This window comes from Plasmodium knowlesi (assembly GCF_000006355.2).
Source record: "Plasmodium knowlesi strain H genome assembly, chromosome: 12".
Taxonomy (NCBI): domain Eukaryota; phylum Apicomplexa; class Aconoidasida; order Haemosporida; family Plasmodiidae; genus Plasmodium; species Plasmodium knowlesi.
In genome coordinates this window covers 590,147-875,356 of record NC_011913.2, presented here as the reverse complement: position 1 = coordinate 875,356, position 285,210 = coordinate 590,147, and the positions used below count along the sequence as shown (strand labels likewise).

The following is a 285,210-nucleotide window of genomic DNA, read 5'->3' as shown; positions in this document are numbered from 1 at the left end:
TTAAGAGGAAATTCTTTTGCCCTACTACTCTTTACCTTCCCCTAACAAGAGATTACTTTCTCTCCTTCCTCCTGAAGAAGAGATTATTTTGCCTCCTTACTACTCCTTATCCTTCCCCTCTAAGAAGAGATTATTTTGCCCCCCTCCTATATTCCTTCTACTTCCCTTAGGAAGAAATTATTCTGTCCCCCTCTATATTCCTTACCGTTCTCTATGAAGAGATTATTTTGCCCTTCTCCCTTCCCTTAAGAAAAAAAAAAAATGGTAGAAACATATTTTTTTTCTATATATACAAGAGTATATATATTTATATACAATATATATATATGAATAATAAATGTTGGCGATGGTATAAACCTTTTATATATATTTATATACAATATATATATGAATAATAAATGTTGGTGGTGGTGGTATAAACCTTTTATATATATTTATATACAATATATATATGAATAATAAATGTTGTTGGTGGTATAAACCTCTTATATATTTCCGTATACAATATATATATGAATAATAAATGTTGGTGATGGTGTAAACCTTTTATATATTTCTGTATACAATATATATGAATAATAAATGTTGGTGGTGGTGTAAACCTTCTATATATATTTATATACAATATATATGAATAATAAATGTTGGTGGTGGTGTAAACCTTTTATATATATTTATATACAACATATATATATGAATAATAAATGTTGTTGGTAGTGTAAACCTTTTATATATATTTATATACAATATATATGAATAATAAATGTTGTTGGTGGTATAAACCTTTTATATATATTTATATACAAAATATATATATTAATAATAATGTTGTTGGTGGTGTAAACCTTTTATATATATTTATATACAATATATATGAATAATAAATGTTGTTGGTGGTATAAACCTTTTATATATATTTATATACAATATATAAATAATAAATGTTGGTGATGGTGTAAACCTTCTATATATATTTATATACAATATATAAATAATAATGTTGGTGGTGGTGTAAACCTTTTATATATATTTATATACAATATATATATGAATAATAAATCTTGTTGGTAGTGTAAACCTTTTATATATATTTATATACAATATATATATGAATAATAAATGTTGTTGGTGATGGTGTAAACCTTTTATATATATTTATATACAAAATATATATATTAATAATAATGTTGTTGGTGGTGTAAACCTTCTATATATATTTATATACAATATATATGAATAATAAATGTTGGTGGTGGTGTAAACCTTTTATATATATTTATATACAATATATATATGAATAATAAATGTTGTTGGTGGTGTAAACCTTTTATATATATTTATATACAATATATATATGAATAATAAATGTTGTTGGTGGTGTAAACCTTCTATATATATTTATATACAATATATATGAATAATAAATGTTCGTGGTGGTGGTGTAAACCTTTTATATATATTTATATACAATATATATATAAATAATGTTGTTGGTGGTGTAAACCTTTTATATATATTTATATACAATATATATGAACAATAAATGTTGTTGGTGGTGTAAACCTTTTATATATATTTATATACAATATATGTATATGAATAATAAATGTTTGTGGTGGTGTAAACCTTTTATATATATTTATATACAAAATATATATATGAATAATAAATGTTGTTGGTGGTGTAAACCATCTATATATTTTTGTATACAATATATATATATATATATATATATGAATAATATATAATAATAAATGGTGGTGTGAACCTTTCCCCGGAGGAGAGTGCCAGTGGGTCGGGTTTGGCGTGTTTCTTTTCTATATCTAAGAACTTCCAACTCCCCAAGGATTCGTTTCCGGAGGAATCGAACCGTTGAATGTTCACATCAAGATCCACATGCCTTGCCGCTGAGCAGATATCACTGAAAATATATGTGATATTTTTTTATTATGAATCATACTTATATTTTCTCTATGCCCCAAGAAGGACACGGTTATCCTAAAAAAAAAAAAAAAAAATTTTTAACGAAAAAAAAAAAAAAACTTTAACGAAAAAAAAAAAAAACTTTTAACGAAAAAAAAAAAAAATTTTAACGAAAAAAAAAAAAACTTTTAACGAAAAAAAAAAAAAACTTCTAACGAGAATAACACGGTTATCAAATAGAAAAAAAAAATCAAATCAAATCAAAACAAATCAAAACAAATCAAATCAAAACAAATCAAATTTAAAATGCATTTCCTGGTGCATGGAGAAGATAAATGTCGCATGTAAAAAAAAAAATTTGTATAAAATGTTAAGGGAAATTTCTATGTTCCATGATTTTCCCCCTCATGAAATGACATAAATTCATTTCATAGAAGAAACTCCTGCATTTAACATGCGGAATATATTCCCACAAGTACAAATGCAATAAAAAAAAAATAACAATGATGGAAAATGTACATTGCAGAATATGAAGCCCATTGGGATGGCACACAAGAAATGTACGTTCGTTTTCCCCTAACTTTATCCACACACACACACACACCCTACATTCCCCTGTAGGATACACAAAAAGAATTCATCATAACGACGCGTTAACTTAAATTAATAGCAAAGGTTGTAAAAAGAAAAACAAAGGTTGTTAAAAAGGGGGACCACTAAAAAACAAGGAAAAAAAGAAAAAAAATATATATTTACCCTCTCCGCTCATATACAATTCAATGTTCCCATTGCTCCATTGTTACATTATAAAGGATAGAACTTCCACCACTTGAGCAACTGGATAATGTGTAGGACGATTCCATGAAACAACATCATCGAAATTATATTTTTGCGAGTTCAAAAGAAGTGGCTTCTGTATAAAAATAACTCATTTAATTCAGATCCTTCTACTTCGGAGGAAAAAAAATAAAAAAAAAATTAGAATAAATGAAAGTTCCTATCCAATAACACAGATGTGTTCATCAAGGAGCATGCTTATTTATGGATGTACCTGTAATTCATTTTTCCGATATGCCTCCATTTTATCAAACAACACAGCGTCAGCAGCAAGCACTTTGTCCTATAAATAGAAATGGACAGTGTTACCAATCCATACTTATACGTATGTGCGCTTGAAAACACCAATGTACGCACTCCTCCGCTTTACTAAACTGTAACGCCGTGCAAGGATACTTCGAAATCGAAATATGAGAAGCACCTTCCCTTACTTAGACGTTCTTGTGGGGAAAACACTTTGAGGCATAGGACAACCCCCTTTTGGATAGTCCTCTCGTTATTACATAAATGATGGACATGATATCTGAGCACAGGGGAAAAATACACTTCCGTATAAATTATGATGCGCTTAACTTAGCAGCAACGCGTGCGTACATATTTATGTACACTCGTATATTCTGTGAAATAAAATAAAAGAGAAGCAGGATAACCAATTCATGCGCACTAACGGAGATTCACAGTTCCCCCTGGTGGCATATTCCCATTCATGGCGCAAATAATCTTTAACCTAGACCCGCACATGGAAGGCGTATTTCAATTTCCCACCTCTGCTGCTAATGTAGATGTGTACCCCACAGCAGTCGCCCTCACTCCATATCGAAGCGGAGTTAATGGCTATTTCGGGTAGGCAAATACATGGGTGCACATATATACACATGTGTGAACATCTGAACGCATTATGATGCTACGCAATCGCTTCTCCCACCAACCGTAACGATTTTCCGAATTTCTGTTTCCACCACTGACATCAGAAAATTCCCCAAGCTCATAAAAAATGAAGGAAAAAGAAAATTAACCAGCTTTACCATTCCTCTATATTTATCCCCTTTGTTATACGCAAATGAATTCTCTCCTTTTTTACTTCAATTTTGGGCATTCTGTCCATATAGAATAAAATATTTGTTCATTTCATTTTTTCTTCCTTTCCTAATATAAAAAAGGTTCTTCCCTACTTCATTACTTGGACCAAATGGGTGTGCATAACTTTAACTTTTTATTTTTCCGAATGCTCGGTATACTGTTCTTTCCTTCCTTCCTTCCTTTTCCAGTTAAGTTAGAGCATTTCCAACAGATTGGGGTCCACAAAGTCAAGCAGCATCTCAGTGAGAGAATGATCCTGCAGATGCCCGTGGTCCATTTCCTACACCGTCATTCCCACGGTGCATCATATAATGCACACCTGAACTCTTAGGAGGTCTCGGCAATTCACAGAACTAAACGGTTACATGCGCCCAGTTCAATCGGAAAATAAACAAAAAAAAAAGTACAAAGCATAATAGGATGCTACAAAATTTTCTTGACACTAGAGAATTCTTATGAGGAGAAATAAAGGGCATGTACTGGAAAAAGCGTTCATTGAAATTGCTCCTCTGTAATTATTCCCTTTCAGTTATTCCCCCTTTTAGTGCACACCCCCTTGTTACTAAATTATCAACCGTGTAGGTTCTCTTCAATCCTCAATTGTACACGAGAGCACACCGGGACGCACTCGTGAAATATGAACTAGAGAAAGCCACATTTTCATATGTTCCATTTACACCTCCCTTCTTTCTTTTCCTCCTTTTTCTTAAGCAATCGTTAAGTAAACACCCTGCGCGAACGAAGCGAAAGGACATTCGTTTGCCATGAGAACTACAAGAAATGATTGGCGAAGGGCCTCCCTGTTGTAATAAGTTACAGCGCAAAAAGAATAGTGCTCTTTGGTAAACGCGCCAATATAAGCCAATGGTTGATGCGTACGCCAATTTTGGCCCCTCAAGACCTATGGGGATAAAACCTAAACGAGCACTGGAGAGGTTAACAGTTAAAAGATCGGTTAGGTTCATTTTTTTTCTGTTCAATTTATTCTTTTGTCCTCCTTCACAGAATACATCCATAAAATATATTTCTCACCCTCCTTTTAATAGCGTTCACCTGGAACGAAAAGAATGTGAAGGAAATAGCAAGGGAGAGGTGCCCTTCTATCGATATCAATGAATGGGAACGTAATAATTTGGAAGCAAATGAATTGTTGGAATGAAAATCCCTTTTTCTCCCATGGGATGTGTAAAAGGGTAGATATTCATGAAGTACGTATCATGTCCGCAAGGGAAATAAAATTTTCCGATGATCTAGTAGGCATTCCCCAAAAAATACATTTAAGAGTTTCTCCGTAATCTCGGGGTTACCCTCGAATTTTCACAAATTAATGTACTGTGGATGCTCCCCATTCATAATACTTCATATGGAGACTCTAAAAATACACACTTGAGGCGACCCCCATTAAGGGGCACATTTTACACACACACAAAAAAAAATGACGTATAATACTTAGGCTCATTGACATTTTTTCCTGGATGCGCTTCACTTCCATAGGCTGATAAAGCGTTAGAGCAGAACATCAAACTGTTAATGAAGTAAGCTATGGTTGAGTTCCCTTGTGGACTATCGCCAAGGACAGGACAAAATGTGAAGAATTTATTTTCCCCGAAAAAATGTACTCACAATTATGTGAAAATTTAAATTGGGCTTAAAAAAATTAAGATAGTTCAAAAAAAATATAATATGTTTAAGGGGGGAATGATACAAACACAGCTATATACACGCATATACATATTCATGAAGATATGCAAAGGTATACAAATGGGGATGCTTCCAAAGTGGTCCAAATAAATATGAGCTGATTTAAAATATATGTTCACCCCCCCTTTTTTACTGATTGATAGGCGAAAATAAAAGCTCCATTTGAGGCACAAAAAAAAAAAAAAAAAAGAAACTAGCTCCCTATAGGCAGAAATTGTTTAATTAATGCAAATAATATAATTCTTCTGCTGCTATATGCGATAATAGTAGGACAAGTAAAATTACAGAAAAAAAATGAAAAAAAGTTTAAGAATGTACCACTCCTCATAAATATTCAATTGCAGCATCATTCAGTATATTTCTTAATCTCACGTATGAATTTGATATGTTTTATAAAAACTCATAAACGCTTTATTATTTTTTATTTTATTTTATTTTTTTTCAATAAGGGGTACCTAAATAAAAAGGGGCTTTCCGTATAAAACAGTGTATAATGCCTCTTTAAATAATTATTAATGTATTAATATTTTAAATTAATAAAAAAATCATAAAAGGTGTTGTTGCTTTACAATTGTTACAAAGAAATAAAAACAGATAATATAATTCATTTTTAATATATAAATGGGATTTTTCTTTAAAAAGTTGTAATAGCTTTAAAAAAATACATACTGAACAAGAAAAAATTGATGCTACTAAAAACAAGCCTGCACCTATATAGGTTGCGAATACACACACACGTACGCGTAAAAATGCAGCACAACTTTTTCTATTATTAATAATTAAATGTATATCAAACAAATATATCTATCTCTGGATATGAGATATTTAACTCATGTGGTAAAACATACTTGTCCAAGTATGTTATACTAATAAAATCACACATAAAAAAAATGAGCGAAAAAAAAAAAAAAAAGGGAGAAAGGCATAGGCCACTATGTCTTGGGGATTAATCAAAAGAAACGAACGATAGATAAAAAAAAAAAATGGTAATGGATGATTAAGAAGAAGGATATTAAAAAATGACGTAAAAAAAAAGTTAATTTACACAAATACATACATTACATATGGACAACACACACATAATATTATGATACGTATATGCATATCATCACATGATACTTACAAAGCTAATATGCATGTGTCTAAATGTACTTCCCAAAACCACAGATGGGCCTATCTACTGTATATCAATATACTGAATTATGTCATCGTGGTTTACGCTGCTATTAATATATAACTCCCTGTTATTCTCGCAGTAATTTTTATTTTTTCCATTTTCCTGTTCCTGGAAAAAAATCTCCCCACCGTCACTATCACTGTCATTATTGTTGCCATTATTGTTGCCATTATTGTTGCCATTATTGTTGCCATTATTGTTGCCACTATTATTGCTACTATTCCTGTTGTTACTATTGCTATGATCATTCTGCTCGCAATATTTAAAGAAATGTCCGTTCGTTTTATTAAAATGTGTTTTATCATTTTCTCCGTCAAAATGATTGCTATATATGCTTAATTCTTCGGGTGCAAAAGCCCTGTTTCTTTTTGACTTAAAGTTGTTTATTCCTCCTAAGTGCACGTCCTGCTTGTGCAGGTTCCCCTGCTCCGGCTCGTGGTCCACGTCCCCTAACTTATCTTCTACTGCTCTTTCGCTGAATGACATGATATTTTTGCAAGTGCCACTGTTGCACTCATCATCGTCTTCCATCCTGTCAACAAAGTAGTTCAGGTACTTCAGCTGGTTGCACAGTTCGAGCTCGCTCCGGGCCACTTCTGCCGCTCCCTGCATATGGTTAGTACACCCACCATCCATCTGTGGAACGCGATTTATGCAGTTTATGAAGTTTCCCCTGCTAATATGGTCTCCACCCATGCAATTCACATTCCCTTCATTGCCGTTTTTTCCATTGCCACTGTTCTTCTCATCATTCATCAGCACATTCTGCATATGGTATGTACTGCGCGCCATGTACACGTTGTCCTCGTGGCCAGTTCTTCCTTCCTTCATGTGGTCACTTAGCGCGATTTCCCTTTGATTGTCCATTTCATTCCGGTTATGGAATGAACTTCCATATGGGTTAACCAACTCGTACTGGTTGGCCATGACATATGGAATGACCTCTTCGTACGCGCTCTCCTCTTCGGAATCATCCCTCTGTGTATTGTTGTTTTTCCTAACATACGCGTTCCCCGCTTCGTAACCACCTTCCCCTGTGTAGCCTTCTTGCTGACACAAAAGGGGTAACTTCTCCACCGCCACGGTATCCTCATCGCACAGTACATTTTCCGCATACTTCTTTTTGCTCCTCTTGCGCTTGTTCAGCAACTCATTCTCAATGTAGTCGTTGACATACATGCTGTAGTAGTCTTGATTGTTTATTGTCTTCTCTACTTTCTTCATTCTCAGATTTTTGGTCTTACAGAGAACATACGTGTTATTCACCGAGTCGTACATGTACATGTCGTTAAAATAGGTGTTGCACACATCGAATAAATTATCTTTGAGGGTAACGTTCTTCTTAAGGCACAACCTCTTAATGTGTAATCTGGACTTCACATTATTCAGTGTATTATTCAAGTACTCGTTGTGCTTCAAAGATTGCTCATAGCTAATAGCAAAATGGTACACGTTGTTAATAAAACTGTTGTAATGGTTTTGTATGTTAAAGAAGATGCATTCATTTTTCTTTAATTGTTCATACTGGAGTATATATGTGGGTAGGCAGTCGTTCTTGCATTTTATCAATTCCTTGTGGCTTGCATAATCTGGGAGCTGTATCAGGTAGTATACATTGGGTTTCTTATCCACCAGGGGGTTGAAGTTCCTTCTGCGACTTACTCTCTTTTTGAATACCTGTACTTTCCTGTTTTTGGTGTGTCCATTGTTACTTCCTTTACTGGCAGTGCCATTACTGACTCGACCACCTCTAACATGAGTTGCTCTCGGGTCGGTGTTCTTTCCAGCGTACTTATCCACCTTTGCACTAACTTTCGACTTTTTGTTTTTCCTCTTATTGCCCTTAATCAAACTGTTGTCTGTTGAGTTGCCGCTTAACACGCTGTTTCTCTTTTTCCTTCTCAAAGACATGCCTGTGTTTGTCCTGTTACCATGTTCTCCTTCCTCCAGGGGTTGTTTTTCTTCATTAGTGGAGAAGGTATTTTTCATTTTCTTATTCCACACCACACCTTCTTTGTTAACTTTGGTAATTTTGTCTTCCCTCAAATCTTTTGCACTTCTGCGATCGGCACTATTATTATACATTTGATAATCCTTTTTGTTAGTGCATAATCTATTTCCACCCTTGCTCTTGTTTTTGCAGAAGGTTCTACTCCCGCTGTTGTGATTGTTTCCATTATTACTTCGTAAATTTCTGGCTACCATTGGGATGTTTTTTTCGCCGTCCTGTTGGGTTAAATTACCACCAGATTTGGCATCCTTCCCGTTTCTGGAGCTTCCTGCTCCCCCATTGATAAATACAAAGTCATTCGAGTTGTGGTTTTCCGTCTCCACATCTTGGTAGTCTTGCATCTTTTGCCCCTCCTCGTTATCATCCTCATCAGTATCGTCTTCTTCCTCTTCTTCGACATCATCATCGCTTTCTTCTTCCATGTAATAATCATCATCATCATCATTGAGGTCTGAGTAATCATCAGAAAATCTCGAAGTTCGGCTACTGTTATTGTTATGTTCTTCATAGATCTTGTGCCTTTTGCCTTTGGCACCTTTACCTGTACAGACGTCACCTACATCATCACATTTGCCATTAGAATCTCCAATTATTTTTATACCAAAATTGTAGGTACTTCTTTTTTTAAGCTCATACTGGAATTTTCCCATATTATAAACCTTCAGTTGATACTGTTCGAATTTCTTCACATCGAAGCTTCTGTATATTTTCGAAATGATTAAATTGTATAGGTTCCATTCTGTGAAGGTTATAAATTTGGTGTTTTCGTAGGAATTATTTTTATAATATTTATTAATTCTTTTCTTCTTCATTTGCAGCGATTCCAACAACTTGTTACTCACATTCAGGTCTACGTTTTCCCATAGATTTGTGTAAATGTTGAAGTAGTATATATCATTGGCACTGCTGCTGTTCATTTCTGCCTGCTGCATTTGGGATTGTAAGGGAATCGATTGAATCATCTTCCCTCCGCAGTGCTCCTTCTCGTTCTTCATCATTTTGTAAACATTGTACGTGTCGTCGGAGCCGTATATTTTTCCCCTTCTCTTGCGACATTTTCGGACTGTTTCTTGTATTTCTTTATTTTGCAACTCATCAATACTCTGCGACCACATATTGTTCCGTATGCAGTTAATCTTGTGATATATATATTTAAACATGATGTCATTTTCCTCCATGGATGAGTCAACATTTATTTCAAACTCGATCGGTGCGCTGCTCCCAAGTGTTTGGGTGTTCATTTGGAAGCTACCATCAGCGTAATCGTCACTGCAGTGATGGTCACTACTTATGTCACCACTGCTGCTGTTCTCCACTTCAGACTCTAGTACACACTTTATCAGCTCATGCGCGTTGTCGCTGTCAAGAGAATTCTCACTAACATATCCATCATACGTGTCAACATTTCTTCTGCTTTCCTTAAATTCATCCTTGGTATCATTCTTCACCTGCTCCTCTTTCGGTTTGATTATTTTATTTTTCAAAGTGCCCTTACATTCCCCGTCATCCTTAAAGGTTATATCATTTTTGATGTTCCGTTCATCCCTTGGATCGTTTATTTTTTTCGGAAACAAATTCTTCTCACTCGGAATACCTGCTGTGGTGTAGTATTCTTTCCCCCTTTCACTTTTCTCCACAACTCCATGTGCAAATTTCATCTCGTTTTTGACCACACAATTGTAATCACTTTCGTTTGTGGTGGTAGCGTCAAAGGGGACGCTCCCCCTTGTTCGCTTTTTCTCATCATTGTCTAATTCTTCCTTTTCTCTAAAAGGAGTTGTTGTGCCTAAACCGAGGCTATCATCCTCAACCTTTACTTCACCCATGTAACTATTACCCTTATGATGAAACTTGCTATTAATGATGTTCTGTAAATCTCTCAACTGCTTTATTACCTTTTTGAAGCAGAACATTTCCTCTTTAATTCGAAGGGAGGGATAGTCTGCATCTTCTTCTTTGCTCAGATCATAAGGATCAGCAATGTTCTGAATCACTTCTCTGTTCTCCGCGCCATTCTTAATGTGGGTACCTACATCCCCCTTATGGGTGATCCCAATATATGGCACGGATGGGACAAGGCTATCCTCACTGTGGGAGGCATCAAAAGAACTCCTCTCGTCCAATATTATGGTATTATTCTTCTGATCATTTGAGCAGAGTACCACTGGGCTCCTTCTTCCAGATAGGAGATTATTTTCGCTGTTGCTGCAACAACTACTGATGCTTCCTTTGGACTGTTCTACGTTACGGATGGAATCGTTATACCTAGGTATACAATCCAAGGAGAGAGTAGAACCGTTCTCATTTTTGCACTCGAAGAATATTTTCTTTTTATAAAACATGAGCAATTGGTTGTAGCAGAGGTTCTCATTCAGATTGAGTATTTTCAGCATTTTTTCTCGATCTTTAAAATCCTCTTTAAAAAAATTATCGTACATGTCGTCAAAGAGGCAGAAAAAATTTATATTCAGGGAAATGTACGATGACGAACAATTGTATACGTTGCTTCTTGCGCTCACTTCTGGATTTGTATTTCCACTTGCACTTGTATTTAAGTTTGTATTTGTATTTGTATTCATATCATCGTAGTAAAAATTTTGATCCATGGAATTTTTATCCTTTTCCTCCGTTGCGTCGATGTTGTTACTCTTCGATCTGCCCTCTTCCTCCTGCATCCGTTCATGTTGCGAGGGGTTCTCTTCTCCTTCGTCATCCTCATCCGCTTGATCGTCGCCATCGTCGATTTCGTCCGTCCCGCCATTCGATTCATCATTATCATCATCATTCTCCTCTTCCTCATCGGTTCCGTCCTCCCCCTCCATGCACCTCCTGTACAACATCTTCTGGAACAGCAATTCTTTAAGATCACCCTGCGTTAAATTTTCTATATCTATCGACAGTGAGCCATTCGTCTCTTCCGCCTGCTTAATATCCTTTCCAACTGTACCGTTAAAAATATGACTTCCTTCCTTTTCCCAGAGTGTGTCCCTTAAATCGATATAATATTCCTCGTTCAGTTCTCCGTTTAATTCATTTGGCACGTTAAGATTCTCATAAGTACCATCATTCAGAACGCTAAGACTTTGTGCATAATTTGGTACATTCAAAACGGTGTCATAATAATCTTCATCATTTGAGTTAAAAATGAAGGCATATTTTTCTTTATTCATTATTTGAAATTGGTCGAAACATTCCATTTTTTTCATCATCCTTGGTAGGCTATTACTGGGGCATGCCTCGTCCTCTCCCAACCTTGGCGCGTGGAAATTGTCGTCAAGTTGGTACTCAAATTCGGTGCCACACTCATCCAATTTATTATTTCCCCCGCTACTACTACCACCAGAATAATCAACATTGCCAATGCTGTAATCAAAACTTGGATGTATCATATCCGTAACCTCGTTGTACTGTCCATCCTTGACGCTTTCATTTTTGCAAATGTCTATTTCTTCCACGTGGGAAAAATCATCATCGTCATATATATTTCTTTCATTCAAATTACTTCTCCAGTTGTACATTTCTACCATTCTTAATTGATTAAATCTTGCATGCTCTCCGTTAAGATTGGACAGAAGTTTGCTTTTCTGAGCCTCCTCCTGTTCCTCTTCTCTCTCCTTCTTTATCAAGATATTATCCCCTTGTACGAGCACCGTTTCCTCCTCCTGCACGTCATTTGTCGTATTGTTATTATTGTCGTCGTAGTTGGAGTCATCGTTGTTGCTGTCATCACAATTATCGCTGTGATTCAAGTTGTTATTCCTGTATATGTTGTGACTGCAGAGATTATCAGTGCACATGTTACCACTGTAAATTTCTGCATTGGAAAGGTTATCGCCGTACAGTTCGCCAGGGTAAAGGTCGCCTTCGCACAAGTTCCCACTGTACATATTGTCCATATCATGGTTGACGTCACCGATGTTCGTGGATCCAATATTTTCATCGAAGATATTTTCCCCGTAGACGTTTGCATCTGACAGGTTTGGGTTGTCAATATTCGTTTCGTCCATGTTAGTATCATCCGCGTTGCCCTGATTCATGCTCAGCTCGTCCTCATGCGGCATGTCGCCAATGAACGAATCGCTTACACGTCGATCTGTATTTACATCATTGTCACTGACCCGGCTGAAGCTGTCGTCGTTTGCACTCGCGTCGCTTGCTCTGCGACCAATTGCGCACTCGCCATGAAGATGATTATCATCACAACTGTTATGTTCGTACAAGGAAAGCAAGTCTCTGTGGGAGCTCTTAAACTGAGACATGTGGTACGCACTAATATTCTTCCTCTGTAGTTTCCTAATTAAATTGCCGGGGGCGTTAAAGTCAATATTGTTATTTGGCATACACTTCACATTACCCTGTATGTTTATCGCGTCTGTCATTACGCGTCCATCCTTCAAAAGGCTGCTCTCGCTTTTGCTAGCCTTCCTGTTATTATAAAAATAATTGCTCCCTCCACAATTATTAATATTGATAATATTATTCTGGCAATAGTTACTGTAATAATTATTGGAGTTACTTATGTTATTTTTTATAACTAGATTATTGTATATATTGTTGAAGGTGTCTGCTTTGGTTTGGAAGTTGATATTGCTGTTCATGCTGTTCTGGAAATTACTATATGTTGCGTTAGGAGTTGTATTGTTTTTAGTTGTGTTTCTTCTTTTGGGAGAGCTCGATATATTTTTCCTCCTTCCGTCACAACTGGAGGAAAAGATACTGCTGCACTCGTTATTGCTTCCATTGCTATCATTGCTAGCCTGGCTGCTACAGCTCCTATGAGTGCTGCGTCTGTTATATCTGTTATGGCGATTGTGTCGGTTATGATCACTGTTGCGGTTGTGTTCTTCGCAACTACCGTGGCTACTTCCCCGGTGGCGCTCTCCGTAACTCCCATGATTCCTATGTCTGACGTGGCCCCTATTATCCAGAGGGTGTCTACTGTACCCGTTGCCCCTGCAGCCGCTTCGCCCTCTGGTACCCTTTGGCATAGATATCCCCCGAGCCAAGGAGTTGTCACCTTTCGCATTGGACAACTCCTTTATCATGTTAATCAAAATGGCCCTCAAAATATGCTCATCCGTACATTCCCCTCTGAAATTATCCCCATTACCTCCCTCTTGAAAGGAATGAAAATTTGAGTTCTTCCTGTTGCTAAAATCGTCTATAATTTTCATAATTCTCTGCTGACAATTGTTGGGTATTTCGTTATTTTCATACTTTTTCATCAGTGCACTAAAGTCACTGTCGAAATTTTGGAAGTTTTCCATTTTGTCGGTGTCTTCCGTACAGCTCACACTGTTCAGATCCTTCCCCTCACCTGATCCAGAAGTTGCCTCGTCTCTCTTTCTGTCAAACACATCTTCCCCCCTTATTGCCTTTAACAAATTGCTGGACTGGACATCCTGCTGTGCGCTAGGATTAATTAGGCCGCTCCCTTCGTGATACCGTTGGTGCTGCTCTTCATTTGGTCTCAAGCTTTCGTTTAATAGTTCGTCCACGCTTTCCTCGTCGCCTCTAATTGTGAGGTTGCTCTTTATGTGACATAAGATTTCGTTATACGCACTTTCATTGACATGGCTGCTACTATCGTTGACATGACTGCTACTATCGTTGACATGACTGCTACTATCGTTGACATGACTGCTACTGTCGTTGACATGGCTGCTACTATCGTTGATATAGCCGCTGCTGTCGTTGATATAGCCACTACTGTTCCTGACATGGTTACTATTGTTGGCGTGATCGCTACTACGATTATTGCAGCTCCCGCTATTGTCCTCACCGCTATTGGCCTTATGGCCATCGTTCTCATTTTCGATACTGGACAGGTTGTCATACAAGATCATATCATTCATTCTCTTAAGGGTGCTAAGGCAATTATGAAAGAAGCTATTCACTTGATCCATGACACTTTTTGCATTATTATAATTATCACTAGTATTCAGACTAACGTTGTTAAGTGGGCTTTTCTTCTTGTTGTGGTAGTTGCCGTTGTTGTTGTTGGCATTTTCCTTCGGGTCATCCTTCTCACATTTCTCTTCCTCCACCTTGTGGATGCTACTGTCGCACTTGATACTGTCCTGGCCGCTTAGCAGATTATTGTTCTGATTGTGCTCGAGGCCATTATTACTCGACTTCGCGTGTCCCGCATGATGGGAACAGTTTGCGAGGTTTACTTGTCCTTCCAGCTCAGGTATCTCCACTGTGGCATTACTGTTTTCATTTTGTAATCCCTTCTTTGTGTGTGCCATGCAGTTCTTACAAGACTGCAGGTAATAATCGTACAGTAGGTCCATATTTTCGTTCGACAGATTAGCGGTTTGGTTCATGTTGCTATGAGAATTGTTCGCATGATTAAAATTATCTGGATGACTATTACTACTGTTGTCATTCGTGTCGTTATTCCTATAACATGCGTCGGGGCAATTTTTTGTGCTCATTTTTTCGCATTCTTCGGGGTGAACCCCATCCAGGACACTATTTTTACTACTATCGCTACTGCTCCTCTGGATACTGCTCGCGTTATTCATCACGCTATTGTTGATAATATTTTCGCTGACATCGATAGTGTTGTTTTCATTATCTCCACTCCAACTTGGATGGTCGTTTTTCGCTTCATCGCCCTCCACGTAGCTACTTTTTGACTCATCCTTCGGTAGTGTTTCTTTCTTAATATGGTAATCAATATTATCCGTTTGGTTTGTATCTCCAGCCATTGCAACTGCGGAAGGGGGTGAAATATCCCTCCTCGTAATATCCTGTTCTACCTTTATTTTGTTTCTATTGATGTTTCCGCTGTGTGGTAAGGCACAGTGGACATTTCCAAGGTCATCATAGTTACATTTCATTGCTCCCCTTATCAAATTTATTATATTATCGATGCTATTACAATGTGGGTTCCTATGTTCAGTATCATTCCTTGCAGGGCAATTGTGAAGATGTTGCTCACCGGCAAATTCACATAATTTGTTTAAGCTTATATGATGTGCCATGTTGCTACAAGTAGGTTCACTACCACTCTTTATCTGTACCCTATTATTTTTCCCACTTTGGCGTGCATTAGAAATTTTGGACAAAATATCCCCCTTATTTGATGCTAATTGGCTCATTTCACTGCTAGGTACATTTCTTAAAAAATCTGCTATGGTGTTGTTTAAAATGGCTTTGCTTAAAATGTCGTTGTATTCGTTAGTTCGGCAAGCATCAGTGCCGTAATTTCCATCATGACTGTCATTACTCCTAGTTGTACTATTCGAATTGTCGTTCATACCTTTCTTCACAGTTCTACAATTATTGTTAAACTGCAACATAAATTTTATTACATCCTTTGCGATGCTATCATATGTGGAATTATCTGCTAACCTGTTTTCATCCTTATTAGGTGCGGCGTCCCTTACTTCCTTCATCATATTGTAATGGACACAATCAGCACGGTCATTATTATACTGCCTCCTTGTCCTACTTCGGAAGTTGTACTCCGATAAGTTAATATCTCTGTTTCCGTTAAGGCTCACGGTAGCGTTTCTACTGCTACTATTGCTAGCTTTACCGTTAGTTACATTGTTAGTGATTCTTCTACTGATCCTGTTACTGACATGATGGCTCGCATTCATACAGTTCTCCTGGATTCTGTCCTCCTCGCTCACTGCTACGTTCGGTAATCTGTCATCCCCCTGTTCGAACGATTTATCACGGTGATGATGATAATGGTGAAAATGGAAGCGTTTATCCCTCCTTGTTCTATCACTCCCAAAATTATCGCCCATATACAAATATTCCCTTGATTCATTCTCCTTATATCTTTGGCCAAAACTGTCCTTTTTGTGTACATTTAATGGCAAATGTTTGCTTAACATGTTTTTGTTCCGTTCAACGGTGTTTTCATCTCTTTCTCTACTGCAGATATTTTTCATATATTCCTTCAGAATTAATTTGATTAATTCTATGTTGGCTTCATCCTCCAAATCGGCATTTGCCTCCACCCCGTCCGGAGTTCTGCTTTCCCCATGATGCGCGGCTCTGTCACTACCGATGCTCTTTGCGTTTATACCGTTCTCATTCCTATTGCCGCTACTATGTGCCCATTTTTTGTGCATCTCGGCAGAGTCCTCTACGAACCTCTGAAAACTGCTCGATGATGGGATGCCTGGATGCTCATTCTCCTGGGGATGAGAATGGTACTTCATAGCACTGCAATTCAGCTTGTTAAAAATGTTTAGCAGTGCATTCGTTGATATTTCATTTAACATGTGGACATTTTCATGGAAAACGGAACTGTTGTTATTATATCGCATGTGGTGATACCTTCCTTTTGAGTTCCTATTTTTATCTGTTTTCTCCCTATTCATTTTTTGGTTCATTCCATTTTCCTTCAAAAAGTTAACTAACTCTCTCCTGAAATCATCCACGTTCGCAGATATATTACTTCCTCTGTTGTTTTTTTTTAAAATGTTTGAATTTTCTTCTGCGTCGCTCTGTACATTGGTAGCGGCAATGTCACCGTTTGCCTTCCGCCTCATAACGGGTGCACTGCTTTCGTCCTTGCCACCGTCGCAATCGTTGCTATTGCTAAATCTACTTTTACTGTTGTCGATTTGTTCTTCTGGGGGATTATCATCCCTTTGGCGGTTATCATCCCCTTGGCGGTTATCACCCCTATCGAGGCGAATTATGTCCGCCGGGCGACTTTCCTCACCATGTACAACCGAGCTGGTTTCCTCCAGCTCGCGAATTTCATCCGTTACTTTCTTCAAAGAATAATTATCATTTTCCTTATTCACAGACAAATTATGTGAATTCGCATTTTTATTTTTTTCCTCCGATTTGCTACTTTTTTCTAATCCGAATTGGTTGTGAAATAGTTCCTTAATAATGCCCAAGTTCTTCTCACCTTCCTCATCACAATTTTTTTTAGTCATTTCATCGTCCCGTGCTTTGGACGTATTTTCCATTCTAGGCGATGCGCACAAGGCGTACTCCTTGTTGTAACTATAATTGGGATTTACATCCACGTTTGCCGCAACGCTGGCATGAGCACTACCGCAGATGTTCGAATCGGCGCTCGAATCGGTGCTCGAATGGTCGTTCGAATCGGCCATCCAGTGCGCCTTCCTGTCATCATTTAAGCTAGCAGTTACGCTGGAGCTTATGCTGGAATTCACGCTGGAAAACACATTCGCGCGTGCGCTTATGCACGTGCTGACATTTGAGTTCGCCTTGGAACTACTACTTACCACTCTGCGCAAGTTGTACTTCGACGCACTCTTTTTTCCACATATTTTTTGCCTTACTTGGAGCTCCGCCTTATGACAGCTCCTTCGGCTCACATTTCTGCTGGATACTTCATCCAAGTCAACATAACTTCCAAGCTTGTCACCCTTGTTCCAAATGTCGCCATTTAAGTTTTCGTCGGGAAGGATGTTCCCACCACCGATGCCATTATCAGTACTGCCAAAGTCACCGTTAAGGAAGCCTACTTTCGCGTCACTTATGTTTGCATTACCATGATGAATAAAATTAACATCTCCCTGGGTATGAGCATTCGTAAGTACAAACGCATCACATTTTTTCCTGTTCCTTTTCGTAAAGTCATTTATTTTAATGAGACGACTTAAAAAATTATCATTATCCGAATTATACATGATGCCAATTTCGTTCCTTAATTTTATAATATAATTATCGAAGTAGGTGATGAGGTAAACGTATTTCAGCATAATGTCTTTTATATCAGTACAGACGAAAGTTTTTTCTTCTATTTCGTCTTCCTTCCCATGAACCCATTCGGGTTCACGTACATGACTGGGTTGTTCAATCACATGACCAGGCTGTTCAGTCACATTATCGGGCAGTTCAGTCACATAACCCGGTTGTTGACGCACCTGTCCAAAATCATTTTTCAGATTTATGCCAATGGAGGTATCACTTTTTTCTTTTATTAAATCTTGCCTAACCGTTTTAAGTAATAAAACCCATTCACACCTATATTTATCTTCCTTTTTTTTTATGCGAAATAAAATGTTATCTTCATATTCTTTGTGAAATGGTTTTAAGGTAAGAACAAGGTTTTTAATATGATCTAATTCTTTATCACAGAAAGTATAGTTACCTTCATTGTCATTTATGGGATTTCCTTGCATGCTTCTATTGGCCTCTTTAATTTCAGTAGTGATTATCACCCCATTACTATTAATGAAAGTAATACTTGACAGGTGTGCGGAGTTTAGTTCGTTCATTATTTTTCAGGTGGTGCATTTGACGAATAACTTACGTACAGGTGCTGTATGTGCATCCATATATGCATTCGTGTTTTTGCGTGGTTGCTTTTTAGTGATGAGCTGCATTCGAGAGTTTGCCTTTTGCACTTCGAACGTTTGTACGATCGTTCTTTCACACATCAATGCGTCCATGCGGATGCACCTTTGTACAATTCTGCCTTTGCCAATTGTGCCTCTATACACTCGTACACGAACGTGTTCGTACCTCCCTACATATGCATATGCACTCATGTGTACATATATATGTATGCATATACATACGTACACACCTATGTGCAGAGGTATGCATATATATATGCATTGTACTAGAGATGCAAGAGGGCAAAGGAAAAAAAATAAATATGTATCTTCTACAGGGCAACAAGAAAAAAAAAAAAAAAAAAAAATAGGCTACTAGAAGGGGCACGAATGACTTGTGATATCAATATGCACATCAAAACCTTCCTATTTTCTGAAAGTTTTTTTTTCCCCTCCAAATGTTAAAGAATATGAATTTAATTCAAAATTTTCATGTCCATTATTTTTAAAATAATTGTATTATGAGAATACCTTGCGGGATTATGTACAAGTATACGTACGCACACATGTAAAAAATGAATATACACGTGTGTTCTGTGCTTATCGAAATGTTAACATACTAACAATAGATTCACATGTTCTTTACACCTTTGCAGAGTTACACAGTGAGGTATACGTACGCATACGTTGCGCTCTTGCTCCGTCTCCACAGTTAGGGGAGAGGCTTGACATATCCTCCATTTACATAGGAGCACGTAAACATGAGAAAGGAAGAATGAAAAACAGTTATTGGAAAAAAGGAACTGTTCACTGAGTAATTTTTTTTAACTTGATCAAGCAAAATTCTTTGGCACTATGAATGTAAATGAATACATACATCAAATGGAGTTTAATTTTTCGGGCTCATTCTTGGGGGCATTGACTAATGGATAATCATGTAATAGTTAAAAAATATGCTATTAAAAAGTTAATAACAATGGTGGTAGCGGTGGTAAGGATGGAACGATGTTAACGATGGTATTTTAGCTAATTAAGCTAATTCTACCAAATAGCATAATAGTAGCTTCGCACAGGCAGTGACAATAGCAGTGATTTGAAGAATGTATTTGTTTCAATGTTGCAAGTGCGGCAATTGCATAAATGTAACGTTATATGGAAAACTACTCTCCTTTTTTATCATTTCAGTAACATATTAGCTGTAAAAGCATACTTAATTCTCCTGCTATATTTGGTGTCAAAGGCGCGCTTCACTTGTTTTAAGAAGTGGTTTAAATGTGCACAAAGGAGAAAAAACATATGACGCTTTGTCATATATGAACGCACATGCATTTTGTACACACGTACCACACGTGCCTTTTCGAATGTACACCATAGGTTATGACGCAGTGCAAGAATATTCAAAGGTCAATGGTGTTCTCACACGTTTTTTTTTATGAGTGGACGCGCGAGCGTAAAAGTACCTGCAACTTGCACATGTATATATACCACATATATATATATGCTACATACACATTGCGCATGCTTGACATGGAAACCATTTCGTACCGCTTCACATCAATTTTACATGACCCTCACACCGTTTCGCGTCATTCGATATCACTCCGTCACCTTTGACACTTAGCACCTTTGCATATTTTTCTCTTTGCCTCTTTTTTGTGATATCTATGTTCTCAATAATGCCATTTATTAATTTATACATATGGATATTTACGCTACATGAAGATTTCACTGAATAATTAGCAGGGGCGATGAGTACACGTAGCTGTGCTCTTTTTTTTTTTTTTCTTCTTCTCCTTTTAATTCGTGCTTTATGGTATGGACGCTTTCCCCCATTCGGGACATACATTTTAAAAATAAAAATGAAAAAATATATCACTGACGAGCATGTGCAAATGATATATGGGCAAACTATCAAATATACAACTTTACAAATGAGTGATCGTGTAAGTGCGTATGATCTGCTACCATATGTCGTGATCTGCGCACGCCACATTCCACATATATATAAATATATACGACTATATATTTATATATATATATATATATATATATATATATATATATATACATATATGTACACGGGCACTTATACGAAGTACTACACCACGTATATGTATATATGCACTAGGTACCGCTCAAACAGTGCACGCCAAGGCGGACCAAACGAAAATACATAAAATATATATGTGCATATTATAAGTACAATTACACCAATGTTTGTATATATATTTTCCCATCAAGCAAACGCAAAGTGCGCAAGTTTGCCAATTTGAAACAATCTACATTACAAGAACATCTCATAGATATTATTATCTATATATCTACACATGTATACGGTAAATAATCGCAAGGCATACAATTTAAAAAAGCGAATTATATTTTCTCATCCGTTATTGGAAAAAAAAAATATATATATATACATGAGTAACTATGTGCGGAGGTTCACTTAAACGAAAAATCCTTTTTTTGTTTTCTCTTTAAATCAAAGCATTTTGCGAAAAAAATCAATAAATGAATTAATAAATGAACAAATATGAATATATATATGCACTTATATACAAAAAATATATATATATTTTTTTTTTTTTTCCATCGAAACATGCATTTCCAATGTCTTTTTCATATTTAAATTTTAAAACCGGCTTTCTTTATAACACGTACAGAAAATTTTGTTCCTTTTGCGCTTTTTCCATGGACGATCAATTCTCCATATAAACAGTGTACATTAATGAACCGCTTATTTATTGCCATGCACATTTTACATGTTAAAATGTTTTTCTTTTTTTTGGCCAAGCTAATTTAAGTATTGGGAAATTTTATCGTTTCTAAGAACCCCCAAAGAATGGTAACCAGTGGATCCCGAATTCTTATTTCTACAATTAAAAATATGGTAGTGTAAATTAGGCAAGGCAAAAACGCGCTTTTTATACGCATAATATGTAACAACTGGTAAATGGGAAGCAATTTTTTTTTCCTTCAAATCATCATTTCATGAATACCAGTTTTGCTAAAAATAAAGGGATTAAAAACGTTTTATTTTGCCGCGTGAATATATATAAACCAATTTTAATTCTACCAAAATAGACCACCACCAAAATGTGATATATGTAAAATTAAAAAATATATATACATATACAAAAATAAGCGGCAAAAAGAAAGAGAGCATACCACGCGATATTTCCCATTATAGCACTGTAAAACCATTGCATAAATTTATTCATGCACTACTCGTTTTGTTCTGTTTTGTTTTGTTCCTTCTAAAATTACCAAAAAAAATTAGTTAAAAGAGAAAAAAGAAAATTGCGAACTTCCAACTATTTAATCCCATTTTGCTTTTTATAATATAACAAATGGGAAGTCATTCGAAAAAATCAATGTATCCCCCACAAGAAATTTAGGTCTTTTTTTCATGTACACAATTTGGGAGAAAAAAAACAACAACAATGTACTTAGTCCCGTAAGGAAGTGTAAACCCCTCAAATATATAAACTAATGATTTAAATGAATTAAATGTTTACTATGCATTGGTTGCCTTTTCCTTGTATTACGACATACACCCATTTTCAGAAAAGTCTAAAGATTGTTCCTTTTTTTTTTTTTTCCTTTTTGCCAAATGGAGCATAGTTCTCTCATTTTTTTTTTTTAAACAATTTTTTTCTGTTCCATTTCACTGGATAATTGAATTTATTCAATTTTCACACCAAAAAATGGAAACTTTTGTTCACTAAAGAGGAAATTATTATTGCATTAATTTCATGGAGCTATTGTTTGTATTATTATAATTTCCCGCATTGCATACGCAAATTTCGTCATATATATAAAACATGAATGAAGACCGACATGGAAACTGCCATTTTGAGAAAAAAAAAAAAAATTGTTTTTTAATTAGCCTCTTTTTAGAGTATTTACTACTCATTATAGAGTATTTTCTGTTTTTTAACCCATTTCGCAAAAAATAAAAGAATTAAGGATTGACTAGCTTTATCGACAGTGCACTCGTAAAGAATTTTTACGGATATTTATTTCGGGGTCGAAACAATGATGTGTATTCCTATGCCTTTGCACGGTTGCATATGCTTTCCTTCCTTGTACACATACGCATCTATATAATAAATTATCGATCGAACATGTATTCCTCTTTTCGCGCGCAAATATCACGTGAGCACATGGAATATGAAAAAATGATAATAAAAAAGGGGGCTAAAAATGAAAGGGACTAAAAGAACAATAAATTTATGTACTCCTTTTTTATCACATTACAATGAACTTTTTTTTCTGATATATTCTTGTGTAATTTTTTACGCGATTTTTCCAGTTGATCTGCTTAGCATACTAAATTCAATGTTCATAACCTATCCTTTAAAAATATAAAATTTTCTTCACCACTGTTTCGATCTATTTTCGCCATTTTGAGCCATTTCGAAGGTAATGAATAAAAAAAAATAAATTCTCCGTTTCAATGCACAAACTTTTTTAAGTAGGCATCTGCAGAAATTATAATTTCACACAATTTCGTTATGTAATTATTTCCGAAGCATTATGTTGTCCAATTTTACTCTGAAAATGGAAGCATAAAATTAGGGGATTTTTCTCTTTTTCCTTTTTTTTTGGCATAGCTTACCTTTCTCCAACTGAGCAAGATACTCTTTTGTATGTGTCCCCAAGTTATGCTTGTTCACTAAAAATAAATTTTCAAAATGCCTCAGGGAAATCTGCACATAGCATGTACAAAATGGAGTTAAACAAAATTAAGTAAAATAAAGCAGTGCTTACGAGTCTTCCCTTTTTTTTTTATTGCAAGTGCGTATGTGGAGCGCATTTTCCATCCAGTGAGCGCTCTTTTTTCCCTTTTCCCCCCCACTCACCTCGAATGACTGAGCCTTTAATTCATCATTTGTCGAGAACCAGAAAAAATTTAGCTGCGCATAAAATAGGAGATGGAATATGCTTAGCAAATGCGCAATGCCCCTTCTTCCGCATGCAGTTCTATTCCCCATTAGTGTTGTGCAAAAATACACATACAAGCATGCACATTCATATTTGTGCTTCTACGTAAGTAGCCACTTCACAAAGGGGTATACACACAGAAAAAAAAAGAACGCACTTATTTATAGACGAAAAAAAAAGAAACAACAATATAGTAGAAAGGGGGGCGTGTGCTATTTTATTACTATCTCCTTCGATAAGTCAAAATCCGGGGAATTCTCCAAGAATACATTTCGAATTGTATATTCATAAATCTTTTCGTATATATTCAGATAAGCGGGCATTTCCATATTTTCTGAAAATTATAGATTAACAAAAACGTATTTCTTAAGTGTGCAAATAAACACTTCAAAAATGACTAAAGGAAAATTAGAAAAGGTCAAACAAATCATCCTTGCGCCATTTTTTTTTTTTCTTTTTTTTTTCAACTTACTGTTATACATTATGTAATTTTTTAGTATTCTCAAAAACGGGCCAGTTTTCCACTTTCCCTTAAGTACCAAAAAAATCGTAAAAATTGCAAAAAAAAATAAAAATATATGAAATAAAAGTCACTCCCTTTAAAGAAAGAGATACGCTAAAAAATTTTCTCCTCATCTAACCTTTGTTAATAGTAAGTGTAAAAGGGACAGATTACTTTCTTCGTTCAGCTTGTTCAAGTTCTCGGAAAAAATATTTGAAAAATGCTTCTGGACAAATTTACAACTGCATATTTGTCTAAATGACGCTTCGAAAATGTTGTTGCTGAGGAGAACTTTCTGTTCCTCATCGCTCAATTCGTTGTATCGCTGTGCATTTCCATTTAGTTATATGAAGGGGAAATTGGGGGTGCACAAGTGAGTGATTACACGCAATGCGCAGGTAAGAATTGATGGAATGAGATAACGTATCGGTACTACGCACGTGCAATTCTTTCTATCTCTCTCTCTATGTACAAAATTACCTTCAAATAAAGATCAAGAAAATTATCTTGCGTGCTCAGTATCTTGTGAGAGTACAAGAAAAAAAAGTATAACAATTTCCTGGTAAAAGGGAGGAAGAAAAAAGTGCAAAAAAATTTTTATGTTTTTCTTGTGCGATGCACGTCTCATGCTTAACTTTTTTTTTTTTTTTCCATCATTCACTTTACTTCGCTTTGGTGCGTCTTAAGACTTCGAAGCAAATTTCCATGAGTTGGGCTTCCTCTGCGTTGTAGGGGTTTTCCTTCTGTAAGCGGTCAAGATACAGGTTGGACAGATGCACCAATATATATATATATATATATTGCACAGCAACCCCTTTATATTCCGCATGAGGAATATCCCCTTTTGCACGATTTTTACGTATATTCCATAAGCATTATCGTACTGGTAAAGCCTCGCTCCGTTACCTGATTCTCCTTCATTTTGCATAGCACATTGCAGCTAATGGTGAACAGATAGGTATCATAATTTATGTTGTTCATATCTAGTATGTTTTGCAGTAGACCTGCGGGGAGGTGATAAAATGAAGTGCATATATAAAATTGTAATGTTGGAAAATTGAGTGGGCCTATGTAACCGCACATGGGTGTGGACCAGATGACGTAGTTCTGTGGGCATACCGGCCAGGTGAACTATCTCTGGATAGACATCTAACAGACTAAGCATATTTAGCATTTCCAAGGTGTACAACCTGCTCGGAGCGGAATAAAAAAAGTAGAAATGCAAAATTGTCATGGCTTGCCAGAGCAACAAAGGGCACAACGAACGTACTTTGCCAGGCTGCATGAAACATTATCTTACATAATGTTCTCTCTGCTTGTGTGCAGTCCAGCGAATATGTAGTAGAGGTAAATGTCTTTCATATCCTTTTGCTGTGTTTTTACGGGAAGAGTTAAAGGGGGGCACATAGAAATAAATAAATAAAATAAATAATAATAAATGAAAAACTAGAAAGGAAAATAAGAATACTGTACCCCAAATATTTCGTTATCTAACTGCGGGTTCCTTACATGTATCAGCGACTTGGCTGGGCTGGCCAACAGGGTCAACAGAAAAAGGTAAAAGAAATCCAACGACATGTTATCTTTGATCACCCTCAAAATGTTCATCAATGAATGCCTATCGTTATTTATTAACAAAATTATTAGTTCACAGAAACTTCGGATGTTTTTATTCCTCTTGGTGTCTAGTACGAACAATCCTTTCAATATTATGTTGCAAATTATCTACAGATAAAAATTCATCATAATAAAGGAAAGCGTTTTCTTTTTCTTTTTTTTTTCTTCTTTTTTTTTTTTTTTTTTTTTCTTTTCTTCTTCTTTTTTTTTTTATTATCATTGAGGGGAGGTCCTTCATTTGTTTGGACACAATGGTAGTAATGCATAGTGAAGAATATTCGGAGAATTCCACTGTTGTCTTCCGCGTATCTACACTATCCCCAAAGATATATCTCCCCCTGCGCAGAGATAGATATACAAATGCAACCCCACACACTCACACCACCCACGTGTGCGAGAAACTCCGCCACTTACTTCACTCGTCGTTGTGTCGTTTATTTTGAGATAAGCCAGGAGCTGCTTTAGATAATTCATAATGGAAGTGAAAACTCCGTAGTCGCACTTTGCGCTTGAAAGGACTTTGGAAAAGTAAGATAATTTTAGAAGAGACAATAAAGGTATGGTCCATTAGTACAAGACGTAACATAAATAAAGTAATTTCTCTATATAGGAACGATTTCCTTAAGTAGAGGGTACTGTAAGTGGAGATGTGTTATCCACCGTTTTTGTATGATTTACCCTCTTCCTTCACGTACCAGGATGAAACAATCTCCACAGGTGGAAAAACTGGTACCCCCTCAAGGATAGTATTAAGTGGAAGTTTTCATTAAAGAGTGACAGCTGGTCCAGTATTTTGTCTATCAATTCTGGGAAGAAGAGGAAAGGAGCAAAGCTTTGGCATTTTTATTTTCACTTGGTTTGTTAAGCCCCTTAAAGCATTTTTCAGGCCTACATCAAGAATCAACTAGCCGGAAACGTTACCTTGCTTTTTCAAGGCACACAGGGCGTAGAACCTTTCGTACAAATTATTTATACTTTCCTCATCGTATGACTCAAATGTGGCGATTTTATAACTCCCCTTTTTCATGTTAGCGGTTCGTACAGGCGCATTTTTGTCGTCCTCTTGGTCATTTTTTTCGATTTTATAATCGGATAAGCTTGTCGCTAAAACCTCCATTATGATGTCCTCTATGTTTTCTTCTATAAAGGAGAGCATACATGTAGGGGTAGCAATGTGCACTACATGGTGTTTACTCTGTTTTGCACATATCCGGGTTCGCTCTACCCCCTGCACATGGTTAAGAGCAGTCCTACCTGTATATCCCTTCTTGTCTACCTGTTGAAATTCACCCTCGTTCGTCACTTTCGTAGTTCTAAAAAAGTGCACCGGTAAGGAATTCAGCAACGAATTGGATTTAAAGCAAATTTACGACTATATTAGCAGAGGATTAAAAGTGCGCATACAGGTAATTATACATGCTAATTAAACCTGTGTGTAATTAGCAACATTTGTGTGTACGCCCTGACTATCCTTCCTAGCGAAACGTCTGCGCACCCTCTCCATTACTTCATAAACGCCGCTGATTTCAAGTTGTTCTTGTCTTTGATGAATGAGTCAAGCTAACACAGAGGCATATTAACCGAGGGGGTTATTTTATTTTATTTTTTTTATTTTTTTTTTTTTTGCGTGTTTTACTTTCTAAGGCCTGTTTGCATAAACCATTTTGGCAGACATTTTTACAGCAATTTTTACAGCCATTTCATTGAGGAGATGATCACATTCGGGTGAAAAACTCACCGTCTTGATGTCGGTGTAATCCATATAGCTGCTAATATCATTTATGGTTATGATACTGCTACTTTTTTCGAGCCCCTCGAAGATCGAAGTCTCATTTAGACCCGTTCTTTTCCCCTTATATTTTATTTTGTTGCTGTTTTCTTTTTCTTCCTTTTCTCGCGTTCTCATCATTGCGTTTTGCTGGTAGAAAAGGCATTGGTTTTGATTTAGCAGTTAAGGGGGGCGTCTGCACATGCACTTGCCCATGGAAGTGCACACATACTTATGCACCGTAAGAACAGCAGTAAATAAAACTCATGTCAAATTACATATTCCTCCCTCTTTATTATTTCATAGGTGCTCATCATTTTTTTCTCCTCATCGACAATGTCGTGGACGTTGCTTTCGCTGAGAAATGTAAATGTGCGTCGGGGCGTGGATTAATATATGTACTCACCAATGTAGGTACGCAGGTAGGCACTCCAAAACGCGACGGTGAACCAACATGTACATTTGAACAAATCTCCCTTGACGTGTTAAAACATCTCGGAGGTAAGAATTGGCGTGAACTTAGAGGAAAACTCACCGGACTTTCTGCGTTATAGTAGACCTGGCAAATGACGGAACAGACAACTTGCTACTTTCTTCCTTATTAGAGTAGAGATCGTTTTTTATTTTTTTCCCATTGAAATGTTCGTACAATTGAACAAACAAATTTATTATGGCATCTGCAGGAGAAAAGGTAGATGCGAGAACATCTGGGGGTACAACCTGCGGTCTCGTTAAAATGAATGCACACATAGATTGCATGCGTACACATAGTCACTTCCCCTCATTTTGTGCCTTCTTTCTTTTTTCTTTTTCACAAAAATTATACCCACGCTCCGGTTGAGCCCAAAACTACACCGAGCTTCCTTACCTTTTTCCGAATTAATAACAGCCATTTCATCGAAATATATGCTTAAACTTGTTAATGTTCTTTTTATTATTTGCCAGTTTTTTTTTTTTATTTCTTTTCCAAAGCCATTTTCCAAGCTGTTCATGTTGATGGTCTTTCAAGAGGTAGAAAAGGAAAAGAGGAAATGTAGTGAGGTGCAATCCTTAAAAAGGGGGCATATAGAAATGCAGGAAAAAGGGGGGACGACAAAATTGAAGGGAAATGGGAGCAGACAATATGACAAGTCTGGTCGAAACAAAAAGTAAGGGCAACGTACCTGGGGCAGATATATGTTTATAATTTCCGCGACGATTACGCCATTGCTAGCGTTTTTAATATTTCTAAAGGAATAAGGCAGATTTAAGTACTGCAACCATTTTATAATTTCTCGTGGTACTGCATGAAGGAAAAAAAAAAAAAAAAAAAAAAAGAACAACGAGAGAGCGATATGAACGAACGATAGAACGAATGTGCGAAATAATAAATAAAGTCGTGTATGTTTTCGAACAAAATTAGAATAAGCGTGTGTGCCCTTGGGATGGAGGGGACAAATGCGATGTGGTGCAATAAGGGCTAAGAACACGGTTTATTTTACTTTCCATTTTTAATTCTCCGCGATTTTTCAAAAAAAAAAATTGTGTCTTCTACGCACAAATTTCGGCCGATCTGAGGAAAACACTTTGGAAGGAAAAAAAACGAAGCGCATACATTTGTTTCGGTATTTTGCTACTTTACTATTTTATTATTATTCTTTTTTTTTTTTTTTTTTTTTTTTTTTTTGTTGTTTTTTTTTGTTTGCGATTATGCAACTCGTTATTCGTGTTTGCATAAGCACCGCTCTCCAAGAGACTTGTCGACACAACGCCACGCCCATTTCGCATGCAATGTTGTGAACTAGCGCTCCGCGTAATGGCCCAAGAGGGTATTTATGAGGGAGCACAGCGGAGTAGAAAAAAGGGGTAACAAATAAGTACACATTTTTTCGTACATATGGACATGGGCGGATAAGCGTGTATTTACGATTACGGACGGGCCCTTATATATGCGTGCTTAGAAAAACGTTTGTCTACTTGTCGCCATTTCTCTAACAAAACGGTGCATACATTTAGGGCCCCTGAAATGACGCTTACATGTATCACTCGGTACTTTGCTCATGTGCGCACGTCCTTCATTGCTGCTTATTCATATCGCTAAAAAGGAATAATATAGAAAGCTATAATGACAGAGCAACAGTAGTGACGATTAACAGTTCATACATTTTATCGCCTTTTCTTTTTTTTTTTTTTTTTTTTTTTTTTCGCTCTTTCTCTTTAGACAAGTCTATCCTCACTTATGTTTCCACTGAGGCAGCTCTTTTATAATGGCACATATTTAAAGAAAAAAAAAAAAAAAATTGAGAAATAGAGAAATGGAGAAAATGTTTTTTTTTTTCTCCCCTTTGTCTTTTATCACTTCTGGAAAAACGCAAAAAAAAAAAAAAAAAAAAAAAAAAAAAGGGAGAATTTCTCAAAAGGGCTGCTTATATGAAGAGCGAAAACACACAATCCCCCCCCCGTATATACACCAATGTATATGTGCGGCTTAGATAATTCAATGGAATCACTTTCTATGAGCGTAACAGTAACGCACAATAATAGGAATTAGCACGATAGAGTGTACCATCTCGTTAAGGAAAAAAAAAAAATACTACTAGTTAAATGCATAAACGGAAATCGCCAAAGGAAGTAGACTGAATCCTAGTACTTTCAAGTAAGACAATAAAAAGTGCATATGTGCAGAAAGGTGTAGATGAGTGGGTGGGGCCTCCCCGTTTTCTCCAGTGTGATATGTTGACAATGGGAGAATGTATATGCCCACTGGGGGGAACGAGGATAATGTATACATAGACACATCGGCGCGTATTAGAATATGTGCCTGTTTGTCCACGTGCGTCTACCATTGCAAATGCACAAGAGAATGCACACCGTTGTAAAGTTGGTGCACTAAAAACGGTCGTGCAGTTTGAACCGAGCATGTATAACATCTTCCGGTCATAGCCACGTGTTGTAGCTCCTAGCCCAACCCCCCCCACACACACACACACACCATTGCGAACGTGCATGTACAGATACGTATTATTCTCGTGAATGTGTTTATAATACGCATACACACGCTCACGTTCACCCCCTCCCCCAAAGAATGTGTTTCCTATGCAGTCATGGAAAAAAAGGGGGATTCGAAAACACAGCGATAGGAACGTGGTCCAAGGGAGTCAGCTTGATCTTCTGCTCGTCGATATTTCTGCTTCATTTCGTGAACGAAGATGAGCTGAGCGTATTCAACAAGGCAGCGGCGGATGGCGAAAATAAAATGATATACTACCTAAGCATATATAACCTAATCGGAGCAGCGGCCTTATCTGTTTTCTCTTTATTAGGGCATTTCATTTATAAGCCTCTTTTGCGACCCATATATTTAGTGTCGTTTATAGTGTCCTTATTTTTAATTGCCTCTGGAGTTTACACCACTTCGATAAGCAAAAATACGTCTTTAAAAATTATAGGAATAATGGATGCCTTGAAATTCCACCCAGATTATATGCTTCTAAATAAAATAAATAATTTAGACGAAGCCCGTAATTCTGTTGTTATCCAAGAAGCTGATAGTGTTATATTATCGGCTGCAAGTGAAGACATGAGCGGTTTCCCAGATACATCCACATTTGATGCTTCAAAGGTTATAGAAATTATAAAGGATCGTCAAACTTTTCTGGACACTAAAAATAACTTACTTTTGAGAAAGCTAACTAAGCAAGATTTAATGAAAATATTTAGTAGCTTAAAGGAGTCGGATCCCAGTGTGCACAAAATTCTGGTGGAAAATACATTGCTTGAATTGTATGAAAAAATAAAAAATGTTCGTCTCAATTTTGATCTCTATGATAAATTTTATAAGTTTATGGAAAAGAACTCTGTCCCTTTTATATCTAGCTCGGAAAAGATAAAGAAGTTTACAGAACAATTTCAGAAAATTTTTGATCATTATAATAAATCCCTTTTTAATAATTTAAAATATGACTTAGTGAAACATGAAAATGAAATTATTAAAATATATTCGGACTCGATTGAGAAGATTAAAACTGTGAATGCTAAGAACACTAATGCTAAGCTGGATGATTATATAGACGATTTGCAAAAAAGGAACATTCTCATTTTAGCATCCTCCCTCTTGATGATGTCTTTCATTTATATTCACAAGGGGGCAACGCTCACGTCGACCAGTTCCATGGCGATTACTTTGATGTAAACTAATGAGTTGGCAATTCTATATATGCATACACGTGCATACACGTGCATTCACATGCATTCACATGCATACACATGCATCGAGCTTGTTTCCACTTATGGGCGCGCTCATGAACGAGATGTCACCCCCCCCACTTACAACAGTATTTTTCCCTCCTCCCGCAGGTATGTCCCCTCGATGTCCTATCTCATCACCTTGGCGTGCATCTTCGTCTGCAGCGGCATTTTCTTCTTCTCCATCATAGGATTAGTACTTTACGTCTTCAGCCTCATACTCATCTTCTTCTTAATATTTTCTCAGTGTTTCTGCGAACGCATATTTAAGTTCTTCATGGGGGTTATTTTCATGGGTTTATTTTTTTTTTGTTTTTTAATTGGCTATATTTTAATCGAAGATTTCAACGAAGGGTCCAAAGTTTACAAGGAGTACAAGCAGAATGACTACAACGATTTCTATTGGGTCTTGCTGAACAAAAGGACTTACGAACATTTTAAAAGTTTTGTTTTGTTTTCCAATGGCCAAATGTTTTTAGTGTGCATAGCTTTGTGTGCCTTCCTCACAACTTATTCTCTTTATTGTGTTTTCTACATATTTCGCTCTGTTTGTGCTCGTAAAGAGCAGCTCCCCATTCATTTGTAGAGCGCGCTAAGCTGACTCGGTGTACTTTGTCCATTTCGACACCCTGCTGCGCGACCCACTATTTCGGCTACCTTACCTGTATTTAATACTTTTCTGATTTTCCACATTTTTCTCTTTTTTACTGCCGCACCACACACTCATATATTCTTTCGACCCAGCCTGCTTTCCGCGCCCTCCACACACACACACACCCCTTGGCGATGGTTTCTTTAATTTTTCCATTTTTAAGTTCTTAATGTCTTGCATTTGTTTATGATCACATCACTCATTCTTGTGGTGAAATTTATTTTCCTTTTTTTTTTTTTTTCTGGCCCCCCACTCTTACCATTTTATACGCATTAGTTGTCTTTAGATAAACCTGTGCGAGCCCTTATTTCGCTACACCATAATTATAAAAAAAAAAAAAATTAGTAAAAAATGTGCAGAAAAATTATGAAAAATGACCTGCCTCATTTGGATAGTCGACATGGATTATAACCCGTTTAGCACATCTCTAAAAGCGCACTGGGGCTAAGCGAAGAAAGTTCTCCTTATGTTAAACGTTGTTGCAGTATCTACATTCACATATGTGTAAGAATTTTAAGGGTGCATATAGGCGAAACAAAAGCGGGTTTTTACTGTGCTTATTCATTTAATTTTTGTTCCTTTTTATGGAAAGATCAAAGCAGAGGTGTGGATTACCCCCTGGAGAACTCTCATAGAACGCTCCATTTTTATACACGCCATGAATTATTAGCCACAAAATATATCACTGGTTCGATCTAACTGGGTTGGGAAAGTAGCAGAGGCTTGTTGCAAAAGGGAAGCGCTACCATAGTTGTCAAAAAAAAAAAAAAAAAAGGGGTAAAATTAGGGGTTCCAAATATCTTCCTAGCAGGTGTGCCTTCCAAGTATGCCATGCATGGCAAACTTCCACAAATCGATATTTTCACCACGACTTAAAGAGAGCACATTCGAAAGACTTCTTCCAATAATGTAAAAAAAAAAATCGGGTTCATTTGCAAAGGAACACATTCCTTTTTCTCCATGTATGCATTTCCTTTGATTCGTTTTTACACAAGGTAAAAATGTGAAACTTAAAAAAAAAAAAAAAAAGAAAGAAGAAGAAAAAGAAAAATACATAGTAATGTATAACACGCATAAAAAAAGGGCGCACCGAAGGAGCAACACACACAATGTAAACTCAACGCCCTGTGAACTGCGGCTCCTAAAATTAACAAACAAATATTTCTCTAAACCTTCTTGTCAAAGGTGCCCTAATGAACATTATATGCATTGTAGTGTAAAGGAAATGTTAATCCATTTGAAATGCAAAAATATATATATATATATACATATATATATTTTATGAAATGCACATTTGAAAGATGTGGGAATGGCAACATGGTGCAGCTGCAAATTCAAAGGAAAAAAAATGCCTTTTTTCCCTCATTTTTTTGCAGAGCATTCATTCTGTTAAATATTGGGATATACGTCCTCTACCTAGTGTAAATCGCGCCCCCCCACACATACACTCCTTCATAATGTTATGTGCACGCAAGCGTTCCCTGCGCATGAAAAAATTATGGAGGTCACTATGGATGGTTAAGGATGCGGCGAAAAGTGTGAAGTAATATGTACCATCAAATTGTTCATTCTGTTATAACTTGGTGTATCCCCTTGATTATGTATACAAGTACAGTGAGATGATCTTCCTATATTTGTATCAGTACCTATGGGGGTACATTTCAGATGATAACTAAAAAAAGGCTACCCCGTTTGGATAAGTTTTTCCCATTTTGAAGAAGATATATCTCTCCCTTATAGGTACTTGATTTTTCCAAAGTCAATCCTTCTAGTAGCATAGATGGTCCAGAAAAATCTCTGCCATACGGTCATTAACACCATAGCAATAAAAGCGCCACTCACCAATTTGAGGCCTGTTAATTTTCTCTCATCATGTGTTGGTTCCGCTGCCCATGTTAGAAAATTGACTACATCCTTAGCCATCTGGGAGACATTACAAGGAGTACCATCTTCATATTCAATCATATCATCCTGTAGAGGTGGGGGCATGGATATAGACCCTCCTGCGAAATAAGTGTTATAATACAACCCTGGTCTTAGGTGAATTCCCTCAGGAGGATCTCGATAACAAGTCAATAAAGAAAATATATAATCTGGTCCGTTATGTCTAGCCGTGGTAATGACTGACAAATCTGGTGGAGATGCACCATTATTTGCATATCTAGCAGCTTCTTCATTTGGATAAGGCTTTGGAAAAGAATCAGTTAAGATTCCTGGTCTGGTGAACATTTCTCCCTTATCATCAGGACCATCTTCTATATCATATGATGCAGCAATTTGTTTCATTCTATTTTCTGGATAAACCTCATTAACCAAACTACGAAACTGTAACTGTTCCATCGAATGACACGTTGCACATATTTGCCTGTACACTTCGAAACCTCTTCTTACACTTGGTATGTCATGCGAATGAAACATGGACTTAAACCAAAATGGGTAGTGTGGTGTGTGGGGGGGTTCATAATCCATACACCATGCTACTGGCCTAGATTGCATAGTGTTATGTAACACAGAAAATCCTAAGCAAAACAGTAGGTAATATTTTAAATTTAAATATTTATGTTTTTTTCTTTCTTCATTTTCTTCCTCTGTGTATGGTTGTAAATGATTTTTTAATCTATCTTGGCTTCTCCTATTTGGTAGAAAAAAATCACATCCTTCTTCTAACGTTCCTCTGCATATTTGCCTCTTATAATCCGTGTGTCTGTTCTTGTAGTTTTCATTTGGTTTGAACATGTCCAGTAGGTAGTAATTTAAATTTTTTATTTTGTTATTTTTTATTTTCGCCTTGGATATGCTCTTTTCGAATTGCTGGTTCCACGATTTAATTAGATGGATTCGGAGCTGCGGGTTGGGGGGAAGTGTGGTTCACATTAATTTGTTCGTTCGCGTTTACTCATATGCTTTACAGAGATAAACGCATCACATCAAAGACAGCCCTACAAACCATTCCTTGCAGTTCCCTTGCTATTGGGGAAAGCGTAAAGCGGCATACCCCTGTTTTTCCTGACGCCAATTTACTATAGATATGCTGGGGATATACTTCCTCTGCACAACTACGATGGCGTGCCTCTACATCTGTGCACACAATTTTTATCAAAGTGCTACAAAACTTTGCGTTCTCTCACTCATTTTTTTTTTTTTTTTTTTCTCCTTACGTGGTACGGAAGCTTGAGCCATATTTTGTCCTTATATCCTGGGAACAAATTGTTTAGCGCTCCACCACCTGCCATGGCTTTACAATGGAACCCTTGATTTTCTTTTTAAAATAAATTCTGTGTGAATAGAGTTGCACGTGTGGCCACCTTAGCGGTGACTAAAGCTGTCATTTAAAGGCTGCACGGAGGGAGAGGAGGGGGTATTCCAAATGGCGCGCGTTGTATGTGTGTATGGAGGGTACTTTCTTATGTGCGCATCTATTCATTGTATTAAGCTCTATGCCATGCACACTCCTATGCGTACATCCTCGTTATACCTTCCCAGGAGGAACATTCGCGGAAGGAAAATTCCCCTTTCCCTGTAACAACTTATATTACGTATCTTAAAACCAAAAGCGATTTTCGGAAAAATTGCCTTTCAAACTGCTTGTCATTTCAAACGGAAAAAAAAAAAGAAAAAAAGAAGGCTTATGCTGAAATGGAGCATATCACATAATTAAGTATGCTCTGAAAATGTAAACAGGAACATGGTATTGTCATTTCAGCATAGGATAAATTATCGGCACTCCCCGTGTATCTTCGACAATTTCGTTTTTATTTGCGCCTGTTCCATTCGTAAAAGGGCAAAAAGTGAAGTAAATAATATCGCAAAAAAGATGGCAAAAAAAAAAAAAAAAAAAATTGTGAAAATTTTGGCAAAAAATTTTGTGAAAAAAATGGCCAAAAAATCACGAAAAAGAGTGTGAACTTGTACCAAATCAACTCGGGGCCAATTAAAATACCCGCACTGAGGTGTAATTACTTTAACTAAGGATATTCCCATAAAATGAAAAAAGGCACATGAAGGAACACGAAAAATGACGTACTTGCGTGCTTTATATTATATCATGACCTTACAGTTATTACAATGCGAGTATTCCCATCTTTTGTTTTATTTACACCATTATCCTTACGTACATAGCACGTGTATGCATCTTTTTAACCATATCTGAATCTTCCGTCAGTACACTGCACAAAGGGGGAAAAAAACCTTTTCGCGTACAAAATTTAAAAGAGGCATACTCCTTACGTAGTAACGTATTCGAATTTATGATTTTTCCAAGAATCCTTATTCCATGTTGTCCTTTTTTTTTTTTTTTTTTTCCCCTTACTTTTCATAGAAGAAAATTTTCATTACACAGGTTACATGTGGGTGTGTTCCATACCTGTGCGTAGTTCTAACAAACATAACTAAATTCACGTTCGACAGCTCAAATGATGAAATATAGCCAATTCCCAAATTTTATATTGCATAAAGGGGAAAGAGGGGATCAAGTAAAGGAAAAAAAAAAAAAAAAAAAAAAAAAAAAAGCATGGCTGTTCGTTTATCTCCCGCTTAATAATCATTTTGTATTATCATTATGTTGGTAATTACGACTACACATTGAATCCTAACTTTTTCAAAAACCCTCGCACAAATATGTTTTTTCCTTTCCCCTATAACATGCACGCTTGTGTACAAAATTGATTAACAAAAACAAAAGTTATAATAATGAAACACACCCATGTAATTTTTTCCGTGCGCAGTTTAAAATTTCCAAATGGGTATAACACATATATGTGCACTTACATATATAACGTGGTTCGAAGACTTTGCATAAGCGTGTCAACGATGTGATAACTGGCATTAATATAAACGGAACACTTGCTCATATAGCGTTCTTCTGAATCGCCTCAGGTGTATACTCCTGGTCGGTTATTATTTAATCAAAATGGGAAATCATCCCGCAACTTTTGCTGTATTCGTTTTTGTTTATTTTTTTGCACTACATATGCAAAGTGTGGAAGGTATATACCATTTCCGCTATCTCCATTTTGGTACGTATGCCACGTGAACTCATTGTTAGAATAGCTGGATGTAGAGACGGGAATTAAAAAAAAAATAAATAAATAAAATGCGTTCAATACATCTTTATCGTTGTATCCTACTATGTTACATTTTTTGCTTAACGTACAATAGAGGTTACTAGCCACCTAGTTCTTCCTTTTATTCGCTCTTCACGCCGTAAAGATTATATACTAAGGAAAAGACCTCCTTGGATAGGTCTCCCTTAATGTGAGGATTACATTTCTCCTCACATGTGACACATAAATGCATATGCACACAAGAAAGGCTTTTTCAAAGTAATAGTATGACCTTTTGAAATTTTTTTTTTTTATCATTTATGTTCTTATACTAAATGAATGCCTTGCACACACATGAGTTGTGCTGGGATATTTTCACGCGACCGTGTGTTACACATTTGAAGTGGTTAAACAATTTGCTTTAGCTTCCACGGAGGAATGCTGACACCTGCTGCTCCTGCAGCGTGTGTAAGAAGAAGACTTCATTTGGGGGGGTATGCGAAGGGAGTAAAAAGAATGAACAAGTCCGCACTTCTTTTTTCGATCAAAAAAAATTATTCCACATGAGATTGGTCCCTTTGCAAAAAAATGTGCCGCCCATTGATAGGATAAATTTTTCATGCTATACCAATACGCTCAAACAGTTTTCCCCCCTTAATTGCAGAAAATAAAACGCAAATTTAACAAATGAGGAAAAAAAAAAAAAAAAAATGAAGCAAAAAAAGGGAACACCATTAAAACGTACCTTAAAACCATTTTATTCTTTTTATGCTTTTTTATAAAGAAAAAAATCGCAACAATGGACCACACAAAGAGGGAAAGAAAAAAAAAAAAAAAATGATCAAAGGAGGACAATACAACATGGGTTAAGGGTGTACGTACATATTTACGTATATACCCATTTGGGTATCTTATCTTGCGAAGGGTTCAAACATTTGTGCCTACATTTATACTTCACCAGAATCCGAATATGTTTTTGTAATCGTGAAGTACTACTGTTATTACGTGAAGTGGCATCCTTTCTTTTTTTTGTTTCTTTTCCCTTTCTACATTTTTCCCCAAAAAAGGCACATACAAAAAAAAAAAGCAATTACTATTCATCAGTACAGTTATCTTATTTTGCTATATACCTTTTGTGCTTCCTTTTTTTTTTTTCCCCCCTCTAAAATGGTAACTTCCTGGTATAATCTATATGTTACATTGCTCTTATAACGCTTATACACAACACGGAATGAGCAACATGGGGCGACAAGAAGGATCTCGGAAAGTGTGCGCAAAAGCATACAACCTTGTATCTCATCAAAACGAATGTAAAAATAAAAGGCACACTTTTGTGACCACAAAAAATAAAAAAAGAAAACTGAACAAATAAGGAAAAGTGCAAACAAAGGCATGAAAGTAGAACGTAGTAATTTTATATATAAACATAGCGCAGGAAAAAGATAACCACCTGAGGTCCCTAATTATTTTTTGGCCCCGCGCTGGTTTATAAGCAATTGTTATTTTTATTTTTTTTTTAACATATCTTAATGTTCCTTTTGATTTAACAAAACATCAGTCACCATTATTACTCCTATGTGGTCCACATCGTAAGCGCTTTTTAAATCATGTCTTAAAAAGAAGAATGGCAAGCTGATAAAGGAGTTCCATTCCTGTGAGAGGAAAAAGGTGTATTAATAAAATCGTGCAAACCGTGTGAAGGCAGCTAATTGCACCACATGTGCTAGTGCGCATATATACATATATATAAAATGGTATAAATAAATGCATAAATAAATATATATAAATATATATATACTTATGTATTATTGCATTACAAGATATACGCAGAGAGCAGGCTGCGCATGTAGAGTCCGCAAAATTTTTACTTGCCCATATTGAAACAGCGCATTACGCGTAGGGAATGAGAGCCGAAGATTGCAGTGCGCAGTTGCCGCTCGCCATTTCGCCATCTCAAATTGCGCTCTCTGCGCGTAGGAATAATCCAAAGGGATTTTCCACGCGCACCAAAGAAAAGCGGCTGCTCGCTTTACCAATTTTTGAAGAAATTACGTGCGCTCGTGCAAAACACTTTCTGCAGCAATTTATTGCCAGTTAGTCACGTATGCACATGAGCGTTTTTCCTACATTATGCGCCTGTATAATATTCCGCTTATTTTTAGCATATGTATATTTGACGTTGCATGCCCTACGTTGAAGTAGGGAAGGGAATACACCTTGAAGCAATTGCGAATTTACTCGTATGTATATATATATATATATATATATATGAGATATGTGCACTGTACGCAAGCGCCGACATATGCGCGTGTGGAGTACTATTAAATAACGGAATAAAACTTCTCGTTGCTAGGCACATACTAATTTTTTCTCTCTATATGTGTATCGCTTTGGTACGCGTAAATACGCGCACCCTCGTGGTTTTAAGTGGTGTCATTATAACGTGGGAGGGGTTATATTCCTTCTTTTTCTCCTTTTTTTTTTCACGTTTTTATCATATATTTTTTTGCACCTCCCCATGCATATGTCGAAATATATATATAAAATGGCCCCATGAGGAGAAAAGCCAGTTTTTAATTTTTAAAAAAACATTTTCGTTGGCGTTATTTTTTTGGCATTTCTTAAAAAATTATTTTCTACCCCCAAAAAAATTAATTTAAAAAAAAATACATTTTATAAAATTAATTATAAAAAACAATAAACAAAATAAATGAAACATTTTTTTTTTTCTCTTATAACACATTTCTGCTTAATATTTCCCCTTGAACTTTTTTCACGCATTCCTTTCGTAAAACGACATTTTCCCAAAACTTTTTACTTTCTATAACGTATCCTTAAAAAGCTTTCTTTTTATATAAGTATATTTCTTACTTAAAACCACTTAACATCCCCCCAAAGCAAAATGGCCGCAACAAAGCTTGGAATTAATGGATTCGGACGTATCGGACGTTTAGTGTTCAGATCGGCTTATGAAAGGAATGACGTCGTAAGTTTTTTCACATTACGAGATGGAGAAAAATGAGAAATGAAAGAATGTGAAAATTACATCTTCTACATTATGACCTTGCCGAAATGTTATGATATTTGCGCAGGCTGTGCTCAGCCTTTGGGGGAAGCAGAGCAATGCTACGCGTGCAAGTACACCACCTTCAATGTATTTATACTTTGTTTCTGCCATATTCTCCTCCTCTTTACACCATTTTGTACCCCCCCCCTCATATGTTTTTACATTGTGTGAAAGGTGCGATGCCCGGAGTAAAGTCCCCCTAGGGCTCACCACTGTTTACATACTTGACCCCCCTTATGATCGGTTTTTTCCCCCCCCCTTTTTCGCAACCCTATAGGAGGTAGTCGCGGTGAATGACCCATTTATGGACATCAAGCACTTGTGTTACTTGCTCAAGTATGACTCTGTCCACGGTGTATTCCCAGCAGAGGTAACCCCAGGCGATGGCTTCTTCACCATTGGTAACAAGAAAATCTTTGTGCACCACGAAAAGGACCCAGCAAATATCCCATGGGGAAAATACGGAATTGATGTTGTGTGCGAATCTACTGGTGTGTTCTTGACCAAGGAATTATCCAGTGCACATCTTAAGGGAGGAGCAAAGAAGGTTATCATGTCTGCCCCACCAAAGGATGACACCCCTATTTATGTTATGGGTATTAACCATGATAAGTATGATCCAAAACAAACCATCGTTTCAAATGCATCATGTACCACGAATTGTTTAGCTCCAATTGCAAAAGTACTTAATGACAAATTCGGAATTGTTGAGGGATTGATGACCACTGTCCATGCTTCCACAGCCAACCAGTTGGTAGTTGATGGACCATCCAAGGGTGGAAAGGACTGGAGAGCTGGTAGATGTGCATTGACCAACATTATTCCCGCATCCACGGGTGCAGCTAAGGCAGTTGGTAAGGTCTTACCCGAATTGAATGGAAAGCTCACAGGTGTTGCTTTCAGAGTCCCCATTGGTACCGTATCAGTTGTTGATTTAGTGTGCAGATTGGAAAAGCCAGCGAAATATGAGGAAATTGCCGCCCACATGAAGAAAGCAGCAGAAGGACCACTCAAGGGAATATTGGGCTACACTGAAGATGAAGTTGTGTCCCAAGATTTCGTGCACGATAAGAGGTCCTCCATTTTTGACATGAAAGCTGGTCTGGCATTGAATGACAACTTTTTCAAAATTGTCTCATGGTACGATAATGAATGGGGATACTCAAACCGTGTACTTGACTTGGCTATCCACATAACAAAACATTAAATTGTTTGAGCTGCGGGCACAATTACTGGATCTTTACACATTTTGAAAATATTCCCACTTCATCAGAATTAATTGTAACATATAGTACACATATAATATATATAAATGTATACACATGTAGATATGCACATATATATGCACCAGGGGGATAACAAATTTTGCCCATCATAAAAAGTGAGATCAACACATGAGAAAAAAAAAAAAAAAAAAAAAAAAAAAAAATGTATCACTATAATTAACAATGTCGTATATATGCTGTAAAATTTATTCCGTGATTTATGCTCTGATTACGACAGTTAAGGTTATATTTTATGTCAAAATCGCTTTTGCTATATATTTATGCAAAAGGTTGATGGTATAACTTATAACTACTGAGTCCATGCATATATTTTTACACATATATATTTATACATGTATATTAATCCTCTTTCTTGTGCGAACAACTGAGTTTTCTTGTTAATATAACACAGCTTTTTCCTTTCCTTGGAGACCTTAAGACCGATGTATATTATGCAAAGTAAAAACTTGTGAACGCTATAATAGTGATTAAAGTAAATCCCTCTATTGTGGAAATGTTCCTAGCACACTAGGGCTGCGTTGTGGATTTTTTCTTTTTTTTTTGCCGATGCAACCGGTAAAAATAGCACATTTGCCATGCTACAATGCAAATGTATAGCAAGGAAAATTAAAAAGAGTAGGGGGAAAAAAAAAAAGTCTTTCTCCGCGGCACAGGGCAGGATATACCTCTCTGCCATGTAAGCGTATACATGAAGGAAGACCCTCCACCCTGCGAAGAAAAAAGGCCCATATTTAGGTGACAAACGTAAGCAGTGGTAACAAAAAAAAAAAAAAAAAAAAAAAAAAAAAAAAAAAAAAAAAAAATCCGAAAGAGAGAAACAAAACACAAATGCTTATGGACGAATGCCCTGATCCCTATTTGTCACGAAATAAACAGTATACGCTGCACCAAATTGAGGAAAGAGAATTTAAAAAACTGGGGATGCACACTACACGTTGCGAGAAACTTTATTTTGTTCGACCCATTCACGTACGTACGCAAATAATGTATTAATAAAATGTAAATGTTTTTGTAGACATCTTCATTTTGATCATCCACAGCATGTTTGTAATTGTTGTTTTTCTCAAGAAATAGATCTATGTTGTCAAAAATTATAACGGCTGGTTGGTTTTTGAATGCCATGGTGAAAATTTTTCTTATGTACCGGCTATTCTCCCCGATTGTTTTATTTACCAGCAGATGGTTTTCGAATGGAATTATGCACACATTTTGGAATTGATGAAATATTTTTCTCTTTTCCCGAAGATTCATCCTTCGCATGAGGGACCCATACGACACATGTCTGTAGCTTCTCCCCCCCCAAGCTGTACTTTTTTTTCCACACATGTTCTGCTTATTCGTGTTGATACTTCTCCCTTTGATCACCTCACCTACATCCCCTTCGCCTGAACTGTGAAGTGAATGGGCCATCACTTTTTGGCTAAAGGAGATGTCCTTATAATTTGAGCCAAGGACGTGAACCAAAAATTGCAGTAAGGTGCTTTTCCCCACTCCATTGCCCCCATATATCAAACATATGTTCGGTATATTTATTTTGCTAAAATAAAATCTTAATAAAGTTCTTGGTTTCGAATTGTACACACAGAAGTTATCACGCTGGTACTTATTTTTCAGTATGAACCTTTTCCTAATAGGTGCCAAATGATCCTCATTTGTGCCCTTTCGAATTTTTCTACTACTCATTACTGTTGGATCTAGCCATTGATTAGCATAATTGACTGGGTCTGGCTCCACATGCAGGCAGCTGTTTCTCCTGTTGCTGCAATTTGGGTTATCATTGAAAGCGTCGTATTTTTTACCCCTGTCCATGAGGGTTTTGTTCCGTGCTGTGGCATCTTCTCTACCGGGCCCCCCGGGTGTGTCGTCACCCCCAACGCTACCCTTCGAACATATAAAAGGGGCACTCAACTTTGTGTGTCTTTTGAGAAGAGTGCAAATATATTCTTTTATAAAGAAAGGCGAGTACAACCGTTCTTTAATACGTTGCCAAATGTATGTGTCATTGTGTGTGAACAAAAAAATGGTGAATTTTTTTTTTTTTTTACTCGTTAAAAAATATTTGTACTTTTGAAGATACTTAAAATACTTCAAATTTGTGAGGCAGTTTATCCATTTAAAATTTACACTTGAGGATTTGCAACTTTGTCTTTCTTCTTGATCATTTACCTTTGTCAGTTCGAGTTTTATTCTCTGTCTCCTTTTTCTGGACCTTCTTATAACACCCCTTTGAAATTTATAATAATATGCAAAAAAGCATTTAAAGAGATTTACATTTTTTTCGCGAGCGCCGTCAAAATAATCCACCTTTTTAGACAAAACAGAGTACACATGATCGATCGAAAATTTTTTTTTCTTTGAGATCCGTTTATGGATATCTTTGTTCATGTGAATATAGTATGGGATGGGCGTACTGACAAAATGGGATATAATTATATTGCAATCAAAGAGGTCATTATATAAATCGAAACCCCCTCTCGTTTTATGTAAACCGATTAATTTAACACAGAGCTTTTTCTTTCCTAAATTTTTTAGCAACTTATTTTTTAAGTAATAAATGGAGTTATATATATGCATATGGACATCTCGTGCGTTTCTTTTTTTCTCCCCACCATCTGTTTGGAAGAAATTTCCTGATTTATCTGGTTCGCGATTTCCATCATCATCGTCATTGTCACCATCTCCATCACCGTGGCGAATCCCCTTATTGCCTTCTCTTATGGACACTACCCAGTCATCAAAGTAGGCGAGAAACAGGACCGATTTGGGCACTTTTTCTCTCTTGACATATTTTACAAATTCTGTAAATACGTCTTTAACGAACTTTGGAATGTTTTCGTGATTATAAATACTGACAAGATCAAGGACATACAAGGGAATGTTCAAATATTTTTTTATATATTGTAAAATGTTGTTACACGTCTCGTATGAATTCCTTTCACAACACTGCACGCAAGCAGAAGTATTTTCATCATTGGTGAGTAACTCTTTCAGTTTATCAACATTACGGGCGTTATCATAATTTCGCTTTCTTTTTATTTTTTCCATCATTCGGTATGTTCTATTGAATAAGCAAGGTATATTATATTGATATCCCCTTTTTCTGCATGCTGGTGTCAAAGCGACAGAGACTCGGTGGCTTGTTCTTGCCTAAGTGGATGGCTCTTCGCTTGATAGAAGTTTACACTGTAACAAGTTTCCACCCTTTCTGTGTAGCCACATGAGAGATATGTTGATCATAAAAACGATTCGTAAAAGCTGAAAAACGGCTGAAGAACTGCTACAAGCCCAAGCACTTTCCCAATCATAGTGATGCCAACTTGGCAGCTCTAACTTCCCGCATGGGCAAGAGCCCCAACATTTTGTTGCTTGGGCGTACGTTCCAGATTAATGGCGAACAAGTTCAACCGAACGTGTAGCGTGAGCCCATAAATGAGAGGAAAAAAAAGAAAAAAAAAAAAAAAAAAAAAGGGAGAAAGAAGTAAACGGGACATCCATCGAGAATGACATAATGCGGGATCCTCTTCTATTTACCCCCCTATTGTTGCCGAAAACTTTTGCACAGAATTCTCCATTTGTTAAGGACATATTCCGGTAAGCATGAGATCTAAATGTAGCCGCTTAATTAGCAGCGTTTTCCCCAGAATTAGGCAAAGGTGTCAAAAAGCGTAGACGCAATTCGCTACCCGTGGGTGGTGTGCTTTCATGTTTTGGCGGCCTATTTTCCACCCCACCCTCAATCGTCTCCCTTGTCAGTTCAATATGCTCACAATTTTCTTAAGAAAAATGGATGCGGTTTTTTATTTTAACAAAATGTTTTTTAAATTCTAAAAACAAAAATTAAATAATAAAAAAAAAAAAAATTAAAAACTAATTAGGTGAAAATAAGATAACTTTCACACCATGAGGGGGGGTATAATTAATAAACCATATATATAACTATTTAAATATGGGTAGTAGCTTCACTAGGAAGATATAAATATACTTAAAAAAAAAAAAAAAAAAAAAAATGGTATATAATTATATATCATTTAACATTTGCACACATTTGCCATTTATAATACTTGTAAGGTAGCCAGATAAAAAAAATACATCATAAATGATTTGTCATTTACAATGGCATTTAAAAAAAAAATAAAATAAAAAAAAAAAAAAAATAATGTCATAATGTCAGAAGTACCCAAAACAATACAATACAAACAAGACGTACAAACAACCCAGGAAAGAAACAATCTTCGAGTAAACAAACGAAATATAACAAATTAATTTGCTACATCCAACACAAAATTATCCAAATATAAAATAAATAAATAAGAAAGACGGTGTATAAATTAAATACTAATTCATAAGCAAACAAAAAAGATTAATTCGTATATAATGTGCATACATTTAAATGTTTTCTGAGTTCCCCTTTAGGAGAGTTTCCATTTTGTTGTCTTGTTCTACCATTTGTTATGTACTGTTACATATTAGAGGGTGTGCATATCCCGATGGGGGGGGTACTTAACATATATTTATGCCATTTTTTTTTTTTTTTTTTTTCTTTTTAAATTTTAATTAAACAAAATAACATATTTTTTATTTTGCATATATACATTTAAAAAAATAAAACAATAGAGTGGCGTGGTGCCGTTAGAGATGTGGCCAAAAGGTGAGTATATAGCGCGGCAAGTGGGGGAAAACGGTCTCCTCCTCTATCCATCCCATGGTTGATCGTTTTGTCATCAAGTTTTTTCCACATCTTTGTACCCATTCCACTGGTTCTCTATTCTTCGATTTATGTTATCAAACAATTCAATGTCATTCTGTTTTCTCAATATGGAATCCTTGGCAGAAAAAATGGAGGTGTTCTTAAACGCGTTAATAATATTCAACATATGATTTTGAAAATTTGAGATATCGATAATTTCCTTATCGCTGTAATTTTCCTTCAACTTCTCAAAAACATATTTATATTTTTCGTTATCTCTTATGAATAACCGTAACACATAATTAACAATGGAGTAGTTATAGATGTTCATATTAAATACAGGTACCATGCAATAAATAATTCGCAGCATTAAATTACTGGAACTTTGGAATAAGTGAAAATCATCACCTTCAAATAAATTCTGGTATCTCTCCAAAAAGCTCATAATTTGGTACATTTCATTTACAGGGGTCAGTATTTTTTCAAAGCAAAATCCAGAGTGGGCCAAGGAAACAAAAACGTCTATTTCGATTTGTCTGATATTAAATTCGTTTATCTTATCCTTTAAATCTAACATTTCTAAAATTTCTTTGAAACAGGTACTTTCATTTATCTGTTGCATTCGGGAAGCTACTGTTAAGCAACAGATTCCCATTATTTTTAATATATCCTTTTCGAGGTTTTTTTTTAACAATTTAAACATAATTACATTTAAGAAGCGAGTGTTGCAGAGCAACACCTTTAAGGCGTCGCACGCTACATATGCCAGTTCCTCATAGTCATCTGAAAATAATTTTTCCGCTATGACAAAAAGCCAAGTTTTGATATTTACATAATCATTGTACCCACAGTTAACCGTTTCAAGTCCGCTGTAAAATATGTCTTTTAAATTGCAGTCTTCTAAAAAGTTTTCGTGCAATTTTATTTTTCTGGTGTTTGTTATTATTTCTCGCATGCTAATCACTTTTTCCATTTTGCCCCACCGATGTGACCCCCTTATCGCACAATCCGTTAATGTAACTCGTGAGGGAACTGGATTAATAGGGGGATTCAAGCAAACTGCACTTATGTGTGCGATGAGTCTTCCACTACCTCCTATGACTGCCTTTCCGCTTTATTTTTTGCAATGTGAGATATGCGCAAATATAACTCGGCCCTTCTCTACGCTGGTGTATACATTCACAAGGTGTCACCAAGCAATAACTACGCAGTGCAACTCCCGTTTGGGCGTACAACTACATAAGTTGGTTTTCACGCGCAGTTGCTCTATGAGGAATCAAAAGTCATGCTTTTTTTTTTTTACCTCATAAAAGAAGGGGGGTACAGAAGGGCGTAAAGAAGAGGAGAATATGGCAGAAACAAAGTATAAATACATATAAAAAAACAAATATGGTTTTAAGGATGACAAGGCTTTTTCATTTTTGCTTTGCTTCGCTTAGCTTCTCTTCGATGGTTGCCCCAATTGAGGGGATATTTTTCCCACGAAGTATGAATTATTAAATCACAAGAAAACAAGTGCCAGTATTTGTAATGACAATAAAAATTATTAAACAAAAAAAAAAAAAAAAAAAGAAAGAAAAAGGGAGAATCTTGCTACAAGGTATGTATACTTATAAAATAAATAAATGCTTCCATAAAAGCGTATATTTCTGTTACATACGCGATTATTTATGGGGTATACAACTCAGGAAAAATATTTATTTTCATAATATATACAGTGGTATATACAAATGCGCAAATTCTGATTTGTTTGTCCCTTGCTATGCATAAAATTCGCCACGTATTTCAGTACATGCCTCACGCGCGTATAGGCATAAAGAATAATACAGCACAATATTTATGAGGTTCCCCATAAGTAACTATACTATGTTTATATAAATTATTTGCATATACCGGTCAGGTACATAAATATACATATTTATATATGTATATATATATATATATATATACTCACGTACAAAACCTTGTAGGTGCCTATACGTGTACTTGCTATATTTTTATACCTCCTTTACGCATGTTACATATCATGATGACGTTATCCCCGCGCATATGTCGATGGGCGGTAGAAGGTATTTATGGACGTTTTCCAAAAAGAACGAAACATCACGACTTCTTGTGAAGGAAACAAACAAGACATAAATTAACGACGAAATATTTTTTCCAAATTTGACATTATACAAATTTACAATGGCGTATATTAAGAAGTAAGCATACATAATTACATGCATATTATGTATATGCAGTACAATACACTGGATAATGGTGTTGCTTATATATACTTATATCATCTTTACAAACCGCAAAAGGGGAAAAGAAGAACCTCTTTTTTGTAAAAAAATAAAATACGTAATTTCTCAAATTCGCAAATTCACAAAATTTGTGAAAAAAAAAAAAAAAAAATCATAATTTTGCATACTAATTATACATGCCTGCTTTTTCCTCCATTTGTATAATTTTAAAAGGGACAAATGAAGCGCGCATTCTATTTTTTGTTCATAATATTATTTGCGCAATGTCAGATAATGCGACTGGGCTAGGAAGAAGTAAACATATTTGTGTTAATTCTTTAAAATTACTTACCGATTTTTATGTATGTTTTGCAACATGTTATGTTTCCATATGAACAAAATCCACCTGACAAAAGAAGAAAAAGTTTATCCTTTTTTTTTTTTGTGTTCCCAGGTGGTAGCACAAAAAGTAGTAGTGTTCATTTTTTTGAGACCCCCTTTTTGCCTTAGTTTTATTGCCTTTATTTGTCGCATTTTTTTTTGCCCCTCATTTGTTACATTTTTTCTGGCCCCTTCCCCCCCTTGCTAGTTCATCGTTAAGTTCAAAATGTTCCTGCATTCACAAAACAAATCATCAAAGTCGGATCCGAGCTTTTTGCAAACCTGAATGGAAAAGGAGTTTAATTGTGTTGCCACGTGAATGCGCGGATGTAATGTCACCTCGCTTGAGCACGTAGTTAAGATTTTTACAATGTTTGAGCATGCATACATTTAACTTGTGCGCATTTCGCGTATATGCATTTTCGTGCGTATGTGTTTTCACAGATACGTGCTTGCATGCATGTGTGCGGCAACTTCTGTCTCACCTTCATTTTCAAATCGATATTGCTTGTGTGCCTCAACAGGTGCTTGAACGAACGCACGTGATGGGTATAGTCCCATGCTATTTTTCTTTCCGCGTCTTGCGTGGGTTGTATATTTATCGCGGATAAAATATATCGAGAAAAATCAAATGCCAGCACGTCGTTCTTGGCAGTGAAATACTTATACTTTTCGGTTGGAAATTTTTTATGGAATTTTAAATGAATACTGTTAATTTGAAACAACTTAGCCACATATTTTATAGTGTTGTTGTCGATGCAACTGTAGGAACAGTAGTCCCTTAAATATTTTTTATTGTCGTGAAGGATAACCTGAATGTATAAAATTTTGGGGATAAAGGCGTACACCAGATCGTCGTAATTTTTTTCGTACGCCTATGAAGGGGAAGGGGAAAGTTCCGGTGTGCATATGAGCGCGCGTGCGTGCAGAAACATATAATTACTTTTGCAAAAATATGGCTCCTTGTACAACTCGTCCATGCCTAACTGTACGTGCACGTTCGCAGTCGTGGTGGGAAATCCCATATGAATGCACTTATTTATAGCGCATGCGTTGCTCTGGGGGGGAAAAAAAAAACCCTTTTCTCCGCGAGACTATGCTGTTTCTTTTTTTTTTCGTTATTTGTGAATATTCATACCTTCAACAAAATCAGCGTCTCGTAAAACACAGGGTGTTGCTCCACCAAAGAAATAAAATCTTCAAGACCTAAATTGAGGAAGTTTATTTTGTAGTTGCCAATCGGAATGTTCTCCTGCACGACGTGGTCAAACATCTTTTCAAAATTCTTTTCGTATAATTTTTTATGCCCCAAATTATTGAAAACAATGCATTTGTCGAAATAAGTTAAGAAATTGCTGCCTTTCTGTTGTTGTAAATGTAGCTTATTGTGCAGATAAACATATTTGAGCTGCAAAATTAAAAGGTAAATGTCGTTCAAGTTGGTATGGTACTCATATAAATTGTCCATTTCTAGTAATATGAGAGCGCAATGGTGTAGCAGGTTTATGCAAACGATTATTGTACGAACATGCAGTAGGTCAAACACTTCCTTATCTCCCTTCAAACTTTGCACACATTTGTTCGCTTCCCGACTTAGCAGTTCGTACAACTCATGCTTCAGTCCCACTTCCTTATAAACCTTTGCTAACATTTCCATGTCGCATTTAGAGAACTTTTTGCAGTACTGCACCACGTAGAAGGACAATATGTAGACAAACAAGTGGTCATCATAAAATATAAAGGGAGAAGCAGAGGGGATCATCTTTCTCTTTTCAAATGTTTTGACGTAATTCTCTTCGTAAAAATTGATCAAATCTGAGAATTTTAATCCTTTAAAGTTGTACGAAATGTTTACTTGATTTTGTTCTGCTCTTTTTTTCTCCCGTTTTTCTTTCCTGTACAAATCGTGCATGGCATTCAGTAGGTGCAACAAATTTTCCTTTTTCATTTTTCCAGTGCGTTGCAGAACGTTATTACTGGCGCGATCATTCACGCGATTATTGGCACTGCTACTGACGTTCCTCACATTCGACTGATCATTATTGCTTCTTCTAATGACAGTTTTATATGAATCCGCATTATTATCCGAGTTGTTCTCTACCCTTTGGGTGGCACTACCTGGCGCACTTGCCCCAGACTGCCGATCTGCACGGTAATACTCCTTTATCACGCCACGTGGGGGACCGAATTTACACAATGTCTGGTTGTACAATAAACAGCTGCTATTGAGCGAAACGCTAAGATCGCAATTGAAATTGTATACATTCAGTGACAAAAATATATTTCTGCTATATTTTAAAAAATCAAAAATGGATATATTTTCGAAGAGTAGTTTAAAAAGGAAGTGTAATTTGTCATACTCGTTTATATTTACCAAAAGTCGAAAAATAAGGTACCATTTTTTTCTTCTTACATAATATTGCCTTCTCATTTTTATCAAATTTATAATGTAAGTGATGTGCCGCTGTGATGTGAATTTGCAAGCAAGTTTGTATAAGAAGATAATAACCTCTACTTCTACTTCTGCCGGTAAAACTATGCAATGCTTTCGGTAGAAGCAAATGAGGTTAGAACATAATTTTTTTGCAAAATTTGGTTCTCCTTTTTTGATACCCTCCATAAGTTTGCGAATATCCCCTTGGCGATAGTAGAATCCGCGTTTTCTCGTACTCCATGGCCCTTCCCTTTTTCGCCTATTCCTTATCATCATGCGCAACAGGTAGAAGTAGACATCCAATAGACTCCTAAAGTAGCACCTCCCACATAACCACTTACACGAATTGGACAATATCAAATTTGTGTAGTCACTGAAGAACTTGTGGGAGCATTCATGGTAAAGGAAAATTCTATCTGCGCGTTGTCTCTTCTCTGTGGCATTCTTCGCGACATCATTCTGCGAATGCGAATACCTCCTCTTCTCATTTTTCCTCCCCCGAGTGCACCTCTGAAGAGGTATAGCTATATTACCACTCTCAGTGGCGCTACCTTTATCTAGACATTCGCGAAAACTGTATTTTTGGAAACTACTTAAAAGGAGTAAAATAAAGTTATGATAAATCAGTAAATTTGTAGCAAGGATATTCATATTGCGTCTAAACAAGTAAGTGAATTTCAATACGATGGATGCATCGAACTCCTTCGTTCCATTTAGGCTAACTGAATTCTTTAGAAGGTAAAAGAATAATGTTAATAGGGGGAAGTCCTCATTTGGTTGATGCAACATCGGTCTTGATATAAGCCCATTTATTCCACAGATTCGCCTTTTAACTGTAAGTAATAATTCCGATTTTAGTATAAATGCATAGATATCACAACTGCATTTTTTTTTCGCACTTTCAAGCAGGTACTCCAACCAGTTGGAAGTTCTTTTTCTCTTCTTGAGGGATAACAATTTTGTTAAATGCCCCCCCGATTCGCAGCCCTTACACAAACAATAATATATAACGAGGGCATAAATCGAGTTATAATAAATGTACTTATATATATCATCAATGAGCAGATGAGACTTGCCATTTTTCATGTTTAGCTTTGTTTCCAGATTTTTCTTCACATCAATATCGTTCTTATTAAAAAGGGAATAATTTCTTACTTTTCTAAATGGATCATAAATGGATGGCCACTTCTCATCGTTTCGATCGTTTAGACATACGTCAAAAATGGATGGCGGTTCTATCCAAGTAGATACCTCCCCTCTGTGTACATTTGTTTTTCCCTTCTCCCGTTTGGCATCGCAATTTAGATCACTTCTACGTGCATTCGCGCCCTTTTTTCTGTTTTGTCGAAATGACTCTTTCCAGGGCGCGTCTTCTTTTAGCATAATATTTTCCGCCTTCTTTATATCCTTATATATGCCCAAAATGGAAAACTTGTCTACTATCCGCTGCGCCGTGATCACATCAAAATTGTTAATTAAATTATTTATACATATAAAAATGCTTACCAAATTTGTTATGTTGTCATTATATTTTGCGAGTCCTTTATGACTCTTTTCTCTGAAAAGAAAATTTTCATCATATGAGCCATTTTGTTTTTGTTTCTTCTTTCTGATCTCCTTTCCGATCTCCTTTCCTTGATTATGGATTAGATCACCACATTCTGAGTATATAGTTTCCTTTTCCTTGCCGTATGTCGAGGGATCATGAGGATTAGCGAAATCTTCTGTAGGCTTCCTCGTGCGCATGGTGCTATGCCCATATAAGTTCTTTACCCAAGGGTACTGTAATAGAAAACCTTTTTCTGTACCCCCCACGTAATTAACATTTTCACGACTTGATACTTTCTCCTCTCTGCAAAATTGACTTATCCGTTTTAACTGCCGCTCTGTTGTAACTCCACATAGGGGAATTTCCAATTTAGTGATGTTGTGTACATGCACCACATTATTTTTATTTCTGAGCGTTCTGATTTTGTTTAAAATGCATTTTATCTGAGGTATACTAAGTTGGTTAAACTGTATAGAAATTTTATCCCTTGTTGATAGGTTCAACAGATACAATACTTTCAATTTCAGGTCGTTTGTTGTCTTCTTATTTACACACAAGTGCTTAACAATTTGTACGTTTCTTTCAAAATTGCGGAAGAACTTCTGCTCGTAGTCGTAAAGCTGGTCGCGGAACTGAAAATGTTCATGGTCTGCTTCAAAGTTGGGAAAGGTGCCCTCATGACATTTTATATATTTTTTTCTATTCTCATTGTATTCTTTAAATAAAAAGAAATTTTCGCATTCTTCATTATTAAGGGGGAGGAAGTTCAGTATGGATAGCGCAGGGCATTTCTTCTTCGACATCTTTTTTATAGATTCCTTTGTCCTTCCACCTTTAGAGTTTCTCCTAAGAAGCTTTTTACTTGATAGTATCTTTTCCTCCACGTAGAGTAAGATGTTTTTTTTTTTTTTAGTAAGCCTTTCGCATACCTGAGTGGATTCTTTTCTTAACATATTTATGAGCAATATGCAGACCAGCAAAATTGTCGTCTGATCGTAGACACTTAACTTGGATTGAAATGTGTATGAGTAGTTCAAAAGAAAGGTGAGGAAAATTACCTTCGAGTATCCCCATGATAGGGACACATTATACAGCGCAATTATGTAGTCTTCCATGTATGGTTTCTGATTTATAATAAATAAAAAGTTTCTAAAACATGTGTAATGGGTCAGAAAAAATCTGCTCAATGTGATGTGCCCCTTGTTGTACGGGAAGGCATATTTGGAGGAGGTCCTTTCTATAGACGCATGAATATCACTAAGCATTTTTTGGGCCCTCTCAAATTTGTTTGTATCTGCTAATTCTACGCATGCATCGAAAATAGTTAAATGGATATCCTCCCTCAGGTCCAAGTCAAGGTCCAGTTTCACGTCCACCAGAGCGTTATGCGCATAAAAGGCAAAATCATATTTGCAGTCTTGCCTTGTTCGTACGAGCATCTCCAGAATAATATGTCTGCACAGAGGGAAGGAGTCCAACATCACATGGTAATGTAGTAACATACATTAGAATAAGTGCTCTTATCACGTGAGTAAATAAGTACCATATCAGGTGGGAGGATAAACACAGCGAAGGTGATATCAAATTTCACTCAAAAAAAAAAAAAAAAAAAAAAAAAAAAAAAAAAAATGCAGGAACACTCTGGGCATGCGACGGCCCTCTGCTCACTCGAGTTGTATACCTTATACTGGGTCGCTCCATCAAGAGATAATTTACAAGATCCTTGAAAAAGAAATAGTATAGATTGTTTCCATTTGTGCACCTTCTCCTAACGTACTTGTTGTAATGCTTCTTCAGATAATGCAATGCTCGGTCAAAGTGACATTCACGAACAGATCGAACAAAATTACAGAAGCAAACTATGGGTTTGTCAAAATGAAAGATGTAGAGAAATCTGTCCAGTAAATTGTATATACCATTCGTAAGGAGAAAAAAAATTAGCACATATGTTGTTTCTTTTTTTTTCATCACATCGAAAAAGACATCCATCCTCTTTACTTGGTATTCCCCTAAATTATGCACACAGTTGTAATATTTTAACTTTTCCATATTTAAGAGTTGCATATTTTTGAGGTATAATAGATATCCACTAATTTGTAGGTAAAACCACACGTTCTTTAACATGACCTTTATGTTGCTATATTCTGCTTTTTTTCTTTTAAAAAAAAATATAAAATTCCGCAGATGATCATATGAGTAAAATTTCCTTCCAAAGATTTTCTCATGCGTGTTCAGGTGGGTAAGCTTAAGATGCTTCTGGGTGGAACTTACTGCTACTGCTCTTTTGCACCTATCCAAGAATAGATAAGGAAAATTACTTCTAAAAATAAACTGGACGTATGCCGTGAGGTATATGTAAAATTTCGTGTAATACATATTATGCCTGATAACAATTTCTACAGCATTCTGCACACGCCTGTAGTCATAATTGTTGTAAATCAAATGGTAGAGTAATTCCAGAACTCTTTTCCCCCCATGGATTGTGCCACTTTCTCCATTGTAAAAATGCATATTCCCCGTGAAGACTCTCTGTATCTTTTGCAGCAGTGCGTTGGTAGATTTGTGTGCACTATTATCATTATGGAGTGTTTGATCTTTGGAGTTATCCCTACTTACAAGGCTTTGTGATTCTCCAGTTTGGTGTTCAAAGTTGTGCGCCCTGTCCTTCGCTTGATACTTCATTATTTTGTTCATATTTTTTTCAACATGATTTAAGAACGTGAGTATGTGCCTTTTGGTGTGCTTATTCTTTGTGTATAAATTCACAATGTCTTGGCATGTCTTAATGTCAATATTTTTATCAATACATTCGTAGAAGAATATAAAAATGTCATTTTTTTTGCTCAAAATGTGTAGCAACGTTAGGGGCTGGTGCACATTGTTCAATTTGCAGTAGAGCGAAATAATGTTTAAGAAATCGTTAAAGTATTTTTTTTTCTTTTTTTTCTTCTTCTTCTCTTTGATCCTATACTGTATGGACTTCTCTAGCAGAATTAGGATAAACATATTTTTCGACTCCGGTTTCGTTGTGTAATAATCTGCTCCTACCCCTGCACTGTTGCGTTGCGTTCCTAGTTGAATCTCCTTCATATTGTATTCATTTATGTTTTCTCTCTGGACCATCTCATCTTCATCGGGAATGGCTATGTTCTCATTCCTTTTGTTGATGCTTCTTGGACTAGGTTTATTCCCTTCACGGGATAGTAACTTATCTGTGTTCGTTCTATGCAAAACGGACAAGTCGCATTTACCATTCCCACCACACTTGTTCGTACGCGTTTCTATATATGTGTACTTATCTCCAATTGGCATTTCCATAGCTGTTACCCCTTTTTCGTCTTTCTTACGTGGAAGACTCAACGTTTCACTGGTGCTGATGCTATTTTGCGTGATCCATTTATTTGCCCTTTTCGGGTGAGCAACGTCCACATCTGTTTGTGATCCCTCCTTGAAGAGATCTAAAAAAAGTTTAATGACAATCAATTCAATGAAGCTTTTTTCAAATAAATCATAATAATTGATATCCGTGAGGTTAAAACTTTCGTAGAATATGTTTTTCCTCTGTTTGAAAAAATCATCAAGGTTGTATTTATCCATTTTGAGGAAATCCACACAGTTCTTTACCCACTTATCGAAGAAGGTCCTCCTCTTATAATTCTTTTTAAAGTAATAATATATACTCTTCATGGAAAGGATGTACATTTTAACCTTTTCAATGTTGACATTACACAGATGTAGGAAGCATAGCAATGAACACAGAACATCATTATTGTTAAAGTAAAATATACTAAGCTGCAAACATAAATCCCTAATAACATCCTTTAGACCTTTTGCTAAATTTAGGGGTAAGTGAACCTTGCTATTTAAAAGATAATCGTTGCACGATTTCGTGTCGAAGTTATTTATATATAGATATTTTGATAAGTCTCCTTCACTTCTATGTTTGTAGTGGACATGGTTAATGATCAGTATGTGGTATGCTACCAAGGGCTGGCACGAAATCAGGAAATGCTTGACATGAAAATATTTTAAAAAATAAAAGCGGTTTTTGCTGACAGGGTTGCAGTAATTCTGGCCAAGTTTACAGGGATCTTCAGACATACCATCATAGTAACATTTACCCTGTCCATAACAGAGGGTTGATTTCCTCATTGTGCTTTTTAATTTCCCCCCTTTTAGCTCATCACCCTTAATTTTTGTCACATAATTCATGTAATGGTCTGTCTTTTGGCCTCTCCTCACGTCCGAAAAAAATGTCCTATAGTTGTATATTCTCCTCAACCTTTTATTTTCAGAAAGGGGGTTACTACAAAATAGGCGATACGCCTCATGTCGCTGCTTCTTTTTTGAAAGTGCTTTTCCATCAAGGCCATCTTTTATTTCTCCTCCCTTCGAAGCAGCTTCATCCATACTTTCCAATGAAGGGTTATCTTTGTCGCTTATAAAAATATTTTTAAAAATGGAAAAGGGGCAAAAGTGGGTTTTAAAGAACGTTTCGTCCACGGTCTGTTGTAGCAATTTATTTAATGACAGGTCCTTGTTATAGGTGAAAAAATCATAGCAGTGTTCGAACTGCATCACAGAATCATGGATTTTTCTCTTAGAACATGTGCGTTTTTTCATCTTCGAGATTATCTCTACCAAGTTGGACTTCTTATCCGTGCGGTTGCAGTGAGAAGTGCACAGCTTGTTGACTATTGGTATGTTTTCGAAGCATAGGCTGTGAGAGCCGTTCCTTATTTTGTTGCACAATTCCCTCTTCTTATGTGTATTTTCCTGCGCCCCCAATTTGAGGTAGTTCTCCGAATATTTCTCTAAATTCCGAATGGCCAACTTGAACAAGTCCTTATTTTGATTCTTTTCCTCTTCCAACTTGGCTTTAAATTTGGCCTTCAAAAGAGTTTTCCTTCCAAAGTACGCTTCATACACAGAAGGCATAAACTTCTTTGTTAATTTTTTAAAAAAATATATATTTACATAAGTTGGACTATTTTCTTTATTTCTCTTCAAGTCAAAGATGTCCACATTGCTAAACATGAAGATGCAAATAAATAACTTAAAATTGAGAAAGCACAACACGTGAAGGGATATGAAGGGAATTTGATCCTTGTCTCTCCTCAAAATGCATTTCAGAATGAAGTTGATTCCTTCCGCATCCTCCTGATGTGATTGCCCTAGTCCTTCCCCTGACATGTGTTCACTTGCTACTTGGTTCACGTTGTAAGGAGCATTTCTTCGAGAGCATATTGGCGAATCTATTCCCTCTTGCGTATGGAGTAGTGCCTTACCGCGGCGAACCTCGTCTGTTGACACCTTTCGTGAGATAGACCCCTCATTAGAGGACCTAAATTTGATGCACTGAACTTGTTTTTTCCCAGTGTTTTTTTTTACATTAACCATTTTGGCGGGTTTGCCTTTTGCGGTAAACTCCTCCCAGTCTTGCAAAAGTATGTCCGCCAAATTGTACAAAGACAGAGCTAACAAATTGTTGCGCAGTTGGGAATATATGTAGCAAGGTAAATAGCGCAGGTGTGAATCCAAGGATCTCCTAAAGAAGCAAAAACGATGCTCTCTTTTGTAAAGCTCCTTTACTAAATAGTTGCAATTCTTTGAAGATCGAAATAGATTGCTATTCATCAATATGAAGAAGTATATTCCTGTGTAGCTTTGATTTCCCAACAGGTAGGTTAAAATGTACTTGTGGAGTTTGTTCACCCGGTTGCACGTTAGGTACTTTTGTCTGTACTGTAAGAGGTTGCTATCCTTTCTGACAGATATATCGGTCTTAAATTTGCTTCTATCATTTTCGTATGGTGGATAATTCAAACATAGGAAATTCCTGCTCAGTTTTACCATCAGGGAGTAGCAGATGTGTGTATCTTTAGCGCACCTTTCGGAGCCACTAAGACGGAAAAGGTGGTGCTTTACTGATTCCTCCACCTTAGGAAAATTATTTAATATGCTCCTTTTTTCGAATTCCCCATTTGGTGCCACATCGGGGATGCTTTCACTACCAGAGGAATGATGCAAAATTTTTACGTTATATAATGCGTCAAATTTTAAAAGGAAAATCCCATGTGCCTCCAATACTGACTCGACAAAATTGTAAATGTAAGGTGTGCACTCATTTCGGAGCCTATTTTGAATGTAACTTATTATTTTTAAAAAACTTTTTTCATATTCATCCAGCTGTTGTCCACTCCTCTTTTGAGGCCCTTCCACAACTTTGGACTGTACTCCCAGATGATGTTTTCTATATTCACCTTGTTTGCTACCTACCCGATGGATGCTCTTCCCAATTTTAAGCCTTTCGTAAAAATTGAACTCAGGCGACTTGTGAATCGTTTTGAAAAAATTATCGGTAAAATGTTTTAACGTTTGTAGAAGGATGAACAGCGCAGACAAGTCACTGTTATCCGCGTAGTACTCCAGAATGTGCAAAAAAAAACGAGAGTTATACGACTTTATGTTCATAAGTTTGATTAATTCGTAGAATAAATTTTTTGCCTTTATTTTATTTTTTTCTCCACGTTTATTTTTTAAAAGTACTCTTTTGTAAATTGGGTTGTCTTCCCGAAGGTGTTGCTTCTCTCGAACGTGCCCCTCCTTCTCCGCTTCCACTTTGACATTTGCATTTTTTAGAACAACAGGATGATTGGAGAGTTTTCCCCCTTGTAGTGGTGAAAGGGGGGAAAAAATTCTCCCCCTTTTAGAGCTCTTCAAATGATGAACGTTTCCCCCTGTTTCGTTTCTCACCATGGTAAAGTCCCCCTCCAGGGAGTACGTCCCACCTTGTGAAAACCATTTTTGAGTCCTCTTCTTGGCAAAATATTTCATAAGGAAGTATAGAAAATTCATGCCCCTATTTTGTAGAATAATTCTAATCATGATGTTTCTGTTTACAGTTTTTAACATGTCTATGGAGCAACACAGGTAGGAACCACTGTTACGGAAATCGCACGGGGTTAATCGGTAATAACGCTTTCCAATAGGGTGTTTCCCTTTGTGGTTTTTTTCAAATTGTGCTAATGTCCCGAATGATTGTTCACCCTCTTCTTCACATCTCACACATGCGTGAGGGATTTTCTCCCCCGATTTGTTTCTTAGAGTGAACATGTCTTCGGGGGTTCCCTTGTCCCTCTCTTCAATTATAAACGTGTCATTTATGTATGCACTTTTCATATTTCTCTCATTAGCAGCAATTCTATCTTTGTGGGCAATTTCAGAGATGGTTTCTATAGTTTGATTATTGTGCACTACAAAATCATCAACCGAATCAACATTGCTATAATTATAATCAGCCTGAATAATTTGCTTGCCTTCTTTTTTACCTTTCTCTTCTCCTCTTTTTATCTGTGTATCGACACAAGTGAAGCAGTAGCATTCGTTGTCGTAGTTTTCAAAATTAATATAGTATCCTTTCCCTTTTTTTTCGCAACTTCTGTATGGGTCTTTTTTCTTCAACAGCATATTACTCCTTTCGCTAATAATATTTCTGCTAAAATTTTTGTAACTGATAATTGTCAAGTCGTCTACTTCCTCCCCTTTCAATTTCATCCAATTTTTTGCCATTTTAAATGTCACAATGTTGTTATTCCCTTTCCTGCTTGTGTAATAGCAACTGGAGATTTTGTTCGAATGTTTCTGTTCCAAATTGGGATTCCTCTTTGGTTGGCCTTTAGAAGCATTCACCATTGTAGAACCAAATGGTATTTCTTCATTTGATGTAATTCTTGTGCCTTTCTCAATCTGCATACCAGAGTGAACACTCCACCCTGGGGTGATATCATTCCCATCTGCTCCCCCCCAATTGGACATAATATTAATCATTTGTTTCTTCCCTTCGAGGGGTATTCTTTCCAAATTTTCGAAGAACAAATCTGTCGCATGACGTGGTTCACACATTTTGATGTACTCATTTGTCTGCATATTTAATTTCCTTTTTCTTCTCCAAATATGTAATCCCCTTTTATTGCACCTACGTATAACCACTTGGTTCTTACGTGTGTGACGCAGTTTCCCGTCCATTGTAACATTGTACGATATTTTGATAAAGTAACCCCTTTTCATCCGCACTAGGGAACATATCCTCGTGTCCCTTCGTTTGGTATTTATCCAATTTAGTGGAAAATGGTTTAAAATGATTCTTGGACCTTGGAAGTGCGTCTTTCTACTTTCCCTTTTGTTTTCTCTTTTTCTGTCCTTTATTTTTTCCCTTTTTTTGCTCGAGCTCTGCACGTAGTACGTATTGAAAAAATTCTGAATAACGAACGGTACATACAAATGCGAGGCGTTATCAAAATGATTGACAAAAAGGGCGTTCCACAGGTTAGAGTTAGACGGATCGAACATGTTAAGGAGAGTAAGAACCTTCAAGGGGTTTTTCTCTTTGTATATTATCTCATGAATATAGTTGTAACCACTATGGTGCAGTTTCCTCTTCAATGCATCTAAAAAGGGTGCACTGTGATAAAGATTAAAAACATTTCTGTTTAACATATAATCTGTGTATGCATTGTTATGCTGAGCTACGTAGGAACTATTTTTGTAGAAGAGTTCCAGAATAGCCACAAATTTGATGGCCCTTCTATCCGCTACATTAAATGTGCACCCATTCCTACGCAAAAATAGGAGTAACTTATTTCTTATATATTTCTTCAAAGTATTTAGGGCAATTTTTTTTAAAAATTTCAAAACATCTACACATAGTACTTTTAATATGCGTACACACACGTTCAGATAGGTGTCTATATTGTTGCATAGTAGCCTATATATGATAGCTCCATAATAATTTATCACCATTTTGTGCGGGTTCAAATGGATGTAGGAAAATGGAATATTCGCATTACTCACCAGGTGATTCATTACGTTACCCTTGAAATAAGAATTACACTCCACTTTATCTTCCATCACTAATTTGTATACCTCCATGATTACACTTACTAGGTTCTTCTTTAAAATTCTTTTTATATCGTTGTGAAAATGCAAAAATGTGTTTATATCTTTCACTTGAATTTCATTTTCTAATTTTGTGAACCTATCATTCAGGGTGTCGTACATTTGGTATATCTGCAATATGCTGTTCTTCAATGTGTGCTTCCTTTCTTCCAATTGCATTTTATGAGGGGAAATCATCGGAAGTTCTGCAAAGACACGATTTGATGTGGAGTTCATTTTACCCCTTTGCACTTCATCCTTGTTGTGGTTTCCCTTAACTGAGCATTTATCTGTGCAGCAAATTTCTCCATTTGGCTCGTAACCCCTGTTTGCTATCCCATTGGTAGAGTGCCACAAGGTAGTAGCAGTTCCCTCGGAAGGAGCAATCCCGCTATTGCGAATAATCACCCTTTCATTTTGGTTGCCAATTAGTGAAGAGTTATCCCCCTGAGCCTTGGACATATAATCAATAAACGCGCTACAGTTGTGCCTTTCCCCCCTGTTAATTGTAATTCCAGAGTCGCTTATAATGGCGCTTAGGAGTTTGTTGAAAAGTGCGTCATGCACTCCCTTCCGCTCCTTAGTCTGTTCGTTTGTCTTTACCTTTATCTTTATCTTCACCTTCGTTGACAGATTCGTTGACAGATTCGTTGACAGATTCGTTGACTGCTTCGTTGACTGCTTCGTTGACAGATTCGTTGTCTTCTCCGTTGTATGCTTAGTATTCATATCTGTGATAGGCTTCTTCTTCTCCCCCTGGAGAACGTCCTTCGAAATGACCTGATTTTCCTCGCGGTTCGCACCACCCCGAGCAAAGCAATAGGTGAAGTTTCTCACGAAATCGTCCCGACTGCTTTTCAAAAAATTGTGCAGCAGGTTATAGTTAAAATATAGAAGCAGAAAATTCAAAAAGAATTCATACTTCTTCATGTATATGTAATAAATAACTGTACTCAAATCGTTGCTCTTGAGTATGTCATAAATGATACTATCGAAGGGCTGCTCGGCACAAAGTAGCTTATTCGAAGTAGCGACTTCTCTGTATAGGACATCTTTCATATAAAAGTATGGAAGCGTCTTCTTCTTCCTCTTTGTAGTGACGATAAAGCAGTAGCACAGGTAAAAAACGAGATTCCTAATGCTTTCAGTATTGTCCATTTTATTATTTGATGTGATGTACGCCCCATGAACAGATTTGCTAATCCCAACATTGCATTCCCTTATAATTAGTTTAGAACCATCAGAATTAGAAGGAACACTCATTTTTACGCTTCTTTCTTCTGCACAAATTGTGTTTGGTTTACCCACCATTTCGTAAGTTCCTCCATTAGAAGTGCGGAACGACTCATCAGGGGGTAGCGACTCTTCATCATTCCACTTGGTACTTTTTTTATCACTTTTACTTTTCAGCGGAGGAGTCGTCTCATCCTCTGACACCTTATCCTCGTAAACATTTGGTTTAACTCTACTGCTAGAATTGTCCAGAGTGCCATCTCCCTGAAGGAGCTTACCTATCTTATCGGAGGCAGATTTTTTTACGTACAATATTTGCGTTATCGAATCATACATACTGTACACATTAAGGTAGATGGAACTGAGAAAATTGGGTTCGTGCAATTTCCCATTGGAAATTTGAAAAGATTTCATATCGGCCCAGACATTTCCCCGACTTACATTTCTTCTGCAGGTTTGTTCTACTTTCTTTTCATAATTGCTTAGAAGTACATTCATCAAGAGTTTACCAAAGTATATATATTTATTAAGTTCAAGAAATATTGCATTGTTCTTTTTTCTGGTATTGTTCCCCTTGGATCCTTTTTTGTTTACAAAATGATCTATAAATGAGATGATAAAATGTAAAGTCAGCGAGCACATTTCAATGCTGTACTTTTTATTCAAAAATAAATTGTAGTTATCTCGTAAGCACAGCTTTTCAAAGTAGTATATAAGAAATATTTTTATATATTTGCTGTTGTCATTGTTGTTGGCGATGTTTGTGATGTTGTTACTAATGCTGCTACCATCTGTGATAGGTTTGGTTCTATTCCCGAAAGGCGTTATATCGGAGCTGAGTTGTCTGCACCTGGATGGTTTATTTCCCTCTTGTGCGGGACTCTTCGTCAGTTCCGTCGAGTTATTACAACGCGGGATGTCCTTAGGTGGATCCACTACCAGTTCTGCTTTCCCCTGCATCTCTTTCTTCGCCGTGGGGTGAGTGAAATTGCCTTCTTCGAAGGCTCCACCTTTTGGAGAATTACTCTGAGGAATGAGGGAGCTTCCATTTTGCTTGTTCAATATTTCGGAGCAGTCCTTCAAATTCTCCTTTTGCGCCTGTGTACCTTTCGAAAGTGTAATATTCATTTTGATAGTTTTTTTTTCCTTATTATCATTATTATTATTATGCAAGGCAGAGATATCCCGACTTTGTATACCCTTACCATTTCCCCCAAACCCGTTTTGCACCTTCGATTTTTCAAATTCATTACTCTCTTGAAAGCAGAGGTACTTCTTTCCAATCACGTCAACTATGTCGGAGATTTTTCTCAGAGACACTGCCATGTATATCTCTATGCACTCCCTCTTGTGTTTTACGACGTTCATAAAACTGCCCATCTTCCGTTTGTATTTCTTCTTCCATACATGATTTATGAAGGAAAAATAATCAAAGAAGTAAAAATAAATTATTTCCATGTTGAAGTTACTCCAAATGTAGTGAAATAACATTCTGCATAGAAGTACCGTTTCTTTGAAGGAAAGTATTCTCAATGTTTTTCTAATTAGAAACATGTCTTTATTTAAGAACCCGTTATATAACATGACGAAGTAGTGGTAATGCCTTTTGATATTATTTATTTTTAGAATTCCCTCTGTCTGTTCCTTCTCATTGTAGGCACTGATACTGAATAGAGCATGCATGTAATTTTTGAATAGCACCTTGCATAGCATATCATCAACGTGGATCAGAGCATGCCATTTGTTGTTCAGGTAAAAATAGTTGTAATTCTTCAGTATACAGAGGAACTCAATTTTGCTACCCTCCCTTTTGAGAACAGTTAGGTATCGCACAATTTTTCCACCCTCTTCCACTGGATGATGTACATGTTCAACAAAAAAGTACTTCCCACATAGATGTAATTTTACGCAGCTCACTTTTCTACCATATAAGGAATTGTTTCTCTTCTCCTTCTGCAAATTATTTCCACGTTTATTATTACACTTTAGGAACTGCTTAATGAGGAATAAATTTTTTACATCAATGAAGTTATCATACACATGCATGTGTTGTATATATTGGGGGAGTATCTGATTAAATCTTTTTATGGATTGCTCTAAATTGGGATTCCCTGATTTGTGCGCAGTGGAGGCGTTACTGGAGATGTACAACTGTAAGTCCGAATAATTTCCGCTTTTTTGGCCGCACTTGTGCTTGTCTTCACGGTATGTATACCTATCGATGGGGTTTCCATTCTTAAGAATATCCATATTAGCATTCACCTCGTATATCTCTCCCACTCTGTTGACGACCTCACGACCTCTCCGACTAGAAACGTTTCTATACATATCCTCATTCTCGTGAATACTATGCTTCTTCTCAAGGTGGTAATCCATTTTTACGCCATAAGATCCTATTGACTCTTCGCTATTATATTCCAAACGCTCATATCCCCAGAAGTTTGAAACACTGCTCCCTACATCTTCATGGGAGCATAGATCATATTCATCAAAAGGATTTACAAAATTCATGTAATATGGTGGTTTCCTCTCCCATTCGTAGAAATATAACATTCTGGTGTAACCTTCCCGATGGCTGCTCTTCCCGTTCTCCTCAGATGGTTCTACTTGGTTGACAGATTGATAGAACTTCCATTTTTGTCCACACCGATTCTTCATTTCGCCAATTATGTAAGCATATTTGGAGTTCTCCAAATTTTTATAATTCCATATGGTAATAACATTGTTATCCTTTTCTCTCCTGCAGGTTTCATTTATGTAAATCCACTTCTCTCTCAATTTGAAGGAGTCTGGAAAATAGGATTCAAAGTTGAACTTCACCGTTCTTTTACCTCGCCCCAAATGGATGCATTCCTTTTGTTCTGACTGGAACTTCTTTTCGTCATCCCTATTTTGGCAAACTTCTACATACCTGAATGGTTCCACCCTTGCGTGTAACGAATAAATTTGAATGTTCTTTATTTTTTTCTTCTTCGTGTAAATGCCTTCATTTTTCCTAGTCCCCAAATGAAGACGATAGTATCTGCACGAGGGAACGTGGTGGAGATTGTCTACAAAAGTTGATGCGGTAGCATTAGCATGTGCGCTACGTGTTAACTGCACAGTCCGTTATTACACTAATCTGTTACGTTTTCCTTTCCTTTATTTTCCTTTTTTTTCTTTTTCGCCAAAGGGGCACAGTTACATTTCTAAATCAAGGGACCAAATCTGGTTGCGCAAGTCGATCAACAACACGTGCGACAGATCATGACTAACTTCGAAGTCGGTAAAAAGGGTTCTCACTGAGCGCAAAAAAAAAAAAGGAAAAATAAAATTTATAATATAACTCAAGAAGTATGTACACCTCTCTCATTCGTTCACACACATTTGAACAACTCCGTTGCTTAAAAAAATAAAAAAAAAAAACTCTGGATAAAATATTACAGTGCTTATTTATATTTATTGCCAAGTGGGCTGATTCCCCCCCATTAAAGATGAGCAAGAATTGCTGAGCCGTCAGAGTTAAAATGAATAGCTGGTCATTTCTACGTATGTGTAAAAAGAAAGAGAAATGAAACCGAAAAATGGAACATGTTTTTTTCCTACAAAATTGTCTAACTACTCTTTTCCCTCTCCCTACCTATAGACACATTTCTGAAAGTAAATATAATGACTCACATTCTTCAGAATGTTTTGCAAGCTTGATATTTTTGTCACTTTTAAGCTGAAAAATGGGGGGGAAATTGAAAAGAGCTGAAAGGGGAACATATATACGCACCACAAAGATAAGTTAAGCGGATGATCACATGGAGTACATCACAACGGGGAATACACTTTCACGCGTATGCATATGAACATTCATTTATCTCGATATATATATCCAGTCGGTAGACAATCCTCGCAGCCATTTCACCTTAGTCCTTTCGCTATCAGCTTAATGCAGACGATGTCGTTCAGCACGATGAAGAAGGAGCTACAAGGGGAATAATAAAAAGAAGGGAGGTACACAGATTATAACTTCATACATTGCATGTATCTGATTCTTTCTGTTCAACCCTAACACGGTAAAGTGTGTGAGAAATTATTCTGCGCACCATCATCTTGTCATACCTTTCCTCCTTTGGAATTATTTTCACAAATTTTTCATTGAACGAATCCAGAAACGAGAGCTTTTTCTGTTCAGTGGGCAGGTGGTATTACAAATGTGACATGGTTGTACGGGGACAACACTGTAACGAACGGGAGGTAAAAAGAGATGACTACACGCATTACAGAAGGAGCGCTCCCCTTGTATTTTAGTCAACTCTAAAATGCACATGCTTCATTCTTACATTTAAAGAAATAACAAAGCGAAAGAGCCTATCGTAGGAAATATAGAAATTGTACAGCTTATTCCTTTCACTTGTCCTTGCATGCGTATGCGCTCCTTTGTAAATATTGAGCTGAAGAGAATTACCTTGAATTCTGAAAAGGGGGAAGTAAACAGATGATGGGCATCTATATCGTTAAAACAGAGAGAAGGTGCACCTAAGCGGATCGCGCCCTTCACCCATTGGAAATATGAATGCACATTTCTTTAGTAGCGAAAAGGAAATCGTTTGGTTCTCTCATTTTACATAATTTCTCGATTTTCAAGGTGAGCATTTATTTTATGGACATATGTGAAATTGTAGAAATTCAGAACTGCAGATTGTTGCGATATCTAAGAAGGGTGGGTTCAGAAGGGAAATGGTGAATAGAAGAAATGCCTCAATCTGTTATGAATCATTTTATTATTATCATTATTATTATATATTTTTTTAATTTTCCTCCAATTTAACCAGAACGGGAATTTGGTGTTGCACACTTTTCCCTTTTGTAAAAGTGTCCTTGTCGCAATATATCCAGAAGCAGTTTAGCGTATCACTGTTTAAGAAAAAATTTGCACTATTACGACTGTTGAAAAAATTGAAGCTCAAATTAAGACCTTTATCTTCAGAGGTACTTTCCCTTTTGAAGAAAAGCAGAGCTACTATGTCGTTACATTCGTTGGGCAGAATACTGTGTATCTCATTTGGGTTCCACCGCCTTCTGGATCTTAATAACTTTAAACAAACGAGGTTATCCATGGTTAAAATGATGAGCGTTGGTCATTCCCTCCAGGGTTGGCTACTAATCTAAATAGATCGAAGCGTCTTTGCACAACTACATGCTGTGCATGCTTCTTTTACCCTTTTCGCAACATCAGCGCATGTATCATTTTATTTTCCCTTTTCATAGTCAAATTCACATGTACATATTTTTCAACCATGCAGTGTTCTTATTTTTCCCCTTTGGATAACTCACTTTCCTTTTTCTTAATCCTTTGCGTACAGTGGCATATAGGGGGATACCAAACATTTGCACACACACACACACGCCTATGTTAGGGCAGGGAAATCGGTTTCCTCGCCACTATGTGCGGGGACAACGGACAGAAAGTTTGTACGTGACTGTTCTGTGAAACAAAGAGGAAAAATGCTTCAGATTTTCCACATACATACATATATATATGTATTTGCACATGGTGACTTGGCATATATTTTATCAAAAAATAAGGGAACGGCACATAATTTTACGGCAAATTTTTAGGGTGATTACTTTCTGTGTAATGCTCGCATGTGTGTACATGCGAGTTAGGTAAATGGGTCAAAATGAAATCTTTTTATTTTGCCTTTTTTAAATTATATTCGCGAATGAAAATTGCCAGGCAATTAATCCATTAGGAGGGTGAAAGGTGCATACAACCTCGTGCCCCTGTACCTTTCAGCACTGTGGCATTCTTATTTTGGGACATTTTATTAAACCATGCAAGTGCGATATATTCCTCAAGAAGGGCAACGGTGAGGAGCCCTAAGTTGACTGCTGGAGAATATCATGTGCACGTATATTTATATGCACACCATTTCAGGAAATAGTTTTTTTCCCCTCTATTTTTTTTTTTTTTTCTTTCTTTTTTTTTTTACGCTGTTCTATTTTGCTATGGTCTATTTTTTTTTTTTTTTTTTGCATTCTTCTCCTTAATGGAGGATTCTGTTTTCCGGCAAAGCAAATCCAAAGATTTAGTTCGCCAATTTTATCAATCCCCTTTTGCAGCACTTGAAATTTAAAAAAAAAAAAAAGTATGTCTGTCATTTTAAAGAAATAAAATACCCTGCCTTATTTCGATTTCAGTAAGATCACTTAAATCGAGGACACGCTCTTAAATTATGCCACTTCTTGAGAGAAAAATAAATGGCTTAGGCAACAAAACATTTACATACAATTATTAGTGGGAAAAAATATCCTGTAGGTGTGAACATTTTCAAAATTGTGCGCTGAATTAGTAGTGTTACCCATTTTAGCTTCGTATTCCCACGGAAAGGTAGTGCGGCATAAAGGTATTCTTCCATAACACTAGTAACTTAAATGACATCACTGTTACACACAAAGAATGATACTAAGCGTGTTACTCATTATTGTCATTAGATGACTACATAAATGAACGACACACATTCCATTTTTCCTCCACTTCGAATTTTAAATATACTTAAGAGATTAAAGTCCAATTTTAACATATGCTTTGGAAAAAAATATCCATTTTTGCTTGCTATAACGCGGTGTATATTTATACACATATTTTCTTCTAAAAATATTTCGAGAGACGGGAATGAAAGAGAAAAGTCACGTTATATCTTTAAACCAGGGGTCGAGGACTATAAAAGAGAGCACACGGAATTCTCTTTACGACGATGTTTTTTCCAATAAAATATGGTGAACATAAGAGGGTATTCCTCCAAAAAAAAATGGATACACGCATTAATATCTACCTGTAAGCGCAAACGAGCGTGTGCACATATGCATACATGGGAGGCGATTACATTTGCATGAAATCATCACGGTGGCCTTTTCCTCAACCCCTCCTTTACTGTGGCGAAAAATATTCCATTAAGAGGTTGACGTAAACCATAAAGCATGAAAAAGTGAAAAAAACGAATTGCGCGTGTATTTCCCCTTTCATAAATTGAGGATTTTACAATAGAAAAAAAAAAAAAAAAAAAAAAAAAAAAAAAAAAAAACTTTGCTGGAAAAGAACAGCTAAGCATAAATGGATAAAAATAAAGCCTTTTCCCATTTTCAAAAGACAAATATAATTTAAAAAGGGAGAAAAAATAATCTCACTAATTATCACAATTTTTTTTTCGAACGATTCTCTGCTTTTCCAGAAATTAATTTAAACGAAACATTCCATTTGGGCACTGAAGTGAATTATCATAAATGAATGTTATGTGAAAAAAAACCCGGAAGGTGATTCCCAAAGTAGCAAGCCCAGCGCAGTGTTTTAAAATGGCTGAAGTTCAAATACAGAAGATAGAAGAACTCACACCATGGGTAAGAACAAAAAAAAAAAAAAAAAAAAAAAATTGAGTTTCGAAAAAATGCCCACCTATAAATGGAATGACAGCGCCAAGTGTCATTTTCATATGCTCCTTGGGTTATCCTCAGGATGCAGTGACAAAATGTACGTCAAATAGTGGTCAATGACCGTAGCAGCTGTGGAACAGACGCGAATGTAGTCATGCGTGTGTTGTTTTTTCGTAATGCCCTTTGCGTAAAACGATGAAAATGAGTTCATTTTTACGTTAAAACGAAGGAACAGAAAAAGCCAATGGGTAGACGATCTCCCCCGTGTATCATATTACGTTTAGTATATTATATGCACCCGTTGGATGAAAGTGTTGTGCTCATCAAACATTCGTCTAAGTGTGCACACTTGCATGGGAGAGCGCACACCAGATTATGGTGAAACGATCCTCCTCTTTATCTTCCCCCCTTTGCACTTACCCCCCCCGTGTAGGTGGAAAAGTACAGGCCAAACGTGCTGAACGACATAATTTCGCACGAACAAGTCATATCTACAATCCAAAAGTTCGTGCAAAAGGGAGAATTGCCCCACTTGTTGTTGCATGGGCCCCCAGGGACAGGAAAGACATCCACCATTTTAGCTGTGTGCAAGGAATTATATGGTGAGTCACGAAGTTCCTTTGTATTAGAATTAAACGCATCAGATGATAGAGGTATAAGTGTAGTAAGGGATCAAATAAAAACATTTGCAGAATCAAAAAATCATTACAATACATGCGAAAAGACTGCACTAAAATTAATCATCTTAGATGAAGCAGACCATATGACTTATCCAGCACAAAATGCCATGAGAAGGATCATGGAAAACTATGCTAAAAATGTCCGATTTTGTTTATTATGTAATTATGTAAATAAGATAACACCGGCAATTCAATCCAGATGTACCTCATTCCGATTTTCTCCCCTGAAGAAGGAATATATGGTTAATAAAGCTTTAGATATTGCGAAATCAGAAAATGTGGAGCTCACGAAAGATGGACTGGACAGTCTGATACATGTTGGGCGAGGAGACATGAGAAGAATTTTAAATTGTTTACAAGTCGTTTCTTTGAGTCATAAAAATATGACCATTGATCAGAACGTTATTTTGTCAACGTTAGACATTCCTTTACCGGGAGAGGTTAAGGAAATATTAAACCATTTCACTAAAAGTACCATGAAAGAATCGTACGAATTTGTTACAAAATTACAGAGCACTAAGGGATACTCCATAAAGGATATTATGGTGAATCTATATGAATCCATTTTAACATATGATTTTCCGGACTCTGCTATGTGTTTGTTGCTTAAAAACTTTGGAGAAATAGAGGAAAGGTGTTCCTCTGGGGCTAACGAACAAATCACCCTATCCGCCCTAATCAGCGCATTCATAGAATTCAGAACTGAGCTCTTTAAAATGAAGTACGACATGAATAATATATAAAAAAGGGGATGACTTCCGAAATTGGGTGCCAAGAAGAGCACAAAGTGGAATGACAAACTGGTCTTTTAATATTGTAAGAAAGGGATGTCCATAACATACTTATTTTTTTTTTTCCCCCCTTCTTATATTTTCCTCCAACTAATAACGCCATATGAACAGTGCTACAATCATATGCACTAAAGAACAAATAAAAAGTCAAAACGGCTGCACAGCATTTTCCAACTTTGTATTTTCCCTAACAAGCATTTGTTATTTTTCTCGAAAATGAGGAAGTAATCACGTGGGCCACTTGGTATGAAGAAAGAATTGAGCGCGCCTGCGCATGCACGCCTGTGTAGAGATGTGCGTATATACACCTTCTTGTGGGGAAGCCATTTTAATCCCCCCCCCCCAGCGTAGCAGGATATTATTGCTTTATGATGACCCATTTATGTCTCGTTTAATTTGTTAAAGTCAGGCAGATGGCCTTCTTTAAATGTCTTTCCAGTGTTACACCGAGTATGATGATGCGTCCACGTGTTCCAGCGTGCATACACATGTCGACATTTTTAACCAACTCTATGACACTTTATTTCGCCCTCTTTTTATACCCACGTGGAAACTTTTCCCTCTTCTTTATGCTGCTCCTTTTTCTAATTTTTTAAGACACAAAAAGAAGGTGATATTGCTTCTCCGCAAGAAGCTACTTTGTCTTTATCGCAAAACGTAATTCCCTCGTGTGCGGTTAGTCCAATAAATGCGCTCATTTTTATGTAGTGCCTCTTTCGACTCCCCCAACGGTCTCGTTATGTTAAAGGTATACCTCCTCTTCATCACTACGCCATGTTGCAGTTGTACTTGTGCCATGTTGTACTCATAGAAGAGATACTTCTATTTAAAGAAAAATCCCTCGCGCAGAGGATCTTTTTATTATTTTCCCCTGACATGTGAAGGAAGCTTCTTTCCATTTCTCAAAATTGCGAATTCATCGTCGTATATTTTTTATTATTTTATTTATTTTATTTTTTTTTTTTCTGCGCAATGTTATATTTTTGAAGCATTTCATAGTTCCCAGTTATGCCTGTGTGTCCCTCAACATAACTCACCATTTTATCATTTAAGTAGTACCACTGTCTATGCGAATAGGCTAGAACGATTGCGACGTTTGTGGAGCTACAAGGATACATGTGGAACGCACACGGCATGCATGCTACACGAATTTGACAAAATTTAGAGGCACAAAATGATATTCAACCATTTGTGTGTGTGTGTTGGGATAGGCTCACATCATCGGGAGAAAAACATATGTACGCTCATTTTTACACACCTACGCCAGTTACGAAGTAGCACTGTTGCCTTTAAAAATGGTATGTAGCCCATTTGAATTGTTTTCCCCCAGACGGAAATATTCGTGGGTATTATATGCTTTAAGAAAAATGGATAATTTCAATTTATTGGGGAACCTGAACAAACGCTAAAGTTCGAACAAAATGCTCGGAGAGGTGATAAAAGTTTAAGAAAAAAAAAAAAAAAAAAAAAAAAAATGCTGTGCACAAAAAGAAAAAAAAAATAAAAATAATATGCATATGTATATAATATAAACATCGCGAGCTAGCACCTTCCAAGCGCACATACCCTTAAACATATGCACGTACGAAATCGAGAGTCAAGCCCTGACCGAAATGAAGAACCTTTATGGATGAAAGTACAGCAGAGCTGCCCCCTGCGAAGGAATGAAAAAGGAACACACGATTGCATGCCTTTGGGGGAAAGGAATTCTTAACCTTCTGGAACATTGTTTGCCGTCCGCCTTGGCCAAATAGCGATTTGTTCTCAACTGTCACTGCGTTTAAAATTTCGCTATTTGGCGTAGACGTGGATAGGTACCAACACACACGCACGTGTTATCCCGCGATAAATCCAACACCGCAGTGACCACAAGGACGTACCATTGCTACATGCTTGCGTGTCGACCAACGCCACGCACACAAAAAATATATAACGGAAAGAATGAAGGAGATAAAACAAGCAGACGTGAAACTCTTCCTGGAGACCTACTACACTGATAACAGCTTGAGTGATGACCTGAAGGATGTCTTTGATTATGTGGAGAGAAATAAACACAAAGGAAATTTTCACAAATTATTTGAAGATTATTTGGAGGAATACAACAAAAAATTGTTCCAAGATGAGAACTTCTTAAAAGAAAACGTAATATACGACTATGAATACGTAAAGCAGTACAACAATGAGTTGTCGGAAAAAGCAGGAATAAATTGCAACAATAAATATCACTGCTACGTGAAGTCAGTTAACAGCATCGATGATAATTATAAATTTTTAGGACTAGATACAAGTGTTATATCTGAATGTATAAACAAAAAATTATCATTATTTTTGGAGCTCTTCTTGATGTACTCCAAAAAACTCAACTTAAATATTGAAGTGAGTCCCATACTAAATATGAATGAAGAGGAGTGCTATATTTTCGGGCGCATTTTTACAGACAACGAAATTAACATAAGTGAATCGAACATAATTTTGGAGGGTAGCTTAAATTTGAATAATGGAGACAAGGCACAACTTCTAAATTTAAATCATATAAAAAATATATGTTGTTTTTTGGGGCAGATTTTAGCCATCAAGGGAAAGAAAGAAATAAACCAGTACAGTATCAAATATTATGTGAGCAATATTTACGCTGGATTACCTACTCATTTAAATATAAAATTGGAGAACACTGCATTTTTGTTAAAACATTTTAATGGTAAGGAAATTGAAGAAGATAACAAATGTGCAGAAGAAAGAATCGAGCCGAGTAAAGTCCTACAATTGTACAATGATGATAATATACACATAATGGCTTGCAATGGGTACGTATACGCAGACAATGAATACAGTGATAATTTGGATAATCTTTTAAAAATAGTAAACGAAAAATTACCACATGTTGTTTTAATTTTCGGGCCATTCCTATACATTCGTAATTTCAGTGAGACAATTCAAAAAATAGGAGATATCAACGTGATTTATGAAAATATTTTTAAAAAAATTATCAATTTAGCAAAAAGTGAACCACTGGAAAAAACACATTTTTTTATTATCCCATCCATTTATGATTCGATCAATGTGTACCCTCTACCACAGCCTCCCTTTATATACGAAAATAGTTATGCCAATTTAGCGAACGTCCACTTTTTATCAAACCCATCTTATATTTATATAAACGAATTAAAAATTGCCTTAACATCATGCGATGTCATTTATAATTTGAGCAAAAATTTAATGTGCAGACCAAGTGAAATGAAGGTCTTCTACTTACTGGAGCAGATATTGAGACAACTTTCTTTCTTCCCATCCTACCCCTCTGAATTTAACATTGAAATTACCAAGTTTAAAAATTTACTGTTCCATCCTAATAGGCTGCCAGATATGTTCCTCTTCCCTTCCTACACAAAAGAAAAGTCTTACGTTAAGGAGATACATAAGAAACTGTTTATCTGTCCATACTCTATCGATCTCGGTAACGCGCAGCCCTGTAATTTTTTTTCGAATATTTATATCCATCCACCGTCCGAATCCCAGGAGTTGTCAAAAAGGGTCATCCTCGAGAATGTCTTCATTCACAACAATAAGGTGTCGCAAAACGAGTGACACAGAGGGATAAACAAATTATTAACGTTGGCCATCAGTAGCCGCGTCTTTGCCAAATGGATCACACCTCCCCGTATTGTGGGGAAAAAAGGGGGTAAGCCAATCAAGGCAGTGTTCCTTTATATATATATATATATATATATATATATTTTTTTTTTTTTTTTTTTTTTTTTTTACTTCCCCACGCGTTTTTTGTCTTATAACAAGAGCGTTTACAACCATGCGCAGAAATATGTACACGACACATAGTACAGAATTACATCCTGTATAATAGAAACACGTGGAGTTTCACATTTTGTTATCCGAAACCCGTTCGGCTCCTTTTTCCCGAATTTACGTTACACCATTGTTATGCTTTTTAAAATTCCCCCCCGAATGGCGCTTTAACTTTACAGTGTTTTCTTTTTTTTTTAACAGTCCCTTGGCATAACACGCGAGTAAAGGTACGTAAATACAAAAATGCATATTATGTTCTTTATAGTAGTATGTTGCTTTTTTTTTTTTTTTTTCTGCCCCTCAATTTTTTTCAATTCCGTTTTTCGTTCTCTATCATTTTAAATGCGAACACGATATATTTGAACGAAACGTGTCGGTTCGTATATCCCAATTTAAGGATAACTTCAAATTGGAGCAAAGCTGCAAGGAGTAAAACTTAAACAATTAACTAAAAAGTGGTGCAAATAAGGAGGGCATAAAGAAAGGCATTTTTTTTTTTTTCTTGTGAGTTTCCATTTTTTCGCCAGTTGAAAGTACCCCCCTCCTGCCCTGGACATTCGCCACTTCGTCCATTCTTTCCATCTTCTCCAATTTTTAATCCTCAAAAGTAGAAGGTGATGCAAGGGAAAAAATGTGGAAAGAATGAAGTGAAGAAGAATACAAAGTATATTAAATAAGAAATGATGTATATAAAAGGAGCCAAACTGAATTAATCATATCCAATTTTTCTTTTTTTTTTCTTTTTTGTGAAAAAATCCACTAATGTTTTCCTTTATCTTTGCAAAACGATAGATTTTAATTGACTATAACAAACGTTATCGATAGAGAGGCGTCCAGAAAAAAAAAAAAAAAATGCAGTAATGTGGAGTGACATTCATTAAACGCAGATTCAGCACAGCAGTTGCGCAGTAAGAAGCCACTTGCATATTTATTCCCACCCGATGAACGTAAATCGATAAGCGAATTTCCATTCCATATGCATTACGCACAGGAGGGGGATGAGTTAATAAGTACATGGCCCGTAATATATGCAGAAGGGCCCATACACATGTAACCTCCTCATCTGACTGCTACGTGCAAAGCGATAAAATTGTGTAGCTACCTGTGCAAATAAAATTTCCTACAACAAAAAAAATAGGAGCAAAGTTCAGATATATTTCTACACACAAATACCGACCCCTGTATCACTCTATTCAATTCCCATTCACGAAGCAACAAATAATGAATAATAGACACAACCAAGATGAATACAGCTTGAGGAGAAGTATCAACAACACACTCCGTAACAAATCGAATTTACTTAAAAATGGGGGGAGCAGTAGTCAAAAGAGTACCTTAAAGAAATTTGCCCCAAATATTGACAATTTAAAAAATGAAAATAAAATAAAAACGGAACAAGTCGACAAATTAGATGATAGCTTAAATGACAAAAGTATTCAAGAGTTAATAAAAAAAACCATCAACTTCGATTTACAAAATGAACAAAAAAAAAATGATAATAATTTTAGTGGCAACAAAATTAATAAAGCTTTTCCTCCCCATGGAGCAAAAAAAAACTTAAGCAGTAACAATTTAAATTTACTAAATTTGGAATACTTACAGGCAAAGAAGGATGGTGATGATAATGGTGTTATGGAATCTCTTCAAAAGAAAAAAACGTCCATAGATATTTACGAATTAAACAACATAAGTAAAAATATCTTCTACAATAAGAAGACTACCTCCTCCGATGCTCACTTTTTGCCACTGACCTTGCCATTCTTTACAAATAATGAGAAGCAAAAGAAAATTCGAAAATTGTTCCTCAATAAGGAACCATTCTTTTTCTCCATGCAGCTTCCGAACATGCTACCTGCTCTTCTTCGAAACGAGGAACAGAATGAAAATAAAGACGACATAACAAACAAACGAGATCGGCAACCGGCGGGTTGTAAGACGGAAGAAAAGGAACAAATGGAAAAAAAAAAAGAAAAAAAATTAATCCAGAAAACGAACAACAGCGCATACGAACTTAGCAATGTAAGCACACTACCCAATGGTAAATTTGCAAAGCTAATTATTTACAAGAATAAAAAAATTAAAATGAAAATTAACGATATTCTGTTCGATGTGGATGAAGGATCGGAGTGCACTTTTTCGCAAGAAATCGCTTGCTACATAAAGGAAAACTCCGAATTTATTTTTCTCGGAAATTGCGACAATAAACTTGTTGCAACTCCGAATATTGAAAGGATTATAAATAAAAAGTGACACTGTTTTTATTTTATTTTATTTTTTTTTTTTTTGAGTATATAGGGTTTTCGCCTATTTTGCGCTGCATTTTTCGTAAGTCTTTTTCTTCGTAAATAGGGTTACACCATTTGCGTTACTTCGGATGAAAGGTCCCTTCTTAGCAGTGCCTTTCATGAATATTTATTTTCAAGAAGGGGATCCCCCTTATTTTATTTTATTTTTTTTTTTTTTTGTCATAACTCATCTTACGATGGAAAAGTAATATACATCAAATGGCTAAAAATGTCTTCATCGTAATTCCCCCCCCCCCGCCGTACGCATGTGTAGGTATACGTGAGCAGATATGCACACATGTTCGCTTTCCTTTTTTTGGCGTGTTTATTTAGCTACCCCTTATGCTAATCCCCTCTGCGGGAATATGAGGCTACTCTACACCGCACACACGCAAAAAAAAAAAAAAAAAAAAACACATAAGAGAACATATTTAATATCCCGCGTATTATTCCAGTCGTATAAGCCAATGCATTACGCTCTCACGCTTGCTATTTTTGCAATTTTTAGCATTTCCGCTTTATACATATCTGTCGTCCGTCCCAATGCTGCAAGGAGATATAAACGCGCAGTACACATACTTTCGGACAGGTACCTATGTGTTTTCCGCATTTTCTCGCGGCGCACACTTTAATTAGGAAAAAAAAAAAAAAAAAAAAAAGTGAGCCATTCAAGACAATTTTTAGGAGTTTTTTTTACTAAACATTTCTATCCTAAATGTTGAAAAAATATATCCCTCAATTATTTTAAACAAATGCGCAAAATGAAAATTCCTGCAATGTGATCTTCTTCTCGCTGATGATACACCGTTTTATTATGTTTATTCAATTTGTCATTTTTTGAGTGGACATGGTACAATCAAAGTAATAGTTTTTTTTTTTTTCGTTTTGCGTCCTACAAATAGTAAACCCGTTTATACAAGAATGTACATAAATGGTAAAGCATATAATCATTCCCACTAAATGTGCAGATATATAAAGAAAAAAATAATGGGTGCTCTATTATAATTGCCAATGTGCTGAAAGTATACTGATAGTTACGTAATTTAAAAAAGGAGGAAAAATTCAACAGCGAGTGTTTTCAAAGAAATAAAAAATATATATATTCATAAGAAGAACAAAATTTCACAAATTATATACCAACGTTCGTAACACTCATTTTCATTTACTAATTCGTCCTCAGACTCATATGAGCATATTTCACTTAAGAGGGCATTTTGTCAACGGGGCGATCATTGCGATAAATCTTGGAAATGTTTTAACACCCCTTAGATTAAATCTTCGCCGTTCCATAGTATTTTTGTCATTCAAAAATTCTTTTATTTCTACCAAATTTTTTTTTTGAGCGTTTTTTTATTCATATTTATTAATCCCTCCTTTTTTTTTTTTTTTTTTTTTTGCATATGCCCATTCTGATGATTTTTTTTTTATTTTTAGCCTATTCACTTTTGAATGGTACTTGAGAGACCATGTTTTAATTTATTTTATTTTATTTTTTTTTTTTTTGTAACATTGTTCCGTATGCAGATCACACACATGTAGCAGGCTCCTGCGCTTATGGCCCCACATGTGCACACGTGCAATCGTTCAGACATGTATGTACAACTGTACACACGTTTGCGTACGCCTATTTATACACATACACATGCGCAATAGCGTGAGGGGAGCATGCCACTTCTACATACGCATAATCAAAGGCGAAATCTGATGACAGTTTAAAATGAATAATGACGGAGTAACTAATGAAGGAGGCGTTGACGAAAGAATTAATAATGTGAAACATTTGTTTTGTAAAAACCAAGAAGAAATTAAAAAAGTAAATGAAATTATTGAGGAGGCGGATAAAGTATTGTACAATTTTGCCGTGAACGATGAGGGATACAGCAAATATAATTCCCTGGACGAGGAGTCCCACGTGTATTTTAAAAAAGTTAAAAATGTAGACGTAGGAAAACTGACCCTTGTCTTCCACGACGCCACCAAGGTATAGAGAAAGCAAATTTGCAAAAGTTCTACATGCACCGAACAAATCGTAAATAAAATTTTTGAGTGTCACGAGAAGTGCCGCCAACTCGCGCCACCACAAAGTGCTCTACGCAGATTTGAATAACAAAGGCATAACTGAAACTTCTACCCATGCAGCTCGAAAAGTTAATAGAAATAATATGGGACGAAAATGGAACCAAAAAGTTTGACTCGCATTTTATAGAAGGTTAGGGGAAAACGAATTTGCATACAGAAATGGGCATTCGCCCTGTGCAATTATTCATTTTTTTTTTTTTTTTTTTTTTTTTTTTGTTCATTTGTGCAAATTTGAACTTCATCCTCCCTAACTTTAAAACCCTTATCAAACTAGGTAAAATTTTGCGTGTGTATAATGAAGACCTAATCCTACTGCAACAGAGCTATAAGGGCACACTGGGAAACGAAGGAAGATACTTTTACATTCTTGCGCACAAAAAAAAAGTAAGGAAAGGAGTTTTTTCTTAGTGCAATTTTTCCAACCCGTGTCTGTGTGCAGGAGCAGCAGTGCCTGAATACGGAGAAAAAAGTATGCACCGGAAATTTTGCGCTAAAAGAGTATATCCAAATGTGTATCATGCATTGCGTCAATCCCTACCCCCGCAGATAAATAAGGACACCTACCTAATTGCGTGCGCCTCGATAAACGTTAACGATCATAAGAAAAATCAAAGCACGTTTACAAACCCTTTCATCAGTAGTGCAAACTCCTTTTCACTGGACATTGAATGTGACGAAAAAATTATAAACTCCTCGTTACGAAAAATGTTTATTAATGTGTCTGGATATTATATAAGGAGGGAAGGTGCATGCCTGAATTTTACTTATATTTCTTCGGTAAGTTGTATAAAAAGTAATACATCATAGCCCTTTTTGGAAACAAATGGCGCATATTCGTTTTACACATGAACGCATGTGCATATCGTAGTGTATGCCCGCGTTGACAAAAATGGAATGTTATTATAACCGTTCCGTTGATTTGTCTTGCCCTTCTTCATTTACCCCGCGTATGACCACAACCCTTTTTTCCCTAGATCGAACTTGATACGTCCCCTTTGATTCCGCAATTTATCATAAGAAAAATTAAGGCAAGTAAAATGTCCCAACTGAAAATATTAAAAAATCACCTCTGAGAATTGACCTTGTAAAAATAAATCACAAATGTGTAGTATATGTTACAGTTGTATGATTGCTATATTAACATGATCATTTCCCCTTCGTTTTTTTTTTTTTTTTTTTTTTTTTTTGCTCATTCATTTTTAATTCCCCTTTGTAATTGCAACATGATAAATTTTTTATTTTTTAACATTTTGTAAGCAACCGACTTTTGCATTTATCGAATTGAGACGTTCACCTTTGTTTATGGGCATAAGTGTACGTTTCACTTCGAGGAAGCTCCAATGTGTGATATTCACATTCATGTGTGCATATAATATTAACGAAAAAAAAAATTTCGTCATTCAAGGAATGGTACAAATTCGATTCATAGAACTGTAAAACAGTATGTTTCAAAAAGGTAAAATTAACAAACTTAAAAAAAATTGCAACGAACGCTTTGGAAAAGCGCTAAACAGGGGGAGAAAAAAAAGGGAACGCGGGACATGCACGAAATATGTGTGCAAATCATGGATGCCCCACTTTTTTTGAATTCTTCATTTTCACCTCATACAGAGGCTGCTTTCACTTGTAGACACAACTTTCCTCCCATTGCAAGCGTTGTGATACAAGGCCCAACATACCTTGCATGTCGTTTTTGTTGACACGCGTAAGTACTTGGCCGGGGATATCATCCATATTTGTGATAAAAAAATGTGCCTTCAAAAAAAGTCTTCTGATACTTTACATTTCGCATTAGTGAACATTGTCGGGAAAAATATAGTCACTCAAAAAATCGGCATCACTGTTTGGTAAAGACATGTTGTTAACCGGATTTATGCTGTAGATCTTTTTTTTGCATTTGTCAAATTTTAGACTAAAATAATTCTAAAGAGGAGGGAAAAAGAACAAACAGGAAAAGTGTTACTGGTCAAATGGAAAAAATGGGGACATGCAAGGGCATATAGCCATGGAAAAATCGCCTTCAAGTATGCGCATATATCAGGAGGAAAAGGAGCTCTATCTGCGTTTTTCAATACTCCTCAGAAAGCGCCCACATGTGTACTCATTCATTTAGCATTACGTCAAAAAGTAAATTCTTAAAGTACAAGCTTGGTACTATTAACAGGGCAAGCCACGTATAGTGCGTCAACGTCTTCCTGTTTTTTTTTACAATCATTTTGGCGTGAAGGAGGGCTATTAAAGTCGTATATGCTATCCTTCGGTAGCTACGCGGTGTCCAGGGTTCCTCTAATTTTGCGCGTTCTTTCTATTGATCGTTCGAAATATCGAAGGGTGATGGTGATGGTGATGGTGATGGTGATGATGGTGATGATGGTGGTGATGGTAGTTGTTGGAAGTAGATCTCTTGAAGTTGGAAAGGTGTCCACTGCTGCACATACACCTGTGAGAGTGTAATTAATGCATGCGCGCATACAGTGAGGATAATTGCACACAAAATTGAACACGCCTCTTCAAATAATCAGCTACATAACGTTTTGAACAGATTGAAAGGAAAATGGCCAGAGAAGGGAAGCAGAGAATGTAATGGTTAGTTACGTACATGTATGTAATGGCGTGTTAGCAAAAAAAAAAAATAAAATATATTATGCATACCTTAAATAGTTCAACACTTATTATGGCAAAAAAATGTCACTTTTGAAATTACAAATTTACAATTTCGTACGTTTCTGTAGTTATATGTAGGAAAGTGCACAGCCTCTTTTTTTTTTTTTTTTTTTTTTCTCTCCCCAGTTACCTGCTACTTGGACTGTAAGTTGGATTGAAGTGTGAACCGAAAAGGCTAAAATGAATGGCGATAATTAGCAAAATGTGAAGATAACGTTGTGCAATGAGAAAAAAAAAGAAAAAAAAGGAAAAAGATAAAACGTGTAACGTAAGAATCAATGAAACGCGGGACTCATGTATAAAGAAGCAAGAGGCAAGCGAATGTAAAGGGATGCTTCGGTTAAATAATATAAAACATAGCATGTGCTATGAGATCCCTTTTCGTCTGTGCATCCAGGGAATGCGTAAAATTTAAGCAAACCTGTGAGCGAATGCCGACGGGTACAAATTGGCGCAAGCGTGCGCGCGTATGTTGCAATATCCCTTTTTGCAAGTTAAATTGACAAATTTTCTACCGTTGCGTGCTGAATTGTTCCATTTAAGTGGTATTTTTTTTTTCCGTTGGGGCTTTTTCGTTGACTGTTTTTCGGTTAACCGTCGCTCTTGCCGCTGCTGTTGTGTGGTCGGCTCACTACCAACCTGTCTGGGTCCATTGATCGTTGATAGCCCCTGTGGGGCTCCCAACCCTGATTTCCCCCACGCACAAATGGAAGTAAAATAACAAAAATATGAATTACCCAGAGGACACTTCGCACATGACCAAATGGATCTTCAAAAGCAAAAAAGAGGTAGACGAAATATGCCTAAAAAAGTACAATGACTTTAAGGAGAAATTTAAAGATCACAATGTCAGTATCCCGAAATATGCGGAAATTGAAAAAACGAAGCTGTACTTCTGTTACCAATTGACGCACTTTTGCGAAATAAAAAGACTCAAGCCGCAAATAGTGGAATGCGCAATTGTTTTGTACAACAGATTTTACTTAAAAGAAATTATATTGGAATATGACCCACGTATTTTAATTTTCACGTGCATAATCTTAGCAATAAAATTGGAAGGATATGGACGATTATACAGAATGAATGATTTTTTTAACGACATTGACATAAATTTGGACAAAGTACTTGAACATGAAAATGTCGTTTGTTCATCGCTAGATTTTGAAATTAATTTTTTGTATACAAAAGAATGTATCTTTTACTTAAAAAGTAAATTCCTAAATTATATAAATAAATATATAAACAAGGATAACGGAATACAGAATTCGTTTGAAAATATTTGCAATGAAATTTACGTCAATACAGTACAGGACTGCATAAAAATTATCGAAAATTTTTCCATTACCTTTACTTATACACCTGCACAAATAGCATTGTACTGTTTTGTGAATAATATAAAAATTAATTTCAACATTGTTAATGCTGATAAGTTTATTCTGGAATTTATTACCAACAATAATCAAATTCTTTTTCAAAAATTGAAAAACAAAATTGATGAACTCCATGTAAGGTATAAGGACCACCTCGATTTGAGGAACACCTTTGACGATGAAAACACAACTAGACAGATCGGCGAAACATTAGACATGTGTATTGATATTTACGAAATTTTAAAAAAAAAAAAAAGTAGCAAAAAATCGAAAAAAAAAAAGTTAAACACCGAAGATTGCGCGTCAAGTGAGCCCTCCAAAAGGGTTGACATAAAGTAGAATGCGTCAAAAGGGGAAAAACAGAAAGGACGTACACATAGCCAAGTGGTTATCTACCAAACAAACATTTGGAGAGGATCCTTCCCCTTCCTCGAATGGTAATCTTACATTACAACGCTATAATTCGGCTGATGATCCTCTTTTTTTACGAGTAATGAGGAAATTCCTGTCGATTCCCGTGCATGGATTTCTTCTTAATTACAGAGGATATTCTATTCCATTTGTGCTCAAATATGTGTATCCATATGCAACGTTGCGGCAGAACAGCGCGACGATTTAACTCTTTTGCAGGGGGGGAGGGGACCCTGCAAAGGCTCAGAGTTTCACACATTTCTGGTGACATAATCCCATTTGTAGAATGAAAAGGCTTCATGTTTTCCTTTTTTTTTTTTTTTTTTTTTTAAATACTGCATATTTGCAAAGTCCGGTCAGTTCCTTTTGTTCATTTTTAATTTCATTCCTGTGAACATTTCCGCTCCCTTCATTTTACCATGTTTCACGTGCACCGTAGCCACATTTCGTTGCTACATTTTTTTTTTGTTCAATTTTTAATAAAAAGACAAAAAAATGGGAAAAAAACTCGCGGAAAAAGTGGGAGAAAAATGAGAAAAAAAAAAAAAAAAAGTGCAGTGAAGAGGGCACATAAAAGTAACGCTGCAACCAGGGAAGTAGTTCCATTTAACTGCTTTCTGCCGTTCCACCATTTCTGTCTGTTCCCCATATGTCGGAGTCCTGCCGTTGCTGCTGAGCACGACGGCTCCTACGCATTAATATACGAAAATGGTGCAACCAAAAAATTTGATCTGTACTTCATTTTAACGTTTAAAAATCTTAAAATAAACGTATTGCTGTGGAAAAATTCGTTTAGGTCTTTTATACTCTTGCTGTTCGAGTAAAATGTAATGCAGTAAAATCTACCAAAATGAAATGTTCCTACCTTGGGCTTCTTAATACAGAAGGCGAATTTCCTCCAGCCCAAATCGTTGATACTGATTATATTGCCATTGTATTTGTTTACTATAAAGTGGAAGTTTTTCATTAAATTCTTCACGTCGTCCTTTTTTATGTGTTTATTTAGGGCAATGTAAGATTCGTACAGAACCATTTTTTTTTTATTCCTTCTTGCGTCATCGTAGTATATGTTTATTTGTGGCCCCTACCGTGTACTTTTCTTGGGGACTGAAGGGAGGTAATTAATTATACACACAGGTTTGGAAACGTAGGAAGGTAAATATACACATACGTATATACGCATGTGCGCGCGAGTGGCCGCTATGTACATTATAGCTGCACATCACTGTGATTACCTTCTACATGGGGTCATGCCACATGTTTTATTTCACTTTATCCACACGTTGTGCGTGCGTAAAATTAAAGAGCTATTGCTTATGCGTAAACATAAATATAACGTACGCCCTTGAAAGGCGAAGTTAAATTTTCCACATTCGGGCGAATGGAGCGAAGTAAGTGTGGATGTATAAGGAAATTTAAAAAATATCAAATTGTTTATCCAATAAGAGGAAACAGTGTAACAAAATTAAAACAGAAGAAATATGAAATGCGCATCGGAAATGCATACGTCACGAAAATAGAAGATTAATTACATCGAAGTTGGAGCATAAAAAAATAAGCATTATAGAACAAAGTCGTAACCGACTTACAGAAAAAAAAAAAAAAAAAAAAAAAAGGAACAGCTATACATAAATACCTATCAAAATTTTAAAAATAAAAACTAAAAAATGAAAAATAAAAAATGAAAAATAAAATTACGGAATTTTTTCACGTACACATTTTTCCTATCTTATGTAGGATAGGGGGGAAAAAAGTAAACAGAAAGAGTAAATAATACCTCTCAAATGGTGAAAAAAAGAAATGTGCAATTTAACCAAGCAGGTAAAATCCAATTAGTTCATTTTGAATTGACTGATTTTTGTAATCTCCACAATTAGTAGAAACATTTTTTTTTTTTTTTTTTTTTTTTTTTTGCTACTTTAAAACAAAAAGAGGCAAATTGGGAGATAAAAAAAACAAAATAAAAACATGTATAGTGTTACGTCCTTGGATTTATCTTTACTTTGTATCCGAGGAGGACTGCAAAAAAAAAAAAAAAAAAAAAGAGGAGAGAAAAACATTTGCATAAATATGGGGTCATTTATTTTACTTTGTTTACCCTTACACAAAACATTTTTTTACATTAGAAGTAAAATACGCATTCGAAGTGTGCGCACAATCGTAAAGTAATATACAGACACTGCGCTGAGCACACATAGGTATCCTTACGTGGAAGGGTTGCAAAGTCACTTCTTCGATGTTGATCAGCTGCTTTATGAAATATTCTGCACTGACATATTTCGTCTTCTTATTTTCGCACACAAAATCAATCAAATTGCGGATTTTTCCATGTGGCCATTGCAAATTCAGCTATAAAGGAAAGTAAAAAAAGGAGTAGAAAAGTTTGTTATATTACAATTGAGTGGACAAGGGGAGTAATGCGGATAGGTGTATCAAATTAAAAGGGTTATTTATCAAACATGGTATAACTCGCCTTCTTCCTTACCTCTGTTAAGATTCTTTTTAAGCTGTTCGCATCAATGGACGATAGAGAATTCCATGGAATTCCATACACTTCCTCGAACAGGGACTGTGCGTTGAAATGGAACAGGTAGCGAATGTTTAATTGGGGGAAAGTACATTTTCGTGGACAAACGTTTAGACTAATTGCGCAAATGTAATGATGATGAACATAATTTATCCCGATGTGCAATTATTTTTTCTTTTCCAATTTGTCTTCATATTCGTTCTGTTTACCTGAACAGCGTTAATATCCAACAGTTCAACCAAAATTTGCTTGACTATAATAATGAGGACAAAAAACTCTTCCTGGTTTAGGCCATTTTTCTTGTTCCTGTCGAACACTTCCAGGAATTCCTACAAGGGGGAGGCATGAAAAAAAAAAAAAATAAAAAATAAAATAATGGCCAATTCTCACAAATCTAAAGGAACGGGGTAAAATAACCAACTATATAGCTGTTGACGCTATAATTCATCCAACAAACCATGCTATGCTGTGTTGTACTATATTTTAGTGAGCACAGCAAGAGCAATCATTTTTATTTCATCCTGGTATCACATTGGAAATTCCCAACTTTAAAAGTTATATTGTTTCGCTTCCAATTGGTAGCGTTACCTTGATGTCGCTCTCGGAAGTCAGGTTAATTCCTTGCGATTTTAAAAATTTAAGAATTTTCGCCGAGTCTATAACTCCCCTGTTTTCTTCATCCAAGCCGACCCATATGCTAAACATTTTCTCTTGTATATTTGACGGAACTGTGTTTGATTTAATGAGGAGCTGCCTCCAGAAAACTTCGCCGCCCTCTTTCAGGGCATGTAAGGTGGACTATAAATGGGGACAGGGAGAAAAATACAGCGCATAAACGTTTGCAAGCGCGGGCAAGGAAATATAGCAAGGTTAAACGAAAGCAGCAATTTCCATAAAAAAAAAAAAAAAAAAAAAAAAGAACAAATCTACAAATGCCTGTAGCATATCAATAAGAACAGAGCACATAAATGAGGGGTACCTTTATTTTTATGGCGTCAATGAATTCCGATATTCTCTTTATGTTGTCTGATCTTTCGAATTCCCATACCTGCGGAGAAGGTGGGCCCAAAAAAAATTTGTCATGTGGTTGTTCGCGTGCATATTGTGTCCACGACGGGTCTACGGAACACACACCGCCTGCTAACTCGCTTACCTTCTCCAACAGCTTCGTATCAATTAAATACCCCGTTTTGCTAATCATAATATTATAATAAATGATATACTTGAGAATAATCAAGAAGAGGAAGATGCACACGCATATGGCCAAGCTTCCATAACTGTATAGTTGGAACCACGTTATGTTATCAACTCGTAACAGAAATATCCAACAAGAGAGGATAATTAGAAAGCAGAAACATAGGGTCTAACGGGTGGTAGTAAAAAAAGTGGAAATGCACACGGGATGGGTAATACAGCACTACAGGAAGGTACTAGCTTGTGCGTAAGTAACAACGCAATATTTCCACACTCGTACATAATATCTTCATTCCCCTTAATTATAATTTTCTCAACCTATGAATGTGAATCTCTCCTATGCGAGATGGCACTTGCCCCCTCTCCGTGTCCTTACTTGAAAGATAAAGTTAATTAGGCGAGGTCCGTTTCCCCAAAAATAAAATAGCTGCTCATGCTTGTTGGGGAATGTAGTTTTGTACAGAAAGTAGTTTATAGCTGAGGGGTATACAGACTGAAAATTCGAAAAAAAAAAAAAAAAAAAAAAAAAAGAGGCTCATAATGGAAAAATATATTACTATAAGATGTGAATCATTAAATATATGTACGTCTATATGTTTCTCAGTGAGTATAGTATGGTGCACGTTCTCCATTCTTACCTGTTGCTTCAACAGTTTGTAGTATGGCGTAATATCCTTTTTGCTCTGCTCACATGTTTCGATGTGGTATCTGTTTAGTAGGTATTTCCCAATATCCCTCGGCAGTAACTTTCTGTCTATTTTGTACAACTACAAAATGGGAAATTAGCATTGTTTGCAAGTGGTGTGTGTAGGGGTCTCGAAGGGGGACGACTCGCATCAGTCGTGATGCTCCATATATACATATATATAAGTACATATTAATTTCCGCGCAAGAGGCGTCATCATCACTTTTTCTATTACGTAGAATAACATCAGGAGCAAACCCATGATGCAAATGAGGGAGAGGAAATTCAGAAAAATAACCTCCGCCTTCAGTCGTATGTTAAAAAAGGGCCTACGTTAGAGGGGGACAAATAGGTTATATGAAAAACAAAAAGGGAACAAAAAGAGTTGGAAGTAAAATGATAAGAAAGAAAACGCAAAGAACAGCATATCTCCAGCTAATACACCCCTTGGACTCTTTGAATGGTGACCCATTCTGTCATTTCAACCATTCCGTACCTTAGAGAAATGCACGCGAACACCAGAAATAGGATGACGGCGTTAGGTATTTTTATTAATTTGACATTGTACTTCAATAGGCAAGCTCTCATGTATTCATAGTAGTAATATCCGTTCGGGTCCAATCCTGGAATGCTTATCGCGTCGACATTTTCGGAGAAATCGTATCTGCAGGGGGGAAATGGACAAAATGGACCAAATGGACAAAATGGACCAAATGGACAAAATGGACCAAATGGACAAAATGGACCAAATGGACAAAATGGACCAAATGGACAAAATGGACCAAATGCACCGAATGGATCGAATGTTAAATAGAGGTTGTATAATGAAAGGAGGCATTAGGGGGGGTTAGGCACATCTTGTCAAAACCTTACCGATGCGCTAAATACTTGGAGTTTCTTGAATATCTTAAAAAAAAGAATAAATTCCTGAAGCACCCCTTCCGGGCTTCTTTCAATTCCTTGGCTATGTTTGAAATGTCGCAGTTGTCCGCTTCGGAAAACCATTTTAATATTCTCCTCGTCACAAAATGTATGTTAATTATAAATAGGGAATAGCTGTGAATGGGAAGAAGTAAAAAAAAAAAAAAAAAAAAAAAAAAGGAAGAATATTTTACCATAAACTGAAGAAGTAATAATGCTTCGAAAAGGGAATAACCATCTGACCACTCTTACACAATTACGTATATCCCCCAAGTTAAACTGACGCAACGACGCAGTAACTGAATAAAGGGTCGGCTTGACAACCTTGGGACAAGAATCCCATGTGCGGCTGCACCTTTACTCTATTTGATCATAATATTACCATATGAGAAAATTCATCGAGATGAAAAGTATCTTCTCAAATATGGTCTCCAGGAGTGGTTCCACATTGTGCAAAACTTCGTCAACATTTCTTTGTTGGGGTAGAATCTAAAAAGAATGGATGTAAAAAAAAAAGAAGCATTACAAGTCGAGCAGACACTTCGGTTATACGTTTTTACACTTCATAAGAAGCATGATGGGTACATACAACGATATGTGTACATATATGCCACATGTGAGTACTTTCTATTTGCACCAATTTTGTTGCGCTTACATCGTTGAAAATTATTTCGTCGAGGGCCTCCGCCACGTTCGATTGCAGAATCCCCCATATGGTAAGGTTAATTATGGTAATTAGAGAAATTTGTCTAAAAGCGGTATTTAGTAGATCCTTCCTAAATTGGTCCTTAGAATTTCGCACCCTCTTTTCTATGTAATACACTATATTCTGTATGAGTAGGCTAAAAAATAAAGTAAACAATATGATAAAGAGAAAGGCACAATTTTTTTTATTCTCATAATTCCATAACATCTTCTTGGCTTCTTCATCAACACTGCAGAATTCTGGACCAAAGGATTCATAGTTACAATTTTTTACAATCAATTTTTCATGTTCGAATTTTTCATGGATGTTTGATTTGATGCCTAGTAAATTTTTCATATATTTTACCAAGTCGTTTACTTCAAAAAATTCTTTAATTTTGCTTCTTCTCAAATGTGTGTTGAATTTTTCTGCTTCATCATTTTTAGGGAACATATAAAAAGGTTCCTCTGTATAATTATTTTTTTTTTCTTCATTATTTTTAGACATTGGATATTCCTGTTGGAAATTTCCTTCCACGTTGTTCGTTCCGTAGTTTGTTTCTCCACTGAGCTGTGTAACTTGTTCGTTTTCATTCTGTATCTTAAGCTCATCTGCATACTTGTTTTGGTCGCCAGGAGGTACATCCGAAGACCTGCTTTGCGATTCACTTGAGCCGAAGTAATTCTTCAACGATTGCGTCTTTTTTAAAAATTCCACACTTTGTAGGATGTTCCTCAGTTGCGCATTATCAGAATGTTTAACGTTTTCCTCCTTCTTTTCCTTTTCAACATTTCTCGTGTTATCTACATGATCGTGTTTATTTATGAACTTTTCTGTTGGACCGTTTACTTTCGTATCAAGGGGGTGAATTTCTTCTTGCATTTCTCCGGTTCTTCTTCCCGTTTCATTCTTCATTTGTTCCTCACCATACGTTTGTTGATTCATATCTACAGGGTTGTCTTCTTTTCTTTGGAGAACCTCATGCTGATTCATTTCACCTCCATCGTTCATGTCACTTTTACCCTTCGTATTATGTTCATTTTCCACAGGAGGTGCTCCATTCTGTTGAGTGTCTTTTTGGGAATTCCTAATAGCTGCAGCAAAATTACCCGATTTTGCAGCCTTGTATAATTTTCTCAACTTCTTTTCTTCTCTCCGTTTTTGCTTTATCGTTTGGTCCAAATTCGACTGAAAATATAGTAACTTTTTCAGCTTCCCTATATCAAAAAATTCATTGTTGTCTTCCCCCAGTAATCGCCCCCTAGATTCGCGATCCTGCGTATCCCTTTGCTTTACACTTTCATTTTTGTTGTAATAGGTATGGTCAAAGTTTTCTTCTTTTAAAATGAATGGAGCATACGTGGCTAAAATCTGCATGAAAAAAAGGGGGGGGGAGAAAAATCCAACAAATGAAATAAACATGTAGCATGTAGAAAGTAACGTTGTGCGAAAAAAACATTTCCGCGAACGGGAGTAGCACACGGGGACATCTCTCCTTATATGCTCAATTGAGTTAGCACAAAAAACGGTATGTTGTGTGACTGACTACGCGCATATGTCATTCATGTTTCTCATGCACAGAGGAGAAATTTCCATTGGAAAAAAGACTGGCAGTTCGTAGGCGTATGCAGAGTCATGCATTCGGAAACGCCCAAAGATGATTGAGCGTTGTTCAAAGGAGATACGATAAAAATTTTTTTTTTTTCTCTCCCGTCGCTTTCTTTTTTTTTTTTTTTTTTTTTTTTTTTGTTTCTAACGAACACATAACAAAATTAAGGGGTGGAGCTTTAACATGTTCTGGGTCCTGTGGCAAAAGGGGAAAAAAAGGAAAGTGGTGAGAAAATACGCACTTTTTTTTTTTTTTTTTAATATACACAAATGATCATCTATTTTATGCATTAAATTTGTGCTGTAGATGTTTCACTTTGAAGTTCATGCTCTTCTATTGTTTGAGCATTCTGCTCTATCTCACTGCATTGTCGTTCTATTTTTCATATGGTCTATTTCTCCGATCTAACCTTAGAAGTGAGTTTGTCTTGTAATTGTAAATTGGGTTACCATTTATTGTCTACCTTGAAATTTTGTAACAATTTTCATGTTTTTTTTTTTTTTTTTTTTTTTTTTTTTTTTTTTTTTTCTACAATCTTGCTAAAAAGTTGAATTGCAAATTAAGAACAATTCAGTAAAATGATGCTACGAATTAATAACGTGGTTGCATCAGTGGAAGGATCAATTCTGTCTTTTAAAATCCACGTGGCCACAGTAGTGAAACATCCTCTCGTTATTTACATTTCCGACATGACGCAAATGGCATTCGTCTATTTTGCTGCAGTTATGAATAATTTGCATTTATAGTATGACACACTTTTTCCCAATTTGGCACAAATTTTTTTTTTTTTTATCTATTATGCATGTTTCTATTTTTTCCAACTGTCTTTGTTTTGTACATATTCGAATTTTTTTATCCCTAGGGGGAAGGTGTGAAAAATGTGTAAAAAAAAAAAAAAAAAAAAAGAAAAAAAAGGTAAAATTGGATTACCTTTTGGAAATTACCTGCTATATATATGCGTACACATAGATAACATATCATTATTTATCGCATCACAAACTTTTTTTTTTTCTATTCGAAGGGGAATTTCTAAATCTTAATTATTCCCATTGGGTAGCAATAGCAGTCTGTAAAACTATTTGGGAGGCAGTGCAATCGCAGACAAAAGCGCAATTTTTTTTTTTTCAGCAGCAATAAAATTTAGCCATTCGCATCGTATTACACTATTAATTTATAATTTCATTTAGCATTGCAACACAATGTTGCAAAATAGGAAAAACAAAAAATCGCAACAAATAAAAATATGATACCCATTTGTACGTAAAAAATATGCCCTGTTATTTTTAACAGATCGCACACTTCCAGACAAAAGGAGATGTAGGCAAGCAGGTGCACAATGACAAGTTGTATAGCCAATGGAAAAAAAAAAAAAAAAAAAAAAAAAAAAAAAATCAGAGAAATGTAAGGTAAATAATAAATAACACATAATTCCTTTTTTATACAAAAAAATAAGCATGTAGCAGTTTTCCTAATAGCAACCATTAATGCGCCACTGCGCGATCTTAACAATTTTACAAAAATGAGCAGGGTGGCATTTTTTTGTCTTATCATATTTGTTCAGACTTTCGATGCAGCATGTTCTTTCTTATATTGTTATACACTCGTCTGTTCCGGTTGATAAAATTTTCTCCATTTTTTTAAGGGCCCAATTAAGTTTTTCCTGGGCCGCCACGCGACATAGTAATTACAGTATGGTAACGTGCTGATTTGCTTTCCGCGCGTTTTTCTTCAAATGTAGGACCAGATAAATGGCTAACCCAGCGGACACCTCTTTCCGTGCATTCACCTTTACAAAAAGTCCGTCACGAAAAAATGCATATTCCATATTTTTCCCTTTTTTCACATTTTCAGGATTTTTTTTTTTTTTTTTAATTTTTCCTTGATCATTTCGTCACACCAACATCCTTTACCTCCAGCTTCTCAACATAACATTGGAAGGAATCGAAAATTGGGAAGTACGACGGGGGTCAACTTATTGTGTTCTCCAATTCTCCGTAATACTTAATTTGCTTTTTTCAATTTTTGTTATTTATAGGTGTGCAGATTTCTTTGAATTTTTAGCTTGTCCATGCCGTGTATAGTTAGGCACGGCAAGGAATTTCACTATACACAAAAAAAGAAATTAACTAATTAAAGTTGATAGGAGGGAACTAGCGGACAGGTGGGGGAAAGGTATGCTGTATATGTACATATGTGTTAACATCATTTTGATGCAAATGTGAGACTACCATGCCTGTCACTCCCCCACGGGCATGTGGGAGGGGGTCGCCCCTTCCACTGATCAATGTATAAAGAAACAAAAAAACAAAAAAAAAAAAACAAAAAGAAATGGGGCAAAAAAAAAAAAGACAAATTATAGCAGGAAAATAAAATCGAGAAGACGAATCGATTAACATAAAAATTAAGGTGAGACGCATATTACCACATATTTATCATACAATGCGTCTTTTTCTTTTCTGGTGGAGAATACCTACAACCTAGCGATTCGCGCGAACAGTTAGAAAAATGCCATGCATAGGTAAGGTGCACACATGGCACGATGGGGTTGAACATAGTGTACGCACTAATCTGACATATGTGCGCGTTCCCATCACCCCTAAATATTATCAAACAAGCCATTTTTTGTATTTTCCTCTATTTCTGTTAACTTGTTCGTAAAAAGTTCAACCATCATAGATATTTGTTCGTTGACATGGTCATACGTCTTTTGGTGATGATAAAATCGTAGCAATTTAAACGCTTCTGCGTTATTATAATATTTTTTTGTTAGGGGGTCAAAATATTTGCCCTCTAAATTGGTGATGGCACATAAATTATTTTTATTTCTCACTCCTTCCAAATATTCCTTACAGTTGCTATAATTGCTATACATATTCAGCTCATTCGAATCGGTGACAATATATATTTGTTTCTCCTCCATGTGTGTTTTAACTCTTAGTCTCTTTTTCTTCACCGTTGTAACACTGTCATTTACCGTTTTGCTATTATCCTTTGTGTGCGTTCCAAAATTTATTTCATCATTTTCGTTTAAATATTCTATGTGTAAATCTTCGCACTGATCCAGATTATCCAGGTCTTCCAAATTGTGCAACTGGATCGGCTGCATTGGTTCGAATTTTCCCAATTTTGTTTTGCTATCCGCATCATTATGATCTTCGCTTTCTTTTGACACCCGATCCTCTTCACTTTTTTTTCTTTTTATGCTTTCATCGCTCACATCATTGGGTACATCTTCTTCATTCGGTGCGCTGTTTTCCTCCTTATCAATTGGGCCTCTTACGGTGGACGCTGAATCCGCTTGGTCCAAATGAACATTACTTTCTACAACATCATTGTCGCAGTTTACATAATTTTGCGTCATGTTTGTGTTACTATCGGGGGGGGCTAGGAGACCTCCAATAGAACTACCATTGATCATTTGTGCTGGATTTTGCACATAATATGAATCGAGCTCATATTTCAAATTTTCGCTCGATGGAAATGTTTTATCCTTCGAATAGGAATAACTAATAAAAACATTTTTTGGTCTATGATAAATAATTCTCTTATTTTCAATATATTTTTTTTTCTCTTCTTCCCAGGCCTGTAACTGTAAAAGGGATTGCAAATTGTACTGCTCAGTTATTTTTGCTTCCTCTAATCGTTCTTCCCTTGTCATTTCTCTTTGCGTACTTTTTTTATTTTTTTTATTTTCGTACATTTTTTTAAAACGATTTTCCCTTTTAATTCTTCTCAATTCGGAGAGCTTCTGTATTTGCTCCGTCTTTTGTCTTGTTGTATCTCTAGTAGATCTATTCAACACCATGGAGGGAGTATCAACTTTTTTCCGTTTCTTTACGGTCCCTTGTATTTCTAGCGCTTCTTCCGCTTCTGCCTCGCCCTCTCCCTTTTTTTTCTTTCCCGATTTGTGTTCCACACCGTGGAGAGCAGTTCCATGTTTCCCACCACGCGCTTTGCTCCCGTAATGCTTCGCCTTCATCATTAGCTTCTGCCTTAATGCATTATTATGAGTTTGTTTTTTTAATTTTTCTAAATACGAAAACATTTTTTTCTTCTTTCGTTTTACCTCTTCATCATCTAGTTCCTTTTCATTTCTCTCCACTTCTTCTTCGTCATCATCTTCCACCTCATCCTCATCATCATCAAAATCGGAATCAGTTATATCTATGTATTCTTCTTCCCCTTCCGAATTTACATACTCCTCGTCTACTTCTTCTTCCTCCCAAATGCTATCATTCCAGAATTTTTCATCTTTTTCTAAGTCTTCCCCAATTAGTTTTTTCAGGTTTTTTCCTCTATTCCTTCGCTTAGGCATTTCAAGTGCTATGCCGAAATTTTTCAGTTCGTAATCTTCGTCCTCCTCCTCATCATCATCTTCGTCTTCCCCTTCCTCTTCTTCACCGTCTTCCTCCTGTTCGTCTTCTTCTTCTTCTTCTTCTTCCTCTTCCGCATCTACCACGTCTTCTTCACCTTCTGCTTCCGCCAACTCTTCCTCCTCCACACTGTCGATGAAACTTTCGTCCGATCCGCTTCCTGCATCTTCTCCTTTTTTTTTTCTCTTACTTCCATCAGATTTTTTTGTCCTCATTTGTCAGTGTGTATATTTAATTTATCACTGTAATTTTTTTTTCTTCTTTTTTTTCTCTTTCTTTTCTCTTTTTTTTCTCCCTCTGAGGGGCTAGAAACATTCCTTAATTCATAAAGTATTTTGTTTCCTATTACCATGCCTCTAAACAAATTTGTGTAATTTAAAAGAAATGGCCCTTTTCTTTTTTGCTAAAATTTTGTATGCCATTTCTTTTACCCCTTAATTGATTCATTCCTGGGTACCGTACCTCTTATTATGCGTATGTTTCTCCTTCACCTTAATCATATAATAGTTTAACCTACTGTTCATTTTTATATTCCCTACTATATGGCACAAGTACATATGGGAACAAATGTCATTTCGCTTTAAGCTATGGAAGAATTGTGCAAGTGTGGATTAGTTTATAATTATTCTCATTGTATAGCTTTTTTTTTTTCTCTCTCTCTTGAAGAAATATATATTTTTTCTTTTCCCTATTGCTCAGAAAGAACAATAAAATAGCTTTATATTGGGATTTTTTCCTCGGTTTCTTTTTTTTTTTTATATATATATATATATATACTGTCAATTATGTTTTATTATTTCGGGTACCCTTTTGAAATATCCTGTTGCGGGCCTGGTGTGTGTTTGTCGTTTTTTGTGCGCTCGTTGGTCAGCTTATTTTTCAAAAAAATAGCTTCATTTTCTCTCTTCCCTTTGTTTATTTTTTTCTTATGTTTTCTGCACTTCCCTTTTGAATGTACGCCTGCTGTGTTTTCCCTCCTTCCATTATCCTGTCATACTACACGAAGGTCAGCCAATAAAAACAGTGAACTGAAAACAAGCGTAGCACGCAAAAGAGAAATGGGAACAACGTTGCAAAGAGAAGTATTATACCAGGGGGGCAACAAAGCGTAAAAAGGAAAAACAATTTTCCAATTATGCAAAAGTCGCAAGTTAATAAAATTAGGAGAATATACCTGTGAGTGTGGGAAAAGAAAAAAGTATGGTTCAGCGAAGAATGAAAAAAAAAAAAAAAAAAAAAAAAAAAAAACGAGGACATTTGTTTTATCCGTATGGGTTTTCATACCCCTTTCGGGTGAGATCCTACATTAACATATAACTGTTCGTCCTACACATAGGAAAGGAAGAAAAAAAATACATATGTACATTATTATCACATCAGAGGTATACTACGTATGCCTATTTACCTGCACCCCTCCCCGCACATGTGTACATTATGAGAATTGCAAATGTGCAAAGATGTGGAAGGACCTACGTAGAATTAGTAATAGCCCGTCTATGTAGAGGCAAAGGAGCCACAGAGGAATACAACCTTAGCACTTCGCTTCGTAAAAATGGGAAGAGAAACTACTGTATTGCGCGTCACCAACAAAGCGCATCGAGAGGAAAGGAAAAAGAAGAAGGAACGTCATGTGCAGAGCACGAAAGAGATATAAAGGACACCGCGTTACAAAGTGTAAATATAAGCTTATCTGAAAAGACAAAACAACAAACAAAACTCTATAGCCGCAATGATGTGTGCGAACAAGTGACTGAAAAACGAATCAGGGAAAGCTTAAAAAAATACAACTTATTTAATGTTTACCTTGAGAAAATAAAAAAAGCATCCCTAGAAAATAGAAAAAAAAAACAAAAAATCACCAACATAAATAGCGTGAAACATTACGATCAATATGTTCACATGTTTGATATAGATTCGTTGCTAATTTATGCGAACAACAAATTCAAGATATATAAAAAGAAAAGAGAATTTTCTGGAAAGAAGGATTTTTTTGCACACTTTGTAAAAATATTTATACAGCTGAACGTTATTTTAAATAATTTTTTTTCACATCATGGTGAAATAAACTGTGGCGAATATTTTAAAAAGGCATTTAAGACATACTTGCAAAATATTCCATCTGCCAAATGTTTAACAATAAATAAAAATAAGTATGATCAAACTTTTCTTTTTAAAATTTTGCAATTAGTTAAGATTTTTAATCAAATTAAATTTTTTAAGACATTAAAAGGGGAAGGTATTTTACATTTGGAACACATTTTCCCCTTCACCCCTGAGAAGGGAAAAGGGAGCATTCGCAAAGAGGAGTCGAATTATTTTCCAAATGTAGACCATCATAAATTGTTCTACGAATATATGACCAGCAATTACTATGAAGATAATAATGATAAAGAAAAATTCGATTCCCCAAATGATAACAACTTTGTGAAAAACTTAAACTTATTTGGCGACAAATTAGAGGAAATAACGGATGTAGACGATGCAGAGAGTTTTTTTTTTCATAAGAAGAGGCACATCAGAAAAGTATCAGAACATTCAGAGGGGGACGAAAATATGAACTCTCCCACACACTGCATAAATGAAGACTTGCGTAATTTCCCTACATCAAATATTAGTTCCTTCAATTATCCCCATGTGTGTGTAAATGCGCCGCATAATGAGATAATAGGGACAAACAAATTAACCTTACCCAGTGATGAAGAAGTGCATGATGAACTGAAGAACTATAAGAATTTCGATTACGCGATCTTTTCTAAGGCATTTATCCATTTATTAAAAATTTTAATAAAACACCTACACGACGATGGGGTGGTCAGATTATTTATTCTCTGCTCCAACATGTTCGATACCGAATGGGATGATAAGGAAGTGTTATCATTCTACACAGAAATGTACAAACGGATTTATATGATGAAAAATATTTCAAACAAAAACATAGCGTACATTTTAAGCGCATGCAATAACTATTCCTTAAAAAAGGAAAATACGCTTCTCTTAAAAAAGCTAAACAGAGAAATTCTCTCGAATAGCAAATGTGGAAACGCTGGCACAAAAAGTTACTTAAATATATATAACGTCACACCCTCCCATTTGGAGAATATTATTTATACATTTGCAAAGCATAGGATTAGAGAAAAAAATATGTTCACACTATTGAGCGAAATTGTAAAGGAAAAGTTCCATGGGTTCTCTTGTATAACTACAATAAATATTTTAAACAGTTACGCCATCCTCAATTACGAATCATTAGTTTTTGATTTTCTCTATGCAAAAATAAGGAGCTTTGATTTTTTAACCTTCATGATGTGTAAGGCCAAAAATGTGATAAAGTTGATGAATACATTACTGCTTATTGAGAGTCGTAACTATCGTTCCCTTGATGGGGCCGAGAAAGTGGCCTCCGCCATAGGGAAGGACGACAATACCAAGCGCACTGCTTCATTAACCGATGAGGGAGTTTACATAGCGCTCATGTCCGCTATGCTGTACGAACTGAAAACGTTTAAAGGGCGAGGCACACACAGTAACAACATAAATGAGGGAAGGGGCGGAGGTGATCGGGATAATCAAAGAGACCGAAGCAGTAATGGTGGCCAGCGTACGTGCGCCCGAGCAGGAGAGGAAGCCATTGTCAACATTTACAAAAAATTGCTGAGGCTGAAAATAATTGGTGTGCAAAAAAAATCCGACATGGCATTTCTCAAAAGTATACTCAAGAAGACATACGGCAATCTTGACGTGGATCTATTGGACGATTTTTTTGTCTTTTCATTCATTAACTTGAATTTGAGAAAAATTAATTTTCATAAGTTAGTTTTTACATTACTTACGTATAATAATTTAATTGAGGGGGAGAAACTCTTAAACAATTATACATATACAAAAACAAAGTTTATCTAATAAATGGCAGGGCTGTTTTTTCGCATCACCCGTTTATGTTACATATATGTAAATACATATGCATGCTTACCTGTGCTTACAGCAGGGCGCATTCGAAGTGAACATACAGAACGCGAATGTTCGTAATGACAAACAGTTAACTTGAAAAAAAAAATATATATATATACACATAGGTGTACATATATATATATATATTATTTTAACTGTACTTCAAATTACTACCCCTTGGGTGAGTAAAGGAGAAGCGCGAAAAAGGTGAAGATGGTGCAAGTGTCCCGTGGGCTACCCATCCATGTCGAAGTACTTATTTAAGTATTTCGTGTAATCTTCTTCCTCGTCACTTGAATAAAATTTATAGTCACTAAAATTCTCCTCACCATTGTTCCCATTGACGTTGTTATCTTTCGTTGTGGAAGATTTGTCACTCTTCAAAGGTGTACCCTTTTCTCCATCTGCATTGCTACCCTCTACATTCTCTTCTGCCAATTTTGTATAATCAGCACTAATAGAGGTGTCTCTGCAAATATCTTTATTGTCGTGTGCCTGGACATTTTCAATACCACTAGGCCCTGAACCATTTGTATGAGGAACCTTCTGTTTATACTGCTCTACTAATTTTAAAAAAATGTCTACTTTACTAAGTTTATAATCTAATTTAATGATATCAATAATTCCATTGATGAACCAAGGGTAGTTTTCTTTTTTGGACAAACCCTCTATATCCTTCTGCTGAAAGTTATCAAAATTATGGTACTTATTAATTAATAGCTCCATTAAATAATATTTATTATTATAGAGAAACCTAATTTTGTCATCTTTGCTAAGGATATTATCCACCTCTATATTGTACTGATCAGCGTTATTAATTGAGCTATCTATTTTAACGTGCTTGAATTTGCACATTGGGTTGCAACAAGAATTATAGATGACATTATTTCGACAGAAGAAGAGTTTATAATCATGGGAAAAAATACAATTTTCTTTTTCACATGTTCCTTTCACTAGAAATTTACACAGTTTTGAAATTTTATATATGGGTGTCACGTCATGTGAGTAGGTACAATTTTCATTGTGGATACATTTTCCCTTCCTAAAAAAAAATTTACATATTTCCTTCTTCTGTTGAATTTTAAAATCATTAAACAGGTCTGTTTTATTTTTTGCCTTTTTGGTATTCACTCCGTTGTTTTGCTTCTTCTCCTGCGTTGGTGAATTTTTTCTCTTTTTCTTTTTCTTCTTTTTATCATCACTCTTCTTCACGGAGGGTGCATTTTTGATTACTACGTCTCCTAGGGGAAAGGGAACAAGAAATGGGGCAGAGGTTAACACGCGAAATGGTAGCACAAAAGGGGGGGAGGGTTAATTAATCTAATATAAACTCTCATCCAATTTATAACATAGCAACATGTCATTATCGTTTTAGGCGTCATTCACCCCAGCGGACCAATAAAATGATAATATTTTCTTCCCATGGCAAAAATATAAACTGTCAACTCAGTGCTCATACGGACGCGGGTGAACGAGGAAAGGAAATGGACATAAAAGTAACGCAGAATATACTTGTCCGGTAACCCCCCTCTCTATGTAACAGCTACTGAAGCACTGACGGCATGGCAGAATGTTAAATCTTGTAAAACCAGCTTACCTGTTATGTTGGCTATTTTTTCCATAACATCCTGGTCCTCTATTCTTTCCATTTTAATCTATCTTTTGCTCTTTTTTGGAAAGTATGGAGAAATAATAGCAAAGGATGACATTCCTCTATTTATCGCAAATCATGGGTTTGAATTTTTTTCTTTAAAAATGTAAATAATTTTGTTTTGAAAAAAATACTCTGCATTTAATTATTCCGGCGGCTATTCATCGTTTGTTAATTCCTCTGGGGCATAGGGAAACACCGGGAAAAATTGCTACCTATTTTTGTAAATTATTATTATTTATTTATTTTTTTTTTAATTTGGCAAAAAAATAGCCATTTCCGCTTCCTGCCTTTTTTGCCATATGCGCACTGTAACATATATGCGAATGCGTGAACTTTTTCCGAGGAATTTTTAGTGGCAAAAATCGAAAGTTGCGGCTGACTGCGTTGGGCAACACCATTCCCTGTAGGCAAAATTAATCTTGCCATGTAACTTTGGATAATCGCCATGTTGTGCCATTTTTTTTAGATATTTCTTTTCAATGATGAAGCAAAGCAATCGCCGCATCGCCACAATCGGCGCGCTGATGAACTTCTCCAGGGGAAAAAAAAAAAAATCTTTGCAGTATACTTTGATTTTGCCACGTTGGGAAATACGCCACCTATAAATTGTTTTGCCGTACCCATACATGAGGAAATTAACTTGCGCTTTCGCAAAAAATGTAATGGAAATTTTCGTGCGTTTCAATTTCCCATTCTCCACGTGAAATTAATCAACCAAAGGGTCTTTGCACAGCACAAAGGAAAAATGAAAACTACCAAAACGTATTTTCCTTTTAGTTCATTTTTGGGATAATATTCTTGTACAAAATGGATGATGTAAATAATATCATATTGCTATTTTTTTCGCGGAAGAGAGAGTCATGTGGGATACTGCAAGACGTTTCGCAAAATCAATTTTTAAAAAATGGCATGTCTCATTTTGAATGCCCCGCATTGTGGGGGATACTGTGGGATGAGAAGGGGCCCCTTTAAGTTGAACCCTTGGGAATTTCACCGCGTTACCATTTCATCGCATCACATCCATGTGAGCGATTAAGACAAATCAACATGTAAAAAAATAGAAAAATTGCAGCCGAATGGAGGCTAATAGGAAACTATTGGGGTATACGTAACTCAAAGGAGAATATCTCTCCCATTCCTTTCAGTCAGCCTTGTCTGTGTCACGCAATGATATTACACAATCCGCTACGCATTTTTTTTTAAAATCCATTTATCAACTTTTTCCTTAATATTGTAAAAAAAAAAAAAAAAAAAAACGACGGTCAAAATATTAGTAACTTCTTTACCATATTTCCCTTTCAAAAGCTACAGTGCAGAGAAAGAGGGCTATTTAGTAGGGCCCCAAAAAAATGAAAAAAAAAAACGATAGTGTTAGGAAGCCTGTTGTGGGGAAGGAAAGGAGTAATTTGAAAAACGCAGGTAATGAAAATGAAAAGACGAAAAAAAAAAAAAAAAAAAAAAAAATTCCAAAGGATAAAATTGAAAATGAAGATAAAGTAGAAATAACCGAAAAGAAGGAATTGGTGGACAACGTAAAGATAAACACCTATAACGAAAATGATGATAAGTTGGTTCGTAAAATCATCTCCTACATGGAGCAAGAAAAGGAAGAAATGGTCAACAATTTGTTAAACAAATACTATGACGCAGATAAAAAAACGCCCTTGTTTTATATTGATATGAATATACACCAGTGCATATATGGGGTGTTCTTCCCCTTGTCTATAAAAGATAAATCATTGTCCAATAAAACAACAAACATGTATTATGAGAACAGCTGCATGTACTTTTACAATGTAACGAATAACAAATGCTTGAATACAATTTTCCATTTTTTGAAAGAATTTTTCAAAGAGCATGCGTTACATGATTTTGAGAACTGTTGTGAAATGATGCAGTCGACTTATTTATTTTTTTTCATTTTGCTAACCGACTATTTTATGGTAATTCCAAAGGTTCGCCATTACTGCGTTGAAAATTTTAAAATTTTATTCAAGCTAAAAACATACCTTTTTGAAAAGTACATCAAGCACACAAATAAAATCATACTGAACAAATTTATTTTGCTAAACAAGGCAGAAAATGGAAACAAGAAAAATGCCTTTTTCTTTTCTGAAACGAAGATAATAAATGGAATAAAAAATGAAAACAAAATAGAGTTTTCCAACATGACGATGAGCATAATTTCTCCTAATCATGTAGACAAACGATACTTCCTCACGTTGGTAGTAAAAAATAAATCATACGAATATATGGATGATTTTATATTTCTCGATTTATTTAAAATTCACATTTTATCCAATCCGTCTGTATCTGCATCTTTTGGAATGGACAAAATGGCGTCTTCTACTAACCATGCCTGTGGCGATTATAGCAACTCGTCTCCCTATGTCCCGCTTTCTGATGTAGCTAATACCTTTCCCATGGAGGAACAACAAAATGCCTTTTCATACATATACGAAATTGAACTTCCCACCTATATTTACACTGATGAGGAGTTGGAAATATTCTACATAGATACTAATAAAAAGGTGAGCTGTGCAAATTTTTTCCCTGTGGATAATTTGCATCATTTGGGTGAAGGATCACACCTGCATGGTACGCATGCTGAAATGCCAAACGGAGAAGGGGCAGAGGTAGAAAAAAGACAAAATGAAACGGAGGAGGAAAGAACTGACAATTTGGATTTCCAACATATGCACAATAAGGAGAATATCACCACAGAGGATTCTACTCCCAAATGCACCGAAGAGGTAAATTGTGCAAAAGAGAACATTCGTATAAATATACAAAATGAGAAACATGTTAAGGCCTGCGATATGAGTAAGGAGAAAAGAGAAAATACCTTACAGGAATGCTCAAAAACAAAAAAGCCATATGATGAAATAAATATAGTTAAAGTACAAAGTGAGAAAATTGCACTAAATAATAAAACATATGTAAGAATTTATAGCAACCGAATTAGCAACTATTATATCAATCTGAATAGCATAAGTAATTTCCCATATATCCAGTGGGAAATCAAATATTGTGAAAATAAAGTTGTTGCAATGATAAGGAACCGAAATGGTAAGAGCTTTATTTTCCACATTGATGAATATGGTATGGAACTACAAGACAACGGAATAGACGTTCTCAAGGACTTATACAACTGCACACTAGACGTATACACCTTACTATTTTTATTGAAGAAAAAGGGAATTAACCTCTTAGTTACAAATGTAGAAGTAGAGAAGATGCTTGAAAAGGAGAGGTATCATATGGCGGAAGACCAAACAGAGGAACTTTTAATAAACGATATTTTATTGTGCTTTCGATTTATGGCCTTTTATTCCGGGGATGTAAGCCTGGCTAACGGGACAAAATCGAAAATGATGGTTAGCGTGAAGGGACCACTGACCGATTCGCTAAATGTGGAGTATGAGGAAAATTTTTGCAGGTAAGAATACATAACCTTCTCGGGGAGGAGAGAAAGGATGGCCATACTGGGATGAAAAAAAGGGTCCCCATTATACGTATTAAAATGATAAGGATGTAAAATCCACCACATTAAACGTTCACAAATGATGATATGGCATGTCAAAATTTAGGGTCCATCAAAGTGTAGTTAATTCATCCCGCTTAGTTCTTTCCCAACACGAAGGCTGTGCTTCAGAGGGCCGTGTGATATTCCCCCCATTCATCATGTCCATTACTAATTTATTCATCTTCATCTTCATTTTTTTTTTTTTTCCTCTTTGCCCTTTTTGTTCCTCCCTCCTAGAATTGCCAAAATCGAAACGGAAGAAAGCGAAAAAAAGTTCATCAAAAATTTGACGAGACATAAATCCATCCTGTATTGCCTATTTGAGCTGTGCGAATTTATCAATTTAAATAATAAGAAAGAAAAGACAAAGTTGGGGGATACGACAAAACAAGAGAATAATGACGATGAAAAAAATGATGTAGTGAATTTTCAAAATTTTTTAACTAACATTTTTTCACGTAACAGCATTGAAAAAATGAATGAAGTGGTAATAAAGGATGAGGATAACTTAAAAAAAAATTCCTTACAGGTAGACGATGCCGAAACATTATCCGCAAATGATTACAAAAACTTGTTTGAATTAAGCCCAATGGTGCATAATTTGCATACCTTTTTGAGGCTTACCAGGGCTGTATCATTTACGGGCGTTTAACCAAGTGTGCATAAAAGGGAGCCTCTCACATGTATATGTTGTAAATTCCTACGTTTCGCATGCTCCCCCACACGGGGAACCCAGTTAAAGGGAAATCTCAGCAGCCTTAAGGGCGTCCTTCTGTAGGGAAGAAGAAGTTGTAGAAAAATGCAACCGTTACAACGTATTTTACCAAGCGTATGAAGAGCGATTATAATTTATGCACCCAAGTACACATAACCATATGTATGATGCATGTATAAATGTTTCATGTGTATGTGCACTTTAATGGGCTTTACATAAGTGTAGGGCGTCTCTGTGTTAAGCATTTTCACTCTCCTCTTGTGTTTCTTCGTTTTTTCGTGTTGTTTCTTCGCGTCGTCATTTATAAAATAAATGTCGCAAGCATAGCACTTATGTTGTCCTAAAAAAAAAGGTTGTCAACAATTTTGAGTCATTTTAATGTTATACAAATTGGGAAAAAAAAAAAAAAAAAAAAAAAATCAAATAATAAAATCAAATAAAAATAATTTGGGAATTCGCCTTCCTTTTTTTCATTTCATTACCGCCTCCCTTTTTATCTTCATCGTACGGAAGGGCCGGTTGGTTGAGATAATCCTTATATACTGTAGGGAACGTGAAATGAAATTCACCATAAAAAGTATTTGCGCAAGGGGGATGGGGAGGGCAATATCAATGAGTGTGCGCTTATGCCGATATGGTATATATAATCATGCTGATAAAAAGGCAAGTACGCCGTGCATATGAAGCACACCACGTTGATCTCTGTGAAGAGCCATTTTTACATGGACATTGTTGGCGAAACGAAACTATTGACATACACGTCGCTTTCTTTTTCCATACCTTCATCGTAATCTCTTTTCCTTTTTCTGGTCTTCAGAATTTTACTTTTTATCGTATTGCGCGGGTGTTTTTTTTTTCTCGTCGACAGAGGCACTGAAAAGGGAAAAAAAAAAAAAGAGAACTGCATTAAAGAAACTGTCTACGTACACTGCTTCACATCATTATGCACATTCATGTGGATAGAGTATGCATTTAAAAAAGGTTTTCTTTTTTCTTCACATATGCTTAATTCTCACTTTTTTTTTTTTTTTTTTTTTTTTTTTTTTTTTTTTCCTATTATCCGTGTTTTTCCCGTTACTCCAATTAAAAAGGTATGTTGATAAAGTTACAAATGTAATAGGATATTTTCAGAAGTGTGACAGATTTTGTGGATGCATAAACGGATGTAAAAATTCCAAAACGGCATGGGAATATCAGCTTTGCCAACTGTTATTCGCTTAATTTTCTATAATTTGTTCCTTCTCAATAAAGTCGATTTGTTTGCCCGAAAAATGGGAATGAAATCGAATTGTAGATTTTTCCTTCTTTTTTTTTTTTTGTAAAAAAGTTCTTCATTTGAAATGTTCACTTGGGCAAAATTTCGGACTTAAGAATTATGGGAAAACGAATTAATCTTCTGACTTCTTTTCATTCTTGCGACTATAGTATGATGTACTTTTTTTTCATTCCGTTTGATTATATTATATTTGGTAAGGACAGGCAACATAAAAAAAAATGTAATCATTTTTTTTATACCTTTTCACAGGTTTTCACTTAACCACGAGGTAGTGCCCTTCACCTTCACGTTCTATTTATTTTTATTTTTTTTTTTTTTCTGTCAAATGGATGAAAACATTTATTAATTTACAAATTGGAACGGGTTTTGTTTTCATTGATAGCACTTCCCCCATCATTTGTTTTCTTCCTCACCTCATGTTGTAATGCTGCATATATATTCCTGCGTTGCGCATTATCCGCAATTCAGTGCATACGTTTTTTTTTTTTTTTTATTTTACCGGTATGAAACGAAAAATTTTTCCTTTGGAAATATTTCGGTGAGCTTTACACCGCTACGCGAAAATAATAAAAAAGCAGAACGGAAAAAACATTAAAGTGATAAAAAAAATATAACAGTTCAATCATTTTTTTTTTTTACGCCTTGTTTGTTGACACATGAAGGATGATTTTTCCTATTTTTTTCCATTTTTCTCCATTTTTTCCAGTTCTCTTCGCCTTTGCGTAGACACAAAAAAATGGAACTTGTAAAACCGTAGATGATATAAAAATTAATGTTACATATATTCGTATGTTGATAAAGAGCCATGCGGTGAACTATGCCGAATGTTTTCAACATTTTATGACATTCTGTGCTTAATTTTTTCTACTTAAATTTTTTTTTTTTTTTTTTTTTTTTGTGTACTCCCTGTGATGTAAAAATGCATAATGAAAGGATGAAGGAATGAGGGCGTATATCCACAGCTGCACGTACGGATGCATGTTTTATTTGCCTAAGTGCAGTGGGTGTGGGGCTACTTATTCAATGCATATTTATATGCTTACGTAAATTTACGTTTAAATCCGTAGGCATAATATGCGTTTCTTTCGAAGCATGCTGCTACCACCACAGTTTGTAGGAAACTGTTGTGCAATTCCTTTATTTCCTTTTTTTTTTTTTTTTTTTTTTTTTTTTTTGTAAATGCAAATTTGCATAGGCTTTCCTGAATCGTCCTGCTGATTTTGCTTGGTGCGAACAAATGCAAATGCAAGTTGCAGTTTTTTTCCCCATGAGAGAACATCCCCTCCGTACAACATGAAAGTGTATAATCGAACAAAAAGAAATACACTGGTATGGGGGGGCTATATCTCTGTGTGATATTTAATCTCTCTTTTTTTTTTGTTTTTTTTCCCCCCCACACATTTGCCTTTCCATGGGTGAATTCAATAAAGACAGTACCAAACGCAGAACGGTAACAAAGTCGAAAGGAAGAAAATTGTATAAAAGTAACATCCCCATGCAGTGTACAAAATGGAAATTAAGAAGAGGATAAAAAGTAGAACATCCACTGAGGAGAAAGAATTAATTAGAAGGACACACCTGAATAAGAACCACAAAGATGAAAATCTGAAAAGCCTTATACATTGCAACGATTCGGAGGATAGAAAACACACAGATAGCAATTCCAACATTCTAAGTAATACGTATGATAACATCTATGACGAGCTCTCATCAAACTATGAAGATAGTGCTTGCAAGTCGAATGACGACCTGACCGAATTTTACCTTTACAAAGAAATTAACAACCATAAGTATAACAACAATTTGTACGACTTCTACTTGAATAAGTTTAATAGCAACATCGAAGAAAAGGAAAGGCTGAATGAGTCCAACGTGAGCCTCATTAATAAGATCTCTCGCATGAAAAAGAAACGCAACTATGGAGACAAAAATGTTGAACAAAAGACAGGAAGGGTGAGAGACACAAATGTGAATGAAAAGACGACGGGAGGGAAAGACCCAGGGGGAGAAGAATCCCCGCAGGAGGCATCATCCACCTATCGCAACGCCATGAATCATCATACAGACCCGTATGATAAGGAGAATGAGGAAAAATTAGACGAGATGAGAAAGAAATATAAGCATATCATGCTTTATTCGTTCGAAGAACCACTGAATGGTGACTCGACAAAGGAGCATTCCACAAAACAAATAGACCAGATGAAGAAAAAAAAAAGTAAAGAACAAGGTGAAGACAAAAATGGAGGAAAAAATGAGGAGAAGGAAAATTTGTACAACATATACTTCAATACACTGATAAACAAATGTGATTACACCATTTCATGTTACATGTACAAGAAAACGAATGCCACACATATTTATAGAAAAAAAATCCTAGTTTTAAAGAAGCATTTCTTAATTTTAAATAAATATAAACAGAATATTAATAACATCTACAAGGTTATGCACCGAGACGTATATGACATATCTCATTCTAAATATGGAGATATTTACAAAAGTTCAAACAACATTTACAATTTTAGTGTGTATGCGAAACGTTTGAGCAATACGGATGGTACTTCCACCTCAGATAATAGTAATTTCTTTTCCTTAAAAAAAAAGAAGAAGAAAAAAAAAAATAATTACAAGATATCAAATGATGGATATCATTTCAATAACGAGCATATTCGTTTGGCTAATCACAATGTGAATGTTATTATCGAGTTGATCAATTTAATGAAAATTATTTCTATTTATGGTTCCATAAAAAAGTATATGAAAATACTTTTCTTCAAGTACACGAAAAATGTCTTTTTGAAGAATTACGAGTTGTATTATTCTTCTCCAAAATATTTCAACGTGCTGAAAAAATTTTACAAGTCCATTCATGCCAGTGCTTATAATTACATATATGTAAATATTTTAAAAATTAGGAACTTAGAACAAATTAAGTATAATTACATATATGCTATAATTGACGTGGATAATTTTTTGTACCACTACAAGTATGAGTACAATAGGGATATGTTCATACCACTTTTCACGGATAGACAGAATAAAGTAATATTTTACTTTTACACAGACCTGGATTTGTATCTAGGACATTTTATTCTACACAATTATGAAATTGAGAAACACATCGATTTTGATTTGCACAAAAAAGCTGAACTGAGTAGTATACAAATCCAAACCGACTTTTTTTTAACGAAAAATACCAAGTACAAGAATACATCCATGTACAGTTCCACGTCGTCCAACAGGACAGAAAAGTTATTCGGCTCCTTTTGCAATAAAACGAATGACCAAGTGACAAATGGGCTTTCTCTCCTGAATCAGAAAAATATATTTTTTGATAAGAATTATTTTTTTGTCAGAAAGTTACATAATGATCAGAAAAAAAGTGCACAGAAAAATAGTAAATATGAATCCGACTTGAATGATGATAATTTATATGTCCATATATTTATATATAAAAGTAAGAACCGATTTGAGTATTTGCTACCATCTCAAAACACCACCAATGTACTTTGCAATGATGAGGATCTCTCCATGACATATAACAACGTTAACAATAATTATCAGTTGTTTAATTTATTTATAAATAACATAAAACGGACCATGCAGATAAAAAACAGATTCAGCTATATCTTCGATAAAGTAAACGGTATATTCGAATTTAGAAGCTTCATCATTTCGATCATTTCAATTTTTTATCTTTTCTTTTGTTCCTACTGTAAGAATTACATACACATTGTTCTCCTTCTAACCGTGGCATTTCTGATATACATAAATAACGAGAAGAATTACGATTTTTGCAGAAACATATTGTACGATTTTCCCATTCTGTACCTCTTTTTTCCTCATAAAATTTTGTGCAAAATATCGGAGAAGTCTAGTTTGTACCACCTGCACACCTTTCTGCATATTTTCATTTTGCACAGATTTCCCTCCTTCTTTCAATACCTGTATAAACATTACAAATCCAGATGCATCTACTTCTTTTCCTACACCCCTGCTTATCTGGGAAAATACTGCAATCAGCACTTCTTAGATGGAGAGAGTAGTGAGGAAAGTAGGAGTAAGTCCTCCATGGGTAGGCCCTCCAAGGCGAAAGGAAGTAGAAGGAAGGGTTTGAGGAGCAAGGATAGGGAGACGAAGGCAAATTCCATTTTAAGCCCAATCTATGGAAGCAATCAAGAGGAGGGGAAAATTGTAACATGTAAGGTAGACAATAATACCGTCTTGGTTCGTACCAATGTAGTGAATAACGCTATTCCTGGGAACGAAAAGAGAAAAAATATCCCCGAATCAAGCGGTAACATCATTCGAGACAGAGGAAATGCCAATTGGGTGGAAGAAAGCAACTTCAATTTTGAGGATAGCATGACGGATGGTAAAAGTGATCATGGTCAGAATAACCAGGGCTCGGGAGACCTACTCTTTTCAGGAGAAGAGGAGAAGAATGAAAAGGAGGGGGAAGACGAAGAAGGCAGTGAGGTGCACAACTTTCCCCCCCAACAGGGCGATGATGCGGAGGACAAAATTCTGAACAAAATGGGAGGATACTTTAAAAGTAAAAGTGCAGGCAATGGGGGCACGAGCGATAAGGCCGTTATAGATTGGAACGGTGATGAGGATGAGAATGATCCATTCAAAGTAGACAGTTGTATTAGGAATGAACGAGTTAGTAGGAATACCAATGGAGGAGCCAACGGTGTAGATTACAATGGAACTTACGATGAGACCAACGTGGAAAATGACATGCATACCAAATTGATAAAGAACAACAAACCCTCCCATATGATTAACAACAATAAGGAGTGGCTAATGGACTACTTCGTCACGGGGGGGTATCAAAAATTTAATGACTCAGACAAGATGACGAATTTGAAGGTGAGCAGTAAAAAGGATAAATTGAATTCTTGTACGTTAAAAAATAGCTTCTCGGATATGAAGCTTCTACTGGAGGTACAAAGAAAAAAAGGAGAAAAACAAAATTTCAGCGACATTGAGGGAAAGGAAAAAAAATGTGTACATGAGGGGACTTCGATTCTACGTAGTTCCTTGTCACTCACAGAAGGTAAAAACTATTTTGAGCAAAATAGTTCGTTTTTTTCGAAATATAATTATACCTTTGATGAAGACGTGGAAAAATATTCTGATGATCCAGGCATCAACGAAATTATGCTACTCGATTTGGAAATTAAAATTTTAAATCACATGAAAAATAATTATTACGATTCTGCCAGGGTGGTACCACCTATTGAGAAAGTTCACGGGGACGAAAAGAATGGAGACCATTTGGAAGATCGAAAGACCTGTGGCAGTAGAGAGTTCTGCTTTGAAATAAATAACGCGAAATATTCGATGGATTTAAGTTTATACGAAAATGCCAAGTACGTCCACTTCTTCAAATCCGACAACAGTGTAGAGAATCGTTGTGCAACCAACCACCACCACGCGAACTTCCTATCCAACGAGCCCTGTATCGATAAAAGCTTGAAAATTAAAGATAGAAAAAATACACAAGGAGAATGCACTGCAAACAGTTACAGTGAAACACACAGTAGTAAGAACAGAAAAAAGAACATGTACAGCATTATTGAATATTTCCCAGGATATTTTTACAACAAAATAGAAATTATATACATCAATGTGATATTAATTTTTATTTACTTTTATTGCCTTTTGATAATCACCGTGCATGGAGGGCTGAACAACGATTTTCCTTTATATTTTTATTTCCTAAATAAAAAAAAAAAAAGAGGAAAAAGAGTGGCAAAACAGAGGGAAAAAAAGAGTGACTGCTCAGAGCACAATGAAGAATTGATCAACCTGGAAGCGAAAAAGAAAAGTGAAGAAAAGACCTACACGTCCAATTTAATCTTCAAGTCCAAACGTATATTTAGGAATTGGAAGCAGAAAAGAAAACTGAATAAAAAGAACATAAAGCTTGACGTAGGTAAAAATCTCTCCTCAGATGCGCCGGACGACCTTAAAAATGGGAGTCTGTTTGAAAAAAATGTCGATACGCTATTCTGCGATAGAAAAGAATGGGGAGAAAGGGAAAAAAAGGAAGAGTTGGCGGAAGCAGAAGGTGAAGAAGACGTGGTAGACGCGGAGGGGGGAGAAAAAGAAGCGAAAGCGACAACGAGTAAGTATACACCTAGCATAAAGGAGGAGTTGCCATCCGAATCAGATCAGAAGAACGCAGCACTGTTGACGAATGGAAGAAAATCCAGCGAACTTCAATTAAAGGACAATATTCAAAGAGATTATGCCAAGGCGCTAACTGTAAAACCTCTACAGAAGAAGAAAGATGGAATCGTTACGTTGCCCACTTTAAATTGCGCATTTGAGGTACCCAAAGTAGAGTTATGTAATATCGAACAGGGGGAAATAAACATGAAAGGGGACATCGCAGCGGAAGCGCTTCATAATAGCAGTGACAATTTTGCATTCAAATTTGGATATGACTTGGAAGGAGATCTTGTAAATCACTTTCCCGTGGAATTTCAGCATAACAAAGATGCTCATTTGGTAGCCCAAAATGTCTATGAGTGGGAGGATTGCATGAGTGCACACAACGGAGGCGATCATCGCGGTGATGATATCAGTCGAGGGGAACCTCAGATATATGACGAGAATGACACGTGGCAGTGGAGCCCGCCATTTTACGATGATGGTCGGAAGAGTTGCTTAAGCCCTCATCACAGCGATGATAACTTCACGGGCCGCTTAATAACGCACCAAAATTATCCCAATCAAGAAGAACATTTTATGCCCTTCGATGAGATTCCTTTGAAGGGATTAAATAACAACCCTATTGACGACACCTTCAGTATGAAGGAGGAGAAACAACATCTCATTCGCAACAAAATTAAAAGGGATAAATATAATTCCATGAACGAATTAAAAGAACCCTGTAAAAATATATTAGGGGCGAATAACTTGTTCTCACAGGCAAATGATCCTGTGTGTAAAGACCAATGCTATGTAAGCCATGAAAAAGGAGAGGATTTACATGGAAGTGATGAGAACCAAAAAAAAACCGTTAAAAATTTTTTGGGGAAATTAAAAAATATAAAGGAAGAGAAACTTAGCAAAATTAAAAATATGTACAAATCTGAAAAATGCAGCAATCCTTTTAGGAGAGGGTTTCATATGATAAAAAGCAAAATTAACAGCGAAAGTGTGGATGAAACTTTTAGCTACAGTAAAGACAACCTTTGGGGGGAGGAAATCAAAAAGAAAAAGGAAGAAAAATATGCAGAATATAGTGAAAATGAATTTGACACATATAAAAATGAAAAGTTATTCGATTTGAAGAATTTGTTTCAACCTTCTTGTGGAGAAAACAGGGAAAAGTATGCCCAAAAGGAGCGGCTACAGAATAATTCTGAGGTAGGCGTAATAAGCAGTGGGAGCAATTACGCAGTTAACCCGTCCTACTTAATAAGTAACAACGGAAGTAATTACAACGGAGGATACAGAAATACATTAGTAAAAAACAATCTTATGGACAAAAGTTTTATCTCCAACACGTCTACGTACCAAGAGGGAAAGTTCGATGAGGAAAAAAAGGAATACTCGATGGACCTAAAATTTATGCGCAATTTTATTAATTACAAAAAGAACGACTTAGAATTTGCCACCGTTGACATGATTGAGGAGGAAAAAAAAGCACGAGGAAGACATATCCTGCATAACCTATCCTTCAATTCTAAGAGGAAAGGATTGAAGAAGAAAATCATTTCGTACGTAAAGAGGAAAACGAATAAGAAGGAAGAAAATAAAGGTTACGAATTGACACCCATGGTGTGGGTTGAAGAAAAGTTACTAAGTGATGAAATGCACCTCGACGGTCAAAACAATTTAATTAATTCGATCAACTACGAGGAAGATACTTCTTCCAATAGGGGAATCGGGGTAGACCATGTAGAGAATGAAAGGGATAATAACTTATCCGTCAAAAAGGACCAAGATGAGCGTGTGAATTTTAAAGAAAACAAGGAAAAAATTATCCTCCCCTTGAACGTGGGCAAGAGGTCAAAGAAGGGCGCCAACTCGAATGTTTCATTCACTGTGCCGAAAAGAATAATTAAAAGAAATCGAGACTATCTTAAATTTTACAGGAGCGGATATTTTAGCGAATACGACGTACATAGAATTATAAGAAGGAGAAACAAAAAGAAATTTGCATACTTAAACAATATGTATAATCGTTCAGGGTTGCACATTGAAAAGAAGTGTGAAAAGGTGGATAATCAATTTAATAGCAGAAAATCAAACGAGATTTTCTCCGAAAAAAGTGACAACCAAATGGGGGATAATATGCTTAGCGGATGTACACATATAGCTGGAAAAGGTGAGACAACAGACCATTTGTTAAATATGGAACAGATGGACGGAGAAGAGAAGCAAACACATAAGAACATTTTTAGTAAAAAAAAAAAAATTCTTTTTCACATGAAGAAATTTCTCAAATTTAAAAATAAGAATAAAAAGAATTTCTTTAAAGATAAGGTAAAGAACTTAGTTAATATGCAAATCGCAAATTCCTATAACGAATATGATGACAGGGCAATCTGTAACGATGAAAGTGGCCTTGTTGCTCTCCGAGATTCTGGGGGAAAGCATGCACCTAAGGCTAGAAAAAAAATGTTCTTCATAAATATGATTGAAAAAAGTAATCAAAATATGGAGCTCAATTCTGCAGACGAAAATGGCCATGGCTGCACGTCATCCGATAATAATAAAACTGGGATTGTGAAAAAATTGCAGGACAGTGAAACTAGTGAAAATTATTTTAAATCTATTCGAAGTAAAATCAACAAGCTAGGTAGTTCAAATAGGGTATACGAAGGGGTAGGTAATGTGCAGAAACCTCTTGAGCAAGGACATGTGCTCACACAAGTTAAAAAGAAGGAGAAAACAGATACGACCGGAATCAGTAATCCAGAGAATAAATATGTGATGAACAAATCCTCAGCGTCGAAGCAGGGTAGGAAGAGTAAAGCGGTATGTGCTAATAAAGGCAGTTACGTTGGCAGTAATGGCTCTTATAGGGACGCGTATGAAGTGACCAAATATTCAAATCAAAGCTATTTAAAAAATAAAAAAGAGCGAGAAAAACACGCTATAACTATTGCTATTAGTAATTATAATAAATTTCTTTTAAGCAAAAAGAATTATTACAGTGGTCTGGAAAAAACGAACTTTTATGTGAAGCTTTATTGCAACTTTGCACTCCTCCTAATTAACTACTTTTTAATTTTCACCATCACGTATATATATGCGAACAGTGTGTACAACCTCTTTTTGTGCGCCAAGCATGTGCACTTGAAAGCAAAAAAAAAGGAAAGAAAAAAGCAGTCGGACTTTAACAGCATGGTCCGCATAATATATCATAAAAACGTTTTTGCAACAAATGATAATTGGATACATATAAGCAAACATAAAAATATGTACATGAAGAAAAATATATTCGCACAGATATTTGTCCAAAATAAAAGACAAAATGCAAAGAACAGTGTGAAATATGACAACCAAGAGGAGGAGGTCGAGGAGAAAGAGGAAGATGAAGCTTCATCAGATAGCCAACAAATGAAAAAAACAGACATACGAAATTATTATTTTAATCCAAGTAAATATTATGAAGAAATTAAAAACAAAAAAAATGTTCTCACTATGTACAAAAGCGCAAAGACCAATATTAAAATGTTAATGTCCAAGCATATGATTCTTAATCTCTATTTGGAGAAGTTTCTAAATCTTTTCAATCATAAAAATTTTAACCTCACAAAGGTTCGTTCTTTTGTGTATGCCTACATTTTAATACACCCTTTTAAACTTTTCTTAAGTACTTGTTCTCCTTCGCAAAAATAAACATCTCCCCATTTTATATTTCCCATTAACAGATTGTTATATCACTCCTAGGATACTTCTCCATTTTATTGCTTCCGATCAAGTTCCACCATTTGGTCATGGTAAAATTGTTGCACATGTACTACAAGGTACGTTCAAATGCTTTCACCCGGAATTTGAAGGATTACTCTTCATTCTTTTGGAGAGGCGAACATACCTTTTTCTCATTTTACCGTTGAACATTCTTTTTCATTTTATCGTTGAACATTCTTTTTCATTTTACCGTTTGTGTTTTTTTGCAAAATTGCAGGGGTACACGAGGAGATATTACAAAAACGTTGTTCGTAACAGCATCTTGGAGAACATCAAAAATGTGAAGATAAGTTTGAAGCTGTATAAGCCCATCTGTTCCTTAAACGTAATTATAGAAGAAGCTAGCTGTTTACAGACGAGCATAATTGCGATCATATATATATATTTGTGTGTACCTCAATACCATGGAGTGAATGTATATTTAACATCACTGTTGAGGAGCAAACATTTTTCCATCCCTTTTCCCTTGTACCAATTGCAGGAGGAAGAGTGTTGTGCGCTGATTGAAGAAATTAACAAAACATTCAACCAGAATTTGAATATATCGCAATTTAAGGTGAGTTTTTTTTTTTTTTTTTTTTTTTTTTCTTAATTCGTAATTTTGTCAATTTGCTTGAACGCGAAGGTGGCTCATCAGTGTTGCATGAATGTGCGTGTGCACGGCGCATGCTTATATATTCACACATGTGTATGCACACGAATAAGTAGAATTTTTCTACTGTGAGCCCCATGATTATAACAGCTTTTACACCTACCGTGGAAATGCCCCTCTTTTTCAGGATATCAATGATGAATACGACTTGGCTAACGTCATTATGATAAATTTAAGTGAATTTTCCCAGATGAAGAGAATAATAAGGCAAGAATGGAACCTCAACCTTCTGAACAATTCGCCCAATGATAATGCGAACGTGGTCAGTGCGAGAAACAACACGTCCTACTGATACACGAAATAGGCCAACTCTTTAAGATCCTAAAAATGAGGGATCCTTTTGAAGGAATAAAAAACACCCTTCTTAATTTGACAACTCATTGCCCCATACGTACTCGCTCGAAAGCTGAATTGTACGGGGGTTCATTCGAAAATTTTCTTTTTTTTTTTTTTTTTTTTTTTTTTTTTTTTTATTTTTGCTTACCTTCATTCCCTTTTGAAGCACACTTTTGAACTAACCTATTTGATTCGCCAACATATGCCCTCATATGTATATATTAGTACATATGTATATTTGCGTGGTTCTCTTTTTGTCCCTGAAGGGGGAACCACCCCCTTTTTAGTGTGAGGGGTTCCTTTTTTTTTTTTTATAACACATTTTTTGTACCTTCATTTTAAAAAAAAAACAGTTCCCTAATTTTTTGTAAAATTAATTTTTCATTTTGAAGTACTTTTCATCTTCTCTTTAAAAAGGAGAAATCAAAAGCGCGAGCACACAAACCCTTTCTTGGCATCACACAAGAGTTTTCTACACAGAGAGACCTTTTATAATGTTGTTGAACTTGTTAAAGATACGAGAAAAAAAGGACTCAACTCAGTTGAAAAAATAAAAGGAAAAAAAAAAAAAAAAAAAGAAAAAAAGGTTTACCATTCCTGCTTAATGTTAACTGTTCTTTTTTTTTTTTTTTTTTTTTTTGCGAAACGGTGGTTGAGGCGGGAGAAATGAACTCCTTGTGACCGCTAAGCACGAATGGATCAATCGTGGAATTGCAATCTTGCACTGGCGAATTGCGAAATGCCTGGCAAAACAGTTGCTCAATAAAAATTCACTGAAAAGTTAAGAGCAAAATGGAAAGAGCACAGTGTGTATACAAGTATATGGTGTATATATTCACATAGCATGCACAAGAAAATTTGTTCAAATGGAGAAAAAAAAAAAATTCATAAGGGAAGGTGCTTGCCGTTTCAACGCATGAAAATTATATATTGCTGTGAGGCCTTGCTCCTTTATTTTAGCAATTTACGCTTATTCGCTATTTGCTTATTTTATTCAAGTTCTCTTCTTCTTCTTCTTTTTTTTTTTTTCTTTTTAATAGATCCGCGCTTATTTTATTCTCATTTTTTCAGTGTACATAAACCATGAATAAATTCAATCACGTTTTAAAATTTTCACATATATAACGCATAACCCATAGCGCTGTTGTATATGAGCATTATATGTAGAGAGAAAAAAAAAAAAAAAAAAATTGTGCAAACTGGAGACAATACGCACGAGAACAATTAATACAAAAAATAAAATAATTCATTGAAGAGGAAAAACGAGAGTTTTAATTTTCAACCGTTTTGGGGATATTGCACAATTCTAATGTTTTACGTGAATTATTTATTTATCCGTATATATTAAATTTGCGCATTTATATATATGTACCAATTTTATGTCGCATTTGGAAACTGCGATTAAGTATTTTTGTTTTTGCTCTTTTGCGAAGGTGCTGTGCCCTGGGGTTCCAAGCCGTTTCGCTACATACCATGTATTGGGCCTTATAAATGTGAAATTCGTACATATATATGTACGCGTGATTTACGTGGTTATTCGATCCAATCCTTCACTCACAGCCTTGCAAAAAGGGATGCAACCCTGTGTTCCGTCGTTTATGCCTCTTTTGCCTTAACATTTTACGAATTCATATTTTCCGTTTTTCTTTTTTAAAGTTATCTTGAGTTCGACAAAGTTGCAACAGAGCGCATTTATACGTCCTGCTTGTAACATCGAATTTGAGACATGTGTGTCACATCGAGGCTCTGCATGTGTATCTACATTGATGTTTAGTGCACAGAGGAAGAACACAAATTCCATCGACTCTGCGCTCTGCACGTTTGCATAAGTGCACACATTATAAACGCGTGGGGACTTACGTAAAATTGCATATGTACACGTATTCCCACGAAGATCGAAACGACTCAGTTTCAAAACTGCCGCATGAACATTCCACCACGTTAATTTTTTAGTTATCGCCTAATTGGGGCAGGCGTTTATGTTCAAGTTTTTCGCCCCGTGCACGTGTGCATTTTTGCATTGCCCTTTTTTGTTTCTTTTTTTTTTTTTTTTCTATTAAATGGAATTGTAATGAATATAACAAAATACCTCCTGATCACCCTCCCTCTTATCCTTTTAAAGTACCCCTTGCTAAAGGAACTCAGCAACCATGGCAACCTTTTCGTAAGAAATAATATAAGGGGGGCATTGTTAAGAAGAATTATTAAGGAGGAATCTGGGACCAAGGGCGAAGGTGAAAAAGAAGAAGATAGAGAATATGAAGAATATTTAGAAAATAAAGGATCAAACGAATTTGATAAAGTGAAATACAAATATATGGACTATGTAAATTTCACTATTTATAAGAGCTCCAAAAAGTACAAGCATTTGCTAAACGAGTCTTTAGTGTTTCTCGGTTCTCAGTATAGCACGGATGAAAAATTAACCTTTCACGTAAAATTAATTGATATTTTGTCATTACTGTTTGTTCACTACAAAGATAATTTAAGCACCTTTGACCATGTCCTAAGTAGCTTCCAAGACAGAAACAAGTTAATGAATTCTATTGAAAATGAATTTTTTAGAGAATTTATCGACGAAAGGGACAACTATATTTTCGAGGTGAAAAACATGTACTACAAGGTTGACGCCCAGGATGAAGAAAAGGAAAGAATTTTAAGAAAAAAAAAAACAATATATGAAATATTTTTACGAAATTGGAAAAATGACGGATACCGTTTTTACAGTATGAATAATAAAAAAAAGGATTACATACCTAAAAAAATAGATCATAAGAAAAAGAAAAAAAATGAGACACAGTATACTTTGCAGTGCCGCAGTTTGGTTTCCAGTCCGCAAGACAGTGATAAGGGAAAGGGGCGAAATGCGACATCCTCTGATAACGGATTGTCCATCCCTAGTGGGGTGCCCAAAATAAGAGTGAAGCAAAACCAGGACAGTGCTGACAAAATGTTGTCACACGTGGAGGAAGACGTGGACGAGGAAACCCTGGAGGAGATAGAACAGGGAGAAATGGGGAACAAGAATAGAATGGAAGAAAGAACATGTGTAGGACAGAAGGAAGAACAGGAGGAAGAACAGGAGGAGAACGCCGAAGATAAGTCAGACGAACTGTATGACCAGGACGTGTACGAGGATGATGCGAATCAGCAGGCCCTCCTAGAAAGTTATAACAAGCAAATTTGCCACGCTTCAGAGTACAATCAAGGAAAATCAGCCTCAATGAACACATACAGAAATGGAATACCAGGGGTTACTTACAAAATGAGGAAGGATTTTTTCCTAAATGGAAGTTCATTAAATGTTATAACCCTAATTAATGCGATAACGTCCAATAGGGATAACGCTACGGTGACAGAATTACACGAAGCTTTGAAAAAATTAGGAATCAAGACATTTGATCATTTGGTTAGATACACGAACATTATAGGAATATTTTTTTCATACGATATTTTTGATGAATTATATTTACAAATAAAATTAGTGAAGGAATATTTTGGACTTATACAGAAGAAGAAAAACGACTTCGACATAGTGGAAAAGGTAAAAAAAATAAAGCTGAAAAAACGGAAGGCATATGGAGAGTACAAAATGAGCGACGATGAAATGTTCGTACCGCCAAATTGTTTGAGTGCATATTGTATGTTAAAATCTGTATGGATGAGAAATAGAAATGTGACAATGAAGATAGAAAGGACCAGTAGCAATAGCATGAATTTTATGATGCTGGGAGATATTGGACAAGGCTTTGAAGAAGAAAAGGATTTCGATGAACAGAATATGCTAAACCTAATTGGATTTAATGAGTTAAAAAGTACCGTACAGGCCATGAAAGATTGGCATTTTGCGAACAATGCTGATTTTGTAATAAATTTAGGAGACAATGTGCCGAACGATGGAACCATAAATTATATGGAGAATTTCCAGTGGCACAATTTAATGAAGGAACTATTCGTGTTCAAGAAAAGGAGTGAACAAGAAATTAGCAGCATGTTTGGGGATAACAAGCTCACCAAACAAAGCATAAAAGATTTTTATAATGAAAAAGTGAAAGAAATGCAGGACAATTATAATAGCGGACAAATAGGAAAGGAAGAAAAGACGGATGAAAAGAAGGATGAAAAGAAGGATGAAAAGAAAGAAGAAATGAAAAAAAAAACAAAGAAGAAGAAAAGGAGTGGTACAAATGAGCAAAATAAAGAAAATGTAGTGGAATCCCCCTCCAACGAGGAAGACTTAAGCGTTTATGACAATGATCGTAAGAAGTTGTACCAATTTGATGATGAAGAAGAGTCGGATGAAGATTTTGAAGCTATTCCCTTTTATTCCATTTTGGGAGAAAAAGATTACTTCTTCTTTCCAAGTGAACAAATTCAGGAACACTACTCCTATAGAATCCCTGGTTATTTTATGCCAAACAACTACTACTGTGTTAATTATGATTTCACCTATAACAATGTAGGGTATAAAGGTATAATTAATCAGGAGAAGTTTAGGGCATCTTTTATTTTTATCGATACGTGGTCACTAATGGTGGGATTTCCTATCATAAGAAATTACCGCTCCTTTCGTGAACAATTTAATTGGCTCAGTAAAACGTTATACGAAAGTGCACAAAGTAGTGACTGGATATTCGTCATAGGACATCATCCTCTAATTTCAAGTGGAAGAAGAGCAGATAACTACTCCTATGAGGAACATTCCTTCCATGATATTTTGAGAGATTTCCTCTTCAATTATAATGTAGATGGTTATTTTAGTGCACATGACCATTTAATGGAGTACATTAAGTTCGGAAATATAGACCTGTTCATTAATGGCTCCTCCTCCAGGGTTATGTTTGATAATTCCACTATGGGAAGAGGCTATTTTGGCAAAGTGATTGGGAAGTTATATCCAGTCACTTGCTATATTCTGAAAACCATCCATCGGGGGCTAAAGCCAAAAGGATGTAGCGTTAATAGGTATTCCAAATGGTCAAACAAGGCAGATATAGGTTTCAGCACACATAAATTAAGCAAGGATGAATTTATTACAGAATTTATCAATGGTAGAACGGGGAAACCACTGAGCCATAAGATTGTCTTGAAAAACAAAAAAAGTGAAAGAAAAAAATTCTACAATTTGGATGGATACGTAGATGATAAGATCCATGAATTAGAAAAAAAGATAGAAGAATTTAAACAAAAAAATCCAGAATTGATAAAATATAAAATTGAAGAATTTAACGAAAATATCAGAAAACTTAATAAGATCATGAAGACTTTAAAAACAAAAGAGGAAGTTGAAAATTTTAAGGAATTACTCTTCCTGAATAACCTCATTTTTGACGTGTCCGAACACCTTTCCGGCATGACTGTCGAAAAATTAAGAAGTATGCACGCACTTGCGGTAAAGTACTCCATTTTCTTTAACAAAAAAATTGTCAACCATATTGTCGTAGCATTGGAAAAAGCGGTGCAGTCTGAAAATGACGAATCCGACAATGAATATGAAGAAATTGATGAAGAAGTAGCTGAAATGAGGCTTAAGGAAAAGCAGAAGAAACAAAATGACGAGAAGAAATCATTGGAGATTATAGAAACCTTGGGTTATAATCCTGAACAATTTTTAGAAAAGTACGACAGCATGACGAAAGAAGAGAAAAATCTCCTGAAGGAGAAAGTTGGAAAGGATGTTACGCTAGAAGATTACGTTAATAGAATTAGGCTGTACGTGGAAAAGAAGAATCTCAGTGAAAGCGATTTGGAGGCCATGCAGGAAAAGCTAGACGAGGGGGAAGGAAGTGACGAAGAGAGCACCAAGGAAAGTGAAGAGGAGAGTAGCCAGATGAGCAGCGAAGACATCGGCGAAGTTGCGCTTGTGAAAGATGTGCACAAAACGCACCAGAAATTCGTATTTATGGAAAAGGCCCTATCCGAACAGGAATACATTTTGATGATGCTCAGTGCTTTGAAAATCCATGACAAAAATAAATATGCCTTGAATATGAGTACCAAAAGGGAAAACTTGAAAACTATTGCTTCTTCCAATTTTCTATACAAAATAGAGAACCACAAAACTTTCTTCCAGTTATGTATCGAGTTAGCTCCTGACATTAAGAGGATTATCAGCAACCTTGGGGGAGTAGGTGTGAGGCTGCCTTTTTTTAAGTTAATGACAAAACTCTACGATGAAATAATGAATCTAAGGGAAGGACTTGACCGAGTTGCAAAGTGATTCTCCTGGCAATTCGGGCAACAGTTTCCATAGGCACCATTGTTATCGCGTGACAAGGTCCACATCGCAAAAATATATATTTTTTTATGTTTTAACATTTATAGTTTAATTTTTGTATTAAAATTATTTTTTATAGTATTTTTTTTTAAAAAAATACACACCTCCGTTTGTCAAAAATATCATCTCTATTTGACATGTGAAAAATAAGCAAATACAATTTTTAAAATTTTTTTTTTTGAGAAATGGTTTATTCTTGTGCTAAATTCAAATATGTGATGTAAGCCCTCCCCCGCACCATAGGTGGAAGCCGTTTGATGTTCTTAATGTGCTTCATAATTATTTCCGCAGTTGCAGTCGGGTTTTCCCTTATCTGCACATAAATTTATTGTGAAGACACATCACCATATTTCGAATTGTGCACCCTCCTTTTCTCACCTTTTTTTATTTTTTTTTTTTACCGTCTTGTAATCCCTATCCATTTCCCGCTTTTTTTTTTTGTGAGGTAAAGTTTTTGATATATGGGTGTCTATATCAAAATGTTTTACCTTTTTTTTTTTTTTTTTTGAAATCTCTTAAGAATCTTTCAAACTAAATTTACCAGTAATTTTAATTTCTGCTTAAAAATGTCACCCCTGAAAGTAAGCCCCTTTTACGCACATACGGCACAAATGTAATAAATTTAACAAGTGTAATAAATTTAACAAGTGTAGCAAATTTTACAAGTGTAACAAATTTTACAAATGTAATAAATATGACAAATGAGTTACCGTTGAACAGCTCGTTTTACCCCTTTATGGCTTGTTACCCCAATTTGGCGCTGTGTTTAAGGTATGTTTTTCTGCAGCTACCAAGGGTAAACTGTATGTTCGCATCGTGAAATGGGTCTCCTTACGTGTGTTAGGACGCATGCCTATCCGCGGACACATGCACTTGCCTATAGGTCAATATCCGTCCTGCGGCACTTCCATGCATCCTCTTAAACATTCAAAGTGAAAACACATCGGTGGGTAACTTTTTTCAGGATTAATTATTTTCAGACAAATTACAAGCGGGGAAAAACATAAAAAAAGGGGGGTTGATTGGTGGAAAGGAAAAATAAAAAAAAATATGCCGATTTAATTTTTACTCATATGATATGCATTACGTAACATATGTGCGCGTGGTAAAGCGGCGTGCGTACATTAACATATAAATAAAAATATACATCGAAAAATAACAACAACAACAAAAAAAAAAAAATAAATAAAAATAAATAATATAATTATAAAGATAATAATTATAATTGTAATAATATATGATATAGTATGAAGTAACGTAGAGTAAAGTGGATCACAGACACATCAGAATAAAAGAGGGCACAAGCACAAGGGATCATATATTTTCATGCATGAAACAGACTTCAACGTGGGGGGTTACACAAGGCGCTTAGGATGATGAGGTTTTAAATTACTACTTAAAAAAAAAAAAAAAAATTAATGAACAAAATTTGGAACAAAAATTTTCGTGGATGCAATCACCTGTTCATGCGTGTGGATGCGCATAGCACAGGCAGTGCGTTGACGGCCACGCCGATGGGTGCGCAGCTGTGCATTCCGCTGCCGCATTGTCCCATTGTCACCCCCCCCACATATATACATTCGCGTTCCTCGAACTTATCCCCGTTTGCCCTTACCCTCGCCTGCATCTTAAGGATGCTAAATTTGCGGCTCAAATATGGGGATAATACTATCGATGCAGTCTTTCCTATTCATCAGAATCATGTCTGAGATCCAAACAATGTTTCTAATTTCTTGTTCTTTTAACTTTACCCAGGCATAGAAAATCCCAAAATGGCAATGTTGATCAAATGCCGTTTCACATAATTTCACCAGTTTCACATAGAGTAAATCTTCCAAAGACTTTACTTTATGGTCAACAATTTTACTATCCTGCATGTTTTCATTTTTCATATAAAACTGTTTGCATTCTTCGTACAAGTTGTAGTAAGTCGGATAGTTTTCTAAGGCGGCCTGAACGGTTTCATTATTCCAGCATTTTCTAATTCTATCTGTTCCCTCTGGGTATAGGTAGCCAAAACATGGGAACATATCATTTCTATCTTTTTGCAGCTCCAAACTTAAACTAGAATTAATTGTATTCAATGTAACTGATAGCACTCGAAAGTCTGCAACGCTTTTTAGTATATGACCCATAACTTCCTCTGTCTTTCCACCTAACTCTCTTATGAAATCGTAAAAATCTTCCAGCCATGCCTTCTTCAATGTGTTCCTTAAAATTTCAATATCCATTTCGTTGAGAATAGTTGTTACGTTGTTCTTTTCATTTGATGCGTTCGCAGAGATGTACTTGTCGAAATAAGTTCCTATCGGTGTTTCTATAAGAAGCACCTTCAAAACATCATCATGAGAGTTTTGTACATCCATGGTGGTGATAGCTTTCATTTGTGGAAAATATCCTAAAGGGTCTACTCTTGATAGCAATTCCTCTGCTGGCTTCTTATTCAACGTGCCATGTATCAAAATTATTACATTGTCAATCATTTTCTCCTTTGCAATATAGTCTAGGAATGTTCTCAGAGGTTCTTCTGCCTGTGCTCTTATATAATTGAATTCGTGAGCCATTTTTTCCTTACATTTTTGCGCAATGGTTGTGACTGCAATGGGTGATGGCTCATCCATCATGAACGATCCATAATCCGTGTCTTCTAAAACGGATTTCAAATCTTCGAGCGTGTCCACTTCTGTCAGCTTTTTATATTCCTCTGGGGTTAAAAAACTGCTGCGGAATCCTCTCAACAAGGCTTCCAAGTAGCCATTTTTAGAGTTATAAAGGCACAATTCCATCCTGAAAGGTGGTTAAAAGGGGGAAACATGTATGTGGTATGTATATACACTATGGGCGTGTGCGCGTTAACAAATATCTTAATCGCTGATGGTGTCTTTTTCTTTTATGCAGTACTTTGCTCGTCCTTGAACAGGCCTGTTCTGTAGTGTTCGTTGACATGAAAAGATTTCCCCCCTTAGGAAAAATTCAACCTTTGTAATGCTACGCGTAAAGTGCTGCGTTCCAAACGTTGGGAATGTTGCTTTCTGCCGGTACAACTGTTAAAAATATAGGGAAAAGGGCGTTTAACACATAGAGCTAGCCGATACTTACTAGCTTTTTTTACAGTTCTTAAATTAAAAGCTTTTATTTATTTATTTATTTTTGTGTGTAAAAAAAAAAAAAATAAAATAAAATGTAGTAAATTTCTTCCCGCTGCCCAGTTTTTAAAATTTGAAAAATCTGAAAAATGAAATATTTTTATAAACTTTCACTTCAAGATGATGAAAATTAAAATCACATATTTCTGAATGTTCTGTTGGACTGGCAAAGTTCAAATACGTACGAAAAATTAAATCTATGGATATTTAAAATTTTTACGCATTATATATGTATATAATAATAATGGCACATATTTTTGCTTAGTAACGTTTTTTTTCCTTTTTACATCATCTTTTTTTTTTTTACGCTAGTGATGAGATGAGTAAAGTTATCCCCCTTATGTAAAATGTCATGTAAAAACATTAAAGGAGTATTATGCTGATGGATACATATAATAATGTTATGAACGAAATGTACGCAAACAACTTTATCACATTTTGTTTGCATGTCAGTTCTCAGCACTGCTTTTATTCACATGGAATAAAGAACAAACCAAATTTTCGAAAATGTTTTGTATACGCATTTATATTACATACTCGTAGAAAATTGTTAACTTGAAAATGCATTTTTTTCTTTTTTTCTTTTTTTTTTTATGCTGGGCATTTTAAAGGAGGCAATTTTTGACTCGTAGACTTTTTTGCCCGTTTTTTTTTTTTTTTTTTTTTTTTTTAATACATATAAGGCATTACGCGGATATATACACGCACATGTATATAGGTACATTTGACATATGCCTTGACTAATTGTTCGTAATTACACGTTGGGATAAAAAGCAAAACCACCACTACATGGCATTTCCGTTACGCAAATTTTCATATTCCCAGTTTTGCCAATTTTTTCCTTTAAAAGGCCGCTTCGTGCCTGACCCTTGTGTGTTTTCATTTTGGAAAAATAATTTTAGCAATTTATTTCACCATATTTTTTCTGCTATGCGAAGGAAAAAAAAAAAAAATATGGAGAGTTCTTTCTGAGGGGCGAATGCTGTGTGTGCATTTTGCGATTCTCCTTGTCGTTTTTTACAGTTAACGACTTCTTCCTCTTTGCGGCAGTGTTTGTACAACTCGGCATTTGCTTGCTGTGCCGCTGGCGAAGAGCCTCCTTTTAAAGGTGTTATACAAAAATCGGCGAGAAAAAAGGCAAAGGGGGATAAACGCTGCAGACGTAGCGGACGATGCGAGTTATGCAAATACAGTAATTGCTCCCTCAGCTTACAATGTGTGAGGACGCCTTAACAATGGAAAGCCATTTTAATGAGTAGACAAATGTGAAAGGTACCCATGGACGTAACTGTTCAAAAGCGTCACCGTCGGATAGGAGCGGGGAGAGTGCCGAAAAGTGAAACTGTTATTTTTTAGACATTTCTTTTTACACTTTTTTTGTTATATTTTTTTTAAATTCTCTGCGCGCACTTATTTTACTTTGGTCCATTAAAAAAAAAAAACAAATAAAAATTCAAACTGTGTGTTGTGGTTTAAACTAATGAATGCTCATCTGTATTCCATAAGTGTGGCAAAGGTATCAATAGGTTAAATTCTTCCTTAGGAAGGGGGACATATAAAATTTTGCACCATCAAATAGCCATGCACTTTTTGGTGCTTCCTTTTTTTTTAACAATAAAAATAAAACCCGCTCTTCTCTCCCGCGACATTTTCCTTAACTGGTCCGTAGACACTGTCAAACGTCATTACAAAATGATCACAAAAAAAGGAATAGCACTTGAGACAAAAAAGTTAATGAAATTTTCTATGCGAAATTCTCCCGCTAGCTAAGCGGGCACCCATTTCTACGTTTCTACGTTTTCGTATTTTTATGCCTTGATGGTTTGATGTTTTCCCCTTTTTAAGTATAAAACTCGAACTATATTCCACCTTTTACCGCTTCACGGGAAATGAGACATTTTCCCTGTGCTAGGGTTAAGTATGCACGACGATAAGGAGAAAAAGTTTTGCCAAAATATATTACTGAAACATTTTAGATTAAGTGCCAAGTTGGGACCTGCCTTTTTTTCTTTCTTTATCAAATATATATCAACAAGTGCGCATAGAAAAAATGAATGGTATAATAGTTAAAAAAAAGAAAAAAGAAAAAAATAAGAAACAGTGTCTCACAGATTTGTTACTTCACCCCTTCACAACCCTGCGTTTATGTTAAAGTGAAAATTTTCAAATTGAATGCCCTCTCCGTGCCATAAACATTTTGTAGACGACCTTGAATATATCAAGAGAAAAAATATAGCCGAAATATTTGAGGTAGCAAAATAGTGAGAAAAATAAAAACAAAAAGAGTAGCAGAGCGTTCTCTACACATCTTTGCTAATTAAAACCTTCCACATTTTAAAAGGAACTCTTAGGTTACGTTTATTTTGAAAAGCCTCAAAACGTGGTGGAGTCATTAATTGGGGAGCTAAAAAAATTAGAGAGGAAAGTAAACAAAATAGCCACGGATATGCAGAATAGGGGGAAATACCCAGAAGACGCACAGTGCAGAAATTCGGAGCGCTGTTTCGCCCATCTCAGAAAATCACAATATAGGGGGTGTTACTCTTCGACATACATATGTACATGTGTATACGCGCACATATGCATATTTCCGTGTGCTTATTTATGTTTCTCCCTTAATCCCTCTTCAGAATAACGTGGAAAAAGTGTTTGATGCGGAAGACATAAAGGCAGTGTACAACTTTTTAAATTTACAAAATGAGAAATGTATATCTAGGGAAAAGTGCATTCTCGGTTATACACAATTTTTTTTTTTTTTCTCATTCGTCGTCCTTGCACACTGCTCTATTTTTTATTTCGTAGTTACAATGCATCACACTTCCTTTTCACCGCTTAAGGCCTGAGTCAATTCGTGCTGAACAATAAACAGAGGGAATTCATGGAAAATGCAAAAATCGCCAGCGACGTTGATCTAGAAGTTTTCTCCTCCTACGCGTTAGAAGAGAAAACGTGAATTACAAAACATAGTTGAATGCATATTGCCACATTTGCATGTATGAAATTGTGCCTTTCATCGAATTGCAGTTATACATACTATGTGCAAACGTTGGATTCCATAACATGGTTGCGCCTTTTTCCCCCTTTAGTGAAAAAATCATTAATTTGTAAACAGGCAAAATTACCAAAGAGGGATCGCTTTAAAGAAGTGGTAAAATACATTTAACCTGCTCGAAAGACATGTTTCTAATTTGATAAAGGTTAGCACGATTGCTGGATCTCCTCGGAAGGCGCAGCTTTTTACTTATGCAATTTATTTGAACGTGTATGTTTCTAATTTTATCATTATGTAAAAATATTTCTGACTTTATGCTATACCTCTTGCCAACTCTGTAACATGGGAAAAGAACAATATTGCGACACTAAAATCGGTACATGGTCCTTTTTAAAAATATCGGTTGGGTGCGGACAAGCAAACGTGTCCACAGGGAGAAAAATTAAGTCCACTTCGCGAAGGTGACATTTTTGCCCTCATTAGGCTTGACAACATATGGGAAAAAAAAATGGCACCACTTGCAAAAGGTTTAGTCTTAATGACTGGTTCTGTGTACACTTTCCTTTTTTTTTTTTTATCACTTTCCTTTTTTTTTTTATCACTTCCCTCATTTTCGATACTCCTTTGCCTTCTTTGCGCCGTGCCTTTTCCCTTTCATAATTAACATGCACTTATACTAAACTACACCTGTTCAGTTAAAGCGTTTTTAAAACAACCACTAAATCGTGGGCAGGAAAATATACAGGATGCTTATCCAGACGGGGGAGAAATTTATATTAATAATGTAGCATAGAGAGGAGGAGGGGATGATACATGTCATCGTGATTGATGGAACAAACAGAGAAATTAAATAAAATCAGACGTAATGGGCATCGCATGCACAGTCTACGTATAAGGCGTGTTTCTACCTGCACACGAAAAGGCACAAATTTAACAATAAAAACGGGGTAGTCAAAAGAGGACATAATATATGAAGAGTGCTATGGGAGCAAAAAAAAAAAAAAAAAAAAAAAAAAAAAAAAAAGAAAAAAAGCTAGATGACATAGTATGTAATTACGATATGAGCTAATTATTCAAAAATAGCAACAAATCCAATGTGCGTAGAAAAGAAATGGAACAGAAAAAAAAATATATATATATAGGAAAAATGGAATTGTCTCCTTATCGATTGGTAGATGACACCTAACCCACAAATAGGGAAATCTTCACCAATTGAGCCTTTACGAAATCCTGCTATCCTTCAAGTTAAATTCCTTCTGTTTCAGTTCTCTATTTTTTCTTATCTGATCATGCTTCCCTTGCATAGCTAGTTTGATTTCATCGCTAGTCAAAGTTTCATATTCTACGAGGGCAGAAGCAACCCTGTGTAGTTCATCAATGTGTTGATTCAGTACCTTTTTGGCTCTGTTATAAGAATCTAATAATATTTTTTGAATAGATTTATCAATTTTTATTTTCATTTCTTCGCTAATGTTTTTTTTATCCTGCAAGAACATGGATATATTTTCTTCATTAATTCCTACTCCATAATTCATAACAAGAGATTGTGCTATGTGAGTAGCCCTCTGCAAATCACTAGAACACCCAGTGGTCACATTATTCTTGCCAAAAATAATTTCTTCAGAAACTAGCCCTCCCATGAGGATATCTATTTCGCTTTGTACGTCCTTAATTTTTTGGCTATACTTATCACTGATAGGGATTTTCCATGTAACTCCCAGGGACATACCCCTAGGCATAATGGTTGCCTTATGGACAGGGTCAGAACCTTTTGTGTAAAAATTAACTAAAGTATGACCACCTTCGTGATAAGCTGTAATATTTTTCTCTTCTTCATTTAGGGGAGATTTCCTTTGTAATCCCACAACGACTCTATCAAATGCCTGTTCAATTGAATTCATATCCACCGCTTTCTTTCCTTCCACAGAGCATTTAATAGCAGCTATATTTAATATATTATTCAAATCTGCTCCTGTCATTCCAACAGTTCTTCTCGATAAGACATGCAAATCAACATCCTTCGACAGCACAATTTTGTTGCTATACATTTTTAAAATTTCATACCTACCTTTTATATCTGGCAATGGCACTACAATGGTTTTGTCCAATCTTCCTGGTCTTACCAACGCTTTGTCTAAGCTTTGTGGGAAGTTTGTTGCACATATTACTACTATTCCTTCGTTCTGTTCAAACCCGTCCAATTCTACCAGTAATTGGTTTAGTGTCATCCTCACAGCACTGTTATCTCGATTACTTCTCTTAGACCCAACTGCATCAATTTCATCAATAAAAACGATACATGGAGCATGTTTTTTGGCAGCCTGGAAAAGCTCTCTTATCCTCCTGGCACCAACTCCTACGAACATTTCCTCAAATTCGGATCCTGATGCTTGAATGAATGGGACATTGGCTTCCCCCGCTATGGCTCTAGCAATTAACGTTTTTCCTGTGCCCGGTTCGCCGGATAGGAGTATCCCCTTGGGCAACTTGGCACCTATTTTTGTAAATTTATCTGAGTTTTTCAAATAATCAATTATTTCTTCAAGTTCTTGTTTCACTTCATCACACCCTTTTACATCTGCAAAGGTGACCTTTACATTTTCCACTGGAATTATTTTCTTATTTGATACTCCTATACCTTTCTGGACATTCTGGGATACTCCCTCCAGGTATACACTTGCCGCCGCCACGAGAATTAAAAACCCGATAGTTGACTTGAGTAATCCCCACATGCCTCTTTTGCTTCCATCTACTACAGACACTTTTAAAGGATTCTTGGGGTCTATTTGTAAAGTATGAATTTCACTGTGCCCCCCTTTTTTTTTATCTACATATTCTATTCTCTGAGCTGACTGACCCATATTAACGTAGGCAGAATCCGCGTTCAAATTACCCGTATCATACACACTGGACCGGTCGTTATGGATATCATTTGAATGGCTCGACTCCTCCATATATCTTCTATATAACATGGGGTCGCTATCATACTTTAGATTATCCAAGTTGGTGTATTTCAACTTATTTGTATACACTAGCGCTTTTATGTACTCCTTAGTTATGCTTTCATTTTTGATGTTATTATTGCTCTCGTAATGTTTTATAACTTCATTTGGATTGTGTACATTTGCTTCCTTATAAAACTGTAATATAAGGAAATTATCATTTGGCTTGTATCGGATTTCCCTCTTTAGTCTATCCAGCCTCTCGTTTTTCACGAGCGTAAAGAACCTTTTGTTGTTCAGGAGGCATTGCACCTTTGCCAGATTTCCCACATAGAACATGTGGCTCCTCTTTTGGTGCACCACCACGATGTTCCGTAGCAACAGCATTTTGCGCACGTCTTCTTCACGCCTAGATGTTGGCTATCCAAACGTTTATGTGAGCGCTATCACCAACGTTTGCCTCTTCTTTTTTTTTTTTTTTTTTTAGCTTTTCATTAAATTTAACTAATTCGTGGTTCACAATTTATACAAATGTTATTTCGGCAGGGATGGCGCACGGGCACACTTTTTTATACTGCGCTATGCTGTATACACCGTCGCTGCGGTGTTTCCCTTTTTGTTTCACTTCCGCTCTAGGTATACATATGTTCTTGGTCTTGCGACAAATTAGCGCCTTCCCACTGCTAGCTGTTCTCTACGTGTCCCCTATGGTTAATTTGCCATTTACAATTCTGTTAAAGGGAATTCAATTTTATCTTTTTTTTTTATTCAAAAAAATGTATAACCACTTTTCGGTTAATCATAAGCTACTGCGATAATGTAAATATGTACACGAAATGGTATTATACAGTTTTATGTAAGTAATTCTATGCAAAGATGAGGAAAAAAAAAAAAAAAAAAAAAAATTAAAATCATTTGCATACAATTGGTGAATCGCGCTTGAGATACACATATGAATGACCTTTTTGCAAAAATATTTGTAACTCCTGAGACCATACGAGTTTGCAACAAAAGGAGTATATATATACATATAATTTATGCAAACTTGAAGAGGAAAAAAAAAAGGAAAGGTGCCTCCAAATATATCGTATATAGCTCCTTAAGCAAATACGTGTTTGTAAAAATATGTAGGTGATTTTTTTTCTTATGTAAGCACATGCATACGCACGACATACATATAAGGAGGCATATGCACATATTCAAAAGTACCAATGGCGCGGTATTTATTTTTTGGGCACCTACAATATAAACTTCATCTGATGCGTAAAAAATTGAAGCCAATTTTGTAAAAAAAAAAGGAGCAGGAACTGCGACGAATTTTACCCCTTGATTTTTATTAGACTCGTTATTGTTAATAAGAAGTTATTTATCCCCCAATGGCATGTTCACAGTTGCACAAGAATGAAAATTTTTTTTATTTTTTATTTTTTTTACATTTCGAATAGGATTATATGTGCCAAGCGCGCTCAATGAATATGCGTAGCGTATTTTGTATATGAAAAAATAGCACAAGATGATATATATCCCCTTTCACATTTTTTTAAACATTCGAGGCATAGCAATATGCCTTAGCCATTTTTTTTTTTTTTTTTTTTTTAAAACCCTAATTGTTAAGCTTTGTACATAGGGGCGTACAAATGATTAACCCAGTTACTTAACAATTGCTTCATACGTTTGTTAAGCTTTGTGTTGATAGTGTAGCAAAACACATTCGTTTTTGACAAGCGCGATTTGTATATTTTACCGAGGAGGATACAGCATTCTGGCGAACGAGAAAAATTTTGCTTGACCCGAATGGACATGTGTAAAGGTTCTGCATATATGTAATATATATGCCAACGAAATATTGTTCAAACATGTGCCTATATGTTCATATATCTCTCACTAAACAGTGGCTTCCTCTTTTATTCCCATCACCCTTCACGCTTCATTCCGCTGTTCCTTGCGCAAGAGGAGAGATGTGCACACAATAGGCAAAACAGAGCTATATATGCATATATTTAGGTGTGTATATACTCTTGAAACGTTTTTGTACGCTGAATGGATGTAGAGGAGCCCAACTACATTATGATCATTCTCTCTAACACGGATACACATCGGAAAATTGTGGTACCTCCTTCCATCCTTTAGTCCTATTACGTATGATAAATAGAAAAAAAAAAAAAAAAAAAGTGAAAAGTGTATCCCCACGTTAGACATTTTTGCCGTGTTATGTCGGAGGGCACTATGATAAGTACACCCTACTTGCATTTTAATGATGATACCTTACGGACATTGGAATGTGTAGACTTTATTTTATAAATGTGTGCCTAAAGTATGTGACGATTTTCTCATTGGAGATACATATGCTTTTACGTTCCTAACACATGCACACCCTTGGGGCACCACCCTTTTCAGTACAGTCACTTTAAATTTAATTCAACAGATAGAAGGATGGAAAATTCGGACAGGTCAAAAAAGTTCAATGCTTACTATAAGCATAAAATGGGTTAGGAAAAAAATAAAAATAAAAATAAAAATAATACACGAGTAATAAGAGGTTATGCGATATTTTCTGTGTAACTGTTTTGTCTGGCTTATTTGGTAGCCTGCACCTTTTCGCGTTCATGTGTACTATTTGAAGGACGAACGTGGATTTCTAAGATCGCCCCTCACCCCGATTGTCAGTATCCTTTTAACTTTTTTCCGCATGCGTAAAGAATAAAAAGGGGATATATTATAAAGGTTAAGAGGAACTAACATGGATGACACACATTTTTGAATTTTCTTAATTTTACTTTTTTTCTTTCCATTTGGTAAACGTGTTCCTAAAGAAATAAAGCTATATATTTTCACTCTTTAATAATTTGCTTGGTCATACACGTTTGTAACATTCACTTGGAGGCATGAACGGTATGGAAATGATTACGCGGGGTGGACACACTTGGGTACTTTTTCAATTTTTTGCGTCCACTTTTCATTTTTCACCGTACGCTGCTAAACATTTTGCACTTCACAACAAAAATCGCAACACACAAATATAACTCTCCGAATTTTTTTTCCTTCAAAATTGTGCAAACGAGTTATCAACTTTTCTTGCGGAAAAGGAAAAAAAAAAAAAAATTTCAATTTTCACATTGTAAACTTCAAATTTTTAACTCCAAATTGCAAATTTACCACTTCCAAGTTTCTGCTTAATCCGCGATGTAACTGGGATGATGGTCGATCGCGGGGGCCCGAAATGTCGAAACAGCTAGGCCTCCAAAGGAAGCAATGAGTGCGCGCACGAACGTGTACACATGAAGTGCATACGTTTTCCGTGCAAATAATTACCTTTACGCATGATGTACTCTTGTGTATTTATTTCAACTCCACGTGACGTTTTTAAAAAATAGCAAAATGCCAAGTGAATAACAGCACTGGGTGTTATCCGTACCAGCGGTATTTATTCATTTCCTCTTCGATTTGGAGCATTCCCATTTTGAACTATACAGTATTACATATATACATATATTTATATTAGTACATTCCCGTTGTATACTCGCTGCGTGCGTGAGGCAGTGTACAATATACTTTTTTTTTTTTTTTTTTTTTTTTTTTTTTTTTTTTCACAAAATATTATATGGGGAAAAGGGCTGCTTCGCGCATGGTCAGATATGTGACTGATTTTTAAGATGCCAAGCGGGGGGTCAGCTGGAAAACCAAGTTTCATACATATTAATAATAATACAAATGTGCTGTGTTAATATATGAGGTCCTTTTTTTTTTTTTTTTTTTTTTTGGTGACCGCCAGGGGACATATGAATTTTCAACCCATTAATGTTACCACTTTGGATCCAGATAAGTGCGCATGTGTGTAGTCAAACAGCGACTCATGCATTGACTGAAGCGAACACATTTAAGTGTTAGCCAAGTGTTTAAGTTATATGTTGCATGTGGTAAAGAAACTCTCAGGAAGGAAACAGTTCTTAGCTGAAGAGAGATAAGTACACAATAGCCGCACAAGTGCGCAAGAGTGCATGTCTGTATGTATAGCTACACAAAACAAGTGTAGTGTAATTACAAACGTTTAAAAAGAAAAAAAAAAAAAAAAAAATAGGAGGAAATTAAATCAGACGGACCAAGTGACAGAATGCTGCATAAGACCGAGAAAAACATGATGTTACAATTTTTAAGAAATGGAAGAAATGATACCTTTAACATTTTTTCAAATGTTTACGAAAAAGGTAGAAACAAAATATTCTTAAGGACGTACGTAACAGCTACCCATCATATAGAGAGCTGTATTATTAAGCGCAATGGGCTATTTTTACCCATCATAAATAGCAGCCAGAAGGACAACCATGTTTTCAAAACAAATCTAAGAAAACATTTTGCAACAACGAACGGAAATGCTAATGGCTTATCGGAGCAATATTCCAAAAACGATGTGTCCATTCTCCAGAACTCCAATGTTATCATACTCTTCAATAAAAATGAAAAAGAAACAATAGGGCAGAAGATATATAGGTATTTAGACATAACAGGATTTTTGACAAGATATAATAATAGAAAGGAGTGGATCCTTGATTTAGAACCATATTCAAGATTAACCACAGTCATGCTAACTGAATACGAAAGGAAATTAATGATTTTTTTAAAATTCCATGTTTATTTCCTATTCGTAACTTGCCTATACTTATGGTACCATGCACAGGTTCATTTTACAATGAAGCCTCCATGCCCCAAACCTTATGCATATGGACATTTGGACGGAAGAAAAAGAGACTTTACTTGGCATGGTAAGTTATTTTTTATTTATCCTAAGATGAGATGTAAGGAATGTCGTTGGCTGGATGTCCAATGTAAGAAAGAATGCTTTGAAAAATTGAAACAGGAGGGACACAAGTTTTTTATAAACAATGGAGATCCCCTTTCTGTCCCCAAGACTGTTTTATATCCATCTCATTTTCACTAAATTGTTGAATTGACGTTTGTCCATGCTTTTCGTGGAACTCCCACATGCTAACACGAAGGTATACCACCTTCGCACCTACCACATTTTATGTAAATAGGTACGTGCACGTGTGTACGTTATTTAAAAACACGTGTGCTTCTCAACCAGTGTACATACGCTGTTTTATTGAAAATACGTTTATTTTGGTGGCCTCTGCATTGTGTGATCCCACGCTGTGTGCCATAACCTACAATCATACTTTTATCTTTAATTAGATCAATTCGCTGCAAAATTATTTGACGCAAAGAATGGGTCCCTCATTCACTAGTGCGCGAACTTCTTGTGGTAATGCGCTTGTTTCGATATTTCTTAAAAAAAAGAGGCACACCTGTATAGTAAAATATATTAGACTTCTTAAAGGTGGAAAATGCGTAAAAATTTGTACCCCCCATTTGTGAGGAAGTTAAATGGAGAAACTAATAATATGCAAAACTGCTTACCCCCCCGTAAGTGCCTTTTTTTTTTTTTTTTTTTTTTTTCCCAAGGTACACAGTTCGTGCGCATTTTTTCCGTTTACCAAATGGGACGCAGAGCTTTTTTGAAAATATTTTTTCGGTTCTCCTTTGCGGACCTCTCATCCGATTCGCTCTTTCGAATGGTTCTTTAGAATGGCCATTTTGAATGGCCATTTTGAATGACCATTTTGAATGACCATTTTGAAAAGGTCTGCTCAATTGTATCGCACTCACCGGGAGAAATAATTTTCGCGAATGGCCAACTTCACCCGATGACCCTTTTTAGAACGTATAGAAGTACACGGGTGGGAGGGGAATTTTTTGCCGGTTGAGGGTATCATGCACGCGAGCATGGGTAAGCACATACATGTATATGCTTACACATGCATATGCACGGAAATATGCTACCCCTCGGGTGTATTAGCGGTATGGAGGAAAGACCACTCCATTTTAACAACGCAAAGTGGTAGGCCAATCCTTTCCTCATTTTCCAATGCGGCGAAAAAACCAATTGGTAATTTCGCATCGCCGATCGAATGAGCCATAAAATAAATGGACGACATACAGATATGTGAAGACCCCGATTGGTTGGCAAACCCAAATGGGCTAAATAACCAACGGGGAATGTTGAAAAATTTTGAGGGCATGTTTAACAAGTACAGCGTTCTATATGATGAGGAAGATGAGGAGCTGGAAGAATTAGATCGCTTCGAGAATAGGTTCAAGGAGGCAAATGTGTTCTTCACACATTTCGAGAATATTCAAAAGGACTTAAAAAAAGTGAAGGAATTAGACAAAAATGCAGAAGAAAAAATTTTGGAAAGTAGAAAAATGACAAGCGAAATTATGGAAGAAATGAAAAAACTGAAGAAGGAAAAATATACCATCAGGAAGAAAGAAAAAATGTATGACAAAATTCTAAGGAAATACAGTTTAAGTCCTCTAAGCTATAACAATTTAACGGATATAAATGTTTCGCTAAATATTGCATTTTTTGAACACTTAAAACAGTTTGAGTACACCAAGGAAAATATAATAAAGTTGTTAAACGAGAATTCAACTGATAAAATAAACAAATTCTACTCCAAACATTACAGTAAGATATTGAATAAGGCGTGCAAGAAAATGTGTCTTTATGTGATCAGGGAGAATAACAATAGTTATAGGAAGATAAAGAAAGTTACAGATTTATTGCTCTGCCCAATTTCCGAAGAAAAAGAAAAGAGAAAAATTATTATAAGAAATTATGTCCAGAATTTTTCTCCCTTGACAAAATTGTGCTATAAAATTATTATCGAAAATATGGAATACTTCAACATATGCTTCACCAATTTTTTGCATTTTAGAATAAAATTGTTCAAGAGGAATTACAACGATTTGTTTATGAGTCATGGTAGTAACATAGTCAGGAGGAACAACTCAGAAGGTGAATTTCCCCCCATAGATGATTCGATAGAAATATTTAAAAACTTCTTTTCAACAATATACTACTTAATAACGTTGGAGGATCACTTCTTCAAAATTCTTCTTCTGTTCAATTATTATTATACCAACGTAGAAATCCCATATATAACTGCTCAGCTGGAAAATATGCACAACAATTTATACACGATAATTGACTCCTTGTATTTTTCCTACAGTCATTTTTTAGAAACAAATTTGAGTAGCTACCCGAAGAGTTACGATACATGTTATGAGTTGTTTCACATTGTAGACATGTTCATTTTTAAATTGAAAAAATTTCAAAACAACTGCGAAATAACACAAGACGCCAAAGATATAATTAGAGAAAATTCCATCGAAATGATACGCCTTAATAATCCAGAGTTGAATGATCGTCAAATTAATGGTACCAATTTATATAGTGCAGTCACTCTCCACGAAAATACATTCTTAGAAAATTACAAATTTAATTCTGGAAAGGGAATTCACAGTAGGAACTCCATTAACTCCATTTTGTGGAACTTTTCCAGAAACATCGCAGATGATACCCAGAGTAAACTCCCCAGTGGAGAGCGCCCCGATCAGATGAACGAAGAACAGTTGTTTGGCGGTGAATCAGTGAACAATATAAATACGGAATATTATCAAAAGAGTGCAGATAGAGAAGAAATAAAAAATGTGGGGATTGAAACAAATGTGGTTGAAGAACAAGGATCTCTAGACGAAGCACAAGGTGGAAACGTAAAACGGCACAGCTCCGATGAAATCGCCATTCCTCAACTGGATAACGACACAAGAAGCAACGTGGAAGATGCCCAAACAGGAAGGGGTAGAAGCGAGTTAGGGGAAAAGAACAGCGGAGTAGAAAAATACAACTGTAAACTTCTAAACTATACACAAAAAATACAGAAAAAAATAGAAAACGAATTCATAGCTCTGTGGCAAAAAGACGTTGTCACCTTCTACCTTAGTAAGATCACCAAAGTAGACGAACCCAATTATTTTGATAACACATTGTCAGTTATAAAAAAAATATTCAATGCATTAAATCATGTATATTCCATATACAGAAGAAACATTGCCTTATTTGGTTCCGAAAGCAACGAGCAAAATTTCCAAAACGTCCTCGACATTACAATCAACCCCTTAATAAATAACTCATTGAAAAATAAAAATCAGAATGTAGAAAGAGATTACATATTTATTATAAATATATTTATCTTTATGCAGGAAAATGTAAAAATGTTTGAGGGCTCCTCTAAGTACTACGATCTGCTTGGTATAATTATCCATGAAAAAATGGAAAAAGTCTTGGAGCTTGAAAATAATAATTTATTGGCTTACTTAAAGTTAGACAAAATTAGGAAAGAGGAAGAAAGTAACATAAAGGAGGTAGAATTGATTCTGGAAAATTTTTATAAATTTGCTTTTTCGGAGAACTTTAATGATTTCCCTGTGGTAAACAAAATTCAATCAAGTCATGTCAAAAAGGAAATGCACATGGCCTTATTTAATAACATACATAAGGAATATGTACACTTGTACGAAATGTATTCCAAAAAAGTGAATATGCTTTTTCCGCCCGATCAAATAAAGGATGTCCTTTTGAAAAAATTGTCAGTTATATGATGCACGTCGTGTATAAACAATGCAGTGGCGCGCATATCTTAGTGGACATACTAAAAGAATTGATTTCGTTTAACTATATTAATACATTTTACTATGTTGCGCTTTGCGCTTATAAGGGAAAATTTGCACAAAAAAAAAAAAAAAAAAAAAAAAAAAAAGGAAGCGGAAGCGGAAGACGAGTCAGACGTGAACAAATGGGTAACACATCAGTGGTCGCTACTTCTCACGCTGCACAGCTCTAGGCAAATAATCAGAATGAGCTACATCCACTTTGTGGCGACCTTCCTTTTTTGATTCGTTAAATATGCTACCCCTACGCCTCACTCGATGAATCCCCATTTGATGAGGATTCCTCTGTTTTTTCCTTTTTTCGGCTAAGTAGGAAGCCCAAATTTTTAAAGACATTTGTAATTTGAGATGGCTTACTACCAGGGGCATTACACTCCGTACCCGTTTTGGAAAAGCCTGATGGTTGTTCGCCCTGGTCTTTATTTGGAAAATTATCCGACAGGGAAAACGAATCATCTTCCTCGACTTTATAAGATTTCGAAATGCACGAAATTCTTGACTTTATATGTCCATTTTTAACTGACCAGGCATAAACATTGATCTTTTTTCTTTTCCTAATTTTCGGCTTCTCATCTGTATTATATATCTGTTCATTCGTCTCATCATTAACTTTGTAATAAATGGTGGCGTGTGGAGTAGAACAGCTTATATGAAGAACGAGCATGTTGTCCTTACCCTCCTGTATGGTGATAATTGGAGGAAAGCAAACGGTACTATATTTTTGTAGCTGAAATAGTTTGGACAAATGTATTTCTTCTACATTTACAAAATTTAAAAAATGATAATTGGGGTAATATTCTTGATGCATTATTCTGTCGTTTATATTGTCGCACTCTGGTGGGGCACATGTCGTGTCTGCAATTTTTTGCGAGTAATTTAATAAATCCTGGACATTAACCGATTTGGATTTTTCCTCTACTTTAATTCCCTCCAACCTTTTCTGTGCCAATAACCAACTCGTTTCCATCATTTCTTTTATGTTCAGTAGGAAGTAAAATTTTTCCTTATTGTTTATCTTATCGAAGAATTCTTTGTTCAGCTGAAACTTCTTTGGGTTCTCTTCGTCCTCGGTTTGTTGGTATTCATGTGAGGGGGTTTTTTCCACCTGTTCAGCGGATAGATCATCCTTCCCGTGGACGCCCTCATCGTGGGTATTCTTTTCGTGTGTGTCCTTCCCCTCCGTGTCCTTCCCGTTCTTGTCCTTTTCTTGATTGCCCTCCCTCAGCAGACGCTCAAAATATTCATCATATTTTGGACCCTCTTCAGGCTTGACAATGTCCTTCCATTTGCTTAAATCGTGCTTTTCAATTTTCTCCTTTATGGTCAGAACAACTTGGTGGAATTTCCCTTCATTCGAATATCCACATTCCATTTATTCCGCCCTAGGTGATCATATAATAGGGTGTTAAATATGACAATTGAGATTGTGTAGATGGGCGTTTCCTAATTAATACATGTTTGGATCCTGCTGGTCTTGCATCCCTTCATCTCATTTTGTTATGAAAAAAGTGGGCAGTTAAAAAATGCCCCTTTAGCGCTTTCACTTTTCTTTATACCTTTGCTCCTTTAGCAAATTATACGCATGTTAACATTTCTCCAGGTGTTTGCACTTGGATCTATTTTTGCATGAAATTTTCCATTATTAAATACACAAAAATATAGGGCACACTTCCCCTTACCCAGGTTTTAACAATAGCGCGATTTATACATTTGCCGTTTTTTTTTTTTTTTTTTTTTTTTTTTTTTTTTTTTTTTGCCTAGCCTAGTAGGTTATTTCATTCTCTCTTGACCCGTTCAGAGCGCCACGGCAAAATGCAGATAAATATATGTAATACTTTCATGTATACGTTGCTTTTTTCAAACGCTCACACAATTTGTCCTTCATGTATCTTGCGCAGAATGTCCCCCAAGAGAGTCACTACGAACATAGTCACGTCCTACTTTTCCTATTCCGTAACTGTAAATTATTTTTATTTAATTTTTTTTTCTTTTTTTTTCCCTCTTTTTTGCTTGTTATGAGAATAGGGCGACCACTTCATTTGCCTTTTTTTTCAGTCGAATTCAATATAATTCTAGGCAACTCCCCTCCGTTGAATAGTTCACCTCTTTAACCTTGCAACAAAGCCACTTAACAAATGGATGCGAGGTTGTTGTAATGAAAGGGGTGCGGGCGCAGCACATCGTTCAGAAGGACGCCCACCAGGAAAAGTATTCATAACCATAATCCTTCTTCGTACACTTATGTTGTTTATTTACTCATTTTGTGGGTCATCATAGTTTTCTCTGTTTCGTATAAAACAGGGGGTAGTATTTTTCTCTTCAGTTTTTTTTTTTTTTTTTTGACAACAGGGTAGGACAAGCAATTTTTCCATCTTAAATTCACTCGCCTAAGTAACCGGGAGTTCTGTTTTACTTGTCCCGACCAAGTACCCTTTTTTTTGTTTTACTTATTCTTTTCATTATTCTTTTTTTTTGGCATAATTGGAAATTCTTGCATCAGATATATATATGGGCAAAGTTCCTAAACGATCGTAGTCACGGATGGTTGGATTTTCCGCAGGGTGTCCAACCGATCAGGAGTTCTTCCCCGTGTGAAGCAGCCTTTGAAGGAGGTACTCTTATGGGGCGATCTGTGAACCCATTCTTTGAACCCACATTTGAATCGACATTTGAACCCATATTTTAACCTATATTTTAACCCATATTTGAACCCATATTTTAACCCAAATTTGAACCCAAATTTGAACCCACATTTGAACCCACATTTGAACCTATTTTTGAACTCATATTGCCTTAGCGCTTAAGCGAGGCTCACTGCCGGACGCGCGAATAACATAGCCAAGTCCAGCTCAAAATAGGGCTCCACCGAAAGAGGTTTCCACAAAAGAAAACAGACAAGATACAGAAAAATGGAAGTGTACATACAAATGGTAGGGTGTCACAAGTTGGCAGTACCGCCAACCCTGAGGCTATTTGTGAACGGGGAATTCACACTGTTTAACTGTGGAGAAAACGTACAAAGATTTTTGAACGAGCATAAGTTACATGTCGTTAAAACTAGGAATATATTTTTTACGAAAATAAATCCAGAAACGATTGGGGGGTTAGTCGGTCTCCTCCTAACCATAGACAACATAGCAAATAGTGACATATCCATTTATGGACCCAAGCCGATAGAACAGATAGTTAACAATTTCAAATCCTCCTTTGCGAAACTGAAAAATATAAAATTGCAAGTACACGAATTTTGTGAAAGTCTTCCTATAGTTTTAAAGGGAAACGTTGTTATAACCCCAATAGTACTACAAGAAAAAGGAGAAAATGACATGCCCAATCAGTGCATAAAGGAGGTACATAATATTGAAGGTAACATAGCTCCCGAATCGAATGACTCGCATCGTGAGGGAATGAACCCCTCACGTGAAGGGGGCACAGTAAAGCATGGCTCGTCTGGTGAAAGTCGTTTGGATAATTTTAAGAGGAGGAGGATGGAAGGAGGGTGCATCCCGAATGGAGACAATCACCAGAGTGGCCACAAAAATGGCGAAGCAGACAAGGAAAATACCCCAAGTGGAGAATATCCCCTAAAGGACACTCCAAATGGAGAATATCCCCCTAGAATCCTCCCCGATGAAGGAATCCCTAAGGGAAATCACCTAGATGAGGAGCTTGTTCACCAAGAAAGATGCCTCATCACTACACAAGACGAACGGTATGACAAAGGTACCAAAGCAGAGAAGGCACAAATTAAGAAAAAGTTCAGCACCATTTGCTATGCAATTGAGTGTCCTCAAACAATTGGAAAATTCCACGTCGAGAAGGCAAAGAGATTAAATATTCCACCAGGAAAATACTATGGAATACTAAAATCTGGAAGATCCATTACGTTAAATGATAAAGTAATAAAGCCTGAAGACGTGTGCGATAAAAACATAGACGGAAGGAAGGCACTAGTCATTGATGTAGAGGATGCTGTTGATGTAAAATATTTGTTGGAGGAATTTGCTAGTGAGGGAAATTCTTATTTAAAAAATTTGCAGTACATTTTTCATTTATCTGGAGAAGAAATTACGAATATGGACAATTATAAAAATTTTTTTTTAAGTTTGAAAAATGTGAAAAATATTAAGTGTAATCAATCAAATACTTCTTTGAAAGTATGTCCATTTGTATCCACAGCATCATTGAACAACTTCCTTTCTAAATTATTGCCTACCATTTTTTTGAAGTACAAAGCGGACACCCCCCTGTACGAACTTTGGCACGCATCAGCGGATGATGCTGATGAGGATGGGAGGGAAAGGGGAAAATTGGCTTCACCTGCAAAGGAGGATGGACCCACATGTCAAATAGGGAATTCTTCCCAAAAGGCGAGTGCTTCATATGGTCCTACCGCGGGAGATCCAAAAGAGGTAAAGGAGGAAGTGAATGGGCGGGTGACGGAAGAAGTGAATGGGCGGGTGACGGAAGAAGTGAATGGGCGGATGACGGAAGAAGTGAATGATGAGGTAAATAACGAGGTAAATGCCGAGGTGAATGATGAGGTAAATAACGAGGTAAATGCCGAGGTGAATGATGAGGTAAATAACGAGGTAAATGCCGAGGTGAATGACGAGGTAAATGACGAGGTGAATGACGCAAAAGACCAAGTGGAGAAAGACGCAGCGAAACAAACAGAATGCGAACAAGGCGATTCCTATCTTGTGTACAACCCGCTGTGCAAATTTATTCTGCACCCGTTTCACAAAGTTAGCATAAGCACGGACGAAATGCTGCGCGAATTATATCCAACTATTTTTAATTCTGCAAAAATATCCAACGTATTAAGGAATAATGAAGAATTACTAAATCGATTTGAACATTTTAATAATAAAGCAACGCAGAGTTACTTAAAATATCCTTCCTTTTATTTTCTCGGTACCGGTTGTTCAATGCCCTCAACATTTCGAAACGTTTCTGGTATTATTTTAAACGTTGAAGAAAATTTCAGAATTGTTTTAGACTTTGGAGAGGGCTCTCTCTACCAGTTGTACTGGATGAGCCAGTCGTGGCTTCACTTTTCCAACACCATTAAGTCGATTAAGTAATCCATCTACAAGTTGTAGTGTGTTTATATTTTGTATTTCTCCACAAAAAGTGCTCTGTGTGAATTGTTTAAGAATACATTGTTTGTATTAATTTGGATGAAGTGCATTTTTTTTTTTTTTTTTTTTTTTTTCGTAAAATATTGTTATACCTCCATAGACCGCACAGAAAAGACACATAAATGTACACCTCCTTTTACCCTCATTTCTCCCCTCCAAACTTCAGAGTAGTATTCATTTCGCACGCACACGCAGATCACCACATGGGACTTTACTACCTACTTCATATGCGCAGACTCCTCTTTCCACACCTCGATGACCCCCTCATATTGATCCCGTCAACACTAAAAAGTTGGATGAATTTATTTAATGAACTTTTTTTTGACAAACCAGTGAACGTGTTGTACAATGAAGAAAATTTGGAAGTAAAGGAAAAAGTGGGAGATGACGACAGCTTTGTATTTCTCCGCCCTTTTAAGGTAAGGATATTTTATAAATCTTTTCTATTCCTAATACAGAATTGGATGCGCGTAAACTGGGGCAAGCATTCTACTGGCACCTCCGAAAGGAAGGAGCATAATTTGCTCTGCATAATCTCTCTGCAAAATTCCCCCTCACAGGTTAAGCATGTTAAAGAATCCTATGGCATAAAAATTGAAGGTAAAAATATCGGTTCCGTGGTTTATTCAGCGGACACAAGACCATGCGATAATGTTAAAACTTTCTCCAAAAATTGTGACATTTTGATACACGAAGGTAAGAAAAAAAAAAAAAAAAATTGAAAATGTCAAACCTGTGTAAGGAGGCACACCTATAAGTGGTCTCTACCACATAGCTGGGCAAAAAAAAAAAAAAAAAAAAAAAAAGACCATTCCATTTATGTAAATACCATTGTTTGTTAAAATTCTCAGCCACCTTTGATGACGAATTGCTGGACGAGGCCATTTATAAAAACCACTCTACAACACATGAGGCTATGCAAATAAGTAAGAAAAAAAAAACACACACACACACACACAACCACAACCACAACCACTGTTTTAATGTCGTTTTGGTATGATGTTCCCAATTCATCATCATCATGATCATTTTTTTTTTTTTTTAAATCCTCCACAAATAACTGCAAACATTTACCCCCTGCAGGTCTAGAGGTCGAGTGTAAAACGCTAATACTAACTCATTTCAGCCAAAGGTATCCAAAGGTAATGCTTTTACATAAAAATGAAAAATAAATCGCGCACGGAGCAGATGTGCCCCGATAATGCGCATATACAGACAACTCCCCCCCTAGAGTAATTCTATCAAAATTAAAGGGGTAAAATGCAACGTGTTGCAAAAATTGGAACATACAACAGGGGGGGGGGGGGGGGCGGTTACACTTCTGGTAGATGTAGCCCAAATCAGCAACGTGATGAAAATATATACACAATTTTCCTTTCCTATCATATGGGCATCACGCAGTTATAATTAAAGGTGGTCCCAAAATAAGTTATTTCATTAAAACATAATATGATAACAGTTATAACGTGATGAAATTTATAATAACAAAAAAAAAAATTAAAAAAAAAAAGAAAGTACATACATACGTATATATGGACTTTCCCCACATGGAGGTGTTGCATGGGGAGGCACTAATTCTCAGAAGCTAAACAAACTGGCATAACGAGAAGGGCGCCACTTAAACGAAAACCGCTCCTTCGCCAGATATAGCTTTCAAATTTATTGCATAAAATTATACATGTAGATAATTTACACTGGGCACCATATATCGTAAAACACACATAAATGCAAACACAAAAAAAAGAAGCAGAGCTTTCTTAATTTTAAGAATAGCTTAGCAGGGGGGGGATAAATTTAGTGTATGTAAACCTCTCATTAATTAATTACTAACAAAAAATGTTAGTGGAGCGGAAAACTGTGCAATTTCTTTAAAGCTGATGAAGGCAAAAAAAAAGAGGAGTTATATTAGGCTATTTTTTTCACTAAGGAAAAGAAATTAGCTGAAAAAGTGAATACGTAAAATACGTATGTACATAAACAATTATATATATGTGTGCACACTCATGTGCATCCGTTTGTCCCCCTTGTAGGCACCGAAATTAAACAAGTCCTCTTCCTCCGAAATTAACGAAATTATGAATAAAACAATTTACAGCTTCGACTACATGTGCATTCCTTTAAATTTAATAAACGAATTACCTCATTATTTCAGCATTCTATTAAATTTATTGGAAAAAATATTCTAATTACAGAGGGAAGAAGAAAAAGGAAAAAAAAAAAAAACACGCATATGGGGAAATTCCCCCGTATATACGTTAATGTGCTTATAGACATGTCATTTGACAAATTATGGAGCGCAAAGATGTACGAAAAATAAGCTTAGTAATATCTAAAACATCCAGTTTAGTTTTACTCAATAGAAACTAATTGGTAATGAGAAAAACATAAAAAAAAAGTTGGCAAATGAAAAGAAAACGTAAAATGAAATTCAAAAGAGACAAAAAAAAAAAAAAAATGAGTAACACAAGGAAGGGAGCGTATTTTCTGTCCACTTAGGTGGTTTTTCCCTCCAAGTTAAAATGTGTAACATTCGCACAATGTGGGTGTGTATGTATAAATATGCACATACGGCTTGGCCTGTACTTCTTATAATGTTGGTAAAGAAAGGGGCGAAGATGCGTAACTGCTTTATTTTATTTTTTTTTTTTTATTATATATTTTTTTTTGTTGTTTACACTTTTTCGAATTAGAAATGGTGTAAAGTCTCTTTCGTAATGTTAAACTACTTTTTAAAATGAATGTCGTTCTCATGCAATTTGTTCATGTCGCAAAATTTATTAAATGCTCCGCTGTTGGCTGAAAACTGATTATGGACGGTTTTGAAATTTCCCCATTTCGTCAAATAAAATGGTTTGCTAAACTTTACCGACTTATATTCTTCCTTCACCAACCACTTACTAATATTCCATCTTGGGGACATGTGATATCTCTTTAATCTACATTAATAAATTATAACATTAACGAAAAAGAAATATATAATTTTTTTTCTCTACATGAAGAGCACATTCACTTGTTCGCACATAACTATGCAGGCAATTTAGAATTGGGGGATAAAACAATTTTTGTACAAAAGATGGTTTGAGGGGAGTGGAAAGAAGGTGAAAATACACAGATAGATTCAAACAGATTGACAACGAAGTCAAGCAATCACATATTAAAACATATGAAAAGGTGTAAGCATGGCCGAATATATATTTGGTTATGTTCTATGCGTTAAACGTATAGTGTAGTAGCAAGAGTTTAATATATTAAATTTGTTATTTACTTATAGGTCCATGAAGAGTTCCATCTTGAAAAGTATACTTTGCTTAAATTACACATTTTAACAAATCCGTAGTAATGTTTAGTACTTATGTGGTGGATAACTATAGGACTTCTCACTGGTAATTTATTTTATTTTACGCATAAAAATCGTTTCGGCACTCGCACTCTTCTCTTCTTCTCCTCATAAGACAATACTCCACATAGAATCGTATGGGCGTAGAAATATATGGGACGCAGTAAGGCTTCCTATTCCTGTAGTACAATACTGTCCAAGTCCTTATTTTTGTGTATTCTCCTTGAATTAAAAAATATCATTAATACTTACAAATCTGATTTTCTTTCCTTAAATTGGAGAAAAATATACAACGGGTGTGGGGGTGGGAGCGACGTCACCTTTATAAGGCTACCATTTTTGATATCTTATATTAAAATAAAAGGGTAGAGACAAAAAGTAAGTATAATAATTTGTATATTTAATCAAATCCGGGATCTGATTTCTTGTTTTCTTCTGTTACAAATACGTATAATATAATAAATACGTTAAAATGAAATGGGAAGATATAGAGATATATTTATGAAAATATATCAAAGCAACATCTTTCTTAAAGCGCTCATTTTCTTCCTTCTTGGTTATACTATGAATACAGTCTTTTATATTTCTGACATAATGTCAGCTATATTCATATTTAAAATAGTTATATAAAAATTGTTTCATTTTCTTGTTTATATATTTTAATTAAAACATTTTTTGCTTTTTTTTTCCTTTTTATTCTAAATAAGATGTATTTATTTTAGAATATAATGAGAATAAACAGGTAAGGGGTTACTTTTGGGTTATAGATTTGTATTTTGCGAACGCAAAAAAATAAAAAAATGAAAAAAAAAATGAATATTCATTTACGTGCCTCTTTTTTTAATTTTAAGTGATTCTTTAGTTTGTTGCTTTACAAAATTCGTGACAATTCAAGTGGGTAAATTTTTTGAGTTTTTATTTTTACCAATATATGTAAATATATATATATATATATATATATATATAACATAGGCAATATGTGCTATTTTTTAACTATGCAAAAGCAAGCAAAAAGAATGATTGTCAAATGCCTGGAATGAATGTTTTTTCCTGACGTTAAAAATAACATTCCGCATCAGCTCACAACTCAAACTTATTATTATTCTATTTTAAGCATTTTACTCGTTTACGCATTTAACATATTACTACGCGCCATGCCATTTTACATTATTCCAATTACGCATTATTACACTTTATGCGTTTTTCTTAAAACGGAACTCTGAAGTGAAAAAAAAGTTTAATAAATAAAAAACAGCATGAAACGGTTTTCCTAGCAAAATATAAATTAATGACAGTTCAAAAATTATTTCATTTTATTACTTTGAGTTCATTCATGTAAAAAAAAAAAAATCCTCCGCAATGCTAGCTTCTGTTAAATTTTTTTTTTTTTTTTTTTTTTGACGCATAGCAAAATTAAAGTTTAATGGGCATTTGGGGTCAATAATTATTTTGCAAGGTTTTCGCTTAAAGCGCGGAACATTCATATTATACACATGTATAATATACATATATATATATATTATGTACATAACATGTATAAGTATAACTGTGCGAAATTAATTTTTTCTCGCTTCGCCGTGCTATCAAACATCCCAAGAGTTCACTCAAAACAAATGATATACCGCTGCTGAGCACTTTACGTTTGAAAGACTTTTCACGAGCTACTGCATCTTATGCACATGTACATCTCGAGTCATATGTGCACGAGGCAGTATTACTTTTTCAGGCGGTGAGAAAAAATCTAACAATTTTTAGAGAAACATGCCTTTTTGCCATGCATAATAAAGTTCACGTTAACGTTTTGAAAAAGACATTATTTGTGTAATTTCCGTTTTACACTATTTTAGTAATGTACCCTAACAATTTTCTTGCTAGTGCTAAAATGGCGCAACACACAATAAACATGTCTATTTTGACAAACCAATTTGATAACGCCTTAGGCAAATATGAAACGGCGTTAATCCGCAACCGCTCTGTGGAACACCCCCTGAGAGTTAACATGCGCTTGTAACTAGCCTAACTTTTCATGCTTTAAAATTTGCCTTTCTAATGCCACTATCATGTGTTTAATTTAGCCCTCAATGGGAGTATGTATAAATATGTGGGAACCGTTTTTCTTCCATTTTTGTTTGTTCACAATTTAACTGCAACGGAGGCGAAAAACAGAACACACATTTCGTTTCAACTGGAAAGGCTTTTAAGAACCGAAAACGGTGCAGAAAAATTATTAAAAATAGGCGTGTCTTGCCTGTTCCTTTTTTTTTTTTTTTTTCCGAGCACAAATCGTTGTGATAGAAATTAAACATTTTATGAACCAAATAGCTATTTTTACAAAAAAAAAAAAAAAAAAAAAAAAAAAACAGCCAAAAGTCAGGTAAAAATCGGGCAAAATAATTGCCAAAGGAACAGTTAAGAAAATCAGCTGCGATAAGAAGCGCGATATTATTCATCGCATTTTTCCCATGTCAGTGAGATTTATACTTGTACATCTGGTTGCACCCATTATGTGTACAATCTTGCCAATTGTGTAATGGCCAAATGTGACATTTTTGAAAATTGATTCACCGACGTGAACATCATTATGTGTTTATGTGAGCAACACAAAATTTAATGTTGTCTACATTTTGTCTTAAATTTGATCAATTTTAAAATGGACACATTGTTCGGAAAATTTCGCCTCAGTGATGGCAAAATTGAAACATGAAAAGAAAGGTCGCTTGAAATCCCCCCATACTTTGTATCAGTTTTGTGTGGATAAATGTGTGCAATTCTCCGTTCTTACCATCGCGAAATTTTATGTACAATTTATAGCTTTCTTATGATTCATTAAACTGTGAGGGTAACATGTGCCAGTTTTATATAGTTCACGATAGTTGCTTCACTTTTGGGGGCCCCAATGCAAAAGGGGAAAGGTAGTTAAATGGCGAACAAATTGTAAATAAACATGGCAGTATTCTCTCTGCGTGAAATCACATCTCATGTTTCTTTCAAATCGTAATATAGCACAAGACGCACTTAAGGAACGAACTAAACAAACTAATTAATAACAGAGGAATTATAAATGTGCGAACCGCTTAAGCAATATACTTATGTCCATTTGAGCGTTAGAAAGGAATAATATGAAAGAGTTTAAATTTGAAGCATGATGTTAAAAGGGCCATAAACCTTTTTGCAGTAGACAAATGCAAGCATGCTATATACTGCTTAAGAACTTAAAATAGCCATGTTTACCTTTTATGGGAAATTAAGTGAATTGAATTATTTTCTCTGTATAACGGGCAAACTTTAGCTTTTGAATTATGATCAATTATCTATATTTGCGCGCTTCCGCTATTTCGCACTTTGCCTTTGACATTTTTGAGTGTCTCTCTCCGCGGTTTGAATTCTATAACATGCATAATTGTGCGCGGATGCGGAACGCAGGGGCGCGCCATATCCCGCCCGTACACTTTGAGTACACGCACAATTATGCACTTATATATGCTTGCGCAAGACTACGAAGTAACATTAAAAATGTAGTTAGCACAAATGGTGCTGCAGTATGTGATCGATCCTTTCTCTGCTCTTTTCACGCGAGCAAGCATCTTGTGAAAAGTTTAAAATGTAACATATGTGTGTTATGGCATGGAGAATGGGTCCTAATAATTTCATTGGATCTCCGCTTTAGATAAGTGGGAATGCGTTATAGCGGAGATATAATTGTGTAATAGTATAGGTGCACAATTATTCAATTATGTAGTTATCATCCCGTCTTGGGGTAAGGTATTATGCATGGGAGTTATTCTTCCTAAATCTTACGATTTGTTTTCGCATACAGAAAGAGCTGATAGGTATAATAACCCTTTCGCTTTAAAATGAATTATGTCTATATTGAAATACATGTTTACCAATTTTTCATTACCTTATAAAATGATTACTATAAGAGAAAAACTACAATTTTTTCTGTTGTAAAACTTTACGCTAAAGTTAATTATTTTCTCTTCCATTGCACAGAATTGCTTGTCTTCGTTTTTACGCTCTAATAATTTTCTCTGACCATTTCCTATGATTCTACAAATAACTGCAACACAGCGTAGTAAAAAGAATGGAGCCATTTTTTATATTCAGCCAAAAGCGGGGCAACGGGACCAAAGCATCATAGAGGAAGAATAACCCAATTTAATAGAAAGCACACAAGTGTGTATGCATATATGTACCAAGTAGGAATAACCTCTCATGAAGATTGTCGCTGTACGGTATATCTCACGGGTTCGAGTATATACAAGTACTTGAATGTATGTGTTCGATCAAGGGCATTGTTAAAGTGAGTAAGAAGAGCACTTTTACTTTGGCAACTTGGACAGATGTGACACCCAGGTTATCACAGTGCCCATTACACAAGCGCACCCATATGTATACTTGCATATATATATACATGGGTAAGCATGTGAGGGGCTTCAAAATGAACCCCTGTCCAAAACAGCCATACCATTTTTACCCTCAAGATGTACACTCCTCAAAAAAAAAAAAAAATAAATAAAATAATAAGAAAACATGAAAAGTGGGTTGATGTCTATAAACGATGTGCTCTTCCTAATGGTAAACATTTTCAAGTACTTCCTGATTGCTCTGAACGGACTGTACCTGTATAAGCTACCAAGCAACGCAAAGGAGAACATTGACTTTGTGAGCGCCAAAATATGTATCCTAACAGGCGTTACGATAAAAATTATTGTCATAGCTATATACTGCACCTACTTTATGGACACTTATATGTTCAGAAAATGCAGGAGAAATCATTTTTTAAAATTATGTAACTTTAGCAGTGTAAGTAGGAGGGGAAACATATCGGTGTTAGAATCTGACGACTTTGAGTATAAAAAGTTAATTAAGAAATTTTTCTTTAAGAAAGTATATTATTCATTAAGGAAAAAACATAAGAATATGGAATTGTATATGCTAAAAATTTATAACAGTACATTTAATTACTACTTCTGTAACATGAGGGATGTGCTTTACGCATTCATATGGTATATCAGTTTATACTACTGGAGGAGAGATACATATGACAAGATGTGGAATTTTGACAACATACCGACATACATTCATAACATTTTGATTGTCCTGTTGTCCTCGTCATACATCGATTTAGTGATGGTCATCCTGAGTTACAGCAAGTCTAAATATTATGTGATGAAGTCGAAATTTCTAATAGACGCGTTTTTCAGCGCACCAAGTGTATTCTTCTTTTCCAAATATCTTTTTGTTCTTGACAATAAGATAGACATATACTTCATAATGGGATTTTTACGAAATATTAAGATATTTCTAAATGTGTCCTACGTGAGAGTGGAGCAAAACTCCATCTTAACAAATACAGAAATTAGAATCGTTCGAATTGTGTTGGGAGTTCTTTTGCTGTGTAACGCCTTCGCCTCAACCGTTTACACAATTCAGGCGATTCATCCTTACAATTTGGAAAACGGAAATTTTTCCTATTTTCTGAATACCTACTTGGATTATTTTTACTTCTCCATAATTTCCATATCTACTGTTGGATATGGAGACATATTTCCCATTAACAAATTAAGCAAAGTAGTTTGTATCATTTTTATATTCTGGACCTTCATATGGGTTCCAATACAATTCAACGATTTGATTATTTCCATTTTCTCTAAAAAGAAAACGTATGGTAAGCTTAGCATGAACAGTCAGAAGTTTATTCTGCTCATTGGAGAAGTGGAACCGCAAAAATTAAATGTTTTCCTTTTCGAGTCTATTGCATATGGAAATAAGATAAAATTTCATATCCTTACTACTTACCCTATAAGTTGTTACAAAGAACAAATAAAGATAGCAGATCACTTCTGCATATCTCTATATATTAAAAGCTACGATTTGAATGAAAAACAAAATACAAATTTGCTCTACAGCATCAACGCCCAGAATGCGTATTACTTATTTTTATTTTCTGATAAATTCAATAATGGGCATTACAACATTGACACAAAATCATTTACAAGATTATTAATTTTGAAGAAATTTCTACATGGAAAAAAAAACGCTGTCATCGAATTACGAAATAAAAGTGTTTCTAATGTTGTCAAGTCTATTGGATGCGAAAATTTTATCATTGACAATTTGAAGCATTCCTTAATTGTTAAGAATGTCAAGTACCCTGGAATTATTACCCTAATTTTAAACTTGTTTACAGCATACAAATATGAGCCAGAGTGCGAAGAGCTTGACGATGTTCGTGATTCCTCCTGTTTCAAATATATAAGTCAATATATCAGGGGATCCAGAACAAAAATTTTCTCCTTCTTCGTTCACAAAAATATGGTTGGACTAAAATTCGATAAATTATTTTACAAATTGTATGAGTCCCTTGGCATTATTCTAATCGGCGTCGAAACGGACAACGGGATGCTATCCCACATTAGGCGCAATTATACTGCACATAAAGTGGCAAACTTCCTTAAAGGGAAAAAGGCAAGGAGCGGAAGATTTAAAGTTGTCTTCCTTAACCTGTTAAGAAGGTATTCTCATTCATGTAACCCTGTCTATATACAACCACCGTTACGTGAACAGAGGGGTATTCTAAATAGCAGTCGAAGTGGTCACACCACGGGTAGAAGAATAAAGAGAAGCTCAATGGAACGATCTAATTTGTTAAAAATGAATCTGGATTATCAAGCCAATAGGGGAAAAGGTAATTCTAGTAACCTCATCGGTGAATGTGGAACCTACCACATCAGGGAGAACAAAGTGAAGGACAACGTGCTCCATAGGAGAAGAAAAAACAAATATGAGAGTATCTCCAGCGAAGGAAATATTTGCATAAACATTAGTAGAAGCAACATTAGAAGTAACAAACTACGGGAGAGATACACCACCAAGGAAGAGCCACACATGGAAGAGTTAAAAAAGTGGGACTACAACATAATTCACGCCAAGACGAATAATAAATGGGGATACGACACTAACATAAGTAAAAACACGAAACAATTAAAATGCTACCTCAATCTGTTGGGGGCAAATTATTCCATGAGGGAAAATGACAAATGTGTAGTTATTGCCAATTCTAAGAAGGTTATTAAATACCTGTCCATGGCAAAAAGCCTCTTTTGGTTATTCGAAATTAAGAGTAAAAAGGAGAAAAACATTTCTTACGATTTGAAGTCAGTCATAAAAACTAAGAAATCTTTTAATAAATATTTGACGCCCAATTTAAGGAGGAATATGCCAACCATGTCACCTGGGCATAATGGAAACCTGGTCTACAAGGATGCAAATTTGATAGCCATAAACTACCACGACTTGTTTAGTAGCTACAAAATTTCGACAGCTTTTTCGAAAAGGAATTATCCATTGGGGGAAAGGAGGAACACGCTTAGATGTACGGGTGGGCACGATTCGCGAGATTCGCACGATTTGGTATGTTGGGGAGATATACAGGAGAAATGTGTTAAAAATGGGGATTCTCAAAAAGGGAATTATCAAGATGTGACGAATTGTGATAGATCCACTCACGCTCCCCCCTATCATAATAACAACTCGGTCCTTAACGGATGTAATTTTATCACTTGCATTCCAGACAGATGTAATATTGACACTCGGATGGACAGACACAACGAGGGGAATATCCTCGTGGGATCTTCACGTTATTTGGAGAGAACCCCCGGGAAATTCCACGTAGGTAATCCCACAAGCAATCTTGTTTTGCCTTACCCAGAAGTTCATACTTTTGAAAATGCGATAGACAAGGCTGTATCGAAGAACAGCTATGTAGACCCCCAAAGGGTACCTCCATATCATACGGAGGTTCGGAAGAAGTATGGGTATTATTTTATCCACAAAAAAAAATTGAAAAAAAAAAATTATTTAATTAATTACGTGAATTTTTTAAAAAGAGAAGAAACAGGAAAGGATAAAGTTACACAAAATGGCCTTAATAATGCCCACAAGGATGGGATCAAAGACGCCCTCAGTGATAACTTCAATGCTACCTTCAAAAGCGCAATAGCATATTCGTACGAAGAAGCCTGTGAAAAGTATTTCCCCCGAGGGAGGAGGAACAAATTATTGCTAATAATAAACTTCACATCAAATACGATGGAGTTAATCAAAATGTTGAATCATAAGTGTACGTATAACGTAGTTATACTTACGGACGAGGTGCCAGTTATCAATATGTACGACTTGTGTAAGTACAACGTTGTGTTCATAAAATGCAAGTCTCTGGACGACTACAATATATTAAAGGCTGGTCTTATGCAGGCCTATTACATCATAATTCTACCCACAGACATAAACAATGCAGACGAAATAAACGAGACAGACATGAATAATATAATATTAACAAGGAAAATGATCCACTTAATGCGGAAAAGAAAAAAATCCTTTTACATAAATAACATAATGACAGAGTTGATTAACCCCTCTAATATTATCTTTTTGGAGGAAAATAAAATGATAAAATTAAAGGACAACAAATCTTCGTACAGTGATTTTTTCCCTTATGTAAATTGTTGCCGTTTTTATTCAAGCAATTTAATCTGCGAAACCATGTTGTACAATTTTATGGCGCATCATAAAAGCTTCACCAAATTTTCCGTTTGTAATGACACATTGGAAAGTCTCATAAAACACATGAGCGTAATTTATGTATGCGACTTGAAAAAGTACTTTGATTTTTCTTTTAAAAGGATAAGAACCTTCCGTGATCTGTTTTATTTCTTATCCAAGAAGAATATCACTGCTATTGGTTTGTATAGGCGCGGTGACAGAAACATCCCCTTCTACGTTTACACAAAGCCGAGCGAAAATTGCGAGCTCAAGCTGGACGACATGGTATACGTTTTGTAGGCACTACTGCCCTGTCTATTTCTGCGTTTGTCGGTGCTTCTATGGTTTTAGCTTAATGTTTTTTTTATGTTACAGGTTTTACATTGCCATGTTTTATTTTACTCCATTATATTACTCGGTTTTATTTTATTTCACTTCATTTTTCTTCCCTTGCGCTGGAGAGTTTTTCACCCTTTGTGCGCTAAACGCTCTCTCAATCCATTTGTCCTTTAAACAGTTTGTGCAAAAATTTTTACCACCTTTTGTCGTTGCCCCTTTTTAAAAAATGCACACCCTTTTGTCAAACTTTTTTTCATTCCTCACTTTCCTCCGCTTATGAATTAGCTAACCCCCCAATGGGCTGTACAAGCAATTTAAAAGTTGTCTTTTCTCCAACGAACAGGGACTATACCCTTTCCCCCTTTTTTAACTCTCTACATCAGCTACGTGACAAAAAGAAAATATAGCCATTTTTTCCTGAATATGTACAATTGCATTTGGAAAAATATGGAAACCTCCCTTTAGGGGAAGTTTACTTATTCAAACGACATACCATCATTTTATTATTTTATTTTTTTCCTTATAAAGACTTAAAAAATTTTCAAATGATGTAAAGAAGCTGTTTTTCCTCACAACAATATTTGAAACAAAAGTGGAATTAACAATGTTTAAAAATATATATATATATTCGGAAAACGAAACTTTCCTTTTTAATAACGCAGACTGCTCAAATGCATGGAAACTGCTTAGTCTATTCCTGGACAGTCTGCCCCCTTATCAGAGAACACATACTGACCCTTTCGAATCGCACATGGTATTTTCACAGAGCATTTTCCTGTAAAATTCCAAGTTATTTTGTGAAATGATATCCCGGATGAATGCCAAGTACTGATAAAAATCGTCAATCACTTCCTTGAAATCCTCATCTTCGTATTTTTCTCCTTTGTTCTCCACCCCAGTGGTGTTGAAGTTAAAGTTATTCACTGTTATACTGTAGTCTTCTGCTAAATTTTGCTTCGTTATAATTAGAAAAAAAAAAAAAAAAAAAAAAAATCCCATTTAACCCCTCAAAGTGAGAGAAATTATCTCACACGCGTAGTCCTTGTTAAGGAAGATGCATCATGTACATATTTCTCCATACAAATATTTAGCATTCTTTCCTACCGCGCATCTAATCCTGTACTTATTGAAGCTGTGATGTATGATGTGCAAAATGTTGTAGTATTTCTTTTGTTCATTTTTGCATATCCTCAATCTTAGGGAGATATAAATATCATATAAATTCTTTTCATCAGGGGTGAAATAAATTATCTTCTCCTGTCCTTCGTTCTCTAGCATAGGAGCCTGAGGCAATCACGACGATAAATTTTTATTTCTTAAAAAAGGTGTAGCATCACTGGGTACATTTATTCTTGTACACATGTGTGAATTCTTAGAACAATATTTATATGCTCCGGGGCTGACCTTCTTGGGATATTTTTTGGAGTAGCTTAGAAACCCTAGAACTTGACTTCTCTGCAAAATGTGGAACCCATATTTTTGGTATGGTTTTGCGCAATTAATTTTTTTTGCATTCCTCTGTTTTTATTTGTCCCCATTTTTGCCACCTGCTTGGGACGACGGGGTGCCTGTGGGACACCTGAATTTACAAATGCACAGTGCATTACCTCAAGAAACGGGATGGTGAAATTTACCGCGCTCTCTATTTGAAAGGAAAACAAGATAACACGGGAATATTTCAACTTTGCGCATGCTAAGGCATCCTTCAAAAATACATGGCGCTTTCTTTTGATTAGTCTATTCTTGATATTCGGGTAGCTAATGGTGTAGACATTGAATTGCAGATCCTCGGCGACTAGAATGTTTTGAGGGAGTATATTGGGGGGGGGGGGGGGGGGGAGTATAGCCCAGAGTGTAAAAAACGCAACGTCTTGGGGGGGTGCGCAACGGAATAGTGCTTTGCACCCATTTTGTACAAATGACTCCTTAGTAAGTCCTACTTTTGGCTACTCTCGAACTCATCCAGTCGTCCGTGCTCATCGGCCCAAAAAACACAACGTTGTATTTGCTGTCTTTAACCAGTTCTAAAGTAGAATAAGTAGTGCGAATTTTTTTTTTTTTTTTTTCTTTTAAATTATTATATTTCCTTTTTCTTTCTAGTTTGTTACTTTTTTTAATTGATATTCCTTCATATTTACACTGCAGCGCGCTTCGGTTGTTCACTTTGCAAAAGATGAAGAAAAAATAGCGAAATGGGGGAGGGGAGATAAAATTCCATGGGTGCAACTTAAAACATTGTGGGGGATAGGAGTGTATACACACAACTGTATGGGAATGTTGTAATTTTTTTTTTTACTGTTAATAACTGCCATTATTAGAACAATCATGAAGCCAAAGAAGGCACATTGGATGGAGCTGATAATTCGTAGCTGAGGAATAGCAAATGAGTAAATGTGACGAGGGGAGGAATGGAAGGGAAATTAGCACAACGATTGACACATGCGCTCAAATCTTTTCACATTATCCCCTACCGATACAATATTTTTATTATTTCTCTCTTTACAGAAGGATCCAAAAATTGAAGCTAAAGGGGGAATAAAAAAAAAAAAAAATGCAAACACATCTGAGTGATTCTAAAAGACAGTAAATAAATACTTTACAAAATGTTAAAAAAAAAATGTGTGAACGGATTTATGATCACCTATGACCCATCCTAAATATGGGAAAAGGGAGAATCCAGAGTAGTAAAAAATTCTGACACTAACGTGGAAAAAGGAAAGAGGAAGAATATAATTGGGGTTAACAAATCTAGGAATATAAATATTCAGGTATGTGCACACGTATCTGTATATCCACCCCTGCTAATGCTACACAAACACAACTTTTTTTTTTTTTTTTTTTGACTTCCATTACATTTTCTCATCTCTACTAATTGTGGGACAAAAGGGATTTTTAAATAACCAAGAAAAACTGAGATGATCAAAAATTTCCAGTAAATTTTGTACCTCCTTATCGTATTTATTGCACAATTCATCGATGCCTTTAAATTTCATTTCCTCATTTTTTTGACTTTCCGATCTGTCCATACTTGGAGAGGATTCGTAATTTAATTGTTCCAGTGTAATTGAACTTCTTATATTTTCTTCCTTATCTGTAATTTCATCATGCATCGAATTTTCTCTTCTTTTCATTTCATCACAGTTTCTAACGCTACTTTTATCTTCTCTAACATGAGCACTGTCCTTGGGGGAGGAGGCATAAGTGATGGTTTCTAATGTTCCTGATTCTTTTATCTTCGTATAGTTGACTTCTTCTCTCCCCTTTTCGCTTATTTCCTCTACACATTTCATAGCCGAATCTTTCTTCGTGAGCACACATTGTCCTTCCATTAACTCTTCCTCCTTGCCCACCTCGACCTGTTCATTTTCCGCCACCTTTGATTTTCTTTTTCGAATCATGTTTTCCCTTTTACCTGTCTTACAATGTGTATGTGTATGCAATTATACCATTAAGTACGCACCGGGAAAATGCCCTTTCTGTGAAATGACCGCTAGAGCACCCTCCGAAAAGGAAAACAATATAGGAGTCTATTTTTCGGGGATGTGTCGAAAATGCAGCGACGTTTTTTTCTGATTAAAATTTGCAACATTGAGAATTTCTATTTTTAAAATTGTGTAGCATCTATGTCTAGTAGTTATAAATAACTTTTAACAAAAAAAAACGAATTAAAAATGGAGGGAGGGGCGAAATAATTTCTTGTGAAAGTACGAGCAGTGGACCACATAGAGGGGTGTAATATACTCGCTCGGTATAACACATGTTAGGAGAAAAAAAAAAAAAAAAAAAAAAAAAAACCTACATAATGAGTGTGAATCACACCGATTTAGCTAGGCCTGAAAAGGGAACCCCAAAGAGCGGAAAAGGAACATTAACTCTCATTTTGTGCAATAAGGGGATATGCGTATGCACATGTATAAAAAAACATATGAGCACATAAGTATGTTCACAAATTCGCTCGGTAAGGAACCCATGTTTGCACATTTTATAGGTTCTCTTAAATATTACCAATTTTCATTTTGTCCTTTTCAAATATTGCATAATACTTTTGCAAAAATATTTGTCCAAGAATCTACAAAAGGGAAAAAAAAAAAAAAAAAAAAAAAAAAAAAAAAAGAAGACGCATTTATTCACATCGATGCATTCTCTCTGCTATTTACACACACATCTGTAGTAAACTTCTTCACGTATACATCTTTATGTGTTTTGTCTACTATTCTTACATATAAATATCTATTAGCCGAAGAAATGTTAATTGGCATGAACGCGAAGTTGCAAGGGGTCTTCAAAGCAGGGTCGACTCTGAACGAGTTAACTATGTAATCCTCCGGGGTTAATTCGTACTCCTTTTGTTCGCCTATAAAGGGGGGGGGGGGGGGGGGTAAAAAAAACACAAGTATATATAACTGCATCTATGATACTCCATTTTACAAGGCCCTTACTTCTTTTTTTTTCCTCCTCTCCTAAATGTATATTTACCATTTTCGTCACTTAGAAGGAAAGAAAATCTTTTTAGTAGTGCCCTGTTGTGGCAGGTTCTTCTAGGGTTTAACAATCTAGTTAATAAAATTAAGTCTGTAAGGTGTACATTAAAATTTTTATGTAATGTTCTTCTGTATGATGATAATTTTGAAAAAGTAGAACAAGGCAAATGGGATTATCATTTTACCTTCCTTGGGGCCAGCGATGCTTGACGTTCCTGTATCAATGACTGCTTCGCAGTAGCCACCTAACATTAGAAAGAAAGGAAATTGTAAACAAAGAATTGTCTGGATGAAGTAAATAAAACGTTAAAATGTCGCACATCCCTTTGCACTCTTATTCATCGCCATATTGTGCACACCTATATTTTTGGAACACACGTCTAGGAATACTCCATTGATTTTCAGTCCTATCTGTATTTACAACACAAGATTGAAGACAAGTCTTTATCCTTTTTTTTTTTTACTTTAATTTTTTATGCTTATGAAGAGTTTTATCAGATTACCATTTTGACTGTCCAGTATTTTCTGGACGAAACGTCAAACCAATTGATATTCTCATTGGGTTGGATAAATCTGAACGGTGGTGAGCACAGAGCGTGACAACAGTGTGCATTAAAATGTGCTTTCGCATATTCACCTAAATGTGCACCTACATGTTATTCTATGTGCGCACCTCTATATGTGCACTTAAACGTGTGAGCACTCCAATTTCTTTCCTTCTTTCCTTCCTCACTTTTGATCGTATCCCCCGAAGGTTATCGCACCATCGTCGTCCACATTCTTGGGGTAATAAATCGAGAAGACGTTTTTTTTTGACCGACCTTTTGGTATGTTCTCATAAATCAATGTTTTTCTCTTTTTATCATCTGAAATGCCTAGGCCGAATAGGCCATCGAATTCTGGATTAAAAAAAAAAAAAAAAAAAAAGGGACAGCCATTTAGAGAATCTTATACGCACATGTTGCACGAGTTAGAAATTAATCATAAATACAAAGCTATAATTTTTTTTTTTTTTTTTTTTTTTTTTTTTTCCTATTACTCATATCTGAAAAAGGATCATCGGATATATAACTGGCTACTCCAAACTCCTGGTTTTTTACCCTAAAAAGTTAACCGAACATGGGGACATAATACAGCATAGAGCCCATTTTTTATTTTACTGAACTTCTCTCCTTTGAAGAGTGTGTACATCATTTAAGTCTCTTACGTAATATCTCCTAAGTGAACATCATCAGAAACGTAAGCGATTTGTATTTTGCCTGTTCCGAAGAAAACTTCCACAGGGTTCTTTTTCTCGACTGATTTGTAATTTTTAGAAACTCTGTGATCGTATTTTCTTTTGCTCCGACAGCCCTTCGTTTGGCAGTTTTTCGACGGGATCCACAAGTTTGTACTGCCTTGACACATAAAGAAGAGATAAAAAAAAAAATATAGGCATATATATATGTTTGTGCGTGTTTGTGTTCCTTTGCAGGTTGTTGTATAGACACACCTTATGCGTTCTATCCATATATACGAATGTACATATGTGAAAATGTGTTGGTTTTCTTTTAGTGCTCCTCCCTTTTTCTTCCTAACCAGTATCAAATAGAACCTTGAACACCTGGGGGGGACTTCCAATGTATATTTCTCCAATGAATCTTTGGTAGATCAAAAAGCGGGAAGAAATGAAAAAGAAAAAAAAATAATAATAATAATAAAAATGAATAAAGCATTAATCATAGTCATATAACTTCAAACTTGGAACTCTCTAATTTTTAAATAACACATTTCGCAAAGGAGCACATCGCACATATTTCGTGTGCACCGATCTGATGTTGTAATACAGAGTGACATTTTGCGTGTTTACTGTCTGTTGATGTAATCGCCCTTGAGAATGATGGTGGAAATTCCTTCACAATTGGCAGCAGGAGAAAGTGTTTTTTTTTTTTTTTTTTTTTTTTTTTTTTCATGTAATATTTTTCTTTCTCATGATGATTTGAACTGTGCACACATGTGTGTAAAACTTACCTGGCCTGTTATACCTGGATATTCTTAAATTCTCTTTTGCAGATTTCACCCAAGGGTGAATATTAAAAATGATAAAGACAAAAATGGACAATAGGAAGTTCATTTTGTATAGTGAGAGTTACTTTAAAGTGCGGTTACAATGTCAAATTGAGAGTGCGTTTTTTTTTTTTTTTTTTTTTTTTTTTACTTTTTTTACATTACAGAACAGTACATTATCTCTCTTGAGAAACAGAAAAAAAAGTTTTATCTACCGAATGCATAAATTATTCCCTTCTTGTAAACTTCTCCTTATTTTTTAGTTTTTAACTAATCGTGGAATATGGACTGTGGCGCGCAAATGCAACATTTTTTGTGTATATACATGGACACATGGGTGAATAATAGTGCCCTCCTTTGCAACGACCAAATTGTGTACAAGGACTTCCAACGAAATTACGAGTCCAGACATTGTCTTGTTCGTTTCTGAGCTACTACAAAGAGGGGGTAGCAGAACACTGGGGATTTCATATCCCTTCTTAATCGTAACAAAATGGTAAATACTTTAATTAATTTAAGAATATACCAAAACGATTTTGCAACGGGAAAAATGCGAACGTACACGTGCCAGCTTTTACGACGTTTGGCTCCTTTGCAAATTATTTGCAATGTTTTTCTTTTATCATTTCGTATTTCCACTCTTTTTTTTTTTTTTTTTTTTTTCCCCTGCGTCGCGATGGATGGATGAATTAAAACGTCTACAAATGATATTCCGCCTTCACCGATTTTACGTATTTATAAACTTGAATGTATTTAGCGCCTTAAAAGCGTGACACCAATTTGGTCTACTCTTTTTTTTTTTTTTTGTTCGTTCATTATTGTGGGCGTATATGCAAACGCGCCATCATCCTTTTTCTCCACAAAACGAACGGTGTGCTTTACCTTCACAAAAATGGAATGTCGATATATGTATGGACATATAACTACGCACAACATTCCAAACGACCGTCACGATTGTTTAAAATTTTTTTTTTAGAGCTTTATCTGTGCGGACAGTATTTCTAATTCCCACCTTTTTATCATTTGTCTACCTGAACTTTCACCATTTTACAAGGCGTACCTACGTGAAATTGAGTCAAAGGGGTCAGTTCGCCTCATCTATTTCTTAAGGAGTCTTTTCTCATTTTAGTGAATTTATGCTTATGCAAAAGAAGAGCAAGTTATCTTTTATCTGCATTGCATTGCGGCAAATTTTACAATATTATTTTTTGCCCCGCTTTTACTTCTCCATTTTTACTCTTTTTTTTTTTTTTTTTTTTTTTTTTTCCTGTTCATGTGTAAAAATAAAAAAAACGCCACGCGTGTTTTTCCCGTGGAGCACGTATCGCGGTACTGGACAAATTTTTTTATAATACCTTCCTAAAGAAATAACAATAACATGGGGAGAGTTTTCCAGTTATTTCTACTTGGATGACAAAATTGCAGACATTTGTTTTTCTTCGAACTCTGTTTAAGTAGATTCCACGTTCAATCCTATTTTGTGTCTTTCACAAGGTACATGAGGGCTAGTTCGCATGAGGTTAGTTCGCCAAATTTTTTTGCTCCCTTCTGCGCGCGCTACTGGAGGGCAAAATTGACGCCTGCTAGTATTGTGTCCCGCGATGTGAATCCCCGTTGATTTCCCCCCATTCTTACCACGCATCCTTCTACAACTTTGTCTGTTTAAGGATTCTAATGGAGAGGCGTTTGTTCAAAAGCGCGTTTACACACATGTGTAAGCCCATATAGAAAAACACTTAAATGAATCCCCCCCTAAATACACACACATTTATGCATGGTTAGCTTCTAAAATGAGCCATACGTGACTATGCAGTGTTACCAGTCTTCACTTCAAAAAAAATAAATAAATAAAAATAAAAGAAACTGATTACAACTTGTTCATGTTGATTTAAAAAAAAGAAAATTACAAAATGGAGGAAGAAATTAGTGAAGAGTTTATAACCCTATGGATGGAGAACAAAATAAGTTTTTCAAAATATAGCTTTAAGAGCTTATGGAATAAAAGTTACAACAAGGTGGTAAAGAAATGGTTGGATAACGCGAGTAACAAAATACTGTTTATATACCTGATGGAGTGTGATGAGGAGACCAAGTTAAAATTCTCTTTTGACTTTTCTAACGAAATTATAGAAGAAACAATTCATGAATACATTTTGTTCCTAAAAATTCACAGCCAAAAAATAACACAAGACAATATAGATACCGTGGTATTATATAATAAGGTGAACTGCAAAATAAAAGAAAACATTTTAACTTTAATGGACAGAGTATTTATACCTATGCTGGACATGAAAAATAGCTCTCCGATAAACATACAAAACGATTTTAACATCACAACCATCGAATTTATGACTTACATAACACAGTTATTTTCCAAGAACCAATTAATTTACTATCCCAAATTATCAGTCGAGGAAATTCATTTGTTCTGCGCTGACAAGAATTATATTCACTTGCTAGAAAATTTAGTGAACCACTGGATTAGTGATATCCAAAAGTTGTTTAGCAATGTAAGACTGTAGGGAGCGAAAGAGAGGGAAAAAAAATTCCGTCGGGATGATATTTTTTTTTATTATTTAACTTTCTAATATACCATGGGCTCTACTCTTAAGCTGAATTATAGTAACCATGGGTAGTGTGTAATTTCAATTCACCATCGATAGAAAGTAACTTCCGTTCACCATCCTTGTGAACATTTGGATAATTAGTTAAGCATGACACACGCATAAACAGATTAGTCCAACCTTAGCAACGTTAGGCATTTTTCTTAATTCAAGAAAAAGGTGCACCTTACATTAGCACTACCTCTGCTATAGTCGCTCTGCATGAGCTTACGTGTTTCTCCTAATCCTACACCCTCTGCGCAGATATACGACAAAGAAATAAGTTACCTGACGCTGAGTGAGTATATTTCCGATGTAGAGAAAAAACATGGTATTTTAAAGGATCTCCTTGAAGAACTCAACATAGATACCATAAACTATATTTTAACCATTTTGGAGAAGAATAATTGTGCTAACATAAAAACGTACAATAGTTTGATGACACAGATAAGGGAGAAGTGCGAAAAGCTGGAAGAGAAACTGAAGGCTCTGAAAATTCTGGAAGAACCCTTTACCAATTTAAATGATGATGTCTCTATCGACCATGTGTACAACATTTTGCCAATCATTGTAAATAGACTGAAACTCATTTTTACCTTTTCGAAATATTACAAAGATTCGGATCAGATAAACAGCTTGATAACGCTTCTTTTAAATGAGTTCATTAAGAAGCTGAATAATTATATCGACCTTTCTAAGATGTACACTAGGGAGGTTAGACAATTGTCCGGGACGCTAGACGAGTGCATCAACTTTGTATTCTACTGGGACTACCTGATGGATGTGTCGTTTAACCGATCGAACGAAGGAAACTCTCCCTTCGATTCTATCATACGCCAAATGAATCTATCCAATGTAAGTGCCCATTTTAGTATATACCTACCTGTATTCCGATTTTTCCTATTTTTAGTATGTGCGTGGCTATGCAGTTCATTTGAGGGGTATTTTCCCACCTTGTGATCAGTACAATTACGCTAAATGAAGTTTTTACGTTATTATTCCTATTTTTTTTTTTTTTTAAACCCTGGCAGATAACATACTTCAAGCAGAAATGCGCGGACTTGAAAGAAATCTGCTTCGCGTGCGAGCAATTCCTGTTTTGCGTGAAGGAGGAGGATATAAAAGCACTGAGCTACGAGCACTATCACATAATCAAGAAAGGGTTCAACGACATTGAATCCACCTTCTACAATGAGCTAAATCGCATTAGGAACTTAGAGTACAACATCTTGAGCATAAGAAATAACGAATGGAGTACCGATTTTAAAAAGACAAAGGAAATAATCAAAGTGTTAGAAAGTATATTCATCAACGTAATTAAAATATCGTTTGAAAATTCCATCAACTTCGAAACAACCATTTTTCTATTTGACAAATACTACACCCTAGCGATAACGGAAAATATAAAGTCCTTCATGAATAAGAAGGTGGTAGATTTATGGACAGATTTTGTAAAATATGTAGACACGTACTCTAGGTATTTTGCTAATTTTCTGGAAAACCCATTCAACTACTTCTCCTACAACATCAGATATGAATACCACTCCTCCTGTATCATGGTAGCTAAAAATATCAGTATAAAGTTGCATCGCACTTTTGACAAACTCAATAGCCTCTTCTATCTCCCAAAGGTAAAGGAACAAGAGGTTGCGTACGAAAAGTACTACGATTTACAGAATTCAATAAATACATACATAAAACAGATTAATAACATTTGGATAAATGAGTTAAAAACAATTGCTTCAAAGAAAAACAACTCGCTTGTCAACACACTGTTGGATAACTCCATTCTGATAAAGGTGAAGGAGAAGTATCTGGAAAGTACGTACAACATGGACATAAAGAAAGTACTCTCCGAAGTAAACTTTTGGCTAAAGATTAAAGACGAAAAGATATTTCTCCCTAATGTTATTATGGAAATATCTTTTCATGAGGAGAGGCTGAAAATGTGCAAGGAATATGTAAATCGACTTGTCCGAAATTATAATAACATTTGTATGATGCTGAATAGCGACCAGTACAAAATATTCGAATACGTGCTCAGGAATATGTATTGCAATATTGAGAACACCATCTTTAAGTACAACTGGAATAAAGACAATATAAAGTTGAGTGTTCTTTTCAATTTCCTGAATGAGTGCATCCACATAAAATCCATCATTGCCACTTTCAAAAGGAACGATGAAAAAATAAAAGATATACTTAACGAGATAGAAAAAATATCCATCATATCTATTGATGATAAAAGAACCTACACACTGGAAGAATTTCAGGAGGAGCAGAACATCAACCTCGAAGGTATAAGAAGCATTTTACGAGATAAGCACACTAGCATTGTTAAAATATTAAAGGAAATTCTACTTTATATTGAAAAATATTCAAACAAAAGCTTAAATGCCTTTAAAACATATATTGCCAATATTGAGAGGAACTATCTCGAAAAGTATTTCATTTCGGTTAAAGTCTCTCTATACAATTACTATAAATTACTCACTGATAAAATTAGCAACGACGCAGTGGAGAATTACCCCTTATTTAAAATCTACGTAAAACTCAATAGTAGGAAAGAGCTCGTTTATGATTTTTCCCATCAGTCAGCCAAAAATCTCACAGACGAAATTTACAAAAAAGCGTCGGACATATTTTTTAGTTTTCCAAAATTTAGTCTAGTCATTTTCAAAAATAGACAAAAACAGGTAAAGAAGAAATTGGCCTTTGCGTTCAGCACTACAAATGCAAATGATAAGGATATACAAAACGATGCAAAAGAAAATGAGCTCAAAAAAAACGATAATAATAACCAATGTAGCAAACTACTAAGTCAAATTAACAACATCTACGTGAATTTTATGGAGAAGCTGAAGGAAAAAATAAAATGGCTCAAGCACTACAATTTGAAACTCTTGAGTTTGAATGAAGAAGACTTGTTGAATAACCTACACTCGGCTGAGGATACCATGACGTACGTCTACAACCAGATAAATGTGTTCAGGAACTTGGAGGAAAATATAAAACAGGATATCGACAAGGTGAGAAAGAAAAGGAAATCAAATAAATGAAGGGGGGGGGGATGTTCCGCCGAGGAAGGGGTCAACAAAATGAATCTGAAGGAGGCTGAGGAACATAATGGATATATACCCCTCCATGTGATGGACTGCGCAGAACCACCTCCCCACAAAATTGTGCAATTCGAATGCGATGGACACGTATTCCAATGGTGTTACGTTAGGAGTCGTTTTACCCCACCCTCAGGGGAACCTTTTTCTATTCCCTCCTGTGACACCCCCATCTTTTTGTTTTTCCCCCTTCAGGAAATCATCCTGTTCATCGAAATAAATCTGAGCACGCTAAAGAAGGAATTGCTGGCGGACTTCAAAAAATATAAAGATCTATTCCTGGATTACATAAGCGCAAAATGCAAAAAGAAGTTAGAAGAGCTATATGCCTTCTTTAAGGATAACAGCAACAATCTACTGAAAACTGCAGTGGATATAAACGACCTGAAAGAACAGAACGCCTTATTAGATCACTGCAGTAGAAACTATGGAATACATAAAAAGGAGTTAGAAAATTTAGAAGAAGATTACCTAAAGCTGATAGAATTAAAAGGTGAATTAAACGAAGATGAGATAATGAAGTTGAAGACCTCCTCCATCCTGTCAAGCAAATTTGAAGCGTTACTGAAAGAGAGCAGAACCATGTATCTGGACACTAAGGAAAAAATGAAAAATGAAATTAAGAATGCATACAACGAATTTAACAAGCTATGGCAGAAGAAGAAGTTAGTTTTTTATAAAGAAATGCCAATAAATATTGACAACAACCCGGATGACATTCTACACATGATCAGTTTTTATGAGGACGAATTGAAGAACATCAAGCAGATGCAGAATGGACTTAAGAACAAAATAAGCCTATTCAACATAGACGATGTGTGCGATGAGCAAATAAATGATATGGAAATAGACTTGAATCATTTGAAGAGCATATGGAGGATGATCAAATTTTGGCAAACGGTTTTCGACTTTGTCAAGAATGTTAGTATATTTTTCCTGCACGATATAGTGAACGACTTGCTTGCATTGGTGAGGGAATATAAAAAGGAACACCTGAGCGATACTCTAGGATTTGTACAGGAAGAGGAAGCATCCGAAAGTGATTTGGACATTTCTCGAGATGGACAGGTGGATAAGGAACCAGACGAACTGGAGATCAGCTACTCAGGAGGTTTCCAGCACAATGGACAAAAGAAGGATGAGGCAAATGCAAAGAAGGAAGAATATGGAAGGGATGATCAGATAGTTTCACAGGAAGCCAAAAATTTAAACATAAAGTTCTTCCTGAATCAGCTGAAAACAAACTTTCTTGACATTTTTGAGCAGTTCTTAATAAATATGAAAAGGAGGAACACGTGGGAGATATACAAAGAGCTAAAAAACAACGTTGGCAAGCTAAAATTTTCACTAATCCTTGTTGAAATACTAACAAACGAGTGCATGAAGTATAGGCATTTTAAAGAGATAGAAATGAAGACAAATGTTCAGTGGAATCTCAGCAACATAACCCTACATGATATCATAGAACAGAAGTTATATAAAGAAATAAAGTTTATCACAATCCTGTACAACAACGCAGAAAAGGAATTGTTCATAGAAAATAACTTAAAAAAAATTATTAACAAATATGAAAATATGAAATTGTCCATACAGAATTGTAAATCTTCTCTGTTAATTGAAGATGCAGAAAAGATTTTCAATAACATCAATGAAGATCTCTTCCTTCTTAATAATATAAAAATCTACAACTTTGATATAAATTTTTTAAAAAAAACGGAAAAGTGGGAAGGAATATTAGGCAACTTATATGACAACCTAGAAATTGTATTTTCCATTCAGAAAAAAAATGAATACTTAAAATCTATTTTGTCTTCTTCCGACGAAATGAGGCCACACCTGAATAAGGTTTACGAGCATTACAACTTGTGCAACCAGAGATTTGTCAAAATGGTTAGGACCTTCCAAAATGGGTATGTACTAGACAAGATTAACAACTGTAACAATGTGCGCACATTTTTGCAAATACAGAAGCAGCTAAACTTTATAGAGAAATCTTTGGAGAGTTATTTGGAAAAGAAGAAAAGTTCCTTTCCCAGATTTTACTTCTTATCTAATAAGGAAATTTTAGAAATACTCGGTATATACAAAAATCCAATGTTGTTGAAAAAAAAAATACAGAAAATATTTTCCTCCATTTATTCTATCGAATTTGTGTCCTCAGAAAAAAAAATGCATTTTCAAAAAAATAACTCAAAGTGTAGTGTTGCTGTACATGATTACAATAAAAACAGTGTCAGTTTTAATTACAAAAAAGGCAATCATAAAAGTAATTCCAATTTTAATAAGGATAAATGCCAAAGGGATGAATTTCCAAATATGTATGAACAGGTCATGTCAAATGTAGACAACACAGATAATAACTGTTCGTCCTATTTTGATATTTATATCTTTTCTCAATACAAAGAAAAGATAAAACTGCACAAAAAGATGAAACTGAATTATGAATCTTCAACAATTATACTAAACAAGTTGGAGGAAAATATTTTCGAAACCTTGAAACTAGATTTGGTAAATGTACAACTAGAACTGAAAGAGAAAAATTTAAAGAACTGGGTTCTGAACAATCCTCAGCAGCTTGTCTTGATAAGCAAGTGCATAAATTTTACGAACGATTATGAACACTTTCAAATTCAGATTAACAAAGGGTCACATATTTTCGTAAACCAAATGAAGAAGGAAAATCATAAGGAACTATTGTTCCTCACAGACTTGATAAAAACAATCAAGGATAAAAAAAATTACATCAAAATCAGCGCGTTGATAATTCTGGAAAGTTATTACAAAGATGTCGCAGAAAAATTGATCAAAAATAAAATAGAATGTAATGATAACTTTCTATGGATGTGTCAGCTGAAATATATTTTGTGTGAGGATGAATATGATGAGAGTTTCCCTTTTCAGAAAAGCTTCTTATCCAAAGATGTAGCGGAAAAGGGAGAGTGCGTATCTGCAGAAGATGCAGCGAAAAGTGCCTACAAAAAGGGTAACAGTAGACACGACATAGGGGAAGATTTGGCTAACGTTAAAGGTGGAACCCATGTCAGTGATGGTGCAGTTTCAACAATCAGTACAAGTGAGAGGAAGAAGAATAAAGGGCACCTCCAACTGAGCAAACCTGTCAGTAGGAAAAATGGATCCATTGCGGTGGGCAAATATACAAAACGGGAAAAGTTAAATGAATGTAAAGAGATCGGAAGAATTGGAAACCGCACAAGTGTAAATGTGATTGGTAATGCAGAGGAAGGCGCTAAAGACGTTGGGGATGTATTGCTCCTAGAAAAGGAGGAGGAGCAGGATAAGGGGGAAAATGAGGCAGACGAGGAAAAAGACGAATACGAAGATGAAGTAAAAGAGGAAATAAAATCGGGCGAAAAAGGGGAATCCGTGGAGGAGGGAAAGGAGAAGGAAGAGTACAAAGCAGAGGAGGAAGACGAAGCAGATGAGGCGGACGACGCGGAAAACGATAACAATAATGATGACGAGGAGGCAGATCAAATAGATGGGATAGACGAAGCCGAAGCGGAAATGGAGCAGAAGGAACCTCCAGCAGAAGTAGCAAAAACATTCCAAAAAGGAATTCTTTCCAAGAAAAATAAACCCGCAAAAGGTCACCCGGGAGATCCCCCCGACCATGTAGCTGGGAAGGATATACTCAAGACAGATAATTTAAACGCAAGTGATCTAGCCAACAAAAATAACAAACAATTCAAGTATCTTAGAACGATAAATCTGATGATAAATAAATCTATGACCTTATATTTACACTATTTTAATAACAAGAGAAAGTATGCCTATGAGTACCAAGGAAATACAAATAGGTTAGTCATCACCCCTTTAACCGAAAAGTGCTTCTATTCCTGCTTGTTTTCCTTAGACAATTTTTTTGTGAATGCTATCAAAGGAGAAACGGGTGTTGGAAAGAGTGAGACCATAAAAGATTTTAGCAGAATGTTTGGCACGAATATCATTTCGATAAATTGCAACAATAATAACACGTCCAAATATATAGGAAATATTTTATCAGGAATTCTGCAGTCAGGGTTCTGGTGCTGTTTTGACGAATTTAACAGAATAGATGAAAGTGTAATCGTTATCGTGGTTGAACAATTTAGATGCATCAAGCACATCATGCAAAAGTTCCATTTTGACAGTACCTGCGAGGAAGATCAACAGGAATATATGAATTACGAGGACATATCTTCTTACCATCAAATGGCAAAATGGAGACCAACTATTAGTTCAGATAAATTCGGTAATCACTTATTGAATACGCATTGTAGTGAAGCAAAGGAAGTTTCGTCCAATCATGAGGAGAAAAGGAACGTTTCTCAATTTGGCGTAAGGGTAAATTCCAAGGAGGCGAATTCTATAGCCCCACTGAACAAACCAGGTGGTGATAAATCAAGTGAGTGTTGCAAGTCGAGAGATTTTTCCGACACACACAAAGGGGGAAACACGAATGGATGTGGTATTAGCTGTGGAAAGGCCCAAAGAAGCATTCCCCCGGATAGCCACTCAACAGCAACACGGAACGAAGAGGCCTTCTTCGAAGGGCAAAATATTAAGGTAAAAAAAAACTGCTCCATATATCTTACGCTGTGCAAAAACAATGACAACTGCTTGTACTCTCTAGAAAATTACAATAGCGTGATTCAGGAATTCTCCTTTAAGCCCCCCAATTTTCATCTGATTTGCCAATTTTCTCTAATCTCCATTGGATTTAAAAACGCAAAAAAGTTGTCAAAAAAAATCAACATCTGCTACAGTCTACTATACGAGTTCCTGTCTAAACAGGAACAATACATAATTGACTTGAGGGAAATAAAGAAGTTTTTAAATTTAGTTTCCGAAGATTTTATCTCGAATAATAAGATAAAAAGTGAAGAAGAAATTATATATGATGCCATGGTGGAGGTAAACCAATCCAAATTGTTGAAGGATGATCTGGACATCTTTTACAATTTCCTTAAGGAATTATTCCCACTAGTAAAAAAGAGAGCAGAAAAAAACAAAAGTAATGACATCTCTGTGAAAATTATAACAGACATTATGAGCAATATGGGTTATACCATAAATGACTACTACATAAATAGCATTTTAAAATTGCATAAAATTAAAAAAACGAATAAAGGAATTGTCTTAGTGGGAAAATCTTGTACAGGAAAAACGAGCATAATTAATATTTTCAAACATTACTGCGAGATTGCTAGAAATGCGAACGTTGTAAGAGGAGGTAATCTGAATTGGATAGAAGATGATAACAAAGATGGGAAATTCCTACACCCTGGAGGGAAGGTCAAGGAAGTTGCCCCCTACAACAGTGGGGGTTATGGCACCACCAACCATGGTGAGATAAATCACGCCATCGACGATTTTGCCTATATTAATCAAATAAATAATGTCCCATCTAATGCCTCATTGAACAGTAAGGGAACATACGAAAGCTACAATTTGCTCTACCCGGTGAACCTCTTCTCTAATAAGTACAAAAATCAAGGGAACGCAAACATGATGGGAAAAAATAATAGCAACAACAGTGCCAGCCAGAGCACCAACCAAAGCATCGGCCACAATAGCCTCAGCGGAAGTGTTAAACGATTAAGCAAAATCAGCAGTGCATATTCTATGCAGAGTAAAAATTCCACAGGAGCACTACTGGATTTTGCAGGCAAATATAAGAAGAATGTCCACACGAATGAGTATTGCATAGATATAACTGTCTTTAACCCTATGTCGACAGATGTGAAGAAGTTGTATGGGTACTACAACTCCGAAAAGGAGGTGTACGAAGATGGTATTTTGTCCCTAATAATGAAAAGGCTATTCGAGAATAATAACAATTTGAACGAGAAGTGGTTGATCCTGGATGGACCATTGGACATCTTAACGACTGAGCCGTTGCACTCTCTATTGGATGAAAACAAAGTGCTAACATTAATAAACGGAAATAGAATAAAATTTGCAGATAATGTGTTTATATTCTTTGAAATTGAAAATTTAAAAAATTGTGCCCCCTCCTTTATTAGTAGATCGAAAATTGTCTACATGAATGAAGAAGAATTTAACTACGAGTGGCTTATCGAGAGTTATTTACAGAGCAATTTCTCCAATGTAGAGGAAAAAAATCTCGTACAGGGTTTTTTCAACAAATATATAAAAAAAATTATGAACGCTAAGCGGAATAAGTATAACCTAATTATCGACGTGAGCGACGCGAATGTTATCATATCCATCTGTCAGCTCTACGACATGCTCTGTAATTTGTATGATAAGAATTTCCCAAAAAATCTTAACCCTTCCTTATGCCTAGAAAAATTATTTCTACAATCAATTATTTACACCTTCTCCAATATTCTGTGCCCTCAAAGTAAAAGATCTCTAGATATACTGATCAAGAGCATAGATAAAAACTTCCCACATATGCACACCATTTTTGATTACATAATTAGTAAGAACAACTTTAACTGGGTTCTATGGGATGAGCTGATCACCACGAATCATAACTTCTTACCGAACGTGAAGGAGAAGTTTTTCTCCTACGATAATTACAACTTTTGTAAAAATGATAGTTCCATGAAATATATGAGCATGAATCAACTGAGTGAAACAATCAATCCTGAGACTGATTTTAACAAATTCTTCATGAGCAGCAATTTGCACGTTAGCAAGAATTTTAACAAGTACACTATAAACTATAACAACCTCTTCAGTGATGACCATAATAAAAATACTCTAAACGGTTATCAGCCTTATCACACCAATTTTCTACATACAAAGACAAACAACATGAATGATGCCAGTATGCTAGAGAATTATCACATGTTTAGCGACTACTCTAAGGACAACATATATTCGAATAATAATTACCTGGATTCAGACCTCTTCAACACCTACAGCAAAAATAATATGTCTAACAATTATTTCTCAGATAATAGCTTCTCAAATAACAACTTTTCTGATAATTTATTATCCTATAGAAATAATAAAAGAGAAAAAAATAACTTCCAGAACGAACAACATGAGGAAAACTACAGTGTGCTCAATGATAATTTTATCGAAAGCTATAATAAGTCTTCTCTGAAAAATATTTACAACCAGAAAGATAATCTTACACAGAATGGGACAGAGAAAACCAAGGAGAAATATTTCCACCAAAAGTTCAATGATAATATATTTATAGAAAATGTAGAATCATTAAGGAAAAAAAATATCATCAACATTTTAATGTACAACAAAAAAAATGTTCTCCTAATTGGAAATAAATTTAGCGGAAAAACCTTCTTCATGAAATATAATATTTTACCCTATATGAAGGAAGACATATCTAGTTATTACACCTTCATTTCGAAGCTATGCAATTCAAGCAAGCTGGAAAAAAAAATTGAAATGAATGTCGAAAAGAAGTGTAGAAATATATATAAACCGCTCGGGAATAAGAAGTGCCTGTACTTCATTCTCGATGACTTGAACAATCTGCAAAAGTATGATTCCTCTGGGTTGGACTACTTCTCCGATGGTAACGTGAACCATCACAGCAGCGGAAGAAATGCCCTCTTCGACTTCAACATCAACAGGAAGTGTATTTCCAAGAATAACAACCTTAATGGAGACAATGCGCAGATACCAAACGAAAGCGAGAAAAACGGAAGTTGTATGAATAACACAAGCGTCTTTGAGTTTCTGAACCAATTCATTGATTACAACATGTACTATAATAAGGACAACGGGTCTGTTAAAAATGTGGAGAATTTATTTTTCTTTCTGATATATGGAAATAACAGAAAATGTGCTTCCACCTTTAACAGGAAATTGATCAACCGACTACACGTGGTGCATCTGAACGAGATGGACGAAGCGTGTATGAAAAATACTTTCCACGTTTTCTTAAGACATAAATTTTCTAATTTCCATGAAGTCATAAAGAATTTGGCCGAACCTCTCTCCTCGTCCACTATAAAACTCTTTTTCGATGCTGCCAAATATTTCAAAGCAAACTTGAATTGCTATCATTACTTTTTCCACTTGAAGCATATATTTAAAATAATGAAAGGCTTGTACCTTTCGGAAGCTCCCATATATGAAGAGAAAGAAAGTGTACTAAGACTGTGGGTTAATGAATGCTTTCGCTCTCTTGGGGATCAACTAATTTTAAAAAATGAAAGGAGAAAATTTAAAAGCATTTTAAAAAATATACTACATAAGAAATTCTACGTGGTTTATAATTACCTCTTCCCAAAGAAGAAGACCTCTTATTTCTGCTCCTACAATTTTCATGATACGAAAAATGAAAACCCATACTTCTTCTACCAGCCTGTGTCCAATGAAAATGTCCTCATCGAATTTTTCAGGGGAGTTGTATCTTCTTACAACACTTTTATTCTGTGCTCTTATGATAGGAAGAAAAATGAGTACTTCAAAAGTAACGAAGCAGACGTGGTTGACGCCGGGAAGAAGGGCACTCCTTCTCGCAGCGCGCAGAGGCCACCCCCCTCCAGAGAAAACAGCCTTTATGAAATGTTCCAACATGCGGACGACTACGCTGTGGGAAGTAACTATGAAAATGCGGAGATAAATGGCTTCATAGATGGAGAGACAAATGGCTTTCTCGGTGGACAAGGAAATGACTTGGTGAAAGGTGAACCAAGTGAGCACCCTATGAACGCCTCGCTGGAGAAATCGCAGAAGATGTCCCAAGAAATAGCCGCACTTGTCAGCAAGAACGACAACGATTTCAATAATATTTGCACCCCCATCAATTTTATACTCTTTAAAGAGGCCATGATAAATATATGTAAATTTTCTCGAATCCTTCTCTTCGAAAATGAGCACTTCATATCTATTGGAGACAGCGGGCCTGGAAAATTCACGTGTTGCCTAATTGCCTGTTTTATATATCAAATAAAAGTTCATGTGATTAAAAATTTTCACTATGGAAATGGAAATGTTGGGAATTGGGGCGATGAAGGTGGAGATGGCTTGCTCGATGGGGTACACGATGTTCGTGGACAGAATATGAAGGGAGCTCCCCTAGCTGTAACTATGAACAATGAGAAGGGGAAAGGAAGTCACGTAAGCGAGGTGAATGGAGAAAAAGGAATTCATGAAGCATCGGAAGGGGGAGAAACACAGATAGTTGTTCAAGCACTTGAAGGGGGAACTACAGGGGGAGAGAACTCGCACGGGGAGTATATTCCAGAGGAAGGACAAAACAAAAAGGAAAATCAGACAAACCATGTCGTAAACACAATGGAGAGGAATACAATTGTTGTGGAAAAAGACGAAGCGAACAAATTTCACTCCAACCTGATAAGCGGAAAGAAAGGTGTGTCCATAATAGAAAAAATAAAATGTAATTATTTCATAAAAAAATTTAAAGAAGCCATTTTCAATTGCTATAAAAAGGAAAAAAGGTGCGTTCTATACTACCTAGACGATAACATGAGTGATGACATTTTGGAATTCCTGCACGAGATTTATAGTAACGTCAATATAATTAACATATTTAACAGTGAAGAAATAGCGTACTTGAAAAACATCTTCCTCCAAAATGATATCGGCTTCAAGAACTTCGACACGCTAAGCGAAATGATGGAAGAATTGATTAAGACAAATTATCACTACGTTTTATTTACCACACTGAAGAGTAAAATGTTCAGAAAAATATCCAACGAATATAATGTTATCCTTAAGCAGTCTACAGTTAACTACTTCTGCTCATGGAAAAATGTTTCGTACAATATAATTGCACAAGAGATGCTCAAAAAGTATAACCTAAATGTGGACGTGTTTAGCAAGCTACACAACATGGCATTGAAGATGTTCGAATGTGTCTTACACCATTTGGAGGAAAAACTAGACAGAGAAAAAAAAGAAAAAATTTTCTTCCTCAACGAGTTTAGCAACCACACAAACTTTAGCAACTATGAGCAGTGTAAAAACGCAAGTGATAAAAATTTTGGTATGCCAAAACTCGATGAACAGAATAGGAGATACGAAAAGAACTCCACACTAACCAAGTCGAAAAATGCTCTACTGGAAGAAAACAAACAATCCATGGAGATTAAAAACAGCCTGAAAATGAATACCAAGGAAAGCTGCCATATGAACTCCAACCAGACCAAGATCATCATGCAGAGTAAGAAGACAATTACCGAGGGAGCGGAAGAAAACGATGTAGATGGGGAAAATAGAAATGAAGAAGAAACAGAGAATAATATAAAATATATTAGAAACTCCAAAATTGTAGAAGACAAACTGAACATCCAAAAGTATATAAATTTTAAACACTTCTTCAACTTTTTACAATTTTTCGAAAAGTTATATAAAAGAAAATTTGAAGAAACGAATAAGCAGGAGAAGAAAATTAACATAGCGCTGAGTAAATTGGCTGAGGCGAGGAACGAAATTCAAGAAATGCATATTCAGCTAAGTCTACAAAAGGAAAACATATCAAAAAAACAAACCGAATGCACACAACTGCTGAAAGAAATAGAAGAAAAGAAAGAAGAATCTAATGAGAAGAAGAAGAAAATACAAGAAGATAGCATTCGAATATCGAGTGTCGAAATAGAGACGCAAAAATTAGCCGAAGATGCGAGGAAAGATTTACAAAATGCAATTCCAGAACTTGAAGTTGCCACTCAGTCACTTGAACAGTTAGACAAAAAAAGCATATCAGAAGTAAAGGCGTATACGAAACCACCTGATGTAGTCATGCAAACTTTATCAATCGTTATGATAATTTTGAATAAAACTCCAAGTTGGGAGCAGGCGAAAATTGAACTAGGAGATGCTAATTTTTTAAACAAATTAAAATCTTTCGATAAAGATTCCATATCTGATAAGACGCTTAAAAAAATTGAAAAGTTTACCAAAAATCCGATATACTCTCCTAAAGCGGTTAAGAAGGTTTCCTCTGCTACTGGTGCATTGTGCATGTGGGTTCACGCCTTAAAAATGTATGCACAAGTGTACAGGGAAGTAGCACCCAAGAGGTTGCGCCTCAAGTTGGCTGAAGAGTTGCTTAGCAAAAATAGGAAGGAGCTGGAATTAACCATGGAGCAGCTAAACCAAATTGAAAAAAATTTACAACACCTACAGGAACAACATAACGAAAGCACGAAAACGAGTGATGAACTTAGCAGATCATATGAAGAATCTTGTCAAAGGATTGAAAATGTAGAAAAATTTTTCCTCAATTTAATGGATGAAAAAAACAGATGGGAAAAATACGTTAAAGATAATGAACGAGTTAGGAAGAGTATATATGGAGAGTCAATCTTGTCTTCTTTTTTTCTGGTTTACACTGGTTTGCTGAATTATGAAGATCGGAAATTTTTAATTTATGATGCGTGCCTGAATTTGTTGATTCGAAATCACATTTTTGTCAACACCAATTTTAATGTCGTCGATTATTTTATTGATCCCATCCAGTCTCTAGAATTTAGAAACAATTTTTTATCTAACGATATATACATGAAGGAAAACTCCATATTAATTAACAACAACTTTCTCGCCACTCTGATAGTGGATCCTCATTACCAGGCTGCCAACTGGATTAGGAGGAGTTACCTCAATAATGGAAAATCTATTGTCTTTTCTGATTTTCATTCTTCAGACATATTTTTTAAAATCATTCATTGTATGAATACTGGAACTTCGCTACTGATTAACTATATCAATGAGGACTTGGAGGAAATTCTCCTTTTAACAATAAAGAAATATAACAAGTTCATTTTCGATAGAGAGAACAGTTCGATTTCGGATGATCATCAGTGCCAATCTGCAAATGACGCTTTGATAAGGGAGTACGCTAAGAGGAAGAAGCAACTACAGGATGATTTCGGGGCAAATCACAAAGGTGGTGCGAACAATGGTGGAGGAGGCGCAGTTAGTGCCTTTGGACAAGTTGGCCCAGTTAACGGAGCTAGCGTAGCGAACGGTCCAAGCGGAATGGGAAGGATGACCTACGAGGAGAAACTGTACCGAATGAAGTTGCAGCTTTTGGATGGAATAAACATCAACAGAAACTTCAAGCTGTTTCTCGTGTCTAACAAAAACTGCTTCAGTCTGGAATCAACCTTTTATACACTCACGACGGTTATCGTATTTAGTCTGAACAAAGAATCCCTGGACAACATTCTGCTAAATGTAATAATTATGAATGAGGAGAAGAATTTAGAAGAGGAAAATAAAGAGTGTCTTATGCGTCTAATTCGTGTAAAAAAGGAAATCATCAAATTAGAAAACAACATACTAGAACATATAACAAAAAGTGAAAAAAAAATTACAGAAGATGACGAACTGATTAATATTCTCCTACAGTCCAAATCAGAAATTGACGAAAAAAATGGACAACTAGAAGAAGTATATGATACCATTAACAGAATGAATATGAATAAAAATATGTTTAAACCGCTAGCCAAAAAAGTAGCTATTTTATTTACCATACTTAATGACTTGAAGTATGTTAATAATTATTATCAGTTTTCTCTGGAGCATTTTATTTCCTTCTTTACCTACTTCATGAAAATTTTCAAAAAAAATAATAAAATATCCTCTAGCTCTACTACGGAAAGGCAAGAAATTCTGTTCAGCAATTACTTCTTTGAATTTTTGAAATATACTAAAGTATCCCTTGCTAATAAGCACCACCTTTTTTTTGTGTTTTACTCCTTGTGCAAAATTATGATTTTAGAAAATAAAATTTCTCAGGAGGATTATGAATTCTTCACCTTTGGAAGTGAGGCAACTAATGAACAGGTGCACACACGATATATGAAGAGACTCCTCCAGGAGAATAGCCACAGGGGGAAGGGGGATGACCATGCGGGTACACACAATGGTAAGAAAGGGGCTAAGCGCAAGGGCAAAAACGCATCCAAGCGTGTGGTGAGCAAGTCTGCCACAGGAGAAGACATTTCCAATTCGAACAATTATGCGGAGGGAGAAGACGACGAACCTGACGATGAAGATGATGAAAACGAGGAGGATGACAACGACGAGAATGACGTGGACGAAATTGACGTGGAAGAGATTGACATGGATGAGGAAGGACAAGACAATGATGAAGAAGAAGCTGATGATGACGGAGACGATTCTAACCGCGAAGGGGAAAACCTAGACGGTAGTGAGTGCAGCGAAACGGGAGAACACGCTAAGAAAAGTGCGCGAAAGGCGGACGAAAGTGGACCCAAAAAAGACGAAAACGAACCGGAAGGGAAAACCAACCTGGAGGAAAACAAAAGGAATAACAACGATGGAGGAAAAGACAAATTAAAGGAAAACTCCAAAACGATAAATAACAAAAGGAAAAAGCAAAACAAAAAGAAAAAGTATAATTCAAATAATCAAATGCCAAAAGATTATCAAGAAGAGGATCATTTTAATGAGTACTCAGAATATGATGATAGAAACAGTAATTGCGCAGAATCAATTGATGTTAAATATACAGATATGATTAATCCAGGAAATGATTGGATAAGTGATGAAAAGTGGAGATACTTACTACACATTGAGAGGTTGAAAAACTTCGAAGGATTTATCAACTCATTTGTTAAGTCCATCAGAGAATGGAGAAGATGGTTCAATTTTTTGGAAGTAGAAAACTATGTACTTCCAGACGAATGGGAATTTAATTTGAATTCTTTTCAAAAATTAATTATCATCAAAATTTTAAGACCAGACAGATTAAATAAAGCAATAGAAAATTTAGTGTACGCTAATATCTCCTACAACGATATTCAGGTGGATCATATGAACTTTGAATTTATTTTGAGAGCATCCAATAATATGGACCCTTTGACTATTATTTACAAAAATAATTTTGACCCCTTCCAATATGTGTATAATTACGCTCTTGAGAATAACCAAAAGTTGAAAAATTTAACTCTAACAGATCAGAACATTCACTTTGTATACCACTACTTGAGGGATGCCATGGAGAAGGGACATATTCTCTTCATTTCTAACCTGCACAACTCGGTTCAGAATTTACATAAGCTAGCCAAAATTATCGAAAATGTACTAAGCATCAGTTCTACATCGGGTCTAACACTCAGCACGAGCTCCGATGAAATTGGCTCTGATGCAAACACCGTTGGACTTACCAACACAGCGAGTGAACAGCGAGAGGAAATCTCTAAATTGGAAGAAACAGAAAAGGATTCCACAGAAGGGGGAAATCACCTGGAAAATGTGCAAGTAGACGACGGACATATGAACCGTTTGTCCAGTTCTGAAAAAGCTGATTCCTTGCCGTACAATGCGTTGATAGACGAGGAGTATGGAAGTAGCCCCGGTGGAAACACCCTCGGGAATGATATCCAACTGTTGGAAGGAGGTAACCATGGAAAGATACCAGTGCATCCAAATTTCCGCCTCTTCTTATCCTGTCTGCCGAGTGAGAAATTCCCGACGGAATTATTGCAGAAAAGCATCATCGTCATTTTGGAAGAGCCACCCAATGTAAAGAAGAGCATATCCATTTTGTTCAAAGAGCAATGGGAATTGGAAGAAAATAAAAACATTCAGTTAAACAAATATAAGAAGTTGTTACTGAGCTTGTTCTGGTTTCATTCTATTCTTAACAATAGGAAAAAGTTTTACAACTTGGGATGGAACAGCGAAAATTATTTTTTCAACAACAAGGATATCATGTTGAGTAAGTACATTTCGCAAATATTCTTCAACAAAAATGTTAAAGAAATATACTGGCCTTACTTCCACTACTACATTTGTGATATTATATATGGTTCTAAAATTAATGATTCCTTTGATAAAGAGCTCCTAAATATATATGCAAATGAATTTTTCAACAACAATATATTTAAGGGGAAGTATATATTTTCCAACTGCTCAAATTATTACCTACCTAACGATGTTATGAGTGAAAAAGTATTGAATAATTACTTGAAAGAAATTCCACATAATGATAGCGTAGAAATATTTGGACAGAAGACATGTGCAGAAATTCCTTTCAATACAATTGCTTCTGAAGGAATTATTTCTCTTTTCTTTCACGTAAATTCTCTGCACCGCAATCAATACCATTTCCATAATGCGAGGTCGAATCATGTTAATGAGAAGGAGGTCTATTCCTTTACGAAGATGCTTCTACAGGGCATGCCTCACGAGATCTATGTGGACGATTTGATGAAAAAGCAGTGCATGCAGGAGCAGTACGTTTACACCAACCTCATGTGCCAGGAGATTTACAAGCACAACTTGGTTCTGCGCAAGGTGCGAAGGTCCATAGGGAAGGTGCAGTGTGGTACGTCATGTGGAGAGCATCTAATCAGGTGCACCTAGCCCGGCGCACTCACAACCTGTTGCATTTTACCAGGTACATCACGCACTTCTAACCCATGTCCATATCCCCTCCCCCCCCTGCAGCGCTCAAAGGTGAAACCGTGATAAACAAACAAATTTACAAAACCATCAGATATCTTAGTGACGGATTAGTGCCAAACTCCTGGAAGGCATTTTACATATCGAAAAAAAATCTACTTCCCTTTTTTGAAGATTTAAACGAAAGAGTGAACCAGCTAAACGAGTGGAGCATCAACGGGGCATTGACAGTTCATTGGCTTGGAGGATTCTGTAACCCCAGAAGTATCTTAAAATATATTTTATATGAATACTCAAAAAAGAATGACATCAGCCATGATTTAATCACGTTTGAATTTACTTCGATAAACAAATCGGATGAAATTAAAATCAAGAGCAGAAGCATTGAGGAGGGAATTTACATAAAGAAGTTAATTTTGCAGGGCGCTAAATGGGATTTCATCAGCCAGACGCTAATGGAGACCGACAATAACAATTTGTACTTTATCATTCCGACTGTGTATCTCAAGGTTGTATTAAAAAAGAAAAGCAAAGAGGACAACGACATTTATTATTGCCCCTTGTACATGTGTCAAGAGAAGAACGTCGTGGACGTTAGGGAGAACTACCTGATGAAGGTGAGTTTTTGCGCAACTGGTCCTTTCGATTCGATCGAAAGTTGGTTCGATTGCACTACACCCAAGTGGAACCGTTTGCGCCGACTCAGCTACGTGCAACAGGGACCCTGTAAAGTTGTGTCCATAGGCGCATCAAAAGTGCAAGACGCGCATACGGAACGTCTGTTGCGTTTGCGCAGGACAGCAACAAATATATCTTTCCTTACAATTTTTCCATTCTTCCCATTTTTCCCATTTTTTGCCGCATGCTGTTTTCACAGGTTGGACTACGCACAGGATCGAAAAACCCATCCGAGTGGGGCAAGCTGGGCGTGCGTTTGTTTTTAACGAACGAATGTTAAGCAAGCGATTAAGAAGACCATATGTACAGATTTGCACTTGAACAAAAGATGTGCCCGCGCAAAATTGCCAGTTGCAATTCGGGGGTACCTCACTTGGCCGCCTTGCACAGTTTGATCGCTCAGCAATTTAGCAACCCCCTTGAATTCATCCTATCCCGATTCAATAATACAACAGGTTGTACGCTTGCGAGAACAAGTTGGCGTGCACATCTAATATAATATACAGGTGGATTTTTTAAAGAAAAAGTACAAATAAATAAATAAATTTTTCTGTACCTTAGAGTTGTATTTACAACTGTGGAAAAAAAGGGAAAAAAAGAATTTTTCCAAAACCTCTATTTGTTCTTAAGAACCCGTAAAAAAAAAATTGCTTTTCCGTTTTGATCATAAAGAAAGTTTTAATGATTTTTTTCGCGCATATTACTTTGAAGCGAATCCTGTTTTGCGCATTTCATTTCATTTTTTTTTTTTTTTTTGCAATTTTGTGCGCATATCGTAAATAATACTCAGAGATATGTATAGAAATATGTTATTCGTATAACGTTAGGGCACAACGCTCTCTTCTGTTTTGCCTTTTTGGCGCTGTTCCCATGGAGTGACTAAGGGGATCCCATTCGCAGGCTAATTCTTTGGCTTCACTTAACGTACATTAAAAATGTGAAAAGGTTGATTAATTTAAAAAAATATTATTTGTCCTATTAAAAAAAAAAAAAAAAAGGGTAGAATAAAAGGCAAAGGAATGGAACATCCATATGAATTTTTTTTCTTTATCCACATTTAAGTAATCGTATTTCTGTGTATCTTTTTCTTAATAACGTGCATAAATATGTAGGAAAACTCCCTATATAGGAATTGCGTAAAGGGTGGTAACCCGTCGACCAGGCTACTACATAATACATATGTTACATGAGCCTCCTTTCCGAAAGAGGTGCGCGGATGCATAATAATCCAATCGAGCATCGCATTATATACTCTCACTGCAAAATTCCTATTTGGATATTATTTATGTATACACGTTTTCGCGCCATACCTTCCGAACTTTCGCGCAAAAAAAAAAAAAATAAATAAATAATAAATAATAAATAATAAATAATTTAATTTTTCTTTAAAAAAAAAAAAAAAACGTTCCCTTTTTTTAAAGGAAGGAATTAACACGCCAACGAACAATGACACGAAAATAAAAAAAATCCATAGGGATAGATAGCATTTGATGAAGTATGCATATTTTATTTCGCAACAAAAATTTGAGGAAAATTAAAACGTCGAAAAAAAGCTGACAAAAAGTTACTATTTAACAAGATTCTTCCTTGCTGAAAAGTTTCAAACTTCCCAAAACTTTAAAAAATTAAAAGAACGCTTTCCAAAGTGGCATTTACGACAGAATCCCATTTTAACTGCACAAATAAGTTTGAACAAATACAAAACAAAACCCGCGTACAAGATGTCAGCTCCCGTAAGCCATAAGAACAAAAAAAAAAAAAAAAAAGAAAAAAATACGTACATACACGAAATGCTCATATGACGAGTGAACAAAATAGTCGTATTTTTACCCTACATGAAATAAACATGAGAGTTTTTGTGAGTTGGCAGGAAATTTGCATGGCGAGATGCTTTACGTAAAACATTGGGGGCGAGGAGAAATACAACCCCCCCCTTGTATGAGTTCCTTGCCTTTTTTTTTTTTTTTTTTTTTATCCCTGTCATGGAGGGACCTATATCCACACCTACATATATGCGTATTCTCCATTGTGGAGAAGAGTAACCATTTGGGAGCAATAGATGCAACGCGCATATAGGCAGCTTTAAGTGTGCTTGTCATAATGGAAAACTATGGTGGAGGCGAAATAAAAACATTTTTCCTTTCATATGAGTGATGAATAGGAGAGAGATGCATATGTGAAGAGAGACGTATATGTTGAAATGTACTTTTGAGGGTGCATCTCACAGAGTTGCAGTTAGTCTAACGTTTGATGAGTTGCTAAATGCTATGTATTCTTCTTTCCTCCCCCTTCCACAGATATCGAAAAAGAGAAAATTTATCAACGATGGTGTTTTCCAAGCTGAGTTGAATGAATTCTTGGCCAGAATTTTAGCCGAGGATGGATACTCAGGTGTAGAAGTGAGAGTCACACCGATAAGGTATGCAGAGTGGAGTGGCATCTAGAGGCCCTACATAAGGCCCCCTATGTGCACATTGATACTTGTTACTGTATGCCCTTTTCGATTTGCCTTTTAAATGTTGCTGTATCTTTATATCCTTTTTTTTTTTTTTTTTTTTTTTTTTTTTTTTTTCCTCGATTCTATCTTAGAACCGAAGTTATAATTAGGGCTACACGCACGAGGGAAGTACTAGGTGATAAGGGAAGGCGAATCAGAGAACTCACATCCTTGGTCCAGAAAAGATTCTTCAACAAGTCGACAAACAGTGTTGAATTGTTTGCAGAGAGAGTAGAGCACAGAGGATTGTGTGCAATGGCACAAGCAGAGTCACTCAGGTATAAGTTACTAAAAGGATTGGCAGTCAGGCGTGCATGTTATGGTGTCCTTAGACACATTATGGAGTCTGGGGCCAAGGGATGTGAAGTTATTGTGTCTGGTAAATTAAGAGCCCAGAGAGCTAAGAGTATGAAATTCCGTGATGGCTACTTAATATCAACAGGAGAGCCATCCAAAAGATTTGTGAACACGGCTACTAGATCAGCACAGCTAAAACAAGGAGTCCTTGGTATTAAGGTTAAGATTATGTTACCCACTGCTGTTGACTCTAAGACTGGATTGCCATCCATTTTGCCTGATAACATTTCTGTTCTGGAGCCCAAAACGGAAACCATAGAAGCATTATGAAGATGAAGGGGTTATTTGTGGAGTGGAAAATCCACCTGTACGTACACATCACACGTGCGTACAGTTACATGTATTATATATATGTACTTACGTGTGTGCGTAATTGCATTGGCAAAGTGGCTACTAAGAACTAAGCAAGTTTATAGAAATATAATGCGTACGTGCAATTTTTTTTTTTTTTTTTTTAAACTTAAAAAAAAAAAATAAATAACTTCCAGGAAACGCTTAAATAGTATTATTTTTAATGGTACTTGCAAATGGTCAGTTGTGGAAGTTCCGCATCCGTAGTACACCTAAATTGTAGCACATATTTTTTTTGGGGGGGATAAAATAACACCAGGTGGAAAAAATAACATCAGGTGGGGAAAAGAAAAAATCAGTACTTGTATAAATAGAGGGAACAAATGGAACATGGAATGTGAACGAGTGGAAAAGAATCCTCAAATAATTTACGTCTCACATACAAATGCTGACAATAGAGATTACGCGGAAAGGCACTCATTGACTCTTTAAAAATGTAGAAAGGTCTTTATCATCGCCAACTGGATTTTCAATTTATTCAATTCCCTATATGGGTACTTCACGTGAGGGATATACTTTTGAAGAGAAAAAATAAAACATCGAAAATGGCTCCAAATTTTTTTGGAAAAAAATAATATGCTACTTACAAAATCAGTGTTGAAACACGTTAAGTGTTGAGGTGAACATGTTCAGTCTGTCTGTGCACATGAACCAAGCAAAGAGGGAGGGTAACTTTGTGTAAAGTTCTTCTGGTTTCTTTAAGACACATCTTGCACCTTCCAAATGTTGCATTACGTGTTACAATTAAACACTTTTTCGTTTTATTCAAAAAATATTATAGCGGAATAGCGCCAGTGGTATGCAGGCGTTGACACAATTACCAAAAAAGGGAAGAGAAAAGACAAGCAAACCGATCGAAGACCATTCTCCGTGTAGGTATAAACATACAAACAACATGCACTCATAATGTAGAATGTGCTCTACACTTTATACCAGTAAAATAAGTGCGAAAATGAAAATATTCCTTTTAAGAAAATTGGCTCAATTTAACAGTCGTGACAAATCCGTCCATTGGAATAATCGTCGGGAACCTGAGAAGAAGAGTGTTGCTCGGGACATTCATTCTTCAGGTAGTGGAGTATTGGCAAAAAATTTTCGGTGTAGATATGCACACATATATATAGAATTCGCTATGCATTTTATGTTTTCAAAATGTACCCCTGGCAGAACCTGCGGAAATGAAATTAGATATTCGGGAAGTGTGTATAAATGTGCATTCTTGCTCCCTTTACGATATATATATGTATGTATTTTATTTATTTATTATTTTTTTTTTTTGCGATTTACCAAGTTTTTCCGTTCCCGTGATTGCTGAGGGATCTGATGGATCCAGCAAAGCCTGATGAAGTTTGAAAGAAGAGGTGGCGTTGAATCGTTCCCCTTCCCGTTTGTTGCAAATTTTTGTGTGGTGACACTACAAATGATAGTAATGGCCACTCCTTCAACCACCACGATGAAGGCCCTTTGGAGAGTTACTTCTTGTGAAGTAGTCGCAATCCAAGTGGGAGCAGATGTCCACAGATTTGGGGGTGCTCAAATTGTAGGGGGCGCTTTTCAAAACCTTGTCGCAGATAGACATATAATTTAAGAAGGTTGCATATCCCGGTGTGTAAAAATTGGCAGGATTCATATACGTTACGTTGTTTATCTTTTCTACTAAATTCTGGTGAGGGTGAAAGAACGTTTCATTTTTGTGTACCCCATGGGGGATTTGTTGAATTTGATCTACCATATTTTTGTAGGCTAAAATTTGCGAATAAATTTCCTCTCCTTTGATACTCTGTTCAGTGAGTTCTCATTCTTTTTGCCATTTCGCTCGATGCATATTACGTCCAAATTGTCCGCATTGCAGATAAGAGCCCTTTTGTCCTCATCATTCCATATGACATATTTACAGTTGTTCAAGGTGCACGCCTCTAACGCCTTCGAAATGGACGTAAAGTTTGTTACATCACTAGTGTTATGAGCGCAACCTGAGAGGGAAAGTGGTCCATTCCGATGTAGCAGTGGAGCATACTCTATTTTGTCACACTGATCAGGTTGATTGTTTTTCTTCCTTAAAAATTTACATTACCCAGAGACTGGTCCCGCACTCTGCAACGGGTATATGCAAATAAGTATATATGTATGTGTATATTTGTGTACGTGTGTTGGGAGGAGTGTGCACATAGTATGGGCCAAGCCTCATTGGGGCGAACTTTTTCCATTCAGAAAAAGAAGTATTACACAAGGTATTTGTGTGTAACTCCTTGGTGGAAGGCATTTCCATCGTAGAGATTTTTATAAGAACTGAAATGAGGAGGAGAAAATCATTAGTGCCATTTCGTTACAGTTAATATGGGTAAAAAACTGACTAGAAATATTTCCCACACATTGTCGTGTGCCTTTTCCTACAAAGGGTGAAGCGAAATTTTATTCTCAGACCTCATGCAGATGTATTCTATGGCCAATTCTGAAGAAAAGTCTAGGTGGGGATTCTTAGTGTTCCTTTTGAATTTGCGCACATCGATCTTAAAATAAGGAGAAATGTTCGTTTTTGTGAATCTTGCAAAAAGGGGTTTGTAACTGAGGGGAATTCAATATCATGCTCTCAGTTTCTATATCTTATTTTCTACTTCTTTAGAAAATTTATTTATTCATTTGGTTCTTTTTTCACACCTGACATTGTTCCTTCTTGGAGCATATTTCCTTTGCCATATTTGTGTAGTCGTTTTCTGATGAAACGGTGAAGGGAAGGAGGGTGGCGTAATCAGTGAGGGAGGAATAGGGTGAGAACATTTAAGAAGACAAATACATGAATTGCTCGTGCATAGTGCGAATTAAGTAACTCTCCCATTTTTAAAGTGTTTTATAAGTGCTTTATGAACCCATGTCCAAAATGTACAACGAAAAATATAGAGACAAAAGGAGGATTCGCACTTTGAAGTTTTTTTTTCCAGATTTTCTCTTGTGTAGATGTCATGACACCCACAAAAGGGAAGTTATTCAAAAGAGAAAAGTTTCATCGAGTTAACCTTCCACGTTCAGGTCTATTATGGACGCCTTTCTGATTGCCACGGTGTAGCCCTTATTGCAGGACACTCCTATAATGTCTCTCTTTAGAAGGGCGGTTTTAAGGGTTAACGATGGATTGAAAATAATGCTTTGTTCGAACAAGGGAACCGCGATAAGCGAGAAATGGGAAAGTAAAACAGAGGCAGATATAAAAATAATTAGATATGGTTAAAAATTGCTACAATATCTGAATTCCTTCCATCCTTACATCTTTCAACACGTTGGAATACCTTGACGGCAAATAATGCTGATATCCCTCATTATTTATGTATCTGCAAAGAAAAAAAAAAAAAAAAAAAAAAAGGAAAAAAACGTGGGTCGATAAAACCGGACGTGAAATACCTAACCGTTTAGAAATCACAATTACACCACATTCTCATAGTGCCTATGCACGTATGTATTGAAACCCATAGTAAAAAATAGGGCTGTCTGTCTCCTTGGTTGGTAAAATTTCCTCTGGGGTGGCAAAATTAAGCAGGGCGAACAATGAACCGAGCACGCGGAAAAGGGGCGACATTTTGTCAGACAGAGTAAAAGGAAAAAAAAAAAAAAATAAAATAAATGACAAAGGACAAAAAAGGGGAAGTAAAAGGAGAATAATAAAGGAAAACCAAAAAAGACAACAAAATCAACTCGTAAGGATAGAGATTACCATATTTTTGCATTTCCTTCATTTTAGATTTATTCCTACCACATAGCTCTTTTCCTCGTATGTGCTATGGAGCGATAATTTAGTGTACTTACATGGCACGCAGGGATGTGTCTTTCCCACGTGAAAAAAAAAAAAAAACAAACAACAAACAATACGACACTTCCGCGAAAGCGTAATGTGTGCCTAAGTCCAATGTGACATATTCTGGAAGAAAAACCTTTTTCTAAAAATTGACTTACAATTTATGCGTGAACAATTGTTTATACGACGCGGTAGCAAAAGGAACAACATGTGCGCAATATGCTTGTGTGACATTTCTTTTTTTTTTTTTTTTCGTTGCAATGTATGATTGTTTGTAAGTGTTGCTATTCTTTTGTACCTTTATGCATATGTATGTGCTCACCCCTTTTCTGGTGGGTCTTCTTTCCCTCGGTTAATTCCCTAAGGGCCACTAAAGCGTGAAATAGGAGCGATTCCAAATGACAAGGAAGTGACCACACATACATAAGCGTTAAAACCAGTCCATCTTTCCTTCTAAGAATAACTTCGTTCCCAAATGGACGCAGGGGTCAAACATGAGGAGCAACAACAAAGCAACGAAAATGAAACCCATCGGAAAGAAACCGAAGCAGTGTAAAAGGGCAACTTCTGGGTCACCACACATTTGTGTAATAACCACTTCGCGGTGTCAGTACGTATACATAGAAATGGTTCAATCATGGAACGGTTCGGAAAAATAAACAAACAGAGGAAAGGTTGAAGAATGGTCCAAATATGCATCCACTAAGTTTGAAAATTATTGATATCAATTTTATATCCGTTAAACCATTTACATTTATTATATGCCTCAGTCTTGGCACACTTTTGCGAGTGTGCATTATTTTTTCCTTTAAGTGGATTTAATTTTACCAAAATTTGGTAGGGAAAATGAAACAAAAGAAAGATTCTCATGGGTTGATTTTTTCTTCCATTGTGAATTATGCATATTTCATTTTTAATGAATAAAAAATATGAATAAGTTGTTTGTGTATCTTTTTTTTTTTTTTTTTTTTTTTTTTTTAAGGGGGGAATTAAAAAAAAAAAAAAAAAAAAAAAAAAAAAAAAAAAAAAAAAAAAAAAAAATGAACAAAACGAATGAACAAGCGAATGAACGATCAAACGAACGAACAAAAATACGCAGCCATGCAAACACACTGCGCATGTTCCACTTATTTAACCTTTTCGCAGAGCATATTTTTATGTGTTAAATGTCTATTCATTTGTATGAATAAATATTTGGAATTCATTGCGACAATGTAGCTAATCGAAAATATCGTTACGCTTACACGTACATATATATATATATATATTATTCCTAGTGCTACTGACATTTGCCGCCTTTTTTTTTTTTTTTTTTTTTTTTTTTTTGTTAACTGTTCTGTTTCGAGCTCTTCTTGCCTCCCCCCCCATACACACACACACATATTTGTACCTCACATATGCCTCTTCCTGTTTGCCATTTCGTCCCTTTTGAGGATTACCAAAGCTTATCATTTGCATGTGCAAGTGTAACAGGGGAGGGGGAGGTCCACGCCGAACAGTCCTACGCTTATCGTCGCCTGTGCGGCGGTTGAGGTATTCGCGCTCATGTGTCGACATGTATGCGTCATCGTGTGAACCTCGCCGTGTAGGTCTCCCCGCGCAAACGACGCACTTACCTGTTTGCTCTCCTTGTTCGCTCCCCTCCGCTCTTTCACCGCCTCATAACGGAGGAGACCAGCTGCAAGTGGAAACAGGGCGGAGGAAACTCAAACGAAAATAATTTTAAAAGTTATTCAATTTTTACGTTCGCCCATCGGGGTCCAGGTAAATATAAAGGGCAACACTTTTTTTTTCCATTTGTCCTCCTCCTCTTTTCCACTTTCCCTCTTGACAACTATTTTGCGATCCCATACATGCAAGCACATGCAGTTGTGGGGTGTACACATGGTACCGTTTTTCCGCTGAATGTTTGGCCCCCTTTTTTTTCCCCTACCCCTTCAAGCATAGCTACTCCCCGCTTGTACGACAAATGAATAATGGGTCGTTTAAGGAAACAAACATTTGCAGAAAGGAAAAACAAAAGGGAGAAATTCCAGCTCCTCGTTTTGGACACACAGCTACCTACCTTGGAAACAGCAAAGTGGCAATATTCGGCGGGGCCATAGGTGACGCAGGGAAGTACAACATAACAGATGATATATATATATATGATTTATCGCAAAACAAATGGAAAAAAATAGTAACGGAAAATACCCCATCTGCAAGGGCGGCGCATGCAGCTGCGTGTGTTGATGAACAACAGTTAGTTATATATGGAGGTGCAACGGGTGGGGGATCGCTATCCCAGGACGATTTGTACATACTAGATTTACGAAAGGAACAACGATATTCATGGATGACAGTGCCTACAAAAGGAGTAACCCCAGGCAGAAGATATGGACATGTAATGGTATTTAATAAGCCCAACCTAATAGTAATTGGTGGAAATAACGGTCAGCATACGTTGAATGATGTTTGGTTTATGCATGTAGAACTTCCTCCATTCGAATGGGTTCAAGTAATTATTTCCAATAATTGCAAGGCACCCCCTCCAAGAGTGTACCACTCAGCTGACATGTGCAAAGAAGGACCTGCAACAGGGATGATTGTCATATTTGGTGGAAGGAGTGCAGAGAATAAATCCTTAGATGATACATGGGGGTTGAGACAACACAGAGATGGAAGATGGGACTGGGTAGAAGCTCCCATAAAAAAGGGAGTACCTCCCGAAGCGCGTTATCAGCATACTGCCGTTTTTATAGGCTCCAAAATGTTTATTTTAGGGGGTCGAAATGATAACGGGTGTGCCATCCCTTTGTCGACAGCGCTCTACAATACGGAGACAATTGAGTGGGTAACGTTGCCAGCCATTTCGAAATTTAGACACACCTCGTGGATGCACAAGCATACGATTTACACCTTTGGTGGGTTCACTCACCAGACGCAACAGTTTCCAACGAATGAGTTGGAATGCCTGGACTGTTGTATCCTGGTGAATGCGACCACTGGTTTGGATTCGGAAAAGAGGAAGACACTAAAGCAGTCTTCCCTTAAACAGAAGCAGCTCTCCAATGAAAATGTCAAGCATCTGGGAGGCGAAGTGCGAAGTGGTAGCAGTTCCTTCAAGTTAAACAGCCAAGATGTTATCAACCCGCAGCAATCAAGTGCACTCGCAAGTAGTCAATACGCAGGGACCAAACAAATTTACGAAATGAAGAATAGCGCCATGGCAGGGAATGCAGTGGCAAATGTACATAATGCGCAGGATGTACACAACGCGCAGAATGTACAACAGAGGAACATGCTGGACTCACCAAGCTCGTCTCTGTTTCGTCTGTCCAGTAGACCCATGTCGAATAAAATAAGGCTAGCAGCGCATGCACACGCAGTGCAAGAAACGGGGAGTGATTTCGCCTTGTTGGTTAGAAAAATATCCATTGATAAGTTAGAAGAAGAAGGAAGAAAAATAAATAACGGTGTCTTATGTACACCAGTGAACTACATAAGTGAATTTAAAAATACTGTATATGATAAAATCATTACTACATTGTTAAATCCAAATATAACACAATTCGAAATTCAGTACCATCATAATGCGGAAACGATTTTTACAATTCCTTGGGGAAATATTTCTATCCTATGTTCCATTGTAATGGATATTTTTAAGCAAGAAGATATGGTACTAAAATTAAGAGCGCCCTTAAAAATATACGGAGATATACATGGACAATATTATGATCTCATGAGATTATTTCAATTGTATAAATGTCCTGTGGAAGAAGATTTAGGAGAAAAGTTAAATGCCATTGGTGATATCGATTCAAATGATTATTTATTTCTTGGTGATTATGTCGATAGAGGTTCCAACAGCTTAGAAGTTATTTGTTTACTTTTCGCGTTAAAATGTAAGTATCCCAAGCAGATTCATTTAATAAGGGGGAATCATGAAGATATGGCCATTAATAGTTTGTATGGATTTCAGGAAGAGTGTAAGAGGAGATTAAAGGAAGATATAAATGATAAGTCTTCCTGCTGGGTTCAGATAAATCAAGTTTTTGAGTGGCTACCTATAGGTGCTATTGTGGAGGATAAAATATTATGTGTTCATGGAGGGATAGGAAAAAGTATTAATACCATTTCAGACATATCTCAGTTGAGGAGACCATTAGTTGTTTCTCAAGTTCCACAGAATTTGAATGAACAGAAAGTTACAGATTTGCTTTGGTCTGATCCTACGGATAATGATTCCATTTTGGGAACAATCCCGAATGATATAAGAGACCCTGATGGTACTGGTCATATTGTTAAGTATGGACCTGACCGGGTTCACAAATTTTTGGAGGAAAACGATCTTCAATTGATTATACGTGCCCATGAATGTGTCATGGATGGCTTTGAGAGATTCGCAGGGGGGAAACTGATAACCCTTTTTTCGGCTACCAATTATTGTAATTCGCACAAGAACGCTGGGGCTCTACTCTTCATCCGTAGAGATCTCACCGTCATTCCGAAACTGATATACCCGGCCAAAGACGAAGTTCGCTTCTTCAACACGTGGTAAGTGGGGCGGAGAGGCGGCTAATGTGCGGAGGTATCTGCCTTATGTAGATGTTCCTCTGCTGTGTGGATGCGCTTCTGCATCAAAGTATCACTCTGAGTATGTGCGACAACGTACGCAGAGTAATATACATGCTCATGTCCATCATCCCCCTTTTTCCTTTTTGAAGGGACACCAAAATGACCGAGCTCAGACCCCCGACACCACCAAGAAATCAGCCCAAGATGAGGGAATTGAACTTTGGAGCCCCATAGCATTTTTTTTTTTTTTTTTTTTCCATGTACCATTTGACCGTCCATACATATGTGTAATTAAAATTTTGTATGCACCTATGGGATACACTTTTTACCAATGTTGGTTTTTTCTTTTTCTTTTTTGTTTCATTTTGCACTCTCATGCTCATGTTCGTTTTCGGCTTCCCCTTTGTGAACCTCCTTTCCCCCCCTGCCGTTACCCGTTCCGTCATTTCGCCACTCACGTGTCTCAAGGCGAAAGGGCGCGCATTACCAAATGGGTGATAGAAACCTTCAAAAAGAACCTCATTTGTATAACACTCATTTTATTTGTGATTTATAACGCCCTACTCATTCGTACGTAGGGAAATAAAAAGTTCACTTCCAGAAGGAGTTTTTCTTTCTTTAAATACGTTAGAAATGTCATTCGAAAGGGGGCACACACACCTGAATGACATTTTACCTAGGTAAAAGGGGAGGAGTGTGTTTGAAAAAAGGAAACATGAATCGTCAAGGTTCATCATCTTTGTTGTTCATTTCATTATTTGTAGAATTATTTACGCAGTTATTTATTTTTCGTTTTTTTTTTTTTATCCGCGTAACATTATTAAATAAATTGTACTCTTTTTTGGTATCATTTCGTACAAAGCAACAACAACAATAAAAAAAAAAAAAAAAAAGAAATTAGCTGTTATTGTGGTGCTTTAATGTGCCTACATAACATTTTTCATTGTCGTTTCATTGAAAAGCACAATCTGTTGTAACCTCCGGCAATATTCTTTTTTATACCTGCTCCTTTCTGGGTTGTCACTGTCATCCATGAGGACAGAAATGGTGTCTTAATCAGTCGTTCATGGTATGGTCTACACACACGTTCCTGACCCAACGTTACATTTATCGCGCCATTTTTGATCAGAGGAAGATAAATTTTAAAAAATATCATTTTGAGAGGTTTGCAAAATTGCTCCATTCGGCTTCATAATTTTGTTTCCATCTTATTGCTGTTTTTTTCTTTTTTTGCGGTTTCTTCCCGAATGCGAACCCCATTCAAAAAGGCATAAAAAAAAAAAAAAAAAAAAAAAAAAAAATCACATTAACAAATATCATAATACGCGGGAGGGGGGTAAGCGTGGTAAAGACGGATAGCAAATGTATCAAACGAGTCGAATGAAAGCGGCATGGGCGAAAAATGGCACAATGTAAGACTGAACAATGTATAACTGAACAATGTATGACTGCACAATGTATGACTGCACAATGTATGACTGCACAATGTATGACTGCACAATGTATAGACACTGTATGTGTGTACTATGTGCAACACAAAATTGTATACTCTCATCAGGCGGATAACGGATGAAGTGCGCTTCTTCACCTTGTGCCACTTTTTAACTACATGTCAATAGCGTGATGCTGTGAAGGTGTAGAAATATTCGAACGAGACCGATGGATTGTGTGGCATATTTCTTGTTCCCCTCACTTTTCCCGAGGGTTGACCTGTCTGATCGAATTTGCAAAGCGAATGGAGGCACCCTAGAGGTTATTCCTCACTGATGGAAAAGCAAACGCAATAATGCACAGAAGAAAAAAAAAAAAAAAAAAAAAAAAAAATTAATTTTTTATAGAGTGTTTTCCTTTTACCGCTTGAACCATTAAGTGTACTCAGCACCTACACTGCAGGACGACTTCTTCCTTCCCTGGTAGTTATTCGACTTTTGGATAACCTTCCTATTGTGGCACCATCGAGCGACAGTCGTTCTGTGCACTCCGTATATTGCCGCTATTTGTGGCACCGACAAATTTTTCTCATGTAACAATTCGCTCAATTTTTCTGCTGTTGGTGGTCCATTGTTTCCTTGCCTTTTTTTCTTGTGGCTATTTAAACCGAATGACTGATTTTTGTTTGTATTGATATTGGAATTTTTCTTCTCCTTTTGCATTTTGTCCTTCTTTTTTAAATTGCTTGATGAGGGAAAAGACCCAGCGCTTCGGTCGTCATCCTCCTGATGTGAACCGTCCTCATGTAGACCCTCCTGTTGAGGAACCCACTTTTCTTCATCCCCATCACAGTACTCATTGAGCATGCCATTATAATTCGTAAAATTCATATTATTCCTCACATGTCTATCAGATGTGCTATTTTCCAAACCGACCCAATTGACTCCATTTAGAAAATAATTCCCGATGTTATAATTGTATAGGTATCCTGCATATGGAGTTGGCGAGTTGGTGAAATATTCATTTGTCATTTGGACGTTCTCATTTTTGTTCATATTATAATTATATACATTTATATGATTCATCATTTGTGCACTTTGATAATTTTCCATATTATTACTTGTTCCATTATGGTGAGGGGGCGGTATTATTCCATTCAAGTTGAATTGTTTATACACGCTTGTCATGCTCGTGTCTGGATCGCTCAGCTGGTAATGTTCACGGGTGTGTGTGGGGGGGTATGCATCTGCCTGTCTCATCAGGTTGACCATCTCTTCAGTGTTTTTATATTTCGTTTCATTCCCTTTGTTGTTTAGCGAGAAGTTTATTGTGTTCATCTGGTTCGATTTGTTTATGCCAACGCCGTTCCTCTGGTCATCCCCAATATGTGCACCATCCATCGGGGTTCTCATTTCGTTTACATTAAAAAAGGAACGCGTGTCGTTAAAATTTATTGATTTTTCATCCGCATTTTTTACAAATGGAGCACTACCACCATGATATGAGTTGTCCCGATTTTCACCTACAGAATGAGTGTCCATGTCCAAGTTGGCAATGCTTTCACAGGAGTTGTTATTTGGGGATTGATTCTTCACCCCCCTTGAAGCGTTAGTTATATTCTCCAGGTTTGTGCTACATTCATACTCGTCTTTGTTGGATGACATTTTGAGAGAATGTGCAACTTTCTCATTCGTTGTGTTATCTTCGTGGGGGGAATTCCTTTTTGTTAGAAGGGAGGTGACATTATTACTTTGTTGGTGGGTGGAACCTATATGAGCATCCACATCTGCGTTGTTAGGGGAGGTACCACCATCGTGGTTATCGCCGTGCACACTTCTTACGCTGGTGTCCCCGTTAATCGTACCCCCTGCATAGGTATCCACATGTAAATTTGTACCTTCCGTCCAGAGCCAATTATCCCCCTGTTGGTTCTTCTCATGTGTATTTTCCTCCCCTGGCGATGATTCCCTCGCGTCTGGGTCACTATTTTGTGAAGAATTATTATTCAACTTCAAGGGAAACTGTTCTTCCTCCTCCACTTTGGCATAAATATATTCGTTTTTATAGTCACTACTATTTCTTAAATTCCCGTTAGGATGGTCCTGACCAGTTGCAGTTATGTTACTTCCCTTTTCGCCCCCATTTGGGTTATTTCGATGGCACTGTGGATGCTCTTCACCTAGATCTGTGTTTACCACATGTTTTCTCCCTTCACCCAACAGTTCGTTCAATCCTTTGGGGGGGTAACTCTTCTCATTATGCTCCTTCTGATCATCTCTTCCTTTGCATTCCTCATTGGTCGTGCTACTCTTCTGTGTGCAATTTAAATCTTGGCTTGCATCGTTAAGGTAGCCGTTTTTATCTCCCTCCAACTGATTAACTGCATCCGTTGTATACACATTATTTTCATTCTCCACCATTTGTTCACTACTGCACTTGTGTTGGGAATTCGCAGAATAAGTGACATCCTCAGTAACACATTCAAAATGGTTACCTACGCTTCTGTTTGGTAAATCTACACATGATTGATCCACTTGTTTGCTTCTATTTGTGTGGACCGCCCCTCTTGATACATTACTAGTGGCGTTCTGTTCTCGTTGTTGAGTATAACTGAGGTTGCCATGCACGGGGTAGTAGCTCCCACAGTTGTTACTACCACCTTGTCCATTTTGTATGAAATGATTAGTAGCATCATCCGAAAAATAATTATTCGTCAATGCAAAGTGGGGGTATCCATTTTGGTTAATTAGGATGCTCCTTTCCTTTTCCATTTGTTCATATAAAAATGGGTTCGCATTCCCAAATTGGTTGTACATGCTCTGGTAAGAATAATCAAACTGGTTCACGTAATTGGTCGACTGAGTTAGGTGGTTACTGAATGGTCGCTGTCTTACGGGGGTAGGAGAGAAGAAGGAGCTACTACCACTGGCATCATTCCTGTTCCCACAATAACCTATACTTTTTAAATTCACTTTTGAGCAATTCTGTACACTGGAATTTACTCCACTAATGTAGTTTTGAGCACCAGATACATATTGAGGGGTTATCGAAGCGTTTGTCAAATTTCTACATTTTCTAAATTCCTCATTGTACTTGTTCACCAGGGTGTTGTTACTATCTACACAGTTTATTCCATTTTGTAGTTTGTTCAAATCACTCAAATGCTCGAGGGTATTATTCATCAGCACGTTATGATTACTGCTAACGATATCATTCCCATTGGTTGCACCGAATGGCCCTTTACTGTATCCCCTATCGGTGCCTTCTCCGTACCTCTGGCGAAAGAAGAGGTTTTGCACAAATGCCATGTTACTATCATAAGTAGTTTGTCCATAGTACGAATTTGGCATATCAGAATAATTCAAATGGGAGAAGTGCACCCCATTTGCGTTCTTTAGGTAGCCCATTTGGCTCTTGTACACAGTGGATGGAGATGCCTTGGAAGGACCGACTCCATTCTGCCCATTGTCATTAGCATGGAACAGTGATCGTTTTGACAGACGAGTAAATTTTGTGGAATTGTTCAAATTATGCAACAATTTGTTTTTATTATGAACCACGACAATTTGTTCTCCGTTGTTGTACGCATCGTATAGGTATTGTAAGTCGGGTGACAACTGAAATTTGCTATCATCCGTTTTTTTCTTCCTCACAAGGAGATGGAGATCATGTCGTTCATCTGATCGTTCATCTGATCGTTCATCTGATCGTTCACATGGTCGTTCACATGGTCGTTCACATGGTCGGTCATCGGGCTGTTCACCTGATCTTTGTTCCGCCTTGTTCTCTGCCATGCGATTCACTTGGTCATCTGCGCTTAAACCTGAGGTGAGCCTTTTTCCCTTCCCTTCACGGGGTCCATATGGCAGATCACCTCCCCGGCTCACCTCTTCCCATTTATTGAGTGCCTCATTCTCCGCTTCGTCCAATTTGCTCGTTACGTGTGGAATGCACATGGCCCCATCAGCTAATCCCTCCAATGCACCCTTCCCATTGTGGAGTTCCGAATTTTTCACCTCAAACTCGATTGAATAACTACTCATTTTCTTCCCCTTATTAGACAGTGTGGAGATGTATGATCTCTTTCCATTATTTCCGACATCACGCGGTGCACTATTATATGCCCCGTCTTGCAAAAAAAATTTTGTAAGCATGTCCATATCTTTTGATAGATTCTCTCGATTAGAATTACGGGGAATTTTATTTTTCTGATCACCATCCTTGTTAGAACTCCCATTATTTTTTACAAATTCGTTGGAAATTTTGATTAAATTGGAAAAACTGATGTATCTGTTTTTGGATCCACTATTATCCTTTTCGTTGGGCACATTTTTTGTGTGTACTTCATTGGAGTTGTTGCAGAAGGTACTGCCATTTTGGGGGGTTACTTCCGCTTGGAGGTATTCTCTGGGATCTTCTTTCACATCGGAATCCCCGTTCCACGATATATTCGACCGAGTAAAATTTGGAGAATGTCCCATAAGCGTGCAAACCATGAGATAGGCATACAACCTGTTTATTCTGTTTTTATAAAAAGAAATATTATTGATAATGTGCCGGTCCTGATTCTTTATGTGAATTTTCTCCCTATATTTTGCATTAGTCAAATGAAGAACATTGAACAATTTGCTTCTGACCACAGCGTTCAGATGCTTCCGAATGAAATTCTTGTCCTGTGGAGGGTAGGACCAAGTAGCATGTTCCATTTTTTTCGGATCACATAATTGATAAAACTTCTTTTCACGATCATCGAACGAATGGGACATCGTTTTAATTGTCGTGGTAAAGTTATTATTAAAAATATTCCCTTTTTTTACAAAGGGAGCAGATAGAATTTGTTCGCACAAAATATCCTTGTTCCATTTTTCACCCATTCCGTGGTAACTCTCTTGCACCCGTCCTTTTGAACTCCTCTCCTTAAAAATGGGGAAAAGAAATCCTTCCTCTTTTATAGATTCCTTTAGGAATGGTCTTTCAAGCGAGGACTTAGGGTCTAGTCTCCTTCCCACCTCGCCATCATCATCCTCCTGCTGTTGCTGTGCTACCGGTGAACCAAATTCGTTCAACCCAATTTGGAGAAAATTATTTTCGACACATTTTTCCTTTAACTTAAATATTTGATTAACAAATTTTTGGCATAAAAATAATTGATAATAAATATTTTTTTTCTTCTTCTTTTTCTTCTTGTAATATTCTTTTAGCACCTTCAGAAATTGGGACTTCACTGTATCTGTGCATATTTCAGACACTTTTAAAAATGGGAATTTATCGACATATTTTATTTTTTCATTTAGTGAAGAATTCACAAAATCATTTTTAAAATCTCGTATTTGTTTGCTAATTTTTTTATTGCAGTGGAAATGATCCATAAAATGAGTGACAATATTTAAAAAGTTCATTTCCTTTTTATCGTATGCATTCTTGTCGTAGTAGTGTAGGTAGGGTAGATAGGATGACATGAGGAAGAAATCGTTTAGGAACGAGTTTATATAAGTTTGCAGATACTTTTCGGCACTATCACGGAATTTAATTAGGAGATTTAGTTTTTCCATTTCTCCTTGTTCCCCATTGGACGTGTCCATATTGAAGCTTAGAATTTTTCGCAAGTCGAATTTCTCTTCCTGAGGGGTGAATGCAGATGCATCTGGCTCGTTTTTTCGACATTCCAATGGGTTACTTTCCAGTTGGCCGTGTTCTCCTTGGTAGTCTTCACATTGGGTCTCTTCTCCTTGGAAAATTTCACCCTGGTAATTTCCCTCGTGGCCATTTTGAACTCCTCCATCCTGCTGCATATCGCCTGACACACTTACCTCATTACTCACTTGTTCTTCCGAAACATTGCCACGTGACGAGTGCCTATCTCCTCCCGCTTCGGAAGGAACGACATTGAATTTTTCCTCCATTGGAGAGTTTCCTATTTTGCCCTTGTCCCCCTCTGCATGATAATCACAACTCGTTGTTCCTATTTCCCCCTCCTCTAGTTCGTCCACATGAGCAATGCCTTCCCAGACGTTTTTATCCTCGTGGGGTTCTACTTCGTTTCGTTTCTCCATAAGCAATTCATTTAGGTTACCCTTGTTTATTCCTTCCTCATCTCCGCCTGTTTCCTCTTCATCGCCGCGTATTACGTTTCCTTCTGGATATCCCCCTTCTGTCCTATCATCACTACGACCATCCTGAGAAATATCCTGAACATATGACTCCGTTCTACACCCCTGAATTTCATCACTTGTGTTGTCAATATTGTTTATCGGCGTTCTTGTTTTATATTCCAGTACACCCGAACGGTTCCAATCATCAGATGTACAGGACAAGCTATGTTTAATGTCGGGGTGTACAATTATGTGCTTAACCTTAGGGGAGTGTTTTTCTTCGATCGCGATGTTAACTTTATCGACCTTGCGTACATAGGCCAAGGGAAGATTCTCACTTGGTGAATCTTCGCATTTTTCACTCGCAGCTTGCGAAAACACATCCTCTGCGTCACCACCCGCTTTATAATCTCTCTCACTGACCACGTCGTTGGGCCCCTCATCGGTTGGCAAAGAACCGTTCAGGCTCTCGATGCTAATCCGGCTAGGACATGTATCGATTCTACAGTTATAGTTGGACCCAGAAGAATTAATAAAATTTTCTCCAATTCTTCGAAATTGATCTTCTGTTTTTTTTTCATCGTTGGGAGTTGAGTTCACCCCATTATGCTCTCCTTCCATCAGCTTTTCACACATATAATTCGTGTCGTTAAAATTGTTTAGGCTGATGGAATTCCTCTCTTCATCTGTGTCACCATGGTGGCTATTATGGTGTATATGCAGAAGGGCCTTCACATGCTCATCATTATTATCACTTACCGTATGAACATGTTCATATTTTTTTATTAACTTTTTTATTTTCCTTTTGAAAGATTTATTACCAGAATGAATAACTGTCTTAATGTTTGACTTCTCTTTAATGGCGCTCTTCAAAAGGGTCCCTTTTGGTGTTTTCGCTTCGTTATTTTGTGTAGAGCCCCTTTTGGACACCACTTTGGATATCACTTTCTTCCCATGTAGCTTTTTCTTAATTTTTGCTTTCTTGTTATCCATTTTGGACATGCCCTGTGAGCTGTCCCTGGGGGTGTGAATATCCATTTGGTCACTTGGCATGGGCTTTAGGGGGATCCTTAAATTGGCATTATTAGGCCTTGACGAAGTGATACAAAAGAAGAAAAAAAAAACTGTTACATCGTCGGATATGCTTATCGGATGGGTTCAATAACACAGCCTATGTGCAAGAGGAGGCAAAGAAATTTAGGCACTTACATCAGAGTGCATTAAAATTCTACATACAGTTTTCTGGGATAATCATGTGTATACTAGGCACATTTTGAAGTATCGCACGCATTTCGCACTCACGCTGGAGAGTTCAGAATGCATAGACTGACCGGGGTAACCACACATAGATGAACTAAATTTGTCAAAAAAAAAAAAAAAAACGGTGCAACGAACAGTACAACAAAGAAAACAATGAAAAAGACCTGCGCAAATGCATAGCAGAACAGTGCGGAAAGAATGTATAGAGAGAGAAAAAAAAAAAATACACTCTAATAAAATACAAATAGGCATTATCTACATCCCCATTAACTCTAATCATGCAAAAAAACTGAGTTCATCAAGGAGGAGCAGGCAGGGAAAGCATAAAAAAAAAAAAAATTTAGCTCAAAAACAGCGGTGAGAAAATTCTCACATGGTAATGGTTCTAACAACCCACTCTACAGTAGCTACTTCACATTTCAAACGTTTGCATGTAAATGCACGTGTACATAAGAAAATATAAAAGGAAATACTGGGAACTATTCCAACGAGAAGTAAATTTGTGAATATTTCCACAGGTTAGACACAAGACCAAATTGCTGTTAAATCATCATGGGATATAGGAGGAAGGGAAAGGGGGGGGGGACTTGGATAGAGAGTTGGTAGAAGAATTGGTTAACAAATAATTTCCTAATTAAATAAAATCAGTAAATCAATAAAGTAGTTACACATTAACGTGCAGGTGCGCACAGACAGTTATGTGTCCTGGGGAAATACGTACCCCTTGCGCGCTTTCACCATCTACCATGTGCAAAGGAAGCTATCGTACATGATCCAAAGTGCATTCGAAAATGCAGTGACTGGGTTAGCGTGGACGTGCCTTTCCATTCAGCTTAGATCGTCCTACTACAAACTAGTTCACCCTAGTTAAGTATGGTTTCGCCACACCTAGATCCAATTTTATTTTGCTCTCTATATTTTTTTCCCTCTTGCTACCACAACCCTTGACAAGGCACATGTGGAATGGTATAAACAGGCGCACAAAACGATGTCAGAATCATTAGATAAATATTTGCACGAAGCAAAGGGCAACAGTGGAACAATGATGGATGGAAACACTGAAAAACGCGCGGAAATTTTTCAATGCAACGCCGCAATTAGGCTTGAAGTAAAATGTGTGGCGATGTCGTGAAAAAAAAAAAAAATTTGCATTTATATAAGCATTTTCCACACATGAAGCGGTGCTTTCTTTCTGGAAAACTCCCTTTTGCTACACCTCAAATTTATTCTTAAATATTATGAACGCATTTTCTGGTATGTGTGAAAAAGTGTTAATGGCACTTAAGCATACGTTACAGGGATGCTTTCCTGCCTTTTGTCCGATGCCATACGAGCATGCCTTATACACACCTTGCGCGGATAATACGATGTCGCGTACACATGCATGTATATAAGGGTGTACATGAAGCTATGTACACATAACACTGCGCATGTATAATAGAAGGGTAAATGTGCACGCGCGCGAGGATGTTATGCATTTTTTAACGTAATTATGTTGAAGAAGACTCCACCCATGCAATACGTTTTTTTTTTTTTTTTTTTTAAAAACTACATAAATGCGTATGCGCATACTCACCAATTAAAATTCTCACGTATGAAGGGGAAAATAAAATTCACATAACATAAAAATGTTAAGCGTTTACAGAGAGCTGTGTTAATTTATTTTACATAATGTCTAACGAAGTGGATTACTGTAGCTTTTTTTTTTTTTTTTTTTTTTTTCGATAAAAATAGCAATGAAGTATATCCTTAATCTTTTCCTCTTCTTCTTCTTTTTTTTTTTTTTTTTTTTTTTTTCTTTTTTGGGTGTTTATTCCCTTGTCAGGGATTGGCAATACTATAATACATTCATCAGCGCATACACACGCGTGTACATACGTAGGCTCATTCGCCAAGGCTCATTTGGATCTTCATAGCACATATCATAACTTAACACAGCGAGGATAGAAAGAGGATCCAACAATTCACCTTCATTTTGTGAAAGACACAATTTTACGTCTTTCCCTTGTGAAAATAAAATGATTATCAAAAAAAAGGCAAGTAAAAAAAAAAAAAGAAAAAAAAAAAAAAAAATGGACAAATAAGTCAACAAATCGGGAGGGAAAAAAAATGAACAAATAAATCGATAACGGTGGACAGTGTATAAGTCAACATAACGAGCTGTGTGTTCCATTCACACCAAGTGGACAAAGGGGGCTCAATTGAGGTATCCTATTTAGTTACACCTGCGTATACGTACATACCTATATATATGCGCACATTATAATGATGAGTTTTCTGTAAACCTAAGATTTTCATCACGCATGAAGGGGGGGGGCGGCGGAGGAGAAGGAATGAAAGCGTCGAATAAGAACATTACAAGCGGGCGCACTTGTTTACACGATAAAGCTGTGTGCTAATCCTTTTCGACGCAACCTTGAATGAGTTGCGTTGCGTAATTACTGTCGTATTATTTTTAGCCAAAACATATGATAATACATACTTGCTTAATTGGTAATCTGGATTTGTGACATGTAGCTATATTTGGTTTTCCTTTTCTACAAAAATTACACCGAAATGGGAAAAAGAATGGCAAAGTATACTTTTGTTTTTTTGCAGAATATTAATCTGCCTTTTAAAAAGTGAAGCACTTTGAAATGGTAAATATTTTCCCACCCATGTGTGTGCTCACGTACTTGTGTGTTTTTTTTTTTCTTTTTTTTTCCACTCTTTTTCGTGACCCTGCATGTAATTATTTTCTGCGGCAACCGCGTAATGAAGCGAAAATACTGAGCACCGAGGATGCCTAGCTTAGGCGGTTGTGATAAAGTTACTATGTGGTGTTTACACTTACACCAAAGGAGGAGTGTGCCGCCAGAGGGATGATTTTATATAAATAATCACTGAACAGAACAAATCAAAAAAAATAAAATAAAATAAAAAAGAAAAATACTGCATTTTATGTAATCCAATTGTAATTTTCTTTTTCCAACTTATGTTTAGTGTGCCCAGGGAAAGAGAGTTGGAGAGAAAAAAATAGTTTGGTTCTGCGACGTTTACAAAGCACACCAAAAAAAGTGATGGTAATGATTTGTTTGAATAAATCATTTTCAATGGAGATATTCTAATCTGTTCCTTTGTACGTTACTCTGGCTTAGTAAATATGTGTGTTGGCTGCATTACCTGGTTATTCTCCGAAGGGGCGCATTCTTGTGCACAGCCATTTTTTTTTTTTTTCCTACGCATTGGAAATATCCATGAATTTGTAAAAAAGGAAAAAAAAAAAAAAAAATTGGTACACTTTCACGACACAAGGCAAGATGCATAAAAAAAATACGTACACGTAAAATGTGAGCGGCACATACAAACGCACATATAAGTATATACATAATATATATATATATTCATACATGTGGGGGCATCCTTCGCGCATCGAAAAATAAATGAAATTAACTCGCCTTGCATACGCGCGATAATCATGTTATGCCCATTTCCGTAAACAAGGAAATATGTACTTTCCCCCTCTTTAAAAAAAAAAAAAAATTGCATTTTTCACAAACAGCACAAAAGAAAGTATGTGCTAAAATAATTTAAAATAGCCAAGGTTAGCTTAAAAAAAAAAAAAAAAAAAAGGAAAGGAAAGAGGTGTTCACTAGTATGTGAATAGTGAAAAAAAGTTTAAAAGGATAATAAAACCGGGAAAGGTTAAGTTTTCAACGGTTAAGGAACACCAAAGTGGCACTGAACAGGGACGAACACCCCGAATTGCATATACCAATCGGTCAAAACAGAAAAAAAAAAAAAAAAAAAAAAAAACTCGTTATTTGTATCTACGGATCGAGCGTTTTTTTGCATTTTCTCTTCTGCCTAGTCGTACGATAAATGCTCAACACACTGAACTATTTTTTCCCCTAGGGAGGAATAAAATAAAATAAAGGTAGGCTGTAAGGAAGCGTATATAATAATGACGCTCTAACGCAAAGGCGAAAGGTTAACACAATTGCCTTAACAAAAAAAATATCAAGTTTGCGGGAAGGAATAAAAACGAACCTGCAAACAAGACACATTGAGAGGCGTGTGAAGAAGAAAATTCGAAGTTACAGAAAACGGGGGGGGTGTTCGGCGAGGAATTCACACCACGATAGTAGCAGGACCGGAAAAAGGTGTGTGTATGCGTATATGTGTATATGTGTATATGTGTATATGTACGTGTTGTGCAAGAGGACCCACGGAGAAGTGGCAGTATCTGCAGTACACGTAGCTCCCGCAACAGAGGAGATATCCACACATATACACAGAAAGGCCACCTTTTCGTGTACGCCCTTTCCTATCTCCCCATCAACCTAAGCACCACATACGCATATTACATTGACTATCATTACCATCCCTCAAAGAAAAACAAAATGGACATTCAGAAGAACCTGCACGAAAGCGACATCGTGACGTCTGCCTCGGGGGTCATAGCCCTGCTGAACGAAGAAGAAGCGAGTTTGAAAATTTTCGGATTGGAAAAACTGAATGCCATTGTAGATGTATATTGGCCAGAGTTAGCAGATTATATTTTTAAAATAGAAGAACTATGTGAGGACCAGAATTTCGTTGGAAGAGAGCTAGCGAATTTGGTGGCCAGTAAAGTATATTTCCATTTAGAAAAATATCCTGAAGCGTTGAAGTATGCACTGTGTGCAGGTAAGTTGTTTAACATAAACGAGAAATCTCAGTATGTAGAAACCATGCTAGCCAAATGTATAGAGAAATATGTGGAAATTCGTGAGATGAACTATGAGGGTCAACCCATAAGCAGCAATCACAACGATAGTGTCATCCATGAAAACAGTGTTCATGAGGGATCTGGGAGCAACCAGGAGATTAGGAATCAGATGAACCAGAACAATTATGTCGATGGAGACGCCTACACGAACCACATTGGTTCAGACAACACATACAACAGAAGCAACTTCAATCTTTACAATAATCAAGAAACTGGTAACGGAAAAATGGAAACAGATACAGACATTTTTAAGGATGATTTAAGTAGCGAAATTCACCAAAAGATGGAATTGTTCGTTGATGAAATGTTAGAAATTTGCATGCAGAATAATAGCGTGAAGGAAGCCTTAGGAGTGGCCTTAGACGCTAGAAGATTAGACAAAGTAGAATATATAATTCTAAACTGTCCTAATAAAATAGAATTGTTACAACACTCCATTGCAAATGAAAGACATATTAATACGACTAAAAAATTCAGAAGTGATTTCTTCAAACTGTTAGTTAAAATATATCTTTCAATGGACCCAGAAGAATTAAAAAGTGAATATATAAATCTCTGTGAATGTTTGTTCTACATAAATGATTATAAAAAAGTTGCAGAAATTTTACTAAGTTTGATTAACGACTACCACTTGATGGCATATCAAATTTCTTTCGAACTTGTAGATTTGGAAAATAGGAATTTTCTAAAAAATGTTTTAAAACAAATTAAAGAAATTTTGATACAGAATAAATCCTTTTACTATGGAGAGCAGAGCTACTCAGGGGAATCGAAGAAGCGATCCAACCTTCATTTGGGTGGAGACGGTGCTGCAGATGAGGTTGTCAAGGGTGAGGAGGTTCCCAGTAATGTTCCGCAGAAGGAGGAGTCTGTCCCGGGGGAGGTGCAGGACGAGTCGGAAAAGAAAAATGCAGATGAGGGTAGCGGCCAGGACGGCGGTGCCAACGATGAGGACGACAGTGCTCCAAACGCGATCAACGCGACGAATACGGCCAACACAACCAACACAGCCAACGCGACGAACGCCACACCCTCCCCCCCCAATGCCAGCAACCTGGTAAATAGCGAGGAGGACAAGCACAGGTTGTCGGATGATATCCTCATGTACATAAGCGAAAACCACAAGCTCTACGATAAAGTGAAAAAGCTCGTGTACATATTGACGGGGAAAGTTACCACAAATTTATACATGGAATTTCTGCACCGAAATAACCACTCCGATCTGATTCTGCTAGATAGTTATAAAAATGTAGTGGATACTAGGAGCAGCATCACTCACCATGGGATCGTAATAGCGCACGGGTTAATGCAGACAGGAACAACGTGTGATGTCTTTTTGCGATCCAACATTGAGTGGTTATCCAAGGCAATAAATTGGGCTAAGTTTTCCTCCACAGCATCGCTTGGTGTGGTGTACAAAGGGCATGTAAATGAATCTTTTATGGTTCTGTCATCACATCTACCATGCAACGACGTGTCGAGACAAATTACAAACAACATGAATGTAGGCATATCACCTAGTGGAGTGTACTCAGAGGGAGGATCCCTATATGCACTTGGATTGATACATGCGAATTATAATACAAATGATAAAAAGGTAAAGAACTTTTTACTAGGTCAGTTAAAATTAAATGTAAACGATGAGGTGTTACAACATGGTTGTTGTCTAGGGTTAGGATTAGTGTGTATGGGAGAAAATGATGATGAACAAGTGTATGATGAGCTAAAGGGAGTGATGTACTCAGACTCAGCAGTAGCAGGAGAAAGTGCTGCATATGCAATTGGCCTATTAAAACTTGGAAGTGGTGATGAGAAATGCGTAGACGAATTGTTAGCATATGCACATGACACTCAACATGAAAAAATAACACGAGCCTGTAGTATCAGTCTGGGATTTGTCATGTTCCAAAAAGAAAAAGGGGCAGATGCATTGATTGAAGAATTAATTAACGATAAGGATGCTATCATACGATACGGAGGAATGTTTACCATTGCTATGGCGTACTGTGGTTTATCAAGCTATAATAAACATATAATAAAAAGGCTACTTCATTTTTCCGTATCAGATGTAAGTGATGATGTTAGAAGAGCAGCTGTTATAGCATTAGGTTTTGTATTATGCAACAGTCCTTCACAAGTGCCAATGTTTTTAAATCTCCTAATTGAAAGCTACAATCCACATGTACGTTACGGGGCGGCATTAGCATTAGGAATAGCATGTGCTGCATCCGGAAATGAAGAAGCCATTAACATGTTGATGCCTTTGCTAACGGATACAACTGACTTCGTTAGACAGAGTGCATTCATATCGTTAGGACTAATTTTCCAACAATCTAATGAACACGTAAATCCAAATTTTAAAAAATATAAAGATGAAATTATGCGCATTTTATCAGATAAACATGAAGATATTATTGCGAAATTTGGTGCTACAGTAGGTGCTGGATTGTTAGATATATGTGGAAGGAATGCCATTTCCACTTTCTTCACAAGAAGAGCAAATATTATTAGACCACAAGCAGCAGTTGGTTTCTGTTTATTTAGTCAACTGTGGTATTGGTTTCCACTAATCCATATGATCAGCTTAACTTTCCTTCCGACTTGTTTAATTGGACTAACAGAAGATTTAAGAGTTCCAAAAAATTTCTCTGTCCTTTCCACATGCAAGAATCAGTCGTTCGACTACCCCTCCTTCTTAAGCAAAGAAAAAACGCAAGAGAAGAAGGAAACTGTGACTGCTGTTCTCTCCACCACTGCAAAAAGAAAAACATTAAAATTGAGAAAACAGAAAAACGAGAACAAATTGGCCAAGGAGAAAACATCCCAGGATGACAATAGCTCAGTTTTATCTGATGGGAAATCTATGAAGAACTTGGAGGTTCTGAGTACCGCTGCCACTGTGGGTCAGTCAAGTCACGTATCTCATGCAGAGAGCGTCGAGGGAAGTGCCAATGACGAGACCACGAATGAACAGGCCAACGAGACTAGCAACTTTTCCAACTTGCAGAAAATGAAGAAGGCCGACACTAAGGGAAAGGTCTCGACCATTCAATCCATCAACAACACGGTTAGTGAACGGGTCTTGTACAGCATATCTCTATGTAATATAACAACCATGTGTCTTTCACCATTTAAGTGCACCTATTACCGCTGTACAGAATCCCTCAGTGGGATAACGCCCAATGTATATCACCTCAAAACATGCGCTGATCATCCCCTTTCTTCAATTTTTACACTCCGCAGGTGGACATGAAAAATCCTTGCAGAGTAATTAAAATGCAGGAAAAATTTATCGAATACCAGGCCAACAGCAGATTTAAGCCCATCCTTCCATCGCGAAAATCGGGCTTCATCATGCTTGTGGATACGACGTAAGGAGAAATATTCCGCGTGTACCAGAGAAAAGGAAAAATTTTACCATTTCATATTGTTCTAATTATTTTTCATTGATTAATTTTTTCTTCTTCTGTTCGCCTATTACACCACTTTTTGAATTTCTACCCCCTTTTTTTTTTTTTCTTAGACCCTCGGAGCCGTCTGACTTCATCGAAATAAATCTCGATAACAGCGTGAAGGAGGCCCCCCCTTTTGAGCCTTTCGCATGGAAAGATGAAAATTGATTTACACCCTGGCGAAGCCCATTTCGACATTGGGGAGATAGATTGGATGCACATCTTCACGGTGTAATTTAAATACAGCTTAGTTTGGTGCGGAGTTTATGCATCCAAATTTTGTTAAAAAATAATTAGGCATATTTTATGATCACCATATTTAAGCGATTTTATTATGTGCCCTTCCATTTAACAGGGCGCCTTCCCCCAAAATATATATGCTTTGCGAAGAGTGGAATAAGGACACATGAAGTTTATTTAAATGCACTAGAAAATTATGTATTTATACAGACTTTATCAACATTTTATAAGTATCTATATTTATTACATTTCGTTGTCCCCCCTCCCTGTGTAAGAGCTGCCATCGTTTTTTTTTTTTTTTTTTTTTTTTTTTTTTTTTTTTTTCCATTTAATTAGAAGAGGCACATATCAAAGACATCACAATTTTTGATGAATCAAAATGAATCCCCTTTATCAGCCATGTTGCATAATCCCACAAGAAGTATTTTCACGGGATTACATAGCTCGAATGTGCTGTGAACCATATGCATACGTGTGTGTGTGTATGGGCATGTGCTTACATACATATGTATATAACATAGTACATATTTTTTTACCTGTTTGTGCAAAGCAGCGTGGGGAGGGATTGATGGACGAGTGCACACCATCACCACTTGTATTTTGTCGAATGGTATATTTCACAAAAACGTTTTAGTACAACCTGCTGTGCCCCCTCCATCAAGCTCCATTTAAGAAATAACCTTCCTTCATTACCATTTTGCGGAGCTAATAAATCTGCCCGAGTTTCTTGCGCACATTAACACACTCCCCTTTAAATTTAAAAAAAGGTGACTGTAAAAAAGTTGAAAACACTTTTTTCCTATGTTTACCTAAGTGAATTCAAAAGGTAAAAAATTTGATATAAGAATGTCCAAACCACCTTTCTCAACTGAGCAAACTCATTTTCTCAAATTTTAAGAGCGAAGAGAATGCCACTCTTTATTTTCGTAAAATGATTAATTTTACAAATTTTAAAGAAAAAAAAAAAAGATTAATGTTTTAATTATAGCGAAAGCAAATAAAATAATTCGCTTCCATGTTTGCATGCACCAATTTAACAGGTGCGTTTAAAAAAATGGAGGTAACCACGAGTGGACACATAGGCATGTATATATACATATACATATATGTACATATATATGTACATATGTGTGTGTACATATATACAATTCCTTTCCACTGCCATTCATTTCCCCCCCATGGATCCCTCTGCCTCGCCTGCTCCAACGGAAGATCTCGATGTCTTTACAACCTCCATTTCTCTCCGTGCTTCGTCGCCATTTAATACTCATTAAATTAAAAATGGAAATAACGATACTTTACGTTACACACCTCAGTGGTGCTCCATATATTAGCATGAAAAATAAACCACATAATCTCTCCATAAGGTAAAAAAAAAAACTATCTTAATCTCCATGCTTCATACACGTTTTTCCGTTCAACTAAAAAGGCACAAAACAGCTTAGCAAAAATTGTATCTGCGCTAACATAAAAATTGAGAACAAAAAAGCGTGACCAGATGGATTGGGGGATGGAGAATAAATGGTACGCCAAAAAAAAAAAAAAAAAAAAAAAAAAGAAAAGAAAAGAAAAAGAAAGGTGAGGGGAGGGGAGGGGGGACAAGAGCGACTAAACAAATTAACTGACTGGAAGAAGAAAAAAAAAAGTTAAACAGGTGGACCAAAAAAAAAAAAAAAAAAAAAAAAAAAATTCGCGATTGTGTAATGCATATTGATAACTGGAACCTCCGCCTCCACTTCACGTATCCTCATTCTCAAAGGTGCCCTGATTATTTCTATTCGGATGTGTCTTCGTATCGGAACTGAGCCACTCGAAATTGATGAAGCTATTCAGCTTGTTACATATATTGTTGTGGTCGACGAAATTCAGGTTCAAGCCATTATTTTTTCCGTTCTGCGCCGACTGTGTGTTCATAGCATGTGAAGGTGCCGCCGCCGCTGTTACTCCCCCTGTTGGTCCTACTACTGATACCTCTGTCGATGGTGCCACTGTCGCTGTGGCTGGTAATAAGTTCTTCCGGTTATCCTTTGGTCCCCTTTTCTTATGCGCGCTTGTTCCATTAGCAGTAGGACTAATGGAATTTGAACCTCCAATATTGCTAGCACCACTAACGTTGTTGTTCGTGCCACCATTACTGTTATTATTGGTAAGAACCTTTTGTGCAAAGTTATTTGTCTGCTTGGTCATTTGTAGTGCATTATGCAAATCTGGAGCAGATGTACCGATACCTGACTGGGCTTGAAAATGCAGCTGTTTTTGAATATCTTGTAAATTAGGTGTGCCAGAAAAGGCAGACGAAGAGTGGGAACCTTGTTTGGGGTTCATTTCGATGTTACCTGCCAGATGTGTTGCATTTTGTGCAAGAGAATTAATCTGGTTATTATTTGTTGATATGCAAAGGACGACACTGTTGGGGGTTCCCATGTTTATGGAATTAGTATTCGAAGAACCGGTACCTCCAAGGTGGCTACTACTATCAATGGATTTCTCATTATTACTATCCAAGTTGTTCATTCGGTTGTTGCTCGAATTGGGGTTATTATTCCCATTCCATGGTGGCATAAAACTGTAATTGTCGTCGTTTGTTCCGTTCGAATTGGATGCTGGGTAATACATGCAAAAGTGCTTCTTCTGATTCCTCAGATGTGGTGCACACTCGCAAGGCAAATTACTATTCACGTCGAAGTTAGCACTTCCATTATTTCCACTGCTACTCCCACCAACATTTCCGCCTGCATTATCGCCGCCATTACCATCACCGTTAACATGGTGCGCAGACGAAGTGGCACCTGCATCCACCATCTCGCTCTTCCTGTTAGACATGCTGACCATACTATTGATTGTTTTCTTCCGATTACCCAAGTCCATCTTCTTAGCCATATTAGGTTCAGGGGAGGCACTGCTAGTATCACATAAATCACAAGGGTTGTTATTTAAATTGTTGCATAGATTATTTTGTGAATGTTTCAGTTGGTTAATCCACGTGGCGTTATCCGTGGTAGAGAAAATTAATTCATTCACATCGTCACTTCGGCCATCTGTTCCATCTGCAGCAGCTACACCCCCACTCTTTCCATCATCCTTCATGTCGTTGTTTAACCGATGCACCATATCAATCAAATGAGGAGAAATATTTCCTCCATATGGATCAAAATTGTAATCATAATAGTTCGGCAAATTTCCAATGTTATTTAGATTCACCATGTTGTTCATCGTTATGTTTGGCATGCTCACCCCATTATTTGAGTCGTTGCCATTTTCAAATACATCACCTGGACCATGATTAGACAAATATAAATGGGGTCCCTGAGAGGAATTGCTGTTCATCGAATTCGCCGCGCTGTTACTGTTGGGTAAGTTAGTACCCCCGATAGGATTCACGCCATTATTATTATTATTGATCCCATTGGTAGTGTTCGAAGATGTCTTCATACCACTCTGTCCAGTGCCATTGTTCTTCCCACTAGTATGCAGGTATTGATGCTTATCGATGTTAGCCATACTCATGTTCATATTATAGTTTTGTCTAAACAGTGTATTCATTAAAGTTTGCATATCTTTATTATGTAATCCTAAATTTTCTTCCATTTTTAAAAGATCACTGGCGGCATTGTTACTGCTCATATTTCTATCGACGAAGTTTACATTTCCTCCCGCAGAAGGATTTCCTCCATTGCCGTTTCCTGCACCACCTGCCACTCCTCCTTGTATAAGATTCGAATGAAACATCAACTCGTTCAGGTAGAGCATATTATTACCACTACCATTACCGACACCGTTATTTCCACCGCTGCTACAACCGTTATTGTTACTACTTGTACAACCAGTACCATTTACATTTGCATTACTTTTGACACTTCCCAACATGTGCATGTTCCCTCCAAACATGGTATGGGCGGGAGCTCCTCCATTATGGATATAAATTCCACCTGCATCTTGCATCCTCTGGGCCATGCCTCCTAGATTTGATGTATTACCTAACGAGTTGTATGTGTTGTTCATACTACTTCTTTCACTTGGAGGCATTCCCGGCAGGTTGAAATTTCTATTCATGTTCTGCATATAGAATCCTCTATTCAAGGGCATTAAGTGTATAGGGATTGGAGTACCATTAGGAGCTCTGTTATTTAAGGTGCTTGCCATGTCGTTACTCATCATCCCTCGAATCATCTCTTCATTTAATTGCTTCGCTTTACTTCTACCTGTTTTATTTTTTGTTGATTTTTTTCTACCATTATTTTCTAGCGATTTCATAAATTCTACTGCTGATAGACGCGCCTTCTCCTTGTCCATGTTAAAGTGTTTGGGGTGAAAAGTTCTACTTCTTCTGGATGCTCCATCATAGAAAAAAGCTAACCACGCACACATCCTCTTGTTCCAACTAACCCCTGGGTAGCCGGACGAAGACGTCGAAACCTTTTCTTCTTTTTTTATTACTTTGTTTGCAGAAGTGGTTCCTTTGGGTCTTCCTACTTTCTTCTTAATTACTTGGCCCGTTACAGGCTGGGTGGAGCCTTTTGTTGTGTTATTGCTAACATTGCTCATAGCACTAATCCCCAGATTCCCAACACTGTGGTTACTATTCGACATGGTATCCACCACGGTATTCACCACAGTGTTCACCAAATTGTTGGCTAAAATATTGGGATCATTACTTGGTGAGCTCTTCATCGGTCCCATCTTTGTCCCGTTATTGTTGCTACCACTCTTGTTCCTATTTCCTCTTCCAACAACATTACTCATGTTGTTCAAGGTGTTCGTCCTTCCACTACTCATTGCGTTCATGATATTGTGATTCATGGGGCCTACAACGAGGCTGTCCATCGGGTTTCCAATTGAACCGTTCATATTGCCAATAAACCCGCTTACCATAGTGCTACCCATGGAACCTAACATAGTGGGGGGTGTCACCGAATTCAAATTGTTATTCACCTTGTTACTGCTATCGTTCGTCGCTACTTTCCCGTCCATAGGCATAACTGCCGGATTAAATGTCTGATCTGCATTCACAACTTCATCCATTTTTTTTTTTTTTTTTTTTTTTCCTTCAACGTTGTATATAGTAAAATAAGAGTTAAGAATTATATAACCATTACAATGAGGTCGTTTTTTTTTTTTTTTTTTTTTTTTTCTTTTTTTTCGTCACTCTTCAGATAAAGTCAATTGTTAACAAAAAAGATGGTGTGTGCTCCTTAATTGCGCACGCAAAAAAAAAAAAAAAGAACAACGATAAGGATGACCACAACGACAAAAACTGTTGTTCTGTTTGTACAAAGTCGTGCTAAAGAATAAAAATCACACAAGCGCACGAAACAGCGCTAATGAGTGTTGACCTTAGGAGAGGGGCGTGACAAATGTGTAGGTTCACACGTTTGATGTTATGACGCCAGTACGTTGTGTTGTACCTTTTGCAAGATGTTACGCGTGGTTAGAGGAAGTTGCAGTGCAAACCCATCTAACTATCACACAACACTTTGGTATGCTACCACATATGCAAAATGTACGCACGGCCATATGTGTACTGCCATACTTACTAACACCGCGGTGATCTGGGAACCTACATACGCAATTGCACAGGTGTGTCGTTGAGTAAATCAAAAAAGGTAATAAAATACATACACAGTGGGATATAATAGGACCAATGCTCGCAAATATGCACGGTGTATAAAAATGCAGCTTTACCCAAATTGACACGAAAAATCAATAAACAAGGTGACACATGCACATAAATAATGGACATAAAAAAGGGTGTTTTTAATATTGCATCCTAGCATGCACAGGAGCTGAAGGCATATATGCAGTACTTACAAATATATGCGTGTGCGCATAAATACATACATAAATACGCATACATGTATGCACATGCGTTGACTTTCAAACACTTCTTTCTACGCATGCGCAACAAATGCCAACATGATATAGTATGGTTTACTCAACAGAGGGGGGGAGAGGTAACCTGCCAGGTGTTGCTCAAAAAGGGCCCGCTTCTGTTGCACATATTCCTGCGCATCTGTATGTACCTATACTATTTGTGTGTGCATTAGCACATGTCCTTATAAATAGGTTGCGTCAAATGTACATGTGTAAAAATAGGAGTACACCTCTGTGGGCGTTTAATTTAATTAAATAGGCATAAAAGGGGTCGTAAATAAAATAAGGAAAAATGAAAAGTACACATTTATTTCGATAAACGGTTATTAAAAGGGGATGAATACACGTACTTTGGTGTTACATACTTGCATGGGCAGAAGTTAAAAAAAAAAAAAAAAAAAAAAAAAAAAAAAAAGCAACACAGGGAGAGAGAGCCTATCGATATTACATATATATTGCACGCGCATAAATAAATGTTCGCGTCTCTCGCTTTGTTAACAATACAGAAGAACAACCCTTACTCATGTGTTATAGAAATTTTCTTGCAAAGAAAAAAAAAATAAAATCAAATAAAACGACATATAATAAAAAAAAAAAAAAAAAGGAAAGTTATTGCTTAAAAAGTGAATAGGCAAAATGAATAGGCAAAATGAAAAGGCAAAATGAATAGGCAAAATGAATAGGCAAAATGAAAAGGCAAAATGAAAAGGCAAAATGAAAAGGCAAAATGAAAAGGCAAAATGAAAAGGCAAAATGAATAGGCAAAATGAATAGGCAAAATAAGTAGGCAAAAATTAATAGGCAAAAAATAATAGGCTAAAATAAAAAGGGCTAAAGTATACTATAATAAATAGAATAAAATTAAACCTAATTAAATTAAAAAAAATAGACTCTCTTCAATTCCTATACTATATTTCGCGTGTAGGTAATTGTAATAGCACAAATTACGCATAAGTGAAGACGCCTCAAAGTTGTAAACGGTGTAGACATACATATGCGTCGAATGCGGAGATGCAAATTTGGAGCTGACCTCGAACTACAGTTACATAAACACACTCACATTTAGGGCTATATACATTTCCGGGAAAAATAACATAAAGGACAATTCTGTTGCGTGAATTTTTAAAAAGGGCTTACAAACGATTGTTTTGACAGGAGGAATATATAAAAACAGGAAAAAAAAAAAAAAATTTGTCTAATAAGGATGCATAAATGGACAAATATAGGTACCATGTGTGCAGACTATTACGCGCAGTGCTCATACATTCGCATATATCAGCACATCCAAAAAAATTAAGCCTCCTCACATACCAGTGTAGTTGAAATTTACTCTGTTGCAAATAACATAAATTTGCTTTTTCCTTTCATTCATATATGCTCTCTTTTCTTTTTAATATGCTCATTGGTCGCAACAAATATATATATAAATATATATACATAACATATGTACACAAAAAAATTAACACGCCATGGTGATTTTCCTCATTTCCTGAAATGGTTCGTAAAAATTTACATTCAAAAGGAGAAAAAAAATGGTATATGCCTTGTGGCGAAAGAGTAAAATGTACGTTCACACGTTGAAATATTTTTTTAAAAGATGAAAAAATAGGAGAAAAAAGGGGAAAACATAAGAACATGTAAAGATATGAAAAAAAAAAAATAATAATAAAAAATAATAATAATAAATAATAAATAAATATGCGAAAATATATGCAGATAAATATATGTAAATATAGTTAAGAATATGCAAAAAAAATGAAAACAACCTCAACCCTTACACTCGGGCACAGCACTTAGGTACCCACATACAAATATACAGAATTTCGTTGCACATACATCTATGTTTCAGGTACACTATATTACGCACTTCTTCACCTTATAGGTGCAGTTGCACTGGTCCCTTCTTTGCCCCTTGTACTCTCAAAAAAAGGGGAGGTAGAAAAAGCACAAGCGCGGTGTGCTATTCTACCAATCTGCCTCCCAAAAAAATTACACGTGGTGAATGGGAGTTTTATTGTTTCCCCGTTGGGGGATATATGCTGCATATAAATATGAGTACGTAATGTGGGTGCGTGGTTACACATGTGTATTCTCATATATGCATACACACACACAGGTGTACTTTATGTGTGTATTGTACATGAAAATGCACAACACCTGCGGGGTATATAAGAAGTTATTGAACCCGTAGAAGTGCGCACGCGCTGTACGCGTCGCTTAAATGGACGTGCGCATGGACTATTTGCCATGTACGTAAGCACGGGTGTGTGCACATATGTAACGTATGTATATATATATGTAAACTCATGGATGAAGGTAAAAAAAAAAAGTCGTGCACTTAAATATATATGTGTACTAGTACCGCGTGCGTGCATTTACGTAATATACATACGTACAAATATGCACATATGTTACAATACGTACAATACGTACAATATGTACAATATGTACAATATGTACAATATGTACAATGCGTGCAATACGGACGATATGCATACGTGCTTTGCGTACGCGTGTTTCACTCGAGAGCGGATTGATACGCGCGCGGATAGATACATGTGCATGTAAGTATATACATGTACTTGTATGTGAATTATTTGAACAAAAAAAAATAAATAAATGCGCAATTCATATACACGAGAAGTTCGTATGTTCTTGGTGTGACATCAGAAGTGATGAGTGTATACACATATATATGTCATGCGCAAGGGCACACAAATGAATATGTGTGAGAGGATGTATAAAAAAGTGTACAGGAGAACGTGCGAGCATGTACAAATGTGTACAAGCGCGTTCGAACAAGTACATGTATATATAAATGCTATATATACATGTACGTGTATAATAACTTACATCCACATGCATATATATATATATATACATACATGTAAATACGTACGCATATATACATGACTATGAGGGCGTATGTGCGTACATAAATAAATAAATATATATATATATATATATATATATATATACATACATATATATATAACTTTTTTACTCAACATGTAAAAGTAACACTTAAATGACACTTTGATGCATTTAATTTGTTTGTTGTTATTTGAAATTAAAAAAAACCATGCATTCCAAAACAGCATGTAATTAATTTACGCAACAAAAATATTATATTTTGCAGATTCATTTAATTAAAAAATGCATTATCAATATTTACTTCATCCCAATTATTTATATATATATATATAATGGGGAGTATATATATGTACGCAAAAAAAAAAAAAATGAATAAATATATTATATATATATATGTACATATAAATACACAATATATTCATATACGTGTACTTGTACACGTTTTTATATAATTCAATTATTTTTCTCTCTACAAGTAAAATTTTCGTCGAATTCAGTTGCTCGCCATTTTATATATAGAGGAAAGTTGAGCGTGTACGTAAAAATATATAAAAAAGCGTAGGCCAAACACATATATAAATATATAAGTGGATGAGTATATAAATTCATATATGTACTCTTCACAGCACTATAAACATAATTTTTGCTCAACCCTATACGCTCCGTGTGCCGCGCACCAAAATTCTCAGGTATAAATTTGTACAGTTTATATATGTACTTATTTATGTACACCTATTTTTTCTGCGCGATTTTACTTGCGTTTGTATATATGTTCTTACTGAGGGTTGACATTTCTCCCACGTATACTGCCACTCGTTTATATGTATATTATACATACGTGTATTTATTATGTGCCTTCTGCTAGAGGTACCTTTTGCGAGGCACCTTGCTTGTACGCCTTTTTTTTTTTTTTTTTTTCGTAGAACCTGCACTTATTAGGCTTTTCGCATAAGCGCCCTTCTGCAAGTACGGCTTGGCTAATTTTTCTCAAGCTGCATGCAGAGCCTTTATTATTTAAAAAGGTAATGCCACACGCGGCCCTTACAAAAGTGTATAATCATATGTACGTATATATGCTCGCAACTTATATATATTATATATACATTTTTTCTACAGAATGTACCTTACAATGAGTAATTTTTTCCGCAAATGCATAATCACGGGAAAAAATGAAAAAAAAATAAAAAAAAATTCGTTTAAAGCAGCTGAGAGACAACTGCGCGGAGTTGGTCCAAATAGTTATGCCGCCTGTGCGTTCCAAGATTCCAGCTCGAGCTGTGCACGGGCACGTATGCATATAGGTACGTATAAACATATGATCAAGTCACGTATACATATATTCATGCGCAAAATGCACATGGGGTCGTACGTGCCTTACCATGGTTGGTTTACACTATTGAGCATATATACTTACGAATGTATCAAAGAGAGAACAAATAGGTCCCTCTTCCCCATAAAGCTTATTGCGATGCAAAAATCTTTAAAAATATGCTAAAAAAAAAAAAATTCACAAAATTTGCATTAAATTATACATAAAAATAGCTAAAAAATAAAGGTAATACATAGACATAGAAAGTAAAACAAATTGACAGAAAAAAAAAAAAAATAATAATCGCATCGAAAAGGAAACACTGACGTAAATGTGTTACATTGTGACGCTCGATTTTTACAAATGTGCATATAGCCCGTTGGGAAAAGTATTTTCGCCCTTCCTAACCCTATAACGGATGCATACGTAAAACGCGTAGGTCTTAAAAAGAGAGAAAACGAACAAAAAAAAAAAAAAAAAAATTACACAACACGGAAGGTTAAGTACACATCTGTACAAACAACACGAATTAAAAGGCACTCCTTGGTGCATCACTTTCGTGTTGTTTGTACATTTTTGCCACTCCTTCAGCTTTTTTTTTTTTTTTTTTTTTTTTTTTGATAAAAAATATAGTCCCCGAATATGCATAAATTATATGTACATAGTACAAGCTTACCCAATGGCGTGCTCTTTTTTAGCGAACGGATGGAACTTATTGTTCCCTTTTTTAATCGAGAAATGCAAATACTTACGTATACGGGAGGGAAATTATGACATTTGACAAATGGCACAACTGAATGAGGCTATGCGAAAATGTATTTGTGCATACTACGTAGGTAAGTATTTTTTCTTATGTTCTATGTGAATCCTACTTACTACGCGCATTTCACCTAAAGGCAACTAGCTTTCTCAGTGGTCATTATTTTCCTTGGGCGCCTCTTACATTTTAGCATATTTTAGTTTGTTCTATTTACTCACGTGCATATACACATGCGCGTGCATTCTTTAAGCATTGACAATTCGTACATATATGCACAGGCGGTAATCAAACTTTTTTTTTTTTTTTTTGCGCAAATAAAAAAAGTGCATGAACTTGTGCATTACATAAACATCAAATATATTTTTTGTTAATCCCCCTAATTGAGGCACATGACAAAAACTGTTTGCCAAAAAGGTAGACATACAAAAACGTGCACAGCAGTTGTATACACCGGCAATGACGCATACTTTGGGGCGCCAAAAAATATGCACACTTATTGGTAACAAAAAAAAAAAAAAAAAAATTAAGGCGCACAAGTAACAGGTGACAATTGAAACCCATGAAACGTGATGAAATAGGATTCACAACAAGGGGATTATTAAGGACGACGGGAAAAGGTGCAACCTTCGCACATGTACAAAAACGTGACCATGTCCCCATGAAAAAGGAAAGGAAATGCTCACTCATGCGTCTGCACTTAAGCAATGAGCATTTGCATTTGCATCTGCTTTGGGACAGCACTGTTTGGATAAGGCAAAATGGAACGGAAGTTCCCCAACATGAAATCTCTGTGAGTACAAAAAAAAAAAAAAAAAAAAAAAAAAAAAAAAATTCGCGGAGTAAACTTTTCACCTGACCAGCAAGGTAATAATATACAAAAAAAAAAAAAAAAAAAAAAAAAAAAAAGTTCATTTAGCTGTTACAAATGTCAAATTTCGCCAAATGGAATTAGTTACATATAACTAGTCAGGTTGGCAACAAAAAATTGAAGCATTAAGTGGGTGAAATGGGAAGGAAAATAAGGCATCATTTTGTTAATTTTGCGTGTAGAATAAACACACTCCAGGGTTCTTAATTACGACGCACTCATCATCAATGAGAAAAGAATATATGCTATGTTTATCGTGGAGTTTTCACGCCACCAAAAAAAAAAAAAGGCGGGAAAAAAAACATCCAGATAAACAATCAAAGTGGCGGCACACTCTCACGTAAAAATGCAAAGTTTTCAATTTTAATATTTAAATATACAAGAAGATTCCCGAGTAAAAGGAATCAAGAAAAAAAAAAAAAAAAAAAAAGGATAACGCAAATGTGTATATATATATATATATTTTTTCTTTTTTCTTCTGCTGCAAGGGGCCTTTTTTTTTAAATTCCTTGTAAAGATAGTTCCACTTTTAATTTAAAAAAAAGTATAACATTCTGCAGAAAAGTAGCTGCAATTTGAAAAAAAAAAAAAAAAAAAAGGAAAATCCCCCCCTTATACATCATGCGGCATGGTACGTTGCTGTACACATTTGACTAAATCAAGTCACTACAACGAATTGGTAGTAGCTATAATTGGAGTTCCGTACTAGTACAAATACACATCACCCAGTAGAATTATTTTCATTCTTTTTACTTCTATTCCCATTTAATAAATTTAAAAATTGGCTTCTTTTTTTCTGAGGAAAGGCTACACCTTCATTTCCATCCCTATTATTTCTTTTCCTTTCCTCTTTTTTTTTTTTTTTTTTTTGCAATTGGCTAGCCAATCCATTTAGCACATTTCGAAACAATGCAAAATCATCACTCTGCAGAGTGCCGGAAAGTATTTCCCTTGGTCCACTGTGTTTTTACAACAAATGGGTAATGTAACATTAGCCCATTTGTACCACTCATTTGATATGCCATTTTGTTAAATGTGTACAGAAGAAAAAATATATATATACACAATATAGGTTTATGTACGTGGGCGAACTTCACCAATGGGACAAAGGAAAAAAATGATTGAGTCCACCTTGGTTAGGGAGCCGTTTATGTGACACTTCGGATGTGTGTATGTACACCAAGTATATTCTATTGTGTATAATGCATTGGGGAAAAATGTCTCTATTTGTGCCTTTGGGTTGCCTCTCCATTACGGAAAGGGGCATGCATAGAACGGCAAGTCCAGTTGCGAGGAAGGTCACACTGAAAATATTTCTATCAAAACTGCATAAACTGAAAGGTATAACTACTGGGGTCACACATTTTAATTCATTTTTCCAACTGGCGCATTGCCTTCTCCACACGGATGCGAGGAATAATACGCTTAATGCAAATGTTCCAAATAAAGACGGGGATAGTGAAAACGAATATTTGATAATAATCGAAAAAGAGTTAAAAAAAAAAAAAGAAAAAAAAAAAAAAAAAAAAAGGAAAGAAAAGAAAAGAAAATAACAAACTGTTAAATGAACGAATAAAAAATGATGAAATCAATTGTGCCCTTGCTTCTTCTATTGGCGCTGGCGCTTATCCAAACGGTTAAACTCCAAATAATGAACGATATCCCTTTGATCAATTACCAAATGGTCCCTTCGCAAAGGTAACGCTTAACCATAAAGGAAAATAAACCCTATTTCTCAAAATGAAAAAAGAAGCTACGCACATTGTGCTCTCAAAAGGTACTTGGACAGCTTGAGTCACTAGTGCCCTTTCTTCTGTATCAGGTGGAAGGTGTCGGCAAAAGAGTTGGTGAAGTTGAAGGAAAAATTGAAGACTTTCGTGGCGGCAGGTTAATTAGAGAGAAAGAGAAAAAAAGACCACTAAAGGAATATCTTCGAAGCGAAGGTGTCGCAAAGGGGAACACCATCATACACGTGACTCATTCTTTTCACTTTGAAGAAATTCAGAAAGAAGGATCAACTATGCTTCGAAAATATTACAAGGAATTTTACACGTCAGGTAGTTTTCCCTCGACCCTTTGGAGCATTTTTTTTTTTTTTTAACCAAAAGGATGTTGCATAAATAATGAATTTTTTATTTTCTCTTTCTATTTCAGCAGATGAACAATCGGTAAAAAACAAATGGACGCATTTCAATTTTGCAATATAATCATGGAACTGTCCTATGTTTTTTGCTCTTTGCGAGTTTAAATTTTTTCCATTGGGGGAAGGCCACACCTAAATAGGGCACTACATGTATTGATACGTTGTTGTGTGTAGTTACTATTCTTCTTATGGAGACTCATTTATCTTTCCCTTTTGAACATAGGATGAGGCCGAGTCTTCTGGGGAGTCTTCCTCGGAAAAGGAAACTGAGAGTGAGTCTCTCCCTGAAAAGGCAGAAATGGGTAGAAGAAGGAGTTCGCCAGTGGGCATATAAAATTGAGTGTTACATTTTATTCGACATATTGCGTAAGATGGTATATGCCTTTTCACTGCAGACGACCAGGACGAATCGAGTAACGCCTTCAACGTAAATGGCCCTATTCAATTAATATAAATTTTGTGAAAAGGAACGGAAGAAAAAAAGGTCGTTTTGTTTTGTCACTGTGTTCTGCTGTCCGCGTAAATTTATACATGTGGCGCTTTTTTTTTTTTTTTTGTACCATTTGTATTATCTTATTATTTTATTATTATTATTATTATTTATTATTATTTATTTTTTTTTTTTTTCACATTTTGACACGTTGAAGTCCTAACAGTGTGACATGCAAACGTTTAAACATGCTGACGTTTGTTGGCACCCGCTTATGCCGTTGTCCTTAACTATTTGCTAAAATGTAAAAATTTGCGCAACGGGTCTTTTTCTCCATGTAACGTGCACAACGTAATTCCTCGCGCACATATTCTTGTGTGTACATAAATACATCATCTGTCTGAAAAATATAAAATTGTATAAAAAATATGTACACTGTAAAAATAGTGTGCCAGTAGCAAACCAGGTATGTTTATACACATGGGTACCCTTCACCAAAGGTTTAAAAAACCCAAAATAAAGGCCCATCACACACATGTTATGATCCAAATGTAGATAAGAACTACAACTTGGATATACCCCTTTCAGTAGTCCTGCTTTTGCAATTTCTGTATATCCTTTTCAAGCTGATTTAGCTGTTTTTCATAGTTTTCCTTTTTTTTTAATTTGCGAATAGAGTTGATGTCCACGACATGGGATATTTTGAGATACTCCTTATTAATTTCGTTGTATTTATTTTTCAGTTGTGTTAGCAGGATTTCCTTCTTGGCTTCTAAATCTGCGGCCACTTTTTCTTCATCAATAATGTCTTGCTTTTTCAAATTTTCTTTTTCCTTTATTTCATTCTTGATGTCAATCAGGTATGGACTCACTTTACCATAATCTTCCTTAGTCAAAGGATTTTCACTCAACAGCATTTTCCCTTGTTTCTTTTTTACCACCATCGGTTTGGAATGAATAACCTCCACAGCATTATCATATATGTAATCAATGTCAGCCTTTATGTTCATCAGTGGCACATCATTTCTGTCTGGCAATGGATCCTTAAATTTTTTTTTTTTTTTTTTTACTGTTAATAATGTTGGGTTGACTTTTTTTATTTCATTTAATGAAGGAATCATTTGATTTTTTTCTCCTTTTTTTAGGAGTTTTTTTTCGTAGCTTATTTGTAATTCTTTCACTTTTTTCTGTTTCTCTATTTTTTTGATGGACTCTCCAGACACATTAGATATGTTGTATCGCTTCCCCCTCAAATTAAAGGTTGAATAACTTGGCATAACGTTGGGGTCATGTATTGATTTGTACAGAATTTTCTTTAATTTTTTTTCATCACTTTTTTTTATTATTTCATATGCGTTGTCATCTTCCAGATTCATGCTTTCGAATAGCTTTTCGTAGTTGTCCATTTTCGTTCCTTTTTTTGGGTTTTTTTTTTTTTTTTCGGGGGGTTTTTTTTGGGGGGGAGGGGACAGAGGAAAAAGAAAGGATAAGGTGGCAATGTTTACACGATGAACAAGGATCAGCAATCAATTTGTGCCTTTTTGGCCTGTTCTGTAAGTGCGTAGGAAGACATGCTTTTTTTTTTTTTTTTTTCTTTTTTCGTTTGCTCCCCCCTTTCTACGTGTTTTTCTATGCAAGTGTATTATGCTTATGATCTACTTTCCGTTATCATGTTTTGGAGCTCACTCGTCGGCCTGTCAATTTTGTAGGAACTGTACACACCGGACTCTTCGTCTTAGTGTGTAATCTCTTGCACAAAAAGATGGGTGGCAAATTCGGAGAAAATCCGCGAGGCAGCAAGATGGGACAAGCCGAACGGAGGAAGGAACTCATTCGAGCTTTGTAATTTACATTCACTTAATTTTTGCACCAATATTATGGAAAAGTATTTTTTTTATTGGGGAGAATTTTTTTTTTTTTTTTTTTTTTTTTTTCTTCAATATATTTATGTGTACACGTGTACGCCCTTAAGTGTACAAGGAGAGTGTCTAAAAATGCGGAAAAAAAAACGTCACCCCTGCAGAGATGGGGAAATTATTTTCTCTCCCTTTAACTAGAATTTTTTGGGAGAAAAAAAAAAAAAAAGGTTTATTGTGAACGTCTACGCAAAATGATCCATCTTATGAGCAAGGAAAAATTATTATAAATATGCTTGTGTATGGTTTATGCGTACTAGCGCGCGATTGTGTAAACATCATTGCACGCGCACATCCTTATATTTTGGTACCTCGGCGCGTGTGGGGAACTAACATAGTAATGTCTGCCCATTTTGGCGCAGCCCTATTGAAGTGAATATATGCGCAAAGTTATTTTGTTCTTCCCCTCTTTTGCGCTAAAAGTGGGAATGTTCGAATTGGCTTTATCTTACTTCCCCTCCGCTTTGCGAAAAGGTGCGAGAAAATAAATTAGCAAAAAATGAACAGGGGTATGCATATTATTAATCGAACCTCTTCTCACCCCCCCCAAACTAAGGATGAAGACATGTATAAAATTGACAACTCCACTGTCCTGTTCTTGCACGAGCATTATTGATTAACCGAATGGGAAAAGTGCCCGCACGAGTTTATTTTTCCAGTTCCGCAGTTCCTAAATTGACCTCACTATCGAACGATTCCTACAACATTCGTGTTTCCGGCAGCTTGTACTACTTTGTGTACACCGTCGTTCTAGGAATTTACCCATTCCTTGGATGTTAATTTCTGACTACGTACAGAACATGTTCTTATTCCACCACGTACAATTTTGCCTGCAGGAATGGTTTCAACTATGGAAACCGCGCATAGCCATGCTTTTTACCAATATGAGGCAAAAAAAAAAAAAGAGAAAATGAAAAAAAAAAAAAAAATTCCTTCGTCCGTCTATATTAAAAATAAACTGCCCGATTATCTATTTTTATTAAAAAAAAAAAGTCGTTTTTTTAAAAATTGCCGAAAAAAAAAAATTATCTAGCGCCCTGCCAATTCATAATATTTTCCTCTGTTCTGAGAAAAAAAAAAAAAAAAAAAAAAAAAAAATTATGACTTGGTCAGGCAGAAAGTTCAAATTGTTACCAAAAAAGCTAGCCGTATTTAGTAGATGGTTAAATTAAAACAGTAAATCCAATTTGAAGAAAACTTGTACTAAGTATGTAACGCCCGTATGCTTTTACATATTATGCGCATGAGTATTTGTTACATTTGGGCGCACTGGAAAGGGCAACTGTGAACTACGGAAAGTAGGAATTTTTATAGCTCCCACCACAAAATAAAGAATTTAAAACGGGAGAGCATCCTTTTTAAAAGGGCTCTATATATTGTACCGTTCATCCTGTTCACTCATTTTGTGCTGAAGGGAGGGCCACAAAACGAATTTAGTTTTTCTTTCTCTTTTCTCTGAACATTTGACGAATCAGTTTGAACAGAATGAGGCCGCTTAATGATAACGAGACGATGCTGGTGTTTAAGAAGCTGTCGAAATAGTAATACGCGAAAGTGCCCAACATATGCCTTCGTGCGAGCGGGCCTGTTTATCTACGTTCCTTGTGTATATGACAAATTCTCCACAGAGACCCGCCCCCCTCTGAAGCGCTCACCAGGAAATAGCAAAGCAAAGGTGGCATACATACAAACATATAATCATTCTTGTTCTTATTGCCATTTTTGCAGCGTTGGAAATAACCTGTTGAGCATGCTGTCCTACAACAATGAGGAGTACGTATTGAGGTTACACAGGTCAAGCGTCTACTTCGTTCGGTAGGTTTGAATTAAACCAGAGAGTTAAAAATATGTGTACAGGAAATGTTGATATACTCACTTAACTGTGCATTACCTTCTCAATCAGGTTATGAGACGCGTTGTAGCCATACCGCAGCGACGACCAACAGCCCATTCATTCCCCCCTTTTTTTTTTTTAACTTAAATCCCTTTTTAGAGCTGAACTGGCCAAACAAGCGGAGGCAATAATAAATAAAAATTCATTGGTAAGATATAAGTGAAGAACCGCACAGCTCGATGAATTATATGAAGATAACTGCGTTTGCGAAGTTGTTGTATTGCGTATGCCCCTCAGGAATGTATGATTCCAATAATCCTTGGTGTTCTTTTTTAACATATCCTTTTTTTTTTTTTTTTCTTTTTCTCCTTCCAGATATCCCTCGGAATATGTCTCGGGAAATTCACCAAAGCGAATAACTTTTTCATAAAAATTACGTCCCTGTCATTTTTAAATGAATTTTGTATTCACAAAATTTGGTTGAAGGAATCTGGAGAGAAGAACTTTTTATTTGGCAATAACGTATTGAAGGTGGGTTACTCGCGGGGTCCTCCCCCCATTTGCATAATTTTTTTTTACGCTCATGTAGAAAATATACTTCCATGTGGATGTGTATATGCACCCAAAGGAGTGACATTCCAAGGGGTTTTTAAATCAGAGGCAAACACACAACGTACACACAATTCTCTCGTTTCCTTCCCCACAGAGTCATCTGCTAAAAGTTAGTGACAATATAAAAAAGGGAGACGGAATTATCGTACTCTCGATGAACGACAGCCCCATAGGATTTGGCATATCCATAAGGAACACCCAGGACATCAAAATTTTAAATGTTACAGATATTGTTCTAATTCACCAGGTATATTTACTTCACCCGCTTTGAGCGCCTTCCGTAGCAGTGGGTGGAATAAGTTACGAAATATTGCATAGACATACGAGAAATTTTCTGTGTGCACCTGCGTGGGTAGCACACTCATTAGCGCACTTAATTTTTCGTGACGCTGCTCCTACACATAATAACCTTTTCCCTTATATGCTCTTTCTTCCTTCCAGGGTGACGTGGGTGAGTACTTAAGAAGCGAAGCCACCATATAAAGAGGAGTGCATAGAGGAGACCAATTCATTTGCCCCATTCCGTGCTTGCAACTTGGGCACATTGGGAGTAGTACACGGGAAGGGGTAATACGTAAAAGAAAAGCGCCCATGATGGTATGTCCACCATGTGCCGGATATGCAATATTTGTTTATTTTCCCTTTTTTTTGTTTTTGTCAGCTTGATAAGTTTGTTTTTTTTTTTTTCGCCCATTTGTAACCCCCTTCCGTTTATGTGTGCAACTTCTCCACCCCCCTTTTTTTTTTTTTTTTTTTTTCCTTTTTTCGCGTCATTTGATTTTTTCATGCACCTTTTGAAGAATAAAACATTTTTGGAATTTCCATTTTGAGTATGCTCCAATAAAACCGGTAGCTTATACGCAGTTTTTTAATTTTGCAAAGATTAATAATGAATAAGCTCCTTCGCATGTAAAGTTTCTCACTTGCGCTGATACAACAACAGTTGTACCGGAAGCGGGAGGGGAAATTCATCCCTGCGTTGGCTGGGTCAACGGTTGCATTTTTTTTTTTTTTTCAGGCGCGGTATTCATGCGAATGGTGGGAGGATGGGTTGGAAAAATGGAATATTAAAAGCTTTGCCAAATAGAGAAGCGCATATAGCTAAAATGTACTCATAGGAAGAAAAAAAATATATTATTTTAATGTTATGTCATCCATACGCGCATGGACCTGCAACATTTTTTTTCCCCGCGGTGCTGTAGAAATTACAGCGTGGTAAGGCACGCATACAGTTGCTGTGCCTTTTTTTTTAAAAAAAAATGGAAATAAAAAGAGAGAGAAAAAAAAAAAGAAAAAATATGTTTTCCAGAGAATGAAAATGCAAAATTGGTGAATATCCCTTTGAACGCTTTTTCCTTCATTCGACACTGCGCACAAAGCGCTCAATGACGTGTAAATGAGGAAAAGAAGCAATTAAAAATATAGGAACAAATCAGCATTTTTTTTTTTTTTTTTTTTTTTTTTTTTTTTTTGTCATTGCGCGAGAAGCATGTAAATGGAACAACCTCTGCATGCGCAATTTTGCTACATGGGAGTTAGTCGGCTTGGAAGTGACCCCACCACCATCGCCCAAGTGGTAAAACAACAACAAAGTTGAAGGCAACCCCCCCCCAAAAGGGAAATCTTGGAAGGGTTCATTTTCCCGATAAATATATCACTCATACATTGCTTCGAAGACGCAACTCCGTGCCTAGTCCATACGAACATTCCATTCTTCATATTTGGGGAAGGATCATCAGAATGGCGAAGAAGGCTAAGGCCGCGGAGATTCAAAAAAAAAAAAAACGCAAGGAGATCGAGCAGTATGAGGCAAGGACATTCAACAGAGAAATCAGCAACAAAATTAGGAGGAAAAGTTTCAGCCTACCAAGAGTTAAAAGAAATGGAATAATTACGTATGATGATGAAGACGATGACAATTACCATGGGGTGGGAGGAGGAGGGGGAAGTGATAATCCAAGCGAAGAACAGAATAGAAAGAAAAATAGAAAATTCCAAAGGGGACAACTGAAGCTGAAGAAAATGCTAGAAAAAATAAAGAACAAGAAAAAAAAAATTAGAAATCCACAGGATGAAGAAATTATCAAAATTGAAAACAAAATGAAACATTGCCATGATATCAGAAATGAAGTAGCCGCCATTTCGAATAGTATCATTGGGAATCAGGACATGCATATTGAGAAGTTTGATTGTCTCTTCTTCATCTGTAGGGAAAGCTTAACCAGAGGGCGGGAATTGCAGAAGAGGGTTACTACCGAAAATGGCACCGTTGCACGCGCGGACTGCAAAGCAAATACCGACGAAGTGGACAGAAAAATCAGGTACTACCAAATGGTAAACGCATTGACCTGTATATCCATCTGTACGGTGCTCAAGTGCGTAACCCCTTCATACAAAATTATCGGTGGTGAAAATATCCCAGGGGAAAAGAAAGGTAACACAGAACATACATCTTCAATAGGCGAGACAGATCATCGCGTAAACACCAATGGAAAAGGTGGAGGTTCCATGAAGAGCCTGTCCAAGCTGATGATAAATGTAAACAACATAGAGCAAAAGATAGTGCACTACTTTAAACAATTCTGTACCATGTTAAAAGAAAATATTCGCCACAATGTAACTCTGTTTGTGAATCTACTATGCGAAATAGTTACAGTCAATTTGCACCTCTCCAGAAGTGAAGCACTTTTTGATTACCTCACCTTGTATGCAAATATACATACCTACTCGAAGAAGAAATATAATACCGTGGTGGCGAGAAGAGGAGCACTCACCAAAAAAGGGAAGACAAATGTACACCTTCTGTGCATGAAGTGCCTCAACACTATTAAAGAAATTATCGAGAATGACTCCAACTTATCGTTTACCATAACGTTAGTGGATTATTTTACTAACTCTCTTTTTAACAGGGAGGAAAATGTAAGTCCGAATTTATTAAAAATTTTCTCTCATATTAGCATCGCTGAGAAGAAGATCAACGCAAAGTTATTTTCTGGTGAAGACCTAACTGATGGTGCATTTGGAAAACGGAAGGATGATACACTGAGGACGAAGACGAACGTTTGTGGAGAGTTAAAAATTATTGAAAAGAATACGGAGAAGATACTAGATCAGCTATTTTTAGTTTACCTGTGTGTGTTAAGGGGTTATAAGAAGCACTCCGTGGCGTTGGTGAAGAACGCTTTACAGGGTATAGCTCATTATGCGCTTTACGTGAATAAGCTCCTGATGGATGATGTGTTTGCAGAGGTGAAGGCGCTGGCCATGGGGGGGGAAGGAAGCCTTGGTCATGATGGTGGTGTTGGAGGCGTTGGAAATGTTGATAGCGTTGATCGCGTTGATCGCGCTGTTCCTCCCACCCTGAGACTCACCTCCGCGCGCATTTTCCTAGAAATGATAAACAAGGTGACGGATGACAGTTTCTATATTGACTGCTCCTGGGTGGCGAATACCCTCCTGTCCCTCCTGGACGTATCCTTGCCTTACTTCCACCTCGGCTCGGTGCACTTCCTCTTCGAGCATCAGAATTTTGTGTATAACAGTTTCGCCGATTTTGGAAAGTGCAGTCAGAGTGATTCCTTCTCAGAGGGAAAACAAAACGATAGAGACATGGAGAACGCAGAAGGGAGTAACCCTGTAGGAGGTACCGAAACAGGGGGAGTACAGATATCGTCCAAACACACAAGTGAGAAATACAACTTTTGCGCAGAGCTGCTGTACTGCATTGAGTTGCTCCTAAAAACAAAAAGCTTCACCAGTAACTACAACACCTTTAAGTCTAACAACAATCAGCTCCTAGCCCGCATCGTATTCCAGTTGTACAACATTGCTATGCACGCAGACTACATAATTTCTTTCTGTATTCTGCGTATTGTCCAGAATATTTTGGAAAAGTACCCCCTGGTCAGATCTATTGTAGATGAGGAAGGAATTGTGATATCCTCTATGAATGATAATTTATCCATTTCTTTTTCGAATATTCTGTTTCATTCTTCTTTTGTTGAAGATTTATCTTCCTTAGCCTTGGACATCTCTTCGTATGACTCTGACGAAAGTAGGAAGAACGCCCTTTTGAGTAGCTACAAAATTCACCACATGCAGAGGAAGGATCCAAATAGAGTAATCCATTTTAATCTCTCCTTGAGTGAACCCAGAATTGTGGATGCGGACACATTTATGAAGTACACTCCAGATAAATGGGGTAGTGAATCTACCCAGGGTACCTTTAAGAAGTTGCCTCCTTCCACCCACGATGTCACTAATACGGGTTTTAAGAAGGCATCCTTTGGAAAAACTCTCCTTGAGAAGGTGCCCCTCAAATTCATCGGCACAAGTGCAAATTTGTCTGTTAACCGCATCCCCTCACATATGCTCACCGCAATGGACTTTGTAGAAATTGTTTTTTCTCCCTACGAGGATTTGATCACATATTTTGAAAAGGACCGCGGAAAGGGAGAAGGCGATTCCCTCGATGTAGGTATTTCCCCGAACAACAGTCACGTCGAGGAAAGCACCACAGGGGAAATCATCAAAAAGAATGATAAGGTAAATCGAAGGAAAATTTGGAAAGGGAAGAAGAAGCAACAAATGGGGAAGACAGGCAAAAAGGCAGATTGACTGTCACCCCGTCATTATTTGTTTTCATGCCATTTGTACAAAATGTGCGCACCGTAAAAAAGAAACGTATGATTAGTGCGTAAACATTCGTCCCTTTTTTTTTTTTTTTTTTTTTTTTTTTATCACAAACTAACACACTTGGTGCGAAGAGCCTTGGCTGCTATGCACCAGTCGGCGAGTAACCTATCCAGCTGGATAACACTTGCCAGACCACTGGCCATGGTATTACAAGCCATAGCACCAATTTTTAAAAATTCGATTTGCACAGATTCGGAGCCAAGATCATATCTCCTTAACACATTGGAAGATGTAAGAGCAACGTCAAAAGGGGTGTGTCCTTCTTTTATCATATCATACGCAATGTCATGTGCCTTTTTCCATTCACTGTTAATGCAAAATTTTAGTAAATTTTCAATTCTTTCAGGAGAAGGAATATCACAAATATGTAGTACATTTTCTTTATTTATAACTTCTAACCCCGCATAAGTGGACTGCAGACAATTCACTGCTTTTCTTAAATCTCCGTCTGCTATAAAAGTAAGCGTTTCCAATCCATCGTCTGTGTACTTGATATTTTCCATTTGGCATATTTTTACAATTCGTTTCAAAACTTGATCATCGGATAATTTAAAATATCGTATAATAGCACATCTACTTTGAAGTGCATCAATAATTTTTTCAGACTGATTACAAGCTAAAGCAAATCTAGTGGTGTCGGAGTACAACTCCATAATTCTTCTTAAGGATTGTTGTGCGGCTGTGGTCATGGAATCCACTTCATCTAGAATGATAATTTTGTGTTTTCCAGGAGGAAGACTTATAATTTCCTTTGCGAAACTTTTTATTCTATCTCTGATTACGTTAATTCCTCTGTCGTCGGAGGCGTTCAATTCCAGAACAGCTTTCTTCGCTTGGGGACCTAACATTTCACTCGCCAAGCAAAGAATGCTTGTGGTCTTCCCAGTCCCGGGGGCACCCTACCAAAGATGGACACCATACAAGGAAAGAAAAGGAAAAAAAAAAATGAAAAAAAATGAAAGGGAAAGGGAATGAAAGGAAATAAAAGAAAAGAGAATAAAAAGAAAAGGAAAGAAAAGAAAAAAGAAGAGAAAAAAAAGGAAAGAAAAAGAAAAGAAAGAAGAAAAGAAAGAAGAAAAGGAATAAAAAAATCAGCATGGACGAACCCACCTTCGTGGAACAGTATTGTGCAGAAGGGGTGAAGTGGGGGAAGTACTTACCGCTAGGAGCAGGTTGGGCATATTTCCCGACACGATAATACTCTTGAGAGTATTTATGACGAAGGGATTTCCGACTACATCGTCTAGATTCTCAGGACGGTACTTCTCTATCCATATGTCGATGTTACGCTTAAGCAGTCTGTTCTTAAAGGAGTCTTCCTCCATGGGGAACCCGCAGTCAGTGTTCTCTGTGTGTGCAAGGGATTCTCAATGTGCGCGTTGCACAACTATACATATATGTCTACATATATACATACATATATATACATATATGTTTTCTATATGTACATATATACACGTTTGTACGTATCTATAGGTATATATTCACATATGTATATATGGATACATATATGTATGCAGATGTGAACGCGATACGAGCGCGCGTGTGGAAGAAGGGAAGACTCTGCGAAATGTCGCTTTTAAAGCATGGCCTTGGAAGGTCCCCTATTTTGGTCGCAAAAGTCCAAACAAAAAAATATGGGAAAAAAAAAAAAAAAAAAGAAAGAAGAAAAAAAAAAAAGCCACACTTTGCAAATATTCAAAGCATTTATGGAACAACCGATAATTCATTCATAATCATGTCACATTCTACTTCTCTGTTACGGAGCGTGCCGTAATACAGTTGGCACCTCAGAAAAAAAAAACAAAAAAAAAAAAAGAGAGGAAAAAAAAAAAAAGGGGAAAAAGGGAAAGGGCCAAGTACATACACAGTCCCTTCATGAGCGCAAACAAATTATGTTTATATGTTCGTAAAGTATACCATGTGAATACTACCTACCCGCACGCGAGAGCGCGAACGCTTCTCTTTTTTTTTTTTTTTTCTTTTTTTTTCCAGAAAAATAGGAACCTTCCCCTAAAACAGCTAAATAACAATGCACATTTCTGTTTTTATAAACTGAAAACTGGGAACATATACGCGGAATTTTAAAACACACCCTTTTTTCTTCAATTGTATTTTCTCTTCCCTTCCTTCTCTTCGTTCTTTCCTTCATACTTCCCTTCTTTCTTTTTTTTTCCCATTTTCCTTATATTCATTCTTTCCCTTCCATTCCTTTATCCTTTTTTTTCCTTCCTTCCTTTTTTTCCTTCCTTCTTTCTTTTTTTTTTTTTTTTCTACTATCCTTCAATTTTGTGCTGGCGGTAGGTTCGTTCTGCCGGTAGGTTCGGTTGTCTAGTATTCGGTTGGTGTGTAGTATCCGGTTTGCCTTCCTGTCTGCGAGGAGTTTATCCTTACCTCCCCTAAAGTAGCAGAAGCTAACCCCGGAACCTTACTCCTAAACCCTTAAAACCTTATTCTAACATCCCAAAAAAACCTTATTCCTATAACCTTAAAACATTAATCCTAAAACCTGGAACCTTATTCCAATACCCCTACAACCCTACTCCTAAACCCGGAATCATAAACCTAAAACACCCCAAAGCTTATTCCGATACCCATTAAAACATTATTAATGTATCCCTCAAACCTTAATCCTATAACCTCAACCCTCAACACCTAATGCTGAATCCTAAAATCTACACCCGAACCCTGACACCTATAACTTAAAACATAAACATAAACCTCGATAAAATAAACATTAACACTAGACTGGACTTATTTATTCTGGAACACATAACCCTAAACCCTGGACCATAAATCCTGAACCCTAAAGCCTAAAACCATGGACGATAAATCGTTAACCCTAAAATTTAGAAACCTAAACCATGAACCATGAACACTGAAAACTGAACCTTGAACACTAAACCATAAACCCTAAACCATAAACCCTAAACCCTGAACCCTAAACCATAAACCCTAAATCCTAAACCCTAAACCCTAAACCCTAAACCCTAAACCCAAAACCTAAAATCCTAAACCCTGAAACCCTAAACCATAAAATCCCTAAACCCTTAACCATAAAACGCCTAAACCCTAAAGCCTAAACCCAAGAATACTAAACCCCGAACCCTAAACCCTAAACCCCGAACCCTAAACGCTAAACCATAAACACTGAACCCTAAACCCTGAACCCTAAACCCATGAACCCTGAACCCTAAACCCTAAACCGTTAACCCAAAACTCTAAACGCATAAACCATAAGCACTAAATTCTGAACCCATAAAACCTAAAACCTGAACCCTGAACCCTGAACACTAAACCCTAAACTCTGAAAACCTGAACCCTAAACTCTGAAAACCTGAACCCTAAACCCGGAACCCTAAACCCTAAACCCTAAACCCTGAACCCTGAACCCTAAACCCTGAACCCTAAACCCTGAACCCTAAACCCTGAACCCTAAACCCTGAAACCCAAAACCCGGAACCCTAAACCCGGAACCCTAAACCCCGAACCCTAAACGCTAAACCATAAACACTGAACCCTAAACCCTGAACCCTAAACCCATGAACCCTGAACCCTAAACCCTAAACCGTTAACCCAAAACTCTAAACGCATGAACCATAAGCACTAAATTCTGAACCCATAAAACCTAAAACCTAAACCCTAAACCCTGAACCCTAACACTAAACTCTGAACAGTAAACCGTGAACCGTAAACCGTGAACCATATACCCTAAACCTTAAACCCTAAACCCTAAACCCTAAACCCTAAACCCTAAACCCTAAACCCTAAACCCTAAACCCTAAACCCTAAACCCTAAACCCTAAACCCTAAACCCTAAACCCTAAACCCTAAACCCTAAACCCTAAACCCTAAACCCTAAACCCTGAACCCTGAACCCTAAACCTTAAACCCTAAACGCTAAACACTAAACCCTAAACCCTAAACCCTGAAACACTAAACCCTAAAACCTAAAACCTGAACCCTAAACCCTAAAGCCTGAAACCCTTAACCTTAAACCCTAAACCCTAAACCCTAAACCCTAAACCCTAAACCCTAAACCCTAAACCCTAAACCCTAAACCCTGAACCCTGAACCCTAAACCTTAAACCCTAAACGCTAAACACTAAACCCTAAACCCTAAACCCTGAAACACTAAACCCTAAAACCTAAAACCTGAACCCTAAACCCTAAAGCCTGAAACCCTTAACCATAAATCCTAAACCTGAACCCTAAACCCTGAATCCTGAACCCTGAACCCTAAATCCTAAACCCTAAATCATAAACCCTAAACCATAAACCCTAAACCATAAACCCTAAACCATAAACCCTAAACCATAAACCCTAAACCATAAACCCTAAACCCTAAACCCTATACCACAAACCCTAAATTTGAAACCTTAAACCATAAACACTAAACCCTGAACTCTAAACCCTAAGCCCTAAACCCTAAAACCTGAGCACTGAACCCTAAACCCTGAACCCTAAACCCTGAACCCTAAACCCTAAACCCTGAAACGTAAACCTAACCCCTAAACCCTAAACCCTGAACCCTAACACTAAACTCTGAACAGTAAACCGTGAACCATATACCCTAAACCTTAAACCCTAAACCCTAAACCCTAAACCCTAAACCCTAAACCCTAAACCCTAAACCCTAAACCCTAAACCCTAAACCCTAAACCCTAAACCCTAAACCCTAAACCCTAAACCTTAATCCCCGGTGCACTATGCAAAAGCCGATTGCAATAAAATCTTCTTTTGCTGTAGGAATATTTTTCTTAAAGTGGAATAGCGTAATTTTTACAATTTCCACTTTAAGGAATGAAAAATTGTATTGTAAGAAAATGTGATGAAAATGAAAGGGAAAGGATGGAATAATATAGTAAATCCAGTTAGGTTTTACACAGTGAAAGAGTAATCAATTATAAGATTAATGGTGTTAGGGAAGAAGTGGATAGTAAATAGTAATAGTACTCCATGTGGATGTATACAACAAAGTGGGTGCACTAGATTCGGGGAATTTCAGTAGTATCTCTAATGTGTGATATATGTTTTTTCTTTTTTAAGATCGTATAATGGGATTTTGAAATTTTTACCTTAGGGGAAGGGAGGGAGTGGTTGTAAGAGAAAATTTTATTATTTGGATGTAATGAGTCATGTTTTAGAATCAGGAATTATCCTTTCCAAGAAGGGATAAATTCTATTTTTGAGGAGGGAGAATTATATTTGGTGTGGATTAAGGCATATTTAAAGTGGGAAGGAATTACTTTTTTTTAAAATAGGGGGGGAAAATTATTATTAAAGTTAAGGAAGGCTTCAAGGGAGAAATAAAGGAGAAAAGAAAAAGAAAAGGAATAAAAAGGAAAGAAAAGGAATAAGAAGAAAAGAAAAGGAATAAAAAGAAGAGGAAAGGAAAAGGAAAGGGAAGTGAAGGAATAGAGTTGAAGATGACGCCAGGACCATCAGGACCTACGGTAAGGGAGATTTTGTTTCGTCTATAGTAATAAGTATCGATGTATACTGTGAATACAAGTATTTTATATGCCAAATTAAATAATTAGATGCTTGAAGCACATACAATGGAGTATATATATCACATATTTTCTATTCCCGGTTTATTATATTTATAGAAGCAACAGTGCTTAGCGAGGTTACCTTCCGAACAAGTATACAATAGATTAAGCGGAAAATTAAATTGTACTGTGAGGATATCCGGGAAAGGAAATTACACTAACATCCTGGAAGGGGGATTACAGGAAGCGCTCCGTGAGCGCGAGAAGAATGTAGATACATCTAGTAAGATTCTTGGTGCTTGGTGTTTTGTGCATAAGGGTCTGACGAAGAACGTTCCGTCCCATGAGGATCGTTGTGGTTTCTTTTATTATTGGTTAGGTGACCAATTGAAGACAGAATCGGATAAGGATGGACAGTTTGAAAGTCTAATGCAATCAGTTTATAACACATTTGGGAAGTTCAGGTTTAATGATCAATGCACTAATCCATATCCCAAGACTAACGTGGACATTTTCACAAAAGGAAAGGAATTATTCGATTATTACTATAACTATACTTCCCTACAGAAGCGGGGGCCGAATAATAGAAAATGTCCCTGTAAGGGGGAATATGACAAACACCAGAAGGCAGTTCTAGAAACATATAGAGGTGTGAGCACTAATTGCCCCGGGGGGTGGATTACCACCTCCTACTGTACAGAATTTATGGCAGGGAAAACCAGTCAATGGAATCCAAGGCCGCTACTGGATCAATCGAAGTGCACTGCCGAGGGATCAGCGGAAAGTTTAGGTCCTGAATCAAGACCTGGACCAGATGGTAGACCAGATAAGACAAATGGCGAATGAGGGGAGATAATAAATATGTGTGTAATTATATATATATATGTTATTACAATACAGAAAGGAGAAAGAATGCCGTCCAACACACACATATACCCAAAGGAAGAACCATTTGCACCTCTTGTTATGGGCGCATCTACCACCAAACTTTTGGGCTCTGATATCCTAGGAATATAATTGTACTGATCCTCCCCTCTCTTTTTTTTTCCTTGTTTTTTTCTTAGGTCCAAAGGTGGATATAGAGGGCCCGGATGTGGATGGAGAAGTGCCCGAAATGAGTATAAATCTGGAAGGTGATCAAAATGATGGATCATCCCCTTCCAGTACTGTTGTCATACCTTCTGCTTTAGCTGCAGTAGGTCTTCCTACCCTTGCATTTTTTTTATATAAAGTAATGGCATTATAAGAAATATACACATATATATGTATATGTATATATGTATATGTATATGTATATATGTATATGTATATGTATATATATATGTATACACATATGTGTATACATGTATATATATATTTTTTTTTTTTTTTCAGTATACTGATGTATTTGATGGAATAAAAAAATCTCTCTTTGGTGGACTCAATAATACAGGAAGAAGGAATAGAAGACGGGGAAGATCTACCGTTGGACGTCAACACTTTGACGACACTTTCACACAGAATGATTCTTCTACACTAGGAGATGACGGTTCCACCACCTTAGGTGGTCGTGGTGGTGGATCATCCACCTTAGGTGGTAGCTCCACCAATGTTTCTACCATCTATGATGATGAACCACCTCGTCGATCAATCGGAAGAGGGGGAAGGGAAAGGGCCGGAACAAATAATAGAAGACCAGGAAATATACGTTATTATGCCACGTAATATTCCTTTCTTTTTTCCTTTTTCTTTTCCTTTACTCTTTCCTTTTTATTCCTTTTCTTTTATTCCTTTTCTTTTCTTTCTTTTCTTTCTTTTCTTTCTTTTCTTTTTCTTTTCTTTTTCTTTTCTTTTTCTTTTCTTTTTCTTTTCCTTTTCCTTTCCTTTTTCTTTTTCTTTCCTGTTTTTTTCTTCTTTCTTTCTTTTTTCTTTTCTTTTCCTTCTCTTTTATTCCTTTTCTTTTTCCTTTTCTTTTCTTTCTTTTCTTTTCCTTCTTTTTTTTTCCTTCTTTTTTTTTCCTTCTTTTTTTTTCCTTCTTTTTTTTTCCTTCTTTTTTTTTCCTTCTTTTTTTTTCCTTCTTTTTTTTTCCTTCTTTTTTTTTCCTTCTTTTTTTTTCCTTCTTTTTTTTTTCCACTGTTGTTAAACACCGGGCGCTTCTCAAAAAAAAAAAAAAAAAAAAGAGGAAAAAGAAGAAAAAATGTGCCATTAATTTGTGCAAAAGAAAAAAAGAAATGTGTTCTAGTATAAAATTTGTCACACGGAGAAAATTTTATATTAAGGCGCATTTTTAGTTTAAAGTGTATGCATGCTTTTATAAGGTTGTAACGTTGATGTCGACTTAGAGGGAGGTGAAAATTATTCGAGCACGCGCACAGTGAAGAGGTTTTTCCCCCTGGGGAGAAATGCCCTATGTTTACCTCTTAAAGTGACTACGCAAGACTTCAACTTACAAGTAGGCGGGAAAACCCGCGATAATATACCTGTACAAATGCACATACGTTTAAGCATATGTGCACATGTCTGTGATCACACATATGTGTGTACTTATCCCCTCGCAATTAAGTTGTCGTCTCTCAGATCAAGGTTCTTCTAATGGGCAGTTGTGCAGATAAAATATTCCACCCCTCCTCATGCAGTCCACGAAGAGGAAGAGAAAGTGCGGAACGGGGATGTGGATCCATGAGGGGGACACCTCACAAATAATAAAGTTTAATCTTTTAGTAAATTAGGATACGATGCCCAACACCTGGGCTTGTGTGAACTGTACTCTGCGTTTTACATGCCCCTGGCAGAAGATGTTATTGTGAAACTACTCCGCAGTGGGCCTCCTTTTGACTAACATTCTTTTGTGCTTGTTCGAGGTTACTCAGTTTATTTGTTTTATTATCTTTCTTTCTTTTTTTAAAATTTGTTAAGTACAATTTTTTCCTTTGCTTCCATATTTGCAAGGTGAAAAATTACACTTTTTTTTTTTTTTTTTTTTTTTTTTCGCGCGCGCCATTTTGAATAGGTTTCACCTGCATTGTTCAGGCAAAAATAAAAGTTTCTTTTTTTTTTTTTTTTTTTTTTTTTTGTTGTCATTTTCTCCCTCCCGTGTAAGATTAGCTTGAAGGAATTCTCCCTTTCAAGGCGGGCACTGTATATTCGATTGGTTGAGTTTGCCCATGTATACATATTGGCTCACTCGTTTATTTTTGTTTGTATGCTGCTCGTTCCCTGTCCTTATATGAGTCCTTCGAGTCATCAAGGGTACAGCTTGCAAGGTGAAGGGGTGAGGGGCATGTTAGCCCATTTACAGCGTGTTGTGCAATGTTCAGCAAACCGCTAACAGAAAACGTTAATAGAAACCCCACCGAACGATGAATCGAGCGAAAGAGGAGGGGAAGCGACCAGGCGTGGCAAAGTTAGATTTTCCGGATAGCGAATCAGACGACCGCATTAGCATAGACGAGGAAAATGTTTGGGATTCGGATATAAGCATTGCAGATGATGACCTTATATTAGGCGATAATGAAAAAGGAGAAGCGGAAGCAAAACAACCCGATGGAAGCAGTTCAGGTTAGGAAGGACCCAATAAACATTCGCCCCTAAGGCTGTTCATATTTATTTGCGCATGTGCAAGACTATGGCACTACTATGATACACCTGTGCCAATGGAAGTGTTTCATTTTTTTTTTTTCATTCCTTGTACACCATGCAGCGGATACGCTTAAGGAAGGCATATTCAGGGTGGAACGCAGTGAAGACATAACGGATGGACACATCGTGGGTGACCCCCCTGAAGGGAGGAAACAAGGGGTGGTATTAAATTGTATCGAAGAGAAACATAACAAGGAACAGAATCAGAAGAAGGAGACCCATAATACGGGTGAGCAAGTGAACGACAAAGGACCCCCCCCAAATGTGAACCTGCATGATGATGAACAATTTATTGGCAATTCAGGGGAATGCACAATTGAGGAGGAAAAAAATTCTCCCCTTTCTCATGGATCAAAAGTTATTCAGGAGGAATATCCTCCAAATCAAACCAACCAAAAATGTGCGAATTATTCCGTACAAACGGATATGATAAAAATGGATTTATTTTCTGATAAAAAGGGTGAAAATAGCCTGAACAGTGCAGGTGAAAAAAATATAGGAGAAAATATCCAAAGGGGAAGGAGCAAAGAGGATTTGTTGCCTGATCAAACTACCTCCCTGAATGCTCCGATGGAGCAGAGTGGGATATCCCCTCAATTGTGTGAAGAACAACCCGATGTTATCACACAAGACGAAGGACAAATGCACACAGAAGTGGACACCACGACGCAGCTACAGGAGCAGTGTGAGAATTTAAAAAAAAAATTAGAGGAATATGAGAAGAGGAACGAAGAACAAACAAATATGCAAAATGAACTGTTGGAAAAACTGAAGATGTACGAAAACAATTGCAACGAAATGAAGAAGGAGAAAATAGAAGGAGAAAAAAATTATGAACAAATTAAAAAGTATTGTAATCAAATTAGGAACAAATGCGATGAGTATGAAAAGAAGTTGCAGGAAGTGCAGCGCGAAATGGAAGAAAATAAAAATGTGATTAAGCAGAAGGAAGAAGAAATGAAAGAAAATATATCCAAGACAGAAGAGGAGCTCATTAGGAAAGAGCAGACCATACAGGAAATGCAAAATACAATTGAAAAATATAAAATGGAGATAAACGAATGGGAAAATAACCTCATGCAGAATGATGAACAAAAACGGAATGACCAATTGATGTATAAAAAAGCTATAGACAATTTGGAGAATAAAATTACCAACCTGCAAAAGGAACTAATTAACCAAGAGGAGGAAAATTCTCAACTGAAAAATAAATACAAAGAACTTAATGATGAATACACATACTTAAAAATGAAGGAAGAAAAAAATGAAGAAAATATTTGCAACTTAAAGTCGAACTTGCAAATAAATGAGAAGGAAAGTTTTGTGAAATATGAAATGATCCAAGAACAGAATAATAAAATTGATCAGCTACTCATGGAAAATAAAAAAAACTTAAAAGATATAGAACTGCTGAGGAGTGAAAAGAGTAAAGTCGAAAATGAAAATGAACTTTTGAAGAAGGATCTGGTGTACGTACAGGAAAAATTAAAAAGTATCGAAAAATACAGCTACGACATTTACGAAATGAAAAATTATGTGGAGACAATTATCGAGAAGAACAGAAACTTAATGGAACAGTTGGAGTCGGAGAAAAATCAGAAAGAAGAACTGAAAGAGAAAATAAAAGTTTTCCTTACCGAAATAAATAATTCTGCAATATGTCTCAAATCGTACAAAATGAAATGTTCCTTCTTTGTTGACGTTCTGAGGAAGTATGAAGCGAAGATGTGTTTTCTTCAGAAGAAGCTGAAGGGTTACGAGTCTTCGGAGAGTTTCCATGCCAGGTGGATGACGCATCCCGCGTTGGGCGTAACCCTGGGGGAGGTGGGAATTGACTGTGTAGGTAATTTGTGTAACAACGGTCCAGAAAACCTGGGTGACCATCATAAAAATTGCATCAAACAAACCATCCTCCTCAGGGAGGAACTCCAAATGGAGATAAGCAAAGCAGAAGAAGTAACAGAAAAAATGCTGAAACTACAAAACATAGTGAAAGACAAAAATTTACTCATTAATGAAAAAAACTACAAACTGAACAAATATAAGCTCCTAAATCAAAATTTGAAAAATGCCATCGTGGGGTACCAATGTAGCATGCAAGTAATGAAGGAAAACATACATAACTTAGAAAAACAAATCGCAATGAAGGAAGTGAAAAGTATAATGGTACCACCAAAGGTGACGGTGCACGTGTCAAAATTGGCTTCCTTTGAAAATAATTTAAAAAATGAGATCAAGGGCTTTATTGGAAATTCCTCCACCTTCTTAGAAAGCACCTTTAAGTATATAAATGAAAACCCCATTAAAAAGAACCTCCAAAATAAAGCCTTCTTTTCCTCCACAACGGAGAAGAAAAGTGACGAAGGAGAAAACAGAGGGGGTAGCACCGTTAAGGAGGCCCCTACAAGTAGTGTGTCCAGTGCGGAAGGGGCAATACCAAATGTGGATAATACCAGCATCGGAACCGCCAGCCCAGGGGATGGTACCCTCACCGATGTCACTGGGTTTGCTAAAAATTTTATTTACACGAATATGAATCGAATCCCCAATTTCATCTCAGACCAGAACGGTAAAAATAGTTCCGCCCAGGTGGACGTGGCGGCGAGAAGCGAGTCGGCCCATCCGGGTGTAGACACCGTCGTTTGGAAGAATGAAGGGGGAACTATAGAGGAAATGCATCCGGAGGGAAACGAGGTAGAAGACAACCCCATAGATGATAAGCACGTAGATCCGAACCAGGTGAATTACACCAAGCCGGATATAAACCGAGATGGAAAAAACAAATACATCGATCTGTTCATGGGGAAAAAGAATCTGAACAAAGTCAACAGCACAAGTGATATTTTTAACGTGCAACACGTTTCGCAGTTTTATATGAACACAGAAAATAAAATTAAGGACTTATTCGACATGAATAAAAAGAAGGAATCCCTGAAAATAAAAGAAAAGGAGGAATCTCAGAAAAGTTTCCATTCCAGTGAAAATGCCTTTTTCCCCATGCACATCTTCGGTGGTAGCAAAATGAAACAAGGATTTCCAACTCGTCCAGCGGATGAAAAAAATGACGATGAATTAGGTTCAGCCCCGATATCTGAGGAGAACTCAAATAAGTACGATCTTGCTGGGTGTAAAAAGAAGTCCCTAAATAGTTTGTATTATGATAACAAGCCAGAAGCGGAGGGGAATACAAAAGAGGAGAAAAAGGAAATGGACAGACGCCAGGAAAAGTTACTTCCCAGTTCGTCTGACGAAGACGCACAAATAAACGACGATGTTTGGAATGAGAAAATCGATTTGGATAACTTCGAAGTGGAAGAGTTGTAAAGAAAAAAAAAAAGTGCATTGTAGAAAGATCTCCACCAGGTATGCTGAGGAACATTGCCTGTAATATAGCAAAGAAATATGTTTATATTTCGCATACTTTGCATTTTGACTGTATTCCATAGGATTCCCTCCGCCTATGTATGATGTATGTGTTGTTTGAATTTTTGGAAAGAGGAGAAAAAAAGCGTCTCACTTGTTGCCTCACCAACAGAGATTGCTCCCGTTCATTTGGACGGGGGGGATCATTTTTTTGTAAGAGTTTTAAAAAGTTTATTAACTTTGTTTTCACTTCATTTCGCCTTTTTCTTTTTTTTTTTGTTCATTTTGATGAAAACAAAGGTAGTATCCAATTTTGTAATATTTCCTTTTTTTCCCACTCATGTTGTGCGTAAAAGGGATGCAAATAGGACAAAGTAAAATAAAGCAAACGAAAGCTGAAGCTCCCTTTTCTCGTCTGCAAAAATGGCATTGTTGTATTCCCCAAAAAATGTTGAGCTAAAAAAGGAAAAAAAAAAAAAAAAAAAAAAAAAAAAAATTCACACTTTTGTGTATTGGACAAATTGTACAAAATTCTGAACGGGTCAGGTAATTTTTTAAGTCTTCCAAATGGGGGAAGAAATAAAAGCTGCATTTTTCGTAATGCCTTTTTTTAAATAAAAAATGGACTACACAGAGTTGAATGGTCTATTCATATATAGACGCAGCGTATGCTTTCAGATTTTTGTCTTTTTTTTTTTTTCTTTTTTTTTGCATTATCCGTATTGTTGTAGAGGGGGTGGGAAGAAGGGAAAAGAAAAAAAAGTTGCTACAGAATTTGGTGTGCTGCATATATACACGTATGTATTACCTCCCCCGTTAGTGATAAAAAAAAAAAAAAAAAAAAAAAGGAAAATGAGGGAACAGACCCTGTGAAGTGTTACGTACAATGTCTTCTCGTGCAATTCTCATCCTTCCTTTTATTTATATATATTTCTTGTATTTTTGACGGAGAATAAGAGTCCATTTTTTTCAAAAGGGAGCTTGAGCGAGAGGCAAGGCGGTTTCTCCGTTGGACCGACACCGTAAGCTGTTTTCCGCTACGCCGATGGACTCCCCGTGGATCTACGCCATCGGAATATGCTTAAGCACCATTGTCTCCGTTGTAGAGGCAGTTGGAACTACTCTGGTGAGGAAGAGTCACATCATTTATTCAAAATATGAGAAGCTCCTCGAGACAACCGAATGCGATAGCGATAGCGCTAGCGAGGGGGGCGAAACAGAAGGGAAAAAGGGAGAAAAAAAAAGGAAAAGGAAATATTCCTTTTTAAACATTTCGATAAGGAGTCTACAAATCAGTAGACGCATTTGCTACAGAAAGGGGAAGATAAAAAAATGTCATGACGGGGCACACCAAACGATTAAGAGGGCCCCTTCGAGTGGTACCAACGAGGGAGAACGAAAGCATGAAGAGGCTGGGGAAGAGGAAGAAGAGGACCGCTTAAGCAGCAGCCTCATGGAAAAATCGTTAAGCGTAAATTTGTTACACCCAGATGGTTGTAATTTGGGCCAAGGCTATTTGTCCCCATTTAATAATTCCTCAGAAGGTGAAAAAGTAGATCTTCGAAAATCTGTATGCATAAAACGAACGAATAACGGAATGGAAATGTACAAACGGGAAGAAGACGCGAAGGAGAGCTATCGAATGGACTGGAATAGTAATTGTGATGGCTTATCTGCCGAATGGCAGAAGGAACCATTGGACATGCACCCAATTAGTTCTCACCTCGGAGAGGGAAAGCATCCATCTAGATGGAGCAACTTTTCAGCGAGGGGCATAAATAAAAAACTGAAAAGAAAAAAGTGCTTGTGGTTATCGAAAAGGCCAACTTGTCGAATGTTAGGGAATCCCAAACAAAGTATTTATTACACTCCCCTGCGCAATGAGGAAAAAAGGAGAGAATGGAAAAGGCTCCTCACTCTAAATGGTTACTGTAGGAAGAACAAAACTGGGATGCATGGGAAAAAACATTTAATATGTGATGATTGCCCACCAAGGGGATTCCTGCCCCATTGGGGGAAGACCCTGCCCGTGGAAGATGTAGCTGCGGGGCCTCATAACAACAACATGATAATGATGAGCACTTCTCAAAAAAAATTGTCTAAAATTTTTAAAAGTGAAAGCCCCAATGGGGAGTTGCTTGGTGAGGATAAAATGTACTACTGCTCATTTCGGTCGGATGGGTTCGTAGACAGGGTGAGTGGCGACACGACTAATTCCAAACCCGAAGGGGGAGTGAATGCCGAAGCCTCGCTCAGCAAAAATGGGCGTGAATATAGCCGTGGAAGCGGATTGGGGGCGTTGGAGGAAAAGGAAAAATACAGTGACGAGGAAGAAATTACGAGGTGCTCTACTCTTAAAATGGATCAAGAGAATAAAAGTATCTGCCTGAAGTCCACACCCACACATCTACCATCAGATGTCGAACGTGCGCACTCGAATATAAGAACAAAAAGCTACATTTGCTTCTACCTAGGAATAGCACTTACAAGCTTTATAGCCCCTGCATTAAACATATTCAGTAATGTATTTCTACCCATGTCGATGGTTGGCTTTGTGAGCGTCAGACTCATGTGCTCATTACTGCTAGAAAAATTTTTTCTAAAGGAGGAGCAGTCAGTTTACTTATATGTGGGCATACCTTTTTCCACCCTGGGTCTAACATTAATCACTGTTTACTCTGCCCATGACAGTAACTTCAAAGACATAGATTCTGTTTTGGATCTATTCCTAACGGGTGCATCTATAACGTTGCTAAGTTGTCAGATGTTCTTCTCCTTTATGGTGGCGTTTCTTTCGTTGGGCCACTTGGTTGCAGGCACTTCAACAGGCACTTCAACAGGCACTTCAACAGGCACTTCAACAGGTATTTCAACAGGTATTTCCACAGGATGCGTTGGTGTACAGCATAGGGGTGTGCACTCAGGAGGAGAGGTACATAGCTCCAAATTCAATACGAGTATGGAGCGCAAAGATAAATATCCAAATTCGAAGCGAAGGAGAGGGAATTTTTTCTTTTTCTTCTCCCCAGTGTCATCAGGAATTATGGGATCCCTGGCGACTATTTTCTCCAAGGCAACCTTTATGGGACTGGTGTCCGTGATGATAAATGAACAATTGACCTTACGTAATTTTCTTTTCAATTATAAAATAGTTCTCCTGATTATATTAACCATCATTTGCTCCATCGTAGAAATTATATACACGCCTTTTCTGTTAAAGTATTACAATCTCACACATGTAGTGTCGTTAAAAAGCTTCGGAAATATATCCTTCAATGCTGCTAACGGGATGGCCATTTTCGACGTAATACTCGAAAAGGGGGGGAAGGTATCCTTCCTCACTCATTAATGCGTCTGTCATAGCCCCCCCCATAGATAATAACGTTCTTCCGTGTCAATAGTAGATACTCCTTTTTCCCTGCAGGAACGACCCTCGTGCGTGTACGCCTGGGCCTTTGGCTTCCTCCTAATCCTCGTAGGAATTATTTTCCTTTCATACAAAAATGCCATCCCAAATATCTTACGTTTCTTCAATGAGCAATTTCGCCGAAAGACATGACTACCTGATTTCCGTTAAGGATGAGCAAATGGGGATGGCTATCATTAATGAGTGTAAATATATTCACACATGCTAGTGTGCTCTTTTGCGTATAAGATATATATATGAGGCAGTCGATGAGATAGTTGAGCGACCAATTTGGTTTACTCACATGCCTTACCCACCAAAATGACAATCCTGCTATATTATTTTTTTTTTATTTTATTTATTTTTTTTTAATTGTAACTTTTACAAACTTGGCGTGCATAATCGATACATATGCGCACACGTGAGGAGAATTTTTTCGGAAATTTTAGATCGTCTATACTGGTTCTTTTGAAGTGTCTCCTATATTTTCCACCACGCTGTGCGAGAGTTTTATCCGTGGGGAAGGAAACACAATTAGGCACAAAAAAAAAAATAAAATAAAAAAATATAAATAAATAAAATATGACAAATAAAATATAACAAATAAAATATAACAAATGATACAATAAAAATGAGGGAGGGATGAATGCATAGTGGGACAGACATACAAAATGATTACATATGGTTGGCGCGGGCATCAAGGCTGAGTAAACAAAAATGGAACATGCCTTACTTCGAAGTGGGGGCATGGCATACCCTCTAATAAATCACTCTTTATTGTGTAGCATTAACATGGGTGGATACACAGACACTTGGTGTCCATACTAGTGTGTGCTTTCATCCCTGGTTCTAATCTGCATAACCCAATAATAGCTTCGTACCATCACAACAGGGTATTTACTTGGGTAACACCGAAATGGAAGGATGGCCCTTCAACAAAAAACGGTAATTATAAAAGGCAGCTTCCTGAGCATAGGCAACTCCTACCCGCTTGTCCCTCTGCACGACCATTTCCTCCTGGTCCCACTTCATACATTTGAAGTAGTCTAGCAAGTGCGACTTGTAATGACCATACACCTGCTGTATGTAGCTTTGGTTTTCTCTTTTTTGAGAAACCAATTCTTCGTAAAAATTAATTATTTCTCTTGTACTAGGACAGACGCTAATGAAGAATCGACTCTTTTGTAAATGCCTTATGTTACATGTGGAGCAATGATCCGGCTTTATGTTTTTACCTTCTATAGTTGGGTGAACCCCTTCTGAAAGTTCAATAGATTCTGCAATGCATTTCGTATCTGCCTGTTCCCCTACTTGTGTAGCATCACCACTTTGCATGGTTACTACCCCTACCTGAGCACACCCACCCTCATGTTTACCCTCCAATGTGAGATTCTTCCCTTCCATAGAATAGTTTGGAAAATCACAGAAAAAACTCTCCTTATCGTCCTTCCTTGTAATATCTAAGCACTTTGTTACACACCCAGGACCGCTACAAACCTTGCCTATTTTTCTAATATTTATGGATTTCAAAATTTCCTTTACTTTTTCAATTCTTTGGAGATTCTCTTTAAACATGCAGTAGTTGCTATCGTCGTAAGTATGTTCATCTGTGCAGCCAATGGGAATCCTACCTCCTTTCCCTTTCACCGCACATGCAGAAGGATTAGAAGAACCCCTCCCCAACATAGACCCCCCAGAATGAATTTTATACCTCTTAAGCAAGATACTGTCGGTACCATAAAAAGGCTCCAACGATCGAACCAAAATGGCGTCGGGGATATTTTCTTCATTCGTTACGATGTTTAAGCAGTTGTGAATTCCGTAGCAGAGGTACACGTAACTGACTCCACCTTTCCCAAACATGGTGGCATTCCTATTTGTTTTTTTATTATTATATGCATGGGATGCTCTGTCTTCAGTTCCGTTGTAAGCTTCCAGTTCGGTTATCCTGGACCCATATAATTTTTTTCTCTCCTTATCAAAGACCCACAGAATTTGCCCGATCAGTGCCTCCGTTATTGGCAACACATTTTTTTGTAGGTAAAATTTTTCATTCAAAACGGTCAGTTGGTTATTTTCAAAAAAGTACTCCATTAGAAGGTACACGTATGCCATATATTCCAACTGGTTTGTCTTTTTTCTCTTTTCTTCTTCTCCTTTATGTTCCTTAATCTTTGGCGGAGGAGTTCTTCCCGTTCCTTCGTTTCTTTCCACCTTCAAAGTGCCACGTTGCCTATCCTTCTTCCTCACTGCGGGGGGCGCACTGTCAACAAGTGATCCTCTTCTTTTCCTGCACCTCTTCTCATTTTGCATTATTTCCGCGTCGTGTATGTTTCATGCGTTTGTGGGAGGGGTAGTTGGCACTATTTTTTTTTTTTTTTTTTTTTTTTTTCCCCGCTTAACAGGTGGAAGGATGTGGTCACGAGGAAAAAGGGGAGCGTCCCAAAGGTTGAAGGTTACTTATCAGCGGAACCATTCCTCAGTAGATACGATTTTGCATGCTCTTTATGCATAAATTGTGACTTCCTTTTCTGTAGAAAAAGAGCCCTCCAAATGAAGAGTACGCAGTATAACTTGACTGGAACCCTGCGTGTGCCTCGGTAGCGTTTTGCTGCACCTTGAGGGAGATGCATACTTACAGAAGCCCATCAGTACAAGCGTGCATTTACAACGTATGAATCATTTACCCGTTTGGGTATCCCCTGATGACTGTTCGCGAATCTCACTTTGCTTTTTTTTTTCTATTGACTGTGCACCATTTGGCGTCCGACTTCACCCTCATGCAGATATTTTCATGGGGGGAAAAAAAGAACAAAAAAAAAAAAAAAAAAAAAAAAAAAAAAAAGTTATCAACTCAACAGTTTTATTATATACATTTGGGGGAACCCCCTTCGTAGCGCCTATTATAAGGCTCCACTATGGAAAAGGTGGGGCATGAGTGGAAAGAAGAAAATAATTAAGAGGGGATTACATTGGGTGGACCCATCGCTGTTAGCCCCCAAGGGAAATGAAGGAAGAAGTCTCCACATAATTGAGACAGGACGAAATATAAAGTAGAAAGAGGCATATCTTCCCCGTCCTCCACGTGAACACTCAAGAATCGGCTCTCTGACGTGATGAAAAAAGTGGGTTTGAGAAAAATGGGTTCCCCTATCATCTGATAAAAAACCTGCTATATCACCTGATAAATCACCTCCTGTATCACCTATAAACTAAGCAGAATAGCAAAGCCAAACTATTCAGGCAACACAAGCGGAGTTCACTCTGCTTATCCCTCCAATGGGGTAGCGACAAAAAAATAAAAAGGAACGGAGGATTTTACTGAGGGAAATAAAACAATTATGAGGAGGCTTCCATGCAACTTAAAGAAACATTAAAATAACGCTGAACTAGCAGCATTATCTTTTTAAATATACTAGACTGAAAAAAAAAAAAAAAAAAAAGAGGAATAAACGAATGATGGAGGGGAATACACACGTGGACTCAAACGACAAGGAGATCTGTGAAATGCACACAGGAGGAGAAACGCACATGAAGAAGAGAGTATTTTACATTTTGCAAGAAGTACCATACGCAGATTTTTACAACTTCAATTATGAACCAATTGATAAATTTAGAGAGTCCAGAGAAACGCAGTGCATCGACGGGGATACATCATCATCGTCATGTGATAAACTTGGTGATGATAGGATAGGAGAAGCGATCCATGAGAGATGTTCTTGCGCAAACCATCAACAGAGGAGTAATGTGGAAGACGGACAAAATAATCAATGTGTAAAATATTACCAAGGAGGGGAGAATCCCAATATAGACTACCCTCCAGGAGGAGAACCCGGAAAGAACGAATTGAGTGAAGAATATACCGTCGAGAATAAATGGGGTAGGAAGGAAAGCCATCGGAAGAAGAGCCAAAAAATAAAAAGGAAAAATGAATTTCTGAAGCAGTGCGAATTTAACAGCGATGGAAGTTGCTACTACACCATTTCGAATAGCAACCATTTGAAACTTTTCGCCACGGATCTGTCATTACTAAATGAGTTAAGTAACGGTAGCAGTAACGGTGGAGAGCAGAATATAAACTTAAGGGCACTGCATGATAAGTACGAACAAATGGATAATGAGGAGAAGGAGAAAAGGAACGAGAGTTGGATCTGCCTACAAATGGATGAACACATTTACGATTGTAAGTTTTACCCATTTTTTGACTGGAACAATAGCAACACATGTTTCTTTGCAGTGTGTTCGAAAGGAAAACCTGTATGTCTACACAGCGCGTATGATGGTTCCGTTATCATGTCCTTCAAAACGGTGGATGAGTGTTACGAGCTGTGTAACTCTTATTCGTTGTGTTTCCATCCTGAGAGGAACTGGATCCTATGTGGAACCAACGCCAAGTCTATTAAGGTTTTCGATTTTGAAAAACCAAATGAAGTGTATGAGAATCGTATCCTAAGTACAAGAAAAGGGAAAGGACAAAAAGGAATTATCTCTACCATGGCATATAAGAGAAAAGGTTACGGAGAAAATGTAGTTTATGCTGTTGGAGATTACAATGACTGTATATACCTCTATGCAGATAACTGTGATCATAAGAACGATTTTATTTTAAAATTTCAAAATAAAAAAAAAAATTCCAATGGAATAACATGTATAAAGTGGCTAGACGAGTTTTCTCTCCTAAGTGGAAGTCGAAATGGGTCGTTCATCTATCGTTATGACATGAGGAAAGATACAGAGTATGTGCAGAAATGGAAGCGATTTGCCTTAACGAATCAGAAGTACTTGTTTGATGTGTATCAAGATGTACTTCTCATCAGTGGAGATAGCTTTGGCTATTTAAACCTGTACCACTTGAGAGAACAAAATGTCATTTACAAAGAACAAATTAACAAGTACTCTCCAATAATTTCGGTGAATTTACATCCTACATATCCGCTCCTTTTAACAGGATCGGGCACGAGACGCTTTTATGAAAACAACAACAACAAGGTTGATATAATGGCCAGTATCCTCAGCCCTGGGGTGGATACATCAGACCATAATCTCCTCGACGATACGTCTTCTTCGATTCCCTTTCCAAGTATGTCCCGGTATGTAAACAGCGTGTGCACAATTTGGTGCGATTTTGTCTACTGATATTATGGGTGTAGTGGGAAATCCTTTTATATGTAGTTTTTTCTCCCTCAGACTTTAACCAAAAAAGTACTTCTCCTAGTTGCTTCGCTTTTTATTATTGGATGGAAGTGCCTATGACTGATTCTATGCGCGTTCATATTTTAGTGCACAATTGGGTACCCATCTTTTTAAAGAATTAAACTAATCCTATTCTCCATCATGTTTGGCGTTTGATTTTTTTTTTTTTTTTTTTTTTTTTTTTTTTTTTTTTTTACGCTTCACCGTCAACCCCATAACATTCATACGAACATGTTACTTTTTTAATGGCTTTAAATTTTGTGAGCAGTGGAAATTCTCCCTTCCTCTTTGCCCATACGGTAACGCCATTTCCAGCTCATTTTTTGTAATTGCGATGGATGTAAACAAATGTGGGGGGGGAAATGCACTCACATCATTGCGTTCGTTAGGGGGGTGATATATCTAGGCGTTTAAATGGATCTTATTTTCTCTTGACAAGTAAAAAAAAGAAGGTGCGAAACTTCTCCTCCCCCCAATGGGGATTTTTGTAGACTCTTCCGCTGGAATTGCATTTGTAGGGGCATCACCATAAAATGTACTATCCTTGAGTATTAAAAGGACTTCATTGGTGTGGGGGCGATTTTACAAGATTGCGCAAGTGTGCAGTCGACAAGGGGGGATACACCCAAACGAATCATCACACGACGGTAAATTTACTCTCCCACATTAAGCTTTTCCTCCACGTGTTTCCATTTTTACCTGAACCGTTCATGTGAAAAAAAAAAAAAAAAAAAAAAAAAAAAAAAAAATTCCTCCTGGAAATGGCATTCTTCTCTCTTTATCCGCATAACGTGATGCTCTAACAGATCACCCACATTGTGGGAATTTTTTCCCCTTTTTACGCATGGCAATGTACCATTTGTGGGTTCTCTGCTTGGTGGGTAAGAAAGAAGATTGGTAGAAATCCCGTTGAACCGTACGGTCGAAGTGACTCTGACTTTGTCGAAACTATAAGCAGGATGAACCTGACCCAGTCGCACACGCACACACCCGCACTGGATGCTTCATAGTGGACGCACACCACATCGCCATAGTAGTAACGAACAAGTAAGAAATGAAAGGGTCCATTTTTTTGCACACCCTGTTGTTGCTCGTTGGCATGGAGGAAATAAGGGCTGTGCGTGTGTACCCTCAACAAGGGGGAAGGGATATGCACGTGAGGAGGGACACACAGGGTGAGAGGAAAAGAGCATACATAGTAAATATGAAAGGAGGAGATGCGCAGAATGGTGAAAAGAAACGGGGAAAGTGGTCTGGTCATATAAAATTTAGAAAGCGAGAGGACCTCCCATATGGGAGTCAACACATCGTGAACGCGGCCAACGACATAAATGCCACTAACAGTGCCAACACAGGTAATGACGCCACACCGATCAACGTAGCCATCTTCGGAAGTAGCGGGAGCATCGGAACGAACGCGCTGGACATCATTCGCGAGTGCAACCGAACCCAGAAAAGATTCAACGTAGAAGCATTGTATGTTAATAAAAGTGTGAATAAATTGTATGAACAAGCAAGGGAGTTTTTGCCAAAATATGTGTGCATCCATGATGAGTCGAAATATGAGGAGCTAAAAAATTTGTTAAAAAATATAAAAGGTTATAATCCAGAGATACTAATAGGGGATGAAGGCATGAAGCAAATGTGCAAGAGCGATACACTGGATAAGGTTGTAATTGGCATCGACTCCTTCTATGGATTATACTCGACAATATATGCAATAAAGAATAATAAAATTATTGCACTAGCAAATAAGGAGTCCATCGTATCTGCAGGATTTTATCTGAAAAAATTATTAACGATTCATACAAAGTCATGCATAATTCCAGTGGATTCGGAACACAGTGCCATCTTCCAATGTTTAGACAACAACAAGGTGTTGCAGACGAAATGTCTACAGGATAATTTCTCCAAGGTGAACCAAATAAAGAAAATTATTTTATCTTCCTCAGGTGGCCCCTTCCAAAATATGTCTATTGATCAATTGAAAAATGTAACCTCAGCAGATGCTCTCAAGCATCCCAAGTGGAAAATGGGGCCCAAAATAACCATTGACTCAGCAACTATGATGAATAAAGGGCTCGAAGTTATTGAGGCTCATTTCCTCTTCGACATAGATTATAATAATATAGATATCGTTGTTCATAAAGAATGTATCCTCCATTCATGTGTCGAATTTATAGACAAATCTGTTATTGCACAAATGTATTATCCAGATATGAAAATACCTATTCTTTTTGGTTTGAGTTGGCCTAATAGAATTAATACAGATTTGCCTTCCCTTAACTTAGTTAACACTTCTCCTCTTACCTTCTCCTCCCCTTCTCTGGATCATTTTCCTTGTATCAAGCTCGCTTACCATGCGGGTAGGAAGGGAACCTTCTACCCTACTGTCCTCAACGCTGCCAACGAAGTGGCGAACAAACTATTTTTGAATAACAAAATTGGCTACTTTGATATTGCCGCCATCATATCGGATGTGTTGGAATCCTTCACTCCACAGACCATCTCCAACAATTGCGAAGATCTGATGAAGCAAATTGGGGATATTAGCAACTGGTCCATGGAAAAGGCTACGGAGGTATACCAGACGCGCTATGGAAGAATGCAGTGAAGAAGCTCTTTTGATAAAATTTATCATAAGATTTTCCATTGGGTTTTTCACAATTGAAGGGAGAAGCCAACCAAATGGGATCTATTCCCTATGATAAATGCCCCCCTGGAAAACACAAATATAGCATCACCTATGTAGGGGTGATTTTCAAAAAAGAAAATGAATTACCTCCGCTAGACGCAAAAAAAAAAAAAAAAAAAAAAAAAAAAACTCCCAATTTGTGTCTTCTCCGTTTTGCAAGAAACCATTCAGATTGCCATGTAACATAAAAAAAAAAAAAAAAAATAGATCAAGTGGTTAATATGTCAAGAGAGGGGATAACCCCCCCCCCCTCTGCTCCCCCAAATGTGGTTATTACACCTCGAGAACCACCCGAATGTGCGTGTGCGGCTCGCGTATGATATCCGTTTTCCCCTTTGCACGAATGTTAATCTTCTTGGTATATCCACCCATATTAGCCTGTAGCGTGTGAAAAACGGGCTTAATATTATTCCGCCCATATTTATTAATAGCGTTAAAGAGGCACGATTTTATGCACTTGTAAATATTCACTGTATATTTGTTTGTGCCGTAGTAATACAGAAATGCGAAAGCCTTTATTATGGGCATGTATCTGATTTTCCAAAGAATTTTCCTCGTTTTCATAAAAGACATTTTAATATACTTTGCTGTTGCGGAGACTAGCCTTTTTTTTACATAGATGACTGGATTGATTCTGTTAGTTTTAACTCTCTTTTTATAATTTTCCACGTTATTCTTTTTTATATTTCTATACATGTTAAACAATTCGTTGTACTTGTTGTTTAGTAGAACTTTCTCGTAATTGCTTCGTACATTTTCCACGTGCTTCTCCTTCCACTTTTCCCGCACCTCCTGTCCTAGGTACCACTGCTTCAACTGTAGACAATCATTCTGGAACAGGTCCAGTCCACTTGCGTATCTTCCACCCGTCTCCTCACCCTGCATACCTGTACCATCATCACGGTGATCATCACCATGATCATCACTACAACTTGCGTTCTCCACTTTGTCTACCCCATCTATTACGGGCGGGCCGCTCAACTGACTCCCTCCCTGTGTTCCTGCAACATTATTTAGAAGCGCCTCCCTTGCGCCTTTCTTCCGTTTCGATAAGTGGTAGAAGTCGTTTCTTCTTTTCCTTCCCCCCCTCTGGGTTATTTCTCCACCACCGCTTGCGGTAAAAAAACTTCTCACAAATGGCGCCTTATCATTTATCATTAGGAGAATAAACGCGATGGCTATTCTGATTAGGTAGCCCATCGTTATTCTCCACAAGGGTTGGCTGTTCTCTCAGCCGGGTACCGACTTGGCAAGCGGTTTGCAAACAGTTGCCTGGCGGGGTTATCACACAGATGCCAACTTAATCCCAGAGCGATCTCTGCGACCTGTACATTTTACACTTGCCTACTTTCCTCACATGTGGAGAAAATTCCCTTGCCGCATATTTGGCAAAAGGTGTGTCCTCATTAGGGAAATATTCCATCCAACGCTGCGTGGGCGTGTACACCCTTCCCTTCCCACTTCATTCTCCACAGTCAACAAGAACCTTCTTATTGCCCTGCTGGTTTGGCGAATTCTCCGGCAAGTGCATTTTGCACGGAATCGTATGCGTCATTCAAATGGACCCAGAGGGATGCCCACAATGTTGCGTTTTTTTCGAGAAAAACTGGAAATTTTTTTTTTTTTTTTTTTTTTTTTTTTTTTTTTTTTGCCTTGGTAAATTGGGCAAGCTGTGAATATATTACTAAACGTGTATGCTTGTGTCGGGATTATTTCTCACTTTGGTTTTGCCTCTTCTTGGCGCTCTCCCTGTGTTGCTTTTTTTTTTTTTTTTTTTTTTTTTTCTCTCAGCGCTTTGGTACGTAGTTTAATACGGTGCCACCACTTGGCTTTTCTTCTTTTTAACAAAACTGCCTTTTTACGCCCAAAGGGGACGTCGCACGATTTGTAGCGCCATTTGGAGGGGGCAAAAAAGAGGATAACGCAAAAAACAGGATTGACGAACTATGCGTTATCAACACTGCCTTACGAACGATGAGCAAACCAGAGGGATATATGGAGATGTCGTGTCGCCGATCCGACTTAACGTAGCAAAGAAAAACCGCAGAAGCAGGAGTTAAGAAGGACGAATGAGCTGCCCAACTGGGATTCCAGGAGGAGAGAGAAAAGAACCATAGTTGAATAACCGGGGGTGAGAAATGCCAAAGGGGCCCAACTGAAAATCACATAAACGTGCTATGTACCGGCTGTGTCTGCATATACACGTGAGTGGAGCCCCCCTGCGTACTGGAGCTTCCCCCCCCCCCGTTTGGCATAACGAAGTAGCAGCGCCGAGAAACTGCGCAGAAACGACGCAACAATTTAATCGCCCAACTTGCCAACGGGATATCCGGGCACCATGCCGCGCGCCGAGCCGGGGACGCCAAAATGGTTGGCGAACAAGATGAAGGCCAAAGGCCTGCAGAAGTTAAAGTGGTACTGCCAAATGTGCGAAAAACAATGCAGAGATGAGAACGGATTCAAGTGTCACAGATTGTCGGAAACGCACCAAAGACAAATGCAGATTTTTTGCCAAGACGCAAATAAATTCATGGACGAATACTCCTCCATGTTCGAGAAGGAATTTATGCGATTAATGAAAACCAAGTATTGTCGAACACGTATTCTAGCGAACACTGTCTACACAAACATGATTAGTGATAAAACACACATACATATGAATGCCACCGTGTGGGTGACTCTGACCGACTTTGTACTCTATCTTGGGAAAACAGGGAAATGTAAAATTGAAGAAACAGAAAGGGGGTGGTATATAGAATATATCGATAGAGAAAAAATCGAAAGAGAAAAAGCTTTTGAAGAAAGGAAAAAAATTGAATACTCCTATGAAGAATTGAAAGAAAAAAAAATTAATGAAGCTATTGAAGAGGCGAAAAAAAAGGGGAAATTTATCCAATCGGAATATACAGGGTTGAACAAAAAAACTGATGAAAAAATTGTCATATCTTCTATTAAAGCTACACGAAAGGAGCCTAGTGCTTCAAAATCAGGTGTTAATGTGCTCTTGGCGAAGGCACTGAACAAAGGGGAAGAAGGAAAGGGGAAGGTAGCAGAAGCTTCGCCAGATAAGCGAAGCGCAGTAGAAAATGCATCTAATGTCGCGTCAAAGAAAAGACCCCTGTCATCCATCGAACTTCTCCTTCTGGAAAACGAAGCAAAGAAAAGGTTAACGAACACAGCTGATAATTTAGCAAGTCGGCAAAATATTCCAAACGAGATCGAAGCGAAGCAACATGAAAAAGACGAAAAAAAGAATCCCCCCAGTAGTAAGTACTCCTGGTTATGCAAAAATATTGTAGTTAAAATAATCGACAGAAAACACAAACATTGTAACAACAAGGGTGTTATTATTTCAGTCTCGTCTGACGAAAGGGATAAATGTGAAATACAACTGAACAACAGCGAAAAAAAAAAAACTTCTGCTCATCAAAAGCAGCTCCAAACGGTTATACCAAAAATCGGGCGGGATGTTCTTATCCTGAGGGGCCAGTACAGGGGTCTTCGCGGGGAGGTCAAGCAGGTACTTTGCATACACACGCACACATGCATAATATAAACTTGTGTTTTGCATGTTCAGCCACCATTTCGATCTGTTAATCGACCATTTACTCAACGCGTCTGTGTGTTTGGTCCCCCTTCGCAGATTTTACCCGATGAGGAATCCGCCCTGATTGCAATTTTTAATAAACATTCAGGTATGTAGAGCCGAATGGCAATGTGGCACACAAAGGAGAACAAATAAAAATAAAATTTTATTCCTCCACGTGCTTCCATTTTCACCTGAACCGTTCATGTGAAAAAAAAAAAAAAAAAAAAAAAAAAAAAAAATAGACATGAGTTCATTTTTTTTCTCTCCTTTCCCCTTCATCATACCTGCAGACAAGGTCATCACAGAAGAGCGCTTGCTATTCGATGACATAAGTAAATTATACGAAAGGTAATTTTTTTTTTTTTGTATGAGAGCGTTAAGCCCGTTTTTGGAATTTATAGAAACCACATTGATGTGATACATGCGCGTGTGGCAAATCGTGTCTGTAGTACTTTTTTGTGTACCAATTTTTAACTCCTCCTAACGTGGAAGTTCTGCTTCCCACCCCGAATGTATTTTTTTACTCTACACATCCATTTGATTATAAAACATTATTCGAACTGGGCAAACAATTACATTTTTTTTTTTTTTTTTTTTTTTTTTGCCTATCGGATGTACTTTTTTTTTTTGTAATTCATGCCTTCCTTTTTGACCAATTCGTTTCCTTCTCAATCGTTCACACACAAGTGGGAAGTACTCATATGTGAACAACGGCTAAAATTAAGAAGCAGTCGTTGGGATTGTGTGAAAGTGGGATGCTATGTTAGGAAGAAATGATAGACTTCGCCCGCTATGATATGTCCAAGCAGGCAGATTGTTCAATTTGACTTTTTGTGGAAAAAGAAATTAAAATCTTAAAAAAAAAAATTTTCAAAATACAAAAAAAATCAGCAGTTGTTCAAAATGAAAGCTACCATTCATCAGACACAGGACATGTGAAGGTTAAAAATTTTTAACAAGTTCAAACAGGTAAAAAGTAGAACTTTGTTGAGGTGTAAAATATGGTGAAATTCATTAATCGTGATGATGATCAATCCCTAGTCCGCAGCATTACTTGCGTAAATTGGTACTGGTGTTGTAGCGGAAAATTTTCGCCTTCTCCAACTTCTTCGATGGCGTTTCAAAATTTTGCGAACTGGTTAGTACAATGTTATTTATTGGTGGTTTCCTACCTTTATCTTTCAGAGAAATGGAATATTGTTTATTTCGGAACGTTGAGCTTTTCAATTCAGCCTTCTGCGGTTCGGTTGCTTTTCCATTTTCCGTTATCATGGATGCGTCGGGTAGCTGGCAACTTTTTAAAATAATTTTTTTCTGTTGCTCAGGTGCGTTGTTACAAAGCCATGTGATCAAACACTGGAATATTTTTTTCGTGTCTGTGAAATTGACTCTATGTGGTGGTTTTGTAAATGCTATTTGTGCACATAACATTAGCACCTTCTGAAACTGTCTTCCTTGGATATATGTATTTCCTTTGCTTTCATTTAAAAAAATTTTCTCCAACTCACTCTTTGTTAATAAACTTTTTATAATTTTATAATGTTTCGAGAAATTTAGAAACGCCTCAAGGTGCATACCTTTAGCGTAAGAAATCGCCTCGTCCGTTTTACCTCCCGGTTCTATTTTTCCTTTACCGTTTCCTTTATCTTTTGCGTAAAAGTGGAACAGAGCTTCGAACACGTTTTTTCTATTGGGGCTCTCTCCTCCTTCAAGGTCTTCACTCTGGGTGGCTAGGTTTTTAATTTTCGTCGTGGCGGGGTGGCACTCTTTTTTCATCTTTGCCCCATTGCTTGGGGGTACCAAACCTTGCCTTGCACTTTCTGCGCAACCCAATTCTTCCATTTGACTTTGCACCTCCATATCCATCATAAAATTCGTGTCCATTTTTCCGTGGCTCGATTCGTCGGAACTTTTATTTGCACTTCGCGTCTTGGTCTTCTTCAGGTCCATCGCTGTGATGCTACCAAGTAGGTTATTTTCACTACCCCCACCTATCTGCTTAGAAGAGAGGTTCTTACTTTTATTTGATTTCTTCCGCAAATGGGCATTTTCATTTGGGCTTTTCTTATTCGTGCTTTTGATATGTGTAGTAGGGCTACTGCTACTAACTTCTTCTGCCTGACCCAAAGTGAAAGAATCGAAGCGCCCAAAATTTCTAATTATTTCTTCCTTGTCTTCTTCGGAAGTGCTGCTCGATATGTTCGATCTACAATCCGATGTAAAATTTTCCACATGTACATTGTGCTTATTTTTATTATTTTTTTTTTTTAAATATTTTAATTTTAATTTGTGAAATGCTATTATCTCCTTAACACATTTCCTTTCGTATATCTCAACGTTTTCTTCCTTTAGCATATTTACATAATTTTTTATTCCATTTTTGATGTAGGACAGTAGGTCAAAGCTTTTCCTATTTTCCCCGTAGCTGGCGGTTTCTCCCGTGTAGCTTCTCTCTTGGGTCTCTTCGTTCTCAGATGCGGGGCTCGATATGTCGTGAAAGGAGTTCGCTACACATACTTTGCTTTCGTAGGTTTCTAACATTGCAAGGAAGTAGATGAGGAGGGCGCGGAGGGGGGGAGGAAAAAAAAGGGGCGGTGTATTTTTTTTTTTTTTTTCTACACGAGGGGAAGTTCCCCTTGGTGTGGGTTCTTCCCATGTTGGCACTGCTTAACGGATGAAATTTCTAGTCAGCTATGTGCACATTTTCATTCACTGCTCAGCATTTAACACACAGTGGAGTTCCTCTTATACCTAGATGCTTCACACAGTTCGAAAGGCACATTTTGTGTAAGGAGCCTCCTCTCGGCGTTGTTCCCCCGTTCGATTCGTTCTCCTTCTTGCTATTAATCCTTGCGATTGAGTCATTTGCATGTTCCACGCTTTCTTGAACTTCACCCGTTGGTGCGACAAGCAGTTCTTCGTTTTTTCCAGTGGATTCTCCTTTGGCATGTCCAGATTCGTTATTCGCCTCGGTTGTTTTGTCTTTCTCCACCTCGATCGTTTTACACTCCGCCCAGTCCTCTTTCCCTTTCTCTTTAGCTTTCCCCCCTTTGTTCCTTTTGGACTCCCTCTTCTTATGACCGTCTTTGTTTTTCTTATTTTTCTTTTTCCGCTCTTCCCCTTTTTTGTCGCTATTATCCCTTAAGCTATGCTTGGTCTCCATTCCGAGGAATGTGTCTTCTGTACATTGTCCCACGCCATTGATCTCGTCTTGCGAAATGTTCCTATTCTCTTTTTCATCCTTGTGATATTCTTCTCCTCCACTTTGTAATTCGTTCTCTTTTTTTTGATGAACCTGATTATCTGCTTCGTCCAGTTGTATATACTCTTCGTTGCGTTTTACCTGCGTCTCTTCATGTGCATCACTGCTACAACTGGCACTGCTATTATGGAGTCTACAGTTTTCTCTTCCCTCTTTGGTTTCCTTCACGCTGGATTTGATTTCCGCACTCTCTGTATTTCCTTTGTGGGTTGCATCTGTGGTATCCTCTCCAAGGTCTCTCTCATGTACAATGTAGCCTCCTGTCCCTGGAGCTTCATCTTCAACACTATCCTCCCCATGTGCTTGGGCATCTTTTTCATCTTCTTTTTCTCTGTTCACTTTATTTATGTCTACTTGTTGTTGTCGGTCCATTTTTTTTTCTGCTACCTCCTGCGCCTTTGGCATTTGTCTTTCTGCTTTACCTTCGCCATCAGCTTCTTCCTCGTCACCTTCCCCTTTCTTTTTTCTATTTTTCTTTTTCTTCTTTTTTTTTTCAAAACTTTTATTTGTGTGGGGATCCTCACTGGGGACCTCCGTTCGTGTCGTTAGGTCATTTACCTCCTCACCTTCATTGGCTCGAATGTTGTTTAGATCATTGGGGCTACTTTCACTGTTTTCGATATTTTGGCTATTTGGGGTAATTTGAAATTTTTCTTTTTTTTTCCTTTTTCTTTCCCTCTTTTTTGTTGCCTCTTCCACAGGGGATCCACCTGGGGGGCACTGCTTTACACCCCCATCATCCTTTACATTGCGTGTTTTTTTTTTTTTTTTTTTTTTCCCATCCGAGCTAGCCAAATGTTCCCCTGAATTATCAGGCATGGAAATGCTCATTCTACCTTAACCGGTCAGGCAAAAATATGGATTTTTTTTTTTTTTTTTAATTATTTCATAAATGGTGAGCATTACCATGGAGGAGAAGAAATACTGTTTGTCTTTCCTACAATGTTTGTAATTCTTTTTGCAAAGGGGCGCGTATATACTTTTCGTACATAAAGAAAATCACATAAACTTAACTGATACACGATGTGGCGTCGTCTTTTTCCCAGAATGAGAAAAATGTGCCGAGAAAAGGAAACGTTTTGTGTTTCATATAAGAGAGGGTGAGAAATCATCATCGGTGTAGGATATCAAATTTTTATTGTCCACAATAGGGGAAAGGCATGTTAGTGCTCGTACTTACACATTTGTACATTGGCCAATTTGTACATGTACTGACTTCCATACCACTACTTCCAATGTGCCCTTTCTACATGAAAGCTTGTTAATATAATGCGTACTAATGTGAACAGTCCATCCAACGATTTCACACCCATGAGAATATAAGGCATGAAATTAATTCCTCCCAGCACAGCAGACAGCGGGGAGATTATAAGAAATCCGTGACTCGTTCCATTTTTCTCAATTTCGTCACAAATTAATTTATTTTTTATTGAGTAATTATGCGCAACTTTTGCGGAATTTTGCGGCTACTTTTAAACCTCTGTGATGAACATCCATATGTTTGTGCAATTTTTCTAAACACATGGCTTTGTCCAATTTAAAAAAAAAAAAAAAAAAAAAAAAGTAAAACACCGGGAAGGCGAAACTCTACATATATTTAAGAACATACATCCATGTAGAAATGGAAGAGACGGACTTTTTTTACACATCTCTGGAGCTGCAGTGGGCACTTTCCCTTAACAGTTCGCTTAGGGCATATATATATATTTATGTATATTTTTTTTTTCTTCTTTTACCATTACCGACGAGTGAGAGAATTTCCGGTTGACATGTGAATAATTTTTTTCCATCAGACGAAGCGCAGATTTAAATAAATCCAATTGAAAAAGAATGTGTCACTCTGCTCGCGCACGTGCCAATATGCAAATATACAAATCGGAAGAAAATGATTCTTTGCTCCGGATGGGAAGAGGATGATAAATAAATTCTTTTCCGATTCGTTCTTATTCGTCCGCATCCATTTCGTATCGAATTATTTCTTGCCTTTTTTTTTTTTTTTTTTTTTTTTTCTCGTACCACATGTAAACTTGCCCTAAAAATGCCCCAATTATAATGCCACTAGCTGGTTAGTGGATTAATCCATCTCCATGAATTTATGTGCATTGTCATTATTTAAATATGGGTAATGAATAAAAACTGAATTCTCTTGTGTTCCGCCTTTCACGTTCCAATGTTGGTTAACTCACTTGAGGAGAACACCAGACTTATGTAGATTCCTTAACCCATGTTAAGTTGCTTTAGAATTTCCCCCTCCCCGAAACGGAGAACAAAAGGGCAAAATTTCGAAAAATAAAAACTATAAACGGAACACACCACGTTTCAAGCAAATCGAATGAAAAAAGAATGCGCTAAGGAAGGCACTTGAAGTAGCGTAATTTTTGAAGGCAGTCAAAATACATTTCCTTTCCCTACACAAAGAAGAAAGAATACTGGTACGAGGGTGAAAAAGTAAAATACGTATTTCGACTAACGAAGTTTTTTTTTTTTTTTTTTCCTCCCATTTTGTTCCACTTTTTTAATCGAAAAAATGAGTAAGGAGATCGATTCGATGAAACCGTACTTCCCTGCGGTGATAAAAGGTAAATATTTGTTGTTCTTCCTAAAAGTGAGAAACGTTTGCAGTGGTTGTGCTACATTGTATTAGTGGAAGACCCCTTCTTTGTCTTTTTCCTTTTTCCTCCTTTCTTTTCATCCGAATGTATCTTTAAAAAATCGGAGCACATGCTCGCACACACCGTTAAAATGGTTGAACCCTTATGTACGTATGCCTCTACATATACTTACCTCATTTTTTACTACCCACGTTGCGCGAGCAGGGTGTGAATCAGCCTCAGATAAATTTTTCAAGTGTCTGAACGAAAATTTGCAACCCCAAGGAAATGAGAAGGTCACCAGCGGCGGTATAAGTCAGTGCCACCCGTTAAAAGTAGTAAGGCATTTTTTTTTTTTTTTTTTTTTTTTTAAAAACGTGGCCTGAAGATATGGGGTCCAGTTTGATGTACAGACTGGAATGATCCCTAAAACATGGAAGCCAATTTTTATCTTAACTACCCTTTCTACAATTTGGTAGCAGAAAAAAAAAAAGATAAAAGAAAAGGTGAAATTTATTTTTTCGTCTTTTCTCACTACTTTGCAGAATTATGAGAAGTGCATGGAGGAGAAGCTGGAGAAGGTGAATAAAAACTCTCTTACATTTTTGACATCCTACAAGGGGAGTAATGAATAGGGGTAGGGTGAAAGCCGCAGTGCATGGGCGGAAGTAAATCGGGTTTTAACATTTTTTCTGTTTTGCTTTATATCCACCCGTTGATCACGGAATGATAATTCCTGATTGGTTCAGGTCAGTATCGCTCGTACAGGCTCATTTGTATATCTGCCTCATCCAATGTGTGCACCTATTTTGGAAAGTTATAAGAATGTGTATACAACGGGGATGTAACTAGCCGCGCTAACCTGAAGCGTTCACAACGAAATACTATATCGAGTATGCTGCGAGTTGGCTACACATGCCTGTAGATATGCATGTGTACGGAGCGGTGTACAGTTCCTGAGTGAGCACGCAGCTTTCTATTGTCGGGGGAATTAGTTTCTTCCTATGCGTGCGAACGAACGAATTCGCGTTTTCGAAAATGGAAGATCATACCCATACACTTCCTTTCACGTCAATAGAAAAATTACAATTTTGCGAATAGCTCGATTTTTTATTTTATGTATTTTTTTTTTTTTTTTTGTTTTATCCTACACAACGGTTTTTCTTTCATTAGGAGGAAGCAAATATACGTGAACAAATGGGTGAAAAATTAGTTGATAAATTAAAAGCAAATTTTGCCTCAACGGATCAGGTGTTTTTTTTTTTTTTTTTTTTTTTTTTCTCAACTAGCTAATGTAACTTTTTTTTTTTTTTTCTTTTTCGTTTCCCCCCTTTTTTTTTACGTAACATGCGAACGTTTTTTTTTCGATTTTTTCCTTTTTTCTGTACATTTAACATTTTTACAGAAGGAATACAAACCTTTGATCTTTATATTTGTGGGGCTTGTGCTCTCTTAAACGTCCAGCAGTTAGCGTTTGGGCGAATAGCCTAACCAGTGCACATACTGACGAGCATCCATTTTTCCATTTTTATCCTGTGCGTGTGTTTGTACCAAGGAGCAGAGGAAAGATGAGTGTGGTAAGTGCGCATCGTATTGGAACAAATTTGAAAATTGCCAAATAAAGGGATGCGTAAAAAATTGAATTCCTGAATATGGACGTAAGGGACGCACATGTTTGTTCCCCTTTTCAAGGCTTATGGACATTTGTTGTTAGCTTCTCAAGAAGGGGCAGTGTACCCCTGCATCGACTCGCTACAGAAAGCGAATGGCATACGTTCGATTTGGGGCCACTCTGTGTATACGTCCATCTTAAAGTCGGCGACATCGTCCCGCATGCTATAATACGTATGCTCACATTTTTTCTTATTTTCCTTTCTTTTTTCTTTCTTTTTCGTTTTTTTTTTCTTTTGCTATCTGCAGAACACGTTAACAGCTCGGAAAGATTACAACGATTACAAAATGTGCATGAAGGCCAACTGGCGCAGCAACAACGCGCAAGAAATGTGCGCCAGCGACCTGGACAGGGCGATAAACACGACAACGCAAATGTGAGCAACGGAAAGAAATAAACGAGCAAAGAACAAACCAAACCAACGGGAGGATAGCAACACGTTCTACGCCACCTTCGCATACCTCCTCCCACCAAAACATGGAAAAAAAAAAAAAAAAAAAAACTTTCCTTGTCCCCCCTTTCTTCACAGGATCTCTCGGGAATGTTTACCTCACACAGAAGAGTTGTACAAATGCTTTAAGCATTCATTTCGTCTGAGCTTCTGCGATAATGGCGTTATTGAAAGGTTAAAAAATTGCCAATCAGATGTTTACAAGATCATAACTTCGTGAAAAGGAGAACCCCGTTATACACACACACGCCTGTGGGAGCGTCCCCATTTTGAGCAACGCAAATCATAGGTCGATTTTTTCCCACTTCCCTCTACCATGTTATAACGTTGTTTTATTTTATTTTATTTATTATTATTATTTTTTTTTTTTTTTTCTTGGTTTCATGAAAAAAAAGGGAAGAAGCCACTTTTATATTTCACCCACTACCATGGGGAGAGATGCGCAGGGCGCACAGTCAAACACCTTCATACTGAAAAAGGGGGAACATTGAACTCCTAACATGGAAGTAAACTTCTTTGCCCTTTTTTTTTCCATACACTGCATTGTTGACATATGTACAGGACGACTACATATGCGAAGGGAGGGAAAAGGAAAATTTGACAGAAGCCCTATCTCAGCTGCAGAGCGTTCGACCTGGCTTTTGAAAAAATTTATATGAATTTGAGTGGGTCAATAGGTATGCACATAAGGAAGTGCTGATGTCTGTATATTCGATCCCCTTTCGAAATTGTCGTGATAATAATGTCGCAAATGTGTTAAGGTGAGCGGCCTCCTAGAAGGGGTGCATCACACATACCTTAAATGGTGCACTTCTCTTTTTTTGCCGCAATTTGTAGCGTGATTCGTTTGTAAAACATTTTAAATGATTATGTGCCAATGAATATCCTCTTGGGAAGAGGCCTCTCTACAGTTTTCCTCTAAAAAAGGAATTTTTTGAATTTACACCCATTGTGGTTCACTAGTTCTGTCGGCAGAACGTATGGAAGAGACTTGGCGAAATGTGTGGAAAATTTTGGTGACAAAAAAAAAAAAAAAAAAAAAAAAAAAAAAAAGAGAAGGAAAAAAAAAAAAAAAAAATGTGCGTTCTTAAAAAAAAAAAGAAGAATGTTTTTTTTTTTTTTTTTTCTATAAACAAAAGGGGTGTCTTTTCACCAAAAAAAAAAAGAAGAAGAAAAGTAGAGGAACGAAGGAAAAGGAAAGGAAAGAAAAGGAAAGAAAGGGAATGAAAGGGAAGAAAAGGAAAAAAAAGGAAAAGGAACATTATGTGGCATAATAACGTATATTTCCTGGTCTTCCATTATTTATTCCTGTCCGTGTTCTTCCTCTTCCGGTTGGTTGACGTCGTCGTACTCCATCATCATATATGGTAGAAATATCAGTGGAGCTACCACCTAAGGTGGACGATCCACCCCCACCACCACCGAGGGTGGTGGAACCGTCATCTCCTAGTGTGGAAAAATCATTCTCTGTGAGTATGTCGTCAAAGTGTTGACGTCCAATGGTAGATCTTCTTCCCCTATTTCTATTATTGCTGCCACCAAAAATGGATTTTTTTATTCCATCAAATATATCAGTATACTGAAAAAAAAAAAAAAAAAAAAAAAAGGGAAGGACATATACATACACATATATACATATGTATATATGTATATATGTATAACTGTATATATATATGTATATGTATATATGTATATGTATATATGTATATGTATATATGTATATGTATATATGTATATATATATGTATATATGTACTTATATGTATATATGTATAACTGTATATATATATGTATATGTATATATATGTATATATATATATATATATAGGTATATATATATATATGTATGTATATGTATATATTATAATGTACTTACTTTATATAAAAAGAAACTAATGGTTGGTATTCCTATGGTGGCAATGGTACCACCAGCTACAGTAGAAGGTGTGACGACACTTCCAGTGTTGTTGCCACCACTATCGGAACCACCTTTTCCTTCCTCAACAGGGACACCATTATGATGTAAATCGGGAGTGCAAGGTTCACCAGAACCGGAAGAATCTGGAGTACACGTTTTAGCGGCTACCGGTTTGGCAGCAACCGGTTTTGCTGCGGTGGCAGGTTTAACTGCAACGGTGCAGTTGGATTGTTGGGTTAGGTCACCTATAAGTGACTTATATTTGTCGTCGAAATCCCTGCAGTAGTCAGGTTCCCGAGTCCTCCCCTGGCACCGTGCTCGTATGTACTCATAAGCTCTTTTAGCGTTTTGTAGGTATTTGTGGAGTGCTGGGGTGCATGATTTTTCCGCACTTTCATCCCTATTTATTTTATTCATTCCCAGCTGTATAAAACTCCGGTCCCCGGCGTAATCGTGTAATTTTTTCATTTTTATAAAATCCAATTTCTTCATTCCTGCATACTTCATATTACACTCGTTACCTACATCCGAACCCCGCAGCTCCAAGTATACTCGATTCATAACCGAATAAAGTGTACTATGGCCCTCCGCCCCATTGTATAATTTATCCCCCAACCAGAAGTAGAAATAATCACACCACCCATCAGTATCCCCATTCCTCCCTACTTTATTCATCACATAGCACCAGGTATGTACAACCTTCTCCGCGAGTTCGTCATCCCAGGAGTGATTCTTTAATACATCCGTACTTAACTTGTTCTTCATACTATCGCTCTCGTCGTAGTTCCCATAGGAGACACAGTCGGTCCCTAAACTACCATCTAAATATACATACTTCCTCCCTAAACCTAAATTCCTCAATTCCTCTTCCTACAGAATGTGGTACAATTATAAAAATAAATGTGTTCTCATATCTTCCACATGCAATACGTTCAGTACAAAGTTCCTAAATGAATTTCGCGCACCCCCCCGTCTCCTACGACATCATTCCCACATCAAACCTTCCTTCGAACAACCCCCATTCCACTCCATGACAAAAAAGAAAAAAATGAAAAAAATTAATTACGTATTAAATATCTTCCTTCTTAGGCCCCTTCCCTCCCTACACCAAGTATTCTTCCTTTCACCCTCCCTAAAGCAACTAAAGCTAACCCCTGAAACCTTATTCCTAAACGCGGAATGTGACATCTAAACCCCTAAAACACTACTACAACACCACTACAACCTTACTTTTAAAACCGAAATCTGACTTCTAACAACCCTGAAACCTCCTCATCATCTTCATCGGCCCTCCCCCACCTTATTTTCTCATTTTTTTTTCTCATTTCTTTTTTTTTTTTTTTTGGTTATCGGGTTGTGGTCTGTAATATCAGGTTACTGTGTAGTTTCCGTTTCCCAGTATCCGCTTTCCGTGCCCTCCGATTTTGCCTTCCTCTCTGCGGGGAGTTTTTTTCCTTCAGGGAGTATGCCTGCGGCATTCATCCAGTGTTCTGTGTAGTATCCGGTTTGGTTCGTCTGCGAGAAGTTTTACCTTTCCCCCGTAGTCAACCAAAGCTAACCCCGAAACCTTATTCTAATACCCCTAAAACCTTATTCTAACACCCTTAAACTTTATTCTAATACCCCTAAAACCTTATTCTAACACCCCAACAACATTATTCTGACACCCCTAAGACCTTACTCCTAAACCCGAATTCTGACATATAACACCCCTACAACCTTATTCTAACACCCCTAAGACCTTACTCCTAAACCTGGAATCTGACATCTAACACCCCTACAACCATACTCCTACAGCCCTACAACGTAATTCTATATATACCCTACAACTTTATTCTAGCACCCCTAGAACCTTCTTCTTATATTCCTACAACCCTATTCTAACACCCTTATAACCTTATACTAACAACCCTCAAAACTTATTCGAACACCCCTACAGCCTTATTCCAACACCCCTATAACCTTATTCTAACACCCCTACAACGTTATTCTAACACCCTTAAAACCTTACTCCGACACCCTTAAACACTGAACCCTAAAACCTAAACCCTAAACCCAGAACCCTAAACATAAACCCTAAAACCATGAACCCTAAACCCTGAACCCTAAACCCTGAACCCTAAACCCTAAACCCTGAAACCCTGAACCCTAAACCCTAAACCCTGAACCCTGAACCCTGAACCCTAAACCCTAAACCCTAAACCCTGAACCCTGAAACCCTAAACCCATGAACCCTAAACCCTGAACCCTAAACCCTGAATCCTAAACCTTAAAACTTAAATCCTTTAACCCTAAACCCTAAATCCTAAAACCATGGATCCTAAACCGTGAACCCTAAACCCTATGAACCCTAAACCCTATGAACCCTAAACCCTATGAACCCTAAACCCTAAACCCCGGAACCTCCCTCCCATACTATGGAACCTTACTCCCTTTCCTTGCTTCTTAGATCATTTTTCCCTATCCTGAGACACCTTTCCTTCCTCTAGGAGATTCACTATACACTCACACCCTATCATCAATTTTCCATATATTCCCTCGATATACGAACGGTCCCCCTTCTTATTATTCTTTCATATTCGTCCTTTACAGACAGAACTCTTCTACATTTATCTCCTCCCTCCTATATTCCATTTTTAATTTTTAGAGACTTACCTCATCAGATGAAATTCCAAGGAACTCAGGATCAACTTGCTCCTGGTTGTCCGTGACAGTTGCAATGGCGCCATGAGCCAGACCGTGAGAATCAAGAGGCTCCTTCGACAATTCATCGGAGTTGGTACACTGCAGTTGTGATCTCTTTGCTTCATTACAGTAATCTTCATTCCCGCCCTCTTTCCCTTTAAACCAAGTGCAGTATGAACCACTTGCATTGGGCCCATTCGCACAATCCGCTGCCACAGTTTCGCACGCTTCCTTAATTTCTCTCATATGTTCCCTATATTCTGCGTCACATAATTGACCATAAGTTCTTGCCTGGAACTCCATAAGATTATGATCCTCATAGTATTCGTACACTACTTTCCTATGTTTGAAGAGTCCCTGGCCAGGGCGGTCACTGTGGTACAGAATGTCGCAAGTATGTGGAACCCCATTTTCCTTTAACTTTGAGTAAATCCATGCCATAGTACTGTAAAATGCAGTACCACTCCCCACCTTGCGCGATATCATATCCCCCAACCAATAATAAAACCAGTAGCAAATTGGACTGCTCCATGTTGTATCCCTCCCCATTGTTCGATTATCGCACCAGGCCCTCACTACCTTCTCCGCGTTGTCTTGAACATTGTAGTTCCCTCTTAATTCGCTCTCCACTCTGTCGGCGGTATTTGAATTACTACAGAAATTAATACACCCATCTAACTTCTTATACTCCCTCCGGGATGTTAGATAATTCAAGTGCTCCCCCTACAAATGTAATGAGCAAGAAATTCATATATATAGGTGTACACCTATCACTTATGGAGGTGGAAGAAGTTCTGCGTTTGGGGATGGTTTACCGTGCGTTTCCCCTCTCCTCCTGACATTGTTACTTCTCATTCTTATTTGTGCTATAAAATTATGCAACAGTTCTGTACCCCCCACACCGGTATTCATAGAAAACATATATTTGAGTATTCTCTCTCTTGCTTGATTATGAATATGAATATAAAATTTACACTCTCCCAAGAAATGAACTCCTTCCTCCCACTTTCTTAGTAAAAATAAAAAATTCCTACATACATATATATGCAGAAGGTCACCACATGTATGTAATATATTGGAGAATAGGAATAAATATGTTCCAAGGAATTAAAAAATTAGAATGTAAGGGGGAAATCCAAAAATTCCATATATATATTTCTTCCGGTTTTACATTACCTATAATACTGAATTGTACATTACTGAACAATATTATACGGTTTATAACACTGTATTACAACTGAACCCATTTATTCCCTACTATATATTTAAGAACAAAGAAATATTCATCACTAGAAATCCTTGAGCACGCATAACCCACTCACGCTGTGCATTACTATTTTATATAGGGATAATTGAAAGTTCCCCTAGCATATATATGTAGTACCTACATATAGAAAACGTACCAAATTCTTTTTCTCCTTCATTACACTTTAAACCTCCTTCCTTCTTTCATCAGCCCTTAAAACCTTCCTTCTTTTTCCCCCATTGAAAAACATCCACCTTCATTCTCTCAAAAAAAGATATAAAAAAAAAAAAAAGGTTCTTTCTCTTCCCCTAAAGGTGGCTAAAATACCAGGCCATATATTATTGTTGTTCTAACCCTAAACCGAGGAAAGAACCTTTCTTCCTATTTTCCGTCCTTTAAGGAACATTCTTTCCTTCTCTCCTTAAGAAATCTTTTTTCCTTCCCTTTAAATCTTCTTTCTTCTTTTCTCCCATAAGAAACCTTCTATCTTTATCCTCCCTTAAAACCTATAAAAAGAACAGGTTCTTTTATCCCCTAAGGAGAATAAAATACCAGGCCATATCCTGTTGTTCTAAAAACGGAAGAGAGAACGTTCTTTTTCTTCCTCCTTTAAAACTTCCTTCTTTCATTCCCCCTTAAAACAAACTTTCCTTCCTTTCCCTCAGGGTGGCTAAGTGCCAGGCCATATTGTTGTTCTAATAACCTAGGAAAGAACCTTCTTTCCTTTCCCCTAAACCTTCTTCTTCTTCCTCCTTTAAGAAACCTTCTTTCTTCTTTTCCTTCCCTTTAAGAAACCTTCTTTCTTCTTACTTTCCTTTGAGGAACCTTCTTTCTTCTTTTCCAACTTTGAAAACTTCTTCTTCTTCCCTTAGGGAGTTAAGTACCAGGCCATATTGTTGTTCAAAAAACCGAAGAAAGAACCTTCCTTTCACCTTCCTTCCCTTAGACAAAACATTCCTCCCCTCCTTTAAACCTTCTTTCTTCTTTTGCTTCCCTTTGAAAACCTTTTTCCTTCTTTCCCTCCCTTAAACAAAAATTTCCTTCATATTTTCCTTCCTTCGAGAAACCTTCCCTTTCCTTCTTATATTATTGTTTTTTTTGGCAATGAAAATAAAAGAAAGGAACAGAAAAGAAAAAGAAGAAGGAAATAAAGAAGGAAGAATAAGGGAAGAAATTAAAGGCTATAGGGTGTTGGAAATAAGATTTTAGGGTATAGGAATAATGTTGAAGGGTATAGGAGTAAGGTTTTAAGGATACAGGAGTAAGGTTCTAGGGTATAGGAGTAAGGTTCGAGGTTTTAGGTGTAAGGTTCTAAGAGTATAGGAGTAAGGTTTTAGGGTATAGGAGTAAAGGTTTTAGGGATGTTGGAACAAGGCTTCAGGGAATAGGAAGAAGGTTTTAGGGTATAGGAAGAAGGTTTTAAGGGTGCCAGAATAAGGTTCCCAGGGTGTAGGAGGAAGGTGATAGGGGTGTTGGAATAAAGGTTGTAGGGGTGTTGGAATGATGTTGTTCGGGGGTGTTGGAATGATGTTGTTGGGGTGTTGGAATGGTGTTGTTGGGGTGTTGGAATGATGTTGTTGGGGTGTTGGAATGATGTTGTAGGGGTGCTGGAATGATGTTGTTGTGGTGTTGGAATGATGCTGTTAGGTTGTTAGAATAAGGTGGTGAGGGTGTCAGAATAAGGTGGTAGGGGTGCTGGAATAAGGTTGTTGGGTTGTTATAATAAGGTTGCAGTTTATAGGATTAAGGTTTTAGGGTTTAGCTTTACGTGCTTTATGGGGGGGGGAGAAGGAAAAACTTTCTTGCACATAGATAAAACCGGAAAGCCAGTGCAAGTGTATATGGAGGGAAAAACTGAACATTTAAAAGATAGAGTCTTACGATGGAACGCATCCATGTAACGATTTATGGATTGGCCAAGGCAATTAGGTGTGCCCGCGAACATCCCTTTACAACAACTTTGTCCACAATGGCATCAAGGTAGGGGGAATTCTTCACCAAGTAGTTTTCGCTACTTATGTTGTACTCATGCCTTAATGTGTTCCACCAACAGCGTTCAATAGACAGCGTCGAATAGACGGTGCTGAACTGCCCGTCCCGAATCAACTGCTTCGAACCAACTGCTTCGAAACAACCCCTCCTTCACCTACTTACTTCCCCACAACCCTATCACCCTCCAGTGGGAGTGCAGAATTTCTCCCATAGTCGAGACGTCCAAATTCGAACAGGGCCTCCTTAAGTATAGCGATATAAATATCCACGTGCAAATAATACAAAAGGTAAACTCCAACACATTCCTAAACATTGAAGATTACGAACGATCACCCGAGACCATCACTTCTAACATAATTGTAGAAGAAAAAGTAAATATCATGTACAGCACCCACATTATTCGCCCAAATATAAAAAAGAACTTGGAAAATGAATCCTCCCTCATTAACTACATAAAACAGTTTTATACGAAGCGGTGATTCATGATAAGATGATAAATAGGTTTTCCTCCCCTTTGGAGGAAGTCCTTAAAAATATGTTCTTTCTTTATAACATTTTCTCTTTGTCCTTTTTTTTTTTTTTTTGTTTTTTTCCATTTCCCCATGCTTACCCGTTATTTCGAGCACCGTGCCCACCCGTACCCTTCTCCTCTTTTCGTTCTGTGCAAATTATGAACTGAATTTCCAGCCAACTCACCATACACACTCGTTAAACTGCATGTTCGACTGTATGCGTCCACACCATGACGAATTCTTAACTTCATCCGTCCGTCATCCCGTTCGTTATCCCATTCATCTGTTCGTTCGATGGTGTGGCCCTCGAGCCACTTGTTATTTACATACCGCACACATGTACGCTCATCCCCTTCTTCTTATACAATAAAATATGAAATTCTTTCATGCAGAAAAAAAAGGCATAAATTCACTAATTTATCATTCCACGGATTTATCATTTTCCTATTATATCAACTTCCGAATTTCCTAACTCCTTAATTTCCTAATTTATCAATCAATTATTTTACTAATTTCAGTTTTTTCCCTTTTCCTTTAAATATTTTAAACAAGCGTAATAGCCACTTTGCCCTCATTTGTCTATTAAGAGAAAAAAAGCGAACAAGTTCACTTTCGTTCTCCTATTTTATTTAATTCCAACTTCATTTTAATTTAATTTTATTTCAATTTAATTTAAATTTAATTTGAATTTAATTTAAATTTCTTTCCACTTTAATTTTTAAATTTCGCCTTCATCGCCTTACTGTGCGTTTCCTTTTCTTTTTCTTTTTTTT

At 36.6% G+C, this 285,210-nt stretch overlaps 58 protein-coding genes across 58 annotated transcripts; 31 read left to right on the top strand and 27 right to left on the bottom strand.

Annotated features, from left to right (window-relative positions):
- Positions 1-6,718: 6,718 nt before the first annotated feature.
- PKNH_1219100 (conserved Plasmodium protein, unknown function) lies at positions 6,719-18,961 on the bottom strand (the record flags this gene model as incomplete). Its single annotated transcript, XM_002260207.1, has 1 exon — positions 6,719-18,961. The coding sequence occupies one exon, from the start codon at positions 18,959-18,961 to the stop codon at positions 6,719-6,721; it is 12,243 nt and encodes a 4,080-aa protein (XP_002260243.1).
- A 4,516-nt stretch (positions 18,962-23,477) lies between these two features.
- Positions 23,478-29,343, bottom strand: PKNH_1219000 (conserved Plasmodium protein, unknown function; the record flags this gene model as incomplete). Its single annotated transcript, XM_039114058.1, has 23 exons — positions 23,478-23,506; positions 23,643-23,733; positions 23,887-23,940; positions 24,193-24,302; positions 24,441-24,498; positions 24,610-24,795; positions 24,951-25,029; positions 25,137-25,213; positions 25,377-25,474; positions 25,590-25,660; positions 25,771-25,841; positions 25,980-26,195; positions 26,502-26,605; positions 26,783-26,893; positions 27,009-27,227; positions 27,342-27,400; positions 27,595-27,647; positions 27,826-28,005; positions 28,134-28,212; positions 28,391-28,532; positions 28,724-28,856; positions 29,019-29,137; positions 29,337-29,343. The coding sequence occupies 23 exons, from the start codon at positions 29,341-29,343 to the stop codon at positions 23,478-23,480; spliced, it is 2,346 nt and encodes a 781-aa protein (XP_038969810.1).
- A 1,576-nt stretch (positions 29,344-30,919) lies between these two features.
- Positions 30,920-32,665, top strand: PKNH_1218900 (uncharacterized protein; the record flags this gene model as incomplete). The annotated part of the gene is made up of 2 exons (XM_002260205.1): positions 30,920-32,022; positions 32,191-32,665. 2 exons carry the CDS (start codon positions 30,920-30,922, stop codon positions 32,663-32,665), a joined length of 1,578 nt encoding a protein of 525 aa, XP_002260241.1.
- A 1,800-nt stretch (positions 32,666-34,465) lies between these two features.
- On the bottom strand, positions 34,466-35,964 carry PKNH_1218800 (cytochrome c1, heme protein, mitochondrial, putative; the record flags this gene model as incomplete). The annotated part of the gene is made up of 2 exons (XM_002260204.1): positions 34,466-35,575; positions 35,890-35,964. 2 exons carry the CDS (start codon positions 35,962-35,964, stop codon positions 34,466-34,468), a joined length of 1,185 nt encoding a protein of 394 aa, XP_002260240.1.
- A 4,711-nt stretch (positions 35,965-40,675) lies between these two features.
- On the top strand, positions 40,676-42,047 carry PKNH_1218700 (glyceraldehyde-3-phosphate dehydrogenase, putative; the record flags this gene model as incomplete). The annotated part of the gene is made up of 2 exons (XM_002260203.1): positions 40,676-40,759; positions 41,118-42,047. 2 exons carry the CDS (start codon positions 40,676-40,678, stop codon positions 42,045-42,047), a joined length of 1,014 nt encoding a protein of 337 aa, XP_002260239.1.
- Positions 42,048-42,987: 940 nt separating this feature from the next.
- PKNH_1218600 (conserved Plasmodium protein, unknown function) lies at positions 42,988-45,174 on the bottom strand (the record flags this gene model as incomplete). Its single annotated transcript, XM_002260202.1, has 1 exon — positions 42,988-45,174. One exon carries the CDS (start codon positions 45,172-45,174, stop codon positions 42,988-42,990), a length of 2,187 nt encoding a protein of 728 aa, XP_002260238.1.
- A 1,673-nt stretch (positions 45,175-46,847) lies between these two features.
- Positions 46,848-47,786, bottom strand: PKNH_1218500 (mediator of RNA polymerase II transcription subunit 20, putative; the record flags this gene model as incomplete). Its single annotated transcript, XM_002260201.1, has 1 exon — positions 46,848-47,786. The coding sequence occupies one exon, from the start codon at positions 47,784-47,786 to the stop codon at positions 46,848-46,850; it is 939 nt and encodes a 312-aa protein (XP_002260237.1).
- Positions 47,787-49,626: 1,840 nt separating this feature from the next.
- PKNH_1218400 (conserved Plasmodium protein, unknown function) lies at positions 49,627-68,662 on the bottom strand (the record flags this gene model as incomplete). Its single annotated transcript, XM_039114055.1, has 12 exons — positions 49,627-49,704; positions 49,908-50,297; positions 50,561-54,860; positions 55,087-66,597; positions 66,760-66,856; positions 66,999-67,099; positions 67,195-67,278; positions 67,468-67,527; positions 67,665-67,729; positions 67,886-68,018; positions 68,171-68,256; positions 68,375-68,662. The coding sequence occupies 12 exons, from the start codon at positions 68,660-68,662 to the stop codon at positions 49,627-49,629; spliced, it is 17,193 nt and encodes a 5,730-aa protein (XP_038969809.1).
- Positions 68,663-70,898: 2,236 nt separating this feature from the next.
- On the top strand, positions 70,899-72,399 carry PKNH_1218300 (replication factor C subunit 3, putative; the record flags this gene model as incomplete). The annotated part of the gene is made up of 2 exons (XM_002260198.2): positions 70,899-70,943; positions 71,410-72,399. The coding sequence occupies 2 exons, from the start codon at positions 70,899-70,901 to the stop codon at positions 72,397-72,399; spliced, it is 1,035 nt and encodes a 344-aa protein (XP_002260234.1).
- Positions 72,400-74,388: 1,989 nt separating this feature from the next.
- Positions 74,389-76,032, top strand: PKNH_1218200 (DNA polymerase alpha subunit B, putative; the record flags this gene model as incomplete). Its single annotated transcript, XM_002260197.1, has 1 exon — positions 74,389-76,032. One exon carries the CDS (start codon positions 74,389-74,391, stop codon positions 76,030-76,032), a length of 1,644 nt encoding a protein of 547 aa, XP_002260233.1.
- Positions 76,033-77,469: 1,437 nt separating this feature from the next.
- PKNH_1218100 (DNA-directed RNA polymerase III subunit RPC4, putative) lies at positions 77,470-78,498 on the top strand (the record flags this gene model as incomplete). Its single annotated transcript, XM_002260196.1, has 1 exon — positions 77,470-78,498. The coding sequence occupies one exon, from the start codon at positions 77,470-77,472 to the stop codon at positions 78,496-78,498; it is 1,029 nt and encodes a 342-aa protein (XP_002260232.1).
- Positions 78,499-80,250: 1,752 nt separating this feature from the next.
- On the top strand, positions 80,251-81,685 carry PKNH_1218000 (fam-a protein; the record flags this gene model as incomplete). Its single annotated transcript, XM_002260195.1, has 5 exons — positions 80,251-80,514; positions 80,673-80,742; positions 80,887-80,996; positions 81,159-81,389; positions 81,587-81,685. The coding sequence occupies 5 exons, from the start codon at positions 80,251-80,253 to the stop codon at positions 81,683-81,685; spliced, it is 774 nt and encodes a 257-aa protein (XP_002260231.1).
- A 718-nt stretch (positions 81,686-82,403) lies between these two features.
- On the bottom strand, positions 82,404-82,827 carry PKNH_1217900 (conserved Plasmodium protein, unknown function; the record flags this gene model as incomplete). Its single annotated transcript, XM_002260194.1, has 2 exons — positions 82,404-82,535; positions 82,732-82,827. The coding sequence occupies 2 exons, from the start codon at positions 82,825-82,827 to the stop codon at positions 82,404-82,406; spliced, it is 228 nt and encodes a 75-aa protein (XP_002260230.1).
- A 1,177-nt stretch (positions 82,828-84,004) lies between these two features.
- PKNH_1217800 (cyclin 1, putative) lies at positions 84,005-84,985 on the top strand (the record flags this gene model as incomplete). Its single annotated transcript, XM_002260193.1, has 1 exon — positions 84,005-84,985. One exon carries the CDS (start codon positions 84,005-84,007, stop codon positions 84,983-84,985), a length of 981 nt encoding a protein of 326 aa, XP_002260229.1.
- Positions 84,986-85,745: 760 nt separating this feature from the next.
- Positions 85,746-86,090, bottom strand: PKNH_1217700 (ribosomal protein S6, mitochondrial, putative; the record flags this gene model as incomplete). The annotated part of the gene is made up of 1 exon (XM_002260192.1): positions 85,746-86,090. The coding sequence occupies one exon, from the start codon at positions 86,088-86,090 to the stop codon at positions 85,746-85,748; it is 345 nt and encodes a 114-aa protein (XP_002260228.1).
- A 965-nt stretch (positions 86,091-87,055) lies between these two features.
- Positions 87,056-92,863, bottom strand: PKNH_1217600 (rhoptry neck protein 11, putative; the record flags this gene model as incomplete). The annotated part of the gene is made up of 15 exons (XM_039114049.1): positions 87,056-87,076; positions 87,266-87,406; positions 87,543-87,626; positions 87,794-87,913; positions 88,173-88,382; positions 88,564-88,632; positions 88,738-88,947; positions 89,155-89,271; positions 89,417-89,545; positions 89,699-89,792; positions 89,960-90,127; positions 90,337-90,519; positions 90,767-90,873; positions 91,040-92,440; positions 92,831-92,863. The coding sequence occupies 15 exons, from the start codon at positions 92,861-92,863 to the stop codon at positions 87,056-87,058; spliced, it is 3,087 nt and encodes a 1,028-aa protein (XP_038969808.1).
- A 2,411-nt stretch (positions 92,864-95,274) lies between these two features.
- On the bottom strand, positions 95,275-97,266 carry PKNH_1217500 (YL1 nuclear protein, putative; the record flags this gene model as incomplete). The annotated part of the gene is made up of 1 exon (XM_002260190.1): positions 95,275-97,266. The coding sequence occupies one exon, from the start codon at positions 97,264-97,266 to the stop codon at positions 95,275-95,277; it is 1,992 nt and encodes a 663-aa protein (XP_002260226.1).
- A 1,219-nt stretch (positions 97,267-98,485) lies between these two features.
- PKNH_1217400 (conserved Plasmodium protein, unknown function) lies at positions 98,486-100,951 on the top strand (the record flags this gene model as incomplete). Its single annotated transcript, XM_002260189.1, has 1 exon — positions 98,486-100,951. The coding sequence occupies one exon, from the start codon at positions 98,486-98,488 to the stop codon at positions 100,949-100,951; it is 2,466 nt and encodes an 821-aa protein (XP_002260225.1).
- Positions 100,952-101,233: 282 nt separating this feature from the next.
- On the bottom strand, positions 101,234-102,648 carry PKNH_1217300 (zinc finger protein, putative; the record flags this gene model as incomplete). Its single annotated transcript, XM_002260188.1, has 2 exons — positions 101,234-102,240; positions 102,597-102,648. The coding sequence occupies 2 exons, from the start codon at positions 102,646-102,648 to the stop codon at positions 101,234-101,236; spliced, it is 1,059 nt and encodes a 352-aa protein (XP_002260224.1).
- A 1,354-nt stretch (positions 102,649-104,002) lies between these two features.
- Positions 104,003-106,831, top strand: PKNH_1217200 (conserved Plasmodium protein, unknown function; the record flags this gene model as incomplete). The annotated part of the gene is made up of 2 exons (XM_002260187.1): positions 104,003-106,092; positions 106,417-106,831. 2 exons carry the CDS (start codon positions 104,003-104,005, stop codon positions 106,829-106,831), a joined length of 2,505 nt encoding a protein of 834 aa, XP_002260223.1.
- An 84-nt stretch (positions 106,832-106,915) lies between these two features.
- Positions 106,916-107,973, bottom strand: PKNH_1217100 (zinc finger protein, putative; the record flags this gene model as incomplete). Its single annotated transcript, XM_039114046.1, has 5 exons — positions 106,916-106,951; positions 107,110-107,234; positions 107,377-107,436; positions 107,675-107,767; position 107,973. Coding segments are annotated over 5 exons (315 nt in total).
- Positions 107,974-109,679: 1,706 nt separating this feature from the next.
- Positions 109,680-119,053, top strand: PKNH_1217000 (conserved Plasmodium protein, unknown function; the record flags this gene model as incomplete). The annotated part of the gene is made up of 5 exons (XM_002260185.1): positions 109,680-117,956; positions 118,070-118,165; positions 118,327-118,434; positions 118,591-118,665; positions 118,889-119,053. 5 exons carry the CDS (start codon positions 109,680-109,682, stop codon positions 119,051-119,053), a joined length of 8,721 nt encoding a protein of 2,906 aa, XP_002260221.1.
- A 2,115-nt stretch (positions 119,054-121,168) lies between these two features.
- On the top strand, positions 121,169-125,317 carry PKNH_1216900 (serine/threonine protein phosphatase UIS2, putative; the record flags this gene model as incomplete). The annotated part of the gene is made up of 1 exon (XM_002260184.1): positions 121,169-125,317. The coding sequence occupies one exon, from the start codon at positions 121,169-121,171 to the stop codon at positions 125,315-125,317; it is 4,149 nt and encodes a 1,382-aa protein (XP_002260220.1).
- A 1,694-nt stretch (positions 125,318-127,011) lies between these two features.
- PKNH_1216800 (ATP synthase (C/AC39) subunit, putative) lies at positions 127,012-128,160 on the bottom strand (the record flags this gene model as incomplete). Its single annotated transcript, XM_002260183.1, has 1 exon — positions 127,012-128,160. The coding sequence occupies one exon, from the start codon at positions 128,158-128,160 to the stop codon at positions 127,012-127,014; it is 1,149 nt and encodes a 382-aa protein (XP_002260219.1).
- Positions 128,161-130,570: 2,410 nt separating this feature from the next.
- Positions 130,571-131,628, top strand: PKNH_1216700 (conserved Plasmodium protein, unknown function; the record flags this gene model as incomplete). The annotated part of the gene is made up of 6 exons (XM_039114042.1): positions 130,571-130,577; positions 130,724-130,770; positions 130,862-130,945; positions 131,151-131,253; positions 131,358-131,454; positions 131,607-131,628. The coding sequence occupies 6 exons, from the start codon at positions 130,571-130,573 to the stop codon at positions 131,626-131,628; spliced, it is 360 nt and encodes a 119-aa protein (XP_038969806.1).
- A 1,104-nt stretch (positions 131,629-132,732) lies between these two features.
- Positions 132,733-134,841, bottom strand: PKNH_1216600 (ATP-dependent zinc metalloprotease FTSH, putative; the record flags this gene model as incomplete). The annotated part of the gene is made up of 1 exon (XM_002260181.1): positions 132,733-134,841. One exon carries the CDS (start codon positions 134,839-134,841, stop codon positions 132,733-132,735), a length of 2,109 nt encoding a protein of 702 aa, XP_002260217.1.
- A 3,724-nt stretch (positions 134,842-138,565) lies between these two features.
- On the top strand, positions 138,566-139,390 carry PKNH_1216500 (cytochrome c oxidase subunit ApiCOX25, putative; the record flags this gene model as incomplete). Its single annotated transcript, XM_002260180.1, has 1 exon — positions 138,566-139,390. One exon carries the CDS (start codon positions 138,566-138,568, stop codon positions 139,388-139,390), a length of 825 nt encoding a protein of 274 aa, XP_002260216.1.
- A 1,118-nt stretch (positions 139,391-140,508) lies between these two features.
- PKNH_1216400 (conserved oligomeric Golgi complex subunit 6, putative) lies at positions 140,509-142,956 on the top strand (the record flags this gene model as incomplete). Its single annotated transcript, XM_002260179.1, has 1 exon — positions 140,509-142,956. One exon carries the CDS (start codon positions 140,509-140,511, stop codon positions 142,954-142,956), a length of 2,448 nt encoding a protein of 815 aa, XP_002260215.1.
- A 313-nt stretch (positions 142,957-143,269) lies between these two features.
- On the bottom strand, positions 143,270-144,397 carry PKNH_1216300 (mediator of RNA polymerase II transcription subunit 4, putative; the record flags this gene model as incomplete). Its single annotated transcript, XM_002260178.1, has 1 exon — positions 143,270-144,397. One exon carries the CDS (start codon positions 144,395-144,397, stop codon positions 143,270-143,272), a length of 1,128 nt encoding a protein of 375 aa, XP_002260214.1.
- A 1,537-nt stretch (positions 144,398-145,934) lies between these two features.
- On the top strand, positions 145,935-150,355 carry PKNH_1216200 (ribonuclease Z, putative; the record flags this gene model as incomplete). The annotated part of the gene is made up of 6 exons (XM_002260177.1): positions 145,935-148,108; positions 148,336-148,588; positions 148,730-148,865; positions 149,021-149,095; positions 149,253-149,311; positions 150,200-150,355. The coding sequence occupies 6 exons, from the start codon at positions 145,935-145,937 to the stop codon at positions 150,353-150,355; spliced, it is 2,853 nt and encodes a 950-aa protein (XP_002260213.1).
- A 536-nt stretch (positions 150,356-150,891) lies between these two features.
- PKNH_1216100 (conserved protein, unknown function) lies at positions 150,892-151,490 on the bottom strand (the record flags this gene model as incomplete). The annotated part of the gene is made up of 2 exons (XM_002260176.2): positions 150,892-151,105; positions 151,435-151,490. The coding sequence occupies 2 exons, from the start codon at positions 151,488-151,490 to the stop codon at positions 150,892-150,894; spliced, it is 270 nt and encodes an 89-aa protein (XP_002260212.2).
- A 4,549-nt stretch (positions 151,491-156,039) lies between these two features.
- On the top strand, positions 156,040-160,353 carry PKNH_1216000 (potassium channel K2, putative; the record flags this gene model as incomplete). Its single annotated transcript, XM_002260175.1, has 1 exon — positions 156,040-160,353. The coding sequence occupies one exon, from the start codon at positions 156,040-156,042 to the stop codon at positions 160,351-160,353; it is 4,314 nt and encodes a 1,437-aa protein (XP_002260211.1).
- A 756-nt stretch (positions 160,354-161,109) lies between these two features.
- PKNH_1215900 (conserved Plasmodium protein, unknown function) lies at positions 161,110-163,790 on the bottom strand (the record flags this gene model as incomplete). The annotated part of the gene is made up of 10 exons (XM_002260174.1): positions 161,110-161,346; positions 161,497-161,676; positions 161,797-161,847; positions 162,000-162,187; positions 162,333-162,416; positions 162,501-162,554; positions 162,689-162,761; positions 162,864-162,916; positions 163,034-163,092; positions 163,246-163,790. The coding sequence occupies 10 exons, from the start codon at positions 163,788-163,790 to the stop codon at positions 161,110-161,112; spliced, it is 1,524 nt and encodes a 507-aa protein (XP_002260210.1).
- A 415-nt stretch (positions 163,791-164,205) lies between these two features.
- Positions 164,206-166,986, bottom strand: PKNH_1215800 (plasmepsin VIII, putative; the record flags this gene model as incomplete). The annotated part of the gene is made up of 13 exons (XM_002260173.1): positions 164,206-164,225; positions 164,398-164,461; positions 164,613-164,746; positions 164,869-164,964; positions 165,059-165,118; positions 165,233-165,284; positions 165,377-165,446; positions 165,607-165,772; positions 165,913-165,974; positions 166,081-166,270; positions 166,452-166,513; positions 166,723-166,765; positions 166,884-166,986. The coding sequence occupies 13 exons, from the start codon at positions 166,984-166,986 to the stop codon at positions 164,206-164,208; spliced, it is 1,122 nt and encodes a 373-aa protein (XP_002260209.1).
- Positions 166,987-168,829: 1,843 nt separating this feature from the next.
- Positions 168,830-188,944, top strand: PKNH_1215700 (dynein beta chain, putative; the record flags this gene model as incomplete). Its single annotated transcript, XM_039114029.1, has 6 exons — positions 168,830-169,429; positions 169,787-170,377; positions 170,554-172,551; positions 172,834-187,909; positions 188,032-188,603; positions 188,864-188,944. The coding sequence occupies 6 exons, from the start codon at positions 168,830-168,832 to the stop codon at positions 188,942-188,944; spliced, it is 18,918 nt and encodes a 6,305-aa protein (XP_038969805.1).
- Positions 188,945-190,385: 1,441 nt separating this feature from the next.
- PKNH_1215600 (40S ribosomal protein S3, putative) lies at positions 190,386-191,788 on the top strand (the record flags this gene model as incomplete). Its single annotated transcript, XM_002260171.1, has 3 exons — positions 190,386-190,397; positions 190,962-191,083; positions 191,254-191,788. The coding sequence occupies 3 exons, from the start codon at positions 190,386-190,388 to the stop codon at positions 191,786-191,788; spliced, it is 669 nt and encodes a 222-aa protein (XP_002260207.1).
- A 1,048-nt stretch (positions 191,789-192,836) lies between these two features.
- On the bottom strand, positions 192,837-195,440 carry PKNH_1215500 (conserved protein, unknown function; the record flags this gene model as incomplete). The annotated part of the gene is made up of 12 exons (XM_002260170.1): positions 192,837-192,900; positions 193,028-193,039; positions 193,157-193,208; positions 193,346-193,532; positions 193,700-193,842; positions 193,944-193,963; positions 194,096-194,158; positions 194,294-194,379; positions 194,528-194,583; positions 194,884-194,965; positions 195,132-195,195; positions 195,331-195,440. The coding sequence occupies 12 exons, from the start codon at positions 195,438-195,440 to the stop codon at positions 192,837-192,839; spliced, it is 939 nt and encodes a 312-aa protein (XP_002260206.1).
- A 2,185-nt stretch (positions 195,441-197,625) lies between these two features.
- On the top strand, positions 197,626-200,447 carry PKNH_1215400 (protein phosphatase containing kelch-like domains, putative; the record flags this gene model as incomplete). Its single annotated transcript, XM_002260169.1, has 2 exons — positions 197,626-200,192; positions 200,363-200,447. The coding sequence occupies 2 exons, from the start codon at positions 197,626-197,628 to the stop codon at positions 200,445-200,447; spliced, it is 2,652 nt and encodes an 883-aa protein (XP_002260205.1).
- Positions 200,448-202,078: 1,631 nt separating this feature from the next.
- PKNH_1215300 (conserved Plasmodium protein, unknown function) lies at positions 202,079-208,789 on the bottom strand (the record flags this gene model as incomplete). Its single annotated transcript, XM_002260168.1, has 1 exon — positions 202,079-208,789. One exon carries the CDS (start codon positions 208,787-208,789, stop codon positions 202,079-202,081), a length of 6,711 nt encoding a protein of 2,236 aa, XP_002260204.1.
- Positions 208,790-213,162: 4,373 nt separating this feature from the next.
- Positions 213,163-217,366, top strand: PKNH_1215200 (26S proteasome regulatory subunit RPN2, putative; the record flags this gene model as incomplete). The annotated part of the gene is made up of 3 exons (XM_002260167.1): positions 213,163-216,813; positions 216,990-217,117; positions 217,270-217,366. The coding sequence occupies 3 exons, from the start codon at positions 213,163-213,165 to the stop codon at positions 217,364-217,366; spliced, it is 3,876 nt and encodes a 1,291-aa protein (XP_002260203.1).
- Positions 217,367-219,175: 1,809 nt separating this feature from the next.
- Positions 219,176-222,460, bottom strand: PKNH_1215100 (AP2 domain transcription factor AP2-EXP, putative; the record flags this gene model as incomplete). Its single annotated transcript, XM_002260166.1, has 1 exon — positions 219,176-222,460. One exon carries the CDS (start codon positions 222,458-222,460, stop codon positions 219,176-219,178), a length of 3,285 nt encoding a protein of 1,094 aa, XP_002260202.1.
- An 8,239-nt stretch (positions 222,461-230,699) lies between these two features.
- On the top strand, positions 230,700-231,717 carry PKNH_1215000 (conserved Plasmodium protein, unknown function; the record flags this gene model as incomplete). Its single annotated transcript, XM_039114022.1, has 6 exons — positions 230,700-230,818; positions 230,943-231,007; positions 231,118-231,177; positions 231,275-231,288; positions 231,487-231,565; positions 231,659-231,717. The coding sequence occupies 6 exons, from the start codon at positions 230,700-230,702 to the stop codon at positions 231,715-231,717; spliced, it is 396 nt and encodes a 131-aa protein (XP_038969804.1).
- A 560-nt stretch (positions 231,718-232,277) lies between these two features.
- Positions 232,278-233,099, bottom strand: PKNH_1214900 (enkurin domain-containing protein, putative; the record flags this gene model as incomplete). The annotated part of the gene is made up of 1 exon (XM_002260165.1): positions 232,278-233,099. One exon carries the CDS (start codon positions 233,097-233,099, stop codon positions 232,278-232,280), a length of 822 nt encoding a protein of 273 aa, XP_002260201.1.
- Positions 233,100-235,094: 1,995 nt separating this feature from the next.
- Positions 235,095-236,538, top strand: PKNH_1214800 (60S ribosome subunit biogenesis protein NIP7, putative; the record flags this gene model as incomplete). The annotated part of the gene is made up of 6 exons (XM_039114019.1): positions 235,095-235,150; positions 235,338-235,424; positions 235,603-235,651; positions 235,819-235,974; positions 236,150-236,302; positions 236,497-236,538. The coding sequence occupies 6 exons, from the start codon at positions 235,095-235,097 to the stop codon at positions 236,536-236,538; spliced, it is 543 nt and encodes a 180-aa protein (XP_038969803.1).
- Positions 236,539-237,795: 1,257 nt separating this feature from the next.
- PKNH_1214700 (conserved Plasmodium protein, unknown function) lies at positions 237,796-240,672 on the top strand (the record flags this gene model as incomplete). The annotated part of the gene is made up of 1 exon (XM_002260163.1): positions 237,796-240,672. The coding sequence occupies one exon, from the start codon at positions 237,796-237,798 to the stop codon at positions 240,670-240,672; it is 2,877 nt and encodes a 958-aa protein (XP_002260199.1).
- Positions 240,673-240,794: 122 nt separating this feature from the next.
- Positions 240,795-242,075, bottom strand: PKNH_1214600 (replication factor C subunit 4, putative; the record flags this gene model as incomplete). Its single annotated transcript, XM_002260162.1, has 2 exons — positions 240,795-241,649; positions 241,911-242,075. 2 exons carry the CDS (start codon positions 242,073-242,075, stop codon positions 240,795-240,797), a joined length of 1,020 nt encoding a protein of 339 aa, XP_002260198.1.
- A 4,104-nt stretch (positions 242,076-246,179) lies between these two features.
- On the top strand, positions 246,180-247,949 carry PKNH_1214500 (KIR protein; the record flags this gene model as incomplete). Its single annotated transcript, XM_002260161.1, has 4 exons — positions 246,180-246,206; positions 246,363-247,062; positions 247,310-247,476; positions 247,620-247,949. The coding sequence occupies 4 exons, from the start codon at positions 246,180-246,182 to the stop codon at positions 247,947-247,949; spliced, it is 1,224 nt and encodes a 407-aa protein (XP_002260197.1).
- Positions 247,950-249,583: 1,634 nt separating this feature from the next.
- PKNH_1214400 (conserved Plasmodium protein, unknown function) lies at positions 249,584-253,187 on the top strand (the record flags this gene model as incomplete). Its single annotated transcript, XM_002260160.2, has 2 exons — positions 249,584-249,782; positions 249,925-253,187. 2 exons carry the CDS (start codon positions 249,584-249,586, stop codon positions 253,185-253,187), a joined length of 3,462 nt encoding a protein of 1,153 aa, XP_002260196.2.
- A 1,084-nt stretch (positions 253,188-254,271) lies between these two features.
- Positions 254,272-256,785, top strand: PKNH_1214300 (magnesium transporter, putative; the record flags this gene model as incomplete). Its single annotated transcript, XM_002260159.1, has 2 exons — positions 254,272-256,530; positions 256,651-256,785. 2 exons carry the CDS (start codon positions 254,272-254,274, stop codon positions 256,783-256,785), a joined length of 2,394 nt encoding a protein of 797 aa, XP_002260195.1.
- Positions 256,786-257,529: 744 nt separating this feature from the next.
- On the bottom strand, positions 257,530-258,945 carry PKNH_1214200 (DNA-3-methyladenine glycosylase, putative; the record flags this gene model as incomplete). Its single annotated transcript, XM_002260158.1, has 1 exon — positions 257,530-258,945. One exon carries the CDS (start codon positions 258,943-258,945, stop codon positions 257,530-257,532), a length of 1,416 nt encoding a protein of 471 aa, XP_002260194.1.
- A 1,143-nt stretch (positions 258,946-260,088) lies between these two features.
- PKNH_1214100 (WD repeat-containing protein 79, putative) lies at positions 260,089-261,768 on the top strand (the record flags this gene model as incomplete). The annotated part of the gene is made up of 1 exon (XM_002260157.1): positions 260,089-261,768. One exon carries the CDS (start codon positions 260,089-260,091, stop codon positions 261,766-261,768), a length of 1,680 nt encoding a protein of 559 aa, XP_002260193.1.
- Positions 261,769-262,879: 1,111 nt separating this feature from the next.
- PKNH_1214000 (1-deoxy-D-xylulose 5-phosphate reductoisomerase, putative) lies at positions 262,880-264,439 on the top strand (the record flags this gene model as incomplete). The annotated part of the gene is made up of 1 exon (XM_002260156.1): positions 262,880-264,439. One exon carries the CDS (start codon positions 262,880-262,882, stop codon positions 264,437-264,439), a length of 1,560 nt encoding a protein of 519 aa, XP_002260192.1.
- Positions 264,440-264,793: 354 nt separating this feature from the next.
- PKNH_1213900 (50S ribosomal protein L22, apicoplast, putative) lies at positions 264,794-265,720 on the bottom strand (the record flags this gene model as incomplete). Its single annotated transcript, XM_002260155.1, has 1 exon — positions 264,794-265,720. One exon carries the CDS (start codon positions 265,718-265,720, stop codon positions 264,794-264,796), a length of 927 nt encoding a protein of 308 aa, XP_002260191.1.
- Positions 265,721-266,858: 1,138 nt separating this feature from the next.
- PKNH_1213800 (uncharacterized protein) lies at positions 266,859-268,461 on the top strand (the record flags this gene model as incomplete). Its single annotated transcript, XM_002260154.1, has 3 exons — positions 266,859-268,040; positions 268,164-268,215; positions 268,400-268,461. 3 exons carry the CDS (start codon positions 266,859-266,861, stop codon positions 268,459-268,461), a joined length of 1,296 nt encoding a protein of 431 aa, XP_002260190.1.
- Positions 268,462-269,159: 698 nt separating this feature from the next.
- Positions 269,160-272,202, bottom strand: PKNH_1213700 (conserved Plasmodium protein, unknown function; the record flags this gene model as incomplete). Its single annotated transcript, XM_002260153.1, has 2 exons — positions 269,160-270,643; positions 270,861-272,202. The coding sequence occupies 2 exons, from the start codon at positions 272,200-272,202 to the stop codon at positions 269,160-269,162; spliced, it is 2,826 nt and encodes a 941-aa protein (XP_002260189.1).
- Positions 272,203-273,898: 1,696 nt separating this feature from the next.
- Positions 273,899-274,597, top strand: PKNH_1213600 (conserved Plasmodium protein, unknown function; the record flags this gene model as incomplete). Its single annotated transcript, XM_002260152.1, has 3 exons — positions 273,899-273,950; positions 274,188-274,300; positions 274,508-274,597. The coding sequence occupies 3 exons, from the start codon at positions 273,899-273,901 to the stop codon at positions 274,595-274,597; spliced, it is 255 nt and encodes an 84-aa protein (XP_002260188.1).
- A 933-nt stretch (positions 274,598-275,530) lies between these two features.
- Positions 275,531-276,305, top strand: PKNH_1213500 (conserved Plasmodium protein, unknown function; the record flags this gene model as incomplete). The annotated part of the gene is made up of 3 exons (XM_002260151.1): positions 275,531-275,539; positions 275,883-276,010; positions 276,164-276,305. The coding sequence occupies 3 exons, from the start codon at positions 275,531-275,533 to the stop codon at positions 276,303-276,305; spliced, it is 279 nt and encodes a 92-aa protein (XP_002260187.1).
- A 1,041-nt stretch (positions 276,306-277,346) lies between these two features.
- PKNH_1213400 (KIR protein) lies at positions 277,347-281,529 on the bottom strand (the record flags this gene model as incomplete). Its single annotated transcript, XM_002260150.1, has 4 exons — positions 277,347-277,664; positions 277,961-278,872; positions 280,658-281,410; positions 281,503-281,529. The coding sequence occupies 4 exons, from the start codon at positions 281,527-281,529 to the stop codon at positions 277,347-277,349; spliced, it is 2,010 nt and encodes a 669-aa protein (XP_002260186.1).
- Positions 281,530-285,210: the final 3,681 nt, after the last annotated feature.